This window comes from Trachypithecus francoisi, unplaced genomic scaffold (genome assembly GCF_009764315.1).
Source record: "Trachypithecus francoisi isolate TF-2019V2 unplaced genomic scaffold, Tfra_2.0 Lachesis_group0, whole genome shotgun sequence".
NCBI classification, from domain to species: domain Eukaryota; kingdom Metazoa; phylum Chordata; class Mammalia; order Primates; family Cercopithecidae; genus Trachypithecus; species Trachypithecus francoisi.
This window is the reverse complement of record NW_022681453.1, coordinates 19,401,502-19,687,994: the sequence shown is the minus strand read 5'-3', so window position 1 is coordinate 19,687,994 and position 286,493 is coordinate 19,401,502. Positions and strand designations below refer to the sequence as shown.

The window sequence follows — 286,493 nt, the reverse complement described above, 5'->3', positions numbered from 1 at the left end:
TGAGCCACCGTGACCAGCCTAGACCTCTTAACTTTTAAATTAACCAATAAATTCCCTTTTTTGGCTTCCAAGTCTATTTTCTGTCATTTGCAACCAAAAGAGTCTTAATTTAGACAATAGCTTAAAAGAAGGGAGACAGGCAAAAGAAAAGGATGAATTGTTATATAGGGATCAGTGGATGAGAGAAGGACACTTTAAGGGTAGAGGAAAGGAAGACGATGAGTGTCTGCCAGTGTGATGATGTGGACACTGTTGTGGGAAGGGAAAGACTGGTGGAGGTAGCAATGGAAATTTTATCCAGGCCACAATCGTGACAATAATAATTGACAGAGCTGCTGTGGTCAGAATGTTTGTGTCCTTTCAAAATTCATATGTTGAAACCTAATCTCTAATGTAATAGTATTAAGAGGTGGGGCTTTGGGAGGCTGTATCCTCATGACCGGGATTCGTATCTTTATAGTAGCACCTTGAGGGAGTCATTTTGCCCTTCTATCATGTGAGGACGCACATTTGCCCCTGTGAGGACAGAGCAACACGGTGCTGTCCATAAAACAGAGCAAGCCTTCACCTTCTTCTGCAAACACACTGATCTTGGACTTCCCAGTGTCCAGAACTGTGAGAAATAAATGTCTACATCCCATGCCTGGATCTCCCAGGAAGTGGCCAGGGACACAGGCTGAGAGTGAGGGACTATATGCTGTGCTATAAAATTACCCAGTCTAGGGTATTTTTATAGCACAGCATGAATGGCCTAAGACAAGAGCCATTATAGTAATAAATTAGGGAGTAGGAACATCATGACATTCTCAACTGTGTGTGTGAGTGTGTGCATGCGTGAGGTGTGGAGGAGTCAGAGAGAGACAGAGAAACAGAGACAGAGAGAGAGATTAAGCTAATCTGAGACGTGACGTAGGAATTGTCCACCTAAGGTTGCCTGAAAACCTAAATGATGGGGCATCAGCTTTTTGAGAGGAAAGAGGAACACAAATGATGGTAAGTCAAATGCCAATAACTTATAGAGCAAAAATAGAACCTACTCATTTATACAAAGACATAGAGACCCTGGTTGTATACTAAGGGGAGACAAAGTAACACAGAGTTGGAGGCAGAGGATTAGAAAATGTAGAATTTACCCAAGGAAGGAAGAAGAAAGTAAAAGGAGAAGAAATGAGTGGCTTCCTCTCAAATCCATGAAGTTGCTGAATGTGCAGACAAACCCTTTATCAGTGAGCGGAAGGGCAAGTGTCCAGCTATAGGGGATGTTCAGTCATGAGGGGGGATCCAGCCATGGGTAGGGATGTCTAGTCATTGGTGATTATGTTCAGTCAGGAAGGGGATGTCTAGCCATGACTGTGAATGTCCAGACATGGGAGGATGTAAGCCACAGGAGATGTCTAGCCATTGGTAGCATGTCCAGTCATGGAGGAATGTCCACACATTGGCAGAATGTCCAGCCATGGAGGAGGCACTCCCAGCCATGGTGAGGATGTCCAGCTATGGGTGGATGTGCAGTAATGGGAGGAGGTCCAGCCACTGGGGCAATACTCAGCCATGATTAGGATGTCCGTTCATGAGTAAAAAAGTCTGTCAAGAGCTCAGCTGAGCTAAAGAGAGCTGAACTGAGAGGCATCAGAGGAGGTGATTAAGACAACAAGCCAAAATGAAAGTAAGGGTGAAGTTGTTAATTACCTGCTGCGATACAAGCAAGAGGCTAAACTAGAGCCAGTGCCCACTCTCCCATATTCCTTTTCCCTCATACCAGAAAAAGGATACCAGTACAGCATACCGGTTGAGGGTCAGGTGGATCAGCATAGATGCAGGGATGGGCAGTCTTACTGCCAAAGGAGGCCTGAATAAAAGGCGTCCGCAGTTTTATGAACCCAGAAGCTGGGAAAAAGGAGAGAATGAAGGGCTAGGGGTGGAAACATACTGAGTACGAAGTCAAAGCAGTGAAAAATATCTTTAAGCCCACCGCAACCCACCCACTTAAGGACATATTGGCAGAAGCACTTAGAGAAAACCTAGGCTGAAGGTCCGCAAGAATGAGGCCTCCAAATGAAGCTGCCTGGACTACAATGAGATGAGTACTATATGAGGAAGAGCATAGCAAGTCAGAGGGGCCTTATTTCTTAACTGTAACTCCTTTCAGAGATTGCAATGCTTTGGTTGCACACCAAGTCTGATGCAGGGAGGGCAGCCTTCTTCCATGAGGCCTGCCTGTGTTAGGCCTGAAAAGTCACAGGAGCTGGACTCTTCAATGTCCATACATGAGTAGGGATGTCCAGCTATGAATGGGAATGTCCAGCCTTGAATGGGGATATCCAACCAATACATCAGGGTAACCAAACATGTGAATATGCCTAATTATGTGTAGAGATGTCTATTCAAGGACATAAACAACCATGCATGGGGATGATCCTCCCAGCAGAGGGAATGTCTAACCATGTATGAAGATTTATCCAATAATGTGAGAGAATGTCCATCCTTGAATAGAAATATCTAAACCTCATACCAAGGCTGGACACTTGGACTTTGACTCTGATATACATCATGTCAGCCTTGGCCTCTGTTTCTAATTTACAGAGTATATCAGTGGAATATGGTCATCATCAGCATGGATTGGAAGTCCTTGGAGTCTAAAGACTTGAGGAGTTTGTGAGATGCAAAAACACAGGCCAGATCTTTATCAAAAAAGGGAGCCAGTTTTCCTCACAGGGACTCTTCACACCAAGATTTCAATGTGGAACCCAGCTGGTTGGAAGTGATTTCATATTGTTCCTGGAAAAGGCTGTGGGTCTGGAAGATGTACTATCAACAGTGGGCCTGGATCATTCACCATAGCACTTGACAGAGGTGTGGGTGGGTATACCACATGCAAAGCAAAACTGCAGCCTGGTTTATATAGAATCTCTGCCTCCACCTCTAAGCTGCCAGCCATTTCTGTTCCAGCAGCCTTGCCAGTCTTGGCCTCAACCAGCACTAAATGATCAAAGTTATGAGCACAGCATACAGCCAAATCTTCATGGTTGCTTTGTTCTGCTGTGTGTTCTTTAGTTTTAGGAAGCATAGGTACTTAGAGAAATAAAACTACCCACACCTCACCCCCTGGTGGGCACTGGCTCAATCTTAACAATCCACCCTTCCTTGGGTAGTTCCAGAGAAACGGGCAGGTGCCAATATAAATCTGGAAGTTTTGAGTTTATGTCCTGCTTCTCACAGATGATGACCTACATTCTCATCTGAGAGACACATCTGTCCTATTCTCCTCAGAGGTGCGGGATATAGGAGAAAGCAGATGATGAATAGGAGTATACCGTGTTAGTATGAGGAACCCTGTTCATGATACCAAGACCTTTTAGATTTCTTGGACTTTGTTATTTTTTTCCTTGATCTTTTATTCCCTTTTCATTATTTTCTGTCCATATCGCTATTATTTTTCTCCTACTTTTACTGGGTTTAAATTGCTTTTTAAATTTTAAGATGGATAATTAGCTCATGGTTTTCTACCTTTCCTAATGCATACATTTGAAATAATAAGTTACCAGACCAGACCAGATCAAACCAGACCAGACTAGATCAAACCAGACCAGACCAGACTAGACCAGATCAAACCAGACGAGACCAGACCAGACCAGAACAGACCAGACTAGACAGGATCAAACCAGACGAAACCACACCAGACAGATCTGGTCTGGTCTGGTCTGGTCTGGTCTGGTCTCGTCTGGTATGATCTGGTCTAGTCTGGACTCGTCTGGTCTTGTCTAGTTTGATCTGGTCTGGTCTGGTCTCGTCTGGTCTAGTCTGGTTTGGTCTGGTCTCGTCTGGTTTAATCTGGTCTGGTCTGGTCTCGTCTGGTCTCGAATGGTTTGATCTGGTCTGGTCTGGTCTCGTCTGGTCTAGTCTGGACTGGTCTGGTCTGGTCTGGTTTGATCTGGTCTGGTCTAGTTTGATCTGGTCTGGTCTAGTTTGATCTGGTCTAATCTGGTCTCGTCTGGTTTGATCTGGTCGGGTCTGGTTTGATCTAGTCTAGTCTGGTCTGGTCTGGTTTGATCTGGTCAGGTCTGGTTTGATCTGGTCTACTCTAGTCTCATCTGGTTTGATCTGGTCGGGTCTGGTTTGATCTGGTCTAGTCGGGTCTCGTCTGGTTTGATCTGGTCAGGTCTGGTTTGATCTGGTCTAGTCTGGTCTGGTCTGGTTTGATCTGGTCTAGTCTGGTCTGATTTGATCTGGTCTGGTCTGGTCTGGTCTGATCTGGTCTGGTCTGGTTTCATCTGGTTTGATCTGGCCTGGTCTGGTCTGGTCTGGTTTGATCTGGTCTGGTCTGGTTTCATCTGGTTTGATCTGGTCTGGTCTGGTTTCTGGTCTGGTTTCATCTGGTTTGATCTGGTCTGGTCTGGTTTGATCTGGTCTGGTCTGGTTTCATCTGGTCTGATCTGGTCTCGTCTGGTTTGATCTGGTCTAGTCTGGTTTGATCTGGTCTAGTCTGGTCTGGTCTGGTCTCGTCTGGTCTAGTCTGGTCTGGTCTGGTTTCGTCTGGTTTAATCTGGTCTGGTCTGGTCTCATCTGGTTTGATCTGGTCTGATCTGGTCTCATCTGGTCTAGTCTGGTCTGGTCTCATCTGGTTTGATCTGGTCTGGTCTGGTCTCATCTGGTTTGATCTGGTCTAATCCGGTCTTGTATGGTTTGATCTGGTCGGGTCTGGTTTGATCTGGTCTAGTCTGGTCTCGTCTGGTTTGATCTGGTTGGGTCTGGTTTGATCTGGTCTAGTCTGGTCTCATCTGGTTTGATCTGGTCGGGTCTGGTTTGATCTGGTCTAGTCTGGTCTGGTCTGGTCTGGTTTGATCTGTTCTGGTCTGGTTTCATCTGGTTTGATCTGGCCTGGTCTGGTCTGGTCTGGTTTGATCTGGTCTGGTCTGGTTTCATCTGGTTTGATCTGGTCTGGTCTGGTTTCCTCTGGTTTGATCTGGTCTGGTCTGGTTTGATCTGGTCTGGTCTGGTTTCATCTGGTTTGATCTGGTCTGGTCTGGTTTCCTCTGGTTTGATCTGGTCTGGTTTCCTCTGGTTTGATGTGGTCTGGTCTGGTTTCCTCTGGTCTGGTCTGTTCCGGTGTGATTTGGTCTGGTCTGGTTTGATCTGGTCTGTTCTGGTTTGATCTGGTCCGGTCTGGTTTGATCTGGTCTGGTCTGGTTTCGACTGATTTGATCTGGTCTGGTCTGGTTTTGACTGATTTGATCTGGTCTGGTCTGGTTTGATCTGGTCTGGTCTGGTTTCATCTGGTTTGATCTGGTCTGGTCTGGTTTCGACTGATTTGATCTGGTCTGGTCTGGTTTGATCTGGTCTGGTCTGGTTTCATCTGGTTTGATCTGGTCTGGTCTGGTTTCGACTGATTTGATCTGGTCTGGTCTGGTTTCGACTGATTTGATCTGGTCTGGTCTGGTTTGATCTGGTCTGGTCTGGTTTCATCTGGTTTGATCTGGTCTGGTCTGGTTTGATCTGATCTTGTCTGGTCTGGTCTGGTTTGATCTGATCTTGTCTGGTCTGGTCTGGTTTGACCTGGTCTGGTCTGGTTTGATCTGGTCTGGTCTGGTCTGGTTTGATCTCTTTTGTCTGGTTTGATCTGGTCTGGTCTGGTTTGATCTGCTCTGGTGTGGTTTCGTCTGGTCTGATCTGGTCTGATCTGGTTTGATCCAGTCTGGTCTGGTTTGATCCAGTTTGATCCGGTTTGGTCTGGTTTGATCCGGTTTGATCTGGTTTGATCCGGTCTGAAACGGTTTGATCCGGTCTGGTCTGGTTTCATTGATCTGGTTTGATCCGGTCTGGTCTGGTTTGATCCGATTTGATCCGATTTGATCCAGTTTGATCCGACTTGATCTGGTCAGATCCGGTTTGATCTGGTTTGATCCGGTCTGGACTGGTTTGATCCGGTTTGGTCTGGTTTCATCCGGTTTGATCCGGTCAGATCCGGTTTGATCTGGTTTGTTCCGGTTCGATCCGGTTTGAACCGGTTTGATCCAGTTTGATCCGGTACGGGCTGGCTGAATCAGGTTTGATCCGGTCCGATCCGGTTTGATCCGGTCTGGTCTGGTTTCATCCGGTTTGATCCGGTCACATCTGGTTTGATCTGGTTTGTTCCGGTTTGATCCGTTTGATCTGGTTTGATCCGGTCTGAAACGGTTTGATCCGGTCTGGTCTGGTTTCATTGATCTGGTTTGATCCGGTCTGGTCTGGTTTGATCCGATTTGATCCGATTTGATCCAGTTTGATCCGACTTGATCTGGTCAGATCCGGTTTGATCTGGTTTGATCCGGTCTGGACTGGTTTGATCCGGTTTGGTCTGGTTTCATCCGGTTTGATCCGGTCAGATCCGGTTTGATCTGGTTTGTTCCGGTTCGATCCGGTTTGAACCGGTTTGATCCAGTTTGATCCGGTACGGGCTGGCTGAATCAGGTTTGATCCGGTCCGATCCGGTTTGATCCGGTCTGGTCTGGTTTCATCCGGTTTGATCCGGTCACATCTGGTTTGATCTGGTTTGTTCCGGTTTGATCCGGTTTGATCTGGTCCGATCCGGTTTGATCTGGTGATCCGGTTTGATCCGGTGTGGTGTGGTCTGATCCGGTTTGATCCGGACTGGTCTGGTTTGGTCTGGTCTGATCCGGCTTGATCTGGTGTGGTGTGGTTTGATCCGGTCGCACCTGTAATCCCGGCACTTTGGGAGGCCAAGGCAGGTGGATAATTTGAAGTCAGAAGTTTGAGAACAGCCTGGCCAACATAGCAAAACTAAAAATACAAAAATTAGCCAGGCATGGTGGCACGCACCTGTAATCCCAGCTACTCAGGAGGCTAAGGCAGGAGAATTGCTTGAACCAGGAGGCAGAGGCTGCAGTGAGCTGAGATTGCGAGATTGCTGCACCCACTGCACTTCAGCCTGGGTGACAGAGTGATACTCTGATACTCTGATACTCCGTCTCAAATGAACAAACAAACAAGTCATAAAAAGGAGCATCCGAAAGACTTGAACGGAATGCAAGGTAGCTCTGGGACTCCTCAGAACTTTAGTGACATTCACTCTGGGCTGGCCTCTCCAGTTTGGCTAACTTTTTTATGCTCTAATTGCTCTTGTTACTATCATTTTTTCGTGATTTCTATTGTTTTTGCTTTCTCTGCCTTGTAACATTGATGGCTTCATAATTTTGGCTGGTCATGACCACTATGACCCCTCACGCATCTATGCATATGATCCTCAGCTCTGCCACTCTCTGTTCAATCATCTCCATTTACCACAATTCAAACCTGAATTGTTTATGTGTATGGACTGGATTTTTCAAATATCCTATTATCATTTTTCTGTCTCCTTGATCCATGAGTGTCTGAAATAGGTGTAAATGTAGAATTATCTACTTTGTAATTCTATCAGCCTTTTTATTTTTATATTTTGAAGTTTTGTTGCATACATACAAATTCCCAAGTATTATAGCATCTTAGAGTAGTGTTCCTTTCATTGGTTTATAACTAGAGTTGGCAAAGTTTTTCTATAAAGAGCCAGGTAGTAAATAGTTTAGGCTTTGACAACCATTCAGTGTCTGTCACAACTACTGAACCCTGTCATTGTAGCTCAAAAGCAACCACAGACTATATGTAAACAAAGGGGAGTGATTGTGTTCCAATAAGACGTTATTTCTAAAAACAGCTGGTGGGTTCAGCTGGCCTGCAGGCCATAGTTTGCTGATTCCTTCATTCCTTTTAAGGTTTAAATTATATTTTGTTGTGATAGTTTTCTTTGGTTGGAAATTTGCCTGATATATCTTTTTTCTATCCTTTTTTCAAACTTTCTGTGTTACTTTGTTTTAGATATACACCTTATGAACATTATATAGATCTATTAAAGGTAATCTATCAAACTGCTTTTTAATTATCAAGTTTAACTCATTGAACTTATTGTGATTACTGATCTATTTGGACTTATTTTCATCCTCAGTCTGAAGATTCAGGTCTGTCCCACCACTGGGAGGGTAGGCTAGACTTCAAATTCAAGACACGACAGACTTCAATCTAGCACTAAGTTTCCTTAGCCCTGTAGAAGATACAGGTCAGGAAATCAGCTTCTCTCTCCTCAGGAGTCCCAGCAACTACTCAGAATGCAGATTCTGATTCCTCCTTAACCCTACTTCCACCCACAAGGGGCAAACATCCACCAGGAACGAGGTCCAAGTGTGTGCAGTTCCCCTTGCCACAGGGAACCACTGCCTCATTTTTCCAGTGGTCTTTTCTATCATGCTAGTCACACAGGCACATCATCAGCATTACAACTTACAGCTCTCCCAGTTCAGAGGCTTCACAGTAACCGTGACAGAAAACTGACCCCCAGGACGTGGCCTTTCTGTCAAGCACACACAAGGCACACAAGAGAAAACCAAGGCCAAGGTCTAACTGATCCAGTCAAGCCACTTCAGACTGATTGTTTATTACTCACATAGACAGAGAAAGGAAGATTAGTCAAAAGTGCCAGCTCCCTGTGGTTCTTTTCTCACATAGCAAAAGGAACAACACAAAAGGGGATCGATGACTACCAGGCAAGTCATGGAATACCCTGTGGCTGTTGAGCCAATTCTAGACTGCGGCTATGTAGTTTTATATTCTGTAGCTCTATTCTGAGGCGCACGAGGCAGAAAGCCCCACACCTCATCAGGACTAGGGAGGAGATAGAAAACTGTCTCATGACAGCCTCCCAAAGGAGACAAGGGCCTCAGAGCATGCCTTACAAGCCTCTCATCCTCTTCTGTTCCAGGGGGGATCAAGAAGTGTTCTGCCAAGACTCAGATTAGCTGTGGTTCAAGCCTTCGCCTTTGCAGGGGGTGTAGATATATGCAAGGTTGCCGTGGCAAAGTCATTCCCCTACAACTCCATCCTCTGACATTCATGTATCCTACTAAGAATTCTCAGGAGCCTGGGTCACCCCATCAGATACCCCAATTCATTGTACAGATTAGGGCTTGAATAAGTGCATTTTGTTCGTTACAGACAACGAGGTGTGTGACCATAACAATGATTCTTAATACAGTGATCAGGCCGACTTAGAGTACTGACTGCAGCCAGGCTTTCCATCTGGAGCCAGGCTAGCTAAATATGTCATGAATCCAGATGCAGCAAGAGGTGTTGGCACACCCCCCCACCTCAACTGGCCAGCAGGAAGCCCAGGACAACACCATTGCCCATCTATACTACAAAGTTTAGAACAACCGTAGACTTAAAAAAAAATACAAAAGAATCTGCTAATAACAAAATGAGGCTAAAGGGAATCATATCAGTGTCCAAAAAGGTTAATCTTGTTTTGTCATCTCCAGTGGAGGCTGTTTCTTTCTGGTTGTTGGAAGGTTTCGAGAGTTTTTATATGTTTTATTTATTTTTTATTTTTTTGAGACGGAGTCTCGCTCTGTCGCCCAGGCTGGAGTGCAGTGGCCGGATCTCAGTTCACTGCAAGCTCCGCTTCCCGGGTTTATGCCATTCTCCTGCCTCAGCCTCCTGAGTAGCTGGGACTACAGGCGCCTGCCACCTCGGCCGGCTAGTTTTTTGTATTTTTTAGTAGAGATGGAGTTTCACTGTGTTAGCCAGGATGGTCTCGATCTCCTGACCTCGTGATCTGCCCGTCTCGGCCTCCCAAAGTGCTGGGATTACAGGCTTGGGCCACCGTGCCCGGCGAGAGTTTTTAGATTAAGATTCTTCAATGAGAGTGGTGGTTGCAGTTAAGTGGGGCATGATGCCCTACAGACAGCAGCTGGGAGAGATCTATGGTTCCTTCCTCCACCTCTGACGTCCAGGGTCTAAAGTGCTGTCTCCTTCAGCTTAGTCCAGCCAGAATACAGTTCAGCATGTTCTTCCCTCTGTACTCCATACTATCCTACAACATCTTCCACCTCATGACAGGTGGGCTGCAGCAGAACCACCTTAGGCATTGTTACCTCATATTGATGATCTGTCTCTTTCCAAGAAAATGGTCTCAGAGAAAACCTGAAAATCACCTTTAGAAGCAGGGAAGGATGCAGGAAAGGCCTAGGCCTGCTTTTGCCCTTGACTCACAGGGGTCCTTCCTCACTGCTGGAAAATCTTCAAACATTCTCTCTAGGAATTTCACACCTGTAGGCCACATCTTTCTGACTCCAGTCCCTATCCCTCTCCCTCTCCCTTACTCTGCTCTGCTGTACCAGCCTCCTCCGCATTCTTCAAACATGCTGGGCATGTTCCTGCTTCGGAGCCTTGATGACTGTCTCCCAGATGGCTGCTCAACCTTCTCTCTCTCTCCTTCACCTCTCAGTGAAGCTTTCTCTCACTACAGATAAAATCAAGACCTCCTCTCCATGCCAGAATACTCTATCTCCCTTCCCTGTTTGATTTTTCCCCGTAGTAATAAGTATTATCATCTCAACATTCTCTGTATCACTTCTCCTTAAGTTCAGGAATCTTGCCTGCCCTTTTCACTGTTGGGAGCCCCGCCCCTATAACAGTGTCTGGCACACAGTGGGTGCTCAATAAATAAGCATTGAGTGAATACATTTGGCCTAAGCCAGTTAAATAAACCTCACCCACACCCTCAGCACAGACTACTCAGCCTTAGGTCACAGACAAATGCCTGCCCTTGGCTTCAGAGCCCAGTCATGGATTTCAAGCTACACTAAGCTCAAAACTTTTGTTCAAAGATTTGTTCATTGATTCAAAAATTATTGAACCGTGCTATGTGTCAGGTACTGTTATTGGTATTTATTAAAGAAAAGAATAAAACAGGCAAAGCCCTCCCCACATAAAGGTCACATTCTGGTAAAAGAGACAGGCCAATATATGTGCTTTCCATGCATTGGGAGAGATGATCATTTGTGACTGTGCTGCACTGACAAAGTATTTATGGATTGCGTTGTTTAGTTATAACAATGCTAAGCCTTACCAGCATAGGCAAGGGGACTAAAAAGATTTCCACAAAAACCCCTAGGCGAAACGCACAAGAAATCCTGGTGCTGATATTTTTCTCTCCCCTAGAGGGAGCTCCTCATCAGTCAAATTAAGATGCCGTGGAAATGCTTTTAGAAAACAGATGTTTTGAAATGTTTCCTTCTTTATGTGATTCTGTTGCCAAAAGGCATGTGGCTCACTCATAACAACTCTCTCAGCCGAACACTTAAAACTTTGGAGATAGAATTTCCTCACCTACTTATTACTTACCAAATCGTTGTATTGGTTTTGGACCCATTTGTTAAAAATGTAAAAATGCAACAACTTCTGACTGATTTATAGAACAACTGATTATCATTAGGGAATATGAATTTTTTTTCACCAGACTTCAATAAAAACCTTTGCTTAATTGGTGGATGCAACTGGAAAGTGAATGTCTTGAGTTGGAAGGCAGAACCAATCACGCCATCTTCCCTCTGCATTGCAGGTCTTTGTGAGGGTCTTTTCCAGTTTCGACAGCCATTACAATCAACACCCAGGAACTGAGTTTAAATTTCAGACCAACAGGTCACTGTAGGACAAAAGGTTAAACCCTGACTCTCCCATGCCTCCTCTCTCCCCAACAAAAAACATAAGAAGAAAAACTAACCACCTAGTCAAAAAACATCAACAGACGGTTCATAGAAAACAAAACAGCTGGATAAAGAAAGACTGAACATATGCAAGCATGCTCAACTTACCCATAAAAAAAAATAAAGAAGCAGATTGATAACAGGTCCTTTGTGTTGGCAAGGATAGAGAGAAACAGGCAGTATTATATGTTGCTGGTCAAAATGTAAACTGGCAAAATTTCTTTGGATAGCAATTTGACAATAGTCATCAAAACTGAAAATGCACAGACCCCTTGATCCAGCAATTCTGCTGTAGGAATTTTTCTAACAAAAAATTCCCAAAAGTTGGCACCCTCTTAATACTGAAATAAGATTAGAACAGTACAAGAAGAGAAAACTATCAGCCAATCTGATTTATGAACACAGGTATAAATATCAACAAACTGAATCCAATGGTGATTTCAAATAATGCTTGAATGAGTAGGATTTATTCCACAAATGCAAATATATTAGTCATTGATCTTAACTACAAACATAAACAGATTTATATTTATTTAAGCAAAATAGAAGTGTATTGAAACAATATTTAGTAGCTCACCAAATTGTCAGAAAGCCCAGGGACCAGGCTCAGAAAACAGGCAGATCAAAGAGAAGTTATGCACCCGGAACCACAGAAAGCATCATACCACAGAACCAGTCTGCTGAGGATTCCAGCACCAACACAGGGGGTGCTACCCTCATTCTCTGGATCCCAAACTGCAGACTGAAAATTCTCAGCACACAAATTTGATTGGCCAAACCTGGTCACATGTCTGTCCCAGCAGCCAGGGGAGCTGGGAAAGTGAGAAACTGGCATTTTCAGCTCTATAATTAGAGGCAGGCTGTTTCCCACCCAGATAGATAAGAAGGAGAGTCCCCAGACATGGGGAAGGGAATCAGGTGTGTTTGAGCTCAGAAAACAACACCCCCAAAGTATAACTCTTTGGCATACTAAGCACCTTGAATGAAAGGCCTCCCAAGCTGCCTCAGAATCAAGATCTCTGATCTTCCCTTGTTTCTCCCCTCCAAGTGCAGGAAGGGACTCTTCTCTGAAGTTCCTTTATCTGACTGAGCGAAGTTCTTTTAAAGAAACACAATTGCCTTCAATCCACTGTTTGAAATCAAATTAAAAAGGGATAGTTACTCACTGAAGAAGAAATTAAAGATCATCTGCATGAGCAGACTTTTCATCTGTTCTGAGGGCTGTCACCAAGAGACTTCATCTGCATAATAAGACAACCTTTGGCCGGTCATGGTGGCTCACTTCCTGTAATCCCAGCACTTTGGGAGGCCAAGGCAGGAAGATCACAAGGTCAGGAGTTCAAGATCAGACTGACCAACATGGTGAAACCCCATCTCTACGAAAAATACAAAAATTAGCCAGGTGTGGTGGCACGTGCCTGTAATCCCAGCTACTCAGGAAGCTGAGGCAGGAGAATCGCTTGAACCTGGGAGGCGGAGGTTGCAGTGAGCTGAGATAGCACCACTGCACTCCAGCCTGGGCGACAGAGCGAGACTGTGTCTCAAAAAAAAAAACCAAAAAAAACCCCCACAACCTTTGTTTGCAATGCAGTTCCACCCCGTACCTTCCTACAACTTATCACTACCCTTATCAGAGCCTAGAAGAACTTTGCCTTCAGCTATTGTTTGTGCTTCAGGCTCATTTATCCTTCTTAAAAATCATTTACTCTTCCTCTAAAATTGTCTATATTCTCCACTTTTCTCTCCCATATGAAGAGGGTATTTAAACTTCAATTATCTGACTTTTCTTCGAGTCTCATGCTTGTATGATTCCCATGTGCTTGCAGCTAATACACTTGCTGCCTTTTCTCCTGTCTGTCTATCGTCAGTCTGTTTCAGCAGATTCAATTATCAAAACTTCAGAGGGAAAGTTTAAACTTCCCTGAAGGTGTCAGGTAGCCTAAAATCTGGCTAAAGTCCACCACTGTGAGGAGGTTTCTGTGGGAAAAATATATTGATGTAATTCACCATATTAACAGATCAAAGAGGAAAACCTTGAAATCCTTCCTGCTTGAAACTGCGTTTGCAAAAATTATAACTGAGAGAATTCTGACAGTGAAAGAGATCTGACCTAACTAACTCCATCTTGCTTCGAACCTCCAAGCTGTTCTTGTTCATTCCTGGGCTTAGGCTGAACTAACTTTGGGAGGAATTTAGTTTGTAGTCCAACTTTGAAACAAAGATGGTAATAGCCCTTTCCCAAAACAAGCCTCCTTCCTGCCTGGGGGGCTAGACTGCCTTTGCAGGACTAACCAATTAGCCACAAGATTAGAAATGATGGTTTAGGAGTCATGCAGCTAGAGGCTACAAGATTATGAACCTCCCGAAATTGTGCCTGGGGATAATATCACTATTGTAAAACCTAAGATCAGTGCTTGAGATATTTTCAGACCCTGTACATGATGGATCAGCTGACACCACCCAAACTAGTAAACTGGTTCATTTGGTCCTGTGGCCTCCTGACCCAGGAACTGACTCAGCACAAGAGAACAGCTTTGACCCCCTATGATTTCATCTCCAACCTGACCAATCAGCGCTCCCCACTTTCTGATCCCCTACCCGCCAAATAATGCTTAAAACCCCTTATCCCCAAGCTTTCAGGGAGACTGATTTAAGTAATAATAAAACTCAGGTCTCCCACACAGCCAGCTCTGTGTGAATTAAACTCTTTCTCTATTGCAATTCCCCTGGCTTGATATTGGCTCTGTCTAGACAGCAGGCAAAGAGAACCTACTGGGAGGTTACATGCTGTTATTAAAAAGAAAAGCATTTAATAAACATCTTGATTTAAAAAAACAATTAGCACACAAGAATGGAAGGAAATGTACTTAATTTGCTAAGGCTAGATAAAATGAAACTCCTGCAAATATCCTCACTGGTGGGAAAGCATAAGAAATATCCCCATTAAAGTCCGAGGGAAACGTGGTGCCACTCCCCACAATGCTTTTCAACGCTGTTCTTGAGTCTTTGTGCAACAGCGGAAAGAAGGAAGGAAGGAAGGAAGAAAGAAAGAAAGAAAGAAAGAGAAAGAAAAGAAAAGAAGGAGGTATCATGTTGGGGGAAAAAAACTACAAAGTTGTTAGTATTTATAACTGATATGGTCACCTACTTTAAAAACCCCAAATAATCAACTAACAAATTATTAAAACTATGAAATGCAAGGAGAATGTGATTATTATTGTAAGAAATTTCAACATCAGTAGCCAAAAAGCAGGACAGGGGAATTGAATAAACAGTAATCATCAAGCAGTCATCAGCAGATACATACAGAACTTTATGTCTTTCAAACAGAGAATTGTCATTTATTTCATATGTCCACAGAATATTAACAAAGAACTGCCATGTACTTGGCCACTGAAGGAAGCTTAAAAACAAACAAAAAAAATAGACATTGTATACGTATTTTCAGTGATCATATCCAATACAATCAGAAACAAACAATTTAAAAATTAAAAAAAGTCTTACCTCATTGGAAATTAAGAAAAATTCTTAATGGAAGGTGAAATCAAGATAAAATTGCAAACTACCCATAAAGCAATGAAAAAATAGACCACTTCCTAATAAAGCCTGGGCTTAGAGGGAATTTCACAGCCTTAAATGCCTTATTATGGAGGATAGACCCCAATAGCCTCAAATGCCTTATTATGGAAGCTAGATCCCCAAAATACACCTCAAAAATGTGGGAACTCATCCTAACAGTGAAAAAAGACAAAATAACATAAATGAAGACTAGGAAATAATAAAAGTTTGAATTAGTTAAATGGAAAACCAAGAAAAAAAGTTTAAGAAAAGATAAACTCAAAAGCTGTTTCTTTGAAAAACAAACAGACAAACAGATAAACGCTCCAGTTCTCTTACAAACCAGATTAAAGAAAAAAAGAGGGTAAAAATATACAAGACAGAAAATGAGAACTGAGACTCAACTACAGATGTGGTAAAATTAAAATTATATTAAGGAGAACACTCTATGCAAATTTATGGCAAACCAAATTTGAAAATATTGAGGGAATGGATAGTTTTCTAACAAAATCTAAATTACCAAAATCAATCCAAGAAAAAATAGAAAACTTGAATAGACCAATTACCAAGGAAGATTATTTTTTATATATTAAATATTGCCCTGGAAGAAATAGTTTCATAGCTGAGTTTTATCTAACCTTTAGAGATAAGATCATTCCAAAGATATTTAAACTATTCCACATAATAGAAAAAAGAAAAGAAATTCTCCAATTCATTTTACGAAGCCAGATTACACTTCATACCAAATCTGATAAAGATAGCTCCTCCCCCAACAAAAAGATAGATCAGAGAGGTTGGCAAACATTTCTGTAAAGAGCCAAATAGTAAATATTTTAGGTTTGGGGGCCATACAGTCTCTTTTGCAAGTACTCAACTCTAACACTCACAAAAGCACTCCGAACAATATGTAAATGAATGAGTGCAGTAGTGTTCCAAATAAATCTTTATTTATGAACACTAAAATTTGTATTTGATATAATTTTCCATTGTTACAAAATACTACTCTTCTTTTAATTTTTTTCACAAACATTAAGAAATGCAAAAACCATTCTCAGGTCATGAGATCTACTAAAATGAGTTGTGGGCTGAATTTGGCCCAGGGGCAGTAATTGCTGACCTCTGCTATGACCCAATCTCAGTAATCAATACAGATGTCAACGTGAAAAAAATTGAACATTACCAAGTAGAATCCAGCAATATGTCCAAAGAATAAGATAGTAAGAGTAAATAAGGGTTATTCCAGGAATATTCAATAGCAGGAAGAATTAGTCATATGTCTTTACATCAACAATTTAAAGGGAAAACAAAAAGCCCCCCTGATCAACTCAATATATGCTGAAAATGCTGCTTATAAAGTTCAGCAGCCGATCTTAATAACACTCTGAGAAAAACTAGAATATAAAGAAACTGCTAAAAACTGAAGACTAGTTTGTTGATTTTTTGTTTTTTTAAGGCAAGGAGCATTCTGAATGGTTTTAAAAAAAAAGGTGCAGTGGTGGGGTAGGGGAGTGGTGGCGGGGGAGGGATAGTGGTGGCAGTCACAGTAGCTCTCACCTGTAATCCCAGAGCTATGGAAGGCCTAGGAGGAAAGAGTACTTGAGGCCAGGAGCTCAAGGATCTCACCACTCCAGCCTGGATGACAGAGCACCATTTCCATTAAAAAGCCATTTCCATTAAAACTAGGAACCTGACAACAATGCCTTCTACTATCACTATACATATTGTCGTGGTTCCACCAAATGCAACAGGATGGCAAAATGGAAACATTAGAATACATTTTGAAAAGAAGATAAAAATTACTTCTTTCTGATGCTGATATAATAATATACCCAGGATATACACCTACTATGTACCCATAAAAATAAAAAATAATAATAAGGTACCTAGAAATTCCAAGAGAATCTAATGAGGACAAAATAGAGAAATTAATAGAGAATTTGGTATGTGGCCTAATAAAAAATAAATACACAAAAATCTATAGTATTTCTCTGTATTAACAATAGCCAAATGAAAAATGAATTGGATAAAATATCCATCCATAATAGCCAAAAAATCCCCACAACTGTTAAATACTTGGGAATCAATTAAATATGGAACCTGTATGAAGTAACCTGTAGGTCAAATTAAAAGACACAAAACAGGATCTGAAAAACGTCCTTGGATGGTATGATTATTAACATATTTTCTTTTTTTTTTTTTTTTTTTTTTTTTTTTGAGGCAGAGTCTCGCTCTGTCGCCCAGGCTGGAGTGCAGTGGCGCGATCTCGGCTCACTGCAAGCTCCGCCTCCCGGGTTCACGCCATTCTCCTGCCTCAGCCTCCTGAGTAGCTGGGACTACAGGCGCCCGCCACCGCGCCCGGCTAATTTTTTGTATTTTTGGTAGAGACGGGGTTTCACCATGGTCTCGATCTCCTGACCTTGTGATCCGCCCGCCTCGGCCTCCCAAAGTGCTGGGATTACAGGCTTGAGCCACCGCGCCCGGCCGATTATTAACATATTTTCTAAGAGAGAGAATAGATTATGATAGCAAGTATATAATGAATACAATCCCAAATAAAATACCAATGGATTTTTAATTATACAAAATGATACAAAGGCATATCTCTTAAAATAAATATCCAGTTACCAAGAAATCATTAATAAAGAACAGCCAGGGATTCAGTGCCGTAGCTCACGCCTGTGATCCCAACACTTTGGGAGGCCGAGGTGGGCAGATCATCTGAGGTCGGTAGTTTGAGACCAGCCTGGCCAACATGGTGAAACCCCGTCTCTACAAAACATACAAAAATTAGCAGGGCATGGTGGCACACACCTGTAATCCCAGCTACTCAGGAGGCTGAGGCAGGAGAATCACTTGAACCAAGGAGACAGACGTTGCAGTGAGTTGTTGTGCCACTGCACCCCAGCCTGGGTGACAGAGCGAGACTCCATCTCAAAAAAAAAAAGAGAGAGAGAATAGACAGGAAGCCCAGACTTAGCACTCTAAAGTAACTGTACTCCAAACAACAGGAATAGACATACAGATGATCAGAACAGAGTGGACAAACAAAAAGAAATAGACCCCAACTAATATGAAAATGTAATAAATGATAAAGATGGTATTTCAATTTTATGGGAAAATCACAGCTTCTTTAATAAATAGTGGGCCCATCTAGAAGAATAAAGTTGGACCCCTCATCTCTCAACACATGTCCACATTAATTTCTGGTAGACTAAAATCTAACTGGAAAATCAACCCCTGAGGTGGCTGACTCCCAATTCCCAGTCAACCGATTCCAGCACACTCTGGATGGCCCACCCTTGACAGGATGATCAGGCAATGAGATCTGGGCCAGGATAGCTCAGACCCTTTCAAGGGCCCTAAGGAGAGGGCACCTACTTTTTAAAGCCCTTGTTTCCAGTTCCTGGGATATCCAACTTGGCTGTGTAGCAGCAGCAGGAGATCTCCGGCCAGCAACAGCCAGGAGTTACCTGCCAGCCAGTGGACTGGAGCGAGTCCTTCCACACCCGAGGTATAGTCTACAACAGGGGTCCCCGAACCCCAGGCGAGGGACAGTAGCAGTCCGTGGCCTGCAAGGAAAGGAGCCACACAGCAGAGGGTGAGCAGCAGGTGAGCATTACGGCCTGAGCTCTGCCTGCTGTCAGATCAGCTGCATTCGATTCTCACAGGAGCACAGCCCTATTGTGAACTGCGCATAGGGATCTAGGTTGCACGCCCTTATGAGAATCTTATGCCTGATGCTCTGAGGTGGAATAGTTTCAGTTTCATCCCCTCTAACCCCGTCCATGGAAAAATCGTCTTCTATGAAACCAGTCTCTAGTGTTAAAAAGGTTGGAAACCACTAGTCTGCACCTTCCTGACACCAGCACACATCACCTGGCAGGCCTCCCATGGTGCAGAGCTCGGCAGACACAGGAGCCCTCCTCTTGTGACGTTACCTCATTTCCACATAGTGTCTCTCACTATAATTCTATGACCACAGATGTTGGGATACTAGTGCCAGAGTAACCAGGAGAGGAATTTGCGAGAGAGAGCAGCTCCAGGTGCAACCTTCATCTGGGCCTTGGCTCCCTCGCTCTAGAGGTTAACAGAAGACAAACCTTTCTACCTGCTGCCTGCCCCCTGCCTGTTTTCTCTCTTTCACCTCAAGGCTCTAGCTGATGGGCATAGTTTCTCCCGGATGTCCTAATTAACTTTCTTGATGTTTTCCTTTCCTCCCTTTTACTAGATTTTATCTGTAATCAATATTTCCCTCTCCACAAAGTTTGAGACAATACTGTATGACCTGTAGGTTTGGGAGAACTTTCTAGACCAGAGAGGAAACACAAAAGCTAGGAAAGAAAAGAGATATGTTTGGCCAGGTGCGGTGGCTCATACCTGTAATCCCAACACTTTGGGAGGCCAAGGTGGGCGAATCATGAGGTTAGGAGATCAAGACCATTCTGGTTAACATGGTGAAACCTCTTCTCTACTAAAAATACAAAAAATTAGCCTGGCGTGGTGGCATACACCTGTAGTCCCAGCTATTAGGGAGGCTGAGGTAGGAGAATTGCCTGAACCCAGGAGGTGGAGGTTGCAGTGAGCTGAGATTGTGCCACTGCACTCCAGCCTGGGCCACAGAGCAAGACTCCATCTCAAAAGAAAAAAAGAAAAAGAAAAAGAAAAAAGAGATATGTTTGACTGAAATGCTTCATTGGCAAAAGATACTTTCGTAAGCAACAGTTAAAAAAAAAAAGCAGAAAGGAGAATTGCAAAACAAATTGCAGATAAACAGTTTGAATGCCTGTAGAGCTGTCCTGGATGACAAAACTACAACCCAATAGAAAAATGGTCAAAAGAATATAAATACAAAGGCAAATATATATTAGATTGGTGCACAAGTAATTGCGGTTTGCCATTGAAAGTAATGGCAAAAATAGGCCAGCCGCAGTGGCTTACGCTTGTAATCCTAGCACGTTGGGAGGGCAAGGTGGGCGGATCACCTGAGGTCAGGAGTTCGAGAGCAGCCTGGCTAACATCATGAAACCCCATCTCTACTAAAAATACAAAAATTAGCCAGGCATGGTGGTGGATGCCTGTAATGCCAGCTACTCAGGAGGCTGGGAAGTGAGAATCACTTGAACCTGGGAGGTGGAGGTTGCAGTGAGACGAGATCATACTACTACCCTCTAGCCTGGGCAACGGAGTGAGCCTCCGTCTCAACATAAAAAAGTAATGGTAAAAACGCAATTACTTTTGCACCAACCTAATATTATCAATGAACATATGAAAGTATCCCCAATCCTCCCAGTAGCAGCAGAAATGTAAAATAAAGTTACTATGAGATATTAATTTATACCCTTTAGATTAAAAAGAATCTGTAAGTGTGATAATGCCTACTGTTGTCAGAGATGCATGGTGTTCTCATACACTATGGTTGGTGGCATTATAACTTTTTAAAGGAGCAGTTTGGCATCATCTGTTAAAATTTAATAGACCCACACCCTTCATACCCTTTGGCCCAGAAGTCACACTTTCCTATGAGAAACTCTGAGTGATAGCATTTCATGTGTGTGATGACACACAGGAAAGACATTTGTGCCACACAATAGGTAGTGGCAAATAAAAACAATGAACAAAAGAATACTCATGGGTAAGGAAATGGATGAATAAATAGTGGTACTTCCGTTCCTTGGAGTATTAATTCTCAATGAAAAGAATGGTTAGATCTATACCAGCTGATTTGGTGATATTTCCACAACATATTGTGTTCTCTTTGGCCAAAGGCCATGCATGCAATGTGTACTATCTATGGATGGAAATATCCTCTTCTTCAGAAAAAAGCACCATCAAAGCCTTTGCACAATGCACCCTCAAGGACCTTCGGTGATTACTTATAACCTGTGATTTCAGTAGTCCATCCCAACAATGTAAACATAGCCTGCTCAGAGCCTTCCAAATGTATTGGACCACAGTAGGCCCCCAATGCCCCATCTTCCTGTTTTGAGTTGCTACCTGGGAAGTATACTTGTCTTGGAGGAGAAGAGGTGCTAAAATTGGTAGACATCATCAATGTCAGGAGATGATAACCTAGTCTTGGAGATGGAAATGCCTCCAATGATAGCACCCAGCCCAAGACGATGTGGGACCTTGCTACACAGAATATGACAGTGCCTCAGCCCAAGACAACAGGGGACAGCACCACATTTGCCTGACCTGGACCCTTGGCCATGACAGTGTCCAGGAAGATAAGACAACAGATGACTGACAACCCCTGCACCCCCATCTAGAACTTGGTTACAAAACTCAAAAGTTGTCTTTCTAAGTTCTCTGATGAGAAGGAACCTTTGAAAGGGCATTTTACCAAGCTAGTGCATTCCCTGTCACGAAGTCTCCTGGCTTACATTATTGCCTGTGATTCTACCAATTGGCCCATGATACTGGCCAGACCACTCTTGACTCTTGTCATCAACTGTGGCAGGCTAAGTCATGTGTGCTTACCCACACCTCACTGGAGTCTCAGTTAACCTAACCATCCCCTGTCTGGCCACACCTCCGACATTGAGATGGACTGAGTTCTGGGTCCTCCAGGATGGGAGACATTTTGACGTCTGTTGGGATAATTATTTTTCTACCACTGCTGTCCCACCTACAACTTCACCACTTTCTCCCCTGACACCTTAGACACATCCTTTGAGGTCTCCCCAAATGCAGGATCATCCACACCATCAGAGATCAGACCACCCCTCTACTACCACCTCCCCTTACAAGCCTAATAGTCCCAATATTTTAACACAGTGGGCTGAAATCAGAGCCAAGCTTCTCAGGAGATGTAATTGTTGGGCCTGTTAATATACCACAGCAAAGCTGTTCCCTGAGCTACTCTAATTCCCCCTGATTTGGCACAATTACCAGCACTACAGATATCACAGACATCACTCACTCTTGCTAACATAAAACCCAAAATTACAGCCCAACTGCTCGGCATCCAAGGCATACATGTTGTTATTTGCCCCTCCAGAACCCCAGGCAGGGATTGTGTTTACATATCTGCCCCAGATTTAACATGACTTGGAGACACTTGGGAGCTCACTGTCACTTCACCTCTTGAGGCCTAGAGGTAACATAGCCCATTTTCAGGTTCTCTAATTCATCCAAGGGGTATACCATGGTCCTGTGAAACTTGGGACTCATTACATGACTCCTGATTCCCACAGCCCACTTCTGCCTCCCTTTATGCAAGGGGAACAACAGGGCCCAGACCCAAATCTGTAACTTCAAATGTGACCTACTTGTATTAGTTCATTTTCACGCTGCTAATAAAGGCATACCCAAAACTAGGAACAAAAAGAGGTTTAATTGGACTTATAGTTCCACATGGCTGGAGAGGCCTCACACTCTTGGGGGTGAAAGGCACTTTTTACATGGTAGTGGCAAGAGAAAAATGAGAGAGAAGGAAAAGCGGAAACTCCTGATGAACCCATTAGATCTTGTGAGACTTATTCACTATCACAAGAATAGCACAAGAAAGATCAGCCCTGATGATTCAATAACCTCCCTCTGGGTTCCTCCTACAACATGTGGGAATTCTGGGAGATACAATTCAAGTTGAAATTTGGGTAGGGACACAGCCAAACCATATCATCCCACCCTTGGACTCTCCAGATCTCATGTCCTCACATTTCAAAACCAATTATGCCTTCCCAACAGTTTCCCAAAGTCTTAACTCATGTCAGCATCAATCCAAAAGACCACAGTCCAAAGTCTCACCTGAGACAAGGCAAGTCCCTTCCACCTATGAGCCTGGAAAATCAAAAGCAAGCTAGTTACTTCCTAGATATAATGAAGGTAAAGGTATTGGGTAAATACAGCTGTTCCAAATGGGAGAAATTGGCCAAAACAAAGGAGTTATAGGGCACATGCAAGTCCAAAATCCAACAGGGCAGTCAAACTTTAAAGCTCCAAAATGATCTCCTTTGAGTCCAGATCACACATCCAGATCACACTGACGCAAGAGGTGGGTTGCCACGATCTTGGGCAGCTCTGCCCCTGTGGCTTTGCAGGGTACAGCCTCCCTCCTGGCTGTTTTCACAGTCTGGTTTTGAGTGTCTGTGGTTTTTACAGGCAAACAGTGCAAGCTGCCAGTGGATCTACCTTTCTGGGATCTAGAGGATAGTGTCCCTCTTCTCATAGCTCCACTAGGCAGTGCCCCAGTAGGGGCTCTGTGTTGGGGGTCCAACCCCACATTTCCCTTCTGCACTGCCCTAGCAGAGGTTCTCCATGAGGGCCCCACCTCTGCAGCAAACTTTTGCCTTGGCATCCAGGCATTTCCATACATCTTCTGAAATCTAGGCAGAGGGTCCCAAACCTCAGTTCTTGACTTCTGTGTACCCACAGGCTCAACACCATGTGGAAGCTGCCAAGGTTTGTGGCTTCCACCCTCTGAAGCCACAGTCTGAGCTGTACATTGTCCCCTTTCAGCCATGGCTGGAGTGCCTAGGACACAGGGCACCAAGTCCCTAGGCTGCACACAGCATGGGGCCCTGGGCCCAGCCCACAAAACCACTTTTTCCTCCTGGACCTCCAGGCCTGTGATGGGAGGGGTTGTTGTGAAGTTTTCCATCATGGCCTGAAGACATTTTCCCCATAGTCTTGGGGGTCAACATTAGACTCCTTGCTATTTATGCAAATTTCTGCAGCCAGCTTGAATTTCTTCTCAATAAATGTTTTTTTTCCACTGCATCATCATGCTGCAAATTTTCTGAACTTTTATGATCTGTTTTCTTTTTAAAATAGAATGCTTTTAACAGCACCCAAGTCACCTTTTGAATGCTTTGCTGCTTAGAAATTGCCTCCGCCGGGTACCCTAAATCATCTCTCTCAAGTTCAAAATTTCACAAATCTCCAGGGCAGTGGCAAAATGCTGCCAGTCTCACTAAAACGCAACAAGAATCACCTTTGCTCCAGTTCCGAACAAGTTCCTCATCTCCATATGAGACCACCTTAGCCTGGACCTTATTGTTCATATCACTATCAGCATTTTTGTCAAAGCCATTCAACAAGTCTCTAGGAGGTCCCAAACTTTCCCATATTTTCCTGTCTTCTGAGTCCTCCAAATTGTCCCAATCTCTGCCTGTTACCCAGTTCCAAAGTCACTTGCACATTTTCAGGTATCTTTTCAGTAATGCCCCACTCTACTGGTACCAATGTACTGTATTAGTTGATTTTCATGCTGCTGATAAAGACATACCTGAAACTGGGAAGAAAAAGAGGTTTAATTAGACGTATAATTCCACATGGCTGGGGAGGCCTCACAATCATGGCAGGATATGAAAGGCACTTCTTACATGGTGGCAGCAAGAGAAAAATGAGAGAGAAGCAAAACCAGAAACCCCTGATAAACCCATCAGATCTCTTGAGACTTATTTGCTATCCCCTGATAAACCCATCAGATCTCTTGAGACTTATTCACTATCATGAGAATAGCACAGGAATGATTGGCCCCCATGATTCAATTACCTCCCCCTGGGTCCCTCCCACAACACGTTGGAATTCTGGGAGATACAATTCAAATTGACATTTGGGTGAAGACATAGTCAAGCCATATCACTACCTAATGTCTTTGTACCCTCCCTTATATTCAAGTAGCCAAGACCCCTTCGTTCCCAGTCAGACCACATTCATTCTGACAAAGGTGAGCTATTTTTATTCCCATACTCTTATGAGCAGGACTATTCACCAGCAGGAACCGTAATGAATACTGCTACTGTAACACAGCAACAGATCATTCAGGTCAATACAAACTTGTCAGCTATGCTGGCCCAACACATAAATCTGATATAGCACAGTCTCACCCTGGTGCAACTATCACATGACTCTCTAACGTAGATGGTATTAGATAATCACCTCACCCTAGATTAGTTCCTGGTCAGAGCAGATGGGAGGGAGTCTGCGCCATCTAAGGAGCAACCTATTTCATGTATATAAATAATTCTGACCAAGTATAAACAAATCTAAAGGCCATGACCCAACAAGTACAGGTTATTCTGTGAGCTTACCCAGTTTTATAACATTTCCTCTCTGACTCTGGGTAAAATATTTGACCCATTCACTTGGCTTGACCCTACACAGTAGGGTGGATGGCTGCACATGGAATTTCAGATCATAGTGGGTGTCTTCATATTGCTTGTCTATTTATGCTCATCAAATGCCTTAGTAAGTACCTGACCCAGATTTTTCTGGTAACTCTTAATCTCTCCATTATTCAAACAGTTTCTGTCGCTATGCATAACATCTTAATTAATGCCTAGGCATCATGGGGTCAGCCTTAATCTCTCACTTCTGGCTAATCTTCAGGCTCTAAACAGAAAGTGAAGGCTAATGCAGAGTTATAAAGTATGCAGAGAGTTACAGATGTGTCCCCAAACTTACACAGGGCCCTTCTGCAAATACTTGGAGTTTGGGAGGTATTTTTCCTTTTTTCGTTTTGTTTTGTTTCATTTTTCCTTTTGGTTCCAGGTACCTAAGTAAATCTCTGTTGAGTCACAAGCTGACCACTAAGCTGACAGAAAAACACATAAGTAACCACATAAAACTGAGAATGCAGACTTTACAAAATTAGTTTAGAACAGTTAGTAAACAAACAAACAGCAACACATACAGCAAGCAGCAATAGCACATTCTGGAGAAGGAAGATAATCTGATTTCCCGAGTTGCTACATTATAACATTCAAAACACCAGGTTTTCAACAAAAATGTATAAAGCAAGAAACAAGAAAGCATGGTCTACACATAGCAGGGGGGAAAATGAAGTAATAAAAATTACCCATGAGGAAGCCCAGACATTAGACTTACTACACAAAGACTTTAAAGCAACTATTTTAAATATGCTCAGGGAGCTAAGGAAAACCATGTACAAAAACTAGAGGAAAACATGAGAACTATGTCTTAGTAAATAGACAATATCAATAAACAGGTAGAAATTGTGAAAGGGAACCAAATAGAGATGCTGAAGTTGAAAAGTACAATAACTGAAATGAAACATTCATTACAGGGGCTCAATAGCATATATGAACAGGCAGAAGAAGCATTGAAGATAGGCTGATTGAGATTACCTAGTTTGAAAAGCAGAAAGAAAAACTGAAAAAGAAATTACGACATTCCCAGATGAGGAAAAACTGATATAATGCATTGCTAGTAGACCACCTGACCTTTAAGAATGGGTAAAGGAAGTCCCTCTGGCTGAAATGAAAGAACACTAGACAATAACTAATATTAGACAAAATAGAGTGTAAGACAAAAAGTTGTTCCAATAGACAAAAGCATTATATAATGGTGAGTCAATCCATTAATACATAATAATTATAAACATATATGTACCTAACAAGAGCCCCAAAATATAAGAAGCAAAAACTGACCCAGATAAAGGGAGAAATAAACAATTCAACAACAATAGTTGGAGACTTCAACATCCCACTTTTAATAATGGATAGATGATCACCTAGATAAAAGAAAAGCAAGGAAATAGAATATTTGAACATTAATACACAGCAACTAGACTTATCAGACCTATTTAGAGTACTCATCTAATAGCAGAATACCCATTCTCTTTAAGTACACACAAAATATTCTCCAGGATAGACCACATGTTAGGCCACAAAACAAGTCTCAATAAATTGAAAATGATTGAAATCATAAAAATATCTTCTCTGATCATAGAAATCAACAATAGAAGGAAATCTGGAAAATTCACCAATTTGAGGAAATCAGCAACACACTTTTAAACAACTGATGGGTCAAACAATAAATCACAAAAAAATAGAATTTACTTTCATATGAATGAAAATAAAAGCACAATGTGCAAAAACCTGTGGAATGCATAAAAAGCAGTGTCAGAAGGAAATTTATAGCTGCAAATGGCTACATTCATTAAAAAAGGAGAAAGATCTCAAATTAACAACATAGCCTTCTACCTCAAGAAATTAGAAAAAGAAGAGCATTCTACCTTGAGAAACTAGAAGACGAGCAAACTAAACACAAAACCAACAGGAGAGAAATAATAAGATTATAGCAGAGATAAACTAAGTAGAAAATTAAAAAAAAAAACTACAGATCAACAAAACCAAAAGTTGATTCTTTAAAAATAGCAACAAAATTTGGCAAACCTTTAGCTACAGTAAACAAGCAAAGAGATAGAAGGCTTAAATTATTAACATTAGAAATGAAAGTGGGAACATTATAGAAACAAAAAAGATTATAAAATAATACTATGAACAATTGTATATCAACAAATTAGATACCCTAGATGAAATGGGCAAATTCCTAGAAACACATAAACTACCAAAACCAACTGAAGAAGTATTAGAAAATCTGAATATCTCTATAACAAGTAAAGAGATTGAATCAGTAATCAAATAATTTCCAATAAAGAAAAATCCAGGACCGATTGTCTTCACTGGTGGATTTTTATCAAACATTAAAGGAAACCAACACCGATTCTTCTAAAATTCTCCCAAAAAACAGAGGAATAGGGGGCACTTCTTAACTAATTTATAGAGGCCAGCATTACCCTGTTACCAAACCCAGACAAAGACACTGTAAGAAACTAAAGAGTGATATCCCTTATGAATGAATATAGATGCAAAAACCCTCAAAAAATACTAGCAACTCAAATCCAATAGCATATTAAAAGGATTATACACTATAACCTACTGGGATTTAGCCCAGCAATGCAGAGGAGGTTCAACATACAAAAATCAATGTAATACATCATATTAGCAGATTAAAGCGGGGGGGAAAACACACAGTTATCTCAATTGATGCAAAAAAAGAATTTGACAAAATCCTACACTCTCTCATGATAAAAAGACTAAATAAACTAGGAATAGAAGGGAACTTTTCCAACCTGCTAAAGATCATCTATGAAAAACCCACAATGAGCATCATACTTAATGGCGAAAGATTGAAAGCTTTTTCTCTAAGATCAGGAGCAAGATAATGATGTCTGCTTTCATCACTGCTATTCAACACTGTACTGGAAGTTCTAACCAGGGCAATTAAGCAAGAAAGAAAATTAAAATGCATACATATTGGAAAGGAAGAAGTAAAACTAGCCAGGCACAGTGGCTCACGCCTGTAATATCAGCACTTTGGGAGGCTGAGGCAGGAGGATCACCTGAGTCCCGGAGTTTGAGACCAGTCTGGGCAATATAATGAGACCTTGTCTCTACAAAAATCATAAAAAAGTAATCCCAACACTTTGGGAGGCGGAGACGGGCTGATCAGGAGGTCAGGAGATCGAGACCATCCTGGCTAACACTGTGAAATCCCATCTCTACTAAAAATACAAAAAACAAAAACAAACAAACAAACAAAAACTAGCTGGGCGTGGTGGCGGGTGCCTGTAGTCCCAGCTACTCGGGAGGCTGAGGCAGGAGAATGAGGTGAACCTGGGAGGTGGAGCTGGCAGTGAGCTGAAATCCGATCACTGCACTCCAGCCTGGGCGACAGAGTGAGACTCTGTCTCAAAAAAAAAAAAAAATCATAAAAAATTAGCCAAGCATAGTGGTGCGCCCCAACTACTCAGGAGGCTGAGGTGGGAGGATTGCTTCCAGGAGGCGGAGGGTACAGTGGGCTGAGATTGCACAACTGCACTCCAGCGTGGGCAACATAGTGAGACTCTGTCTCAAAAAAAAAAAAAAAAAGAAAGAAAGAAAGAAAGAAAAGAAAACTATTTGTTTTCAGATAACATGACCTTACATACATAAAGACATAAAGAAAATCCTAAAGAATCCACAACAAAATCTATTAGGGCTAAAAAACTAATTCATCAAAATTGCAGGATATAAGATCAACATGAAAAATCATGTGTATTTCTACACACTAGGAGTGAACAATTCAAAAATGAAATTAAGAAAATAATTCCATTTGTAATAGCATCAAAAAGAATAAAATACTTAGCAATAAATTTAACCAAGCAGGTGAAAGACGTGTACAATGAAAACTACAAAACACAGTAGAAAGAAATTAAAGATGTAAGTGGAATGGAAAGATACTCCATGTTTGTGTGTTGGAAGACTACTCCCCAAATTAATCTACAGATTTACTGCAATCCCTGTCAAAATTCCCACTGCCTTTTTGTGCAGAAATGAACTAGCTAATCTTAAAGTTCATATGGAATTGCAAGGGTCTACGAATAGACAAAATGATCTTGAAAACAAAAAACAAAGTTGGCGGACTGACACTTTCCATTTCAAAAGTTACTACAAAACTACCATAATCAAGACAGTGTGGTATCTATCCTGGCATTAGGATAGATATATAGATTGACAGACTAGAACTGAGAGACCAGAAATAAAAATCAAGTGTACACCTATGTTCAACTGATTTTCAACAAGGGTACCAAGACTCAGGGGAAAGAATAGTCTCTTCAACACAGGTGCTAGGACAACCGGATAACCCCATGCAAAGAATGAAGTTGGATTCTTTCCTCAACATATACAAATGTTAATTCAATATTGATCTAATACCTAAATGTAACCAATAAAACTACAAAACCCTTACAATAAAACTCACAGGTAAGTCCTCATGATCTTGGGTTTGGCAATGAGTTATTAGCTAGGATGGCAAAGCACAAGCAACAAAGAAGAAAATAGATAAGTTGGACTTGATAAAATTGAAACAAAGAACATTATGAAAAAAATGAAAGGACAACCTACAGAATGGAGAAAATATTTTCAAATCATATATCTGATAAAGGTCTCCTTCCCATCATATATAAAGAATTCCTACACCTCAACCACAAAAATACAAATAAGCCAGTTAAAGCAGGCAAAGGACTTTAACAGACATTTCTCCAAAGAAGGTACACAAATGGCCAACACGTGCAGGAAAAGATACTCAATGTCTTTGGTCTCAGGGAAATGAAAATTGTAATCACAATGAGATACCACTTCACACTCAAGATGGCTATGATTTTTCAAAGGAAAATAATAAATGTTGGTGAGGATGCAGAGATTGGTGAGAATGAAAAATGGTTCAGCTGCATGAAAAACAGTTTTGTGCTTCCTCAGAAAGTTAAACACATAATTACCACACGACCAAGCAATTTCACTCCTAAGTATATACCCAAAAGAATTGAACAGGTGTTCAAATACTTATACAAGAATGTTCACAGCAGCACTGTTCACAGTCACCAGAGAGTGGAAACAGCTCAAATGCCCATCAACTGATGAATATATAAACAAAATGTAGTACATCCATACAATAGAATATTATTCAGCCATAAAAAGGAACGAAGTACTGATACATGGTACAACATGGATGACCCTTGAAAATGTTAGGCCTAGTGAAGGAAGCCAGACACAAAAGGCCCTATATTGTATGATTCCATTCACATGAAATGTCTTTTATAGGCAAATCCATGGAGGCTAAAAGCAGATTAGTGACTGCCAGGGACTAGGGTGGGAAAAAGTAATGGGGAATGACTACTTAATGGGTACAGGGTTTCTTTTTGAAATTAGATAAAATTAGAAGCTGGAATTTTAAAATGGTTAAAATGATCAATTTTATGTTACATGATTACTTTAATTAATTAAAAAAGATACACAGAAACACATTAAAAACAGTATTATGTATTTTTTAGGTATATGGATGTAGTGTGTTTATAAATGCACAGTTAAAAACAAGAAAGATAAACGCGTAGCTAGTTGTCCAGGATACCCTCCAAGCTGGAACCAGTACTAATGCAGAGGAGGAAACATTGATCGCCAAGGTAAATTTTGAAATGCACAAATTTTTACAAGAATATATTTTACATGTCTAATTAAAAGTAAGTTATTTTATTAGAAAATTTACATCAGTATATACATGGTATAAGGTCTGAAAGTAGCTCTGGGGAAAAATTTCATGGGAAATTCCCTTTCCACCTTGTATGTGTCTGCATATTGAAATTTTGGCAACAGACATGTACTACATTTATAATCAGAAAAAATATATATCAAGCAACAGGAAAAGAACAGGAAGCTGGAGAAGAAGTAGTGAGGAAATAGAGACCGAGGACCATGCTCCGTGAAAACTTAGTAAGACTCAGAGAGTTTGTCTTACCCCTACCCTCATCTGCTGCCACTTTCAACTGCAAAACTGTGAACTCTGGCAGGATTTTCCAGAGACAGCCAAGAAGATAGCAAAGTTACGGTATTATGGTAACTCCCAACCAGGCCAAAATAGGGGAGAAATGGTGGAGTGTGGCATCTTGACCATGGCAACCTGGCCTGGATGGGCTGAGCCCCCAGAACACTGGCCACTAAGTGATCCCTTCTGTAGGGGTGGATGCCTGATGCCGAGACTGACAAAGTGAAGGCCCTTGAGATGGTTGGTTCCAGCACTTTCCTCACCCAGATTGGCAATCATTAAGGGAAGCAATAGGATCCACTGTTTTGAGGACTTTAAACATGCTTGGTTTACCAAGGTTGCTTGGTTCACAGTAGGGCCAGAACCTGTAAGACACCCAGATGAGCAGTGCCATAGCAATGATACGAGGCAGCAGGATCCTCAAAAACATATAAACAGAAGCCATGAACAGTGTGTGGCCCTGCAAGCTGTGGGCACCCAGCAAACCTTTCTTGAAAGAAAATGGATAATGAAATGCATGCTAAAGCCAGAGCCAAAATGGCCTCCCAGATCTCAAAGGACTCCCAGCATCTCCGAATCACCTGAGTGTGCAGTTCCAGTGCTAATTCTGAATCCTAGAAGCACAGCTTTTTGTGAGCTCCCAGGAGATCTGCTGCACAACTGCATTCTTACAGTGAGGCAGGACAGATCCAGGTTTTGTGGCACCTAAAACATATGATTTAGAAAGCCTACTTTTTAAGAAAAGCACACAAAATTACAGATGTCAAATTAGTATTTATTTAAGATGAGAAAAGAAATTACAACAAATTACACATTTTTAAAGTTGATAAATACATCAAACATAACATAATATTTATATGAATTGCCTGACCCACCTCTATATTTTTCTACATTTCAGCTGCATAACCTTTTAATGTTTCTTCATAGGATGATTTTACAACCACATTGTCTACAGAAACATTCTTATGATTCACATTTGGTATGCATAAAGCATGTGATTTTTCACACTGACTTCCACGTTGTTTACAGTAGCTGGAATTTCACGAAATTCCCACCAAGAAAAGAAATAAGCATGAAATATTTAAAATAGTATCATTGCATTGTCAAGTATATTCCTGACAAGAGAGAACTTCAATTTTAATCAGGCATCAATGAGACTTGAATCTTCCACTTATAGTTTTACACATCTAATAACAGGAAGAATTTTCTACAGACTGGCTTCTGGTTCCATATTTTTCACACTACTTTTCCTCCCTTGTGCAAATACTTTTGGTGCCAGCACTGGAAGACACATTCTTATCAGGATAGCAGCGCTTCTGTTCCCGCATCTTCACACCATGAGCAAGGTGAATGAACACAGCAACAGCAGAATGGCTAGCAAGGATTTATGTGTTCCCAAGGGTGACTGCGAACCACACAAATCTACGCTGTTAAACTGAGTGTATCCCAACTCAGACTTTCCTTAGTCTCATTGCAAAAGAGGCTGCCATTCCACACCACTCAACAGGAGGTGAGTGACAGAGGGAGTAAGAGGGAAGAGAAACAGAGGTCCTCTCCAATTGCTGCTGAAATATCTTGCTTTCACAGATTTTACCCCAAAATATACAGCTCTATAAACACGTTCCTCGGGCCCTGACAGGTGCCCTGACACTTAAGCTTCAGGAAATCTATACTGGCTATGAGTAGGCTTAAAGTAAAACTCCTTACTTGTAGGTAAGCTGCATGACTCTCTCTTCACTGTCATCAGGAGGAATGGGAATGCCACTGGGGCTGTGAAATTAACTGAAGTCAAGAGATAATGGTAGGCTCCCACAGTGGTGGGAATCAATAAAGCAAAAGAGATGCAAGCAAGAGAAGAGGAGAGAGAGATGTGGTTAAAATGTGCGCAGACAGGACCTGATGGGGTGGAGTCTGGTGTACAGGTGGGCGGAGTCCAATGATGGAGGTGTGACTAACAGTTGAGGGTGGGGCTAAAGACTAGCGTGGCCTAAATAATAGATAAGTGGACCCTAAGGACCAAGGCCATGGACACGCAAAATGTGAGTAAGGCCCTTGCAGGAGGGATTTGCCTGATGGGTAATGAACAGTGTCTAAAGGCGAGAGGGGAATTGTAAACAAGATGGATGGGCCCTAGAAACAAGAAGTCAGGGGCACCTGGGCCAGGTCTTCTTTCCTCCCAAGATCAGAGGTGGGGATAGGAACAGGAGGGGAGGCTCCATTGAGCCTTTCCCTGTTTTTTCTTCCCCCCAATCAGTTAGAGAAGACAGCCATAAAGATTCAGTCATGGTGGCGTGGCAACATGGTGCGCCGGACGTTACTGCATGCAGCACTCAGAGCCTGGGTCATCCAGTGCTGGTGGAGGTCGATGCAGGCCAAGATGTTGGAGCAAAGACGGCGCCTGGCACTAAGACTCTATACCTGCCAGGAGTGGGCAGTGGTGAAGGTGCAGGCACAGGTTCGAATGTGGCAGGCCCGCAGGCGGTTCCTCCAGGCACGCCAAGCAGCCTGCATCATCCAGTCTCACTGGCGCTGGCATGCCAGCCAAACCCGAGGCCTGATCCGGGGCCACTATGAGGTCAGAGCCAGCCGGCTGGAGCTTGACATCGAAATCCTCATGACCTAGGGCGCTGACAGAGCCAAGGAGGCTGGATCTCTCTTCCAATAAAGACCTTTACTGACCACACACTTGCTCTTTGGAGATTAGACTCATGGAGGAGGGTTCAGCCCCTAAGTTTTCTGCCTTCCCCCCAGAAAGATTCCCTGGTATGTTCTAGAGCCCCTGTCCTCAGGTCACCAACCCTAGGCCCCTGTTCCTAACAGCATACCTGGCCAGTCTTGCATCCAAGAGAGACCCCAGGGCCCAGGTCAAGCACTGATGCCTTAGTCTGCCTGATTTTGGCCCCTTCCACAGTGGGAGTAGGCATTGGGCTTTAGTTTCCTGCAGCCCCTGTCCAGGCATCTCCATTCAGATCAGAAGATCAGAGAATCTGGCTGCAGCCAGGGCCAGCTAGGAAGACCAGGATTCCACAGGCCTGTGCTTGGCAGGGCCCTCAGGGCCGGCAGAGTGCATGGCAGGGAGCCAGAAAGACAGGGCACTTCAGCTGGCAACAGCAGGACAGACGCTCTGCCTTATGGTGGGGGAGGCAGTGGGGGAGCAGCCAGCCAGAGCCAGCCTCTGGGGAAGCCAGAGCAGGAGCTGAAGGCAGCAGCTGTGCCTACTGCCTCCCCACCCTGGGGCTGAACAACGAGGCTTCCCTCCCCTCTGCTGCGCACTTCCTGGGAGAACCAGGCATGGGATCTGGGAGGGGAGAGGGACTCGGGGGGTGTGGGGGGATGGTGATGGGGGTGGCATGGGGGTAGGTAAACAACTAGGGGTAGGCAGGGGAAAGGGCTGTCCCTCCACCAGTGCAGGTCATTGGGCACACAGCCTCTAAATCCTACCACGTCCTCAGAAGCAGCTGTGCTCCTCGTCCACTCCCATGTCCCCTCTCTGGCCTACCCCCAGGCTGCCTCATCCTCTGCCGGCCTGCCTTGGTGGGTGCTGCTGGGCCACTGCTTTGCTGAGTCTCCCTCTGTCTCTGGGCACCTATGGAGCAACCAGCTCTCACGTGGTCTCTCACTGTCTCTGCTTTGTCATCCATGCCCAAGTCCCTTCACTCTCAGCCTGTGTCCCGCAGATGTTTGTGTGAACCTCAGTCCCAGAAGTCTGAGGTCCGCAACCCTCCACAGGGTCTTTCCGTGGTAGGTCCCTCAGGAGAGGTGGGAGGGCCAGTGGGGAGGTGTGCAGGGGTCTTCATGCCTTGCAGCTGGGTGACACTTTCCTTAATCCGTGTGTGTGTGTGTGTGTGTGTGTGTGTGTGTGTTGGCAGTGAGTCTCCAGAACAGCTATAGCAGATGTGAGGGTTTAGGGTTCAGCCTGACACACAGCATCTGCAGTAGCTGCAGGTGGCAGTGAAGCAGCTGGGTACCTGGACTTTCTGAATCCCACTCTTCCAGGGGAACCCATTCAGGGCTGCAGGATACAGCTCTGCCCACCTCCTACTCACAGTAGCTAGTGCTATGAAACTTGATAGGTCTGCAGCTGGGCATAATAGGAACTCTGCGTGACTAACCCCTTAGGTGCTACCTCAACAGTGAGAGGTGTTTAAAACCTGGATTGGCAATGGTTTAAGTTTCTGAGTTATATATTTTCAATGGAGGACATTACAATCCCCTAGGACACTAAAAAAAATATATTGATACCTGGATCCACCCAGGGATTCTGCTTTAACTGGGCTGGTATGAGGCCTGGCATCAGCTTTCCAAAGTGCAGCCTTAGTTTGGGAACTGCTGAGTTAAGCCCTTCTCAACTGGCCTGTGTAGTCCCACTTGGGGATGCTCTACAGAATTTCATGCTCACATAGGAGACTCAGGTCATCAAGGCTTCCTGCTCTCTGATGTGCTAACAATGCCAAGTGAAACAGGAATCCAGCGGGAGCACCACTTTGGGTCAAAAACTTTTGGAAACAGGAAGACACAGCTTGGTAGCTGGAGGCTGAATGGGAGGGGCTTTTGAGGGGAACATGAGTGAGACCTCCTGTCCCATGTAGACAGGATCTCAAGAAGATGGCACCACATAGGTGTGAGCAATGAGACTCAAGGGCTAGCCCAAGAAAGCCAAGCTTCATCCAAAGCCTTCACCACCACTCCACTTTGGGTGTCCTGCTGGTGGTCAGGGGTCTTAAGAAACTAGGGATGGTCTGGGCCTGTGGGCAGTGGGCACTGGAAAGCCCCAAGGAAGAGGAAGTGAGTGAGGCATGGGATGGGAGTCAGGAGAAAGGCTCCTCTTTAACAGTGAGGTCTGTGGCCAGTGTTGGCCTAGATCACTGGAGCCACCCTTCCCTCTTCAGCAGGGGTAAGGCTGCTGGTGGGATTCTCAGAGGCAGACCTCAGAGGCCTTTCCTGCCACTCCTCACCATCGCTGAGGATTAAGCTGCAGGAGGAACTCTTTCCGACAACATGTATCATATGCTGAAACACTGAAGTGTAGAAGGGGAGGCTGTGCTTGTGGCTTTGGGATGGGAGTAGGCCTGAGAGCACTCTAGGGGGACCAAGTATCCCCAATCTTGCTCCTCCCTCAGATGACATGGTGTCCCCAAGAGATATGCGCCCACAGCCCTCCCATCAGTAAAGAATTGCATTGGCCCTCAGACTGGCACAGCCTGCTGAAGCCCTAAGAAGGTAGTCCAGTAAGTGAGGGTCCATCCCCTGCAGTTCTCTTCCACCACAGGGAAAGGATTCCCAGATGGCATCTCATCTCTTTGTCCCCAGGGTGCCCACCCTATGCTCTCAAGCCTCCCACCTGATACATCACCAACCTCAGCTCTGACCACACAGCCCCAGGATCCCCAGAGCCTTGTCTTCTGCTTCTTTGTGTCCCACATGCTAAATCCAAAATGAGATGACCAAAGCCACCGCCATGCCATGCCAGGCAGGTTGAGTGGACTGACCACCATCCCGCTGACCACACATACACCTGTGTTGCTGGAGGGCACCACCCTACTCCATCCCCTCCCTGCCAGGGTGGAAATGCTTGGTGTAAAAAACTCGATCAACTTTGTTTCAAAAAATTGAGTTTGCTCAAGTCCACCACAAGTTAGTGGAAGCAGGCACTAATGTAGAAGAGCTACAGTGAGTTGAAAGAAAAAAATGTTTCCTGGGCACTCTCAAAGCTGGGCTTTCATGTCAAGTGTCAACAAATAACTTTGCATAGAGTTTCACCTTTAAAAAGGGAACATCACACACCGGGGCCTATCATGGGGAGGGGGGAGGGAGGAGGGATGGCATTGGGAGTTATACCTGATGTAAATGACGAGTTGATGGGTGCTGACGAGTTGATGGGTGCAGCACACCAACATGGCACAAGTATACATATGTAACAAACCTGCACGTTATGCACATGTACCCTAGAACTTAAAGTATAAAAAAAAAAAAAAAAAAAAGATAACCATAGATTTTGAGAGTGAAAGGGACACTACTGATAAATACGTTGGAAATAACAAGTGCAAACAAGGACTGTCCTAGGAAAACCAGGAGGTGTTAGCAGCCTATTGGTAAGCCTCCATGTGCAGCTGGTGGCAGGAGGTGGGGGATGGGGTAGAGGGCAGAGAAACTTCCAGCTACGCAAGAAGAGACAAAAGAAAAGCCCATGCATGACTCTGAGACAGAGTGTGAGGAGGCTGAGATACTGTTGCAGAACATGCCCTCCACCTCCTTCCCTTGTGTTACCCCAATAGGCATAGGGAAATCTGAGAATATAACCTGGGGAGACTGCATAGCTCAGAGATGAAAGGAAGCAGAAGCCGATTGAGATGCCTAAGTGATGGGTCTGGGGGCAGCTCCCACTGAGCCCTGTACACTTCCCTATGGAGCCTGCAAATAGCCAAGATCCCTGGGACCCCCAGATGGGGGAGGCAAGAAGTGGCAAGAGGACTGGTGGTCCCAAAGAGGCCTGAGATAGAGACAAGAAGCCACAGACTATAAGGACCTTGCCACCTGAGGTCAAGGCAGGGACCATGGGCATTGCAGAAGGTGAGTTTAGGTCAAGGAGTGGGGCACAGAGAGGTCCATTTCTCAGAGGTGGGTTGAGGATAAACAACATGTCACCCATAAGAGCAGCAGAACCAGTTGCAAGAATCAACCCAGGGTCAGGAGCAGTGGCTCACGCCTGTAATCCCAGGACTTGGGGAGGCCAAGGTGAGGGATTGCTTGAGGCCAGGAGATCAAGACCAGCCTGGGCAGCATAGTGAGACCCTGTCTCTAGTCTCTAAATATATATACATACATAATATGTAATATATATACAGATATCAACCCAGGAGGAAAAAGTGGGGGATGTGAGTAAAGCATGATTGGCTATGAGTTGATCATTGCTGAAGCTGGATGATGACTACTCGCTGTATTTTTGGATATATTTGAAAGTTTCCACAATAAAAATATGAAAAACTAATAGTAGTATAAATACTAGAAGAATAAAAATTACTTCTGTACCTTCCATAACAGTTAAAAATTGCATTGGGCTGTTAGGAATAGAAACCTGAAAAACAGTGGCTTAAACAACACAAAAGTTTGTTTTTGTCTCCCATGAATGAATCCCAGCAGTGGGAAGTCCAAAGCATGGCAGCTCCATGATGTCAACAGGGCCCCATCTCCTTTCCTCTGTTCACACTGCACCACTGGATGGGACCCTACTCCTCATGCTGTTAAGATAACTCCTACAGTTCCAACCATCATGTCTACATCCTAGGCAAGAAAATGAAGGACAAAAAGAGAAACTGCTCATGCCAGCTGAATTTATTTCTTTAAAAGGCTTTTCCTAGAAGGCTCACTTGCCCAGTCACCTCAATTTATATTTTGTTTGCTAGAACTGTTACTTGACCCTCCCAGCTACAAGGATGCATAATGCTACCATGACTAAACTCAGATACTTCCAAATAGGCTAGATTGTGCTGCAGTACAAACTACCTAACCTCAGTGACTTGACTGAAGTGTATTTCTCGCTCACGCAAAGCCTGCTGGGGTCCATGTAAAGGACCACGGCAGCGTTCCTCTGTGTGTTTGCTCAGCATTCCAAGCTCCTCCACTTTGATACTGCCTTCATATGGATATGAACCTCTGTGATTGTGCGCTTAGCAGGGATGGAGAGAAGAGCATCAGCAGTTATAGTCTTTCACTTGGAAGTGTCATATTTCACTTCAGCTCCTCTTCTGTTGACTCAACTAGCCATGTAACTGTGTCTAACCTCAAGGAGAAGGGAAATACAATCTTCCCACATGCCATAAAGGAAAAGAGAACAAGAATGTTGATGAACAGAACAATGTCCTCTACATCTAGGTTCCATTTCTAAGATAGAAGTGAAAGTGGATTTTGGGGAGGCAATCAGCAGCCTCTGCCACAACTCCTAAAACATTAGAAGAAAAACATGAAGGTGAAAACTCAGTCAATTCAACAGCAGCATGAAATGGAAGAAAACAATAATAAGAAAGCATGATAGATAGAAAACTCAAAGATGGGTAAGTCTGTGTTAAACGGAAATGGGTAAAATGTGTCTATTAACAGAATCTCACACTGGGTTTTAAAAATACCCAACCATATGTTGTTTATAATGGACACACCTGAAACAAAAGGAAGCTGGAGGATGAAACTAAAAATTAGAAAAGGTAAATCAGGAGAGAAAATTTAACTGTTTAAAACACACTTAATCCTCTCTCCTGAGTCCAAGTAAAATGAAGATAAAGAAATTAACTTCACCCAGGAAACCTCACATCATGAAGAGAGTGGGAGAAATGCTTTCAGTGGATAAGAGAGGACCACAATTCTGGAAAGGGGAAAGCTAGAAGAGAAGGGTAAGCAAGAGGGAGGATGCTGAAGAAAAAAATACTCAGAGGAGCGAAGGAACGAGGTGACCAGGATTCAACTGCAAGCATCTGACGCCAGTACCTGGGCTTTCAACCACTCTACAAACTGCCTCTTCAAGAGGACTTGTGACTCTAGCTGTAAGAAAGCCCTGATACAATGAAGTTTTTGAAAAAGAATACACACACACACACACACACACACACATACACACTCTCTCTCTCTCGCTCTCTCGCTCTCCCTCTAATTAAAACATTACACATATATACATTTAAAGGATAAAATGGGTATTGCGAGCAATGGGCAGTTTTTGCCACCAAGAATAGTTCTGCAAAATGTAAAACAGCAGATCATTCCAAGTACTCCAAACTATTCTAGAGTATAGAAAGAATAGAAAGCCACCCAACTATCTATCATGTTGGCAAAGTACTGATGTCAAAACCAGACAAGTATATTATGAGAAAGGAAAATTTAGACCACTGTTAATAATAAATGTAGAAACTCTAAATAAACTATAAGCAAATTGCAATCAGAATTCTTTCTATATATATAGGGGTTTCTCCAGGAAAATACTGATGGCTCAACAGTGAAAAATCCATCACCGTAACTATTTTAAAGAAGAAAAATCATGATTATAATTAAACATTCCCATTTTTAAAAATTACTAGCAAAATGTAAAGAAAAGAAACTTTATACTAGCAATCCAAGGAATTAAAATCAAATACTGGCTTCTGACTTTCTAAAATAGACTCAAAATCTTGGAATAGACTCTTAAAACTAATGGCAGAGACAAAATCTTTTGATTGGCAAGAACCATGCTTTTTGAGAAAAAAACAGGATTTAGGGTTTCAAAAAATTTCAAGGAATCTGGGCCTAAACTTATACTAAAAATACTAAATATAGAGCAAGTTGGAGCAGAAACTAGAGAGCTTAGCTTGCCATGTGTCCCTGAGAAAGTGGCCTTTGTCCAGATCCATTCCCCCACAATAACCATTGAAGGTGGCTAACAATCTCCATACAGTTTGGAGAACCTGAGAGCAAGGATACCAGTATTTTTTTCCTGGGTGGAACCCAGAAAAGAAAGCAAGATCACAGTACTTCTCCCCCATTCTCAGCCAGCAAGTGGTGGCAGCAACAGTGTAGAATTGGCAACACGGTGGCCTCAGCAGAGAAGGCCCAGGACTCACCCCCTCCAGTCTGCAAAGGTTGGGGCTTAGCTACATATGTGAATGTGCAGATATCAGCAGCCAATGCCAACATAGTGAAGGAGCCACCAACTAGGCACCTTACAGATCTGCCAGAAGGGTGCACTAACACCTAATACATGCATGCCAACCTAGGGAGAAGCAGGGGAGGGCAAGAAGCCCCTAAATGACTGAGAAACAAAGAGAAGTGATTGAGTTTGTAAAAATTCATTAGATTACTATTTTAGCCAAGAGACAGAATATAGAATTGAAGTAGAATTACAGACAATTAAAATAAAAAATGAAGTTTTTTCTAGAACTAATAAATAGGTACAACAAGTTACAGGATACAGGTTAACATGCAAAAATTGTTTTCCTGTATACCAGCAATAAACAATTGCAATCTGAAACTTAAAACACAATCCCTCAATGGATATAGTTTCAGTTATCCAAGATGGATAAGTTTTTAAATAAAAATACATATACCATTTACATTAGGACAACTCCCAAAAAAGAGAGAAAGAAAGGTAGATTTAGGTATGAATCTAACAAAATATGTGCAAGGTCTATATGAGGAACACTACAAAACCCTGGTAAAAGAAATCAAAGAATATCTAAATGGAGAGATATTACATATTCATGAATCGAAACTTCAATACTGTTAAGATTTCAGTTCTTTCCAATTTGATCTAGAGATTTACCACAATCCTGATAAAAATAGATGTTATTTTGTGGATAGCAACAAATTGATTATAAAGTTTATATGAAAAGGCAAAAGACCCAGAATAGCCAACATAATACAGAAGAAGAAGAAGAAGAAGAGGAAGAGGAAGAAGAAGAAGAATAAGAAGAAGAAGAAGAAGAAGAAGAAGAAGAAGAAGAGGAGGAGGAGGAGGAGGAAGAAGAAGAAGAAGAGAAGAAGAAGAAGAAGAAGAAGAAGGGGAGGAGGAGGAGGAGAGAAGAAGAAGAAAAAGAAGAAGGAGGAGGAGGAGGGGGAGACAGAACTAACACTACTCAACTTCAAGAGTCTCTATAAAGCTACAGTAATCAAGACAGTGTGGTCCTGGTGAAAGAATAGACAAATAAATTAATGGAACAAAAATGAAAGCCCCAAAATAGACCAACCCATAAAAAACACAAAAATACAGTCAACTGGTCATAGAGAAAGGGGCAAATGCTATTCAATGGAGAAATGATAGTCTTTTCAACAAATGGTGCTGGAACACTGCATATCCACATGCCCCCCTCCCCCCAAAAAATGAATCTAGACACAGACCTTATACTTTTCACAAAAATCAACTCAAAAGAGATCATTGACCTAAATGTAAAGTATAAGACTGGAAAACTCCTAGACGATAGCCACAGAAAAAAAAATCTACATAGCCTTGCTTTCAGCAATGGCTATTTAGATACAACACCAAAAGCATGATCCATGATGGAAAATATTAACAAATTTAAAAAGTGATGAAGTAGAATTAAAAACTTCTTGGCACTGTTTAGAGTGTAAAAAGAAGCCACAGACTAGGAGAAAACATTTACAAAAGACATATCTGATAAAGGACTATTATCCAAAAAATGTAAAAAAAACTATTAAAAATCAACAATAAGAAAACAACCAATTTTAAAATGAACAAAAAAAAAATAAACAAACAGTTCACTAAAGAAGATATACAGATGACAAGTAAACATATAAAAAGTTGTTGAACATGATATGCCATTGGGGAATTGTAAGTCAAAATTATAAATAATAAGATATCACTGCATAGCTACTAAAACGGCCAAAATTCAAACACTGACAACACCAAATGCTGATGAGGATATGGTGCAACAGGAACTCTCATTCACTGCTAATGGGAATGCAAAATGGTATAGCCCTTCCAGAGGACAGTTTGTCAGTTTGATTTAAAAAACAAACAAACAACAACAACAAAATACAAAAAAAAAAAAAAAAAAACGAAGTAAAGTTTTCCATTTGATACAGCAATTGTGCCTCTTGGTATTTACCCAAATGAATTGCACTTGTGTCCACACAAAATCTGCACCCAAATTTTTATAATAGCAACCAAGATGTTCTTCAATAGGTTAATGGATAAACACATTGTGATACATCCATACAATGTAATACTATTCAGTGATAAAAAGAAATGAGATATCAAGCCACCAAAGAAGACATGGAGGCAGGAGGATTACTTGAGCTCGGGAGTTTGAGATCAGCCTGGGCAACATGGCAAAACCATGTCTCTACAAAATATATGAAAATTAGCTGGGCATGGTGGCATGTTCTTGTAGTCCTAGTCACTTGGGAGGCTGAGGTGGAAGGATGGTTTGAGCCTGGGAGACACAGGTTGCAATGAGCCAAGATTGCACTACTGCACTCTTGCCTGAGTGACAGAGCCAGACTCTGCCCCCAAAAAAAAGAAAGAAAGAAAGAGAAGAAAGAAAGAGAGAAAGAAAGAAAGAAAGAAAGATAGATAGAAAGAAAGAAAGAAAGAAGAAAGAAAGAAAGAGAAAGAAAGAAGAAAAAGAAAACGCAACAAGTTGGAGGTTGATATGGTTTGTGGTTTGGATCTGTGTCCTCACCAAATCTCACGTTCAACTGTATTCCCCAGTGTTGGAGGTGGGGCCTGGTGGGATCATGAGAGTGAATTTCTCATGAATGGTTTAGCACCATTCCCTTGGTGCTGTTCTTGTGATAGTAATGAGTTCTCATGAAATCTGGTTGTTTAAAAGTGTGTAATGCGTCCCATGTCACTCTCTCTCTTGTTCTTTCTCCCACTCTGTGAGATGCCTGGTTCCCACTTTGCCTTCCATCATGATTGGAAGCTTCCTGAGGCCTCTCCAGAATCAGAAGCTGCTGTGCTTCCTGTACAGCCTGCAGAACTGTGAGCCAATTAAACCTCTTTTCTTTATAAATGACCCAGTCTCAGGTACTTCCTTATAGCAGTGCAAGAACAAACTAATACAAAAGTTTTAATACTCCTCTTTCAATAATTGACAGAACAACTAGACAGAAAATCATTATGATTACAGAAGACTTAAACAATTCCATGGACTAGTCAACCTAACTGACATTTATAGAAAACCAACCCACAACTGCAGAATGCATAGTCTTTTCAAATATGCATAGAACAGTGTTCAGGATAGACCATATGCTGGGCCACAAAATTGATCTAAATAAATCTTAAAAGATTGAAACCAAAACAAGTATGTTTTCTGACCACAGTAGAATTAAAGATATTTAAATTTAATTAATTTATTTTAAAATTAAATGGAAAGATATTAAACTAAAGATATACAACAAAAAAGTCTTGAAAAAGCACAAATATTTGGAAATTAAAGAATAGATTTCTAAATAACCCACGGTTCAAAGAAGAAATTACAAGGTAAGTTTTAAAATAGTTTGAACTAGTCAGGCATGGTGGCTCACATTTGTAATCCCAACACTTTGGGAGGCCAAGGTAGAAGAACCGCTTGAGCCTAGGAGTTTGAGAACAGCCTAGGCACCATAGTGATACCTCCACTATACAAAAAGTCAAAAAATTAGATGGACATGGTGGCACATGCCTGTGGTCCCAGCTACTGAAGAGGCTGAGGTCCGAGGATTGCTTGAGCACAGGAGGTTGACACTATAGTGAGCTATGATCACACCACTGCATTCCAGCCCAGGCAACAAAGTGAGACCCTGTATCAAAAAAAAATTTTTTAACTGAATTTAAAAAAAAACAAAATTGATGAAAAGTTATGGGATGCAGCTAAAGCAGTGTTTAGGAGGAGCACTAAACACTCATAAAAGAAGAAAAGTCTCAAATAAATAAAGTTTTCACCTTAAGAAATTAGAAAAAGGATACTAAACTAAACCCAGATCAAGCACAGAGAAGGAAATCATAAAGAGTTAATGAAATAGAAAACAGAAAAATAATACAGAAAAACAACGGAGCCAAAAGTTGGTTCTTTGAAAAGATCAACAAAATTAGTAAATCCTTAGCTACAGTTATCAAGAAAAAAAAAAAAGAACAAATTACCAAAATCAGACATAAAAGATGGGTCATCATTACTGACCTTACTCAATATCAACAAATTGGACACTTTATGTTGCATAGACAAATTCCTGCAAAGACACAAATTACCAAAACTCACTCAAGAAGAAACAAAACATCTGAAAAGATTAATAACAAGTAAAGACACTTAATTATTGTTAATTTCTTTGAGACAGGGTCTCCCTCTGTTGCCCAAGCCAGAGCATAGTGGCACTATTAATGATCCTCCCACCTCAGCCTCCTGAGTGGCTGAGACTACAAGCACGTGCCATCATGCCCAACTGTTTAAAAAATATTTTTTGTACAGATGGGGTCTCACTCTGTTGCCCGGGTTAGGAGATTTAATTATTAATTTGAAATTTTCCAATAAAGAAAAGTCCATGCTTAGATGGCTTCACTGGTGAATTCTACAAAACGTTTAAAGAAGAAATAATACATGATCTAGGCAAAAATATTACAGTAAAAGAAAACTACAAACAATATGTCTCATGAACATATACACAAAAAGACTTAAAAATATTAGCAAACAAAATTCAGCAATATATAAAAGGATTTTACACCATGACCAAGTAGAATTTATCCAAGGAATTCAAAGTTGGTTTAACATCCAAAAATCAATTAATTCAATATTATGTTAAATAGAATAAAGGCTAAAAACAATGAGCATCTTGATAGACACAAAAACAGCATTTGGGCTGGGCGCAGTGGCTCATACCTATAATTCCAGCACTTTGGGAGGCCAAGGTGGGCAGATCACCTGAGGTCAGGGGTTCAAGACCAGCCTGGCCAGCATGGCGAAACCCCATCTCTACTAAAAATACAAAAAATTAGCCAGGCATGGTGGCATGCACCTGTAGTCCCAGCTACTTGGGAGGCTGAGGTAATAGAATCGCTTGAACCCAGGAGGCAGAGGTTGCAGTGAGCCAAGATGGTGACACTGCACTCCAGTATGGGTGACAGAGCAAGACTCTGTCTCAAAAAACAAACAAACAAAACAAAAAACAAAACACAACAAAAAAGCCAGCATTTGACAAAATCAAATGGCCATTCATAAATTTCTCAAAAAACAAAGAATAGAAGAGAATATTAACTTGATAAAGGGCAGATATGAAAAATCTACAGCTGACACCATATTTAATTATGAAAGACTGCATGATTTTCCCCTAAAATCAGTAAAAAGGCAAGGATATTTGCTTTTGCTGCCTGTATTCAACACATAATAAACATTCTAGCTAGTGCAATCAGGGAAAGAAAAGAAGGAAGAGTGGAAATAATGGAGAGAAGGAAGTACAAAGAGAGAGGAAAGAGGGAAGAAAGGATTAAATGCATCAAACTCAGATTATAAAGTAAGAAATAAAACTATCTTATTCATAGATGACATGATTGCCAATGTAGCAATCCTTAAGAATCTTCAAAAACAATGATTAGAAGTAATAAACAAGTTTATCAGGGTTGCATCTATAAGATCAATATACAAAAATCAATTAATCGTATTTCCATATATCAGCAATGAACATCCAAAAATAAAATCAAGAAAACTTATTCCATCAAATAGCATCAAATATGAGAAATTACCTCATGGGTACAATGTATGTTATTCAGGTGATGGAAAATCTAAAGCTCTGACTTGTGTGTAAAAAAATCACACTTGTATGCCACACATTTATATAAATAAATTTTAAAATATCAAATAGAATAAAATACTTGGCAATAAATTAAACAAAATGGGTTATAGACCAAAATCTAAATGCAGAACTGTAAGACTCCTAGAAGATAACATGGGAAGAAAGCTAGATGACCTTGTATATGGTGATGACTTGATGACTTTTAAAATATAACACCAAAGGTATGAAATAAAAGAAGAACTACCATGAGCAGTATGCAATAAAAAATGTATTATAGGTCATGGTGGATACATGACATTATGCATTTGTCAAAGACCATACAACTGTACAAAACAAAACATGAACCCAAATGTTAACTATGGACTTAAATTAATAATGATGTATTATTTTTGGTTCATCAGTTGTAACAACTGTACCACACTAAAGCAAGGTGTTATTAATAGAAGAAACTGCAAGTGGAGAGAGAAGAGAGGGTATACGACAACTTGTACTTTCTATACAGCTTTTCTGTAAAGCTAAGACTGCTCTAATAATATTCTGTTTTAAAATGTAATAGAAGAAATAGACCTTACACAATTGTGGGAGGAATTGAAGAAATAAAAAAATCTAAAAAATAGAGCTGAAGATTAGAGAAAAGTCACTAGCCAGTACTGGTAAAAGTGAATAAGTCAGAGCTTACAGAAAACTCTAGAAAGTAAGCATGTCCAGCTGCTGGATGGGAACTGATGGGGAGGGAGTGGAGACTAACATAGAATTCCATGGAAGGTAGCTAATTTTTGTGATTTCTACCTTTGTGATTTGCAGCAAAGCATCTGGTGTTGGGCCTAAGGCCAGTGTTGGTCGGCATGATTGACTGGAAGGAGAGCTGGATGCAGAGTAGGAAAATGAGGACAAATTGGAATCCCCTCAACAGGTCTGAACTTGAATTTTTTTTTTTTTTTTTGAGACGAGTCTTGCTCTGTTGCCTAGGCTGGAGTGCAGTGGCGCAATCTCAGCTCACTGCAAACTCCGCCTCCTGGGTTCAAGTGATCCTCCTGCCTTAGCTTCCTGAGTAGCTGGGATTATAGGTGCATGCCACCAGGCCTGGCTAATTTTTGTGTTTTTAGTAGAGATGAGGTTTCACCATGTTGGTCAGGCTGGTCTCGAACTCCTGACCTCATGATCCTCCCACCTCGGCCTCCCAAAGTGCTGGGATTACAGATGTGAGCCACTGTGCCCGGCCTGCACATGAATCTTAATTGCTAACCAATGTCAACCTTTAAAGAGTAATATATGCTGCTTCACTTTCACCTCTTGAATCTTATGCAATTTGACTTTGGACTGACTCTCAGAAGTACACATGGAACAGGATTCTGGGAAACATGGTTCCTTGCAAAACCCAGTTTACAGTAAAATCATCTAGCATGGCAATTCCATTTAACATTTAAAATCAATTCAGGCCAAGCACAGTGGCTCATGCCTGTAATCCTAGAACTTTGGGAGGCCAAGGTGGGAGGATCGCTTGAGGCCAGGAGTTCAAGATCAGTTTGAGCAACATAACAAGAATCCATCTCTATTGTTTTTTTAGCAGCCAAATGTAGTGGCACACACTTGGATCCTAGTTATTTGGGAGGTTGATCACTTGAGCCCAAGAGGTCAAGGTTGCAGTGTACCATGATCATGCCTCTGAATACCAGCCTGTGCAACAGAGCAAGACCTTGTCTTTTTTTTTTTTTTTTTTTTTTTGAGACGGAGTCTCGCTCTGTCACTCAGGCTGTCAGGCTGGAGTGCAGTGGCATGATCTCCGCTCACTGCAACCTCCACCTCCCGGGTTCAAGCGATTCTTCTGCCTCAGCTTCCTGAGTAGCTGGAACTTCAGGCACATGCCACCACGCCCAGCTAATTTTTGTATTTTTAGGAGAGAAGAGATTTCACCATATTGGCCAGGTTGATCTTGAACTCCTGACCTCAGGTGATTTGCTGGCCTTGGCCTCACAAAGTGCTGGGATTACAGGCGTGAGCCACCACACCCAACCGATGCTGTCTTTTTAAAAAATTCAACGTAAAGGAGTGACTTTAGCAAGATGGTTAACTATGGGGAGCTCCCATAATACCCATAAAACCATTAGCAAGATGGTTAACTAGTGGGAACTCCCATGATGCCCATAAAAACAATACTTTGGCAATCTGGGAATGAAAATAGCTCTGTGAGAGCTCCAGAGTATAGTTAAGAAAATGCAGTAAGACAATGGAGCACAAAAACAGAGGAAAAGTGAAAAATCATTTTACCTTCACCCCATCCCCCATCTTCTAGGCTGGCATAGCTCAGAGCCAAGAGGAATCTCTTTAGCCACAATTTTGCCCTGTGGAGGAAAAGGAGAGAAGGAAAACCCCAGCAGCTTCCATCACTGAAGACCACAGTGACACTCCATACTGTTGAGGATCTCCAGTCTTTACAGATGTGGATTCCAGCTGACAGAGTCATCGAGAGCCCACGCCATGCCACCATGAGTGCACCTGTGTTCTGAACCTGGTGCCCCTGTGTATACATCCACACTCAGGACCTAGCACTCCCATCCATGCACTGTAATCAGTATTGAGCAGAGCCCACAAATCAATCTATGCCCCCTGGAACTGAAGCCACTTTATTCCTTCCTTTATCAGTCATTGTGCCACCATCTCTGGGCATCCCAGACTCAGTGCTACTTCATGCCCACAAAATCCAGTGCTGATGTGTCCCTGGACTCAGTGTTGCCATGCCCCTCCCCACAAATCGGTACTACCATGTACCTCTGAAACTGGTGCTATCATATACCCTCAGAATGAGGAACCCCAGGTGCCCTCAGAACAATACTCCATATGTCCTCAGAACTGGCATCCCCACCTGACCTCAGACTTGGTTCAGCCATATACTTCATCCAGTTGATGTCCTCACGCTCACCAACAGGTGAGTGCAGCTTTCCCAACTGAAGCCAATCCATTAATTCTGGAAGGGGTAACCAATTCTTTAAATGTGCAGATACCAACGCAAGGCTACAATAAACACAAAAAATAGGAAAAATGTTTCACCACCAATGAAACACATAAATTTTCAGTAACAAACCCAAAAGAAATGGAGACCTATTAATTGCCTGACAAAGAATTCAAATGACTGTTTTTGTTTTGTTTTGTTTTTTTTTTGTTTTTTTTTTTTTAAGCTCAGTAACCTATAAAAGAACACAGGTAACTCAACAAAATCGAGAAAACGATGCATGAACAAAACAATAAGTTCAAGGAAGAGATCACAATCATAAAAACCGAATAAATTCTGGAGCTAAAGAATCTAATGAATAAAATGAAAAATACAATGAGAACTTCAACAACAGACAGAAGCACAAATCAACAAACTAGAAGATAGGTCACTTGAAATTATCCAGTCAGAGGAACAAAAAGAAAAAAGACTGAAAAAAAGTGGGGAAAGCCTACAGCATATATGAGACACTGTCAAGAAAACCAATAAATACATGATGAGAGTCACAGAAGGAGAAAGGAATGAGAAAAGAGCAGAAAGATAATCTAAAGAAATAATGACTGAAAACTTCCCAAATCTGGTAAAGAAAATAGATATTCACATTCAAGAAATCCAGAATATCTCAATAGGTTGAATATAAAGAGGTCTATATCAAGAGGTCTATATCAAAGCACATTATAATTAAATTTTCAAAAGTCAGAAACAAAAGAGAGAATTTTTTTCAACAAGAGAAAAGCAACGTGTCACATATGAGGAAACTTCCATAAGACTATCAGTATATTTCTCAGCAGACCTTGTGTTAAAGCAAATTATGTAAACACAAGGCCCAAAGAATTCCTAAGCAGAACAAAGTGAATTAGGCCTCATAAGTGACCTTAATTTTGCTTGATTTACAAACATAAACAAAACTTAATTTGAGCTATTTTTTGTACGTGACTATATGAAAAAAAGAACTTAAATTCAATCAATCAGAAGCAGCCAACAAATACATAATTAGGAAACTTCCAGTAGGATAGATCAAATAAGGCAACTATATAACTCTAACTAATCAAATATTTTCTTTGCTTTACTTCTGTGTTTGTCCTATAAAAGCCTCCTCCTCTTTCTTTCTTTCTTTCTCTTTCTTTCTTTCTTTCTTTCTTTCTTTCTTTCTTTCTTTCTTTCTTTCTCTCTCTCTTTCTCTCTCTCTTTCTCTCTCTCTCTCTCTTTCTTTCTCTCTGTCTTTCTTTCTTTGTTTTTTTGATGGAGTCTCACTCTGTCGCCCAGGCTGGAGTGCAGTGGCACGATCTCAGCTCACTGCAAGCTCTGCCTCCTGGGTTCATGCCATTCTCCTGCCTCAGCCTCCTGAGTAGCTGGGACTACAAGCACCCACCACCACACCTGGCTAATTTTTTGTATTTTTTAGGAGAGACAGGGTTTCACCGTGTGAGACAGGATTGTCTCGATCTCCTGACCTCGTGGTCCACCCACCTTGGCCTCCCAAAGTGCTGGGATTACAGGTGTGAGCCACTGCACCTGGTCTCCTTTTGTTTTCTTAGTCAAGCTCCTAAACCACTTCTGGTTTGAAGATGCCCAATTCATGAACCACTGTTTGCTCAAATAAACTCTAAAATTTTGTTGAGTCTCAGTTTACCATTTTAACACTTAAAAGCCCAGAGAGTGGAATGAGATACTCAAAGTACTGAAAGAAAAAAAAAACTGCCAACCAAGAATACTGTACCTAGCAAAAGTAATCCTTAAAAGTGAAGGAGAGTCCGGGCACAGTGGTTCACACCTATAATCCCAGCCCTTTGGGAGGTCAAGGTGGGCGGATCACTTGAGCCCAGGAATTCAATACCAGCCTGGACAACATAGTGGGACCCTGTCTCTAAAAGAAGAAAAAAAGTCAGACGCAGTGGCTCATGCCTGTAGTCCCAACACTTTGAAAGGCCGAGGCGGGTGGATCACTTGAGGTCAGGAGTTCGAGACCAGGCTGGTCAGCATGGTGAAATCCCATCTCACTGGGCACGGTGGCTCACGCCTGTAATCCCAGCACTTTGGGAGGCCGAGACAGGCGGATCACGAGGTCAAGAGATCGAGACCATCCTGGCAAAACATGGTGAAACCCCATCTCTACTAAAAATATAAAAATTAGCTGGGCACAGTGTCGGGTGCCTGTAGTCCCAGCTACTCGGGAGGCTGAGGCAGGAGAATGGCGTAAACCTGGGAGGCGGAGCTTGCAGTGAGCTGAGATCCGGCCACTGCACTCCAGTCCGGGCGACAGAGCGAGACTCCGCCTCAAAAAAAAAAAAAAAAAAAAAACACTGATGATGGAGGAATGCAAGTTTTTAAAATTTTAAGCCAGTTCCTGCCTTAACTGATGACATTCCACCACTGTGATTTGTTCCTGCCCCACCTTAACTGATCAATTGACCTTGTGACATTCCTTCTCCTAGACAATGAATCTCAGGAGCTCCCCATCAAGCACCCTGTGAACCCTGCCCTTGCCTGCAAGAGAACCACTCCCTTTAACTGTAATTTTCCACTACTACTCAAATCTTACAAAACTACCCCACCCTTACTCCCTTTGCTGACTCCTTTTTGGGACTCAGTCCGCCTGCACCCAGGTGACTAAAAAGCTTTATTGCTCACACAAAGCCTGTTTGGTGGTCTCTTCGCACAGATGCGCATAACATTTGGTGCCAAAGACCTGGGACAAGGGGACTCCTTCAGGAGACTGGTCCCCTGTCCTCACCCTCACTCTGTGAGGAGATCCACCTACAACCTCGGGTCTTCAGACCAGCCTAAGGAACGTCTCACCAATTTCAAATTGGGTAAGTGGTTTCTTCACTTTCTTCTCCAGCCTCTCTTGCTACCCTTCAATCTCCCCGTACTTCTGTTAAATACGAATTCTAAATTTCTCTTCAAAGAATTAATATGTCAGTATGTTCAATTATTTGCCTTCTACTTTTAAACTTAACTTCCTCATAAAGCAACCTTTCCACCCAGACTCATTCTCCACCTTGACTCATTACCTACTCCACCCTAACTCATTCTACTCATTCAGATTACCTACTCCACCCTGACTCATTCATTCAGATTACCTACTCCACCCTGACTCATTCTGATTCATTTTCCACCCTGACTCATTTAATAACCATTTTTCCCACCAAACCACTCATCCTGTCACTCTCCTTAAATTAGTCAATTGGAATTAGTTTAGCCTGTGCGGTCTAATCCTAGCCAATAGGGGAACAACACAGTAGTAGGAACCACTTGTGTCGGGAATAAGAACGCCTTTCCCTCCCTTGTCCAGCTGTGCACCCATCATTGCTCCATCTGTGAGAGTGCACCTTTCTATAAGAGTACCTTCCCTTGCTGAGAATTAAAAAGAAAATTTTATGTTTGAGTGCTATTTCTTTTGTGGCACTGAAACTTTATCTATAACACTTCCAATTCCAGTTCTTTTTCCTCTCTAGTAGAGACAAAGGAGACACATTTTATCTGTGGTCCCAAAACTCCAGCACCGGTCATGGACTTGGGAAGACAGTCTTCCTTTGGTGTCTGATAATCACGGAGATGCCTACATTGATCATTCACCCACATTCCATTGGTGTCTGATCATCACAGGGATGCCTGCCCTGATCATTCACCCACATTCCATTGGTGTCTGGTCACCATGGGGATGCCTGCCCTGATCATTCACCCACGTTCCGCTGGTGTCTGATCATCACAGGGATGCCCGCCCTGATCATCCACCCACATTCCACTGGTGTCTGGTCACCATCGGGACACCTCCCTTGATTATTCGCCCACACTCCTCTGGTGGCAAGCCAATTGCGGGGATGCCTGCTGTGGTTGCTCACCCACATTTCCCTTCTCCGCGTCTCTACCCTTCTCTTCAAACTTCACTATGGGCAAGCCTCCACCCTTCATTCCCCCTTCTTCTCCCTTAGCCTATGTTCTCAAGAACTTAAAACCTCTTCAACTCACACCTGACCTAAAACCTAACCCCCTTATTTTCTTCTGCAATACCACTTGGCCCCAATACAAACTCGACAATGGTTCTAAATGGCCAAAAAATGACCCTTTTGATTTCTCCATCCTACAAGATCTAGATAATTTTTGTCATAAAATGAGCAAATGGTCTGGGGTGCCTGATGTCCAGGCATTCTTTTACACACTGGTCCCTCCCTCATCTCTGCTCCCAATGTGACTTGTCCCAAATATTTCTTCTCTCCTGTCTGTTCCTTCAGTCTCCACCCCAAGCTCTGGGTCCTTTGAATCCTCCTTTTCTATAGACCGATCTGACCTTTCCCCTCCTCCCCAGGTTGCTCCTCTCCAGGCGAAGCCAGGTCCCAATTCTTCCTCAGCCTCTACTCCCCCACCCTACAATCCTTCTATCACCTCCCCTTCTCACACCTGGTCTGGCTCACAGTTTCGTTCTGTGACTAGCCTTCCCCCACCTGCCCAACAATTTCCTCTTAGAGAGGTGGCTGGAGCTGAAGGCATAGCCAAGGTTAACACTCCTTTTTCTTTATCCAATCTCTCCCAAATCAGATAGCATTTAGGCTCTTTTTCATCAAATATAAAATCCCAGCCCAGTTCATGGCCCTTTTGGCAACAACCCTTAGAAGATTTACCAACCTAGACCCAGAGGGGCCAGAAGGCCATCTTATTCTCAATATGCATTTTATTACCCAATCCGCTCCTGACATTAGAAAAAGCTCCAAAAATTAGATTCCATCCCTCAAACCCCACAACAGGACTTAATTAACCTCACCTTCAAGGTGTACAATAATAGAGAAGAGGCAGCCAAGTGGCAACGTATTTCGGAGTTGCAATTACTTGCCTCCACTGTGAGAGAAACCCCAGGCACACCTCCAGCACACAAGAACTTCAAAACACCTAAATCACAGTGGTCAGGCATTCCTCCAGGACCTCCTCCCTCAAGTTCTTGCTTCAAGTGCCAGAAATCTGGCCACTGGGCCAAGGAATGGCCACAGCCTGGGATTCCTTCTAAGCCGTGTCCCATCTGTGCAGGACCCCACTGGAAATCGGACTGTCCAACTCACCCTTCAGCCACTCCCAGAGCCCCTGGAACTCTGGCCCAAGGCTCTCTGACTGACTCCTTCCCAGATATTCTCAGCTTGGCGGGTGAAGACTGATGCTGCCTAATCGCCTCAGAAGCCTCCTGGACCATCACAAACACTTCAGGTAACACAATGGAGGGTAAGTCCGTCCCCTTCTTAAACAATACGGAGGCTACCCATTCCACATTACCTTCTTTTCAAGGGCCTGTTTCCCTTGCCTCCATAACTGGTGTGGGTATTGACGGCCAAGCTTCTAAACCTCTTAAAACTCCCCAACTCTGGTGCCAACTTGGACAACATTCTTTTATGCACTCCTTTGTAGTTATCTCCACCTGCCCAGCTCCCTTATTAGGTTGAGACATTTTAACTAAATTATCTGCTTCCCTGACTATTCCTGGGCTACAGCCACACTTCATTGCCACCCTTTTCCCCAGTTCAAAGCCTCCTTTGCATCCTCCCCTTGTGTCTCCTTACCTTAATCCACAAGTATGGGATGCCTCTACTCCCTCCTTGGCAACCAATCATGCACCCCTTATCATCCCATTAAAACCTAATCACCCCTACCCCACTCAACGCCAATATCCCATCCCACAGCAGGCTTTAAAAGGGTTAAAGCCCATTATCTCCTGCCTGTTACAACATGGCCTCTTAAAGCCTACAAATTCTCCTTATAATTCCCCTATCCTACCTGTCCAGAAACTGGACAGTTCTTACAGGTTGGTTCAGGATCTTCACCTTATTAATCAAGTCATCCTTCCCACCCTATAGTGCCAAACCCATACACCCTCCTATCTTCAATACTCCCTTCCACAACTCACTATTCTGTTCTGTTATTGACCTCAAAGGTGCCTCTTCACTATCCCCTTGCATCCCTCCTCCTAGCCTCTTTTTGCCTTTACTTGGGCTGACCCTGACACCCACCAATCCCAACAACTCATCTGGACTGTTCTGCCCCAAGGTTTCAGGGCCAGCCCACACTACTTTGGCCAGGCCCTTTCTCATGATCTGCTTTCTTTTCACCCATCTGCCTCCCACTTTAATCTCCCAAACCCCAACCCCTTCTACAAAGCAACAACTCCTTTCCTTCCCAGGCATAGTTGGGTACTTTTGCCTTTGGATACTTGGTTTTGCCATCCTGACTAAACCATTATATAAACTCACAAAAGGAAATCTAGCTGACCCCATAGATCCTACATACTTCCCCCACTCCTCTTTCCATTCCTTAAAAACAACCTTAGAAGCTGCTCCCACACTAGCTGTCCCTAACTCATCCCAACCCTTTTTCATTACATGCAGCCAAAGTACAGGTCTATGAGGTCAAAATTCCTACACAAGAGCTGGGACCATGCCCTATAGCCTTTCTGTCCAAACAACTTGACCTTACTGTTTTAGGCTGGCCCTCATGTCTGTGTGTGGTGGCTGCTGCTGCTTTAATACTTTTAGGAGCCCTGAAAATCACAAGCTATATTCCACTTACTCTCTACAGTTCTCATAACTTTCAAAGTCTATTTTCCTCCTCACACTTGTATTGATGGTAGTTCTTCCAGTCCCAATCGTCAATCACTGGAAAAGGCAGGCTATGATATAGTGTCTTTCATATCTATCAATGAGGTTATGGCCCCACCCCCTTCCACTACCTCTCAATCAGCTGAACTCATTGCCTTAACTCAAGCCCTCATTCTTGCAAGGGGACTATGTGTCAATATCTATACCAATTCCAAGTATGCCTTCCACATCCTTCACCACCATGCTGTTATATGGACAGAAAGAGGTTTCCTCACTACACAAGGATCCTCCATCATTAATGGCTCCTTAATAAAATCTCTTCTTAAAGCTTCTCTACTTCCCAGGAAGCTGGGGTCATTCACTGCAAGGGCCATCAAAGGGCATCAGATCCCATTGCTTAAGGCAACACTTATGCTGATAAGGTAGCTAAAGAAGCAACTAGTGTTCCAACTTCTATCCCTCCTCATTGGTCACTCCCACCTACTCTTCCATGGAAACTCCCACTTACTAATCTCTTCCCACATGGTAAATGGTTCTTGGACGAAGGAAAATTCCTCCTTCCAGCCTCACAGTCTCATTCCATTCTATCATCCTTTCATTACCTCTTCCATGTGGGTTGCAAGCCGCTAGCCAGCCTCTTAGAACCTCTCATTTCCTTTCCACCATGGAAATCTATCCTCAAGGAAATCACTTCTCAGTGTTCCATTTGCTATTCTACCACTCCTCAGGGATTTCTCAGGCCCCCTCCCTTTCCTATACATCAAGCTTGGGAGTTCGCCGCTGCCCAAGACTGGCAAATTAACTTTACCCACATGCCCCAAGTCAGGAAACTAAAATATCTCTTGGTCTGGGTAGACACTTTCACTGGATGGGTAGAGGCCTTTCCACCATGATCATCTCCTCCCTTCTGTCAAACAAAATTCCTCGATTTAGCCTTCCTACCTGTATAAAGTCCAACAACAGACCGGCCTGCATTAGTCAAGTCACTTAAGCAGTCTCCCAGGCCCTAGGCATTCAATGGAACCTTCATGCCTCCTATGGTCCTCAGTCTTCAGGGAAGGTAGAAAAGACTAATGGTCTTTTATTCGATCAAGTGGAAGAAAGGGTATCAGTGATTGAATATCAAATGAAGGAAATGAAGCAAGAAGTTTAGAGAAAAAAAGTAAAAAAGAAAACAAACAAACAAACAAAAAAAAAGCACCCAAGAAATATGGGACTATGTGAAAAGAGCTAATCTATGTTTGATTGGTGTACCTGAAAGTGACAGGGAGAATGGAAGCAAGCTGGAAAACACTCTTGAAGATATTATCCAGGAGAACTTCCCCAAGGCAGGCCAACATTCAAATTCAGGAAATACAGAGAATAAAACAAAGATACTCCTCAAGAAGAGCAACCCCAAGACACATAATTGTCAGATTCACCAAGGTTGAAAGGAAGGAAAAAATGTTAAGGGCAGCAGGAGAGAAAGGTCGGGTTACCCACAAAGGGAAGCCCATCAGACTAACAACAGATCTTTCAGAAGAAACCCTACAAGACAGAAGAGAGTGGAGGCCAATATTCAGCATTCTTAAAGAAAAGAATTTTCAATCCAGAATTTCATATCCAGCCAAACTAACCTTCATAAGTGAAGGAGAAATAAAATCTTTTACAGACAAGCAAATGCTGAGAGATTTTGTCACTGCCAGGCCAGCCTTACAAGAGCTCCTGAAGGAAGCACTAAACAGGGACAGGAACAACCAGTACCAGCCATGCCAAATTGTAAAGACCATCAATGCTAGGAAGAAATTGCATCACCTAATGGGCAAAACAACCAGCTAACATTATAATGACTGGATCAAATTCACACATAACAATATTAACCTTAAATGTAAATGGGCCAAATGCCCCAATTAAAAGACACAGACTGGCAAACTGGATAAAGAGTCAAGACCCATCAGTGTGCCGCATTCAGGAGACCATCTCACATGCAGAGACACACAGAGGCTCAAAATAAAGACATGGAGGAAGATCTACCAAGTAAATGGAAAGAAAAAAAAATCAGGAGTTGCAGTCCTACTCTCTGATAAAATAGACTTTAAACCAACAAAGATCAAATGAGGCAATGAAGGCCATTACATAATGGTAAAGGGATCAATTCAACAAGAAGAGCTAACTATCCTAAATATATATGCAACCAACACAGGAGTACCCAGATTCATAAAACAAGTCCTTAGAGACCTACAAAGAGACTTAGACTCCCACACAATAACAATGGGAGACTTTAACACCCCACTGTCAAAATTAGACAGATCAACGAGACAGAAGGTTAATAAGGATATCCAGGACTTGAACTCAGCTCTGCACCAAGCAGACCTAATAGACATCTACAGAGCTCTCCACCCCAAATCAACAGAATATACATTTTTCTCAACACCACATCACACTTATCCCAAAATTGACCACATAATTGGAAGTAAAGCACTCCCCAGCAAATGTAAAAGAACAGAAATCACAACAAACTGTCTCTCAGACCATGGTGCAATCAAACTAGAACTCAGGATTAAGAAATTCACTCAAAACTGCACAACTACATGAAAACTGAACAACCTTCTCCTGAATGACTACAGGGTAAATAACGAAATGAAGGAAGAAATAAAGATATGATTTGAAACCAATGAGAACAAAGACACAATGTACCAGAATCTCTGGGACACATTTAAAGCAGTGTGTAGAGGGAAATTTATAGCACTAAATGCCCAAAGAGAAAGCAGGAAAGATCTAAAATTGACACCCTAACATCACAATTAAAAGAACTAGAGAAGCAAGAGCAAACACATTCAAAAGCTAGCAGAAGGCAAGAAATAACTAAGAGCAGAGCAGAACTGAAGGAGATAGAGACACAAAAAACCCTTCAAAAAACCAGTGAATCCAGGAGCTGGTTTTTTGAAAGGATTAACAAAATTGATAGACTACTAGCAAGATGAATAAAGAAGAAAAGAGAGAAGAATCAAATTGACGCAATAAAAAAATGATAAAGGGGATATCACCACCAATCCCACAGAAATACAAACTACCATCAGAGAATACTATAAATACCTCTATGCAAATAAACTAGAAAATCTCAAAGAAATGGATAAATTCCTGGACACATACACCCTCCCAAGACTAAACCAGGAAGAAGTTGAATCCCTGAATAGACCAATAACAGGCTCTGAAATTGAGGCAATAATTAATAGCCCACCAACCAAAAAATGTCCAGAACCAGATGGAGTCACAGCCGAATTCTACCAGAGGTACAAAGAGGAGCTGGTACCATTCCTTCTGAAATTATTCCAATCAATAGAAAAAGAGGGAATCCTCCCTAACTCATTTTATGAGGCCAACATCATCCTGATACCAAAGCCTGGCATAGACACAACAACAAAAAAAGAGAATTTTAGACCAATATCCCTGATGAACATCGATGTGAATATCCTCAGTAAAATACTGGCAAACTGAATCCAGCAGCACATCAAAAAGCTTATCCACGAAGACCAAGTAGGGTTCATCTCTAGGATGCAAGGCTGGTTCAACATACACAAATCAATAAACGTATTCCATCACATAAACAGAAACAAAGACAAAAATCACATGATTATCTCAATAGATGCAGAAAAGCCCTTCAACAATATTCAACAGCCCTTCATGCTAAAAACCCTCAATAAACTAGGTATTGATGGGACATATCTCAAAATAATAAGAGCTATTTATGACAAACCCACAGCCAGCATCATAATGAATGGGCAAAAAATGGAAGCATTCCCTTTGAAAACTGGCACAAGACAGGGATGCCCTATCTCACCACTCCTATGTCACATAGTGTTGGAAGTTCTGGCTAGGGCAGTCAGGCAAGAGAAACAAATAAAGGGTATTGAATTAGGAAAAGAAGAAGTCAGATTGTCCCTGTTTGCAGATGACATGATTGTATATTTAGAAAACCCCATCATCTCAGACCAAAATCTCCTTAACCTGATGAGCAATTTCAGCAAAGTCTCAGGATACCAAATCAATGTGCAAAAATAACAGGCATTCCTATATACCAATAACAGACAGAGAGCCAAATCATGAATGAACTCCCATTCACAATTGCTACAAAGAGAATAAAATACCCAGGAATCCAACTTACAAGGGATGTTAAGGACCTCTTCAAGGAGAACTACAAATCACTGCTCAATGAAATAAAAGAGGACACAAGCAAATGGAAAAACATTCCATGCTCATGGATAGGAAGAATTCATATCGTGAAAATGGCCATACTGCCCAAGGTGATTTACAGATTCAATGCCATCCTCATCAAGCTACCAATGACTTTCTTCACAGAATTGGAAAAAACTACTTTAAAGTTCATATGGAACCAAAAAAGAGCCCACATTGCCAAGACAATCCTAAGCGAAAAGAACAAAGCTGCAGGCATCACGCTACCTGACTTCAAAATATACTACAAGGCTACAGTAACCAAAACAGCATGATACTGGTACCACAACAGAGAGATAGACCAATGGAGCAGAACAGAGACCTCAGAAATAACACCACATATCTACAACCATCTGATCTTTGACAAATCTGACAGAAACAAGAAATGGGGAAAGGATTCCCTATTTAATAAATGGTGCTGGGAAAACTGGCTAGCCATATGTAGAAAGCTGAAACTGGATCCCTTCCTTACACCTTATACAAAAATCCATCTTATACAAAGATGGATTAAAGACTTAAATGTTGGTTGGGCACGGTGGCTCATGCCTGTAATTCCAGCACTTTGGGAGGCCGAGGCAGATGGATCATGAGGTCAGGAGTTCGAGACCAGCCTGACTATGATGGTGAAACCCCATCTCTACTACAAATACAAAAATTAGCCAGGTGTGGTGGCACATGCCTGTAGTCCTAGTTAATGGGAGACTGAGGCATGAGAATTGCTCAAACCCGGGAGGCAGAGGTTGCAGTGAGCCGAGATTGTGCCATTGCACTCCAGCCTGGGTGACAAGAGTGTAACTCCATCTAAAAAAAAAAAAAAGACTTAAATGTTAGACCTAAAACATAAAAAACCTAGAAAAAAACCTAGGCAATACCATTCAGGGCATAGGCATGGGCAAGGACTTCATGACTAAAACATCAAAAATAATGGCAGCAAAAGCCAAAATAGACAAATGGGATCTAATTAAACTAAAGAGCTTTTGCATGGCAAAAGAAACTACCATCAGAGTGAACAGGCAGCCTACAGAATGGGAGAAAATGTTTGCAATCTACCCATCTGACAAAGGGCTAATATCCAGAATCTACAAAGAACTTAAACAAATTTACAAGAAAAAATCAAACAATCCCATCAAAAAGTGGGCAAAGGATATAAACAGACAATTCTCAAAAGAAGACATTTTTGCAGCCAACAGACACGTGAAAAAATGCTCATCATCACTGGTCATCAGAGAAATGCAAATCAAAACCACAATGAGATACCATCTCACACCAGTTAGAATGGCAATCATTAAGAAGTCAAGAGGCCGAGCGCGGTGGCTCAAGCCTGTAATCCCAGCACTTTGGGAGGCCGAGATGGGCGGATCACGAGGTCAGGAGATCGAGACCATCCTGGCTAACACGGTGAAACCCCGTCTCTACTAAAAATACAAAAACTAGCCGGGCGAGGTGGCGGGCGCCTGTAGTCCCAGCTACTCGGGAGGGAGGCTGAGTCAGGAGAATGGCATAAACCCGGGAGGCGGAGCTTGCAGTGAGCTGAGATCTGGCCACTGCACTCCAGTCCGGGCGACAGAGCGAGACTCCGCCTCAAAAAAAAAAAAAAAAAAGAAGTCAAGAAACAACAGGTGCTGGAGAGGATGTGGAGAAATAGAAATGCTTTTACACTGTTGGTGGGACTGTAAACTAGTTCAACCATTGTGGAAGACAGTGTGGTGATTCCTCAAGGATCTAGAACTAGAAATACCATTTGACCCAGCTTTCCCATTACTGGGTATATACCTAAAGGATTATAAATCTTGTTACTGTAAAGACACATGCACACTTATGTTTACTGTGGCACTATTCACAATAGCAAAGACTTGGAACCAACCCAAATGTCCATCAGTGATAGACTGGATTAAGAAAATGTGGCACATATACACCATGGAATACTATGAAGCCATAAAAAAGAATGAGTTCATGTCCTTTGTAGGGACATGGTGAAGCTGGAAGCCATCATTCTGAGGAAACTGTCACAAGGACAGAAAGCCAAACACCACATGTTCTCATTCATAGCTGGGAATTGAACAATAAGAACACTTGGATACAAGGCAGGGAACATCACACACCAGGGCCTGCTGTGGAGTGGGGGATGGGGAGGGATAGCATTAGGGGAAATACCTAATGTAAATGATGAGTTAATGGGTGCAGCAAACCAACATGGCACATGCACGCATATGTAACAAACCTGCACATTGTGCACATGTACCCTAGAACTTAAAGTATAATTTTAAAAAAAGTATAGTAATTGCATACTATTAAAAAATAATAAAAATAAAAATAAAAGCTCACCTCACCAAACTCAGCCTCCAACTTAAAAAGGACTGGACAGTATTTTTACCACTTGCCCTCCTCAGAATTCTAGTCTGTCCTTGGAATGCTACAGGGTACAGTCCATTTGAACTTTTATATGGACACACTTTCTGGCTCAGCCCCAACATTTTTCCAGACACCAGCCCTCTGGGCGACTATCTAACAGTCCTCCAGCAGGCTAGACAAGAAATTCACCAGGCTGCTAATCTTCTCTTGCCTACTCCAGATTCCCAGTCATATGAAGACACCCTAGCTGGACGATCAGTTCTTGTTAAGAGTCTGACCCCTCAAACTCTACAGCCTTGATGGACCAGATCCTACCGAGTCATCTATAGCACCCCAACTGCCGTCCATCTGCAGGACCCTCCCCATTAGGTTCACTGTTCCAGAATAAAGCTGTGTCAATTGGACAGCCAGCCTGATCTCTCCTCTTCCTCCTGGAAGTTGCAAGTACTCTCCCTTACTTCCCTTAATCTCACACGCATTTCTGAAGAACAGTAATAACCCTTATGAGCCTAATATATCCCTTCATTCTATTAGGTCTATTCATCCTTAACTGATGACATTCCACCGTTGTGATTTGTTCCTGCCCCACCTTAACTGATCAGTTGACCTTATGACATTCCTTCTCCTGGACAATGAATCTCAGGAGCTCCCCACCAAGCACCTTGTGACCCCTGCCCCTGCCTGCAAGAGAACAACCCCCTTTAACTGTAATTTTCCACTACCTACCCAAATCCCTACTCCCTTTGCTGACTCCTTTTTCAGACTCAGTCTGCCTGCACCCAGGTGATTAAATAAGCTTTATTGCTCACACAAAACCCATTTGGTGGTCTCTTCACGTGGATGCATGTAACATTTTGAATTATCAGACTGAGAATGTAATATAACTATGATTAATATGTTGAGGAATCTAGTGGAAAGGGGAACAACAGGCAAGAAGAGATGGGTAATGAAGCAACATGCTACAAATAAAAAACAGCACCAACAGAAAGGAAGAATTAGTTTGATGGGCTTATGGGTAGACTGCACCTGACCAAGGAAAAAAAATCAGTGACCTTGAGAACACGTTAATAAAAACTTCCCAAACTGAAATGCAGAGACAAAAATGAATGAAAAAATAGAACACAATATCTAAGAACTGTGAGATAAATACAAAAGCTGTAACATATGCATAATGTGAATACCAGAAGAAAAGAGAGAGAAAATAACAGAAGAAATGTTTAAAGTAATAATGGTTGAGAATTTCCCAGAATTAATGACAGACAGCAAAACACAAATCCAGGAAATTCAGAGAACAACAGGCAGGATAAATATCAAAATATGTACACCTAGGCATATCAGAGTCAAACTGCATAAAATCAAAGAAAAATAGAAACTTCTGAAAGAAGCCAGAGGAAAAACAATGTATTACCTATAAAGGGACAAGGATAAAAATTACATTGAACTTTGTGCAGAAATCATGCAACTAAGAAGAGAATGGAGTGAAATATCTAAGGAACTGAAAAATTTTAAACTCCGGCCTAGAATTCTATATCCAGCAAAGTTATCCTTCAAAAGTGAAGGAGAGGATTCCGGGCAGATGGCAGGGATCGATCTCTCCATCTAGACAACTGCTGTGCTGGCAGAATCTACCTGATGTAGCTGTTTTGGAACTCTGGAGTTTAGAAGAAGGCTTGCAACTTGCAAGGTAAGGCTTGGACGGTAAATTGTCATGAACTTTGATCCATTTCAGTTCTTAGTGTAAAAAGTAAAGTAGAGGTTCCTCTTCAAAGACTTTCCTCCCTGTCTAATTAGGAATAAATAGTAACTTCTCTTAGAAGCAACATTTATTCAAAGACCTGTGCTAACATTCTTAAATATCTGCTAGACATAATAAAGAAATCAATGTACTTTATGTTCTTAGCCCCCACAGTTTAGCCTAAATATTCGCCTTGGCATGCTTATACTGGTTCAAGCAAGCATTAGGTCATAGCCTGTTCCTCTTCCTTATTTGAAGATGTTTTTTACCTTTCTCAGCATTCCACAAGTTACTTCCTCCTTCCTTTGTTCTCCTCTGCCTTTGCCTCTTCTATAAAGTTCTAAGTTGCTAGCCAATCAGGACAAATACAGAATGTGAGGTCCCATTCCAGCCAATGGAAACCGGACATAGCAGTAAGGAGGACGTGTCAGGTTATAAATGACCCTGTCTCCTTTGTTTGGTATACTCTCATGGCAAAACTGCTGGAAGTGTACCTTCTCTGCAGAAAGGAAAAAAATGGCTTTGCTGAGGAAATTAAATGTATGTTCAAGTGCTATTTTCTTTCTTTTTTTGAAACGGAATCTCACTCTGTTGCCCAGGCTGGAGTGCAGTGGCACGATCTCAGTTCACTGCAAGCTCCACCTCCCGGGTTCATGCCATTTTCCTGCCTCAGCCTCCTGAGTAGCTGGGACTACAGGTGCCCCCCACCACACCTGGCTAATTTTTTTGTATTTTTTAGTAGAAACGGGATTTCACTGTGTTAGCCAGGATGGTCTCAATCTCCTGACCTTGTGATCCGCCCGCCTCGGCCTTCCAAAGTGCTGGGATTACAGGCATGAGCCACTGCACCTGGCCTCAAGTGCTATTTCTTTACAGCACCGGGGAACAAGCATTTCAAACATTAGCATGACAGTATCCACCCATTACCCACCCCAAGCACTGTGGTAGGCATCCATTCACATGCTCCAGGAGTAGCTTGCACCCTTCACAGAAACTCAGGTAGACAATGAGGATCCTGTCCTCCAAATGTTGGCAACTTGTTCTCTGATTACTGATTGCTGCTTCTGATCACAGAGGTCAGACACCGAGGTGGGCAACCTTTGTTACAACCTGCCACACCCTCACCCCATTGTTGCAAGCCCCTCCCCCTCCAGCTGAAGCAACATCCAAAAGATGTAAAGGGCTAGAATGTCTTTTTTCCCCCCACACTTCATTTTTCTGTTTTTCCTCTTTTGGGAGCCAGGGATTTAAAAACTAGGATATTCCAAGCAACCAAATTATAGTCACTGCACATACCCAGGAAAAAGGACAGGCCTAGAAAAGATCTGAGAGACCTTACGTTTACACTTCAGTCTGATCCTGGCACAGAGACAACCCACAACAACTTAAATTTTAAAAAGAAAGAAAAAAAAACCCAGCAAACTCTGGGAAAGGGGGAGAATCTAATTTCCAGAGTTACTACATTATTCATCATATGCCTAGTGTGAAAGGAAAATATCTTGGGCCCCCAAAATCACTAAGCTAAAGGAGAAAGTCAAGCTGGGATCTAGTTAGAGCAAACCTGCCTCCCATTCTGTTCAGTCACCTCTCTGCCCACTGAGATAAATGCATATCTGATTGCCTCCTTTGGAGAGGCTAATCAGAAACTCAGAAGAATGCAACCATTTGTCTCTCACCCACCTGTGACCTGGAAGCCTTCTCTGCACTTCGCACTTCAAGTTGTTCCACCTTTCCTTTTCAAACTGAATCAATGTTTATTTTACATATGTTGATTGATGTCTCATGTCTCCCTAAAATGTATAAAGCCAAATTGTGCTGTGACCACCTTGGGCACATGTCATCAGGACCTCCTGAGGCCATGTCATGGGTACCCATCCTTGAACTTGGCAAAATAAACTTTCTAAATTAACTGAGACATGTCTCAAATTTTCAGGATTCACGTTTGGTAACCATGGATGGATTCTGGGTGGAGATGTCCCTGACTTTTGACAACTTTCCTATCGGTGCTTGGTGTCAACATGAGCTAACTTTATATCTCAAACTAATAGGACAATTTGCTGAGGTCTAGGAGCACCCCTCCAGATGGTCTCCCAAAATTTGGCGGAGAGCTAAAGTTTATTTTGCTGTACATCTTTTTTTTTTTTTTTTTTTTGAGTTTTACTTGCTTTCAACAAGGAAGGCAAGATGTGTTGTTTCCATGAGGAGGGAAGGCAGGTAACTCTTTTATAGAGTTTGAGATTGCTCCCAGCAGGGAAGATGAGTTTGAGTTTTTCCTGCTTCTAGGATGGTAGAAAACAGTCTTCAGCCTGAGACCCAACCCTAGGTAGGAAGCTGAATTGGGGTTTTTGTCTTGGCTAAAGCTTAAGAACCACCTGGTCTTAATTTCTCCTTACCATCACAGCACTCAGTTATCATATTGCTGGGGGTTTTCATTGTTGTTTTATTCCAGTCTTTCTCCCATTGGATTTGACAACTCTACCTGCCTTGGTCGAATCTGAGTGAGAATTTGAAATTATGGGTAATAAGGCTCTCTAATTTGGCTAAAAGTCCTTGCAGCTGCAAAACTGAAAAAAATAGAGAAAACAGAGGCCGAGACGGGAGGATCACGAAGTCAGGAGATCGAGACCATCCTGGCTAACACGGTGAAACCCCGTCTCTACTAAAAAATATAAAAAATTAGCTGGGCGAGGTGGCGGGCGCCTGTAGTCCCAGCTACTCGGGAGGCTGAGGCAGGAGAATGGCGTGAACCCGGGAGGTGGAGCTTGCAGTGAGCTGAGATCTGGCCACAGCACTCCAGCATGGGCAACAGAGCGAGACTCCGTCTCAAAAAAAAAAAAAAAAAAATAGAGAAAACAAAAAACCATGTGTTTGGTTTCTGTGTTTGCTTCCTGTGTTACAAAAAAAAATTTTCTTTTGTTTACTTTTCTTCTGCCCTACACCTTCTTCCCCCTTTGCCACCTGCAATACCAAAAAATCTAGAGAAGGCTTCTAATGACTTGAATCCCTTTAAAGAATTCAGAACAAAGGTGCTACTCACCCCTTTTTGGGGTGTTTGGTTTTCTTTGTAGAGTTTCAAGAGTCATGGGTAGATTCCTTTGAGGTCTAAAGCTCTGTTTTCCTGTATTGCATGACCTGACCTCTTTGGCTTTGGGGGTACCCAGAGATGATTCTGCACTATGAGAGGATTTGACCTTAGCATGTATAATGGTGGACGAGAGCTACACAGTTACAGGTGGCTGAACACAGTTTACAAGAAGTAGTCTTGGCTGTTTTTCTTTTTTTTTCTTTTCTCTCCTAGGAAGTTGTTGGTTAAAGATCCTAATTCTGGTTCAGATGTGCATTCTACAGGGTCTTTTCCATTGCTTTTTCTCCCAAAATTAATCTTAATTCAGTTTCTCTGTGCATATTTGTGTGAGGAACTGAACTGGTGTTTTCATAGGTTAATGAGAGACTGAGTTTCTCTCAGATCCAAAGAGAAAGGGGATGTGCTCCTCCCAGCTGAAAGGTGCCCCTAGGTGACTGGGGGCTTTGTGGTAGTATCTGGGGGGGTTGATCCCCCATGCCATGGTCCTGGGAAATCCCTAACAAAAATTAATTTTAAAAATGGCTCATCCAGAAAATGCATATAAGAACTACTCACCTTGTGGCCCTCTCAGAGGTTATAGACCTCTGGAAAGAGAAACTGAGACATGTAAGAAGGTGGAAACAACTCAGTGGTGACACACACTGTGGAGTCTTGCAAGCAGCACACATCGATCCACCACACAAAAAACCCTAGGCCACAGCTCAGTTCCTCCTTTAAAAAAAAAAAAAAGCCGGGCGCGGTGGCTCAAGCCTGTAATCCCAGCACTTTGGGAGGCTGAGACGGGCGGATCACGAGGTCAGGAGATCGAGACCATCCTGGCGAACACGGTGAAACCCCGTCTCTACTAAAAATACAAAAACTAGCCGGGCGAGGCGGCGGGCGCCTGTAGTCCCAGCTACTCGGGAGGCTGAGGCAGGAGAATGGCGTAAACCCGGAGGCGGAGCTTGCAGTGAGCTGAGATCCGGCCACTGCCTCCAGTCCGGGCGACAGAGCGAGACTCCGCCTCGAAAAAAAAAAAAAAAAAAAAAAAAAAAAAAAGTGGGACACAAACAATCTAAGAATTAGGGGAAAACAAGGAGAATGACCCCCTTTCAAGCACTCTGTAGGTTTTATGGCACCTCTACTTGCCAGAATAAAATGGAAACAATATGGTCTTTGTGCACATTTACATTAAGGAAAAAGAGCCTTAAGGCCAACCTGCAAACTATAGAATTCCTAGGTCCCCTTTTTCTCTATTTTCTTTTCTGCCTTCTTGAAATTTGCTGTTTCTTTTCTTTTTTCATTTATTTATTTATTTATTTATTTATTTATTTATTTATTTTTGAGACAGAATCTTGCGCTGTTGCCCAGGCTGGATTGCAGTGGTGCAATCTTGGCTCACTGAAACCTCCACCTCCTGGGTTGAAGCAATTCTTCTGCCTCAGCTTCCCAACTAGCTGAGACTACAGCTGCACACCACCACACCCAGCTAATTTTTGTAATTTTAGTAGAGATGAGGTTTCACCATATTGGCCAGGCTGGTCTCGAACTCCTGACTTCGTGATCTGCCTGCCTCAGCCTCCCAAAGTGCTGGGATTACAGGCATGAGCCACCACATCCAGCCAAATCTGCTGTTACTTTTCGACTAAGATAAAAACCACTGTTTGACTCTAACAGATTTATTTGTTTGTTTGTTTGTTTTTGCAAACTGGTGAACTTGTATTAATCTCATGGCTAAAGTACTGAAGTAAAAACTATGGAGTCTTTGTGTGTGTGTATGTGTGTATGTATATGTGTGTGTGTATATATTTGAAGGCCTTTATAATAGACTTCTATAATTTTGTGTTCTATTGGCAATTAAATTCATTTTAATTTCCCTCTAGCTCACCAGACTTTTTCTTCATACCTTATGATGTAAATTTTGCTATCTGATTTTCACCTGAGTTGTTTCCTTTAATATGCACATTTAAGGCTATTTAACTTATGACTGCCTAGGGTAAGATTTTAAAAAAGGAAAAAAAAGAAGGTCTTTATGAATTTATAAGATGTATTTCTATTGGCATGCCTCATACATCTATATATTTATGTGTTGTGTACACAGTATTTCACTACTAAAAATATGCAAAAGAGCTCTAATTAATTGGCTTAAATAAATAAATAATTAAGGCCAGGTGCAGTGGCTCACACCTGTAATCCTAGCACTTTGGGAGTCCAAGGTGAGCAGAACACCTTAGGTCAAGAGTTCAAGACTAGCCTGGCCAACATGGCGAAACCCCATCTCCACTAAAAATACAAAACTAGCTGGGCATGGTAGTGCATACCTGTAATCCCAGCTACTCAGGAGGCTGAGGCAGGAGAATCACTTGAACCCGGGAGATGGAGGTTGCAGTGAGCTGAGATCGCGCCATTGCACTCCAGCCTGGGCAGCAGGGAGAGACTCTGTCTGAATAAATAAATAAATAAAAGCACTTAAATCAGATACTAAAGAAAAAAGACTAGCTTAATGCTATTTCAGCTTCACATGACTTAAGTAAAATCTTCAGTAGATAAGCTGGCTTTTAAATTATTGGTAAAATAATATTAGAAATGTCTTAAGACTTTGCCAGCATACATTTTTGCTTGCATTTATTAAGCAATTTTATACTTATCACTGCTAAATACTATAAGGTGTCAAAATTTGGCATAGGGGTTGTAAAACTATAAACCCAGCCCAAAACAGAATGATCCTTCTTGTGTCATCTTTAATACATAAGACATTGATACTGGTTTAATAAAAATAGCTACATCTTGAATTTAGTAAGATTACCATAATTTTAATCTTGTGGTTTTAGGTGGGCTAGTCCACAGTCAGTAAGATTTGTTATTATCTTTGTTTCAAAGCTAAACTATAAACTAAGTTCTTTCCAAAGTTAGTTCAGCCTATACCCAGGAATGAACAAGAACAGCCTGAAGGTTAACAGCAAGATGGAGTCAGTTAGGTTAAATCATTTTTACTGACTCAGTTATAATTTTGCAATGGCAGTTCCATAACTTTAAGTAATGACTATCAGCCAGGTGTGGTGGCTCATGCCTGTAATCCCAGCACTTTTGGAGGCCAAGGTGGGCAGATCACCTGAGGTCAGGAGTTCTAGACCAGCCTGGCCTACATGGTGAAACCCCATCTCTACTAAAAATACAAAATTAGCCAGCTGTGATGGTGCATGCCTGTAATCCCAGCTACTCAGGAGGCTGAGGTGGGAAAATCACTTAAAATTGGAAGGCAGAGGTTGCAGTGGGCTGAGATTGCCTCATTGCACTCCAGCTTGGGTAACAAGAGTGAAACTCCATCTCAAAAAACAACAAAAAACAAAAAAACAAGCAAACAAAAAACTGATGACTATCACAGCTTTCATGAATAATCTAGGTAAACAATTAAAATAAAATAATTAGGTAAATGTAATAGGAGAAATACTTGTAGACAAATTCATCATAATTTAGAATCTAAAGTTATATTAAATTAAATAATAGATATTTCATTATTGGGATATTTTCCAGTAAAAATATAGTTATAGGAAAACATTCTTAAAAAACCTGTGTCCGTTAAAAAAAGGTGAAAAATTTTGTCTAATTCAAAGCTTATTTAAAGGTCATGTATAAAACAAGGTAAAAGGAATGAGGAAATAAAAGTGATGTAAAGAAAGTTATAAAAATAGAGAGTTTTTTTTATAAGAAAGCTGAAAGAAAAATAATTTTATTTGAGAAAAATCTTGTATGGTAAATTTAGTCCTACATTAAAATGTTGTTTAAGAAGGAGGGATGTTCAGGATAAACCAGAAACTCCAAGCATGTCATGAATGGTCTGTGTAATAAAATTTTTTTAAAAACAAAACTTTTATATGATCAAATTGTCACAATATTATTAAGTTTTGGTTTGCTGAGGAAAAAAACCGAGATTAAAAAATTTTTTTATTAAGGTTATTACTTCCATGTATCTTTCTGTATGTGTTTTTGAAGTACTTATGACATTGAGTTATAGGGCTCTGACTCCTGGGTCTAAAAAGGACACCAAGTCCTGCTAAATTTTAAACACTGACAGCAATTAAATCCCCATCTTCAGGCCTGGTAGAAGATGCCAATCAAAATAAACTGCATTCCTGAAACACAGAGCCAGAAATTAAAATGATTCAGCTCCTCAAGGTCTAGGGACTATTGCAGAAGAGATGGGCATGTGAGATTGTAAGGGCTGATTTTAAGAGACAAAATAAGTTCCGTTTCTCTATAAATTAATCATTAATGTCAAAGGCAAACTGATGCAAGACTAGCATATGGGACCATGTCAGATTAACAATGTTTTCTTGACACATTAACCACCTCCTAAATTTAGGTTGTGAAAGGCTTATGGAAGTTATAGATTGTGGTCAAGATTAAAATTTTATAGGTTGTTTATAAAATTTTGGAAAACACATTTAATTGGCTTCATGCTATTTCAATTAGGGCTTATTGTTTGGAAAGTTAAGTCCCCTCTTAAACAATGAGGGCTTTGCTTTCTTTTTGAATTCCTTGAGTTATTACTTTGGTCAAATGAATGACTTATTTTACAATGGCCAGTAATATCAAGTGTTTTAAACCTTTGCTATTTAACAAACTTTCCAAAACCAAATTATAAATTATGTCTTTTTCTAGTCTAATTAATCCTTTAAGATATCAGGCTCCCTTAAGTCCAAAAATGACTTAATTTGGCTTATTGGGTATAAAAATTATACAGGAAACATTGTCAAATATGAAATGGTGTTTGGCTTTCTTTAGGCTTTATTTGTATAAATATGTTATTGGTATGTGTTCCAAAATCATAGGAAACTCCTATAATTTTGATATGAGTTAGTGTACATTATCAGTAATAATTGTTGTGTTAAATTATTGCATGCCATAGGCTGGCTGTGGTGGCTCATGCCTATAATCCTAGCACTTTGGAAGGCAGAGGTGAGTGGTTTTCTTGAGCTCAGGAGTTCAAGACCAGCCTAGGCAACATGGTGAAACCTTGTTTCTACAAAAAAATTAACCAGCTGTGATGGTGTGTGCCTGTAGTCCCAGCTACTAGTGGGGCTAAGGCAGGAGGATCACTTGAACCTGGGAGGTAGAGGCTGCAGTGAGCTAACATGTTGCCACTGCACTCTACCCTGGGTGACAACATGAGACCCTGTCTAAAAAAAGAAAAAATCAAACCCAGTTTAATTTAAAAAATATTATTTTGTGCCACAAAGGTAACACATTTCCTTGTCAAATTGTGTCTTTAACTATGGCTGCCCTAAAACAGTTTTTCATCCACGGACAATTGTTGTCTTGTTTTGGTCCTCCTTAGAAGGTGGTTTTATAATCACCTATTATATTATAATCACTTACAGAACTCTAACAGGTGTTCTTAAATGCAAGTTTCTGATAAATTTGGAGATTGTGACATTAGAATAGAGAAAAATCTTTCAGGACTCTCCTGGATAACTGAAATGTTCATGAATATCAAGCAGAACAGAAGATAACTGCATGAACTGAACTAGTAGAAGACTAAAGTAATCTTTCTAACTTTTTGCTTAAATGTTGCTGACTGTTTGTTTTATTTTTCAGAGTCAAGAAAACTTTTATTTTAAATTATTGACAGCTTTTAACAATAGAGTAAAGTATACTCCTATGAACAAAATTTGGAGCATATTTGTTTCTGTCTATGTGATTTCTCCAAAATTTGGAAACTATTTGTGAGTATTCTTTACTTATAACAATACAGTTATTTGCATAAGTGCAATAAGAACCTGTTTTTGTCTGTAACATGACACAATTGGAGAAACTGGTTATTTTACCAAGACTTTGACTGGAATGGTGTGTTTTCCTTTAAGGACTCAGACTTGACTTATGGAGCCAATAAAAGCCCCTTGGAAAAACTGATGTCATATCTTTGTCTACACAGCCCCTGTACAGGATTCCTGACCTGTGGTTGGATAAAGAATGTCAATTTCTAATAGGCCCAGGAGCCCCAAGTTTATCTTGGAACCTCAAGAGGAGAGGATCAACCCAACTCAAAGGTATTGGATGGTACAAATCCATGGCTGGGCTCAGCTTTATAAAAGTCTTCCCTGAGATTCCTCCATGGAATACAGTTGCATCAAAGCCAATTTAAAAGACTACGTAAAAAATAAATATTCTTGCTGCACTGTATACAAATAATTAGGCCAAATATAATAAAGTAAACCAGTCCTACTATGATTTGTCTTTAGCAAAAGTGGGAAACTAGAGAGAGGAAAATTGTTTCAAAACTATAGTACACCTGTTGTTAGATTCTAGTCTTGCTTAATGTTTTTTCAATTTGTATTGTTTTTCTACAGTTTGAATCAAATTCTAATTTTTCTTGCTACAAGTCTTCAAAATAATGTTTTTGATTTTTTTTCCTTAGGGAGTCAAGGTATGTTTTTCTTGCTGTCTTGTTCTTGGGTGGGATTGCTAAACTGGTTGAGCTGGATTACTGGTCTGGATGGTGTCATCTGGTGCATCAAGTTTAGGGTCTTCAAAATATCTCAAGTACTGATCTTAGGTTTTATAACAGTGATGTTATTCCCAGGAACACTTTGGGGAAGTTCAGACTCTTGAAGCTGGAGGCTGCTTGGCCCCAACACTAATTTCTAATCTTGTAGCTAATTTCCTAGTTCTACAAAAGCAGACTGGTCTCCAGGCAAGAAGGAGGTTTTTTCTGGAAAGGACTATTATCAATTTGTTTCAGAGTCAAACTATAAACTAAATTCCTACCCAAGGTTAGTTCTGCCTATGCCCAGGAATGAACAGAGGCAGTTTAAAAGTTAGATGCAAGATGGAGTCAGTTAGGTCTGATCTCTTTCACTGTCATAATTTCCTCAGTTACAAATTTTACAAAGGTGATTTCAAGATTATGAGAAAATTTTCCATCAGAAAGTTTGAAGGCTGAAAGGCAGTGGGCTGATACATTCAAAGTGCTGAAAGAAAAAAATCTGTCAATCAAGAATCCTATATGCAGCAAAATCATTCTTTAAAAGTGAGAGAAGCTTATGATCCCAGCAACTTGGGAGGCCAAGGTGGTGGATTGCTTGGGCCCAGGACTTCAAGACCAGCCTAGGCAACATGGCAAAACCCCACCTCTAAAGAAGAAGCCAAACATGGTGGTGGATGCCTGTAGTGCCAGCTACTCAGGAGGCTGAGGTGGGAGGATCACCTGAGCCCAGGAGGTCAAGGCTGCATGGACTATGATACATATTTTTAACTGAGAGAAAGTTTTTTAAATTCCAAAACAAACAAAGGGAGTTCATGGGCAATTATAAAAGTATGATTGTACCTTTGATTTGTAACTACACATTTTGTTTACTATAAAAATTAAAAAACAGGTTTTCAGATGAAATGTAAAAAGATGTAATTTTGTGACATTAATAACTGAAATGGGTGAGGACAAAGCATACAGGACCAGTTTTTGTGTTGTTAAAGTTAAGCACATATAAATTCAAATTAACTATTACAACTTGAGGATGTTAAAAGTGATCCCCACAGTAATACAAAGTAAATATCTGAAGAGTATACAAAAAAACGTAAATGAAAAGGGTATTAAAACATTTCATTATAAAAAAAAATCAAAACTTAATAGAAAACAAGACAGTAATGCAGAAAATGAGGCACAAAAAAGTTATAAAGCATATAGAAAGTAGATAGCAAAATGACAGAAGTAGTCCCTCCTTATCAGCAATGAAGCTAAATGTAAATACATAAAATCAAGAAAAAGACAGAGAGGTTGGCAGAATTGATTTCAAACACCATGATCCTGTTAGAAACAAGAGCTTGGAGTTGCAAGGAAAACAGACACTCAAACAAAGGAATTCTCAGCAATGCAAATTTACTTCTGCAGAAGGGTGCCACTCACATTTCTGGCCACTGTGAAAGCACACCGAACAAAGGAGAGAAGGAGTTTTTATCCCTAACACAGTCCCTATCCCTGTATCCTTCCCCTACTGGGTAGGGTTGGACAGCACAATCTAAGCTGACCCCCGTTGGCTAAGACTTAAACTTTTCCAATTAGGGTAAACGTGTGATTCGCAAGGGAGGGAGGGGGTAGGAGTGGTCCCTCTGCTACAGAACAAGGCATGTTCGGACATGTCTGGGCAAGTCAGGGCACAAGAGTGGGAGGGCTGCTTGCAGGCTAGAAACAAGAAAGTACAAAGAGGTGAGACCTCTGAACCAAGGACAAGGCCATTACACAATTAAACCCTTTGAAGAGGAATTCACCATCTCTGGAAATTCAACTATATGCTGCCTACGAGAGACTCACTTTAGATCCAAAGACTTGAATAGGTTGAAAATGAAAGGAAAGTCAGCTGTGGTGGCTAATGTCTGTAATTCCAACATTTTGGGAGACCAACGCAGGAGAATTGCTTGCATCCAAGAGTTCAAGACCAGCCTGAATAACACGGTGAGACCTCATCTCTACAAAAAGTCAAAAATTAGCCAGGCAAGGTGATGCATACCTGTGGTCCCAGCTACTCAGGAGGCTGAGGCTAAAGGATCACTTGAGCCTAGGAGATCAAGCCTGCAGTGAGCTGTGATCATGCCACTGCACTCAGCCTGGATAATGGAGTGAAATTTGTTTGGACGAACGAAGGCAAGATGGTGCACTTCCGGGTTCTTCATCCCCCCAACTTTTCCCACGCACGCAAAAATGCAGCCGGCGACCCAGGAAGGTGCAGACCAACTAGGCATGCGCCAGGTGATGTCAATCCGAAGAGACCAAGATTTACCTGGTTGCACCTGCGGAACGCCCCCTGACACGCCCGTGCCCCGCCTATTGCCCTCCTACTCCTAGAAAAGCCGCTCCGGAGGGACGCCACGTGCGGCCTTCCTCAGTCCTCCACTCCTGTCGGGATGTCAGGACTGCAGGAACTCCGTCCGAGAGCCCCACCGGGGGACTCTGTTGGCCTTCTTTGCCAGAGGCCGACAGACCTCTTCCCCACACCTTAGGTGACCAAAATAAACTTGCAGTTTTGCTCCTACACTTGCCTAGTTGCTGGTTCTTTTGTGCCCGCTCTGGTGGTCTTAGAAAACAAATCAAAATTCTGTCCCTCCTCAAAAAAAGAAAAAACCTACCAACAAAGCAAACCCTCAACCTGATGCCTTCAATGGTGAATTTAACCAAACCTTTAAAGAGCTAACACCATTCTGCTCAAACTTTCCCCAAAAAAAAATTGAAGAAAAGGGAGCACTTCTTAACTTATTCCATGAGGCCAACATTGGACCGATTCCAAAGACAGACAAAGACACAACACTCTAAGAAGAAAAAAAAAACTACTGACCAATATTCCTTATAAACATTGACAGAAAAATCCTCAACCAAATACTACCAAATTGAATTTAACTGCATTTTAAAAGGATTATACAACATGACAAAATGGGATTTATTCCTCCGTGAATCCCAAAAATTTGAGACAGGTCTCAGTTAATTTAGAAAGTTAGTTTAGGCTGGGGGTGGTGGCTCACACTTGTAATCCCAGCACTTTGGGAGGCTGAGGCAGGTAGATCATAAGGTCAGGAGATCGAGACTATCTTGGCTAACATGGTGAAACCCTGTCTCTACTAAAAAAAATACAAAAAATTAGCTGGGCATGGTGGTGGGCACCTGTAGTCCCAGCTACTCAGGAGGCTGAGGCAGGAGAATGGCATGAACCCAGGAGGTGGCACTTGCAGTGAGCTGAGATAGCGCCACTGCACTCCAGCCTGGGCAACAGCGAGACTCCATCTCAATAAATAAATAAATAAATAAATAAGAAAGTTAATTTGATCTTATATGTAGAAAACCCTAAAGACTGAGGATGAGCACCTGTGACACAGCCCCAGGAGGCCCTGATGACAAGTGGCCAAGGTGGTCAGAGCACAGCTTGGTTTTATACATTTTAGGGAGACATGAGACATCAATCAACATATATAAGATGAACATTGGTTCAGTCTGGAACGACGGGACAACTCGAAGATGGGCGGGGGCTTCCAGGTCATAGGTAGATAAGAGACAATGATTGCATTCTTTTGAGTTTCTGTTTACCCTCTTCAAAGGAGGCAATCAGATATGCATTTATCTCAGTGAGCAGGGAGGTGACTTTGAATAGAATGGGAGGCAGGTTTGCCCTAAGCAGTTCCCAGCTTGACTTTTCCCTTTAGTTTAGTTATTTTAGGGGCCCAAGATATTTTCCTTTCACACTGGAATGTAAGGAAGTTTCAACATATCATAATAAAGCAATGTAATAAACTACATTAACAGAATGAAGTGGGGAAAACACAGAGTCATTTCAATTGATGCAGAAAAGGCATTTGACAAAATTCAACACCCCATCATGGTAAATGCATTCAACAACTAGGAGTAGAAGGAAACTACCTCAACACTATATAAGTGATACAAGAAAAACCCACAATAAAAAATCATAGTCAATGGTAAAAGACTGAAAGCTCTTCCTCTAAAATCAGGAAGAAGACAAGGATGTTTGTTTTTGCCGCTTCTATTAAAATAGTTCTAGCCAGTCAAATTAGGCAAGAAAAAAAAGGCATCCATGTTGAGATGGAAGTAGTAAAATTGTCTCTGTTTACAGATGTTATGATCTTATATGTAGAAAACCCTAAAGATTGACCCCCCAAAAATGTTTGAACTAAATAAATGAATTCGGCAAAGTAGTAGAATACAAAATCAATGAACGAAAATTAGTTGCATTTCTATACATTAACAATGAAAAATATGAACCGGAAATTAAGAAAATAATTTTATTTACAATAGCATCTAAGAAAAAACTTAGGAATTAATGGATCCAAGGAGGCAAAAGACATGTGCAATGAAAACCACAAAACATTGCTAAACAAAATTAAAGAGGAAATTTTTTTCTTGAGACAGGGTCTCACTCCATCACTCAGGCTGGAGTGTAGTGGCACAATCATGAATCACTGCAACCTCAACATTCTGGGCTCAGATGATTCTCCCACCTCAGCCTCCCGAGTAGCTGGGACTACATGCACATAACCATGCCTGCTAATTTTTTGTAAATATATATGTGTGTCTGTGTGTGTATATGTATATATGTATGTAAAAATATATATGTGTGTATATATATGTGTGTGTGTATGTGTATATATGTATAAGGACAGGGTTTTGTCATATTGCCTAGGCTGATCTAGAACTCCTGGGCTCAAGCAATCTGTCCTCCTCAACCTCCCAAAGTGCTGGGATTACAGGCATAAACTATCCCACCCAACAAAGAAGACATTTTAAAAATGTGAACATTCCATGTTCATGGATTAGAAGACTTAATATTGTTAAGATATCAATACTACTTAAAGTAACCTACACATTCAGTGCAATCCCTATCAAAATCCCAATGTTTCTTGAAGGCTTTTTTTAAAATTATACCAAAATGTATATGGACTCTCAAGGGACCCCAAATAGCCAAAACAATCTTTAAAAAGAACAAAAGTGGAAGACTCAGATTTTCTGATTTCAAAACTTACTCTAAAGCAATATGAACAGACACTTCTCAAAAAAGACATTTATGTGGCCAACAAACATGAAAAAAAGCTTATCATTACTGGTCATTAGAGAAATGCAAATCAAAACCACAGTGAGATACCATCTCATGCCAGTTAGAATAGCAATTCTTAGGAAGTCAGGAAACAACAGACGCTGATGAGGCTGTGGAGAAATAAGAATGCTTTTACACTGTTGGTGGGAGTGTACATTAGTTCAACCATTGTGGAAGACAGTGTGGCGATTCCTCAAGGATCTAGAACCAGGAATACCATTTGGCCTAGCAATCCCATTACTGGGTATATACCCAAAGGATTATAAATCATTCTACTATAAAGACACATGCACATGTGTGTTTATTGCAGTACTATTCACAATAGCGAAGACTTGGAACCAACCCAAATGCCAATCAATGATAGACTAGATAAAGAAAATGTGGCACATATACACCATGGACTACTATACAGCCATAAAAAAGAATGAGTTCATGTCCTTTGCAGGGACATGGATGAAGCTGGAAACCATCATTCTCAGCAAACTAACACAGGAACACAAAACCAAACACCACATGTGCTCACTCGTAAGTGGGAGTTGAACAATGAGAACACATGGACACAGGGAGGGGAACATCACACACCAGGGCCTGTCAGGGGTAGGGAGCAAGGGGAGGGAGAGCATTAGGACAAATACTAATGCATGCAGGGCTTAAGACCTAGATGACGGGTTGATAGGTGCAGCAAACCACCATGGCATGTGTATACCTATGTAACACACCTGCACGTTCTGTAAATGTATCCCAGAACTTAAAGTAAAATAAAAGAATTTAAAAAAAAAAAAAAAACCTTACTCTAAAGCTACAGTAATCAAAACACATGGGAGGCCCGGTGTGATGGCTCAAGCCTGTAATCACAGCACTTTGGGAGGCTGACAATGGCGTATCACTTGAGGTAAGGAGTTCAAGACCAGCCCGGCCAACATGGTTGAAACCCCATCTCTACCAAAAAATACAAAAATTAGCCAGGCATGGTGGTGCATGCCTGTAGACCCAGCACTTGGGAGGCTGAAGCAGAAGAATCATTTGAACCAGGAAGGCAGAGTCTGTAGTAAGCTGAAATTGTACCACTGCACTCCAGCCTGGGCAACAGAGTAAGACCCTGTCTCAAAACAAAACAAAATAAAAAACCCAGGACAAGCAATAAGACACAAATACAAACAAATGGAATAAAATAGCCCAGAAATAAACCTTTGCATATACAGTCAATTAACTTCCAACACGGCTGCCAAGACTGTTCAATGAGGAAAGGATAATCTTTTCACCAAATAATGCTGGGAAGACTGTATGTCCACATGCCAAAGAATGAAGGTGGACCCCTACTTAACACCACATACACAAATTAACTCAAAATGGGTCAAAGATCTGTAAGTGCCAAAACTCTAAGACTCTTAGAAGAACATATAAGAGGAAAGCTTCATAACATTGGACTTGGCAATGATTTCTTTCATCTCACATGAAAAACAGGTAACAAAAGAAAAACAGAAAATTGGACCTCATGAAAATTAAAAACTTTTGTGCATCAAATGACACTATCAACACAGAAAGCAATCCATGGGATAGGAAAAAATATTTGCAAATTACATAAGGGATTAATATCCAGATATATAGGAAACTCCTAAAACTCACAACAACCAAAACCTGAACCTATTCAAAAAAAGGTGAAGTCTTGAATAAACATTGCACCAAAGAAGATATATTAATAGCCGATAAGCACATGCAAAGAGGTTCAACATCACTAATCAGTAGGGAAATGCACATCAAAACCACCATGAAATACCAATTCACACCCATTCGAATGGCTACTATCAAAATTACTGCAAATAACAAGTGTCAGCGAGAATGTGAAAAAATTGGAACACTTGTGCATTTCTGGTGCAGGTGCAAAATGGCGCACCTGCTGTGGAAAACAGTATGACAGTTCCTCAAAAACTTAAAAATAGAATTACCATATGATTCACAAACTCTGCTTCTGGATATATACCTGAAATGATTGAATACAGGATCTTGAAGAGATTTTTGTACACCGTGTTCATAGTATTATTAGTCACAATAGCTAAAAGGTGGAAGCAACCCATGTCCATTAACTGATGGATGCTTAAGCAAAATTTGGTGTATTACAGAAAAATACTATTCAGCCTTTAAAAAGAAGGAAATTCTGGCCAGGGGTGGTGGCTCACGCCTGTGATCCCAGCACTTTGGGAGGCTGAAGCGGGCAGATCACCTGAGGTCGGGTGTTTGAGACCAGCCTGACCAACATGGAGAAACGCCGTCTCTACTAAAAAAATACAAAATTAGCCGGGCATGGTGGCAGGCGCCTGTAATCCCAGCTACTCTGGAGGCTGAGGCAGAAGAATCACTTGAACCCGGGAGGCAGAGGTTGCGTTGAGCTGAGATTGCACCACTGCACTGCAGCCTCGGCAACAAGAGCGAAACTCCTCTCAAAAAACAAAAAGAAAAGAAAAGAAGGAAATCCTAACACATGCTACAACGTGGATGAACTTTGTAGTCATTACGCTACATGAAATAGTGCTTTACAAAAAGACAAATGCTATATGTTTCCATTTATATAAGGTACTCAGAGACAGAAAGTAGAATGATGTTTGTCAGGGGTTGAGAGGAAGGAGAATTGGGAGTTACTATTTAATGTGTACAGAGGTTCAGTATTGCAAAATGAAGAGTTCTAAGATGAATGGTGGTGATTGTTGCACAATATATAAGTACTAAATACCACTAAACTGTATATATTAGAAAGCTTAGGAAGGTAAATTTTATGATACATGTATTTTACCACAGTTTGTAAAAGTGGAGGGCGAACGTGAAAGACGAGGATTTCCAGTTTCTAATCAGGCGTGTAAAGAGCTTGGAAGTCATCACTCTGCCCTAACAAAGTAAAAAGCTGAACAACCTGGAAATCCACAACTCTTTAGATATCCATCAGTGAATTGAGCTCACAGGGCAAGCTGCTGCCCCTCAAATTGAAGAGAGACAAGCAGATACAGAAAATTACAATTTACCGGCCAGGCGCAATGGCTCACGCCTGTAATCTCAGCACTCTGGGAGGCCGAGGCGGGTGGATCACGAGGTCAGGAGATCGAGACCATCCTGGCTAACAAGGTGAAACCCCGTCTTTACTAAAAATACAAAAAAATTAGCCAAGTGTGGTGGCGGCACCTGTAGTCTCAGTTACTGGGGAGGCTGAGGCAGGGCAATGATGTGAACCTGGGAGGCAGAGCTTGCAGCGAGCCGAGATCGTGCCACTGCACTCCAGCCTGGGTGGCAGAGCCAGACTCCGTCTCAAAAAAAAAAAAAAAAGAATGAAAATTACAACTTACCGTGCCAGAAACCTATGAACGGAAACCTCCACATAAACCAAAACCAGGGGCCGGGCGCGGTGGCTCAAGCCTGTAATCCCAGCACTTTGGGAGGCCGAGACAGGCGGATCACGAGGTCAGGAGATCGAGACCATCCTGGCTAACACGGTGAAACCCCGTCTCTACTAAAAAAATACAAAAATCTAGCCGGGCGAGGTGGCGGGCGCCTGTAGTCCCAGCTACTGCGGAGGCTGAGGCAGGAGAATGGTGTAAACCCGGGAGGCGGAGCTTGCAGTGAGCTGAGATCCGGCCACTGCACTCCAGCCCGGGCGACAGAGCGAGACTCCGTCTCAAAAAAAAAAAAAAAAAAAAAAAAAAAAACCAAAACCAGGGTAGAAAAACCTAAAATGCTAAAGCCTCCTCATGGTTGTTTCCAATAGGTTAAAACTCCAGGGGGCCAGTCTTAGGTGAAGGATTGCCCACACTCTGTGGGTTTTACCTCCAGTAGCTCTACCAGGAATCAGAGTAAAGATCAGAGAAAAAAAAAAAAAATTTCTTTTGCTTCTGATGGGGGAGGGGAAGAGCAACTGTTTTGAAACACAACAGAGCATTCTGGTCTTCATGAGACCCTCCCTCAAGGGAAACTGTTTTAACCAGAGCCTAACCTATTCAGGTTTTATCTGAAACTAACCAACCGGGGGCAAGGGAAATATTTAACTCTAGACCCTTCTACCCATCCTGTTCCACCTAAGGAAGAAGAAAACAGAAACACCAGTGAAGTTCGCAGTCTAGGAGCACAGGCTCCCAGAAAGACTGAAACCTAATCATAGAACTAGACAATGCTTTCCCTCCCCATACACATTACCACTCCATTACTAAAGGCCTGTATACCACAGTTTCTCTAACATTCCTGCCATATCTAACCCTGATTCTGATGCTTGTTCATTCTCCTCAAACTGTGTACTTTGTCTTTTATTATGCCTTGTAATTTTTTTGTTGTAAGGGTTATCAGACCATATAAATCATTCTATTATAAAGATACATGCACATGTATGTTCACTGTGGCACTGCTCACAATAGCAAAGACATAGAGTCAACCCAAATGTCCATCAATGATAGTCTGGATAAGGAAGATGTGGTACATATACACCGTGGAATACTATGCAGCCATAAAAAGGAATGAGATCATGTCCTTTGCAGGGACACGGTTAGAGCGGGGAGCCATTATCCTCAGCAAAATAATACAGGAACAGAAAACCAAACACCACATGTTCTTGCTTACAAGTGGGAGCTGAACAATGAGAACACATGGACACAGGGAGGGGAACAACACACACTGGGCCTGTTGAGGGACATAGGGGGAGGTAGAGCATCAGGAAAAATAGTTAATGCATGTGGGGCTTAATTACCTAGGTGATGGGTTGATAGGTGCAGCAAACCACCAGGGCACACGTTTAAACCTATGTAACAAATCTGCACTTCCTGCACATGTATCCCTGAACTTAAAATAAAATTTTTAAAAACTTTTAAGTTATCAGACCAGGAATTTAAAATATTGTAACTAATATGCTAAGGGCTCTAATGGAAATAGTAGATAACATACAAGAACAGATGGATAATGTGAGCAGAGAGATGAAAATTCTAAGAAAGAATAAAAGGAAAATGTTAGAGACCCAAAACACTGCAACACAATTAAGAGTGACTTTGATGGGCTCATTAGTAACCTGGACATGGCTGAGGAAAGAATCTCTGAGCCTGAGTATATATCAATAGGAACTTCTAAAACTGAAAAGCATTGAGATTTTTAAATGGGACAGAATATCCAAGAACTGCAAAACAACTGCATAATGTAAGAAACATATACATAATGGGAATACCAGAGGGAAAAGAAAAGGAGAACAAGACAGAAAGTAATATTTGAAGCAATAATGACTAAGTATTTTCCCGATTTAGTTTCAGACACTGACGACGGATCCAGGACTCTCAGAGAACACCAGGATGATAAATGCCAAGAAAACCAAAGCAAACAAAACAAACCAAACAAAAACTATAACTAGGCATATCATATTGAAATTGTAGGCCTGGCATGATGGCTCACCCCTGTAATCCCAAACTTTGGGAGGCCAAGGCAGGTGGATCACCTGAATTCGAGAGTTGAAGACCAGCCTGGCCAACATGGTGAAGCCCCATCTCTACTAAAAATACAAAAATTAGCCAGGCATGGTGGTGGGCGCCTGTAATCCCAGCTACTCAGGAGGCTGAGGCAGGAGAATCACTTGAATCTGGGACGCAGAGGTTGCAGTGAACTGAGAGACTGCACCATTGCACTCCAGCCTAGGCAACAAGAGCAAACCTCCGAGTCAAAAAGAAAGAAAGAAAGAAAGAAAAGAAAGGAAAGAAAGAAAGAAGGAAGGAAGGAAGGAAGGAAGGAGGAAGGAAGGAAGGAAGGAAGGAAGGAAGGAAAGAAGAAAGAAAGAAAGAAAGAAAGAAAGAAAGGAAAGAAAGAAGAAGGAAGGAAGGAGGAAGGAGGAAGGAGGAAGGAAGGAAGGAAGGAAGGAAGGAAGAAAGAAAGAAAGAAAGAAAGAAAGAAAGAAAGAAAGGAGGGAAGGAGGGAGGAGGGAAGGAGGGAAGGAGGGAAGGAGGGAAGGAGGGAAGGAGGAAGGAAGGAAGGAAGGAAGGAAGGAAGAAAGAAGAAAGAAAGAAAGAAAGAAAGAAAGAAAGAAACTACAGAAAATCAGAGAAAATCTTGAAAAAAGCCAGAGGGAAAAACACCTTACCTATAGAAGAGCAAAGATGAGCATTACATGTAACTTCTCCTCAGAAACCATGCAAGCAAGAAAGGAACGGTGTGAAATATTTAAAGAGTTGAGAGAAAAAAATCATTGACTCAGAATTCTGCACCTTTTGAGGTTATTCTTCAAAAGTGAAGGAGAAATAACAACTTCCTCAGATACCCAAAAATTGAGGGAATTTTTTGCCAGTAGGCCTGACTTGCAAGAAATGTTAAAAGAAATTCTTCAGAGAGAGGCTGGGCATGGTGGCTCACGCCTGCAATCCCAGCACTTTGGGAGGCCAAGGCGGGTGAATCACGAGGTCAGGAGATCGAGACCATCCTGGCCAACATGGTGAAAGCCTGTCTCTACTAAAATACAAAAAATTAGCTGGGCATGGTGGCGCACACCTATAATCCCAGCTACTTGGGAGGCTGAGGCAGGAGAATCACTTGAACCCAGGAGGTGGAGGTTGCAGTGAGCCGAGATCATGCCACTAGACTCCAGCCTAGTGACAGACTGAGATTCTGTCTCAATAAATAAATAAATAAATAGAAATTCTTCAGAGAGAAGAAAAATGATATAATCAGAAATTCAGATTACAGAAAGAAAGGAAAAACATTAGAAATAATTAAGTGAAGGTAAAATAAGAACTTTTAAAAATTAATTTATAATTGATAAGAGATAACAGCTTATTCAAAATAATAACAATAGCTACAATGTATTTAATGATTATAGCTTATGTAGAAGTGAAAGAATAACAGCAATAATATAAGGGATAGGAGGGAGGAATTAAGAATACTTTATTATAAGATACTTGCAGGCCGGGCGCGGTGGCTCAAGCCTGTAATCCCAGGTCTTTGGGAGGCCGAGAAAGGCAGATCACGAGGTCAGGAGATCGAGACATCCTGGAGAACACGGTGAAACCCCGTCTCTACTAAAAAATACAAAAATCTAGCCGGGCGAGGTGGCGGGCGCCTGTAGTCCCAGCTACTCGGGAGGCTGAGGCAGGAGAATGGCGTGAACCCGGGAGGCGGAGCTTGCAGTGAGCCGAGATCGCGCCACTGCACTCCAGCCTGGGTGACAGAGCGAGACTCCGTCTCAAAAAAAAAAAAAAAAAAAAGATACTTGCATTACCCATGAAGTGGAATAGTTTTACTTAAAAGTGAACTTGGACTAGTTGTAAATGTATTTTGCAAACTCTAGGGCAATTACTAAAAAAAAGAAGTATTACTGATATGCTAAGTATTACTGATATGGAAAGGGAGAAATGAAATCATACAAAATGATCAATTAAACCACAAAAGGCAGAAAAAGAGTGGAAAACAGAAACAAAGAAAAAGGACAACAAATAGAAAACAATGATGAATCTGACAGATATAACTTTCAATGGCAAATACTGCAATCACTTTTGCACCAACCTAATAGTTATTTATATCAATAATCACTTTAAATTTCAATGGATTAAATACACCAACTAAAAGATAGAGGTTGTTAAAGTGAATCACATAAGACACAACTATATGTTGCCTATAAGAAACCCACTTTAAATATAAAGACCTACATAAATTGAAAAAAGATGAAGAGGCCAGGCACAGTGGCTCATACCTGTAATCACAGCACTCTGGGCTGCTAAGGCAGGAGGACTGCTTGAGGTCAGGAGTTTGAGACCAACCTGGGCAACATGGAGAGACCTCATCTCTATTTTTAAAAAATTAAAATTAAAATTTATAAACAAGGTTGAAGAACGATACATGCTAACACTAATCCAAAAAAGAGATGGAGTAGCTATATACTTTCAGACAGCAGAATTCTGAGCAAGCATAATTATAACAGATAAATAGGAGTACTACATAATGATAAACAGGTCAATACTTCAAGAAGACATAATAATTCTTAATGTGCATGTACCTAACAACAGAGCATGAAACACATGAAGCAAAAACTAAGGAAACTCCATGGAAAAGAGATAAATCCACTATTATAGTTGGTGGCTTTAACACCGTTCTATCTGAAACGGACAAAACCAGCAGGCAGCAAGTCAGTAAGGGCATAACTGAAAATAGCACCAAATATCAACTGGATATAATTGACATTTATAGATGACTTCATCCAGTAACAGCACAATATACATTTTCCTCAAGCTCACATGGTCATTGTCCACAACAGACCACATTCTGCTCCTTAAGACACACTCAATAAATTTAAAAGAATAGGAATCATATAATGTCTACTCTCAAACCACAATAGAACTAAACTAGAAATAAATTACAGAAAGATAACTGGAAAGCCCAAAAATACCTGGAGACTGGTTAAAAAGCAAGCTTTTAAATAACACTTGGGTCAAAGAAGAAATCTTGAGAGAAACTTGAAAATATTTTGAAGTAAATGAAAATGAAAATACAACACATCATTTTTTTAGATGCAATAAAAGTGGTGCTTAGAGGGAATTTTATAGCATTGAATGCAAATATCGAAAAAGAAAATCAATAATCTAAGCTTCTATCTTGGAAAACTAGAAAAAGAAGAGCACATTAAATCCTAAGTAAATGAAAAAAAAGAACCCAGTCCCACCCAGCAGACCGTAGCTCCAGATTTGCCCCAGTGGATTTAGGCTCCAGGTTCAACCCTACAGAGCCAGGCATCAAGCCCACCCCATCTGCTGACCAAGGCAGCAGACCGGCCTGCCAGAGAAATCCAGCAGCAAGTCCAATTGCCTGCCCAGCATCTCTGGACAGGCTAACTGGTGAAGGGCTTTCTCTGCTGAAGCCAGTCTGTAAAGACTAAAAGAAGTGCCTGCTTCTTCAGATGCACAGATACCAATGCAAGGTCACAAAGATCATGAATAATCAGGGAAACAAGATACTACCAAATGAACAAAATAAAGCACCACTAACCAACTCTAAAGAAATGAAGATCTATAAAATGCCCAATAAAGCATCCAAAATAATCATATTAAATAATCAGCAGCAGAGTTTGGCATGGTGGCTCATACCTGTAATCCCAGCTACTTGGGAAGCTAAGGTGGGAGGATCTCTTGAGTCCAGGAATTTGAGACTAATCCGAGCAACATAGTAAGAGCCCATCTCTTAGAAAATTTTTTAAATTAGCTAGGCATGATGGTGTGTGCCTATAGTCCCAGCTGCTTGGGTGGCTGAAGAGGGAAGATTGCTTCAGCCCAAGAGTTTAAGGCTGCAGTGAGCTTATGTAGCTGTGTCTTAAGTTCATTTTGTCTCATTCTGTCACCTAGACAGAGTGAGATCCCCATCTCTCGCTCTCTTTTTTTTTTTTTTTGAGACGGAGTCTGGCTCTGTCTCCCAGGCTGGAGTGCAGTGGCCGGATCTCGGCTCACGGCAAGCTCCGCCTCCCGGGTTTACGCCATTCTCCTGCCTCAGCCTCCCCAGTAGCTGGGACTACAGGCGCCCGCCACCTCGCCTGGCTAGTTTTTTGTATTTTTTTTTTTTTTTTAGTAGAGACGGGGTTTCACCATGTTAGCCAGGATGGTCTCGATCTCCTGACCTCGTGATCCGCCCGCCTCGGCCTCCCAAAGTGCTGGGATTACAGGCTTGAGCCACCGCGCCCGGCCCCTCTCTCTTTTTTTTTAATCAGCAGCAGAATACACATTCTTTTCAAGCATATACAGTCTCCAAGATAGAGTACATGTCAGGCCACAAAGCAGGTCTTAGCAAATTTAAGAAGATTGAAATCCTATCAAGTATCTCTTCTGACCACAATGGTATGAAGCTAGAAATCAATAACAGGAGGAAAATTGGAAGATTCACAAATATGTGGAAATTAATCAACACACGAGCAACTAATAAGTCACAGAATAAATCAAAAGAGAAATCAAAAACTCTCTTGAGTTAAATGAGAATGGAAATACAACATACCAAAACTCATGGGATGCAGCACTACATTTACTACTAAGGGAGAAGTTTAAGTAGTAAATGTCTATATTAAGAAAAGGAAAGATCTCAAATAAACAACCCAACATTACACCTCAAAGAACTAGAAAAAGAAGAAAAAACTAAGCCTAAAATCAGCAGAAGGAAGAAAACAAGATCAGAGCAGAATTGAATAAAGACTAGAAAGCCAATAGAAAAGATCAATGAAACTAAGAGTTGATTTTCTGAAAAGATAAACATAATTGAGCAACCTTTAGCTAGATTATGAAATAAAAGCAGATTCAAATAAATAAAATTATAAACAAAAGAGACATTACAACTGACACTGCAGAAATACAAAGTATCATAAGAGACTGTTATGAACAATTATACACCAGCAAATTGGATACCCTAAAAGAAATAAATAAATTCCTAGAAATTTACAAACTACCAAGACTGAATCATGAAGAAAAAGAAAATCTGAACAGACTAATAACAGGTAAAAATATTGAGTCAGTAATCAAAACTCGCCCAACAAAGAAAAGCTCAGGACCTGATGTCTTCATGGGTGAATTCTACCAAAAGTTTAAAGAAGACTTAGTGCCAGTATTCCCCAAAATGCTTTCAAAAAACTGAAGAAGGGGAAACACTTTCCAAGCTCATTTTATGAGGCAAGCATTAACCAGAAGCCAAAGCCAGATAAGAACACTACAAGAAAAGAAAATTATAGGCTGATATAGTTTGAATATTTATGCCCTCCAAATCTCATACTGAAATTTGATACCCAATATTGGAGGTGGGGCCTACTGGGAGGTGTTGGATCATGGGAGCAGATCCTTCATGAATGACTTGGTGCCATTTTTGTGGTAGTGAGTTCTCGCTCTATTAGTTCCCTTGAGATCTGATTGTTACAAAGAGTCTGGCAGCACCCTCCTCTTTTTTGCTCCCTCTCTCACCATGTGACATACTTGCTCCCTCTTTGCCTTCCACCATGATTAAAAACTTCCTGAGGCCCTCAGCAGAAGCAGATGCTCATGCCATGCTTTTGTACAGCCTGCAGAATCATGAGCCAAATAAACGTCTTTTCTGTATAAATTACCCCATCTCAGGAATTCCTTTACAGCCACACAAAATGGACTTAAGACACAGGCCAATATCCCTGATGAACATAGATGCAAACGTCTTCAACAAAATCCTAGCAAACCAATTTCAACAGCACATTAAAGAATCAAACACCATGACCAAGTGGGATTTATCCCTGGGATGTGAGAAGAGTTCAACAAATGCAAATCAATAAATGCAATACACCACATTAACAGAATGAAAGATAAAAATCATGATCATCTCAACAGATACAGAAAAGACATTTGACAAATTCAACATCCCTTCGTGATAAAAACTCTCATCAAATTAGCTGTACAAGGCAGATATCTCAACATAATAAACGTCATGTATGACAAGACCACAGCTAACATCTACTCAATGATTAAAGCTGAAACCTTGTCCCCTAAGATCAAGAATAAGAAAATGATACCCAGTCTCACAGCTTCTATTAAACATACTAGATACTAAAGGTCCTAAACAGAGCAATCAGGCAAGAAGAAAAAATTGAAGGCATCTAAATTTAAAAGGAAGAAGTAAAATTGTCTCTGTTTGCAGATGACTTCATCTTATATATAGAATCCCAAAAGATTCCACCAAAAAAACTGTTAGAGTTAATACACAAATGCAGTACAGCTGTAGGATACAATATCAACATACAGAAGTCAGTAGCACTTCTAATATACAGCCATGCATCACTTAACAATGGGGACACACTCTGAGAAATGTGTCATTAGACAATTTCATAATTATGTGAACATAATGGAGCGTTCTTACACAAACCTAGATGGTATAGCCTATGACACATCTAGGCTATATGGTATAGCCTATTGCTTCTAGGCTGCAAATTTGTACAGCATGTTACTGTACTGATACCATAGGTGCTTGTAACACAATGGTTAGTATTTATGTGTCTAAACATGGAAAAGGGACAGTAAAATATGATTTTTTAAAAAAGATAAAAGATGGAACACCTGTGTGGGGCACTTACCATGAATGGAGCTTGCCGGACTGGAAGTTGCTCTGGGTGAGTCAGTGTGAATGCTTAGGACATTATCGTACGCTGCTGTAGACTTTATAAACCCTGTACATTTAGGCTATGCTAAATTTATTTAGTAAATATTTTTATTCCTTTAATAATAAATTAACCTTAGCTTACTGTAATTTTTCCTCTATAAGCTTTTGGATTTTTTTTTTTTTAACTTTTTGACTCTTTTGTAATAACAGTTCGCTCCAAACAAAAACACACACTGGGCATGGTAGTGTGTGCCTATAGTCCCAGCTACTCAGGAGGCTGTTGCTTGACCCAGGTGTTTGAATCTAGCCTGGGAAACATAGCAAGATCTCATCTCTAAAGAAAGAAAAACACAAACACATTGTATAGCTGTACAAAAATATTTCCTTTATGTCCTTATTCTATAAGCATTTTTCCTATTTAAACTTTTTTGTTTTTAAGCCTTTTGTGAAACGCACACACACATGTATTAGCCTAGGCCTACACAGGGTCAGGGTCATCAATATCACTGTCTTCCACCTTTACATCTTGTCCCACTGGAAGGTCTTCAGGGGCAATAACACACGTGGAGCTGTCATCTCCTATAATAGCAATGCTTTCTTCTGAAATACCTCCTCTTGAAGGATCTGCCTACGGCTGTTTTACAATTAACTTTTTTAATAAGTAAAAGGAGTACACTTTAATGATTAAAAGTATATTATAGTAAATATATAAACCAGTAATAGTTGTTTATTATCATTTTCAAGTAATATATTCTGTACATAATTGGATGTGTTATACTTTTATACAACTGGAAGCATGGTAGGTTTGTTTACACCAGCATCACCACAAACACGTGAGGAATGCATTGCACTATCACCTTGTAACAGCTACAATGTCACTAGGTGATAAGAATTTCTCAGTTCCATTAGAATCTGATGGGAACGCCCATGTATATGTAATCTGTCAAATGAAACATCATTATGAGGCTCACGACTGTACTAACAATGAACTACGCCAAAAAATTTAATCCTATGTGTAAAACAAAAATATTGAATAATTTAATCAAGGAAATGAAAGATCTGTACATTGAAAACTATAAAACATTAATGAAAGAAATTGAAGACAGAGATAAATGGAAAGACAATCAATGTTCATGGATTAAAGTAATTAATATTGTTAAAAATTTCTATACTACCCAAAGTGATCTACAAATTCAATGCAATCACAATTCCAGTGGCGTTTTTGTCACAGAAATAGAAAAAAAAAAAAATCTCAAATTCACAGAAACCACAGAAGAACCCAAATAACCAAAGCAATCTTGAGTAAAAATAAGAAAGCTGGAGGCCTCATACTACCTGATTTCAAATTATACAGCTGTCCCTTGATATCTGTGAGGGATTGGTTCCAGGACTCCCCAAGGATACCAAACTCTGAGAATCCCCAAGTCCCTTATATAAAAAATGGCATGGTATTTGCATATAACCTATATATATTCACCCGCAGACTTTAAGTCAAAACAAAGTTCCCAAGAACACACAGTGGAGAAAGAACAGTTCGTCAATAAACTTGATGGTGGGAAAATTGGGTATCCACATGAAGAAGAATGAAATTGGACCCTATGTCACACTATGGGTCAACTCAAAGTAGCTTTAAAACTTTAACATAAGGCCTGAAACTGTAAAATGACTAGAACAAAACACAGGGAAAGCTTCTTGACGTTGGTCTAGGCAAAGACTTTTTGAATATGACACCTAAAGCACAGGCAACAAGGGCAAAACTAGACAAATAGGGTTGCATCAAACTATAAAGCTCCTGTACAGCAAAGCACAAAATCAGAGTGAAGAGACAGCCTGAAGAATTGGAGAAAAACTTTGCAAATCATATATGATAAGGAGTTCATATCCAAAATAGGTAATAAAGTCATAAAACTTGATAACAAAAAAAACTGATTTTAAAACGGGCAAAGAACATGAATAGACAGTTTTCTTTTTCTTTTTTCTCTTCTTTTTTTTCTTTTTTTTTGAGACAGGGTCTTGCTCTGTTGCCCAGGCTAGAATGCAGTGGCGTGATCTCGGCTCACTGCAACCTCCACCTCCCAAGTTCAAGCGATTCTCATGCCTCAGCCTCTCCAGTAGCTAGGATTACAGGTGTGCGCCACCATGCCCAGCGAATTTTTTATTTTTAGTAGAGACAGGGTTTCACCATGTTGGCCAGACTGGTCTCAAACTCCTGACCTCAAGTGATCCGCCCGCCTTCGCCTCCCAAAGTGCTGAGATTACAGGCATGAGCTGCACTGGGCCAAATAGACATTTTTCAAATGAAGGCATACAAATGGCAAACGAGATATGAAAAGGTGTTCAACATCACGAATTATCAGAGGAATGCAAATGAACATCACTATGAGATATCGCCTGGCATCTGTTAGAATGGCTATTATTAAAAAAGATAAAAGACAGCAAGCATTGGCAAGGATGTAAGAAAAAGAGAACTCTTGACCAGGTGCGGTGCTCACGTCTGTAATCCTAGCACTTTGGAAGGTTGAGGCAGGCAGGTCATCTGAGGTCAGGAGTTCTAGACCAGCCTGGCCAATATGGTGAAATCCCATCTCTACTAAAAATACAAAAATTAGCGGGGCATGGTGGCGCACGCCTGTAATCCCAGCTACCTGAGAAGCTGAGGCAGGAGAATCACTTGAACCCAGGAGACAGAGGCTGCAGTGAGCCGAGATCGAGCCACTGCACTCCAGCCTGGGTGACAGAGTGAGACTCTGTATCAAAAAAAAAAAGAGAGAGAGAGAACTCTCATACACTGTTGGTAGGGATGTAAACTGTGCAGCCATTATAGAAAACAGAGGTTCCTCAAAAAATTTAAAATAGAACTATTATATATATAACCCAGCAATCCTACTCTTCCTGTATAACCAAAGGAAATGAAGTCAGTGTTTTGAAGAGATATCTGCACCTCCATGTTCGTTGCAACATTATTTGCAATAGCAAAAATATGGAATCAACCCAAGTGTCTACTGACAAATAAATGAACTTTTTCAATGTGGTATATATAATACAATCAGATATTATTCGGTCTTAAAAAAGAAATAAATTCTGTCATTTGCCACAACATAAACGAACCTGGAGGATATTGTGCTAAGAGAAATAAGCCAGGCAGAAAAAGACAAATACTGCATGATCTCACATTTATGAGAAATCTAAAAAAGTCAAAACTCATAAAAACCAAGAGTAGAATAGTGGTTGCCAGGGTCTGGGGGGAATAGGGGAATGGGGGATGTCGATCAAAAGGTACAGAGTTTCAGTCAGACAGAATTAGTTCTGGAGATCTACGGTATAGCATGGTGACTATAGTTAATAATGACATATACTTGAAAATTGCTAAGAGAGATCTTAAATGTTCTCACTACCAAAAAAAATTTCTAAACCTACATCAGGTAATTTTAAAAATGGTTAAAAAGGTAAATTTTATGTCATATATAATTTGACATAATTTTAAAAATCAATGGTATTTTTATACACTAGCAACAAACAACTGGAAAAAGAAAAGATACTTTAAAAAATTATTTCCAGGCCAGGTGCGGTGGCTCATGCCTGTAATCCCAGCACTTTGGGAGGCTGAGGCAGGCGAATCACGAGGTCAGGAGATCAAGACCATCCTGGCTAACACGATGAAACCCCGTCTCTACTAAAAATACAAAAAATTAGCCGAGTGTGGTGGCAGGTGCCCGTAGTCCCAGCTACTTGGGAGGCTGAGGCAAGAGAATGGCGTGAACCTGGGAGGCAGAGGTTGCAGTGAGCCGAGATCGTGCCACTGCACTCCAGCCTACCCAACAGCAAGACTCTGTCTAAAAAAATAAAAATAAAAAACCGAAAAAAAGAAAATTATTTCCAGAGGGCAAGGTGGGCGGATCACCTGAAGTCAGGAGACCAGCCTGGCCAACATGGTGAAACCCCATCTCTACTAAAAATACAAAAATTAGCCAGGTGTGGTGGCACATGCCTGTAATCCCAGCTACTCAGGAGGCTGAGGCAGGAGAATCGCTTGAACCCAAAAGGCAGAGGTTGCGGTGAGCCGAGATCGCAGCACTGCACTCCAGCTTAGGCAACAGAGTGAGACTCCATCTCAAAAAAAAAAAAAAATTACCATAAAGCTACAGTAAGTAAGACAATGTGGTGTTTATTAGGATAAACAAATAGATCAACAAAACACAACAGGATCCAGAAATAGACCCACCCACTTATGGTCCACCGGTTTAAAGCAAGGGTACCAGTATAATTCAGTGGGAGGAAAGTCTTTTCAACAAACAATGCTGAAACAACTGAATATCTATATGGGTAAAAAATAATATTGACCCCTATCTCACCCACAAAAATTATTTTGAGAAGGACCAAAGACCTAAATCTAAAAACTATAATGTTTCTAGAAAAAATCAGGGCCAGGCGTGGTGGCTCATGGCTGTAATATCAACACTTCAGGAGGCCAAGGCGGGAGGATCACTTGAGGCCAGGAGTTTGAGGCTGTGGTGAGCCATGATAGTGCCACTGCATCCCCACCTGGAGGACAGAGCAAGACCCTGTCTCTATATTAAAAAAAAAAGAAGAAGAAGAAAGAAAGAAAAGGGAAGGAGAGGGGAAGGGAGGGGAGGGGAGGAAGAGAAAGAATCAGGAAAGAAGTAACATCCATGACAGCAACAGAGTAGGCAGGTTCAAGGACCCATCCCTCCCCAGGCATGCTTCAGTATGGTGCCTGCCTCCTTCCCACTGTTGAGTGTGGCTGCTGTGCACGAATGACAGGCATTCAGTCCGTAATCCCAGGACCAGCAGCAGTGTGCATCGGACCCACTTGGGTCAGCAGACTCTCGCTTTCCCCAGGAGATGATTCCTTCCATTCACGTTGCAAGGTTGACAACACAGGTCTAACTCTCCTCAGATCCCCTGAGACTGATGGAATGTTTACCTGTGAATGTCACTCCATCCCTTTTCTTAAACTTAGAAGGATCTTTCAAGGAGGAAAAATATCTCATGGTGCATAAATGTGGAGTTCAAGAATTTCTTGTTTTACTTCTGATTCATTTTCTTCAATTAGAGTCAAGTAAAATTAAATCTTTGCTAAAAAAAATAGACATATGGTATGATCCCATTTTTATGAAAGTATTTCTATCTCTCCTATCTGTAAAAATGCATAGAAATATGTTGAGGATGCTGTACCAGAAATGTTAATGACGGTTATATTTGAATGATAGAACTTGAGGTAATACTTTTTTCTTTTTGTACTTTTCTGCAACGCTTAAGCTGTTTGTAGGGAGCATATACTGTTTTCACAGAAAGAATAAAGTAATTTTTTTAAAGAAAAAACTGACCCCCTGGCAAGAGGCCTTGGGGTTTAACACGTCCCTATTTTACTTTCCTCCTCCTGCTCCTCGCTTCCTGTCCCCTCACCTTCAGTCGCCTCCATTTCCCTCTTCCTGTTTTCTCACACACGTGCAGAGACACACATCCACACATGCACACACACACGTGCACACGCACCCTTTTCTCCTTCCCCCGCTTTCCCCACATCTAGTCTCTCTCCCACAGGCTGAGAAGTCCCATCTCTCAGTGCTGAGCTCCCCACTGGCTCATGGGGGTAGGAGCAGTGGGCTCCATTCCTTTTTCTGCTGGAACTTGAGGCAGAGACATCTTGAGGGGGTTTTGAGACCCTCAGTGGTCCCTCCTTTCCCCTCTGCCTCCCATGACCCCCCAGCCCAGGAGAGAAGGGTGAGCAGCCAGGCTGGGCTGGGAGAACAAGGGAGAGCATTGGCCTGATGCAGCTCTAGGCAGTGTCCACTTTCGGGGCTCTGGGGTATGGCAGATTCTGAATCTCATTCCCAGCTCCATGTCATCCCTTGGCTCCACTTTTTGTTCCCAGTCCCTTTGTCCAATGTATCCACTTCCTCTTGGATTTTGGTGTGCTGTCTCAAGGGTCTGCTGCTGGACAGGGCTCAAATGTGGGAAGGGGGCATCGTCAGAGCTGCCATTGTAACATGACTCTTCCCCTCCCCCTTTCCCATGTCAGGACTTGGGGAGCCAAGAGCAGCATGGCCTGAACCACCCTTTCCCAAGCTGTGGGAGCTTATGGTTCAGTAAGAGAGAGCCAGGCCCACCCAGACAGGGCAAGGACTACTCTGCAGTCTTACAGGACCAATGCAAGGGACAGGGGAAAGGATAGAAGTGGATCTGGGAGAGCCTTCGAACACAGCCATGTGAGAAACACCCATGCCCCAGTGTAAGTTCTGGCTACCCAAGCAAAGCAACCTAGTAGTTCCACTCACAGACAGTGAATTCACCATGATGGGTGCCTCCCTAGGGTGGAAGAGAACACAAAATGCTGGGCATCTCTGGTCCTCAGTCGCCACAAGGGGAAGAGCTCTCCTTTGAGGACTCCATGTCTAACACAAGCAGAGGGGTCAGTGTTTGTAGGACATGGACTATGGTATTGGAGAAAAGGAGATCCAGAGAGTAAAGCCAGGCCACTCCATATCCCAGGACTCCCAGCCTTGGAGCTCTGTCCTGGAGCTCCCACCAGGCCAGAGCTCCTCCGGGGACTGGAGAAAGCTGGCGGGTCTTAGTAATGTGTGCTAAGGACTGACAGCTGAGGTGTGAAGGCCAAGATTCGCTGCCCACAACACAGTAAGGATGGGTGGAAGGGATCATGCAATACAGGGGTATGGGTCATGACTGAGGGGTGGAGCCATTGAGACAACAGGACAAAAAATAAGAAGGCCGCTCTCACAAATGCAGGAAGGGGAAATGAGGGGAGCAGGTGGAAGAAAAGAGGTGTGACAGGCAGATGTGAGGACTGGTCCTTAGGAATTCTTCCTGGACTTCTTCCCTGGCCTCCAGGCCTTTGGCTTTCCCTGCTAGATGGGTGGCAGGGATAGAAGGAGATTCCTCACTGGATACCCTTTGAACCTTTTTAGCTGTGAACCATGTTCGTAACTACTTGTTTTGTTGTTGCTGTTGTTGTTTTACATTTTAAGGAAAATATTCCTGAACCATATGAAGAAGGGTTGCTTTTTGGGTACAAGGGGTTCAGAGCCCCGTCTTCATTTGTCCGGGTGCTGGGGATGGTGAGCAAATGTCCTCAGAGTTTGGCAGGAAGACCCAGAAAAGGCCATACTGGAAGTGGGGGCTGGGGCTGCGGGTGCCATGGGGTGCATTTCCCTGGTGACCAGCCACTGGGGGCAGCACCCAGGCCTGAGTTATTGGGGGATCTAGAATAGAGACTGGCCCAAAAGGGTTGCCAAAATGAGCAGATGAAAATACAGGATGTCCAGTTAAAGTTGAATGTCAGATAAATAACCAAAATTTTTAATGTAAGTATGTTCCAAATATTTTGTGGGACATATTTATACTAAAAAAGAGTATTCATTGTTTATGATATTCAAATTCAACTGCGCAGTCTGTATTTCATTTGTCATCCGTACATCCCAGATGTTGGCTGTTCCTGCAATTTTCCTTGTTTATTTTTGTTTTTGTTTTTTAAATTGTTTACCCAAATTTCCACAGCCTTGCCAGCCTGTGGATGCAAATGAGCTCACTTAAAAATAACAAATGCCCTGGGCTGCTGGCTAATGCAGGACTTTGTCCCTCTGCGCCACGCAGTCTGGGGACTCCCCAGAAGCTGCTGTTTTCCGGTTCGGTGCCCGCTGCCTTCTAGGCCACAGGAGGGCAGCGGTCGCCTGGCCACAGTCATGTACCTTAGCGCCCTCTGCTGGTGAGCCCTGACAGCAAACTCCAAAGATGCCCAAAGGCTCTGGGCTCCTCAACCGGCCCACCAGGCCAGAGCTCCTCCGGGGACTGGAGAAAGGCTCCCTTTTCTGACTTCTCGCTGGGCCTGACAGCAGATGGTGTCTCCAGCTGCTCCGCCTCTGCCCTCCCTGCTTCACCCACCCCCTCTCCCCAAAAGCTCTTTCTGCCTTTGTAAGTGCCATGTGAACAGGCGACGTTCAGTCCATGCCTCCTCTCGGTTCCCTGTGCACCAAATGCTCGGTGTGGCTCCACACACTTGGAGGATCCAGTGCCAGGCTGGCCAGCTGTGGGAAAGCCCACCATTCCTGGAGGTCACTCCTGCTCCATTACCCACACCATTGTGGAGGCCAGGACCCCAGGGAAACCCCTGGACTGCCAGATAAGCCTATTCATTCATCTCTATCCATGTAAAGCCCCCATCTGACCCCAGGATGCCTGGGCCAGTCTGCAGTGGCTCCTTTTAAGGGAGGATGGCTCATTCATTTTCCATCTCCCCACCAGGCAGGGCTGGGTCTGTCTCGGTGGCAGACAGGTCCTAACATCAGGCGCAGAGCAAAGTCGATGTTTAAACACTAGCAGAATGATGGCTGGGAGGCTGCGGAGGGCATGAAGGGCCTTGCTGGGTCAAAGGCAAAGAGTGATTTTTTAAAATAAAGCCACTTTATTTACAGGTAATACAAAATAAACGACAGGACAAACTACTGTGCGGGGGAGGGGCAGCCCCCACAATAACCACCCTCCCCATCCCAGAGTAACTGATATAAAAAATAAAAAAGGTCCTAGATAGGGGGAGGGGCTGGGCTGGAAGCACCTTTGCTGGTTAGGACTGGGGCCTGCCGTCCTCCGCCACCCCGGTCCAGGACAGACTGGACCCTGGCTTGCTCCTCTCTGAGCCCTGGGCCTGGCCAGGATGAAACGCAGCTACAAGGGCAGTTCGTGGCCACTGCAGAGGCTCCCGGCCAAGGCTCCTGACTTCTGAGTCTGAAGAGTTGGGGTAAGGAGGTGGGTAAGTGACTTTGGGGGCAGACATGGGGTGGGCAATAAATTATTGCGGTGCTCCAGCCAACTTCCTCCTGGCCCTGGACGCGGGTCTGCACTAGGTTCCCAGGAGCAGCTGTGTCAGGGCGGGAGTATGGGGTCTTCAAAGAGATGATGTTGTCGAGTCTACCACCTCACGGCCATTGCAAACGGTGGGGACAAACTGGGAGCCAGACCCTAAGAAAAGGAAGCCAGAGGTTGGGGCCAACTCTGAGGTCCTCCATGGAGGGCAGGCAGCGGGGAAGCAGGGCTGTGAGGGAAGCCTCCCCTCCCCTCTCCCATCCTCTCCTGCCAGTGTCATTTGAGGGGCACCTCACCCCCAGACAAGAGATCTCAGCAACCCAAGGAGCTGGACAGGGAGAGGGGAACAGGCAGAGAGGGCTGCTTACAACACTGACCTTGGCCAAGGCTGGAGCTGGCCCTGGCAGCAGCACTGCCAAAACGGCTGGTGGGCGCCCGGTGGCTAACCACGTTCTTCTGCGGCTGGAAGAGGATGATGTGCAGCTTGGGCGCAAAGAGGCAGCCAAGCACCACGGAGCCGCTGAGGCTGACCGACACGCACATGGTGGTGGTCTGTACCTGTGGTGGGTGAGTGAGTGAACAGGCACAGGTCAAGACCTGGGCCTGACCCCAGGACCCCCTGCCCTGGCCGTGGGGGAGGGAGTGGGGGAGACTCAGCATCCAACACTGGGCTGTGGTACATTTGCCAGGTCCCAAAGCATTGCTAGGAAAATTGGGCACAGTCCCAGCATCAGACCCAGACCATTTTCCCAGGGTGAAAAGAGTTCCAGCTGAAGGGGAGAACATGCAGGGGTGCATGTATACGCAGGGGTGTGTGCATTTGAGGGGGTGCAGGTATGGAGTGCATGCATGTAGGTGTGTGTGTGTATATCTGTGTAAGTGCATGTATGTGGGGTGGTGAATTTCTGCAGGTGTCTGCGTGAGTGTATGTGTGTGTGAGTGTAGGGTGCATGGATGTGGATTCATTTGTTAGGAAGATGTGTGTGTGCCAATGAGTATGTGTATGTGGGATATGTGTGTGTGCATGCATGTGGCTATGTCTGTGTGTACGTGTGTGTGTGTGCATGCATGTATGGGTACAGTGTGTGTCCCAGGTGAGTCCTTAGCTGCCTGTGATTGGCATGCAAATGCAAATCATATGCAAATACAGGCTGAGTTAGAGCAGAATCCCTCCCCAGCCCTGGCCTCTACCACCCAAGCAGGTGGCCCAGCAGGTGCAAGCAGAGCAGCCAAGCCCAGCGGTCCCTGGCCCCCAGCACTGTGCCACCACACCTCTGTCCTGGGGAAGGGGCCTTTGCCGGGGCTTTCGCCTCAATTTTTCTGCAGTTCAGACCCTGCTCTGCACTCCCAAGCTGAGTGACCTTGGGCAAGGGATTGAACCTCCCTGAGTCTCTGTTTCTTCATCTGTAAAATGGGAGAGCCATGGAGCTTACTCAAGTCATGAAGATTAACCAAGACGATCCTCTTATTCAGGACACAGCTCTTCTGTCACCTCCTCAGAGAGGGCTTCCCTGACCACCCTATCTGAAGCAGTCATTGCCCCTTGGAGCTGGGGAGACCATTGAGACACAGTGCCAGTTGGAACCAAATTTGCTCAGAAGCCACCAACTGGGGAACAATTTGCACCTGCTTAGCTTTTCTCAACTCTATACCACAGATCTCCTCCCCTACCCACCTTGCTTCATCTTTCCTGCCTTCCCTGGCTTCAACTCACAACCTCTTCTGCAGCTGACCCCTCAGTGGAGGAGGGCAGAACCCTGTTCATTTGAACATATTTCTGCACCCCTATTTCCTCCCAGGATAGGGGATGACATGCAAGTCCTGAAATCCCAGCTCTCTCTAACTCGAGTTCCCCACCTCCCTGGCCATTTCCCTAGGCCCTATTCAGCCCTCCCACCTTCCCCTTGGGATCCACACAAGCTGTGGTCCCCTACGTGGGCATTTAACCTCTTGGAGCCCCAGAGCTACCAGTAGATTAAATAAGATACCAGGAAACAGAGGGTCTGGTGTCCCATCTCCCCTGACCTCTGTGGCAGGTAGCTCACCCGGTAGTCACTGGAGGTGACGTAGAAGATGGGCAGGAATGCCAGCCAGATGATGCAGGTGGTGTACATGGTGAAGCCAATGAACTTGGCCTCATTGAAGTTTTCAGGGCACTTGCGAGTCTTGAAGGCATAAAGCGTGCAGAGTGCGATGAGGAGCACGTTGTAGGCCAGCGAGCCCAACATACTTGCATCGCGGTGGTTGCAACGCAGGGTCACCACCTCCCGCCGTTCGGGGGCCGTCTCCTTGCCTGTGCCCGGTGCCTCCACCACCAGCCAGGCGATCACAATGAGCAGCTGGCCCGAGATAAGCGCCAGGCAGATGGCCACCTGTGAGGCAGGACTGATGAAGCGTGGCCGCTGGGCACCCTCCCGGGCCCCACCGAAGATGCGTGCAATGCGGTTGGTCTTGGTGAGCAGGGCTGAGTAGCAGACAGAGAAGGCAGTGCCCAAACCAAGACGCCGTAAGGTACACACTGCCGTGGATGGCTTGGCAATGAAGATGAAGGTCATGCAGTAGCAGAGGAAGACACCACCCAGCAGGATGTAGCAGAGCTCCCGACCCGAGGCCTTGACCACTGGTGTGGCATTGTGCCGCACAAAGACACCCAGCACAAAGAGGGTGGCCAGAGCACCCAGGCAGGCGATGGTGACAGGTCCCACGGCCCAGGCATCGCCCCAGCGGATGTACTCCTGGGGCAGTTCAAAGCAGCCAGTCAGGCTGGCATTGGGCCAGTAGCCCAGGCCACAGTCGGCGCAGGTGAATTCGTCCAATCGGTACTCATAGGGCTGGCACGGGATGCAGAGCCAGCAGCAGACCTCGCCCGGCTGCACACTCTTCACCTCATTCCGGAGGCAGGGCTCACTGCAGCGAGAGGCGGGCAGGGGGCCGGCTGAGGGTGAGGCCCATGGGATGAGGCTGGTGTCCAGAGTCAAGCCTTCTGCCCAGTAGCCCACCTTCTGGTAGCGATAGCGCCCACTGCCTGCACGCAGATAGGTGAAGATGTTGTAGCGGCCAATACCATCACCAAAGCGGTCAAAGCGGACCTCATTGTGGGTGTCAGCTGGGCGAAAGGGGGCTAGGATGGGGAAGGGAAGGAAGAGAAGATTGGACTAGTGTGTTACCCTGATGTGACCTCAACATCCACCCTAACATGGAACCCAAACGCCAGCACTAAGGCCACCATTAGCCCTTCCAATTCTTCACCCAATACTAAATCCTGTCTTGACCCCAGTCACTTTTCTAAATGAGAGATGACAACAAAGTCTTACTCCTAAACTCCAACATCAAACCCCAACCCTAAATGCCAAATGCAATCCCAGCCTTAAAGCCCAGACATCTCCAAAAACCTAATGCCCACATCAATCCCCAACCATGACTCCCCAGATTCAACTTTAGTACTATCCAACACTTTCCAACCCAGGCCCCAAATCCCAACTTCATCGAAACATACACTACAGCCCTCTCCCCAGACTCAATGCTAAGGCTAAACCCAGTCTCAGTTCCAATCCTGTCCCCACTAATCCTAACAACAACCCCAGCTCCAGCACCCCCAGTCCTAATAGTCATCCTGGTACAAACTGAATCCCAGCCTCAGAGGTCACCTGCAACCACTGCCATTCGCCAGAATGTGCTCAGTGGCTGGAAAATCACTTTCTCTCTCCACCCCCACTTCATCCCCTGTGAACCTCACATCTCCCAGCCAGGCTCTAGCCAGGATTTACAGCCATCCCCAGCCCCAGTGAGAAATCAGGGTTCAAGAAAGCAAAAGACACGCTTAAGGCCCCATGAGTGAATAGTGCAGCCTATTCAAACCCAGGTCCCCTCAAGCACCTACTCTTTCTACTCAGCCTAAAAGTTCTCAAAATCCAACTCTAGCCCTACCATAAATGCCAACCAAGTCAAACATGCTGAATTTAGCCTTGTTCTAACATCAGCCCAATTGGACCCCAGACTCCAACCCTAACCCCTACGCTGATTGTAGCATAACTCTGAATGTCACTTCTATTGGAATTACTCTTCATCTTAACCCTGAGCCAGGGCTTCCAAGCTTTGTCTCCCACTGTTCCCATGGTGATTGATTCTTCCTGAAGCATAGTGACGATCTGTAGCACTCACTTCTCTTAAAGCTGGCACTCTTATTAAAATAACTTTTGATTTCAGGAGACTTTCAGGTCACCTTGAGTGGAAAATCAAGATTAGGAATAGAAATTTTCCCTGAAGCTAGGTGCAGTGCCACATGCCTGTCATCCTAGCTACTCTGGAGACTGAGGCAGAAGGATCACTTGAGCCCAGGAGTTGGAGGCTGTATTGTGCTTGTGAATAACCACTGCACTCCAGCCTGGACAATATAGTGAGACCCCATCTCTGAAAGAAAAAGAGACAGAGAAAGAAAGAAAAAGAGAGACAGAGAGAGAAAGAAAGAAAGAAAGAAAGAAAGAAAGGAAGAAAGAAAGAATATAGAGTGTCATCCTGATGTTCACCCTCAAGTCAGACTGATTCTAACTCTCACTGGTGCCTGAGAATGGGCTTGAGGTCTCCTGGTCTCCACCTTTGGCAAGATAAGGAGATAGAAGATAGAGGGCAGGGCCCAAGGAGGAGCCAGAGACCCTCAAAATGGCAGGACCAGGCCAGAGGTCTACTCTCTGGAAGAAAGTGGAACCTCAGCCCTGGCTTCAGTTGGAGTCCTCTCTGCCTAGCATTCTTGCCCTGGCTCTGATGCCACTCCTAGGTGAGTCCTTTACTTTCACTCTACTGTTTCCTTAGCAAAGGAATGGAAGCTAAAGGCCTGCTTCCCCTCATCCTCTGACAGCCAGCAGGCCAATGGACACTGGCCAACAACATTACCATCAAACTTGACGTTGAGCACAAAGTCCTTGTAGAGGCGGCGCCCGTTGACTGGCCGCATTGCGTCACAGAGCCGGGTGGTGTTGGGGCAGAGGGCACGGTGCATGTTGTGGAGCGCATGGGCCATGGCATACACTGCATTGACCACAAACATGATCTTAGACTCCTGCTCAAAGGGCACGGCCCGGAGAGAGTGGACTGCGCAGTCTCGCTGCCGGAAGCTGCAGCGGAACCTCTGCTCCCAGAATTCACGGAACCAGGGATTCCGGCTGTTGTTCCAAGGGTCCAGGCTCTGGAAGTAGGAGGCAAAGTCACTGATGGGGTAGGAGGCCAGCTCGATGGTGATGGCACCCTCAGCAGCCCCCTCACTGCCTGCCACCACACTCTCCAGGGCCCCCCAGCCATCACTGGCCACCCAGGTGAAGCTGGCATTGAGACGCTGGCTGGCAGCAAGCAGCTCCCGGGCATCCTCAGAACGGGTGAACAGGACAGCCACGCGGGCACTGGGCTTCTGCAGCAGGGCTCGCACCACACCCTCAAAGGCCGCACGGTTCATGGCACGGCCCACTTTCTCTGAGGTGGCCACACAGATGTTGCGGGCACGAGCCTCTAGCTCAAAGGCCTCAATGCCTGTCTCGCCATAGTCGCCCTCAGACGCCACAGTGGACACATAGGTCCAGTTGAAGAAGCGGAGAATCTCAGCCATGGCCTTGGCTTGGAAGAAGTCAGGGGGCACTGTGCGGGCAAAGTAGTCATAGCGGGACTTGTCACTCAGCTTGGCACTGGTGGAGGCATAGCTGATCTGCGGGATCTGAAATAGCCGCAAGAGGTTGGCCACCTGGGGGAGGATTAGAGAAGGCAAAGATCAGAGGTCAGATCAAACACTAGAGACAGGTGCATCCCCCACAGCTAGCAGGTCTTGGTGTCAAGTGTCCACAAGGTCAGCCCTAAAGGCTCCCTTTCTAAAGCCCTGCATCCCGACTTGACAGTCTTCCCTCTGGGGTAGGGAGTTTTTTAAATCTCTTTCCAAGGGCTGAGAGAGAGAAGACCCAGGGCTGAGACACCAGGGTCGTGAGCCACACCTGATCCCCTCTGCCATCCCCTTTTAGACACATGGCAGGGGGGCCAAGGGAAGGCCTAGGTGGAGGGAGGTTGGCACCTGGCTACACTGGGGCAGAGGGAGGCATGAGATGGCATCTGGTTACTCAGAGCTCTTTGGCTCTCTACTTATTTGAGGGTAGGTAGCCCTTCCCCTGAATCAATCTGACAGAATGATACAGAAAGAAGGAAAAGGTTCCCTTAGGAAGAAAGACAGATTCTACAGCAGAGGGTGAGTCTTGTGTTGCAACTGGATACAGTCTATGGCTCTGACAGTCTAGGGTTCAATGTCTCCTCCCCTCCCACACGTTCTACCTTTGGGCCCCTGGAGTTGGCAAATCTCCCTGAGCCTCAGTTTCACATCCCTGCCCTACAAGGCTGCTGAGAGGATAAAAACAATAATGCATGGGAGGCCACAGTGCCTGGCAAAGGGAAGATTATAGGGACATGGGCAAGAGAGAAGGAGCAGCCATGAGGGGGAATATCAACAGGTATGTGCAGCCTACGGATGACAGGCTAGCCTCATGTTGATCAGGACAAGGGAGAAGCAGACCACTGCTTAGGCATGGGTCCTGATCCAGGAGGCAGGCAGCTCGGGATGGCAAGCAGGTAACTGGACTTCTGGAGATAAATACATGGGCCCTAAGGAGAACTGTGGAGAAAACATCAGCAGAGGTCCTGGAAGACAGCAGCAGGTAGGAGGTCACCCACTCATCCCTGCCCCAACCCAGGGCTGCAGACGTAGATGCTAGCAAGCCACATTTTCCCAGGCTGCTGCCTAGCCACCTCCAGTGATTGGGATTAGCAGGACAGCTGCCTAGCCACCTCCAGTGACTGGGATTAGCAGGACAGATAATCTACTCCCAGCAGTGGACAGCGTGGCCAGGCCTCCCCGACTCCAGGCCAGTAACTGACTCCAGGGTTCTGATTACTGCTTCTGCTCCATCTCTCCTGAACAACTGTTCCAGCATAGGGGGCCTGGCTCTCTCCATCACGACAATGCCCTCAGTCACTCTCCTATAGGAAGCTGAGGCCCAGCCAAGGCCTACCTTATGTCCCCCAGCCCTGATCCTAGCTCCAACCGCATCTTCCAGCAGCCTGTGCTGGGCACTTGGCAAGCAGGAATCTGGGTGAGAGGTAGGACCCAGTCAGAGACAGGAAGATCACAGCTGGGCACAGCCCTGGGAGCAGCAGAGGGGTCAGCGGGGCCAGCAGCCTCTGCTGAAGCTGAGCCACAGGGCACCCTCTGCTGGTCCCTGTGGGAAAGTAGGAGGCTAAGGGCAGGGGAGCTGGCTCCCCACCCTTCCCCCGCCTTCAAATCCTGTGCCTCCTGAAGACTCTCTGGTGCCCTCCCCTGACACATTCGTTTATCTTCCTCCTGACTCCTCTGCCCTGATGCTCTCTTCTGGCCACTCCTGGCTTCTATCTGGCCACCCCTCTCCAATCCAGGCAGAGATGATCTGACAAGTCAGGAGCCCCTTGGCCAAGAGCCGATTTCACAGCTCCCCTCCACCACTGCCTTGAATGTGGCCCACCTCTCTCTGAGCTTTGGTTTCCTCATCTATAAAATGGGTTAAAAATAATAGCAGCTAATATCAACTGTGCCCTTATGACTTGTCAGGCCCCCGATACGTACTATGCATGTATCAACTCCTTAAATTTCCATGGCAAACCTGAAAGTAGAAAGTATTGTGGGCCGGGCACAGTGGCTCACACCTCTAATCCCAGCACTTGGGGAGGCCGAGGTGGGCAGATCACCTGAAGTCAGGAGTTTGAGACCAGCCTGACCAACATGGTGAAGTCAGGCTCGTCTCTACTAAAAATACAAAAATTAGCCAGGCATGGTGGCAGGCGCCTGTAATCCCAGCTACTTGGGAGGCTGAGGCAGGAGAATCGCTTGAACCCGGGAGGCAGAGGTTGCAGTAGGCTGAGATCTCACCACTGCACTCCAGCCTGGGAGACAGAGCAATATATTGTCTCAAAAAAGAAAACAAAAAAAAGTGTTGTGAATCCAATTTTATAAGGAAGAAACTGTGACACAGAAAAGAGAAATAACATGCCAGGTTCATGCAGTTAGTAAGTGGGAAGACCAGGCTATTAAGCCCCTCAGAGTTGTTTAACATCAAGGGTGAGGGGGTGTGTGTGTGTGTGAGAGAGGGTGTGTGTGGGTGTGTGTGTGGGGGGGGGTGTGTGGGTGTGTGTGGGGGTGTGGCTGTGGGGGGGGGTGTGGGGTGTGTGGGTATGTCGGGGGTGTGGGTGTGTGTGGGGGTGTGAGGGTGTGGGTATGGGTGTGGGTGTGTGGGGTGTGTGGGTGTGTGTGGGGTGCATGTGTGGGTGGGTGTGTGTGGGTGTGTGTAGGTGTGTGGGATGTGTGTAGGTGTGTGGGATGTGTGTAGGTGTGTGGGGTGTGTGGGTGGGGGTATGTGTGGGGATGGAGGTGTGGGTGTGTGGGGGGGTGTAGGGGGTGTGTGGGGGTGTGGGGGTGTGTGTGGGTGTATATGTGTGTGAGGGTGCGTAGGGTGTGTGTGGGTGTGTGTATGTGTGAGTGTGTGGGTAGGGTGTGTGTGCGTGTGTATGTGTGTGGTGGGAGTAAGATGTTCTCCTGCACAGTCTCTAAGAACCGACCGCCATTATGTGACCAGGGCACTTTCTTAGTTTCTGTAAAAGCTACTGCAAGGAAGCTTCTAGTTTCCCTTTTCAGGAGGAATTCTAGGTCACCACCTTTAGCCTCCCTCCCTAGTCCCCATTTGGGTTGCCTCCACGTACCTGGATGGAGACATCACTGTAGGAACCGCCAATAACACCAGTGATGGCAGTGGGAGCATCACCATGGGTGGCGTAAGAGCCGTCGGGGCAGATGTGGCGTGAGCCATCAGCACCACGGCTGAGTGAGGCACGCACAAAGTCCAGTGCCTGCTCCAGCGCATGTGTGTCCTTGGAACAGCTGTCGAGGATGTGCGCACCCAAACGCACGCCAGGCAGCAGGTGCGGGTCACGGTTGATGCGGTCCAGTGCAAAAAGCATGGCCTCCAGGCGCTGGATGCCACGGTGCTCATTGACAGGACCACAGTCCTCTGCTGGGCCGCCCTTCTGGTGCACTGGGAACAGCCCACCCAGCACCAAGTCTCCCTCCAGGGTCAGCACTTTCTTGGCTGGGCCCTCAGCCACAGCACCCCACAGCAGCAGCAGTGCCAGGAGCCCAAGCAGTGATCCCATGGCCCCAAAGGGGATGGATGGGTCCAGCAGACCTGGGTCTCCAGGGGATGAGATTAGAAGCAGCGAAGGCAAAGAGAGGAGGAAACAGGGACCAGGAAAGGACAGACAAGAAGAGAGATGCGAAGGGACCCAGCTCCTGCAGAGATACAGAAAGACAGAAAAACAGACCAGGAAAAGTGGAGCCTGAGAGCAGTTGCCCCTTCTGACTCTGCCTCCCCACAAGCCCCTTTCCTAGGTACTCAAGAACCAGGGACAGGATGGTGTCATCAAGTAGGTTGAGAAGCTCCTGGGACTCCCCTGGGCCTGTCTCTCAGCCCTGGCCTCAGCTGGGTGAGAGATGGGCTCTATTCACCTACCAAACCCAGCAGTGGGGAGGGATGCAAGCAGTGAAGTCCCAGGCAGAGGACAGGAGACCCCAGCCAATGCTGACCCCTCTGTAAATCAAAGGGTGTCCAAGAACAGCACAAACCTCCCAGGATCCCGAGGTCAATACCTTTGGAACAGACTATGTCAGAGTTACAAACTCAGAGGTCCCCATCCTGAGCCTTGGATTTCCAGAGAGAAGGAACTGCTGTCTAAGGACCCACCAGAGAAGAGGAAAAGACAGTCTCTAAGGGGCAGTCTCCAACCCCTGGGGAGACTGGAGCCCATGTGAACACCCAAGGGCCCTAGCCTTTGGTTCTTAAAAAGCCATCCCCACAGTTTCCTGACTGAGGAAGGAATAGGGACACTAAGCCCTGGGAATGAGACAGCAAGGTGGAATGGCTGGCCTCAGGTCAAGTGGCTCAAGGTCCTAAGTCAACAGGGCAAGCAGAGGTTCGCGTATGTGTGTGTCAGGGTTGGGGGCCAGAGTCTCCAAACAGTGCTGAGGGTGAGAGTGCGGGACTCTCTAGCTCTATGTAGAACGCTGTTTGAGACTTTGTGCCTCTGTTTTCTCTTCACTCCCAACCCAGCAGAGAAAGTCACCATTTCCAATCTCCCCATCCTCAGCTTCAGGGTCCTGCCCACCCTAGCCATGGCCCTCAGAGACCCCCTCCCTGTCTCTTCCCCACTGCGTCCTATCATTTGTACCCCAGTTGCCTTCCCAAACACACACCCCACAAGGCTCTCACAATCACACGGGCTTGGAAAGGCTGGGAGAGGGACATACCTCTTTCCTCAGAACAGGAAAGGAAACTGAGTTTGAAGAAGGGCAGCAACTAACTCAGGGACCCCATGTGCTGGCCACGGAGGCTGGGCCTCTTCATTTTGCCCCTCCCCAGGGCAGGGGCACTGGGCTCCTCTGGGGATCAGGAAAGCAACAGCTCACCCAGGCAAACGAGGGAGAAGCGGGGAGGAAGACCAGCACAGATGGGGACAGGGACCCAGATGGGGGCTGAGGCCAAAACTAGTCAAGTCGCAAGCCTCCCACAGGGGAGGCCCAGATAGAAGCTCAGAGGCAGGAAGGGGACAGAAACCCGGAGTCAGGCAGCCGGGGGCCTGGGCCACAAAATCTGGGCAGGGAGCGAGCAAGCCTGAGAGGTTGAGACAAAGACGGAGGCACAGACAGAAAGAAGGACCAGAGGACGTGGGAGCAGGAGGAACGGGGGAGCGCGATGCGGGGCTTGCGTTTTCTGGAGAAGAAAGGCGGGACGCCAGGGGCTGTCTTGCCGCTTCCCGGAGCTCGCAAGGAACGTTGTCTGGACACCCCAGTGCGGGCGCCCCACAACTCGAGGACCCGCGGGGCCCTGGGACGTAAGATAAGGGCCAAAACGATAGGCAGCGGCAGCGGCACCGCCGGCTCACCCTACCTGGCGCGCCCAGCTCTGGCGCGGAGAGAATCGGAGTGGAGCTGGGGCGCGGGGTTCCGGCTCCCGCTCGCTTGCTCGCTCGCTCGCTGGCTCTGCGCTCTCCGCCCCTGCGCTCTCCTCCCGCCCGCTCGCCCCGCCGCTTTCAATCGCGGGCCGCCCCGCCCCCGGCCCCGGCCCGCCCCCAGCCCCTCCTCCGTTCCTCCCAACTCCAGGTCTCCTGCTCCCAACCCGGCCTCCGCCTGCCTCTGGACCCTCCACGCTCTTGCTCTTCTCGGGACCTCAGGGCCTGGAGCTGTCCGCCTCGTGGTGCTGAATCCCCGAGCGCTCTCGCTCTGCGCTGGAGCAGATGCTTGGTGGCCCACTCCACTCCATAGTCCGACTACCACCTAGAGAGCACAGGTGCAGGGCGGGGGGATGCCACGGGGCACAGGGTGGGGAAGGTCACTGCGCCCCGACAGGTGCACATAGTGCTACTGCAGAGTGGAGGAGCTGGCCCTAGTGCAAGGGGTGCCTCTGGGGGATAGGTAAAGGGGCGCGTGGGAGATGGGTGGAGGCTATTCTCCCCACCCAGCCATTTCAGCTGGGTCCACATCCCAGGCCTGAGGTTGAGGCATGTGTCCTCAGTCCCTTGCGAGAGCTGGAGCCCGAGTCACTAGAAGGAAAAGATTAGGGGAAGGGAGAGGTCAGAGGAGAATGGTGCTTCCCCTTCCTTCCTGCAGATGCCATTTAAACTGCCACCCACTCCCATGTAAAAAGGGTATTTAAGCAAGGAGAGAGCAACCTGCAGGAAGGGTTGCAGAACCAAGTACTAGGGTCAACCCTGAGGGAGTGTTAGGGATGGCAGGGGGATCTGGGAGGGGAGGGGCCTGGGGAAAGGCTTCTGGAACTGGCTGCTGCGTAGGAGGGAGTGAGAGCTGGAGCCCAAACAGAGGGAGGACAGCTCTGAGAAGATGCTCTTGACTCTTCCCTCCCACAGCAGGATGGGGAAGGACGCCCCTGGGTAGAGGGTAGTGGATAAGCTGTAGTGCCAGACTGTGCTGAAGGAATGGGGATTAGAGAGCCTGTGCTATCTGCCCCTAACATGTGCATACACTTAACAAGTGCCAAGGGACATGGCATCCCCTACACACATTCCCCTGACACTGCTCTTTCTTACACAGGTGTCAGTGGAAGCAAGCCCAGCTCAGATACATGCTAATTAACATGCCAAGCCCACATCCCTCAGACACATACACCCACTTGTGCATGTGGCAGTCCGTAGGGGGGCGGGGGTAATCACCAAGGACGAGCTTTTTCCCTGGACACAGAAACCCGATGCCCTGCTGCTGTGGAAAGAACACAGCTTTGAAACAAAACAGACACATCAAACCCAAACAAACACAAGCCCCATCACTAACAGGAGACAAGGTGGCAGTGGGAGACAGACATGCTGTCTTCTACCTCCAACTCTGCCACTGGCTGCTCTCACCCTCTCTGGCTGTCGAAGAGCAACCGCTCCCTGGGGTAGGTGAGCAATGGGCCAGGCCTCTGTTGACAGCAGGAGAGTGCTGAGGTGAGGAGTCACACACTCCTTCTAGCCACACTCCCAACCAGCTCAACAAGTCAGCCTCACAAAAGGCACAGGGCTGTAAACACAGATATGACTATGTACAGCACCAGCCAGAAAAGCCCATGATGTGGCCTGCAGCAAACAAGCTGCACAGTCACAGCTCATGGACACACAGTTACACACAGGCAGCCACCACTCCCAGCTGTGTGCACACAGATGAGGACATACACCTAGCCTTACACACAGTTGTACATGTGGACATGGCCACATACACAGTACATGTAAACATGCAACCACACACAGCTATACTTGTAGACAGCAATAATACACATGGGCACACCCCTGCCCCTAAGAACATCTGACCATATCTACGCACGGCTGCACATGTGGACACAGCCATGTTTATACAGCTGCTCAGACATGCCACAAATAACTGTACACAAAAACATGTCCACACATACATCGCCATAATTATGGATACACGGCTGCACAGAGCCATAGCTTTTATATGTGGACACAGCAAAACACATAGCTTTATACATGAACGTCATGAACATCACCACACACACAGTTGCACAGACACAGTCACACACAGTTGTATATGAACAAAGACCCCATAGAGATGCTGTTAGCTGGCCTCACATGCTCCTATAATACAACCATACACAGACACAAAGCACAGCAATACACACACACACACACACACAGGCACACAGCCATCCACACAGACTCAGTCATGCTCAGGTACAACCATACCCTGATGCTCACCTGGGCACAGCTTTACCCAAGCAGCCCCATCCGTGGTTATACAGAGACAAATGCATGAGTGTGAGGGCACATGCACACACACAGGTACACAGTCACTGGCAGGCACAGTGGGGCAGCCTCACCTACTGGGGAAGTACCAGCGTGCAGGCACACTAGAGCTACAGACACAAAGGCATCCCTTGGAGGCAGACGAAGACAGGCTGTGAGCTCCCCACTCCTGAGCCCTGGAGGGTACCCCATGCTCAGCTCTCACCCAAGCCAGGCTCTGCTTGCTCTCTGGCAACTGCAGTGGAGGGGCAGCTGGCCACTGAGGTCACAGAGTAGGAGGTGGAGGATCTCTAACACCCCTCCTCCCCTGACCCCAGGGTACCTGCCATATTCCCTCTGTTGTTTGTCCTGGGGAGGGGAGGCTCCTTCTCACTCCCAGCCTATCTGTACAGCCACTCCCCGCCACCCCCAGCCAAGGCAGAACTAACAAACAAATACACAACCCAAATCCAGGTGAAACAAGTAAATCATTGGCTTTATTGTGGGTCCTGGAAGCTCCGACATGAGTCTGAAAAAAAGACACAACAGGGGCGGCAGCCCTAGGGGCTGATGCAGAAAATAGTCCCTGGCTCCTTTGGCCCTGGGAGCCTAAAGGGCAGTAAGGAGAAGGCGTAGCAAGAGGCCTGGAGCAGGGGAAGTCAGGTCCCTCAGGAACCCCTCCTCCCCGAAAGGAAGGAGGAAGAGGGTTGGAGAGTCTGCTGGAGAGTCTGCTCAGTTCCTCAGCAACTGCACTGCAGGAGGGTGCAGGTCACGGGTTACTCCTTGCCCTTCTCAGGAGCACTGGGCTCCCAGGGCCACTTGGTAGTCCCCAGGGGCTCAGTCTCAGGGTCCAGCCGTGACTCGCCTAAGGGCCCCTCACCCTCCAGGTCCAGCTCCTCAAAAGAGGAGCCGCTGGCGCCTGACTCGCTGTAGCTGTGCTCGCTGCGGGTGTCACCGTCATCCCAGCCACGGCTGCTCGCCCCAGGTGACAGTGTAGCAACTGAAGTCTCCCGGCTGCCAGGGCTCACCTCCAAGCTTACAGAACTCGTGTCACTCATTGTGTCAGCTCCTATGGCCAGGAAAAGGGAGCACAGGTTAGCCAGGACCACCCCAAACCCTCCTCCAGGGAGAGGCAACTCAGCACACAGTGCACTCATGAATAATGCAGCCTCCCGGGCTCAGGGGGCTCGCTCCAGCTGCCCTCTGTCCTCTACCCTGACTGGGGCTGCACAGACAGGGCAGAGGGAAAGAGCGGGGAGGGAGGGAGGAGGCAGCTGTGCACTCCTCTCCCCACCCTGAATTAGCCTCAGCTCCCTGCACTTCCACACAGCCTGCTGCCCTCCCCCCTACATTTATTAAGGGCCACTCAGCCCTGAGGTGAGGAGCCGAGACAGAACAAAGAGACCCATCTAGTGTCCCCTCCACCTTCCCCCAACCCCATTTCAAGCTTCGAGAGAGATGTATCCAGGGCCAGCTACAGAACATCACCCAAGGGCATGAGGACTGCAGAATACAGCAGGAGGCCCCTCTGTAGCCCTCCCCCATGCAGGGCTCCCAGGAGCAGCATTCAGGGAGTCAGCAGGCCCCTGCCTCTGGCCCACACCAAGTCCCCACTTGAGGAGGGAGCTGAAGTATGAGCAGGATGGAGAAGGCCTGAGAAACACTCAACCAGCTGCAAGGAGGAGGGTGCTGGGATGAAACATGTTGGCTTTCTCTCCCTATGCCTGGGTCGACCCTGAGAAACCCTTACCCACCCCACCCCCAACGACTGGTGCTTCCTGAGCCACAAGATAGCAAAAGGGGATGATGAGAGCACTCTGCTGGTGGTTGGGGTGCCCCAAACCAGTGCTGAGCCAGGCTGATGGCCCAAATCCCTTCTAACCTGCTCCTTCTACCCCCAATACATCCTCCAAACAAGCAGCCCCTTCATCTGCCCTGTCCAGGAACAACCCCTGGGTTCATCTCCCTGAATCAGAGGCACTGAATGCAGGCTGGGGTGGCAAGGAGGAACACAGGGCTCAGGCCCGCTGTGTGCAGGAATCCAGACTGGGAGAGAGTGGATCTGCTACCCTTCATGTGTGATGGGGAGAGGGTCAGCTGTCAAACATCACAGAAGGTGAGGGGTGGGCCAGCTTCCCCAGCCGCTGTCTCCATGGTGCTGGAGCCAAGCCAGGTGCAGCTGGGGTCTGCCTGGCACCTGGACTCAGCCTGGGGCTTTCCTTGAGCCTCAGCTGGGGCCTAGGTTAGGGGTGGGAGAATTAGGAGGTGGGGGAATTTGGGGTCTCTCCCTACCCCCACCACCCACTCAGCCCCCAGAATATGCCCTCTGGGTGCTACTGGCAGAGGTGAGGTGAGTCCCAGAAGCCCAGGCTGCTGGCTCAGGGCTCTCCTCCTGCTGAGGCCCCAGGTGTGGCTCCCAGGACAGATGCCTGTGAATGAGGTGGTGGGGGAGCCGTGGGGGAGCCGTGGGGGCATGAGTTTTGGGTAGTTTCTTCTGACCAGGGGACAGGATGCCAGGCCCTCACTGCTCCTTAAATAATGATCAGTGCCCTAGGGGCTGCAGGCCTGAAAAGAGCAAAAGAGGGAGACAGTTTCTCCCTGGCCCTATTAAACTATATGTTCTGTCTGCCCACCCACTCAATGGCTCTCTTGGGACCCCAGGTACAGGAATGTGCCTGCTTTCCAGCATGCTACCTCCTACCACCCAACTCCTAGGCTAGGAGTGTTCAGAGGAAGGAGCCTCTGGGTGCCACCTTCAGGCCAGGACAGCCTGCTGAGATGAAGACAGCCCCTGGGGACATATATACACTTCAAGCAAAGGAATTCAGCTGGAGGCCAGGCACAGTGGCTCACGCCTGTAATCCCAGCACTTTGGGAGGCTGAGGTAGGTGGATCCAGACCAGCCTCGCCAACATGGCAAAACCCCATCTCTACTAAAAATACAAAAATTAGCCAGGCATGGTGGCAGGCACCTGTAATCCCAGCTACTCGGGAAGCTGAGGCAGGAGAATCGCTTGAACCCAGGAGGCAGAGGTTGCAGTGAGCCAAGATCATGCCACTTCACTCCAGCCCGTGCGAAAAAGGAAAACTCCGTCTTTAGGAAAAAAAAAAAAAAAAGATCCAGCTGGGCATGGTGGCTCATGCCTAGAATCCCAACACTTTGGGAGGCTAAAGGCAGGATCACTTGAGCTAACAAGTTCAAGGCCAGCCTGGGCAATATGGCAAAACACCATCTCTATAAAAAATACAAAAATTAGCCAGGTGTGGTGGTGCACACCTGTTGTCCCAGATACTTAGAAGGTTGAGGTGGGAGGACAGCTTAAGCCCGGGAGGCAGAGGCTGCAGTGAGCTGAGATCTTGCCACTGCACCACTCCAGCATGGGCGATAGAGTCAGACCTTGCCTCAGAAGAAAAAAAAAAAAGGAGTGCAATACAGGGAAGTAGCATCCCTATAGCCCCACTAAGATCTACATAGGAGGAGGTCCAACAGTCCCATGCCTGCATCCCTGGGGAGAAGATACCAGGCAAGGCAGGGCCCTATCTAAATCCCCAGGGCTGCTAAGGCAGGAGATTTGAAGCCCACCCCCTTCACCCCAATCCCTCCCTCCCACTCTGCCCACAGCCAGTGCAAGATGATCAAATATTCATCGCCTCTCTGGAGCTAAATAATACATCAATGTAGTAATAGGCACAAGGCAGCTAATTACCCCCTTTCACCTCTCAGCCCAAGATGGGGCCACAGCAGGGAGGTGGGCAGGGACAGGCCAAGCCTTGGGCAGTCAGACACCCTGCATGCACCCACCACCAACTGCTGTGTCAGTGGCATGCACCTGGCGGGCAAACACCGAGTCCCCCTGGGGTGTCAGGACAGGCCCTGTGAGAGGTGGGCAGACCCCTTGGTCCCAACACCAGGGAGTGGGTGGGTGGGCTGGAGGGGAGGAAAACAGGCTGAGGAGCTGGGGAATGTGGGAGCCGCTGCTGCAGCCAGCTGTAGTGGGTGCCAAGCAGTCCTTCAACTCCCCTGGCAGGCAGTGTTTGGGAGGGAAGGAAGCTGGGAGGGTGGGTCAAGGAGGGGGAGGCCGACAGCAGAGGGAGGTCACAGGAAAGTGAAGGCACTCTGTCTTCCTGCCCTGGAGGCTGCCTGGGCCTGCTGACCTTGTGCCATGTCCTGTGCCCACAGTAGGGGAACTGAAGAGTGTCTGCTGGGCACTACCAGGCAGAAGGGAGCTGTACCCCACGGAGGTAATTAAGTGGCAGATAAAGTTAACTGTGTTGGACATAGACCCCTAGGGAGTAGAGACTGCTCCCAGTACCCTCCTGTCTAGCCCTAGCTGACACATGTCTCCCTAGGGTGACCTTGGCTGTTGAAGACTGGATGGGCAGATCATCTGTTAAAGAAGGAGGGGAGGAGGGACAGTTCCTCTCCCCACAGCCCTGTACCACTCCTAGAAGTCACAAATTCCACCAGGTTGGCCAAGGATAAGGCCCCCTGGGACCATCTGGGATGTAACCCAGCAGATCTCCTTGTGCCTGAGACAGCCCGGGGTCACAGAGATCACTGCAGAGAGGTGGGCAGGCAAGCAGCCTTCCAGCCTGGACCTGGGGCCTTGAGGCTGCCAGCAGGAGTGTGGACTGGCCCTGGAGGATGGCACAGGGGACAGATCTCCTGGCTCCCCTCTGCATGCTCCCTGGTTGTTCCCTGGCAGGGAGAAAGCAGCTGGCTCTGGGTGGGGCCCGTACTGAGGGACAGGAGAACACTTTGCTCCCCTCCTTACCTTCCAGATCTATGCCAGTCTTACTTTCTGCTGAGCCCCACACAAGGGACTCCTTTCCTGAGCAGCCTCAGCCCCCTCCCATGAACATCGAGTTGTCTGTGATCTTTGTTTCCAAGGGTACTCCTGCTACATCTGGAGGGAATCCAGGCAGGGTCTTTGTATCTGTGTTGCCAGGAGGTAATGTGTGTGAATCCAGATCTATGTAGATCCATGTGTCTGGGAATAGGCAACTCCACATGTGGGTCCTTGGGTAGGTGGGTCTCCTTCCTCCCTCTGCCAAGCATAGCCTGACACCCACAGTGCCAACCCAGAGAGGAAGGAGCCTCCTCAACCAAGCCCCTGGAGTCCAGAAGAGAGGAGCTCCAGGAGGGCCCCATCCTCATACCCCATCTTCTGTACCTGTGCCATCCACCTGGGTGTCACTGGCCTCCGCAAGCCCCCGCCATTTCCGCTCTGTCTCCTTCACTTCAGGCACATAGAAGTCTCCCTGCCGTGCCAGTGGGCACATGAAATGGATCTGGTCTTCCTGGTAGATCTCCAGCCGAGGATAGGCACACAGCTTCCGCGCCTAGTCAGACAGTGGCAAAAGGTAAAATGAGCCCTACAGGGCCCCTGACTCACTTGTCCCTGGGTGGCCCCCAGAACTGTTTATTACCTATTCCGTCCCAGGGGCTGGTTCTGCCTCTCAACCTCTTCCAAGTTCCAAAGCCCTGCTGAGGGAGGCACACATAGATCACCCTAACAGCAGGGCCCCATAGTCCAGAGTGCAATAACAGTCTGAAGACCGAGGACGACATCCTAGGGCAAGCGGTAAAAGAACCCAGGAGCCTGGCACTGCTCTCCTATGTGTACATCTGAGACCAGAAATCTGTTCCAGAAGGCACTGGTCTCACAGAGCCATGAAGCTTGGCACCCCTGGACCACCCCAGGATAGGGACTCCATGTGCTCAAGCCAAAGTCTCACCTGCCAGACTTTCCATCCCAGGACCCCCTGGCCCTGACCTCCTCTCCACCCTGGACAACGCTGACTGACCCATAGATATCAGAAGACCAGTACCCTCAGTCCTTAGGCCTCCAGCCGTTGCTCTTGCAGACATGCTACTATAGACTCTGAACAAGGATCAAGGCCAGTTAAACAACACTTCCACTCCCATTCATTCCCCTGCTAGTTCAGATCTATATCAACCTCTGAGACTATCAGGTGTGGTTCCCATACCTCCTCACGTATAAACCCAGGGTTTTAGCTGATAGGGAGGAGGGAGACCCTGGACTGGAAGGGCAGGTAAGACAAGTAGATCTAGCACAGGACATTATGCAATGGGCTGATGTACCACCTTTTGGGCCCCAAGTTCCAAAAGGCACTCCACCTCCCTCTGCCTAGACACAGAATCCAATGCTCTGATGTGTATGGAGGGGAACAGACATGCCAGAGTCACCCTGAGGCGGGCAGTGACAGCCAGAACAGGGGGTCAAGTGCTTCTCACTCACGGTCTGCCCCCCCACCTTTCCTGCGACGGAACACAAATACCCACTAAGATGACTGCAAGGCCCCTGCCGTCACTGCTTACCCGCCAACCTTCACAATACGACTATTTATAGCACTCGCACCACTCTCACCATGAGCTCTGAAATGAGCCTTCCACTTAGCAGTAATGAGAAACTTATTGCCTGGCAAGGAGAAACCATTCCAGGACTCCACTTGTCCGCCTGCCTGGCCAACCCTAGGGTTGAGGAACCTCCTTCAACTAAAGCAAGCAAGCAATGAACAGTTAAAAACAAGCCCAGGCCGGGCGCGGTGGCTCAAGCCTGTAATCCCAGCACTTTGGGAGGCTGAGACGGGCAGATCACGAGGTCAGGAGATCGAGACCATCCTGGCTAACACAGTGAAACCCCGTCTCTACTAAAAAATATAAAAAACTAGCTGGGCGATGTGGCAGGCACCTGTAGTCCCAGCTACTCGGGAGGCTGAGGCAGGAGAATGGTGTAAATCCGGGAGGCGGAGCTTGCAGTGAGCTGAGATCCGGCCACTGCACTCCAGCCTGGGCGACAGAGGGAGACTCCGTCTCAAAAAAAAAAAAAAAAAAAAAGCAAGCCCATGGATGATAAAGGGAAAGGGGAGTGAGCCTGAAAGGTTTATCTAGCTAGTACCTTCAGCAGCCAGCTGGAGGAAGGGTGCATCTAGGAGGCCACGTGGGAGGTGGATGGCCTGGCCCATGTCTGGTTGTGGCTCAGCCTCTGACTCCACGGGTGATCCAGGTAAAGCCTTTCATCCTAAGTCTCCATGTGCTCAACAATAAAATAGAACACCCCAACCCTGATGCTTCCAAGGTCAGTGAAGGAAAGTCATCATTTTTTAATAGTTGGATTCAAATCTTCTTTGCCAACCTGGGTGCCCTCGGGGCTTCCTCCACCTCAAGAGTCCATGCCCCTGACACCTCCCATTTCTAAACACACAGATGGCTGTCTTTGCTTCTCTACCCACCCACATACCCACTCCAGCCTTGGTCTCCAGGAGGATGCTAAACAAGATCACAGTGTCAGGAAGCAGGAGCTGTCAGGCTCTGGGGCCCCTCCAATGCCAGCACTTGGAGGCAGGCATCTGCCAAACCTGAGCCCCACTCAGGAAACTGGGCCAGGTCACTGAGGCCAGGGGCAGGGAGGCCCCTGAAGAAGATCCAGGTCCTTCCCCAGTAGCTAGATGGAAGAAAAGGATCCCTGAATCTAGTCAGGGCATGGCCTTCACCAACATCCTCACACTCTGGACAAAGGGTCCAAAGCGTAGCAGCTGAGTGGCCATCACAAGAGCAGCAGACATTTGGCTTTTGGGGAAGATCCCAGAAGCTAGAGCCTGTGTCCACCCAGAGATTCCAGGGACAACGGGGACCCTACCCCAACCCCTCTCAACACTCAAGCCACCTCCCTAGCTTCCCTTCTGGAGGAACTTGGCAGTAACAAGATGATAAGAGGGAGTACTACTCTTTCCACCCTCTCCCCTAGGCTGGGCAGCACCAGGCTGCCACCCTGTGCCACCTGCTCTGCCAGCCTCCTTGTTGGCAGGCGGGAGGCAGTCTGCAGCTGTTCTGCGCATCTGCCTCCTCCGGAGAGCCTGGCTCTGAAGTTGCCCGGCTGTGGACAGCCCCGTTGCCATGGAAACTGCATCCTCCATACTTGCCATCGCCTTCATCTCAGAGCCATCAGGGACAATAGAGGAACAAGGGAGACAGCGGATGGAGAGAAAACTGTGGCCCTGCCACACAGCCCTTCCTTCTCTGCTCAGCTCTCCCTCCTCACAGCATCCCACACAGGGAGCACCAGGTCCTACAGCCTGTTCCCAGACCCCTGGAGGGGCAGCCTCAGGTCCAAAATTAGCCTGGTCCTATCCGCTGTTACCTGGGGGCCCTGGTCCTCCCTACTGGAGGGAGACATGGAGCTAATTAAAGTGCCATTGACTGTTAAGCCCCAAATCATTATAGCACCAGGTCCTACCAAAATTCAGACTTGGGTAGAGAAAGGGCAGGAAGAAGGCAAAGGAGCAAACTTATAAGCCAGGCCCACAGACAGAGAAGGGCTTGTAGTTGCCCCTGGCCCTTCCTGGGAGACTGCTCTCCCTTCCATGCTCTGCCCACTGAGCAAGAACGAGTCTAGTGGGGGCTGGGAATAGAGGGTGAGGGGCAGGACGAGCTATATGATCTGTCCCTGAGTGACCAGGCAGAGAGGACAAGCCCTTTCCCTCCCAGTCAGGTGCAACCTCAGAGGGAAGAGAGGGTGACCATGGCTGGCTCTCAGGTCCTTGCTGCGCGGTAGGAGCCACAGCCCGGGAAATATGTCAATGAGCCAGTAAATATTGGAAAATCATTGGAGGAAGGCAAGGCCAGCTGCCTCTCCCTCAGCTAGCCCCAGGGAGCCCTTGGAGAGCAGACTGCCAATGGCCAAGGACACTAGCTCAAGGTCACACTGGGCTGGCCCCTCTGGTGAAGAGCCTGGGTGGGCCTGGGGTCCTCCTACCCCTGGCACACCCCCTTCCACAGCCCAGACAGCCAGAAGTGTGTGGAAGCATCGCCAGGACATGAGAACATGCTCTGCCACTGACACCACTGGCCATCTGACAAACCCACAGCCCAGAGCAGCTCACTCCCACACACAGACCCAAGGAGACCATAAAGCCTCTTTCCAAGGTGGGAAAGTTGCAGATGTTCACATTCCTTTCCACCTAACAGGCAAAAGTCAGTGAATCATGCCAAGGTGCTGCCAAGGACTGCTAGAAACTGGATTCAGAGTTCTGGTCCCTCAGACACACCTCCGGGCCTTCCCTCCCACCTGGGTCTTCCACATGCAGAAACAAGATGAGGACTTGTGACACCACCCATGATGCAGGAATTTCTAAGAGACCCCAAACACCAGCACTTCCCCACCACCACCCCACCCTGCACCAACACCTGCTCACCCACTCAGGAGTGCTGGTAAAAAGGGGAAGGAGCAGCTCACCCACCTCACACAGGCTGCCACAGTACCACTGCCTCGGCTACCTTGGGGACACATCACACACTCCCAACTCACCTCAGCCTCAGTTCGTCTCCTGGGTAGGGTGCAGGCATTTAGCCCATTCAGCTAAGGGCTCCCACAACAGGGCAAGACTGATACACCAGGCCAAGGTTTCCCCACAGGACCCATAGTGCCTCCCCAGCAGGTCTTTCTGAATTATGGGAGAGGAAGAAAAGAGATAAGAGAGGACCTGAACTATCCTCATTTAGTGCTTTGTACTCAGGACATCACCCTGTGCCCTGGCTTCATCTAGGGGTTGGGAGCAAATCGAAGACAGAAAAGATCAGGCCCAGGATGGAGGCTGATGATGGGTCCCACTCCCAGGCTACCCAGAGGCTGGAGGTTTGCTTAGAATTAGGTGGCTGCAAATGCCCAAAAGAAGGAGGCAACGTGTGGGCCAAGGACTGGGTCACATCTCCTACCTAAGCTCTAGGCCCAGAAAGGGATGAGGTCTGGCTGAGGGGTCCTGGGCCTTGCCTTACTGTTCACCCTGAGCTACCCAATCCTATCTATCCTTCTGTGCCAGGCTGGACACCCAGGCAGCTGCACAGCCAGAAAGCAGCTGTTGCATCCCACCCGAGGTGGTGGCATCTCCTTGCTGGATGAAGTGATGCATGCTCATTTTTAATTACAGACGACGACATGTACCTGCCTGCACACAGCAGTCCCTGCAAGTGGGGGCTCAGACCCTAGAGGCCCCTCAGGCAGCTGGTCTTCATGGCATGTGAATGCTTTGTGGAGGTACAGCAAGAGGCTGCAGCTAGAAGGTAGCAGGTTATTATTCTGCCCAGAAATTTTCCTCTCACCTCCACCAGGCTGCCTCAAAGCCTCTGGCCCAGAAGCTAGACCTGTCTGTTGGTGCTCTGGGGCCTTGCCACACCAACAGGGAGAGCCTGCAGAAGGGCTGGTGAGCACTTCCCCTCTCTCTACTCTCCCCTCACACCAGGAGAGCCCAAAGCTCTGAAAATAGCAGGCAAAGGAGATAGGGAGTAAGACAGGATTGCCAGGGAGGGGAGAGAGGAAGCAGGACGTGGCAGAGAGCACCCCAGGCAGGAGCCTAGGGCGTTGGCTTGGCTAGACAAATGGGTAGCTTCCCTCTGGCCCTCAATTTGCCCAAGTATGAAATAAAGGGTCTACAGCCATACCACCCTGAATGCGCCTGATCTTGTCTGATCTCAGAAGCTAAGCAGGATCGGGTCTAGTTAGTACTTGGATGGGAGACTGCCTAGGAACACCAGGTGCTGTAGGCTTTTGGCCTATCACTCCCTCCCTCTTTCCCTCTTTGGCCAGGCGTGGTGGCTCACGCCTGTAATCCTAGCACTTTGGGAGGCCAAGGCGGGTGGATTACTTGAGGTCAGGAGTTTCAGACCAGCCTGGCTAACATGGTGAAACCTTAACTCTACTAAAAATACAAATATTAGCCAGGTGTGGTGGCAGGTGCCTGTAATCCCAGCTACTTGGGAGGCTGACGCAGGAGAACTGCTTGAACGCGGGAGACAGAGGTGCAGTGAGCCGAGATCGCACCACTGCACTCCAGCCTGGGCAACAGAGCAAAACTGTTTCAAAAAAGAAAAAGAAAAAAAAGGAAGGAAGGAAGGAAGGGAGGGAGGGAGGGAGGGAGGGAAGGGAGGGAAGGAAGGGAAGGAAGGGAAGGGAGGAAAGGGAGGAAAGGGAGGAAAGGGAAAGAAAGGAAGAGATTAGAATAGATGATCTCAAAAGAAGTGAGGAACTGGAAACGATGAATAAAAACACCATTATGTGAAGATAAGAAAACTGTATATTCAGAAAACCCAAAAAGAATCAATGGAGGGACTACCATGAACATTAAGTCACAAAGGTAACTCAAGCACAGCCCATTTTTCTGTGCAGCAGATCAGCCAATTAGAAAACATAATGGAGGCCAGGCATGGTGGCTCACACCTGTAATCCCAGCACTTTGGTAGGCTGAGGCGGGCGGATCACCTGGGGTCATGAGTTTGAGACCAGTCTGGCCAACATGGTGAAACGCTGTCTCTACTAAAAATATAAAAATTAACCGGACATGGTGGTGGATGCTTGTAGTCCCAGCTACTCGGGAGGCTAAGGCAGGAAAATTGCTTGAACCCAGGAGGCAGAGGTTGCAGTGAGCCAAGATAGTGCCACCGCACTCCAACCTGTGTGACAGAATGCGACTCTATCTCAAAAAAAAAAAAATAAAAAAGAAAACATAATGGAAATGAGATATAACAGCCCTCTTGGGGTTAGGATGAACCCAGGGCCAGTCTGGGAGCCCCATGCTGAAAGGCAGGGAATGGCAGAGGAGCCAGGCAGGCAGGTCCACGCCTGGGTGGGAACCTGGGGAAGACTGCAGAAGGGGAAGGTGTGAGGGAGAGTGGGGCGGGAGACGGTGTGCTGTGCCTGGCACCCCAGCCTGCTGCGCCTGCTGCTGCCACTGCCTGAAGACTTTTCATTTTCACCTCAGAGCCGGCAGCTCGCCACACAATTTACACCTCTGTTCATCTCCCTGGCACGACGCAGACCCTGGCTTCCTGGGCAGCCCGTGGAGGAGGGCCTAGGCAGCAGTCAAGCACCAGGGCAGACTGGGGTATTGAGGGGTAGGGAAATAATGTTTCCCTCTAAGCAGGCACATGGGACACAGGCTCTGGAGCACCTTAGTGCCCAGATAGACTGGGAGGCCCCTAATCCTGCATCCATACCCAGCCTTACCTTTCTCTAGGCCCAGAGGGCCAAGATACAACCCTGGCTCAGCCCTGCTCTGGCCTTCTCGGGCCTGGGCCCTTGTGTGGCCGGACCAGAGGGTTGGAGAGTACGGGAGTGAGTACCCCAAGGAGAGCTCAGTTAGAGCACTGGGTGAGTCAGCCCTGAGATCCCATTGCTCTCCCTTGCAAATCTGGGAGGAGAGCCACAGCCTTCCAGATGATGGCCCTACCATCGCAAGCTCCACAGCCTACCCCCTCTCCAAGATCCAGCACTCTTAGCAGCTTGTCTGTGTAGTCAAGGACCTTGAGCCCTGTCCTGCTCACAAGCTGACAAACTGGTTGCTGATGATTACCCAGCAGCAGGAAGGCTGCTCGTACAGATGGAGCTGTGAAGCCAAGCACCTGAGAGCCAGAGGAGTCAGGAATTGCCAGAGGGGAAGGACAAGTGGGCAAGTGGGGATGCAGAGGAGACAGGGGACAGAAGAGAGGGAGAGGAAAAGGCCCTGAATTTCTCATCTCCAACTAGGACCTCTGACCTCTGCTCCACTCCTCAGGGAAGTCCCTTCCTTCCCACCTGCATAACTAGACAGCTAGCCTCTCCTCATCTGAGGGCTCAGCTGAAGGAGAAGTAGTTCTGCTTGGGGAAGAGGGGGTGCACTGCGAGTTCTTTCCTTGGAATCTCTTTCCTCTCCCTAATTCCAATCTTGAGCTTCCTGGAGAAGAGCAACAGAATTCTTCCTTGATAAGTAAATTCCATCTGCCTGGGTAAGAAGGCTCCCTCTGGATTGGTGACAGCCCAACCCCACAGCACCATCCAGACAAGCTTCAGCCCCCAGGGTCCTGCAGGGCTGCCAAGCTACAATATCCGAGCTGGTATTTTGAGAGTGGTGGCTCCCACGCCGCCCCAGCAAAGGCTGGCTTTGTGCTTTCATTCCTGGGGGAAGGGAGGGAGGTGGGGTAAAGCTAGAGAGGCTAAGGAGCAGGTTCCAGTGCCTAGGCTAACAAAAAGGAGAGGCCTGGCCCTCAACACCTCAATACCCAAAGGTAGCTCCCTAAGGGGGCCAGGGAAGCCAAGCCCTGATGTGGTGGGAGGATCGCCTCTTGGCTTGGGGACATCTGGGAATGAAAAGTCACTGCTACTTTCTGCTAACTTGCATTATCCTTTTGCAGAATTTAGCTGTGGCCTCTGGCTCTTCCTCCTTATCTCCCAGGTACTCAAGAGACTTGATCTGAATCCCAGCCTGGATACTGTAACTCATCTGCTCAGACGCCATCAGTGTCTCCCTAGTACCTGCAGGACCCAGCCTAATCTCTTAGGCCCAAACTCTTGCTCCTCTCCTGTACTCCAGTCTCACTGGATACACAAACCATGACTGCCACCAAGCCAGTACTTCTGCCTGACCTGCCTTGCCACCTGGGGAACACTGCCCACCTTACAGATGCAGCCCAAATGCCACCACCCTACAAGGGTTGTTTTGCCTTTCCCAGCAAATCTATCCCTCCCCTCCCCACCCCGAGGCATGGCTAGGCTCTGTGGCTGGAGGAGATGGAGGAGGAAAGAGTGCTGAAGGATTGTCACTCAGCTCCAGGTCCTGATGCTGCCAAAAGTGCCCTCCTCCCTGTGCCAGAGCAGGCCACTTAGCAGGTGGCAGCACCAGCAGGTGAACCAGCCCTTGAGATCCAGGGAGGGAAGCCTGGGAATAGAACCGCCTCTGCCTCACTGAGGGTGTGGACATGAGGCCCAATAAGGTGCCTGCAGCAGCTGCTTCCTGTGCCCAGAGCACTAGTGAGTGCCTGCTGGGCAAGCAGGTACACAGCCTCTTCTTATGCTTAGACTCGGCTCTCCCAGCAGTCTCCTAGACCTGAAGCCTTAGCCCCCAACTGTGACTACCAGGGTTGGAGAAAGAAGATCAAGTGGATTTGGGATATGCTCGGGATGGTGCCCCAGGGCATATCCCAAATTGACAACAAGTCCTTGGCCTCTTGGTTCCAGCCCCACTTATGTATAGGACAGAGTGGCAAAAGGCATGTAGCCATCAGAACAATCCTCAGCCTAAGGGACCCAGTCTGGACTCAGCCACTGCTCCATCCCTTGACCTTGGGGCACCTTCCTTCCCTAGGCCTCAGCCTCCCCATCTGTAAAACAACGGGGATACTGGCTTTGATTAGGACTCTATCATGCCTCCTAGCTGGTTCCTCCATGCACAGAACAATGACACACACAAGAGACCTCAGTCTCTTGCTGAATAAGTGACTGAGCTGAGATGCCAAGAGGGCCTCCCTTGTTAAAAATAAAGTTTGGAAGCCTCCCACATTAGCTTGGCAAAGGTGACAGTCAGGAAGAGGGAAATGACCGCAGATTTCACATTCCTGTTGGGGCTTCCTCACCTGCTTCTTTTTTTTGAGATGGAGTCTTGCTCTGTCACCCAGGCTGAAGGGCAGTGTCGTGATCTCAGCTCACTGGGCAGTGTTGTGATCTCAGCTCACTGTAACCTCTGCCTCCCGGGTTCAAGCAATTCTCGTGCCTCAGCCTCCTGAGTAGCTGAGATTACAGGCGTGTGCCACCAAGTCCAGCTGATTTTTGTACTTTTAGTAAAGATGGGGTTTCACCGTGTTGGCCAGACTGGTCTCAAACTCCTGACCTCAGGTGATCCAGCCACCTCAGCCTCCCAAAGTGTTGGGATTACAGGCGTGAGCCACCGCGCGTGGCGTCCTCACCAGTATTTTCCCTGCCGTGGCCTTGTTGCTCTGCACTGATGTTTTGACCCCAGCGTGGACTCAGACCCACCTACTGACTCCCTCAGGGTCACTGAGGCAGACTAAGGGGAAACAAACACAAGGGGTTCTGTTCCCACTGGACAGAACGCAGGCTGTGGCCAGGCTGTTTCGAGCTTCCTCACAGCCATGGCTCAATAGGCTGACCCACTTCCACAGGCACCCTGCTGGGGCCCACAGGCCTTAGTTCCAAGATGGCTGCCCCATAATGCTATCACCACTCAGGAGTTCAGTCACCACCACCCCAGGAGAACTCCAACCTGCAGCTTCCCAGGGTCCCTCCAGGTCCAGCTTCCAATCAGTCACACTCCCCTCAAGACAAGTGCCTCTCTTTGGAGCCCCTGCCCTACCTGCACAAGGGCTGGGCCCTGGTGCCTCCCAGATCCACTCACACTGCAGTTACAGCATCCTCAGGATCGAGAACAGACATGCAGTGGGCGGGACTGGAGGTGGCATCTGCCCAGTATTGTACCTCTCTTAGGACAGAGGTTTTCAAACCAGTTGAGCCTCAGAAGCTCCCTTCCAAACAAAAGCTCAAGACACCTGGGTTGTAAAACGCACAGGCAGAACTACCTCAGGTGAAGCAGGTAAGGGTCTGAGTACAGCCTCCGCCCCAGGCTAATAGCCACAGGGCACCTCAGCACAGTCAGAACAGTCTGAGAACTATGGTCTGGGGTCCTTGCCTTACTTCCTTACTTTACTTCCTTCCTTTTCCTTCCTTCTTCTTCTTCTTCTTCTTCTTTTTTTTTTTTTTTTTAATGTTTTTACTTTTATTTTTTGAGATGGGTTTCACTCCTGTTACCCAAGCTGATGTGCGATGGCGTGATCTTGGCTCACTGCAACCTCTGCCTCCTGAGCTCAAGCAATTCTCCTGTCTCAGCCTCCTGACTAGCTGAGACCACAGGTCCATGCCACCATGCCCAGTTAATTTTTTTGTATTTTTTTTCTGTAGAGACGAGGTTTCACCATGTTGCCCAGGCTGGTCTCAAACTCCTGAGCTGGAGTAATCCACCTGCCTCGGCCTCCCAAAGTGCTAGGATTACAGGGGTGAGCCACCATGTCCCCTTCATTTATTTATTTATTTTTCAGCAGAGTCTCACTCTGTCACCCAGGATAGAGTGCAGTGGCATAATCATGGCTCACTGCAGCCTTGACCTCCCAGGCTCAAGCGATCCTCCCACCTCAGCCTCCTGAGTAGCTGGGACTATAAGTGCCTGGCTAATTTTTTTTTTTTCCTGTTTTTTTTTTTTTTTTAGAGGCAGGGTCTCACTTATGTTGCCTAGGCTGGTCTTGAACTCCTGGGCTCAAGTGATCCTCCTGCCTCAGGTTCCCAAAGTGTTGGGATTACAGGCATGAGCCACCACACCTGACCTTATCCCCTTTAAGCCCCTGGTAAGACAGTCCCAGTCAACCCAGCTGTCCCAGAATTCAGCCACCAAGGTTCCCCTCAGAGGCTCACTACATCCCCTTGGTGACCCCTCCCCACACACTTTTCTCCAATTTGATGGTGGATGGTCAGACATTAGTCTGACCTCCAGGGCCACCTGCACTCCCCAGCCAATCAGCCGCTACATGAACAATGCCCTGTAACACCCTAAACTTGGGAGAAGAAGATCAAACCATTTTACAAAGACCCTCCCCTAAAAACTCCCTGAAATCAGAGACCACGGGGAAGGACACTTATGAAAAGGACTTTGGACGGATCTGGGAGAGAAGTCAGGTATGGGGGCTTGGCTATGCCAGTGGAGCACTCTTAATGGCCTTTCCCACCAAGTGCTACAGACAGATATGAGCAAACTGCACTAGAGACCTTACACACACAATCCCACACATGGAATTCCTAGGTCCATCCCTCAGTCCTGGTCTGTTCCATGTGTCCGAAGCCTTCCCTGGACACTCATTAAGACTGTGGTGAATTTGGGGGCCTCTGCCCATTGCTCTGGGCTCACATCTGGGCCCCATCTCTCCTCTGCAGGTTTGCAATTTCAAACAAGCTCTGTTCCATCCTGCAGCTTCCAGAAGACACCCCCTTCCTGGGACTTGGGGAGTGGTCTCCTCCTGTACTAGAGGCCACCTCCTTGGACTCCAGTGGAGCAGCCTGACAAAGCTGAGGCATCTTCCATATGGAGTGATGGTCACACAGTACCCATGGATTCCTGGGGAATGAGTGTTCAGCCTGGGGGCCCTTAGCAGTTTACATGGAGAAAGGCAGAGCTCCAGCTCCTATAGCAGTTTGCCAGGCTGCCAAGCTGGGGGAGGCTAGCCAGAGAGCCAGAGGCTGCCATGCAAACCAGGAAAGCTGAGATCAGCCATCCCTTCCAGAATCCCGAGAGTCCTGACAAGTGCTCCTTGGGCCTCGCACTATGAACTTCGGGTTTGTTGGTCTCAGGTCCCTCTGTCCCATGAGATCAATCTGGTCCCAGGCTCAGGCACATCTGCAACTCCCAGGACAGCAGCTGCTCTCCACCTCCCAAACCCAAAGCTAAGATCCATTCACCCCTGCCCCTCACCCAGCCTCTAGAGAGGCTGGTGAGCCTGACACATCCTCCCCCCACAACTCCTGGCAGCAGGGCTCCTGGCATCCCTCACCCCTGACAAAACAGAAAGCTGACGGCTGCTGTCATTCCATTTGAAGAACCTTCACAGCAGTCCCAGATCCAGAGAGAAAAAGAAGGGTGTACACACACGCACACACACACAGCTAAAGGCAGTCAGCTGTTGGCGCTAGAGTCAGAAGCACCCAGTCTCATTAGTAATCTCCTTTCTTTGACCCCAGGGCAGAGGAGATGAAGGCAGGGATGGAAAGGAAGCTTATACTCTCTCCTTGCTGTCTCCTGGGCTGAGAGAGGCACAGGGCCACCCCTGTCCACTGCATGCTGTGACCAGCAAACAGAGCTAGCCCCTTCCTCATCTCTCCCCTGGCTTTGTTCCCCAAGACGCAAGGTCAGGCTAAACACAGGGGTAGAGGCAACCCCCACACCCTGCTGCCAAAACAAGCCCAGGACCTTGGGCCATGCCTCTTCTGTGGGCAGCTGGCCTCTATCTTACTCTCCCTGCTGATGGCCAAGCCCACACAAGCATGCCTCACAGGGGAGAAGCCCCTTGCTCTCCCCCACATCCCTGGCTTTCTTGTCTCAACCCCCACTCTAGGATCACAGCTGACAGGCTCCCATGGGAGCGGGGAGGAAGGAGGAAGGGCTTTCATCAAAGAGGTGACGTCAAAACCAGGCAACTTGTGAAACTGTCAGGGGCCGGGAAATTTGGACAAAGGTGTCTAAAAATAAACCCCTGAAGCCAGGAAAAGGCTTTGGTGGCTGAGTTGCTCGCCACCACACCACATGCCACACGTCCTGTTCTGAGGTCTGGAACCCAAGAAGTCTCTTCCCGGGGGTGCCCCTCCAGACGGGCCCACGAGGTTGAGGATGGCACCGACAGGACTGGAGAGGCCTTCCTTGAGTGAAATGGGGGAGGACTCCCCAGAGGTGGCACACTAAGCAGGCCTAGGGCACTGGTATCTTCCTTCCTGCCTACACCACCAGCCAGCCCGCCCCCACCTCCAGTCCAACCGCAGCCAGGCAAGCACATCCTGCCCAGCACCCCTTCTGGCCACCACCCTCCAGCTCACAAAGGAAACTCCCCTCTGTTCTCCCTGTGCCCCTGCCCTACCACTGTGACAGCCCTCCCCTTTCCAGGTCTTCTCACTCCTGATTCTTCAAACCTGTTCTTGACCACCAAGGACACAGCTGGTGACCCAGGGCCTCATTTATTCATTCCTCAGCCCCAACACCAGACTCCAGGGACATCTGAGCTCCCATTTCCATCATCAACACTCTGTCCCTTTCCCCAAGCTGCTTTGGTGAACAAAGTTGCAAGGATCCTCCAAGTGTAGCAGGCTCTCATTCCCACTGACTCTCTTGTCCTGTTCTCTGACCCCTGCCACACTGGCCACACCCTCTGCACAGCCTTTGCTGCCACAGGCTGTCTATCGCCTACCTGACCCCACAGAGGCTGGGAGGCACAGGGCAGCCTCCCAGGTCAAATACTGCCAACAGGCTGATGTCCCCAAATATATCCACCAGCCCAGCCTTTTCTCAACTCCAGGCTACACATACCATTGCTGACTCCACACCCCCCAACTTAGATGTATCTCAGGCAGCTCCCCTGACATAGCCCAAATAGCTACCTTCCCCCCAAAACCAGGGCCTCCCTCAGTTTCCCACATGTCAGTGAAAAGCATCATTACATGCTTGCCCACCTGCCCAGGCCAGAGGGGAGCAGAGCCCTCTGTGACTCCCTCATTGCCTCTCCTTCCCCAACAGCGAATCCACCCAAAGTCCATCAGTTCTATCCCATAAGTGATTGTAAATCTCTATCCTTATCCACATCTCTGTAGCCACTGGGCCTGCCCAAGCTGCCACCACTCACAATAGGATTCATGATAGCCTCCTAGGCTAATTCCTCAGCCCTAGGTCTAAGCATCTCCACCTGGTCCCAGGTCTATGGTCCAGTTCCACCATGCCCAGAGATGGGACAGCCCATCTTGTACAGACGTGGCTCCAACTGTGTTATTTTCCTGGCTGGAACACTGCAGTGACTTCCTGCTGCATGTAGATCAAAGCTCTGCCTAGAAGTTCTTACCTCCTCTCTAAAGGCTCTTGTAGGACTCTGCCTTGAGGTTGTCTCCTCTGAGAAGCCGTCCCTGATCATTCTGTCCAAGTTGGTTCCCCGACTTTTCTCACCCTCTCCTTCTCTAGCACATGTCCCATTTTTGTCTGACATTTATTACCTATCTTCACCACCTCACTGTGAATGTCTGTTTCATGCACCAATGTTTCATTCACATTGTGCCCATTATAGCACCTGGCACGCAGACAATAAATACAAGTTAAACGAATGAACAAAGAATCACATCCAAACCCAACTGGGGTCATCTCCCTAGCACCCAAATTTACAAAACATTTAGGGGAGGAGGGATGTGTAACAGGGCATGTTTTTAAAAAATCTATCTCTGTAGACACAGAAATCCCTGTCAGATGACCTGGTGGCTGGCTCTCCTTCCTCCAGGAAGGTTGGGCTGCCAGCATTGCCAGTGGCCAAGTCAGGAAGTAAAGGAGACAGAGCCTGCCACTGCTGCTCCAGCCCTGGCCTCTGGGAGCAGGTATATAAGCCCATGCAGAGGCAGGGCCACGGGCAATACATGATTACCTGGGGCCTGCCCAGACACTGGGAGCCTCAGGTCCTTGCTGTGCAGGTCTCCAGCAGGATGAGAATAAAGTGGCCTGTCCATTCATCTGAGCCAGAGTGTGGGATAAGCACTAAGGATGTCTTTGGTCAAAGCTAGAGAGCCAAACTAACCAGACTAGGTTTATGAACAAGCTCTCCATGCTCTTGGGATATGCTCCAGCTCCCACAAGATCTTGGGCATCTGAAAGAGATGCCAACAACCTCTGCCCATCTTCTTAGCTCCACAGGTACCTGTTCCATGAGGGTCCCAGGGTGCTGCTCTGCCAAAACCACCTCTTCCTCCCATTCTAGGCAGTCCTCCTTAGCTCCACCCAAGGGGCCTGGCTGTCCCCAACACACACACCCCAGGCCTGTACCTCACCTTGATGTAGGTGTCCAAGGCAGGATGGACACGGCGGGTAGCCAGCCAGATGGACAGGATGGTGGTGTAGGGGAAGGTGGCTGTCACCACATGGCTGGGTGCCGGGAAGGAGAACACCTTGAAGCCAAATTTCTGGTAGAGGTCGATGAGCTCAGGGGAGGGCGATTCCTCACCTTCACTCAGGATGCTGCCCACGGCACATCGGCACTTATCAGGGGGCACCTGGGGAAGCAAAGCATGGGTGTGAGAGTTGGGCAAAGGAAGGAGGCCCTCAGACCTCCTTCCTCCTGGGGTTGTGCCAGATCAGGCCTAAAACCACCACCAGCTCTGACAAGCCATGCAGCCCCAGATACCAGGACAGAGCTAGCTGTTTTCTTACTGAAACCCACCTATGGCCCCTGCCTGTGGCATCGTACCACAGGACTCTCATCTATTCCTTCAACAAACATGCCACGCCCTGTGGAAACCCAGGGATCATGCTGAGGGGTTAGACTTGGTCTCTGCCCTCCCGGAGGCCAGGAGAGGGAAGGACAGAGATGACCACTGAACCATCACCCTCCACATGCCTCCACTGAGGGGGCCATTCCACCCCACCATGAAACCCTCTGTCAGCCCCCACGCCCCAGGGCCACCAGCAGAACTGTACAGTGGCTGATCCTTCAGCCTGGGTCCAGAACAATCCTATTAGCTCATTTCCCTCCTATCTCCTGGAGAAGAGCAGGCTTCATGGGCAGAGAAATTATGGCAGGCAAGGGAGCAAAGAGGAGTAGGAATAAAGAGCTCAGAGCCCTCCAAGGTCATGCCCTAGGAAAGCAAGAACGCGCACGTGTGTGTGTGTGTGTGCGCGTGTGTTTACACACATGCTTGCAGGGTCAGGACCTGGCAAGTGGGTGTGGAGGGGCTGCAGGAAGTACCTGTCAGGACATAGGATTGGGATCACTGGCCTCTGAGTTGCTGGTGAAATTCTGTGAAGAGATCATCCTCCCCATCCCTCTTGTAGGGCCAGCTACCATCACCAGAGCCTCTAGACTTCTTCTCCAACCCATGGCCCATCCAGGGACCTATCCCACTTCCTAAGTCCCTTCCTGGCTAAAAGCCAAGACCACTGGGTTCCCCTCCAAGTCTCTATAGGTTGTTAGTGCCTGTACTTTCCACTCTGCTCCCCTCCCTACCTAACTTCCCTCCTCTGGCTCCCAGAAACCTCAGCCATGTAAGGCTCCTGTGTGAGCCTCCACCACTTCCTAGGACTGACCCAAGGCTGCAAGGCCCAGTACTCATTTCTCCGCCTGGCATCAGGAGGCCTCACTTTGTCTCACCTACTGCTCCCTGTTTCCCATGTCAGCTTTCCAGGTGCCTAAGTCTGTACCTGCCTTCAGGCTGGGCCCTCGGAGACATATGATCTTAAATCCAAGAGATTCAGCACAGACCTTGTACCCTCAATCCTGGGTTTTGCTCAACTCTAAAGGCTCCTTTCTCCCCACCCACCACAAAAAAAAATTTTTTTTGCCAGCAGTTCACCTTCACAGGGATGACCCCTAAGTTTAAACAGGCTTCTCCCTCTACCTCCACTTACTCCCCTCCCTACCCCTCCTTCCCAGCACTGTGAAGTCATTCATTATTACCTGTTCTCACCTCTCCCTCCCATTACAGCCCCTTTCCAAGCCCTCTCTGAAATCCCCTGGGGGTTTCTCAGCCCTGAATGGCCTCCTCTACTGAAGCCAACCCAGTCCTTCCTTTTAGTCACAGTTTGCCTGGGACTTGGGCACCTATTCCAGGCTCTCACCTCTAAGCAGACCCTAACGGTAACCCTCAACTGCCTGTGGCTCTGGTCCCCTTGCAGCCCCCTTGAATCCTATGGCATCCAAACTGGGCTCAGAGCTTTAGTGGCAGGCAACAGGGTGTAGTGGTCAGAAACAAAGCTTGAGAGAGGCAGGCCACGGTGTGAATCTGAGTCGTGTGATTCTAGACAAGTCCCTTGGGTTCTGGGAGCCCCAGTTCCTCAATATCTATTACAGAACTGCTATATTAAACAAACTTCATGAGAGCTTAGCCTGGGCCCAGCATTCAGCAAGTGCTCCATAATTGTTGGTTATTAGTAGCTATGACACAGTCCAAACAACTGTCCATGGCCTAGAATGCTCAACGACCCAAACCTCTGAATATGCAGCTCCTCCCTGCCTGTCCTTCAGGTTCAAATGCCCTCTTGGAGAGCCTTTCAGAGTGGTTCAGTGGCACTCTCTTCTTCCCCAATAATTTGCTGTAAACTCTCTTGACCTCCACAAGTCTACCTTGCACACAGTCACTTCTCTTGGCCTGAACTCCTCCCATCCCACCCAGAGGCACAGGAGACCACTGCAATACCACCTCTTGTCTCTAGATGGTGCAACTGCCCTACTCACACGCCAAGACTTGAGCATGACCAGATAGGAAGGAAGTTACCTGGTGGACCTCCTGCTGACAAGCCAAGGGACACTGCCTGCCACAAAGCCTATCTTCATGTCCCTGACCTTACCAACCTGTGCTGTGCAAAAGAAACATCTACATAAGTCACATGGAGAAACAGGTGGAAGGTCACTTGATCTCTTCCTTTCTACTGCTGGTTTGCCTGGGTTTGAGTTCCAGGGTCTTTCCTGGGAACGCTTCAGCAGCCCTCATGGGACTCCCAGCTCAACATCCTCTTCAGTAGCCAAAAGGCAACAGAACACATGTGGTCATCTTGCTTAGAACCGCTCAATGGCTCCCAATTTACCTCTAGGATGAAACTAAATTCACAAGCCAAGTAGGCAAGGTTCTTTTGGAGTGGCCTACATAATACTGCATGAATTTGCCCACACACTCACCTTGCACTCCGTTTCTGCAGCCTCAGGCCCCAGCAGGGGCACAGCCCAGATGGGCAGGCACCTACTGAGTGTCTGCATAGCAGAGGGAGGGATGGATCCAGGCTCTGGCCCAGCCCGCCTTGCCAGCCTCTTCACCCGCCACACCCCCACACACACCCACATGAAACTATTTGCAGCTCCCCAAACATGCCACGTCCTCCCATGCTTCCTGCCTTTGCGTAAGCTACTTCCTCTGTCTGACATGTCCTTCTTCACTCTATTCCACAGTCCCTTCTGCCTGGGAAACTCTTGCCCATCCTGCAAGACTCAGCTCAACTTTCCCCTTCAAAGCCTTCTGTTGCTCTCCACCAAGCAGCCCCTCCTCTCTGATCCCAAGTACCCACCAGGGAGAAGGTCTTGTGCTGCACTGTAACTGATGGCCTCCCCATCTCTCTCCATCACTCCAGGCCTCTAGGCAAAAAGGTCCAGGATCCTGCGCACACAGAAAGTTCTTGAGGCATGCTCAGTGACAGTACATGCATGCACACACAAGCCCTGCACCATAACAAACTTCCTCTTCCTCCACCTGGAGAAAAGGTGGAGCTCCTGTCACAGTGGAAGAAGGGAGCTAAGAAGGCAGGGCTCCTAGGATCCAGGAGGTGTGTGGGGCACAGCAGCTCCTTTCCTGGCTGAGCAACCCCCTAATTCTACAAGTAAGAACACTTCCTACCCCCTCCCCTGCCCTGGCCTAAGTGGGAGCCTAGAAGGTCCCTCAGCAAGCCTACCACCACCCATTAAGCAGCCCCATGCAAAGTTGAAGCTGGGAAGTAGCTGAACAAGGCACCAGCAAGGAGGAAATGGAACAGGCCCTAAAATAACCCAGAGAGTGGCAAGGCTGATCTAGTGGCAGAAGAAAGCTTTCCTGGCCTCCCAGTAAAGCCCAGACCCGCCTCCAGGGAAAAGGCCTACTAAGGCTGTCAAGCGCCCAGAAGGCTGGGATGTCCCGATGGGCAAGAGACCCCATCCACCTTGGCTCAGTGCAGTATCTTTATTTGGGCCTAACCCTAGGACACAGGCCTGGGCCTCCCAGCTCTACCTGCCTGCTCCTCTTCCTCCCCAGATGAGCTATTTCTCTGGGTACCTTTGCCCAGAACAAGAATTGGATCACAACTAGTACCTACAAGAAACCACACCCAGGAAACAGGGCAGTGGCCAGGCCCACCACCACTCGGGGTAAAGACAAGCCCATCCAGGATGTGTCCTCAAAGCAAGAGTACCAGGAAAACAATAGAGGCATGCCAGACCCCAGAGCATCTCCTTTGGGCAGAGAAGCCTCCCAAGTCCCATTACTGGGAGAAGAGGGCAATCTGCTTAGAACCTGAAGCTTTCAGGTCTGAGCTAGTCCTAAGGCTGGCCCCACTGCCCCTTCCTGAGTGGTGTCACAGTGCCCTGCTGACCCTGTTGTGTGAGGCTATAGTGAAGACAGCCACTTCAGGGCCCCTGCCAAGCCAAGACTTTGATGAGTGTGGGAACTGGACAAGACTGATAATCTTTCAGGATGCAGGAATGAGAAATGGTATCAGCGGCCCAGACCAAATGTAGCCGTTGGGTTCAGGGTTAATAGAAACAGCCAACCCCAGGCCCACAACCTACACAACTTGACAGGGATAGCAGCACCATCTCTCAAACCCAGGCACAGAGGGCTGCCCTTACTCTTCCCATGCCAGCCTACTGACCCAGAGCTACCCAAGTTAAGGGGGAAAGTAGAGGCAGGGCCCTTCATTTGCACTGGTACTCCCAAGGGAATAGAGGAGCTGCACTGGCCCATGACTAGAGGGTTGATACGGGACCTCATTTGCCTTCCTAGGTACTATAGGTCAACACGCCAACCCCCAACTTCCCTGGGAAGCTTACGCCCAAAGGCACATGGAGACAGGCACCAGTCAGGACACGAGATGATGCAGACAGCCAGGCCAGAGGACAGGACTCATTCTTCAGGCTCGGGAGGAAAGAGAGGAGTCAACAAGATACCAGCCCTCAAAGGTGAGTTTACTTAGAAACCTTTCAGGAACCTTCCTCTATACCCCTACACCTTCAAACAGAATCCTAAAAATAGCTGATACCTGACCAGGCACTCACCACTTTCTCCAGGTGCTGCCTTCCAAGCATAAACTCATTAAATCCAAACAGGCTTCTGTGGTTGGTACTGTTTTCACCCCTGCTCCTGAGGCCCAGACAACCAAGCCATTCAGCCAACGTCACACAGCAAGGCAGTGCTGAAGTCAGGATTCAAACCCAAGCAGACCAGCTTCAGAGCTGCACTACACAACCCAGAGGCATCCAAGAGTCCGAGAAATTGGCCCTGGCAAGGAGCAGGCTTCACAATGGCTTTTCCCTGTACTGTGCCGCCTCACATTGCCCAGACAACCCGCAGGAGGCTGGGACTAAACCAGAAAGGCAGGCAGGGTCCCTAAAAGTACAAAGTCCCAGTGGCATGAGGTCCTCAGGCAGGACTGGATGTCCAAGTGTGATACCCACCTATTAAGGGCTGGGTATTGGACCATATCCTTATCAATTAGCTCCCATAAAACAAAAACCCTGAGGTAGGGATTCTTTTATCCTCATGTGACAGATGAGGAGACAGACTCAGACAGGCCAAGTGAGTCACTTAAAGTCACACACTGGTTAGCAGTGGAGCCTTGATTCAAACCTATAAGGGCAAATCCAAAGCCCCTTCCTCTCACACCTCATCTCACCTCACCTCAAGGACAGTTCTAGTGGGCAGAGAGGAGCTCGTGCTTCCAGACCTGTCCCACATAGTTAACCTGCTGCACAGCAAATGCCTGGACTCCACCTGGCAGAAAATAACCATGGAGTAACCAGGATAGGAGGCAGCCTGGGCCCTCAGGAAACATCCCAGCCCACATTCCCATTTGCCTTGCTGAGGAGGTCAGTCCTGGGAAATCCTACTCCCTGACCCCTTCCCAGGCTCCATCCAAACTAAGTGCCTCCAGGGAGGGCAGGGAGTCTCCTCTCCACACATACTGAGGGAAGTGGGAGTGTGACACAGGCCTACATCAGAACTCTCACCAGCCTCAGCCCCTGCAGACCTAGTGGCCCTGGGCCTTGGTTCTCATTGGACTAGGGGAAAGGGGGCTTTGATGGCAGTCTTGCTTACTAAAGGCAGAAGCAAATACCACCAGTTTCCCAACCCACTCCATGCCTGGAGCAAACACCACCTCCTAGGTGGTAGGTGTAAGCAGCAAATACAGGTCCACATAAATTGAACTAGCTGCCACACTCCTCTTGCCCCAGCCAGGCTCCCCATACAAGCAAGCAGGCAGGTTGCTTAAGCCCCAAACACAGCAGCGGAAGTGGTGGTGGCACAGAGTGGGGCAGGAGGTAGAGGGCCAGCATGGCAGACAGGATGGGCCCACAGGCACAGTGACAGCAGCCCATCCACTAGGGCCTGTCCACGGGCCAGAGCAGGCCAGGATCAAGCGACGCACTCAGGGTCCTCCCAGCTCCTTCCTTCCCCTCCAACACTGAAGGCTCCCAGAGGGACAAGGCCCAAAAAGGGAGCCTGAAGTCACTTTCCAAGCCCCCAGCACCCACCCCAGAGCAGAGCTGAGGGCAGAGCAGTTTTTCTAGTTAGGACCCTTCCCCAGCCATGCAAGGGCAGTATGGACCAGTGTGTGTAAGGTAGCAGATCTGTGACTGATATCCACCTACACGTGACCCTTATCTCTGACTCATCCCCCTTCCCTTGCATACCTTGAAGAGGAATGGCCCACACTCCATGAATGCTGGGCTCTGAGGTGGGTGAGTACACCCATGAGCCCCTGCCAGGGTCTGTCCACTTCCCAAGAGACTTCTTCCCTACCTTCCCATCCCCAACCATGCCAAGGCTTTCAGGGATGGAGAATGGAATCCTTCCTCCTGCCTCACAGGAACCACTCACCCAGACCTGCAGCCTCTTCCCATATAGGACTCCAGGGCTCAAGGCTAAGAGCTCCAGCAGCAGCTACTATGAACAGGTCCACAGCAACTGCCGCTGTCCCACCTTAGTGGTACCCTTTCTTGTGCTACTTCCTGAGTCCACACCCAGCCTAGGTGGGACCAGCTTCCTCCCTGCCCAGCTGAGGACAGGAAGAGGCATGCCTAGGGAACTGTCCGTCACACCTCATGGGGGTGGGCAGCATCTAAAGGTGGCACCTCTCACCTGGTTACTCACCACGCCACTCACAGAGACTGACACAGCTTCACTGCCTCTCCACACTCACAGAGAAGCAGATACTGGCACCTGTTGTTCTGGGCAAGGGAAGGACACAATGGGGCTGGGACACTCAACAGGTCAGCCTCTATTCTCTTTCTCTGAGAACCAGAGCATGCCTCAGGCTGCATACTGCTGGTGGAGGCAGCCTAGGGGGCAAAAAGCTTGGGTTCTCAGCCCACTCCAAGACCAGAATGGGGCCTTTCCTCTAGGCTCCTAACACCCACACACTGGCAGGTCCTGGTCCCCATGATACCCTAGTGCCCAACACAGAGCCTCGTACAGAGCAGGTGCTCAGATATTTGTTAAATTAAAACAAAAACGTATGAGATCAGTACCTTACTTCTACTATCTGAACCTGTTTTCCCCTCCATAATAGGCAGTGTGGACCAGGAGGCCTCAGGTCCTTCTGGACCAGTCTGTGATAGCCATGAGCACCTGAAGCCTGGGGGTCCATGGTTCCCTGAACCTGTTACAATCTCTGTCAGGCAGAGAATGCAATGACCAGCTCCCAGAGTAGATGGGGACCCAAGTGTCCCTGAGCCATCCCACGTACCAGAGTGTGACGTAGCTCTAAATGGGGACACAGGTGTCCTCTGGACTGACCCAGGACTGGGAGGGGCAGGGTCAGAAGGGCCATCTTGACCTGTTCATCATCCTCTGTGCCAGCCAAATGACCACAGCCAGGCCAAGGGTCTAGGTTTGCTCAGTCTGACCTCTCAGCACATGTTAGCACAAGTGGTTTTCCCACCTGTCTTTGTTGTTGTTAAGCATCTGTTGAGGGCTAAGTGCTGGGGTAAATGCCTCACCTATATCACTTAACTCCTCTCAGTCTACTATGAAGCAGGTATTTTATCATTACTCTGCAGACAAGGAAATACAGGCTCAGAAAGATTATGTGATATGCCTAAGATCACTCAGCAGGATAGTGATGGGATAGAATCAGAACTCGGGACTGCTAGCCTCAAGGCTGTGCTCTCAGGCCACAGTCCCCCAGACAAGCACCCAAGTCAGACTATGACCAACCAACCCTGGAGACCCAGGGCCCACCCAATGGGGTCCACCACATCTCTGGGAAAGCTGCAGGAGGCAGTGGCCAGGCCAGAATATCCCATGCCAGGTTTCTTCCATCTCACTCGTCCCTAGACTAGCCTCCAGCACTGACCCCACAGTACCCTGCTGCCTTAGCCCTTTCCCATCCAGGAATTAGCACCTCCAACCCAAGAGGCAACGTGTTGATTCCAGAACAGACAGACATGCCAATGGGAAGAGAGCCAGATCCAAGGACTCTCCTTGCAGAAGGCTCTGACTGGGCCAGGTGTGGAAGGAGGAGCAGGGGCTTACACAACAGAGCCCTTGAAGGGGTGAGGGTCACACATCTGGTCTAGGAGCTCCCCATAGCCCACTGTCTGTCCCATCTCACTCAGGCTCCAGTGCTCCCAACTTCAGTTAGTGCCATCTCCTGGCCATGTGACTGCAAAACCTCAACCAACCCATGTCACCTCTCACCTGGGCCCAGCCCAATCTCTTCTATGGCCTCCTGCCTCATCTCCTTCCCTCCTCCACTTGCCCTTCAGCTAACTTCCTAAAACAAAGGTGGCAAATTGTGCCACACCCTTTTCTCAACCTGCTGTACTTCCCCACTACCTGGCTGGGCAAACCCTCCACCTTTCTCCACCCACGACATGTCTACTAACCACAATTCTCCAGTCATCCCATGTCTTCAGGCTCTTGCTGTCGCAGTTTTCTTAGCCAAGTACCCCTTCCCAACAGAGCAAAAATTCTACTTACGTGAGAAGGCCCAGTTGACATCTACCCCTTCTCTGAGCCTCCCCAGCAGACTCATGGCAGCCTCCCTGAATCTAGAGCTCAAAGTTCTGTGGACATCAAGCACAGTGTCTTGTTGGAGAATCACTTGTGTGGGGCTGACATGTCAGCCACACAGAGCTTCCTGAGGGCACAGCCAGGTCTGATTCATCTCCAGAGTGTAGGTGTAGAGTAGAACCTGGCACAGACAGGGAACCAGCACACCCTGTTTCAACTAGTGCCCCAGTGAGCCAGTTAGCAGACATTGGGTAGGCTGCAGGGCTTGTCCACTTGAGTTCTCCAGGCAAAGAAATCAGAGCTGGGGATTCCAAATGCTTGGTTTGGCACGGCTTAGTATTAGAGGCTGAAGAACCCTTGACAGAGCTGCCAGCCCATCCAGCTGTGGGCAGCACCACCCCATAGCATAGCAGTAGGCTACATTGGCAAGCTCTGACTCACCATAGGTTGTAAGAACAGCCAGACGCCCACAGGGTGCTAGTGATGCTGGATTAGTCTTTGACATCAGCATTCTGAACAATCTTAGTAGCTCATCTGGCTCCACTAGCCCCCTAGGCCATCTCCCAACTAGGCCGCTTGAGGTCTAAGGAAATGCCATATCACTGGGTTGAGGGGCATCAGAATGGCTGAAGAGGTAAGATTCCAAGCCCCATGCCCAGGGACTGCCCTCTCATCCCTCAAGGGCCTACAACTATGGCAGGAGAGCTGAGGGATGGAAAGCACAGAAACAGCAAGATGTAACCCCAAAGAGTGGGGAGAATCTGAATGGCTTGGCCTTAGAGCACTGGCCCCAAATGGAGATGCAAGGAGGGATGACAAGAAGAGGAGGCAGGGGACCAAAGTCCTGGCAGAAGCTAGGGATTCATGGTGGTATAGTCTACTGCATTTGGAAATCCACAACTAGCCATGGGCAAAGGAAACCAGACCTGGGCAAACAGAAAGCCCATATATGGATGCCGGGAGCAGAAGTCCAGGCTAAATCTGGAAGGCGCTTCAAGCTCTTAGAGGAGGGGTGTGCAAAGCCAGCTTGAAGATTCTCCCACCCTTTCCTCAGCAACCAAAACTACCCTCCCCAAAGAAGCCCTGGCCCACCAGGTCCATTAATGGGGCAGAACCCCATGGAGGCTCCTTACCATGTGGGGGTTGTCATAGTAGACAGCGATGGAGCGGAGCTTGGGAGAGATGCTGCAGCTCTCGGTGAAAAGCCGCCCAGTCTCACCATAGGGCCCCATGTGGAACTTGTAGGCCACAGTGACGTTGCGGATGGGGGGTGACCCAGCACTCACTGCCACCCCAGCCAGCAGCCCTGAGTACCCGGCAAAGGCCAGCAGCGTCAGCAGCAGTAAGAGAGTCAGGCCCCCAATCAGGCCCAGTAGTAGCAGGTCCGACATGGCTCTGGACCCCCCACACTGCACCTCAAGGCAGCTGTAAAGGAGAAAGAAGGGAGAGGAGGCTGGTAGCCTGCTCTGACAATGTGCCCACCTGCCTGCCAAGCAGTTCTGGCCCAACCTCCTCAGTCCTGCCTTGGGTGCTCTGACCCAGAGAGGGGAGGGGCCAGAGGTGTTTACACACAGAGTGACCTAGAAGGGAGCTACAAAGGATGACTGAAGCCACAAGCCTCTTTATTTCTTAATCGCAGTTGGTGAGGATCTCAGAGCAGCTCTACCTGTGAGCTGGCAGCCCTGGTCATACCTGGGGAAACTGAGTCATAGAGGGGCACAGGAGTGAGTCAGCCAGAGATACACTCCTGGCCCTGAAAAGTCTCCCCCAAGATGCACCAGATACCAGCCAGCCTGCCTTTCCTCCACATTACCTCTTCCTCCCCACAGCTGAACCATGCCACCAGCTCAGCCTCCCCAAGCCTCAGGGACGACTGCCAGAGGGAGGACTGGCAAATGCTAAGGTTCAAACACTTATTAATGAACAGGGGGACAAACCATACTGAACAAAAATCCATGAGGGAAAATGTGCCTCAGGAAGAGAATTCCATAAGAAACTCTCCTTTTCTAAGTACATCTGGCCTTCAGGGACCTTGCAATCCAGCAAGCTCACCCATCCAGAACCAGAGGAAAGACCAGAGCAAAACGGCCTGAGCAGCTAGAACAAAGTCCAACACTAAGCTTCCCAGACTTGAACCACCAATGTTAACAAGCTTCATCCCAATTTTCCAGCCCATAGAAGAAACAGTGAGGAGTAAGAGGAAAAGGCTGCTAAAAGGGGAGTCGCATAGCAGGAAGAAGTAACAATTATCCGTAAGAGGAAAAGAAGCTGTTCAACAGCGGGCCCGGGAACGTAACACAGAGGCCAGTGTGTGAGCTATTCAAGGCAGGCTGCCTAGGTCTTCAGGCAGCTTGGGGTCAGAGGCCTAACCCTCTTACAAGGAGGGCTTGACCTGAGTTGCCCAGGCGGGGGGAATAAATCACAGCCCAGAGAAGACTGTTTAAAGAGGAAGGGAGCCATGTGACCCACTGGGGGGACATTCCCACCTCAATTATCTAAAAGTAATATTTAACATTTAAAAGGTTTGAAGCTGAAAAGGCCACACTGCAGCTTTGTGGAAAACTTAGCTCTGTGTAATTATTTCTTCCCTGTGGGTGCTGGGTGTTGATTTTACGCAAAAAAAAAAAAAAAAAAAAAAAAGTCCTTGGAGTCAATGAGCACACAGTATTTGCTCACAAAGAGGCAAAGTAAATTTCTAGACTTTTGGTGTCAGGAAATTGAGGTGTTGCCCACTAGTCTCACCCATCTGTGCTTCTACCCATCAGTATCTCTCTTTTCTGCCTGTCCTACTCATCTCATCTCCAGTTACTTTCATTCCAGTTTTCTTTGATAATGATGAGAAATCTTCCACAGAACACTTATTATATGCCAGGCACTGTCTAAATGTTGAAACACGGCTACTTCATTACCTCAAAGCAATCAAAAGAGGTAGGTAAGGCTAAAGGTGCAAGTGGTTAGAGGTTAAGAGACTCGCCCAAGGTAACACAGGTATTAAACAGAGCCACCTGGATCAAAATGCAGGCAACACAAGCCCAGACAGTCTGACTCCAGGCCCCAATTTCCACTTTCTCTCTCCTCTCTGGTGACTGGCTTCCAGAAAGGCTCAAGCATTAAATCCTTGTTGGACATCTCTGAGCCCAAAGCTGGAAAACTCTCAGCATCTAGGCCCCCACTTGCCTTGGGAATGACAAACTCTCATCCTGATCTGCCATTTCAGCTGAACACTTCCTGTCTCCTCAAGGAAACTTAGTATCTACCTTTCTCTTCCTCTCACTTCCCAAACTGCTCAGAAAGGGGGGGAAAAATGCACCTGTGCATCTCAGAGGCTTGGTCGGCACGGGGAGGGGTAACGTGAATTTCCCCTATATTCAAAAGTAAAGGAAGACGGTCTGGGAGTTCACCTGAAATGCCAGGCTCACTTTTAGTAACTGCTTGCATCCAGTGCGGCAGGAGCCGAGCGCTCCAGTGCTGGGAGCTGAAAGAACAGCCACCCCTGCCCAGGAAATAATCACTGAGCCAACCATCGTGCCCTGACTGCCCTCCTCAGGGAAAGCCTACAGGGGCCTCTAAAGCACCGTCGTCCCATTCTCAAACCCCTTGGGGAAATCAGAAGCTAAACCTAGCTTTACAAGGTCAGGGCTCTTCACTAGAGCTCTGGTCACGCCCCTCTTCCTGGAGGGCTCCAACCACACTTGGCGCTCAGAAACTGCCGCTGCTGCCGACCTTGGGCAGACTGCGCCCTCCCTCTAGCCTCCGCTCAGAGGCCCGGCATGGACGCGTGCGGCCGGTGCCGGCGAGCGTCAGGGAAGGCTGCGCCCAGCTGGCTTCCTGGTGCCGCTCACGTGCGCGGCGGCGGAGGGCCGGGCCCTTAAACGGCCCCAGTCCTAGGCTAAACTTCGGTGCTAGCAGGCAGCGGGTGGACTATGGTGGGTGGGGGGCCGCCGCCTCCCACTTTCGGATTCCAGCCCCTGCTCATCCCGGGCCTCGCCTATTTACTCAGAGCCTTTCTCTTCGCCCACCTCCTCACGGAGCCCCACGCACATCTGTAACTTAAGGGACGCTAAAGTTTGCAGCCCAGGCTGCGAGGCGCGGCCTTGGAGGACAGAGGCGGAGTTAAAACGCGACTCGCGCCTCTTTCCCCCACCTCCACGGCCCCGGGGCATGCCCCGCACCGGTGGCCGCCGCAGTGGGCTGCCCGGAAGAGTAGGGGCTGCCCCAAAGTCGCATCCAGGCCCTCGGACCCGGCCGAGGCCATCTGTGGGCAAGACGATGCAAAGAGCGGCCCGGGCCGCGGGGGTCACGGAGGGGACACGGGGAGTCTTGAGGTCGCGCCAGGGCGGACAGGGGTCCCAGACCTACGCCCCAGCGGGTATGCCTCTTCTCTGGCCCGGCCCTCACCTCAGCAGCCGCCCGCTGCGGACGCCGATCCGCGCAGGCGGCTCAGGGCTCGGTTACGGAGCCTGCGCGCGCCCGCCGCGCACGCTCGCTCCGCCCCCTCTCGCGGCGGGACGTGGCCGTGGCCGTGGGCGCGTGCTCGCGGGAACCGGAGCGCGGAGGCCTGCCCCGCCCCGTCTCCATGGCAACGGGCGTGCACCTAGCCCCAGCGCCAGCTGCGCGGAACCCACGCCGTACCTTCCCGCCTCCAACAAAATATCCGGTTGCTGAGGTTGATTTGGCAACACCCCCGGGCATCTGAGTTGGCAGGAGCACCACAATGACAGCCTGGCCCAGACTTGGGTACGGGAGGCAGCCCAGTGGTCCGCAGTAGAGGGCCAGGCTGGGGGCCAGGGAGCTGGGGCTGAGGAGAATTTGTACAGGCTAGGGAGGTGCAGCACAGCAGTATCAGCCTCTGGCATTTGCACCACCTTTAGTCCTGCCACTTTCTCTCACTGTGGCTTCACAACAGACTTGGGAACCAAGCAAGGCATACACAGCTGAGGAAGCTGAAGCCCAGTCTGGGCTCACGAAAGAAACTGGTGGATCCAATCTCTGCGTAGTGCAAATATCTGCTTCCTGCCTCCGTCCACCCATTCCCACTTCCGTGAGTACATTCATCCATCTAACACTTATATCACTCCTTGCCAGGACAGTTCTAGGGGCTGGGGACAGAGTGAACAAAACCAAGTCTCCGCCCTCCTGGAGTTCACGTTCCATGGGAATGCCCTTCTTCCAGGCTCCTCCCTCAGTGCCCGGGTTGTAGCTGGGGGAGGCTGGTCTACTTTTCTGGTTTAGCGATAACTTACGTGATTCCTACATCAAGCGTAAGCTCCTTGATGATTGGTTCCATCTTCGCCTCAAATTTCTGAGGACCTACAAACTACAAAGCACTCTTCTAGGGGCCCAAAGATAAAACGCTCCCCTAGTGAGAGTCCCAGACTTTTGGTGGGAGGTGGAGAAGGTGACAACTATGCTGCTAAGCTTGGCTACAAGACCGGCGAGGCCAAGAGCTACTTTGGTATCCTGACAAGGACTGATGTTTGGGAGGGGATCCAGCAGATGGGAACACCACGAAGGTGGTGGTGGGAAAAGTCAGCAGTCACAAGGTGGTTCACCTTGTGGATCCCCACTACTGCACGAGCAAAGAGCAGGCTGGGCACAGAAGCAGTCAGAGTCCCAGCTTCCTTTCCCTGTGCTTCACATTCTTCCTTCTGCAGGCAGGGAAGATTGAACTTTATCCACAGGGCCAAGCCTGTCCCAACTCTCTAGGCACACTGGCAGAACAGGCAGCTGGCCCCTCACAGGCACTCCGGGCTGGGCCAGTGCAGGTCGCAGCAGTTGTTTTACCTATGAACATCAAGCACATGGTCAAACCCTCAGCTTAGGTGCCTCAGGCAGGCGGGCTACACACTTAGAAGCATTTCCTTTGACACAAGGAGCGGCCATGGCCCGGGCTCAGAGACTGACAGCCTCTGGCTGCAGGGTCTGCGTGGTCATTTCTCCTGCTTCTCAGAAGGTGGTGAGCTTTTCCCAGGAAACCATTATAAGGAGGTGCCCATTCTTTATCTTGTTCTCTCTGCTCACTTCCTTTGCCTGACTAGGGAACTCTAGAGCCCCACATCAGAGTTCAGCATGTGCCTCAGGAGCTTCAGCACCTCTTTTGTGGAAAGAGAGTCCGCTGGTGACTGGAGCTGCAGGCCATCACATCAGCCCGCCCAGCTTCACCTCAGGCTGCTTCCAACAGTGCCAAGTGAAGTCCCTTGGCAGGATCCCTGCAAGGCAGCGGCTGGCCACCAGGAGGCAGCAGCCTACTCTGCAAGGCACTTTATTCCAACCCCTTGTAACAAGTTGGAGTAAACAAGCTCGCCCACCCATCTGCTACCACCCTCCACTCCCAATCTTTTTTTTTTTTTTTTTTGAGACGGAGTCTCAGTCTCGCTCTGTCGCCCAGGCTGGAGTGCAGTGGCGCAATCTCCTCTCACTGCAAGCTCCACCGCCTCCTAGGTTCACACCATTCTCCTGCCTCAGCCTCCCGAGAAGCTGGGACTACAGACGCCCGCCACCACGCCCGGCTAATTTTTTTTTTTACATTTTTAGTAGAGATGGGGTTTCACCGTGTTTTGCCAGGATGGTCTCGATCTCCTGACCTCGTGATCCACCCGCCTCAGCCTCCCAAAGTGCTGGGATTACAGGCGTGAGCCACTGCGCTTGGCCTCCACTCCCAATCTTATCTCCCAATAGCACAGATTCCCCTATCATGAGTCCAGACTTGGCCTTCATCTCCTCTTGCCTTCCTCTGTCCAAGGAATCACTACAGAGATTCTTTCTCTATCCTTCTTTGTACATTTCCAGAAAATTGTTTCCCCAGGGCCCCTCCCCTTGAAGAATTAAACAGGAAGCTGGAGTAGACTGTCCCTTCTTTCCCCCACCTCTCACACTCCAAAGCTCTGGTTAACTCTGTGGGCCAGTGACTTAGGTTCGCCAACACAGATGACAATCAGAGAATACACATGCAATAAGAATGCTTTCGCTGCCACCAGCCACTCACAGACACACCATCTCCCACCCTCTGAAGGCACTGTGCCCAATCCCCAGCCACTCACTGGTTTAGTCAGGGCTGCCCCTTCACTGGTCTTGCCTTGGCTGAGGACCAGCTAGCTTCAAGCCACTCTGAAGTCAGCTTGCTGTTTCCCCTGGAGCCTGGTAATACATCCTTCTTCAGGTGAACAAAAGCAGAAAAAGCCCAGTGAACCCCACTGCAACAAAGAGCCTGCCAGCAGTCTTCCTTCTTCTGCTCCTGCCTATCTCACCACCCAAGGGCTATCCCAGAGCCCACTATGTTCTAAGATCTATTCCTTTCACCACCACCCAGCCAAACAGCTATCCAGACAATTCCTTGATCAAGCAACACTGCCTTCTTGAGTTTAAATTTTATTTTACAAAAAGAGAAATAAAGAAAACTGATAGGCAGTTATACTGACTTACAATTGTTCTGTTTGCTTTTTTTTTTTTTTAAAAAGTGACATGAAACACAAGTAAAAATAAATACGTCATAGAAACAGCCAGTTGCCCAGTCTCTGGGGCAGGAGCGCCTGCCCTGCTGAGAGGAGGGAAGCCCATGATCACACCAGCAGCTGGATCACCCAGCCACAGATGCTCCTCAAAGCCAGGCACAGGTCCCAGGCCTCAGGGGCGTCCTGAGGAAAGAAGACGGAAAACCAAAGCCAGGTGCCAGGACCCTGGGGCCACCTCATTATCCCCCACTCCTCCTGGCAGCAGTCTGGTCTTAGTGGTTATCCATAGCGACCCCCCTTAACCCACCTGGACCCTCTTCCCCCGACCTCTCTGAAGATGGTACAAGGGAAAAACCTGTCTTGGGCAGGCTGGGGGGATTCTTCTGGTGAGTCCCCAGCCTACCCTGAGTAACACAACCAGATAACAGTCATTTTACACCCAGGTGCAGATGAGCACAGCACACACATACATACACACGCGCGCACACACACACACACACACACACACACAGCTGGGCTGAGCTCTCTTCCAGGGAGGGTCCTGGGTCCGGTCACAGTATGAGGTCCTCTCTCTTCTGAATATCATCCCAGTAGTGGCAGCAGAGAGTACCCAAACCTCCCCAAGCCCTCTGCATTGCAGACACTGCAGCCTGCTTGGCTACCCCTCCCCAACGCACTAGATTACTATGTCAAATAGACCTGCAAAAGCGAAAGGTGCACACTCAGGTCCCTGAAGAGCAAAGAAGTTGGACACTGCCTGCTCAAGAAGTTCATCGTTATAAGACTCAGATATTCATAAAAGGCCTAGGGCCAAGCTAGTAGCACAGAAAAGGCATTAAGGGGATCACAGCAAAATACACAGGGCAGAAGAGAAGAGCTGGCAGCAGGGGAACAGAGTCTGAAGGTGACCAATGGAGAGCATAGCATTCTCAAATAGTCCTTGAGATACTGATTCCTGGGAGTAGTCAGCAGAGGGCCAGAACATCTCCCAGGTGTCCTTTTGGGGAAGGATGACTTCACTTAGTTTTGGGGGTGAAGAGCCACTGAGCTGGGTGCACAGAAGGCCATGGCTCAGAAAGGAAAGACTGATCTGAGAAATCAAAAGGAAGTGGGGGCCGGGAGCAGTGGCTCATGCCTGTAATCCCAACATTTTGGGAGGCCGAGGCGGGCGAATCCACTTGAGGTCAGGAGTTCAAGGCCAGCCTGACCAACATGGTGAAACCCCATCTCTACTAAAAAATACAAAAATTAGCTGGGCATAGTGGTGTGTACCTGTAATCCCAGCTACTTGGGAGGCTGAGGCAGGAGGATCACTTGAGTGGAGGTTGCAGGGAGCCAAGATCATGCCACTGCACTCCAGCCTGGGCAACAGAGCAAGACTCCATCTCAAAAAAAAAAAAAAGAAGTGGAAAGCAGAAGGTAATATCCAGAACACTAGTAACAAAGAATGTAAAGCCCCCAGAAGACCTTCCCCATGGGATGAGGACTTAATTTCAGAGCAATACCAGGCTTGAATAGACTGACACAGAGGGCCCTTCTCTGCTGACAACTTTGGGAGTGATGGTCCTACCCAGGTCACTTAAGTTTGGCTAAGTGTTTCAACCAGCCTGCAAAACTTTACCCCAGCACTTTGCTTCCTGCTCCTGAATTGAGAAATTTCATATTTAGTTGTGAATCACAAGCATATAGACTCCACACACTAATTCCTAGGGAAGAGAGCTCCAAGGACCAGACAGAATTATCCTTAAATCAGGAGATGATGAGATAGATGGCTAAGAAGCGTAACTCAAAGGAGTGTGGACTTCATAGATATCCAATCTAAATAAAATGATCTGACCCAACATGGTTCACTTCCTTTCTTAAATAGCTACTTTGTCCCTGTTCAATTTTTATCTACAAATACATTAAGGAAATCAAGCATCACTATAAATGGTAAACCTGAATCATTAAGTAGTACTGTGTTCCCCAGGCTGAGAACTTGGCTAAACCAGAGAATGGGGCTTGAGAGGCCCTTGAAAACATTTCATGAAGACAATGGTAAGGGAAAATGCCTAGGCCTGATTTTCTGCCCTCCCTCTTATTACCAGCCACAACCCCCCCTCAGGCCTGGATGGTGGGTGCAAGACACCACCAAGTGTTTATGATCAAAGAAACTGTAAAACATAGTTGTTAGGCTCTGAGATACTTCCCGCTTCCCTCACAAACATGCTTATGTTTGGTGTGCATGCACATTTGCCTACCAGCACACATAAAGAGACAGCGGAAAAGTCAGAAGTGTTTTCAGGTTCTTTTCTTTAAAAAAAAAAAAAAAAAGCAAAAACCATGGACCTGGTAGCACTCCAATTTCCCATGATCCCACCCCCAACCCCTCTACACAACAGAAACTGCACATATGAGAGAAAGTCTTCTCTAGTCAGGTCAGCCTCTCAGAATGATGGCCTCTGCTGAGTAGAAGCAAGACCCAGTCCCTGGAACAATGGGTAGAGAGTAAGCATGTGCTGCCTCTCAGAATACCCATTTACTTTCTGTCAACTTCAAAAGTCAAGCCTATCCCTCCAGGGAATGGTTTCAGTTCCCAGCTGGGAAGGTTTCCAGATTCTTGGAGGTTGGTACAGTGATTTCCTAGAATTGAACACAGAAATACCCCCTTCTCCCGACAAAACACACACACAACACATACACACACATACACACTTGCACACACGCGTCTCTGGGATCCCAGTGCTCCAGGGCCTGAGAGGCATCAGTGTAACCCAGGTTCTGAGTGTGTCCTGTAAATTGGAGATTCAGTCTAGCTCACTCCTACTGCACCAACCTCAACCTGAGAGCCCACTCCAACTGAGTCCCTTCACCATCCATTCTTGGGATGCATCTGAAAGAGAAAGCACTGGTTGGAAATGCTATTTTTAAATTATTAAAATAATTTGCATAGCTAAATTGTAGATCTAAGGCTTCCATGAGTAGAAGAGTTAAGTGTCTGGCAGGGTGCTTATGAAAACACAAAGCTTCTTAAGTTCCACTTTTGGTGTTATTGGACAGCAGACAAACACACATATACACATGCACCCCATCCATCATGTCCTTGTCTCTTCTCTGAGGACAATACCCCAGAGTCTGCTAAGGCCCTCCAAAGATGGAAATGGGCTGGTCAGAAGAGCTGCAGGAGCTACTACTGGGATAACCTAAGCTGCCTTCTGGGCTGGGAAGAGGCAGGTACGGCACCTGCCCAGTAAGGAGGGAGCCATGGGTAAGTGGTAAAGCTCTAAAGCCAAAGTTTGTTCATCATAAAGAACCGTCTGGCAAAGTCTTGGGGTGGTGGATACAGAGGGGGCAGGGACACCAATAGGAAGACAGCCAGTGTTTATGCTTAAGGACTAGACAACCCTCCCCTGGCAATGGCAATAAGGGGAGACCCAGAATGACTGGCGCATTCTTTTAAGGTAAAACCCAGACTTAGGGCTCCTACAGAGAAAGGGCTCCTCTATGTTCCTTCAAAGATGGAGGCAGCAGACGCCAGGCCTACATGGACTACTTGAAGACATTTCCTAACAAGAAATCAATAGTCCCTCAACCCAGCAACCACCTATCCACAGCTTCACTATTCGGCAGAGAGCCAGCCTCTAAGGTCATCCCAGGAGGATATAGCTCCAACTCTGGGGTCTCTTACTTCCCAATTGCAAACTCCATGATCACAACTTTCAATTTCTGTGGAATGAGTCCCACCCTCCACTAACTATCCAGTCTCAGGATTCCCTGATCTTCCTGAAAAGCCATCTCTCAAAAATATAGTTGTTTAATCCAAACCTTGGTCAAACCTAACTCCTTCCCTGGTCAATTTACCATCCATCCAGGATTGTTTTTCACCAGTGGCTATAGGGTCTGGGATAGCTTAAAACTTCCCTTTCTATCTCCTACCCTCCTCACCCTTAACCTCCCCCCACCCCACCCCCAAATAAACAAGACACATGAAAAGTCCAAGTAATAAATAATTGCCCATAAGAAATAAATTAACATGGAGCTCTCTAAAGGGGAAGGAAAGAAACAGGAAAGACTACCAGGATAGGCAGCTGGGGGCTCAGTTCTACCCTGGTGAAAAATGTCTTTTCCAGCCACAACTCTACGATCTTTCATTCACATACTGCAGTGCTTCTCCCTCCCAGCCTCTGCACACAGACAACCTTCCACGCTGGAAAGGGAGAGCTGCTCAGAGATAGCCACCGGGGTTAAGAGACATAGCCACCGGGGTTAAGAAACATAGATTGGTAATGCCCATTTTCTCTCATGAATTTCCCCACATTCTCACACAAATGTGGCTCTGAAAACCAGAGACTTAAGTTAGCTGGGCCTTCTCTTCACCCATCTAGAAGGAAACTTGTGATTTCCATGGCTCTTCTGGGCTCACCCTGATGTTCACACTAATAGGTGCCATGAACCACCAAACTGACTTCCATTTAAAGAAAGATAAATTCATTTTTCAGTTTCCGTCTTAGTTCTTCCCTCCCTCCCCTCCCACCTTCACCCCTGCTCTGTTCCATACATATACATACATACATACATAAACATACACCCACACACTCATAAACACACATACCTGGTCAGCTTCCTTCCCAACCCCTAAAAAGACCCCACTTCACATGGGATCACAGTCTGCTCCCGCTACCCACCCTCCTTCTCTCACTCATTCTCCCTCCCTTCAATCCCCTCCCCAGGCCAAGCTAAGTCACCTAGTAAGGCAGCTCTCTTGGGAGAGAATGTTCCCAAAAACAGAAATGGGATGTGCGCTTCTACACTCAGATGGGCGAGCAAGCAAGCAGACAGCATAAGCAAGGCAGGAAGGAAAAGAGGCTGCACTGCCCCTCCATCCCTGTTTTGGGTCCCTGATTTCCCACTATTGCTGCTCTGTTGGACCTTTTTTTTTTTTTTTTTGCCTCTTTTGTTAAACAGCAACAGAGCTCTGCCACTTTGGCCAACCACCCTCCTTTGTCCTCTTCCTTTTCCCTCCTGCCAAGTGTCCTATTCTCAAAAAGTCTAAATCACTGCCTTCCAGCTTGGTGGGCAACCTGCTGGGGGCCCCAAGTGAGGTGGGGAGGGGCTCCCCAGCTATTTCCCAGTGACCTCTATCACATCATCGTCCTTATCCTCATCATCGGAGCTGAACCCCACCTCGGCGACCTCATGAGAGTCAAATGGAGGCACCTGGGACCGTAGAAGGCCACCAGCTGGGTAGCCTGCATGTGGGGACATGTAGCCTGGATAGATAGACATGCCCCGCGAAAGGTTGCTGGGCAAGACAGGGGAAGGAAAAGGCGCAAACATCCTCGGCTCGGACAGGAGTGGCTGTGAGAATGGGAGTGAATAGCTGGGTAGTATCCCTGGCACAGAAGGGTTGAGCATGAAGGAGGGGTTGCTGGCAGTGACTGAGGTAGCCGTGGAAGAGGAACTGACGGGGCCTGCTGGCACCAGAGGGTCAGTAGTCACTGGAAACACCAGGCGGGCATCTGCCAGCAAATTGGACAGCTGGTAGTAGGAGGGGGTACTGCCCATAAACAGGGAGTTCTCCCCAGCCTGGGAGGTGAAGGGGGTGGTGAGGTTATGGTTTAAGGAGACGGGTGGCATGGCAAACCCGCCAGAGACTGGATACCCGTGTTCATACGGCTGCACGGGGACTGGCAGATGACCCTTCCTGGACCGCCGGCGGGATGACTCCTGGGCAGCAGGTGGTGTGGCCAACTTTCGCTTGTGGCCCCTTAAGTCCAGCACTGGGTGCCTATCACCACAGGGCTGGGCAGTCACCAACAGAGAACTATTGAGGCAATGACCCCCTAGTCGAGGCTCAGTTCCGAGAGCTGTCCCAGGAACAGCACTGCTGTCCATAAGTTGGGCCGGGGGGCCAGGCAGGGCGGCATTGGCGCCTGGGGAGCTCTGATGGGATTCCCGGGCAGCAGCCACATCTGCATACTGCTGAAGCTCACTGATGATCTCTGGGCTGTCAGGAGAGACGGGCCTGGCCAGCCCCTCAGGATCGGGGGCTTTGGGTGATGAGGCACTGTGTCTGCCGTTGCTTGTGGACTCGCAAGAAGGTCCCTGGGAACCTGGGGACAAAATGTAGGTAACTGAGAACCAGAGTGGCCAGGGAGAGAAGAAGGGTAGAGGAGAAAACTCCATTAAAGAAAATCCTATCCTGTAGTCCCCAAAATTATAGTAGTTTGACATCTAAACAACATCACCCAGTCAACCTTTTCCAGTCACAAAGAAATTCTTTGACCCCAGAAATAAGTCTATCTATGACAAGACATGTAACTTTTCCGCACCCCAGTTCCCCAAACTGTAAAAGTATACCAAAGTGAATCCTATGAGATAAGGGATATGAAACACTAAGAGATCATTCTTAAAACTAGTCAAACTTTTTCTGGCAGTAAGAGACAGTCAGTGATCAGTGTGGGAGAAAGAGGAAAATCAAGCTAAAAAGCACTTCATTCTGATTTGAAAACAAAACAAAATCCATAGCTATGAAAGACAACTGGGACAAATAGGAAATCTCAATTTTGGAATACTAGGTAATTTTATGGAACTGTTAGCTTTCTTTAGTGTAATAATGATATTGTGGCTAGGAACAGAATATCTTTAATCTTAACAGATGTATGTTGAAGTACTTAGAGATAAAATGACATGATGAAAAACATGACATGATATCTTCAACTTACAAATGACTCAAATAATAGAAAGGGAGGGAGAGAAAGAAGAAGGTTTATGAAAACCAACAATCATTAAATCTAGGTGCAGGATATATGTGTGCTCATAGTGCTATTTTTCAACTTTTCTGTATGTATGAAAATTTGAAATTTCCATAATACAAAGCAGGGAATAAGAGCATTCTAGCCCTCTAGAATTCTAGCTTCGGATGGGAGGATTCAATGAGAACCACTCCCACTGAGGGGAACTTGGCAAGAGTTCTTAACACTGTTCATGTGCCACACATATACCCTTTGACCTGGCAATCCCACTTTAAGGAACATATCCTATAGATATAACCACCTCTGAAAAAGCACTGTCAGTGATGGTGGAGTATAATAATCAAAATGTATGTTGACAGGGAACTAGTTAATACATTGTGTTATAGCTCATCCTGTGCGAACCTTCAAGGAGACATATCTAGAAGAAATGATAAGGAATAAACTATTACTGGTGAGTGAAAAAAGGAGTAAATAGTATTTTATGGTATGTTAGCGTTTGTTTTAAAAATACAAAGAAAGTTGGCTGGGCAAGGTGGCTCACACCTTGACACCAGCAACTTGGAAGGCCGAGGTGGGTGGATCACTTGAGGTCAGGAGTTAGAGACCAGCCTGGGCAACATGGTGAAACCCCATCTCTACGAAACATGCAAAAATTAGCTGGGTGTGGTGGCACGCACTTGTAATTCCAGCTAATCGGGAGGCTGAGTCAGAAGAATCGTTTGAATCCGGGAGGTGGAGGCTGCAGTGAGCTGAGATTGCACTACTGCACTCCAGCCTGGGTGACAGAGCAAGACTCTGTCTCAAAAAATAAAATAAAATAAAATAAGGAGGAGCAATGGATGGCTGCGACCATGGTGGAGGAAAAACTTATGGCCCGGCATGGTGGCTCACGCCTGTAATCCCAGCACTTTGAGAGGCCGAGGCAGGCGGATCACGGGGTCAGGAGTTCGAGACCAGCCTGATTAACATGGGGAAATCCCACCTCTACTAAAAATACAAAAATTAGCTGGGCGTGGTGGCACGCTCCTGTAATCGCAGCTACTCAGGAGGCTGCAGCAGAAGAATCACTTGAACATGGGAGGCGGAGGTTGCAGTGAGCCGAGATTGCACCATTGCATTCCAGCCTGGGCAACAGAGCGAAACTCCATCTCAAAAAAAAAAAAAAAAAAAACTTACTTTTCACTTTACCTCTTTGTGTACATTCTGAATTGTGAACCACATACATATTATCTGTTCACATAATAAGTTAATACCTAACCAAAATAAAGCAAACGAATGTTTGAAAAGTAAAATGGAAAGTAGAAGCCATCACACCTGAGGCAGCCATCCGACCATCTTCAGGAACCTTTGGTTTGCCAGTTGCCCGGACAGCAAAGATCCGTCCATCACTGGTACGGATGTATGTCCCTAAGAATAGATATGAGGAAGACAGTTAGAAGCAGACATTTAATACAGCCAATCCTGGGAAACTCCAGGCTATGCGCCATGGGCTTGTAAATAGCTATGCAATTAGCTATACCATCTCCCAAGATCCCTGAAATAAGGAGTGGGGTGACTGAGCTATGGACTCATAATTATTCATTTATTTCACAAACATTGATTACATGACTACCATGTGCCAGGCACTGTTCTAGACACTAGAATGCACAAGGCAGAAAAAGGCCCTGTCTCATGGAGCTTAGTCTCTAGAGAGGGAGACAGAGACTTACACCACAAAATATCAGGAAGGGTTCAATGCAATGGAGAAATAAATAAGGTACTACAAAAGAGAGTAAGTTGGCATCCTATGTTCCCAGGCACTCTGGCCCAGGTCCTCCTCTTGATCTGGAAGGAAGGAACCTTATTGCTTCAATATCCTCTCTCCCCTAGTAGGAATAATTCAAGAAAGACCTGCATTCTATTCCCACAAGGCACTAATCTATCTTCTCTTCAGCCTTGGGTATGTCATTTGATCAACCTCCTTGAATGTCAGTGCTACCTTTAGGCCAGGAGTTGGCAAACTTTTTTATAAGAGCCAGATAGTTTTTGGGCCAGGCATGGTGGCTCATGCCTGTAATCCCAGCACTTTGGGAGGCCGAGGCAGGAGGATCACGAGGTCAGGAGATTGAGACCATCCTGGCTAACATGGTGAAACCTGGTCTCTACTAAAAATACAAAAAATTAGCTGGGCGTGGTGGTGGGTGCCTGTAGTCCCAGCTACTTGGAAGGTTGAGGCAGGAGAATGGCATGAACCTGGGAGGCAGAGCTTGCAGTGAGCCGAGATCACGCCACTGCACTCCAGCCTTGATGACAGAGCGAGACTCCGTCTCAAAAAACAAAACAAAACAAAACAAAAACAAGAGCCCGATAGTTTTTATAAGACCTTTATCAGCCATAAAGTCTCTGTTGTAACTCCTCAATTCTGCTGCTGTAACACAAAAACAGCTTGGCATGACTGTTCTCCAATAAATCTTTATGGACACAGAAATGTGAAATTCATATAATTTCACATGTCACAAAATATTACTCTTTTGATTTTTTTTTCAACCAATTGAAAATGTAAAACCCATTCTTATCTTGCAGATATTACAACAGGTAGCAGGCTAGATTTGGCCCATGGGGCATAGAGTTTGGTGACTCCTGCTATACACTAGGAAGAGAGCAGTAAAGGGGGCTGGGATCTAGACTAGGAAGAATCCAGTAAGGAGGCTGGGAATGGTGTTTTCTGTGAGTCCGGGTATTTCATGGCACTTTTTCCCTAACCTCAAAGGTATTCTAATCCAATAGAAGCTAGGGCAAAATCTCTTTACTGAACAAAAAGTCTTAAAGAGGCTCACACAATCATGGGGCTTAAAGGCTAATATGTAAAACAGGCTTGGTTAGAAGATGTGGGTGCAGAAAAGAGGGGGATAAACAGGCTTAGATTGTGTCTCAACACTGTTTAGCCCAGCTTTTTTATTCCACCAATCTCATGCCCCTCTGTAAGGAAGACAGAGGCAGATGTGGACTTTTCAAATTACCACATGCAAAAATTCTATCATGCAACCCATGTGTAATTCATCCACATAATACATTTCCTATCAGGGGACTCCCACCCTGCTCCAAGCAAGTGGGTAAATATATGTAGGCTTATAACCCATTCCACCACTCTTTCCCTCCAATTTTGGTCTCCTTGTGTCTTTGTCCCATCCCAAGATTCTCATAAAAATGACAGTAAGGGCCGGGTATGGTGGCTCACGCCTGTAATCCTGGCACTTTGGGAAGCCAAGGTGGGCGGATCATGAGGTCAAGAAATCGAGACCATCCTGGCCAACATAATGAAACCCCGTCTCTACTTAAAAAAAAAAAGGCCGGGCGCGGTGGCTCAAGCCTGTAATCCCAGCACTTTGGGAGGCCGAGACGGGCGGATCACGAGGTCAGGAGATCGAGATCATCCTGGCTAACACGGTGAAACCCCGTCTCTACTAAAAAATACAAAAAACTAGCCGGGCAAGGTGGCGGGCGCCTGTAGTCCCAGCTACTCCGGAGGCTGAGGCAGGAGAATGGCGTAAACCCGGGAGGCAGAGCTTGCAGTGAGCTGAGATCCGGCCACTGCACTCCAGCCCGGGCGAGAGCGAGACTCCGTCTCAAAAAAAAAAAAAAGTACAAAAATTAGCTGGGCGTGGTGGCATGTGCCTGTAGTCCCAGCTACTTGGGAGGCTGAGGCTGAAGAATCGCTTGAATCTGGGAGGTGGAGGTTGCAGTGAGCCAAGATCGCGCCACTGCACTCCAGCCTGGCAACAGAGCGAGACTCCGTCGCAAAAAAAAAAAAAAAAAAAAAAAAAAGACAGCAAGATAGAGAAATGTAGGGAACCTAATTTCTCAACTCAACTCCCCTAAGCTCCTACAAATGCTATTTTCTCATTCAGTTCCTAAATGTGACATCCTAATGGGATGATTCCTATGCCCTGTCTAGCTCAAGTCACACATATATATTCTTCTTCCCAGCCCAGCACATTCAACCAAAGGCAGGGGACAGGTCCTTGGTCAGGCTCTTACCTTTTGTCCCACGGATGATGTGGATGCTCTCACCAGCATTAATTCTTGCCTGTACATCTGTGGAGCTGTTCAGTCCAGGAATAACAATATCTAGGAAAAACACAGATCTTAAATTTAGATTGCACGGGGCCTGACTGAAGGAAGGGGGGAAAACTGCAAAGTCCCACATCTACCCCAGTTCTTCATTGGTTTCCCTACAGTCTCTCAGTGGGGCATAAGTCCAAAACCAAGGAAGGTAAAGCAAGCAGGATCTTTCACAATTATCTAAACAAAGAATACTATGAAAACAGGAACCTCGCCAGAAATTTGAGCTGATTATCTTTGTAATCAATTTCCCTTGATTTAAATAGAAATTCATAGTTTCTGGTGTGAAAAATGTTTTAGTTTAGATGGTTGTTTCTATGTATTTTTTTCCTCCTCCCTAAACTATTTGCATGTATCTGCTCCACATCACTTTAGGCTCCAAAAATGGCCTAATCTTCTTCCTTGCTGGCATTACCCACACCTGGGAAACAGTATTTTCAAGAATTAGTAGATAATAGGATTACAAGGGGCTCTCTTTTTCATTTGTTTCAAATTTTTTACTTAGAAAAATCAGTTAAGATCTTTTCATTAAAATGTATATATTGGCCGGGTGCAGTGGCTCACAACTGTAATCACAGCACTTTGAGAGGCCACGGCGGGTGAACTGCCTGAGCTCAGGAGTTTGAAACCACCCTGGGCAATATGGTGAAACCCCATCTCTACCAAAATACAAAAAAGTTCACTGGCATGGTGGTGCATGCCTGTAATCCCAGCAACTCGGGAAGCTGAGGCAGAAGAATCGCTTGAGCCTGGGAGTGCAGTGAGCCAAGATTGTGTACTCCAGCCTGAGCAACAGAGCAAGACTCCATCTTCAAAAAATAATAATAATAATAATTTATATATTACAAATATTTCTAAATAACAAGATAAAAAACAGGATCACAAAATGTTTTCCATCCTAATCATACTGAATTACAAAACAAGAGTGGATGGGTTGGCTACCTCCCACCACTGCTGACTGGCCCACCATGCTCAATTTACATCAGACTCGCAAAGGTAGAAGCAAGTGACAATTCAGATCTTCTAATTATGTACAAAGGTTGACAGCTGTCTTTTAAACCCAGACGGCTCTACAATCAGGCAGGGCTCAGCATATTCACAGCTCTATAAGAACCTGAGACCGACCCTGTGTTCCAGTGACATTTCCACAATTCATGCAGCACTCAGAGTCTATCTCACCCACCAAATCCAAGAAAACCCAGTTCTGTGTTGTTATTCTTAAGATATTTCACTAGAATCCAAATTCCTCAAGACCAGGGACTGTTGTCTTCCCTATTTTTTACCAACAGTGCCAAGTGTAGTAAGGTCAAAAATACAAAAGGCGTTTAATAGATACTTCCTAAATGAACAAAGTAATTTTAAAAGGGACAGCAGCTCTGCCACAGAACCTAGGAGTTCCCACCTGTCGTGGTGACCACCTTCTGCACAAGGACTCCTGCACGCTGCAAGTAGTTGATCGGAAAGTTCATGGATGGATTTGTGCTGGAGGCAGCGCTTACGCTGCCTCCCAGTGGGACATGCCGGGGCATCATGGGGATGGGGGTGGACTGTACAGGACGAACACTGGCCACAGGTTTTTCATCACCCTTCAAAGTTGGCTGCCTGTAAGAGAAAGACAAGGACACTAAAAGAGTTTGGCAGAACAACTCTTACCTTTCTCCAAAGGCTACAGAGCCTCTCTAGGCTGCCCCATTCTACACCATCAGTTGCTGCTCAGAGAAGGATCAGAAGAATCTGCAGGGTCTGGTTAATTCAAAAGGAGACTAGAAGGCAGGACTCAATTGCAGCAAAAGAGGCAGAAGGATAAAATCTGTCAAAGTCTAAGGATAATCAGATGTTGGTGGAATAATATTTTCTGGACACGCAAGACAGTATTTGCTCCTCTAGAACCTGGACTATCTACACCAGGAGTTAGTCCCTAAAGGGAAGTCAGGAAGCTGTCAAGATGCAATAAGGCAGGAAAAGTTCTCCTGACCACAGCGTATGTTAAGTTGAGATGGGCAGAATTTTCCCCACTCACCCATGGAAAATGGGCCATGTAATGACACATGTTTAGGTGATCCTAAAAAAGTCTGTCCCAACTTTAAACATCTTTACTTTCTCTCTGAAACCGTGAGTCTCAATAAGTAATACAGACACCTCTCTCTCTCTTCTGCATTACTTTTCATTGAGTTCATCCTAGCTCCAGCCTGGACCAACCCTCAAAGTGCCCCTCCAGTCATGACAACAACACAAGCAGCAGCTGCCAAAGCAATGTGTACAAAAGCCAGGCTTCTACTGATTTAAGATTTTTGAAAAGTCCCTGTCTACAAGCTTTCTTCAGTCTGCATCTTTTGTCTTTGGGCCTGGGGCAGGGGGGAGGGGGTGTGGAAACCCTTGGACTGATACATTCTTCCTCATCTGACTGAAGATTGGCACCTTTCAGTCAAAAGTGCCAATTTTATCAAAAGATAAAATAACACTTTTATACCACTCTGCTGTTGGAGCTGGTCTGCATGACTCCTCAATCACATTGCTCTTAGGTTTTTAAAGGCTCCTTTGGTCAGCCCCTTGTCCCTGTGGACCTCCAACTTCCCAGATGGGCCCCAGACCTGTGCTATCTGGCCTGTTTCCCCAATGTCTTCCTAGGATGGTTTGGCAGGAGTTAGAGGCCCTGGTCAGGTATCAATGTAACAGAAACCCAGCCCAAGCCTCATACCCTGCAGGGGCTAAGACTAAGAATTTGGGTAAGAAGTGTTCCTCACATGTACCCATGTGGACAAAAAAAAAAAAAACTCAGCAGGATCATGAACTCATCAAATGCTGTGAGAAGCTGGTGCCCCCATAGGGCCAGAACTAAGCCAGAAACAAAGCTGACATCTCCTTATAGCCAGCCTGGACCATTTGTCACATCTTCTCTCCATGTGGCTTTTCTCTCACTGGGCTCAGATTTAGTCCACTCCTGATGTTACACAGAAAAGCCCAAAAAAGGTGGGGGGAAGAGGGGGACGCTGGTAGAGGAAAAGAGAAGAGACCATTCCTGAGCAATACTATCTTGGCAAATGACAGAAATAAAGTCTGAAAGTTCTGAAAGAGAGTGACTTTCTCTTTTGAGATTGGGTCCCACTATATTGCCAAGGCTGGTCTCCAATTACTGGAGTTTCTGCCCAGAGATCCACCGTTAGTCTGACGGGCTTCCCTTTGTGGGTAACCCACCCTTTCTCTCGGGCTGCCCTTAACATTTTTTCCTTCCTTTCAACCTTGGTGAATCTGACAATTATGTGTCTTGGGGTTGCTCTTCTCGAAGAGTATCTTTATGGTGTTCTCTGTATTTCCTGAATTTGAATGTTGGCCTGCCTTGCTAGGTTGGGGAAGTTCTCCTGGATAATATCCTGAAGAGTGTTTTCCAATTTGGTTCCATTCTCCCTGCCACTTTCAGGTACACCAATCAAGCATAGATTTGGTCTTTTCACATAGTCCCATATTTCTTGGAGGCTTTGTTCGTTTCTTTTTACTCTTTTTTCTCTAAACTTTTCTCGCTTCATTTCACTCATTTGATCTTCAATCACTGATACCCTTTCTTCCAGTTGATCAAATCGGCTACTGAAGCTTGTGCATGCATCACATAGTTCTCATGTCATGGTTTTCAGCTCCATCAGGTCATTTAAGGTCTTCTCTACACTGTTTATTCTAGTTAGCCATTTGTCTCATCTTTTTTCGAGGTTTTCAGCTTCCTTGCAATGCATTTGAACATCCTCCTTTACCTCAGAGAAGTTTGTTATTACCGACCTTCAGAAGCCTACTTCTGTCAATTTGTCAAAGTCATTCTCTGTCCAGCTTTGTTCTGTTGCTGGCAAGGAGCTGTGATCCTTTGGAGAAGAGGTGCTCTGGTTTTTACAATTTTCAGCTTTTCTGCTCTGGTTTCTTCCCATCTTTGTGGTTTTATCTACCTTTAGTCTTTGATGCTGGTGACGTACGGATGGGGTTTTGGTGTAGATGACCTTTTTGTTGATGTTGATGCTATTCCTTTCTGTTTGTTAGTTTTCCTTCTAACAGTCAGGTCCCTCAGCTGCAGGTCTGTCAGAGTTTGCTGGAGGTCCACTCCAGACCCTGTGTGCCTCGGTATCACCAGCGGAGGCTGCAGAACAGCAAATATTGCTGCCTGAACCTTCCTCTGGAGGCTTCGTCTCAAAGGGGCACCTGGCTGTATGAGGTGTCAGTCAGCCCCTACTGGGAAGTGTCTCCCAGTTAGGCTACACGGGGGTCAGGGACCCTCTTGAGGAGGCAGACTGTCCGTTCTCAGAGCTCAAACATTGTGCTGGGAGAACCATTGCTCTCTTCAGAGCTGTCTGACAGGGACATTGAAGTCTGCAGAAGTTTCTGCTGCCTTTTATTCAGCTATGCCCTGCCCCCAGAGGTGGAATCTACAGAGGCAGGCAAGCCTGGTTGAGCTGTGGTGGGCTCCACCCAGTTGGAGCTTCCAGACTGCTTTGTTTACCCATTCAAGCCTCAGCAATGGTGGACACCCCTCCCCAGGCCAGGCTGCCGCCTTGCAGTTCAATCTTGGAGTGCTGCACCAGCAGTGAGCAAGGCTCCGGGGACGTGGGACCCACTGAGCCAGGCATGGGATATAATCTCCTGGTGTGCCGTTTGCCAAGACCATTGGAAAAGCGCAGTATCTGGGTAGCAGTGTGCCAATTTTCCAGGTACAGTCCGTCACGGCTTCCCTTGGCTAGGAAAGGGAAATCCCCAGACCCCTTGTGCTTCCCAGGTGACGCGATGCCCTGCCCTGCTTCGGCTCACCCTCTGTGGGCTGCACCCACTGTCTAACCAGTTCCAATGAGACGAACCAGGTACCTCAGTTGGAAATGCAGAAATCACCTGTCTTCTGCATCGATCATGCTGGGAGCTGCAGCTTGTTTGTTTTTAACATGAGAATCTTAACAAGGAAAAAAAATTTTAGGCTGGGCATGGTGGCTCACGCCTGTAATTATGACATTTTGGGAGGCTGATATGAAAGGATCACTTGAGCCCAGGAGTTCAAGACCAGTCTGGGCAACACAGTGAGACCTCATCTCGACTAAAAGAAAAAAAAAATTTTTTTTTTTTTTTTGAGACAGAGTTTCGCTCTTGTTGCCCAGGCCAAAGTGCAATGGCACGATCTTGGCTCACCACAACCTCTGCCTCCCAGGTTCAAGCAATTCTCCTGCCTCAGCCTCCCAAGTAGCTGGGATTACAGGCACATGGCACCACACCCAGCTAATTTTTGTATTTTTAGTAGAGATGGGGGTTTCTCCGTGTTGGTCAAGCTGATCTTGAACTCCTGACCTCAGGTGATCTGCCCGCCTCAGCCTCCCAAAGTGCTGAGATTACAGGCGTAAGCCACTGTGCCCAGCCAAAAAAATTTTTTTAATTAGTCAGGCATGGTGATGCACACCTGTAGTCCCAGCTACTTGGGAGGCTGAGGTGTGAGGATCACTTGAGCCCAGCAGGTCGAGGCTGCAGGGAGCTGTGATTGCACCCCTGCACTCCAGCCTAGGCAACAGAGTAACACCCTGTCGCAAAAAAAGAAAGAAAATTTAAATCTGCTCCCATCAAATAAAATAATTATTTTTAATTCAAGATAATCAAATAATTAAAAATGCAGGTGCCTGTAGTCCCAGCTACTCGGAGGCTGAGGCGGGAGAATGGCGGGAACCCGGGAGGCGGAGCTTGCAGTGAGCCGAGATCGCGCCACTGCACTCCAGCCTGGGCGACACAGCGAGACTCCGTCTCAAAAAAAAAAAAAAAAAAAAAATGCAAACTACTGAATCAGGTAGCAGATCTGATCAGTAAGTGGAGGGTGAGAGCTGTGAGGCACTGTCTTGAAATTTAAAAAAAAAAAAATTAATAACTGTTCTGTAATATCTTACAAGGAGCCTCTCTCTCTGCTTAGCAGTTGGCTTCTATTCTGTTAATATTCTGAACAAGTCTAGATGTTGTACTCAAAAAAGAGATTTTTTGGTTCCAGATCATGGCACAGACATAGAATGAAATCCCCTTAGGAGCAGCAGGATTCCCTGACTGTAATCCGAGAGAACAGATCCTTCATCCTTGAACATCACTGCTAAGTGAGGCCTAGAACTAAGGTGCTAGGGGTAAGATGCACCTGTGTAGAATGGCTGGGCCTCTTTTGGGGAAGTTTTATCCCCGACTCCTACCCAGGTGTCCAGAAGGACTCTCCTGGGTCATGGACCAGCAGCTCACTTTTCCAGCTAGGGCAGTCAAAACCAGAACCATTCAAAACACCAGGGCTGCTGAACTACTTTCACACCTACCCTAGAGCAGAGCCTGTCAATTCACAGCAGTCAAGGAACAAGTTGTAGGCTCTGCTTTTGTTTAAAATATGAACAAGTTGAAAGGTGTTTGTGCCCGGCCCAGCAGGAGATCCTGCCCTTTCTGGCCATAATGGTATACCCAACATACCGCCTGGGCATCATGGCAAGGGTTCCAGGAAGCATCAACTCACCAGTTTCTCTGGCTGAAGGCGGGGATGCTGGTCAGGCTCTGATCACTGGCAGGGTAATACTGCGCATACGATGGGCGGGTATAGGGGACTGATGTGCGTTTGTCTTCCTCATAGCTTTTCTTTGCTGCTTTTTTCTCAGCCTTGGTTAGCTTGTGATCCTTTCGGTTCAGGAGCAATGACTCATGCTCAAAAGGCTCCTGGGGACACAGGAGGATGTTGATTTAGTTATCAACATGGCTGATGGATAATGAGCCTTACTTTAAGACCAAGAAAAGAGCTGGCTGTCTCCAGCACTAGTGAAGAGACTGCTCATAGATACACAGGCTGGTTTACTGTCTTTCTGTCAAGAGTGTAATTTATAGCTCTAACCTAGTACCAGCTTTAGACATCAAAGCCTGCCTTCCCTATCAAAAGAATGGGGGAGTTCAGATAATTAACAAACTACATTTTTAGAAATTTCCCCTCTCTTTCTGCTAAGAAGACTCACACTGGTCAAATTATTATACATGGCTAACCTTAGCACTCCCAGGACCAGATTAGGGGAGGGGGTAAGTGGTTGGGGAAAGGGATGGGGACTGAGTGGGGCAAGAAAAAGAAGCCCTTGAGTCCAAGTCACCTGCATGAAACATCACCTTGGATGAAGAAAACAAGCTTACAAGACAAGCCTCCCTTGACAGAGAGACTCCCACTCCGGGGACTGCATGCATACCAAGTTCTTACCTTGGTGATGAGGTGAGGGTACTTCAGACAGGCCAGTTGCAGGACTGACTCCTTGATCCCCTTTATGTTCAAGGAAACTTGGGGAGCTGGCTCCTTCTCAACAAAGTGCAGTAGGTTTTCCACCTCTTTCCGGGTAAAGTTCAGCATTGGATTTAGATCATCCACCACCCGATCTAGAAGGATAAAAACATGGAGAAAGTCAGCACACCGCATTAAAAACTGTAAAGGTCAACAGAGAGAGGTAGCATAACTGTCACTAATAATGAAAAGTCATCCCATATCTGAAAGTCAAAGACTAGGTCTGAGGTTCTGGTGACACTGGAAACATCATATAAAGGGAGAACTTGTATAACGAGCTTGGTTGTTATCATTAAACTCACCTTCAACAAGTTGAGGTCAATTACCTTTTAAGCAATTTGAATCAGAATGAGATAGGAGGAAATGATGGCTTTCTCGAAGCCTGCCTGTGTTCCCATATCCTGCTCCTCCTCTCCCACCCTTGATATTAAAAGGCTGTATAGATGTGCCTCTCTGAAGTCTGGAAGATGGCCCACCTGACATGCCCTGCTTGGAAATCTGACGGTCATAGATCTTCTTTTCTAGAGTGTAATCAGCCACAAGGCGATAGATGTAACAGGGCTTTTTCTGGCCATAACGGTATACCCGACATACTGCCTGGGCGTCATGGCAAGGGTTCCAGGAAGCATCAAACACCACCACTCGGTTGGCACCAATCAGATTCACACCCAAGCATCCGGCCCTTTAAAAGACAAGCCAACAATCACAGAGTCTTTAGTCTTAAAAAAGGTTTTCAAATCAGTTTTGCCTTCTGTGACTTCTACCCCAATATTACTCTGTCCTAAGCCCTAAGCACAACATACTCAAGGATTTTGCTGTCCTGCTGATAAACAGTACATTCCTCAAGCACTGAAAATTGTGCCCTGAAATCCAACATGAAAGTGTCTACCAGCTCAGAAAGAAAACTTACTCTCCTCTTCTCTGTACCAAGTAAGGCCCCCACATCCTGGCCTCGGAGTGATGTTCTCTGGTGAGGGGAAACTTCTGCACACAGATGTTTCCACTATTTTTAGTCTAACAGCTTAGGAGAATGACTGGCTCACAGCCTGCCAAGGGCATTATGATGGCAGAAGGCGGCACAGCCTTCAAGCTGCTTGGCATGAGACAATGCCATCAGCCTTTTACAGTTACCTTGCACTTTCTCCTTTTTAAAGCACTTTCACATTCACCACATCATCTAAGCCTCATAACACTCCTGAGAGAAAAGCCAATTAAAACCCTTGTGTATTTTTTGTTGCTGCTGTTTGTTTTTTTCAAAAATGAGACGGGGTCTCACTCTGTTGCTCAGGCTGGAGTGTAGTGACTCAATCAGAGCTCACTGCAGCTTCAACCTCTCAGATTCAAGCCATCCTCCTGCCTCTGCCTCCCAAGCAGCTGGGACCACAGGTGCATGCCACCACACTCAGCTAATTGTTTGATTTTTTGTAGAGACAAGGTCTTAGTATGTTGCCCAGGGTGGTCTTGAACCCCTGGGTTCAATCAATCCTCCCACCTTGGCCTCCCAAAGTGCTGGGGTTACAGGCATGAGCCACAACCATTAATGAAGGTTAATGAAGGTCTCAAAAAATTTTATGATACTATCATGACTGCCCTGCTAACATAATTTCCTTTTGAAGTCCCCTCTCTGACCCCAAAAACAATTACAAACCTAAGCTGATCTCTTCTGAGGGAACTTGGAGTTTTAGGGTAGCAGCCAGGTGGCCAACAGCCTGTACAGATTCCTTTGACCTCGCCTCTTGGGATCCACTCACCTTGTAGAAAGAAGGAACAGCCAGGTGGTGAGGTTGCTGGGATCATTGAACTGATTAATGAGCCGCTCCCTCTCAAAGGCAGGGGTGCTACCATCTAGCCCTAGGAGGAAGGAAAACCATAAGAAGTGGATATATTAGAGCAAGGATATACAGCAAAATCACTGGGCAATGTTTTAAAGAGCAAAACAAACAGAAACACAACAATGCTCAGATCTCACCCCTTGGACATATCATGGGCCTATAGTAGGTAAGGCCCAGGCATCTATAATTTGAAAATATCCCCAGGTGATTCTCAGGTGCACCATGGATTATAAACTACATTTCTCCCCTTTAGTTCTTAGGTCAATTCTAAAGCCAAGAATCCTAGACTTCAGAGTGTATAGTAATCACCTAGGGAATTTGGAAAATACTGGCTCAAGGTGACCTCTCTGCCTCAGTCTTGTGAGTCGTGGTGAGTGCAGAAGGACTAAGAGTTTGTGTTTTGATATGGATTATGTTCCTCCACTAGGAATCTGCATTTTTAACAAGCTCCTGAGGCTAAGAACTTGCTGTAAGGAGACATAAAGGAAATACATCTGGAACAGTAGGATGAAACACATGAATGAAAGGCGGGAAGCTCAAAAGAGGGAGAAAAAATAGCCTTTAGGGCCGGGTGCAGTGGCTCACACCTGTAATCCCAGCACTTTGGGAGGCCAAGGTGCGCAGATCACAAGGTCAAGAGATTGAAACCATCCTGGCCAACATGGTGAAACCCTGTCTCTACTAAAAATACAAAAATTAGCTGGGCGTGGTGGCCTGTGCCTGTAGTCCCAGTACTTGGGAGGCTGAGGCAGGAGAATCGCTTGAATCTGGGAGACGGAGGCTGCAATGAGCTGAGATCGCGCCACTGCACTCCAGCCTGGCAACAGAGTGAGACTTTGTCTCCAAAAAAAAAACTTCAGTTAAGAAACATAAATAGTAAGGGCAACACTTATCATCTTGAGTAAACAGCAAAATTAAGGGCATGAAATACCACATGGAAAACTAACTGAATTACTACTGTTGTAGGAAGCAACAGTTTAATTGCTTGGTACTGGGGTTCTATGTCAGGACCCAACCTACCTTTCCAACCTGAGTTCCAACAGTTTCCAAGCACAGCTCACCACTGAGTTATAGGGCAAGCTCTGAGCCACACCTTGTGCTGGGGGTCTTCCTGCTACTCCCTGAACCTCCAGCTCTCTAAATCCTTCCATTAGGACAGTGGAATGAGGGCGATTTCTCCACACTCCCACTCCCCACGGGATATTTGGCAATGTCTGGAGATATTTTTGGTTGTCAAGACTGAGAGATACTACTGCCATCTAGTGAGTAGAAACCAGGGATGCTATTAAATGTCCTATAATATACAGGACAGCCCCTTAAAACAAAGAATTATCTGGCCCAAATGTCAGCAGTGCTGAGGTCTGTATTTCTCAACTTTTTTTTCATTACCACCCCACTAAGGAATGATTTTTTTTCCCCAATGACACTATGTCCTCCATGAAATTTAATACCACAGATATACTGTATATCTGTTTATGTACTGTATGTATATCTGTGACTTACACATTTTAAAAGTTAAGATTTCCACCCCCTGCTCAAAAAAAAAAAAGTTCATCCCCTTAAAGTATTATCTCCCCCACAGAGAATGCATGATCTAGGCTTGTGTTCACTCTGATCTTTCAGCCTGGAATGATCCTCAGGCAACAATAGCCCTGTATATTCAAATCCTCCCCATTTTTGAGACGCCTTGGCCAATCATCCTCACCAGAGCGATTCTATCCTCCTTAGAACCCCAGTTAGGGCACTCAATTGTTCTTGAATTGTCACATCTCAGATGAAGAGAAGGCCTATGCCTTCTATTTCTCTATACTTTCCCATCTCTCTCGATCCCCCAGCCCCTAGTACGGTACCCTGTACGCAACAGCTGGCTCTTAGTATCCCCCTGCTCCTTGGCTAATCACAAATATTCCTATGCATTTGATGGAGTGGAGAAAAAGAAAAGAGAGAGAAGGAAAGGAAACCCTTAAGCAGACCTTGCCAAGGCTTCAAGAACAACGCAACAATGAACTCACGGAAGTAGCTAATGTTTCGAACCCACTTCTGTGCTCCTTGCCCCTCGGCACCAGGTGGACAGGGTACTTCTCGTTTTCCAAGGAATTCCTCGATGAGAGCCAAGGTGGAAAGGCTCTGGCTGAAATGGAAAACATTTTGTTCAGATAGCTCCCAGAATCGAGGGAACATTGTTCCCAACAGGTTCATGCTCTTGTACAACTTTCTGACAATGGGAGCTCCACAACCTAGCACTGGTAAGAGGTAACTCTAGGCTGGGCACGGTGGCTCAAGCCTACAATCTCAACACTTTGGGAGGCCAAGGCAGGTGGATCACTTGAGGTCAGGAGTTCAAGACCAGCCTGGCCAACATGGCAAAACCCCATCTCTACTAAAAATACAAAAATTAGCTGGGTGTGGTGGCACATGCCTGTAATCCTAGCTATTTGGGAGGCTGAGGCAGGAGAATCACTTGAACCCAGGAGGTGGACGTTGCAGTGCAGGATCACGTCATTGCACTCCAGCCTGGGCAACAAGAGTGAAACTCTGTCTCAGAAAAAAGAAAAAAAAAAAGAGGTAACTCTCGGTTCGGCACAGTGGCTCACGCCTGTAATCCCAGCACTTGGGAGGCCAAGGTGGGTGGAACACCTGAGGTCAAGAGTTCGAGGCCAATCTGGCCAACATGATAAAACCCCATCTCTACTAAAAATCTAAAAATAATTAGCCTGGCATGGTGGCACGTGCCTGTAGTCCCAGTTACTTAGGAGGCTGAAGCAGGAGAAACGCTTGAACCTGGGAGGTGGAAGATGCAGTGAGCCAAGATCGCGCTACTGCACTCCAGCCTGGGCAAGAAGAGTGAAACTCCATCTCAAGAAAAAAAAAAGAAAAAAGAAAAAGAGGTAACTCTACCAAGAACAACCAAGGGTATCCTTCCTAGCACATAATGGGAGCAGAGTCATCCACATACTTATGACTACCACCACACTGAAAAAATACTCTCTTCATTCTTCACTTCCACAATTGAAAGTTTCTGGGGTTTAGCTCAATGCAGAGTAACAAATAGCATTTAGCATTAAACACTACCACTTCATGAATATACATCAGATATGATTATGGGTTTTACTAGAGAGACAAAATCACTCAACTGCTTCCAAGATATTTTGAGAGCCAGTGTCCTTAGAAGTGATCCATAAAATCAACACTAGGCTCTCCCCAAGCTAGAATCACTGCTGTCCTCTCAAAGTGTGTCACATATGGAAGCCCTCACTCTGAGGCTCCTGAGCCAGGCTCCTGCCACTTGGTTCTTCTTGGAGCATAATCTGGTCAGATTATAAAGGAGGAGAAGCAATCAACTTCATTTTCCTGGGGAGTCAAGTCTTTTTTTTTTTTTTTTTTGAGACGGAGTCTCGCTCTGTCGCCCGGGCTGGAGTGCAGTGGCTGGATCTCAGCTCACTGCAAGCTCCGCCTCCCGGGTTTACGTCATTCTCCTGCCTCAGCCTCCGCAGTAGCTGGGACTACAGACGCCCGCCACCTCGCCCGGCTAGATTTTTGTATTTTTTTTTTTTTTTTTGAGGTGGAGTCTCGCTCTGTCGCTCAGGCTGGAGTGCAGTGGCCGGATCTCAGCTCACTGCAAGCTCCGCCTCCTGGGTTTACGCCATTCTCCTGCCTCAGCCTCCCCAGTAGCTGGGACTACAGGCGCCCGCCATCTCGCCCGGCTAGTTTTTGTATTTTTAGTAGAGACGGGGTTTCACCGTGTTAGCCAGGATGGTCTCGATCTCCTGACCTCGTGATCCACCCGTCTCGGCCTCCCAAAGTGCTGGGATTACAGGCTTGAGCCACCGCGCCCGGCCCGATTTTTGTATTTTTTTAGTAGAGACGGGGTTTCACCATGTTAGCCAGGATGGTCTCGATCTCCTGACCTCGTGATCCGCCCGTCTCGGCCTCCCAAAGTGCTGGGATTACAGGCTTGAGCCACCGCGCCCGGCCGGGAGTCAAGTCTTAATGAGACTCAAAGCTCTAGCCAGATTGAGAATATAACTTGGAGCAAACTACATCACTTATTTGGCTTTATAGACAAAGCTTAAAACTAAAATAAAAGGTTGGGGAGGGATAGAAGATTAAACCAAGGGTCAGCAAACATTTTCCATAAAAGGACAGATAGCAAATATTTTAGGCTTTCTTGGCCACATAAGAGTCTCTGCCGCATATTCTTTGTATATTTTTTATAACGCTTTAAAAATGTAAAAACTATCCTTAGCTCTCAAAGTAAACAAAAACAGGCCAGAATTTGAAAGATTAGACTCCAATGCTAACCTAGGGTTCTAAATTGTTCTCTGTGGAGAAATCAAATTGGGCAATGAAAGAAACTCCAGGAGACAGACAACATGCAAGAAAGTCCTCACAATAAGCACTTGTTGTCGGGGGTGGGGGGATGGCCTTGGTCTTGTTCTGTGGTGGTTTTGTCATTCTTTACCATAGACACACAGCCTCAACTGGAAGTTTCTCATCCTACCTAAACACAAGGATCTTGTCCCCAAGCTTCACACTTTCCTCAATCAGGTGGAAAAGCAGTACCATCTTGGGAGAGTTTTCTAAGACTCCAGTCTGGTAATTAGTCAGAAGGTCCTTGGCCTGCAAGAGAGAAACAAGGCAGCTTGGAGCAGGTGCAAGGTCAGATCACTAGAAATAAAATTCTTTCCTTCCAAGGCAGCAGCTCACTGGCCACCTTTGTAATTCCATAAAGAGACCCTAGCCGTGCATCCCCACCCTTTCCCCAGGCAGGACATGCACCACCCCTTCTCAGCAATAGTTTATGGTTCCTGAAGGATTTGTTTGACTTACCCATTCATATGTGACGATGTTGTTGCCTCGCTCCTGGAAAGGGTTGAAGCCAACACCCTGTAGGAACTTGCTATTGGTTGCCTCTCCCATTGAGGAAGCCAAGGGGCTATCCTCTCCCTTGCCTTTTGTTCCCTGTGGTGGACAGCGGGCACTGGTCCCCGCAGAGCCAAGTTCTTCCACGTCTAGGTCCTGCTCATTGGCCAAGCTCTCCTTCTGAAGGGCTTCATACAGCACATCAGGGTGATTCCAGATCTGAGGTTCAAGGAAAGGGAGAGGGGACACAGGACAAAGAACAATCCAAGGGTGTCCCAGGAAGTCTGGAAACACATACTTGCTCAAACACACACGTCCCACAGTAAACACTGTCACACCAAAAATTAAAGTCAGAGCCCTTCACAGCCAAAGAGCCTGCATATTTGTTTTCTTTTCTTTTTTTTTTTAGAGACGGAGTCTCGCTCTGTGGCCTGGGCTGGAGCGCAGTGGCCGGATCTCAGCTCACTGCAAGCTCCGCCTCCAGGGTTGACGCCATTCTCCTGCCTCAGCCTTCGGAGTAGCTGGGACTACAGGCGTCCGCCACCTCGCCCGGCTAGTTTTTTGTATTTTTTAGTAGAGACGGGGTTTCACCACGTTAGCCAGGATGGTCTCGATCTCCTGACCTCGTGATCCGCCCGTCTCGGCCTCCCAAAGTGGTGGGATTACAGGCTTGAGCCACCACGCCCGGCCTAATTGCATATTTGTTTTCATTACCAGTTCTGGTCACCATGACACATGAATGGGAGCATTCATACCAGGAGCCATGCCAGTAAGTATGTTTGCTACATAATCAAAAAAGCTGTCACAAGCCTTTTTGACATTCTTATTCAAATAAGAGTAAGAATGTTCCAGTTTCACAGTGTGGCTACAGTCTGCTACTGTATAAAACTATAGAAAAAAATGTATCTGACTTATAGTAGATCAATCACATATCATTTCAGGGAGTATTCCTAGCAAGAGTTGAGAACTCCCAGGAGAAGAGAGGAAAGGAAGAAGGAAGGATGCAGTGACACCAAAGCATCATTATAGACCATGTTTGCCTTAGTTTCCTGGCCTTGACCCAGCACTGTGGCTATAAAAGAAATATTTGGAAACCCCTCCTATCCCCAGACACATACCTTCTGCTGACTTATTAAAGCAGTGGTCAATTAAGAATAATACCTAACAGGTCTGCTAAAGAGTAGCCAGAGGTAGAGGTACAAAGTCAACGAAACAGGTCCCTCAACAAAAGAATGAAAGTGATCTCAATCTGATTAGTATGGAATCCAATGGAAGGTATCCCTAATAACTTGTCTAAGCTATATATCTCTTGAATTCTGATTATGCTAGCAGTCAAAAACACTGCCCCACAGTATTTTTCCATTATCCCCCTTGGTATAACAAGTTGTGCAGCTGAGTTGCACACTGCAGGGAGCATCATTTACATTACACTGTGTGAATGGCACCCCCAGGAGTTATGTGGTACACAACCAGCACCTCTCTCCTTGGAGCCCCCAAACCTCCAGTGCAGTGAACTGAAGTGGCCCCTTCTCACTTTATTCTTCCTTTACTGAAGATTCTCAGTAGGAGTAACTCCCTTGGGACCATGTGTATCCTTAGTACCCATCTCAATCTTTCCTGAGGCCCCAATGCACCTTGCAACACACGCAGAATGCCTTAAGGGGGTTCAGCCCCAGCCAACCGCTGCTACCACAGTCCCGGAAGCGATCCATGAACTGCGTGTACAAATCTCGCTGGATCTTGGAGAGCCGCACAAGGATCACATTTTCTTCCTTGGCAGGGAGATGAATCTTCAGCACAGTGTGGCCTCTCCTACGGAGGCAAACAGATCAGAAATGGCAAGGTAGTGTGGCCAGGAGGGGTCAGAGCAAGATAAAAACAGAGCCTTTTGCACTCCTACCACACCTCCCTCTTGAGGATCTCAACATGCACTGCAACCTTGCAATAATGCAGAGTGGTTCAACAACCAAGAAGAAACTCACCTTAAGGATGAAAACTAACACTAAGGCAGAGTGACCTGTCCCAGGTCATGTCTGACTGCATGACAGAGACAGGGAAACCTGAGATTTAACCCAAATTAAATCTTACTTTAATTTGGGCTGCCTCTCTGAGCTTTCGCTCCATATGCCATGTTAACAAGGAAAAATGAGGGGTCTGCTTTAGACTAGCCTAAGGTAAGTCAGCAGAATTGTACCTTTTACTTGCTTCTCTCAGCAAGTAAGAGAGGTGTCTCCAGTACCTTTAAAGATACCTTTTGAGAGAAGCACTTCTAGGCCAGACTTTCAGAGAAGTGCAACAGTGGATATCCACCATCTGCTAGCTTGTCACAGGAAGCAAAGTTTTACTACTGCCCCAGGGAAGGGGCCCTCCTACTCCAACACCCTACCCTGTATAACAGGCTTGGCATGCCCTTGGCAACAGGGCCCTCTGAAAATTCAGGAAGCAGGACCCTGAGGATGGCTCACCTCTGCACAAAGCCCTCCAGAAGACTGTGCAAGACATGGCTCCGGTACCGCATGAGGCGGACGTCCTGAGGTGTGCTGTCAATACATTGCCCGTTCAGGATAGGGCGTTCAAACATGTTGCTGAACTCCTGCCGGGTGCCAAGGAAGTCTGGGCGCACAAAGTCCACCATGCACCAGTACTCAATGAGGTTGTTTTGCAGAGGGTACCCAGTCAGCACCACCCGGCGGCGAGAGCGGATATTCTTCAGAGCCTGTGAGGTGCTGGCCTGGCAGTTTTTGATGCGGTGTCCCTCATCACAGATTACTACATCAGGACCAGGGCGGCATAAAGCCTTCTCAAACTCTAGGGAGGGAAGAGGATCCGGAGTCAGAGGGTGACAGGGCCTGCTCTTAGTCAATAATATGAGAAGCAGGGGTGCACCCTGGAGGAGACAGAAGAAATGAAGGAAGCAGGAAGCAAGAGTCAGCCCCCCTTGGTAAGAGGGTGCCAGCCATTCAAGCTCCTGGATATGACTGGTATGACTTGGTATGACACTAATCTGGCAGTTGACTCTTGCAATAAATATCCCTTTCCCCTGTTCCTTTCCTTACTTTGTTTTTCTTTATGTGAAAAGTATAACTGACTTGCATTCCTAGGGCTTGGACCAACTGGGCAGCAGAGAGAGGGACCTTACAGAGTGCCAGCCTAGGATTAAAAATGCATCTGGATGAAACCAATGGGAATAATCCAGACACTTTAGTGTGCTCTCACCATTGCCAGCGTCTTGACTCCATCTGAAGGCTGGCTGGTAGGAGCTAGCTAAAGGACAGGGTCTTCCCGCAGTTATTCTCCAGTCATTGCTAAATGGCAAATTCATCCCAGCTCTATCATAGAAGCAAACCTAAAACAAACATAATCTCATAGATGAAGAGACTTATAAAGTGCAATGGCCTCTGAGCCCTTAAAAACTTTCTTTCCCAAATGAGCAAAGGCCCCTTAGAAGATGGAGTAGAATTAGAACTATGACAGGAATGGTTTTCACTAAAAGCAACTGGGATACATTTTTTTATAAATTCACAAACAATAGTATTACTACTTTATATTAGTGATTTAAACACTTTATATTTTCTTCATGCTTTCTCAGAACATCTCTAGAAAGTGGTAAAGGAAATGGTTACTATTCCAACTGTTCTGTGAGAGAAACAGGGACAGACGAACAGAGGAATCTCCCCCAAGCCAGTGTGTGGCCTGGCCTAACCATAACTGCACAGCTGGCAGAGAAAGCAGTACCTTCTATGAGCCATTGGAAGTCATCCTACTCAACTTGGGAACCAGGATTTTTGATCCATGGTAACAATTCACATTAATAATGCACTTTACATCTGACTAGGTGCTATTAGTAGACATGATTTCTTTTTTCGTGAAACACCAACAAGAGTATTCCTGGGATAGGCTGCCCACCTCTCCGAAACTCCTGCTGCCGATCTTCCTCATCTAGATCAATGATGACTGGGTGAGAACGTTTCTTGGTTTTCTTCGGTCTGCCTGTGGCAAATGATTTCTTCAGAGTGAGAAGTCTGTACATCTCGTACCCCATCAGCAGCACCCCACCCTCTGACACCCAATCAGCCATCACTTTAGCACGAGATGCCATCGTCCTGCAAGGCAAACAGAAAACTGTGTGAGATGTGAATTATATCTCAAGAATTATTGTTTCCACCGCTCCCAAGGAAGAATTGCTCACAATCAAAGCTGTGTTGATGTACATTCAGAACTTCTTATTACCAAAGATTTCATGTGGCAGCAAGCACAGGGCTAGCCTACCATCCAAGGACCTCCCATCATCCCAGAGAAACTAATTGCACTCAGGATGAACTGGATCATTGATGGTTGTTAAACAACAAGAAACATAGCAATTCAACTACATAAGGCAACAGAAAATGACAACCCCCTTGGATATTCAGGCATGACTACAACTCAACATTTGAAGGAGCATTTCAATCCCATGATAAATACAAGGTCACAGAAGGAAGGGCAAATTCTGCAGTTTACTTGCCTGGGCTCAAGTTAATAAAGAGCCACAAACAGTAAAGAGGAAAGGGAAGAGACCAGATGACCCTCAGTAAGTCACTCCACTTCCAAACACCAGAGCCCTCACTGTATTTCATTGATTGCATGTGGACTAAAAGTCCTGAAATCTAAGAAAGCAGAGCAACCACCTGTGAGGTCAACTCATCATCTCCTCATTTTTATGTGTGTGTCCAAACATCACAAAAGGCACCCTCTGCAAAAAATACAGTGTAAGTCTACCTTCTCAATTATCCGTACCACTGAGGGGAAAGGTTAGCATATAGAGCTGGTTTGTTGGACCAAGAAATAGCTTTAGACTTTTGGAAATCAGGTTGACTTTATGGCATACATAGATAGATAATTTTATTTAAATCTAAAACAAAGCGAGACTTACACCTTTCAAAGCTTTGGGAGTTGTACCATTAAAGGTCAACTGCAGACCAGTGCTTAAAAGAAGTGACTAATGATTAGGTTTTTAAGAAAAGTGAAATGTAATAAGTAAAAAATTAGACAGTAGAGGCCAGGTACGATGGCTTACGCTGTAATCCCAACACTCTGGGAGGACAAGGCGCGTGGATCACCTGAGGTCAGGAGTTCGAGACCAGCCTGGCCAACATGGCAAAACCCTGTCTCTACTAAAAATACAAAAATTAGCCGGGCATGGTGGTGGGCGCCTGTAAACCCAGCTACTCGGGAGGCTGAGGCAGGAGAATCACTTGAACCCGGGAGGCGGAGGTTGCAGTGAACTGAGATCGTACCACTGCACTCCAGCCTGGGTGACAGAGCAAGACTCCGTCTCAAAAAAAAAAAAAAAAAAATCTGACAGTGGAAAGATCCATTGTTTCGTGTTGAATTTTACTACAATATGCATGGGGAAAATATGACCATCCCCACATATTTTTCAAGATATAAAAGCCTCCTAAAGCAGAACATAGGAAATTTCTCAGGCTACTTAACTCTGGCTTTCCTGAAAAGCTAGGTAAAGAAAAAAATGAGGCCGGGCGCGGTGGCTCAAGCCTGTAATCCCAGCACTTTGGGAGGCCGAGGCGGGCGGATCACGAGGTCAGGAGATCGAGACCATCCTGGCTAACACGGTGAAACTCCGTCTCTACTAAAGATACAAAAAAAAACTAGCCGGGTGAGGTGGCGGGCGCCTGTAGTCCCAGCTACTCGGGAGGCTGAGGCAGGAGAATGGTGTAAACCCGGGAGGCGGAGCTTGCAGTGAGCTGAGATCCGGCCACTGCACTCCAGTCCGGGCGACAGAGCGAGACTCCGCCTCAAAAAAAAAAAAAAGAAAAAAATGAGTAGCAAGAACAGAGAAAGTGACACATCAAGAAACCAAAACAAATCTGGATGCACGGGCTACATACTCAAAGAGACTGCCTTAACATCAGATCCCAGACAGAAGTCTAAAAGGAAAGGGGCAGAGAGGAAAGGGCAGGCCACCTACTTGTGCTCATCATTCAAGATGTGAACTTTAAAGAACCGAGGCTGGACTTCTTCAGGCTTGTTGTCAGCCGGGAGGGCTTCAGGAGGTGGAAGCCACATGTTGAACTCTGCCAGCCAATTCTGAAGAGTATTAACCTATTAGAAAGCCAAGTCCAAAAAGAGAGTTTTATGGAACAAACTCAGAGCTGAGTTCATCAAGCCTTTTGGTGCCCAATAAAGGCATTAACGCAGAGCTCTTCAGAGGAGTGACTTAAGTGGTGCCTTCCCAAAAACTCTTACCGGCACAATGGCAAGGACTGTTTTGGCTGGCGTGTGGCGGAAGAGGACATCGACGAAAGAGATCACTTGCAAAGTTTTCCCCAGACCCATGCTGTGGGCCAGAATACAGCCAAAGCCACTGCTGGTCTTAAACCTCTCCAGGGATTCCACCAAGTTATCGTAAAGGAACCGGATTCCGCCAATCTGACAAGGGACAAAGACAAATGTCAGAGGGGCTCAAAAAGATGAAGGCTCCAGTTTTTACTCACTTTGTAATTAGTAAGAATTAAGTAAATGAGAAGGCATTATAATAGATAGCAGGTGTGGATGGCCATAGAAGATTCCCTGTACCTTGACTGGTCTATTTGCTGGTGACAGTCCTCTTGGAAAAAACAGAAAAGCATTCACTAGTACAGCGTAATGCCCCATGTAATGCATGAATCAGTAGTGTCAAATTCCTGACGGGATCTTTCAGTCAGTCTGGTTTCCCTCAGCGTTGGGAAGCTCACCCTCTTAAGGCAGCCCATTCCATAGGAGTAGTTTTTTCGTTTTTGTTTTTGTTTTTGAGACGGAGTCTCGCTCTGTCATCCAAGCTGGAGTGCAGTGGTACTATCTCGGCTCACTGCAACCTCTGCCTCCCGGGTTCAAGCGATTCTCCTGGCTCAGCCTCCAGAGTAACTGGAACTACATGCATGTGCCACCATGCCCAGCTAATTTTTGTATTTTCAGTGGAGACAGGGTTTCATCATGTTGGCCAGGCTGGTCTTGAACTCCTGACCTCAGGTGACCTGCTTCCCCTCGGTCTCTCAAAGTGCTAGGATTACAGGCATGAGCCACTGCGCCCAGCCACACAGGAGTAGTCCTTATTGCTAAGAGTTCTTTTTTTTTTGAGATGGAGTTGCGCTCTGTCGCCCAGGCTGGAGTGCAATGGTGCGATCTCAGCTCACTGCAACCTCCCATCTCCCAGGTTCAAGCGATTCTCCTGCCTCAGCCTCCAGAGTAGCTGGGACTACAGGTACGCACCACCATGCCCACCGAATTTTTGTATTTTTAGTAGAGACGGGGTTTCACCATGTTGGCCAGGATGGTCTCAATCTCCTGCCCTGGTGATCTGCCCGCCTCAGCCTCCCAAAGTGCTGGGATTACAGGTGTGAGCCACCACGCCTGGCCTGTTAAAGAGTTCTTAAGGCTGGGCTCAATGGCTCATGTCTGTAATCCTAGAGCTTTGGGAGGCCACGGTGTGCAGATTACCTGAGGTTGGGGGTTTAAGACCATCCAGGCAAACATGATGAAACCCCGTCTCTACTAAAAATACAAACGATTAGCCGGCTACAGTGGTGCACAACTGTAATCCCAGCTACTTGGGAAGCTGAGGCAGGAGAATCATTGAGCCTGGGAGGCAGATATTGCAATGAGCCAATATTGTGCCACTGCACTCCAGCCTGGGCTACAGAGCGAGACTTCATCTCAAAAACAACAACAGCAGCAGAGTTTTTAAGCTGAGTTATGCACAATAGCCAAAATATGTAATCAACCCAAGAGTCCATCAGTGGAAGAAAGGATAAAGAAAATGTGGTGCCTATGCACAATGGAATATTATTCAGCCATGAAAAATGAAATCCTGTTATTTGCAGCAACATGGATGGAACTGGAGGTCATTATGTTAAATGAAACCGGCCAGGCACAGAAAGACAAATATCACACATTCTCACTCATGTGGGAGAGCTAAAAAAGTCAATCTCATGGAAGTAGAAAATAGAATGGTAATTACCAGAGGCTGGGAAGGGAGAGCAGGGGGAGGAAGAGATGCTGGTTAATGGGTACAAAAATACAGTTAGCTAGGTCAGGCACGGTGGCTCATGCCTGTAATCCTAATGCTTTGGGAGGCCAAGGCAGGAGGATCACTTGAGCTCAGGAGTTCAAAAACAGACTAGGCAACACAGTGAGACCTCGTCTCTACAAAAAAATTAAAAATTAGCTGGGCATGGTGGCATGAGGCTATAGTCCCAGTTATTCAGGCTGAGTTGGAGGATCACCTGAGCCCAGGAAGTGAAGGCTGCAGGGAGTCATGATCACTGCACTCCAGCCTGGGCAACAGTGAAAGAGTCTGTCTCAAAAACAAAAAGTTCTCAGCCAGGCACAATGGCTTACGCCTGCTATCCCGGCACTTGGGGAGGCTGAGGCGGGTGGATCACTTGAGCTCAGGAGTTCAAGATGAGCTTGAGCAACATGGTGAAACCTCATCTCTACAAAAAAAAAAAAAATTAGCTGGGTGTGGTGGTATAGGCCTATAGTCCCGGCTACCTGGGAGGCTGAGGAGGGAGGATCACTTAAGCCAGGGAGGTCAAGGCTGCAATGAGCAGACATTGTGCCACTGCACTCCAGCCTGAGCAAGAGAGCAAGACCCTGTCTCAGAAAAAAAAAAAAAAAAAAGTTCTTAATTGTAAACTGAGTCAATGTCTGTCTTCATGGAACTTTTACTCACCAGTCCTGGTTTCAGGGTCTGGATCAACACAAACTACTCTACTCCCTCCTATCAGAAAGTCCCTCCATCTTCTGACTCTCACATCTCTTCTAGATACAGACCTTCCTAATCAAAGCACTGCTCGCCAGAGAGCACCTCAGTCATGGGATCCCACAGAAAGAGGCTCAAATTATTAGGTCAAGAGATCCAGTGCTTTCTACAGGGTAGGGCAAACCTGAAGCTTGTCTCTTCCCTTTCCCCATCCCTTCCTATTCATTAGGAATCCTGAAGCATCAACTGCTAGAAGGAAGTAGCAGGTCTTTCCAATAGCTGAACAAGCTGCTCTTGGTACCAAACAAGTACTTCACAGGCTGTGATGCTAATAACCACCAGCAGGCAATGTTCACAACAAGGAAACAAAATGGAAAAGGAGACACAGTCAAGGTTTGCTGTACCTGATGAGGTTTCACAGCCCGTGCCAACTGTGGGGCAAGGAAGACATTTTCCTCCTCTGGAGGGTGGTTTAGGTTGACAAGGACCCGCCCAAGGGCATCACGCTGGTTTAAGACATCATTGACATGGGTGCCACCCTTCTCTTCTTCCTCATCGTCTTCACTGACAGACTCACTGCTGTCCACAATGTGCAGAGTGTCCTCCTCTCCAGAGCTCAGTTCTATCACCTCTGAGACAGCAAAAAAAGCAAAACCAAAAATCCAGGGAGTGAAGATAATTTACTGCACACAGTCAGAGCAGAAGACTACAGAAACTTAAAGTTAGAACTTCTCATCACTTATTAAAATGTTGACTTTTACTATTTCTCTCTTTCAGCTCAAGTTAAGACAAGCAAAAAACTTACATTTACCAGTGAGACACAGGGAAATCAGTCAAAGCCACATCCCAAACTGAATGAGGAAGGACTGGACTCTTTTCAAAGTACAGTCAATCTCAGCATGAACACCAGGTCGGGAGAAAGGGAGGCACCTGGTTTCATCTTACCATCTCGACTGCTTTTTTCATCCTCACTGCCACTGCTACTGTCCAAACAAATGACTTCCTGGGCCAAGACCCGAGGAGGCAGTTGGGGACCATCACTTGCTCTTAAAGCAATTTCCTCTAGGAAAAGCAAAATGGAAGGGAACGATGTCAAGACCACATTTGGCTCTAACATATTTCCCAAAACAATTCACCACCCCTTTTCTTTTATAGCTTTCTTGGGGAGTATCCATCGAGAAGAGAAACAGAGCCCATCTCAAAAACCTCAGCCCTCCTTCCAAATTCCCTTTCTCTACTGGTTTTTCCTTCCTGCTATCCACCTGACCACTAGAAAAGGTCCCAATCCTTTGGCAAGTTAAAATCCAAAATTATGAGAAAAAATCTAGATAAAACCTATTTAAAGAGTACATTTTTATTCATTTTAGCTTTTTAGATGATTTTCTTCTGATTGTGTGCTCTCAAGAAGCTGAATGACTTTAAAGGATTCCTGAGAGGCCACAATCATTTTATTTTTATTTACTTATGTATTTATTTTTGAGATGGAGTCTCACTCTGTCGCCTAGGTTGAAGTACAGTGGCGCAATCTCAGCTCACTGCAACGTCCACCTCCCTGGTTCAAGCTATTCCCCCTGCCTCAGCCTCCTAGTAGCTGGGATTACAGGTGCACGCCACCACACCTGGCTAATTTTTTTTTTTATGTTTAGTAGAGATGGGGTTTTACCATGTTGGCCAGACTGGTCTCAAACTCCTGACCTCAGGCAATCCACCTGCCTCGGCCTCCCATAGTGCTGGGATTACAGGCGTGAGCCACAGCCCCCAGCCAAGAGGCCACAATCTTATTCCAGATCTGCTTTTGACCACTGTGTGCACCTAGGGCTTCTTCCTCCTGAAGCAAAGGGCCTTCACTGCCATGTCCACTGCTTACCAGGGAGGAATTCCAGCGGAACAGTAGGAATAGGGGCTGCATAATCTTTCCTCTGCTGCTCCAGGCGCTTCCTTCTTTCCAACTCTTCTTGCTGTGCTGCTTTGGTAACAGGCTCCAATTGATCCTCCCGGAGTAGCTTTCTAAACATTCACATAAGAGACAGCACTTGGGTTCAATTAAGATTTGGGCAATGTAATGGCAAGCTAAAGAGAGAAATAGCCATTGCTGATCTCAGAGAGTTGAGGCAGGAGAAGAGAAGCTACATCAGCCCCACCACACCCATGCAAGGAACAGCATTAAAAAAATAGGACATCAAGCTCAGATGGCTCTAGAAAAACATACTTTCCATATTATTTAACTCCCTGACAGATGCCTCTGCCAACTCATCTCTCCACATAACAGATCAAGAATAAACTAGAGTAATACTTGATTCACAAAGCTGAAAAGCAGTATTAAAAATAGTGTTGTTGGCCAGGCGCGGTGGTTCATGCCTATAATCCCAGCACTTTAGGAGACTGAGGCAAGTGGATCACCTGAGGTCAGGAGTTCGAGCCCAGCCTGGCCAACATGGCAAAACCCCGTCTCTACTAAAAATACAAAAATTAGCCAGGTGTGGTGGTGCACACCTGTAGTCCCAGCTACTCAGGAGGCTGAGGCAGGAGAATCGCTTGAACCTGGGAGGCAGAGGTTGCAATGAGCCAAGATTATACCACTGCACTCCAGCCTGGGTGACAGAGTGAGACTTCATCTCAAGAAAAAAAAAAAAATAATAATAGTGTTGTCATGTAGAAAAGAAACTAGGATTGGCCGGGCAAAGTGGCTCATGCCTGAAATCCCAGCACTTTGGGAGGCGAAGGTGGGCAGTTCACTTGAAGCCAGGTGTTCAAGACCAGTTGAACCAACATGGCAAAATCCTGTCTCTACTACAAATACAAAAATTAGCCAGGGGTGGTGGCAGACACCTGTGGTTCCAGCTACCCAGGAGGCTGAAGCACAAGAATCGCTAGAACACGGGAGGTGGGGGTTACAGTGAGCCAAGACTGCGCCACTGCACTCCAGCATGGGCAACAGAGAGAGACTTTATCTCAAAAAAAAAAGAAATTAAAAAAAAAAAGAAAAGAAACTAAGGTTACAGGGATTTTATATTATTTTCAAACTCAGAGTAATATTTCAAGTTGTCATTATTGTTATTCTTTTTTAAGTGGAGGCAGGAGGAGAAAAAGATACCACTCATTTCCTTTCAATGGCACATATTGTTATTTGATAGAAGGAAGAACTGTTGAGGATTTGGACAGTTAAAGAAGTTCACATTTTTGCTCTTAGAAGGAGCCTTGCTTTGGGTTAGACAGTCCTCTACCATTAGAAGTTGACATCTAAGAAGATGAGAACTCAACTTGTAAAGTCTTGTTTTGAGACATAAGGAAAAATAGAGGAAAAAACCGGAAAGTCCAGCTCAGAGCACCCTATCATCTTTGGGCTGCCACCTGGGGTCTCCAGAGAGTAGAACACCCTCCCACAGTGGTCAAGGCCTTTCTCATTTTCCCTACAGTCCTCTGAAGGCCCAAGTCCAGTGATCCTGAGCTGCACCTTCACTATTAACGGAGACATACACCTGACACTTTTCTCCTTTGGAGAGAGAATTCTCCTTCCCAAATCAGTCTTTCTGCTACTGACAGCCTTAAGATGAAGGTAAAACCTCTATTCCCTTCCCTCTCCTCTTACACAGAGGACAGCTCACCGTATGTTTCTTCTCATGTGGGAGGGCTTCTGAGCTCTCTTCTTTTTGGGGTCCTCTGAGGCTAGGTTCTTGCCTTGGTGGCGCCTAAGCTGCTCTGAAGGCTCAGACTGAGATGAGGTAGTTGAAGTGCACCGCGGTGGCTGCTGCCCATCTTCTCCCAACTGGGCATGCTCAGTGCCACACATGCCTTCCAGGGATGGGTCTGAAAAACAAAGGGAAAGACATTGCTTTACAGGGGTGAGGAGGAATGAGTTTTGATGCCAGACACACCTGGCATCAAACTCAAAATCTCAACTCAGCAACTTATTAGCTGGGAATCTAAGGCAAATTATTTACATCTCTCTGAACATCAGTAGATGTATCTACAAAATGAGGATAGTGAGGCCCATACCTCAGAGCTATTGTGAGGACTGAATAGTGTGCATGCCTAGAAGCAAGCCTGGCCCAGAGTAAGCCCACAACAAATGATAGCCATCACTCTTAGTATAGTTTAGTGCTATGATCAGAGTGAGGAAGTTTCATGGCCTCAGAATGCTCAGAAAGGGACAATCTGAGCAGCCAGGCTCCAAATATAGCTCATAATCAGTTGTATGACTTTAAGCAAGTCCATTCACCTCTCATCTGCCAACAGGAACAATATTACTCCTTTCAGTGTCGTAAAGCATTCACTCATTCAAACTTGCCAGTCATTTCATGAGGGCTTAGGGCAAGCAATATCCTAGATGCTTCAAGGGATATTTCTAAGACTCCTTCCCTTCAAGAAGTTTAGAAGGTTTTGTAAGACTCCTTCCCTTCAAGAAGTTTGTGTTCTGCTTAGGGAGACAGGGCATGCACAAACACAGACTCAACATGGCAAGGTGTGCTAAATATCACAGGAAGGGCAGATCAACAGATATAAAGAACTTTAAGGTTGACGACATCACAGGAATTTGAAAGACACTAATACATGTGATGATCATGCAGGAATTATATGGGAGGTAAAATGTGAGTCAGGCCTTGAAAGATAAGCAGAATGTCTAAAGGTAATACCTTAAAAGATGGTTGGGGGCCGGGCGTGGTGGCTCATGCCTGTAATCCCAACACTTTGAGAGGCTGAGGCGGGAGGATCACCTGAGGTCGAGTTCGAGACCAGCCTAGCAAACATGGCAAAACCCAGTCTCTACTAAAAATACAAAAATTAACCAGGCATGGTGGCAGGTGCCTGTAATCCCAGCTACTCGGGAGGCTGAGGCAGGAGAATCACTTGAACCCAGGAGGCGGAGGTTGCAGTGAGCCAAGATCACACCACTGCACTCCAGCCTAGGTGACAGAGTGAGACTCTGTCTATTAAAAAACAAAAAAAAAGGTTGGGGGTCCAGGGAAGATTCCTGGCAGCGGGAATGTCATTTGTAACATCCAGTACCAGCAAGGACTGGGGTTGGAGTAGGTGGATCCATGTGCACACCCCTGTCCTCAGTCTGCTGAGTAGCATTCTGTTCAATGGGTAGACAGGCTTTGAGAGTCACATAGACCACAAGCCTGTCCCCAAATTCATCAGAGCTTCCCAGACATAAGCACTACACAACCAAAAGGTCTTTCCCAAAGGTAACAGGAATTCAGAACTAGAATATAAATGCCAGAACTGAGGTGCTCTAGACAATGCCATTTGGATCTTAGGCAGGAAGGACCCAGGAGCTTTGTGGGGTTTGTTAGTTTTTTTTTTTTTTTTTTTTTTTTTGAGGGGGGCAGTCAGGGGGCTGGTGGCTTATTGTTTGCTTTTAACTATAGACTTTATTTGGATTTCACCAGTTTTCCATTAATATCCTTTTTCTGTTACAGGATCCCATCCAGGATACCATGTTGCATTTAGCTGTCATATCACCTTAGTCTCCTCTAAACTATAGCAGCTTTTCAGTCTATTCTGGTCTCTCATGACCATAACACTATTTTTTAGAGATAGGGTCTTGCTCTGATGCCCAGGCTGGGCATCAGTGGCCCAATCACAGCTCACTGTAGCCTCAAACTCCTGGGCTCAAGAGATCTCCCAGTCTCGGCCTCTCAGGTAGCTGGGACTACAGGTGCATGCCATCACACCCAGCTAATTTTTTTTTTCTTTTTTGTAGAGACAAGGTCTCGATATGTTGGCCAGGCTGGTTTCAAACTCCTGGACTCAAGTGATCCTCCTGCCTCACATTTCCAATGTGCTTGGAGTACAGCCATGAGCCACTGCAACAAGCCTTACCCACTAATTTTAATGTTCATCAATGGGTCTTACCTAGAACCAATTATTACTGTAGTATGTTAATGGTGGTTTTCTATTTTCCTCTTTCCTTCTACATTTATTATTTGGAATTTTTCTGTAGGGAAGAATTGTCCTATTGATTGATTGATTGATTGATTGGAGACGGAGTTTCGCTCTTGTTGCCCAGGCTGGAGTACAATGATGCGATCTCGGCTCACCTCAACCTCCACCTCCCAGGTTCAAGTGATTCTTCTGTCTCAGCCTCCCAAGTAGCTGGGATTACAGGCATGCACCACCACGCCCAGCTAATTTTGTATTTTTAGTAGAGACGGAGTGTCTCCATGTTGGTCAGGCTGGTCTCGAACTCCCAACCTGAAGTGATCCACCCACCTTGGCCTCCCAAAGTGCTGGGATTACAGGCGTGAGCCACTGTGCCCGGCTTCCCATTTATTTATTTATTCAATTTTTTTTCTATGAGTCTGCAGTCAAGAGTCTTTGGGGTAAGAAACATTCAACCTGAGAGCCTTTGGTAGAGGTTGGGCTGTCATTAAGTCTTGATGAATGAACCTGTAGGCTGATGTCCCTAGGCCAAAAGAATGATGTACCATGGGTCATCATCCTATGCACTCAGTCACTACTAAGAAATAACATATGGACTGTCTCACCACTCACTGGCTGAATCAGGGAATCATGAGTATCCATGTTACTGCTCACCTTCCATAGCTTGGTATGGCCTCCTCCTTGTCATATTACTACTCCAGCTTCCTTGTGGTCCTTTTCAGATTGATGCCAGATTCTCTAGAATCTGTTCTAACAGCATGAAGTTCAACACTAATGTTTGCTAAGAGTTAACATGGCATAGGGGTGCAGTAAGGACACTGGAACCAGACCGATGGAGTGTGAACTCCAGCTATGCCCCTTATTATACCTTTCTGTTCGTGTTTAAAAAGGGACTGGAGGAGAACAACTGTAGTAACCTCTAAGGGTTGTGGTGATGATTTTATGAGATAGCCTAAATTAAGAACTAAAATAGGCCAAGTGTGGCTCACGGCTGTAATCCCAGCACTTTGGGAGGCCATGGTCGGGGAACAGCTTGAGCCCAGGAGTTTGAGACCAGCCTGGGCAACATAGCAAAACCCCATCTCTACAAAAAAAAAAAAAAAAAGAAAGAAATTAAATTAAATTAAAAATGAGCATGGTGGCATGCGCTTATAGTCCCAGCTATTCAAGAGGCTAAGGTGGGAGGATTGCTTAAGCTTGGGAGGTGGAGACTGCAGTGAGCCATGATCACACCACTCACTGTACTGCATGCAGCCTGGGCAACAGAGCAAGACCCTGTCTCCAAAAAAAAAAAAAAAACACGAAAGAAAGAACTAAAACAGTGTCTGCCACATAGTAAACACTATATTTAAAAAACAAACAAACAAACAAAAAACAGCTGCTGCTTTTACTGTGACTACTACTATTCCAGGTATGAGGTATGGATTTAGTTTTTTACATTGCCTCCTTTCTCCCTTATAATAACTCTATAAGAGTTTTGCTCCCCTAATTCTAAACATGAGAATTTTTGCTCCCCTCTTTTTTTTTTTTTTTTTTTTTGTTGAGATGGAGTCTCGCTGTGTCACCCAGGCTGGAGTGCTGTGTGGCGCAATCTCGGTTCACTGTAAGCTCCGCCTCCCGGGTTCACACCATTCTCCTGCCTCAGCCTCCTGAGTAGCTGGGACTACAGGCACCCGCCACCACGCCTGGCTAATTTTTTAATATTTTTAGTAGAGATGGGTTTCACCATGTTAGCCAGGATGGTCTTGTCTCCTGACCTCGTGATCCACCCGCCCTGGCCTCCCAAAGTGCTGGGATTACAGGTGTAAGCCACTACGCTCGGACTTTGCTCCCCTAATTCTAAATATAAGATACTGAAGCCCTGAAAAGTTAAAAATACTTGCCCATGGGAATATAAGAAATTAGCAGAAAAACAGGAGCAGGCAGTTAAAAGTATGAGCTTTGCATTCAGGCAGTGCTGGCTTTAAATCCTGTAGCTCTATGTTTACAGACACAACTTCTCTGAGTCACAGTTCCCACATCTGCAAAATTAGGGATGTCAATGGTTATCTTGTGGAAGATAGTATTCTTCAAACCCTTGTCTGCCTAACACGCTGGAATTCCATACTCCCAACCACATTGAACGGTCTGGGAGCATGCAAAGCTTGGGGGCCTTGGTCAGACATGCTGAGAGGTGACATTTGTGTGACCACATGGGGAAACACATATGCTATATGGAAAGTGCCCAAGAGCAATAACACTTGAGGAAAAGACACCAAATCCAGGCTTACTGGCTGGGCATTGGGGCGCTTCCTTGGGAAGAGCGAGACCTGGGTTTGATCTAACAGAATGGGTAGGCACCAGCCAAAATGAAGGAAGTAAAGCAGCAACAGGAAGGACCTTCCAACCCAAGAACCACTTTCCTGTGCCTTTCCTAGAGCTCCTCATCCAAGGGAGACTTAGGTGAGGACCCAAGATCCTTCTCTGTATGCTGGTACAGAAGTCAACCCCAGTCCTGGGGAAGACTACTCCCAAACCTCTCCTTCCTGGCATTCTACTTTCCACTGTCCCGGTGTTTGGGTAGAGAGGGGAGGCTAATGTGGTTACAGTAAAAGTGGACAGATGGGTGGGTCTCACATGTTGATGCCCAGGATGATTCACTCCCCTACAGCAGCACTGGCAGCAACTTCCTTGGTCCTCAACTGAGAGAAGGTTTCAGGTAGACAGCTTTTGCTTTTCGAAAAGCAGAGGGGACATGGTCAAGAAAGGCATCAGACAAGAAATGCTCATGATGGGACACTGCAATACCATTAACATGAGCAAGAGGTTAAAATGTCATACTCCCTTCTCCATTACCACTGGTCTGTAGTAGGCCTACTACAAAAAGCCTCCCAAAGAAAGCAGAGCCTAGGGTGGCAAGCAGCACTAGGAATGTACTGTGTGTGTAAGCCTTGGCTCATGGACATGTTCTACCTGCTGAGGAAACAAAGTGCCATTGCTTATGTGCCCAGCCAGACATGAGAACTAAAAGAGAAGTTTCAAAATAACAGCTCCAAGTCTGACTAGTTGCCCTCCCAAATTCACTAACCTCTTCAAACAGTGCTCTCCAATTTCCATCTGAAACATCACAGGAGCAAGTTCAGCAATTCCCTGTTTTCCTTTAAAAGAACTATCACTCTTTCAGGCCCCCTACCCCTCCAAAGACCTAACACTTCCACAGCATTTCACATAATACTGCTGTCAACTTCTTCCTACTTCACAGCCCTGAATTCTTCCCTCCTAAAAGGGGAGGCCATCAAATTTCTCCTCCCAAACAAACAGTTGGCTGGGCAGCAGACTCCCCAAGAGGGGATATCCACTGCTAAATGAGTACTTCCACCAATACTGCAGCTTGGCCTACAACATACCAACTACACTTGGGGCTGGGTTGACACACTTCAACTTAGTGTTTTGCTAGGTTCTCTGGCCTGGTTCTGATAATGACCCCTGATGCTCTCCTGGTCTTTTTTGTTTTGTTTCTATTTCACAAACAAATTTATTGAGCAATCACTTGGAGAAACAGTTGGAGGCAAGATTAGAGAGTAAGCAGATAGGACAGAGTCAGAGAACAGAGCGCAAGTCCAGAGGGTTTGAAATTGATCTGCTGGGCAGGGGGAACTTTTTGCCAACTGCTGTATTTCCTTGTTCTGGCTTCTGCCTTGCGGAATGGGCTGTTCCTGGGAGGAGAAAGAATAGAACCTGCTGACCTTTCAATATCACCAACAGATTTATTATCAAACATTCATCCCAAGTTATAAGGCTTGTGACCCAACTGTGAACTCCTGTCTGACATGGGGCTGAATGTGGCCAAGTGCAGTAACAATTTTAAAATCATCAGGCACAGTATATTTAATTCTGATGCCTTATACAGATGATACATGTCTAAACCAGCTCCTTACCACCCAGCATTATTTGAGTGAATCCTCAGTTTCTGGGTTCATCAACTACTTTTAGCTTATTAAAGGAATTTAGTTTACAGATGTGCTAATATTTAAAGCTCATTGTCATGTAAATCAATGTCTTTCAAGTGCTTCATTTTTTCTATTTCATGATGATTATGGTTTTTACATAACATAATAACAGATGCTATACCTTTAATAAACTATTCTTAATAAATAAATCTGTTATTTCAAAAATTCTATAATTAAATTTCCTTCAGTCAAAATGTAACTTTTCACTATGTGTTCTTTTTTTACCTTCTGAACACTGAATCAAGTGAATTCACAACCTAAGCAAAATAATTTAACTTCCAAAAAATAGCCCTTCCCCAGATTCTAGACTATAATCCACCAACAGTTACTGAAAGAAAAGAAAAAAAGTTCAATAAGGAGGAAAAGAGACATGTGCTTTGACAGACAACAAATGTAAATTAAATTAGTATCTGCATAGCTTAAAAGTCAATGACTATTACCACCACAATTCAGGATTATAGAATCAGACCTAGTTGCAAATACCCGTGAACTTTCTCCTTCACGTGAGCCAGCTGTGAGCAGTAACCGCAAGAGTTATATAAACACCAAAGAACACTTACATAAGTTTCTTGGGAATGAATTATGAACACCACCACTATAAATTTGACTAGGCAAATGAGTAGCTTTGAAAGAAAAATTCCTACATTACATTCAATGAAGGCACAAGGTACAAACACTTCCAGGACTCTTTCTCCAGGGGTTCCATCTCTTCTCTCTCCTATGATATAAAAAAGACTAACCAAACTCCTGAGAGATGCAATTTACCTATATAACAAACCCACACATAACAAACCCACACATGTACCCCTGAACCTAAAAGTTAAAAAAAAAAAAAAGACCAGTAGGACCAGGCCCAGTGGCTCATGCCTATTTAATCCCAGCATTCTGGGAGGTTGAGGTGGAAGGATCACTTGACCCCAGGAGTTCAAGACCAGCCTGGGCAACATAGGGAAACTGCCATCTCTACAAAAAATAAATAATAATAAAAAAAAATAGCTGAGCATAGTGTTGCAGGCCTGTAGCAACCCAGGAGGCTGAGGTGGGAGGACCGCTCGAGCCCAGGAGGTTGAGGCTACAGTGAGCCAAGGTTATACCACTGCACCGCACTCTAGTCTGGGCAACAGAGCAAGACCCCGTCTATTAAAATAAAATAAAATAAAAATAAAATAAAATAGACTCAAAGTCACACCATATTTCTCCTGATGTGATGCAACTGGATGCACACACTACAACCTACGATGTATGTGTGCCAAAAACTCTGCACTGGAGCCTGAACACACCTTAAGATCTCACTCTTAGTTTACAAAAATACAGAGGACAACAGCAGAATGCAGTCTCTACAATGCATAATGCACAGAGACCATTGTTTAATCAAAATTCACTAGATATGCAAAGAACAGGAAAATATGATCCATAGCCCAGAAAATTCAGTCAAGAGCAATGTAGATAGACTAGTTGTTAGACTGCCAGCCAGGACCTTCCTGAATTGCTTACCTTCAGAAGCCAAGAGAAATAATAGTTTTAAGCCACTAAGTTTCAGGGTGATTTATGACACAACAGTAGTAATTGAAATAGAAATTTGGTACATGGGTCCTGTCACACAATAAAAAATTAAACCATGACATTGTATTTGAGATAAGGTGGTGAATGGAAAACTGTAAAGGCCATGAGGAGACTGGTAGTAAAAGCCTATAGGTCATCAAGGATATTGTTGGTAAAGTGTAAAGGAAAACGTTAAAGGAAGCTGGAAAAAAAGAGAGACACATTGCACTGTGCCAGAAACTTTAGCAACTTTGTCGCCTGCAATAATACGAAAAACAGAGATTGAATCCAGAGTAGGCCTACGAGACCTTTTGTTACAGTCTCAGAAATATTTAAGATAGTGCCTAGGCCAGGCAGAGTGGCTCACACCTGTAATCCCAGAACTTTGGGAGGCCAAGGCAGGCAGATCACGGGCTCAGGAGTTCGAGACTGGCCTGACCAACATGGTGAAATCCTGCCTCTACTAAAAATACAAAATACAAAAAATTAGCCACTCATGGTGGTGAGCGCCTGTAATCCCAGCTACTCAGGAGGCTGAAGCAGGAGAATTGCTTGAACCCGGGAGGCAGAGGTTGCAGTGAGCTGAGATCGTGCCACTGCACTCCAGCCTGGGCAACAGAGCGAGACTCCGTCTAAAACAAACAAACAAAAAAGATAGTGCCTCATAGACCTTTTCCAACAGACAAGAGGCCTCCTGAAGATCTTAAAGGCGTACCTAGCAGACCTTCTCCATTAAACAGAGCTTAGAAAAATCTTAGAGTTATCCCACAGCAGCTCCAGGAATTCCTTTCCCACCCACGTTCAAGGGAAATTAGAATCCACCTCTCAATTGGAGGAGTTATCAAGGTCAACTCTAGAAAAGCATGTGGGATAGAATATATTGTTATATTCATCTATGGAAAAAAGTCTGTTATATTCCACTTTCTGGCCATAGTAACTCACATTCTTCTCATATGCAAAATACACTTCCCTCTCTGAAGAACCCCCCCCAAGTCATTACAGCATCAGCTCAAAGTCCAAGATCTTATTGTCTAACTCAAATTGATGTATGGATGTGGCTCTCCATTGTAGTTCCTTGGATACACTTCTTAAGTATAGTTTCTCTTTCCTTCTTTATTTTTTCAGACAGAGTCTTGGTCTGTCACCCAGTCTAGAGTATGATGGCACAATCAATGCTCACTGCAGCCACCACCTCCAGGATTCAAGCAATCGATCCTCCCACCTCAGGCCCCTGAATAGCTGGACCACAGACACACACCATCACATCTGGCTAATTTTGTAATAAAGATTTAATAAAGAAGGACACAAAAAGCTCAAATCACAAATAAAAAACCTGGTAAAATGTACTTCATCAAAATTTAAAACCTCTGCTCCTCAAAAGACACCAACAGAAAAAAGAAAATCAAGTCACAATCTGGCCGGTCGTGGTGGCTCACGCCTGTAATCCCAGCACTTTGGGAGGCCAAGGCAGGCAGATCACGAGGTCAGAAGATTGAGACCATCCTGGCTAACACAGTGAAACCCCGTCTCTACTAAAAAAAAAAAAAAAAAAAAAAAAAACAAAATATTAGCTGGGCGTGGTGGCACGTGCCTGTAGTCCCAGCTACTCATGAGGATGAGGCAGGAGAAACGCTTGAACCCGGGAGGCAGAGGTTGCAGTGAGCCGAGATCGTGCACTGCACTCCAGCCTGGGTGACAGAGTGAGACTCCCGTCTCAAAAAAAAAAAAAAAAAAAAAGACTTATATATCTAGAAACATGTATGTATTAAGTATACATTATTTATTATGTATTTAAAATGTGGTGTATTTATATTTTAGAGACAGAATTTTGTTCTGTCATGAGAGCTGAAGTGCAGTGGCACAATCATGGCAGCCTGAAACTCCCAGGTTCAAGTGATCCTCCTGCTCAAGTAGTTCTCCTGAGTAGCTGGGACTACAGGCAAGCACTACCACACCTAGCTAATTTTTAAATTTTTTGTAGAGACAGGGTCTCACTATGTTGCCCAGGCTGATCTTGAACTCCTAGCCTCAAGTAATCCTCCTGCCTCAGCCTCCCAAAGCTCTGGCCTAGAGTCACCACACCTGGCTTAGAATATATTTTTAAAGCTCTTACAATTCAGTAAGACTACACAGAATCCAATAAAAAGGGGCAAATGAGGAGAAACATACTTTACAAAAAGAGATATACAAAGAGCCAATGAACATGTGAAAAGATGCTCAATATCATTAGAAAAATGCAAATTTAAAATATGAGATGACATTTGACACTCACTAGAATGACTAAAACTAATAAGACTGACCATACCAAGTGCTAACAAAGATGTGGGGCACTTGGAACTCTCATACACTGCTGGCAGGAGTAGAGTGGTATAATCATTTTGGGAAACACTTTGGCAGTTTCTTATCAAGTTAAACACATCTATTATATAACCCAGCGATTCACTTCTTGGAATTTTATCTAAGAGAAACAAAAACATATCTATAATTTTGAAAAAAAACAGCAAACCATCTCTAGATGAATGTTCAGAGCAGCTTTATTCATAAGAGTCAAATGTCCATCAACAGGTGAATGGGTAAACAAGTTTTAGTACACTGATACAATTGGAATACTACTCAACAATAAAAAGGAAGAAACTATGGACACGTGCAACAACACAGATGAATCTCACAGACATTACGCTGAGCAAAAGAGGCCATACATAGAAGAATACGTACTGTATAATTTCATTTTTATCAAATTCTAGACTAGGCAAAGCTAATCTATAATGACAGAAATCAGTTCATTGGTTGCCTGGAAAATTAAAGTTCCCAGAAAGAGGAATTTCTGGGACAATGGCTATTTTCTTTTCTTTCTTTTTTTTTTTTTTTTGAGACAGAGTCTCACTCTGTCACTCAGGCTGGAGTGCAGTGGCACGATCCCCACTCACTGCAACCTCCGCCTCCTGGGTTCAGGCAATTTTCCTGCCTCAGCCTCCCAAGTAGCTGGGATTATAGGTGCCTACCACCAAGCCTGGCTAATTTTTATTTTTAGTAGAGATGGGGTTTCACCACATTGGCCAGGTTGGTCTCGAACTCCTGACCTCAGATGATCCATCCACCTCAGCCTCCCAAAGTTCTGGGATTACAGGCATGAGCCATCATGCCCAGCCAACAGTGGATATTTTCTTTACCTTGATTATGGTGGTGATAACCTGGATGTATACAACCAATAGTCACGTACATGTGAAATATGTGAGTTTTATTGTATTTAAATTATGCAATAATACTGATTTAAAAAAAAAAGCTTATGATATTGCTAAAGTTATGCTTAGGAGGAAATACATAGCCTTAAATGAACATGTTTAAAAAGAATAAAAGGTAAAAAGTCAATGATATCAATTTTCTTCTCAAGAAATTAGAGATACCAGAAGTTGGAAAGGTAGGGGAGAGAGGATGAAGAGAGATTGATTAATGGGTATAAATATACAGTATAATAGAAGAAATAAGACCTAGTCTTTGACAGATCAGTAGGATGAGTATATAATACTCTACTGTATATTTCAAAATAGTTAGAAGGGAATAATTTAAATGTCTCTAGCATAAAGAAAAGACAAATATCGAAGGTTATGGATATCCCAATTACACTGATTTGAACTAGAAACATATGAATATACAAAATTATCACGTGTGCCCTCCAAATAGGTACATCTATTATCCATCAATTTAAAAAAAACTTTTTTTGAAAAAGAGAGAAAGAACTAGAAATTAAACCCCAGAAAAGTAGTAGGAAGAAAACAAAAAGCAGATTAATAAAATAGAGAAATGAAAAATAATGTTAAGAACAAAAACATTGTAATATTCTTTATAAACCAGACATAAGTTTAAAAAAAAAACAAAACCACAACCAAGTTGATTGTTTTGAAAAGACAAGTACAAATGCTGCCTCCTCAGAAGACTCCTGACCACTCTAGCTGAAATAGGCCCTTCCTCCCTACTGCTGGGGCTCACTCCTTTATTGTCTACATGGTTCTTACCAAGATCTTATCAATTTTAGTAATTTGATCAAAAACTTGTCTCTGTCTTCCCTTCTAGAATGCAGCTCCTTGAGGGCAGGGATTATGTCCATCTCATTCACCATTGTATCATTATGCCTGACAAAAATGCCTGTCACATAACAAGCATTCAATAATTAATTTTAAATGAGCTTTTAAAATTTTTTAAATTTTAAAAATTTTGCCACTCGAGTAAAATATGGTATGAATAAAAAATCCACCGACGTATATCAGATCTTATTCAATATGTTTATTTATCATCCACAATCACATGTTGATATTCTCTGTGGACCACACTTTCCCTAATTCTTCATGTTATACAAAGCCAATATATTTGCCAAGAGGCCTAAATAAATTAAAAACTCAGCTGGGCGCAATGGCTCATGCCTATAATTCCAGTACTTTGGGAGACCAAGGCGGATGGATCACCTGAGGTCAGGAGTTCAAGATCAGCCTGGCCAACATGGTGAAACCCCATCTCTACTAAAAATACAAAAAATTTAGGCATGGTCATGGGCACATGTAATCCCAGCTACTTGGGAGGCTGAGGCAGGAGAATTGCTTGAACCCAGGAGGTGCAATAAGCCAATAAGCCAAGATCAAGCCATTGCACTCCAGCCTGGGCAACAAGAGCAAAACTCCATCACAAAAAAATAAAATAAAATAGAATAAAATAAAATAAAAAGCTAATTAAAAACTCATGCAAACCAAAATGTAATTCACCTTTGAAATACTCATGAAGCCAGCTTTAGAAAAAAAAAAAAAAAAAATTCCTCATCATAGTTACACCCTGGGACCAAAAAAAAAAAAAATCATTATAGCATTAATATTAAAGGCAGCAGGGGATTCTAAATAAATCTTTAAAAATGGGATTAGAGGCCAGGCGCTAGTGGTTCCCGCCTGTAATCCCAGAACTTTGGAAGGCCAAGAGAGGAAGACTGCTTGAGCCCAGTAGTTCAAGACCAGCCCAGACAACATAATGATACCTTGTCTCCACTAAAATTTTAAAAATTAGCCCGATATGGTGGCACATGCCTATATTCCCAGCCACTAGAAGGCCAAGATGGGAGGCTCACTTAAGCCAAGGAGTTCAAGGTTGCAGTGAGTTATAATTGCACCACTGCACTCCAACTTGGGCAACAGAGCAAGATCTTGTCTAAAAAAAAGAGATCTGAGAGCAAGGGGACCAAGATCATTCTGACTGCTCAAGAAACAACCTAAGCCAGGTGTGGTAGCTCATTTTTGTAATCCCAGCGCTTTGGGAGGTTGAGGCAGAAGGATCACTTGAGGTCAGGAGTTTGAGACCAGGCTGAGGAACACAGCAAAAGCCCCTATCTACAAAAAATATAAAAAAATTAGCCGGGCACGGTGGCACATGCCTGTAGTCCTAGCTACCTGAGAGGTTGACATGAGAGGATTGCTGGAGGCCAAGACATCTAGGTTACAGGGAACTAAGATCATTCCACTGCCCTCCAGCTTGGGCAACAGAGTAAAACTCTTTTTCTAGAGAGAGAGAAAAAAAAAGAAAAAAAAAAAAAAATGAAGAAATGAAATGGCCAGCCTTTCCACTCAGCTCTCACAAGGGATGGGAACAACTACAGACCATTTTTAAAAGATAGCAAGGCTACACGGGGTTTCTCAACCTTAGCACTACTAACATTTGGGATTAGATAACACTGTGGTGGGAGAAGCTATCCTGTGTGCTGTAGGACGTTTAGCAGCATCCCTGACCTCTATCCACTAGATTCCAGTAGCAGCATCCTGATTGTAACAACCAAAAATATCTCCAGACATTGTCAAATGTCCCCTTCAGGGCCAAATCACTCCCCCAGTTGCGAATCACTGCTTTAGTAGAATTAAGGCTAAAACAGTAGTAACGAAACAATCATTCCTAAACACAACTACATGCCTTTTTTTTTTTTTTTTTAGACAGAGTCTCACTCTATCACCCAGGTTGGAGTGCAGTGGCATGATCTCAGCTCACTGCAACCTCCGCCTCCCGGGTTCAAGCAATTCTCCTGCCTCAGCGTCCAGTAGCTAGGACTACAGGTGCGCGTTACCACGCCCAGCTAATTTTTGTATTTCTACTAGAGACGGGGTTTCGCCATGTTGGCCAGGCTGGTCTCGAACTCCCGATCTCATGATCCGCCCGCCTTGGCCTCCCATAGTGCTGGGATTATAGGCGTGAGCCACCACGCCCGGCCTACATGCCTTTTTAACCATCTTAAATTCTATCCCTGTACTGAAGACAGAATTAATTTTGACTCTGCTTAGCATCATGATGATTTTTGGCGACCACTGCAACCATAGGCAAGAATTACCATGTTCTCAGCAAACCAGCCACAAAGTGGGAACGTCTCAGCTAGAAGTAAAAGAAGAAAGACTAAGTATGATAACGTGAAGGGTTCTAGTTTAATTTCTGAATAACACAGAGTTATGAAAACATATAAAGTACATGCCTGGGGCCAGGCATGGTGGCTCACGCCTGTAATCCCAGCACTTTGGGAGGCCGAGGTGGGCGGATCATGGGGTCAGAAGATGGAGACCATCCTGGCTAACACGGTGAAACCCCATCTCTACTAAAAATATTTAAAAATTAGCCAGGCGTGGTGGCGGGCGCCTGTAGTCCCAGCTACTTGGGAGGCTGAGGCAGGAGAATGGTGTGGCGTGAACCTGGGAGGGAGGGCTTGCAGTGAGCCAAGATCACGCCACTGCACTCCAGTCTGGGCAACAGAGCGAGACTCGTCTCAAAAATAATAATAATAACAATAAATAAAATAAAGTACATGCCCGGTTCTACTAAAATCTTATAGACAGAGTAGTATCAAGAAAAATTTCAAAAAGTCCAAAATTTTAAAATCCAAATTAAAACTGAAGACACTGATGAAAATCATATTCCAATCTTTAAAGTATGCCTCTCTTATGTCCTCTTACTTTTTCACTCATGAAATAAATGACTATGAAACAGGGAAAAGACTGCTTAAACTGACTACAATAAAATTAGTTTTTTGTTTTTTTTTTTTTTTACAACAAAGACCATCATGAACTAAGTTAAAAGATAGCCACAGACTAGCTATTACTAACAATATAAGTAACAAAGGATTAGTATATCTAGAATACAAAAAGAACACTTAAAAATATGTAAAACACTGTTATCTCACATATCCAAAGCTAACATCACTGCATCACTGCTTCAGAAATTTGAGCTGATTCTATTTTTTTCTTTTTTTTTTTTTTTGGTTTGGTTTGGTTTTGAGACAGTCTTGCTCTGTCGCCCAGGCTGGAGTGCAGTGGTGCAATCTCAGCTCACCACAACCTCCGCCTTCTGGGTTCAAGTGATTCTCCTGCTCAGCTTCCCAAGTAGCTGGGATTACAAGTGTCCACCATGCCTGGCTAATTTTTGTTTTTTTAGTAGAGATGGGGTTTCACCATGTTGGCCAGGCTGTTCTTAAACTTCTGACCTCAGGTGATCCGCCTGCCTCGGCCTCCAAAAGTGCTGGGATTACAGGCGTGAGCCACTGTACCCAGCCTTGAGCTGATTTTTAAAAGTACTCCCCCACTTTCTCCAATCACTCAACTTCATTATTCCATCAGCTATGAGAAAAGATTCACTAATTTTATCTGTCTTTAACCAAAGTCCTTATGACAAACATAAATGCTGAATCACATATTTAGTTTGATTTCCCTCATTCCTTCCATCTCCCAGAATTCCAGAAGCAATCTTATACGTAGCCATCCCCACACATTAAGGATGGGAAACTCTACTGCCCAGGGACCAAAGAATATAGAGAGAGCTAGGTCCTACCTGAAAGTGGCTGCAGCTCATTCAAGAGTGCTGTATAAAAGGAGAGAAGGTAGGCCGGGCACAGTGGCTCACATCTGTAATCCCAGCACTTTGGGAGCCCAAGGCGGGTGGATCACGAGGTCAGGAGTTCATGACCAGCCTGGCCAAGATGGTCAAACTCATCTTTACTAAAAATATAAAAATTAGCCGGGCGTGGTGGCAGGCACCTGTAATCCCAGCTACTCGGGAGGTGGAGGCAGAGAATTGCTTAAACCCGGAGGCCGAGGTTGTAGTGAACCAAGATTGCGCCACCGCACTCCAGCCTGGGCAACAAAGCAGGACTCCAACTCAATTAAATTTAAAAAAAAAAAAAAAAAAAAAAAAAAGAGGAGAGGGGAGGAGAGGAAAGGGGAGGGGAGGGGAGGGGAGGGGAGGGGAGGGGAGGGGAGGGGAGGGGAGGGGAGGGGAGAGGAGGGGAGGGGAGGGAAGACATAGCAAAGACTGCAATGTCGTGACAAGGATGAAAGAGGCCCTCGGCCTGACAATATACATACAGTTAAGGCATAGCCACCTACTTTGAAGCATCGAACCATAGCTTTTATAACTAAAAGAATATAATTGGATTGTTTGCAACATAAACAGTAAATGCTTGAGGGGATGGATACCCTATCTTCCATAATGTGATTATTACACATTGTATGCATGTATCAAAGCATCTCATGTACTCCATAAATATATACACCTACTACGTACTCACAAAAATTAAAAAAAAAAAAAAAAGGCAACAGGCAATCCTTGGTCCCTGTTACCCATCTGAACCCTTCCTTCCAGGCACTGCTAAAGGATTCAAGTGACAACATGTTGACCACTTAAGAGCTCCTCTTACAATTTTACCTCCAAGGGTGTCTCATCTCTCTAAGGAAAAAAAAAATCTGTTAAAGGAATGGGCTAGGTATCTGAATAGGAGAACAGAGGTGATAAAATATTTTCTTTTCCTTTTTTTTTTTTTTTTTTTCCTGAGACAGAGTTTTGCTCTGTCGCCCAGGCTGGAGTGTAGTGGCACGATCTTGGCTCACTGCAAACTCCACTTCCCAGGTTCACGCCATTCTCCTGCCTCAGCCTCCCGAGTGGCTGGGACTACAGGCGCCTGCCACCATGCCCAGCTAAGTTTTTATATTTTTAGTAGAGACAGGAGTTCACCGTGTTAGCCAGGATGGTCTCGATCTCCTGACCTCGTGATCCGCCCACCTCGGCCTCCCAAAGTGCTGAGATTACAGGCGTGAGCCACCAAGCCCAGCCCCAAAGATTCATTCTTTAATAATGAATGAGATACAGGTAATAATAATAAGCACAAATCTGTAGCCTCAGGGGATTGTGATCCTTCCCTAAGGGCTCAACTAGGTAACACCTCATGTTATAGTGCAGAATCACACCCATTCTCCCTCCCCAAAATCCATTTATTTTATTTATTTATTCATTCATTCATTCATTCATTTAAAGATGGAGTCTCGCCTCGCTCTGTCGCCCAGGCTAGAGTGCAGTGGCTCACTGCAAGCTCCGCCTCCCGGGTTCACGCCATTCTCCTGCCTCAGCCTCCAGAGTAGCTGGGACTACAGGCTCCTGCTGCCACGCCCGGCTAATTTTTTTACCCCAATCCATTTTAAATGGTGACAGAGATATGGAATAGTATACAAATCTTTCCATAACACACAAACTCCTCTAAGGCCCTGTGTAGAGGTGGCCACATCAAGCGAGAAGAAACTAGGAGAGGAAACTACTGTCCCTTTTAAGAAGGAATGGGCAAAAAGGAACAATAGCTCATTCTGCTTATTTTATTTGAGAGGACTTAGGTATACAAACTAAAGTGATAATCCTCCCAAATTTTTTGCTATTATGTCTGTTACCTTAAGAGAGAAGACGACAATAAAATTGATCCTATGAACAAACAAAAGCATGCTAGTAACCTGCAGGGTGTGGGGGTGGAAGCAACAGAACTCAGTTTACTATTCCATTCTACTGGTGAACACTTTGAAGGACTGAGACTACAAACCACACACACACACTTACACACACATACATACAAATGCCCAAAAGGATTCAGTAGTTGAGGAAAAAAGGACTGAACGAAGACTGGGGTTTCACAAGCAGAGCATCAGATGTCACAGCAAATACCATGCTAGGAAAGCACAAGAGGCAAGGAAGAAATAAGAAACCTTTACAAAATCACAAATTAAAGAATATTGCTATAGCCCATAATTTCCTCCACAAAACGCACTTAAGTATAACTGAAAATTTTACATGATCCCTTCAGAACCTTAATGATGATAAGAATTGCTGATTCGGGAGTAGAGAATAGAGTAGGTTGAAGAGCATATGCTGTGGAGGGCAGGGCCAAGTTACCAGTTCCCACACCCCAGCCTAAGAGAAAGCATAAAGCAAGCATCATTTAAAGCCATGCCTTGGCAAAATAATAAACTAATGCATGTAATGAGCCTTCTGAACTATCTCATTAGTTGAAGCCCTAAATCTTAACACTGTGAATGCAAAAAGCTAGAAAGTAAAAAGCTGGCAGGTAAAGCCTTTTCTGACTGGCCATTTAAAAAATAAAACAGGCTGGGCGCAGTGGCTCACACCTGTAATCTCAGCACTTTGGGAGGGCAAAGCAGGCAGATCACTTGAGACCAGCCTAGCCAACATGGTGAAACCCCATCTCTACTAAAAATACAAATATTAGCCGGGCGTGGTGGTGGGCACCTGTAATCCCAGCTACTCAGAAGGCTGAGGCAGGAGAATCTCCTGAACCTGGGAGTACTCCAGCCTGTGCAACGAAGCTACATTCTGTCTCAAAATAATAATAATAAATAAAACAATAGGCAAGGCGCGGTGGCTCATGCCTGTAATCCCAGCACTTTGGAAGGCCAAGGTGAGGTGATCACCTGAGGTCAGCAGTTTGAGACCAGCCTGGCCAACGTGATGAAACCCCGTTTCCACTAAAAATACAAAAATTAGCCAGGTGTGTGGCAGGCGCCTGTAACACCATCTACTTGGGAGAGTGAGGCTGGAGAATAGCGTGAACCCGGGAAGTGGAGGCTGCAGCGAGCCGAGATTGCACCACCGCACTCCAGACCGAGGAACACAGCAAGACTCTGTCTCAAAATACACACATACATACATACATACATACATACATATATACATACATTTAAAAAAATAAACTTTTTCCATAGGGTGATAGAAAATTCAAAGAAAATATGTATTTATCTGGGACCATGGTGTAACATTGCTTCCTGATGGGTGAAAAGAAAGGAACAATGAAAAGAAGAAAAGAAAAAGAACAAAGAAAAGAAGAACACAATACAAAGTCTCTAAGCTAGAAGGGCATTTTTAGACCAGTGGCTCTCTCAAGATCCTACACTCCACAATGTCACCATCAAGGAAAAGAAAATCTCATCCTTGCCTTTTCTCATGTCCATCATGGATTCTGTACCTAAAGAGTATACCTAAGTATCTCAGGCTACTCCTCTCTGTACCATTGCTACTACCTGGTCTGGATCCCTATACCAACCTCCACATAGTCTCCCTGCCTCCTAACTTGCTTCCTCTCCAACCCACAATGCAGGGAGTGTGAGCTTTCTGAATTTGACCATGTGAGTCTTCACCCACCCAGGATCTTTTAAGACACTACACCTATCCCTTTTGTGCTTAGGATAAAAATCTAAAATGTTTAAGGGTTCTTTTGATTGCTCACCTCTTGCCTTCTCTCTGACCACCTAATACCTCCCTCCAACCACCTCCACCCACACAGCTTCTGCTCAATGGTCTTCAGTCTCAAAATCACAGTGCTCTCACAGGTCTCTGGACCTTTGCTGATGCTGTCTCCTTCTTTCCCCACCTCTTAATCCAACAGTTATGAATGACTTAATTTTAATTTATGTTCTCAGGTTTCAGTTTAATGGTTATTCCTCCAGAAAGCCTTCTCTAGGTTCCTTTCACTTTATTACAGTGTGCCCAACATTGCCATACTGCAGTGCCTATCAGTAAAGCTGCAGAGAGAAAGGCAATGGCTGCTGCTGTCTCTAATTATAGTTACTGTTTGAGAAACTACATTCAAAACTAGATGTATTTAAAATACACAAAATTCAGACCGGGCGCGGTGACCCATGCCTGTAATCCCAGAACTTGGTGGGAGGCCAAGGCAGGTGGGTCACTTGAGGTCAGGAGTTCGAGACCAGCCCAGTCAACATGGTGAAATCCTGTCTCTACTAAAACTACAAAATTAGCCAGGTGTGGTGGTGGGCACCTGTAATCCCAGCTACGCAGGAGGCTGAGGCAGGAGAATCGCTGAAAGCTGGGAGGTGGAGGCTGCACTGAGCCAAGATCACGCCACTGCATCCCAACCTGGGCAACAAGAGTGAAACTCTGTCTCAAAAAAAACAAAACAAACAAACAAACAAACAAAAACCCCTCAAATTCAAGCAAATACATCCTGTTTCTGTAATCTTAATTGTATCAAAAGCCACTGGAAGGCCAGGTGCAGTGGCTCACACCTCTAATCTCAGTACTTTGGGAGGCTGAGGTGGGTGGATCACTTGAGGTCAGGAGTTTCAGACCAGCCTGGCCAACATGGTGAAATCCCATCTCTACTAAAAATACAAAATTAGCTGGGCATGGTGGTGGGGGCCTGTAATCTCAGCTACTCGGGAGGTTGAGGCAGGAGAATCACTTGAACCCAGGAGGCGGAGGTTGCAGTGAGCAGAGATTGCGTCACTGCACTGCAGCCTGGGCGATAGATCAAGACTCAGTCTCAAAAAAAAAAAAAAAAAAATTAGCCAGGTATGATGGTACACACCTGTAATCCCAGCTACTTGGGAGGCTTAGGCAGGAAGAATCACTTGAACCTGGGAGGCGGAGATTGCAGTGGACCAAGATCACGCCACTGTCGCCTGGGCGACAGAGTGAGACTCCATCTCAAAAAAAAAGAAAAGAAAAAGAAAAAAGAAGACCACTGGAAGACTTCAGAAGATAACAATTCAAAGAAGAGTTAACCAATTTCCCTTCAGAAGGGTTGGCAGAACAAACTATTGCCTACAGCCCCAGTCCAAGTCTGTGGTGAGCCCTTCCAGAGAGGAATTCTATTGTATTCCCACTCATGTCCAAGGCCATCCAACAACTACTCCAGTCACTCCTGCAGAAGCACTGGGTCCAGCCCATCAGCAATGCTTATTATCCTTCTTCAGCTATTTAGTCACCTTACAACATAAACTAACTCAGTCATCAAACAACCCTATTAAGGAGATCATGCTCTAATTGTTCCCATTTTACAGACGAGGATATTTACCGCACAAAGCCCTAAGGGGTAAAGATAAGATTTGATTCCAAGTGGTTGATTTGTCTACAAGGTCCATGCTCTAACTCACCACACTGCACTACCTCCCCTCTACTCCCATTTCCCTGAAAGCTATGTGGGAACAAAATAGAGAGTTCAGATCCACACATGTACTATACCTTGGTTTACAACAAAGGGTACAACAAAAATGCAATGCAGAGTGCTGGATCAATTAGATAATCATACTGGGGCAAAGGGGGATGAACCTCGACCCCTATCTCACATCACACAAAAATCAATTCCAGATGGATTACAAACCTAAACGATGGATTCCAAAACCAAACTCCTATCTGGTCCCCGTCTGTACCTCCCCAAAAATCTTCCCAAGCTCAGAAAATGGCATCTTCCAGTTTATCAGTCCAAGTACCATGGAATTCATCCTTAATTTCTCTCATACAATTTATATCCATTTGACTAACAAATCCAATTAGTTCTATCTTCAAAACATATCCAGAATCCAACTACTTTCACCACCTCCACCAAGCTATCATCACCTCCTGCGTAGATTTCTGCAATATCTTCCTAGCTGGTCTCCCTGCTTGATCCCTTATCCCCCATACAGGCAATTACCTCCATATCAGCCAGAATGATCTTTTAAAAGTCAGATTGTGTCACTCCTCTGCTCAAACTCTCCAACAGCTCTTGCTATTCCACTTGTCTACAGTATTTTTTCCCTAGACAACCACCTGAGTAGCCCACTTACTTCCCTCAGGTGCAGTGGCTGATATCTGTAATCTCATCACTTGGAAGGCTGAGGTGGGAGTACTACTCAAGGCCAGGAGTTCAATATTAGCCTGGGCAACGGAGCAAGACCCCACCTCTACCCCCAAAATTATTTATTTATTCATTCATTCATCCATGTATTTTTCAGGCAGACTTCCAAGCCACAGTAGGCTTGGAGACTCCCATTTACTTACTTACTTATTTATTTATTTATTTATTTAGAGGCAGAGTCTCATTCTGTCACCCAAGCTGGAGTGCAACAGCACAATCTTGGCTCACTGCAATCTCCGCTCCCAGGTTCAAGCAGTTCTCCTGCCTCAGCCTCCCGAGTAGCTGGGGTTACAGGTACCTACTACCACGTTCAGCTAATTTTTGTATTTTTTAGTAGAGACGGGGTTTCACCTTGTTGGCCAGGCTGGTCTCAAACTCCCAACTTCAAGTGATCTACCTGCCTCGGCCTCCCAAAGTGCTGGGATTACATGCATGAGCCATTGTATCCAGACTATTTATTTATTTTTTGAAACAAAGTCTCACTCTGTCACCCAGGCTGGAGTGCAGTGGCACAAAGTTGACTCACTACAGCCTCAACCTCTGGCTCAAGTGATCCTCCCACCTCAGCCTCCTAAGCAACTGGGACTACAAGTGTTTGACACCATGCCTGGCTTTTTTTTTTTTTTTTTGGTAGTAGTAATGAGGTCTCACTCTGTTGCCTAGGCTAGTCTCAAACTCCTGACCTCAAGTGATCGTCCCGCCTCAGTGTCCCAAAGTGCTTGGATTACAGGCATAAGCCACTAGTCTCAGCCTCTCTACAAAAAGTTTTTTAAAAATTAGCTGGAGTGGTGGTATGTACCTGTAGTCCTAGCTACTTGGAGGCTAAGGCAGGTGGATCCTTTCAGCCCAGCAGTTCAAGGCTATAGTGAGCTGTCTCTAAAAAAGAAGTACCACCCCAGACTTTACCTACTCTCCCTTTCTTCATAACACTTATACCTTCTGATATGTTGTTTATATACTTGTTTACCATCTATCTCTCCCTACTAAAATGAAAATCCCATGAGGAGAGGCATTTTTGTTCCCCATTCCCAATGCCCACGACAATGCCTGGCAAAGAACAGGTGCTCAATAATTATTATTGAATGACTGGATGAATGTATCTCTTTCCCCTGCTGCTGTCACACACTGTTATTGCTTTCCTAATGCCCACTGGTCTCTTTGATACTCATGGGGCTACACAGCTTTTCAAGTAACTATCACTCCAAGCTGACTCTTAACTACCAGGTACATACCTAACAAGAAATTAATTTCAACTAACGCTTTTGACAAAGTCTATTCTGATAGTCCTATAGATCATATGGTGATCTGTGGGCTGGTGAGTAGTCACATAGATTCAGAGACAGATGAAAAACCTTATTCACTGAATGATAACGGTTCAGCTAAAAGGAGATCTCTAGCAAAGTGCCACTAAGTTCTATTCTCAGTTTTAATCTATTCCATTTTTTCCCCATAATGTGGATAGTCAGCAGTGTGGCAGAATCCATTATCTAAGCAAAATGAAAGCACATGCCCCACAAAGACTTGTACCTGAATGTTCATAGTGGTCTTATTTGTAACTGAAAACAAAAACAAAAACAAAAAAGCAACGTCTTGGGCCAAAAAAAAAAGAAAGAAAACGAAGCTGAGTGCAGTGGCGCAAGTGTGTAATCCCAGCATTTTGGGATGTAAAGGAAGGCAGATCACTTGAGTTAGGAGTTCAAGACCAGCCTGGCCAACATAGTGAAACCCCATCTCTATTAAAAATACAAAAACTTAGCTGGGCATGGTGGCAGGCGCCTATAATCCCGGCTACTCAGGAGGTTGAGGCAGAGGTTGCAGTAAGCCGAGATCGCACCACTGCACTCCAGCCTGGGCGACAGAGCAAGACTCTTTCTCAAAAAAAAAAAAAGGATAAACAAATTGGGATATATATCCATAAAGTGAAATACTACTGAGTAATGAAAGGGAATAAGCTATTCAAACATACAAGAATGAATCTCTGGCCAGGCGTGGTGGCAAATGCCTGTAATCCTAGCACTTTGGGAGGCAGAGGTGGGCGGATCAGGAGGTCACAAGTTTGAGACCAGTCTGACCAACATGGTGAAACCCCGTCTCTACTAAAAATACAAAAATTAGCAGGGCGTGGTGGCATGCACCTGTAATCCCAGCTACTCAGGAAGCTGAGGCAGGAAAATTGCTTGAACCCCTGAGGCAGAGGTTGTAGTGAGCCAAGATCATGCTACTGCACTCCAGCCTAGGGGACATAGCGAGACTCCCTTTCAAAAAAAAAAAAAAAAAAGCCGGACACAGTGGCTCATGCCTGTAATCACAGCACTTTGGGAGGCTGAGGCGGGTGGATCACGAGGTCAGGAGTTCAAGACCAGCATGGCCAAAATGGTGAAACCTCATCTCTACTAAAAATACAAAAAAATTAGCTGGGCATGGTGATTAGTTAGTTAGGAAATACATTTATTTTAAAAATCATGTGTTCATAACAATACTCTTAATTTCAGTTCTCCTATTCCATATCTGTATCTCTTCTGTCCCCCAGTGAGAACCTTGTTTCCAACAGCATCAATACATTTACTTATTTGCCCAGTCCTACTCAAAATAGGTGGGTTTTGTTTTTGTTTTTGTTTTTTTGAGATGGAGTCTTGCTCTGTCACTGAGGCTGGAGTGCAGTGGTGTGATCTCGGCTCACTGCAACCTCTGCCTCCTGGGTTCAAGCGATTCTCCTGTCTCAGTCTCCTGAACTGCTGGAATTACAGGTGCATGCCACCACACCCGGCTAATTTTTGTATTTTTAGTAGAGACGGGGTTTCACGATATTGGTCAGGCTTGTCTCTGATTCCTGACCTCATGTGATCTACGCGCCTTGGCCTCCCAAAGTACTGAGATTACAGTCGTGAGCTGCCGCGCCCAGCCTCAAAATAGTTTCAAATAGTTTCATTACAAACAATAAATCTAAGTAAAGATCAAGGTTTTACTTTATTTTTTTGAGACAGAGTCTCACTCTGTCACCAAGGCTGGAGTGCAGTGGCATGATCATAGCTCATTGCAGTCTTGACCTCCCAGACTCAATGAGTCTTCCTGTCTCAGCCTCCTGAGTAGCTTGGACTACAGCTGCACACCACCACGCCTGGCTAATTTTTAAATTTTTTGTAGTGATGGAGTCTCATTATTTTGTTCAGGCTGGTCTTGAACTCCTGGGCTCAAGGGATCCTCCTGCCTTGGACTCCCAAAGTGCTGGGATTATTGGTGTAAACCATTGTGGCCAGCAATAAGATTTTTATTTTTTTACAGTTTTTATTTCCCCCATATAATATATTCCACTGAGTGGTACAGACAGAGTACTATATTAAAAGTTACTTGGGGCCAGGCACGGTGGCTCATGCCTGTAATCTCAGCACTTTGGGAGGCCGAGGCAGGCAGATCACAAGGTCAGGAGTTTGAGACCAGCCTGGCCAGCATGGTGAAACCCCATCTCTACTAAAAATATACTAAAAATACAAAAATGAGCCAGGCATGGTAGCAGGTGCCTGTAGTCAGTCCCAGCTACTTGGGAGGTTGAGGCAGGATAATCACTGGAACCCGGGAGGTGGAGGTTACAGTGAGCCAAGATCACGTCACTATACTACAGCCTGGGTGACAGTGAGGCTCCGTCTGAAAAAAAAAAAAAGTTACTTGGGGCGAGGCACAGTGGCTCATGCCTGTAATCCCATCACTTTGGGAGGCTGAGGCAGGTGGATCACTTGAGGCCAGGAGTTTCAGACTAGCCTGGTCAACATTGTGAAATCCCATCTCTACTACTTGATTGGTGCAAAAGTAATCGCGGTTTTTGTGGGGTTTTTTTGTAAAAAATACAAACACTAGCCGGGTGTGGTGGGGTACACCTACAATTTTAGCAATCTCAGCTACTCGGGAGGCTGAGGCAGGAGAATTGCTTGAACCTGGGGGATGCAGGTTATAGTGAGCCAAGATTGCGTCACTGCATTCTAGCCTGGGTGACAGAGCATGAGACTCTGTCTCAAAAAAAAAAATAAATAAAGATACTTGGATTTTTTTTTTTCACATTTTTCCCATCTTTATTCAGGTTTGATTGTATACTTTTATATAAAACTAATAAAAATCAAGATAATGATCATGTGTCACCCCGAAAGTTTTTCTTATGCCCCTTTAAAGTCCTTCTCTCCTCTCTCTGCCCCAATCCTATCCCTAGAGAAGCACTAAGCTGCTTTCTGTCATTAAGGATTGGTTTGTATTTGCTAGACTTTTAATATAAATGAAATCACATGATGTATTCTCTCTCTCTTGCTCTCTCACTCTCTTTTGGAAAAACTCTAAAACCATGGTTTTCCTCTGCTCTCACACCACTACAACAACAATCACCACCACAGAAGACTTCTAGTGACCAAATGTGTGGGGATTTCTCCCCACCACCAAGCGACCAATTAATTCTGCAGTAGATATCAGCTAGGTGCCCTCTAAATCAATTCTAACACTATCTACCTGGAGATAATGTCAGATCCCACTATGTCAGATAGTATCAGATCCATTTAAGTGTTCAGTCCCAAGACTGCCCCCTGACACACACCAGTTGATAGGCTTCCTGTTGCAGTTCCCATGAACCCCTCCTTGGGTTCAATTAATTTGCCGGAACCACTCACAAAACTCAGAGAAACACGTTTACTGCTATTAAAAAGGATATTACAAAGGACACAGATGAGGAGATGGTAGGGTAAGGCATGGGGGAAGGGGTGCAGAGCCTGCATACCCACCCTTTGTATGACACCCTCCAGAAACCTCTACATGTTCAGCTATCCATAAGCTCTCCAAACTCAGTCCTCTAGGGTTTTTTGTTTGTTGGAGAGTCTTGCTCTGTCACCCAGGCTATAGTGTAGTGGTGCAATCTTGGCTCACTGCAGTCTCTGCCTCCTGGGTTCAAGCAATTCTCCTGCCTCCGTCTCCCGAATAGCTGGGATTACAGGTGTGCACCACCACGCCCAGCTAATATTTGTATTTTTTAGTAGAGATGGGGTTTCAACATGTTGACCAGGCTGGTCTCGAACTCCTGGCCTCAGGTGATTCCCCTCCTCGGCCTCCCAAAGTGATGGGATTACAGGCCTGAGTCACCACGCCCATCCCCTCTAAGGTTTTTATGGAAGCTTCACGTCAGTATTACTTCCCACAGCGTATAAGTGGGACCCTCTCTGGAATGAGGGTCTTATGACCCATAATTAGAAAGGGGGGCTTGGAATTTTAGAGTCCTGCCTTGGGGCAGGTAAAAGGATGGCAAGAGTAGGTCAGAGAGATTCTGTTTCCTGAGATATCCCCCTGAGGCCTAACACATGCACCATTATAACAAAAGACTGCAACAAAGACTATGGGAGTTAGAAGCCAAGAACTGTGGAAGAAAACCAATATATATGGCTATATATATATGTATGTGCATATATATAGCCATATATATTGGTTTATATATAAATATATATATTTTTAGATATATATAAATATATATATTTTTAGATATATATAATATATATATTTTTAGATATATATATCAGTGTGTATATATACATACACACATATATACATATACACACACACACACACACACACACACACATATATATATAGCCCCTAATCCTATCCCTAGAGAAGCACTAAGCTGCTTCTGCCATTAAGGATTGGTTTGTATTTTCTAGGCAATATATATGTATAGCCATATTACATATTACATGGCCATACATATATATAATATGGCTATACATATATATATATATATAAAATGGCTATTTTAGGCTTAATACCACATTCTTCCTTATTCTCTCTCTCACTCTCTTGCTCTTTTTCTTTCTCAGGAGTTCTGGCTTTCACTCAATATAATTATTTTGATATTCATTCTTTTTTTTTTTTTTTTTTGAGACAAAGTTTCACTCTGTAGCCCAGGCTGGAGTGCAGTGGCATGATCTCGGCTCACCACAACCTCTGCCTCTCAGGTTGAAGCAATTCTCCTGCCTCAGCCTCCAGAGTAGCTGGAATTACAGGCCAGCACCACTGTGCTCTGTCACCCAGGCTGAAGTGCAACGGCACAATCTCGGCTCGCTGCAACCACTGCCTCACGAGTTCAAGTGATTCTCGTTCTTCAACCTCCCAAGTAGCTGGGACTACAGACACGGGCCACCACACCCAGCTAAGTTTTGTATTTTTGGTAGAGATGGGGTTTCGCCATGTTGGTCAGGCTGGACTCTAACTCCTGACCTGAGGTGAACCACCCTCCTTGGCCTCCCAAGGTGCTGGAATTAAGGCATGAGCCACCGCGCTGGGCCAAAATATCTTACTTCATCTTAAAAAATGTATGGGGTGAATTTTTATTTCTATGCTATAATTTTCATTATAAAAAAACATTTAGCCGGGCGCGGTGGCTCAAGCCTGTAATCCCAGCACTTTGGGAGGCCGAGACGGGCGGATCACGAGGTCAGGAGATCGAGACCATCCTGGCTAACACGGTGAAACCCCGTCTCTACTAAAAATACAAAAACTAGCCGGGCGAGGTGGCGGGCGCCTGTAGTCCCAGCTACTCGGGAGGCTGAGGCAGGAGAATGGCGTAAACCCGGGAGGCGGAGCTTGCAGTGAGCTGAGATCTGGCCACTGCACTCCAGTCCGGGCGACAGAGCGAGACTCCGCCTCAAAAAAAAAAAAAAACAACAACAACAACAACAAAAAAAAAACATTTAAATTCTTTACCAGTTAAAGTACCGAACCTCATAACCTTGACACCACTTCACCAATCTTCTGGTAAAACTGATGTTCCAACAAGTTTGTCAAGTTCATCCTAAAGCTCCATAAACTCCCAGTTACCCCCAACCACAAATGAAGGACCTAAGTTTGGAAATAAAACCCTTTGGCAAGCAGTCATGCTTAGAATAACCAGTAAGTTACTTATGTCTGTAGTTTCTGGTCTGGGCTTTGATTTGTTTTACAATAAAATTCTTGACAAAAGCTCTACTCTTTTTTTTTTTTTTTGAGATGAAGTCTTGCTCTTGTACCCAAGGCTGGAGTGCAATGGCGCAATCTCAGCTCACTGTAACCTCCGCCTCCCGGGTTCAAGCAATTCTCCTGCCTCAGCCACCTGAGTAGCTGGGATTACAGGTGCCTGCCATCACGCCCGGCTAATTTTTGTATTTTTAGTAGAGACAGGGTTTCACCATACTGGCCAGGCTGGTCTCGAACTCCTGACCTCAAGTGATCCACCCACCTCGGCCTCCCAAAGTGCTAGGATTACAGGCATGAGCCACTGCGCCTGGCCGAGAAAAGCCCTACTCTTGTCTTAGCTGAATATGGCTATCCACAATGTAGGCCAAACAGTTTCGATGAGCAGTGTGTTCTCAGAAGAAAAGGATGGTGGTGGCTCATGATACCTTCTTGGAGAACCAAAGACCAAAGAAACCAGCACAGGTAATAAAGTAAAAGCAATGGAGGAAAAGAACTGGGACATCTGGCTTTTCCTTGCAAATATTCACATGAGAAAAACGGTAGCCTAAAAGAAATGCAAGTGGTACTGGGAAGGGGAATCTCATTATTAACTAAGATTTGACATATATCTGGAAAGTAGCTGAAATTCTGGAGTGAAACTAGGAACTGCATCCATAAGTCTGCATGAATAAGAAACATAAAGTTCTTGCTAAACAAAGAAAACATATTAAATTCTAACAGTCTCCTTTACCCTCCAACCTTTAGTGCATATTCAAGCCCAGGTTTCTTCTTGTTATTTTTCTCCCATGTTTTTCTGCTGCAAGAGGACAAGAAACTACTTTGGAGAAATAGTATTAGGATTTTTGCCATTTGTACAGACTGACAGACCCTTGGACATCTCTCTTAGTCTGGGCTCCCTATCATGGACAGTTGACAGAGCTATCAACCATTAAGGAAGAGTCTACTGCAGGCTTAAAGAGTGATGTACGGCCAGGAGCAGTGGCTCACGCCTGTAATTCCAGCACTTTGGGAGGCCGAGGTGGGTGGATCACTTGAGGTCAGGAGTTTGAGACCAGCCCAGCCAACATGGTGAAACCGGTCTCTACTAAAAACACAAAAATTAGCCAGGTGTGGTGGTATGTGCCTGTAATTCCAGCTACTCAGGAGGCTGAGGCAGGAGAATCGCTTGAACCTGGGAGGCAGAGGCTGGGAACCTGAGCCGAGATCCTGTGACTATACCCCAGCCTGGACAACACAGTAAGACTCTGTCTCAAAAAAAAAAAAAAAAAAAAAAAAAAAACCCAAAAAACAAAAAACAGTGAAGTGACATCAAGGAAATAAATGTGCCAATGAACCAGCAATACACTGGAAAATCCCTTTACAAAGCCACGAAAACATAGGACTCTACCTGTGACATGTATCCAACCATTCCACACTTTCACATCCACTGGAACATACATTAAGCAGCAACTGGAAATAAATTTTTTAAAATAAAGGCTGGATTATTCCAGGAGTTCTTTTCATCTAAATATTCCAAAGTACCTCATGTGGGGCAATAGACTAGACCTGAAGCTAAGCTAGGAGAAAATATGGAGCTCCAAAACCATTACCAGGCCAAGTATGGTGGCTCACGCTTGTTATCCCAGCACTTTGGGAGGCTGAGGCAGGCAGATTGCTTGAGTCCAGGAGTTTGAGACCAGCCTGGGCAACATGGCAAAACCCTGTCTCTGAAAAAAAAAAAAAATTAGCTAGGCTGGGCACAGTGGCTCATGCCTGTAATGCTAGCACTTTGGGAGGCCAAGGCAGGAGGACTGCTTGAGGCCAGGAGTTCAAGAGCAGCCTGGCAACATAGAGAGACCCTGTCTCTATTTTTTAAAAAAATTTTAAAAGCCTGTAATCCCAGCACTTTGGGAGACTGGGGTGGGCGGATCATTTGAGGTCATAAGTTTGAGATCAGCCTGGTCAACATGGTGAAACCCCAGCTCTACTAAAAAAAACACACACACAAAAATTAGCCAGGCATGGTGGCACATGCCTGTAATCCCAACTACTTGGTAGGCTGAGGCAGCAGAATCGCTTGAACCTGGGAGGTGGAGGTTGCAGTGAGCTGAGATAGCTCCACTGCACTCCAGCCCAGGCAACACAGTGAGATCCCGTCTCAAAATAAAATATTTTTTTTTAATTTTAAAAATTAGCTGGGCATGGTGACGCACGCCTGTAGTCTCAGCTACCTGGGAGGCTAAGGTGGGAGGACCACCTGACCCTGGGGGGCTGCAGTGAGTCATGATCATCCCACTGCACTCCAGTCTGGGTGATCCTGGATGAGACCCTGTCTCAAAAAAAAAAAAAAAAAAAGAATGAATGAACGAATGAAAGAAAAAACATCACATAAGGAAAGCCAATCCCAGAGGTATCAAATTTTGAACCTCTACCTTTAATAACAACAGACCCTAAAGGTGTTAACACCCTACTTTCCCTACCATTCTGAAAGAATAGAGAAAGCTAAGGACAGATATCAGGAGACAAGAAAAAGAGGGGGGGTGAAAAACCAAATCTAAAATGTCTCACAACATGTCATGGGTCCTTTAACATGTTATAAACAAAAAGCACTATCTTCTCCTCACTTGAAGGTTGGTTTGAAGATAAAAGTCATGGTGCTATTCTCCAACAGCCAAACCTCTGTGTTCTATAATAAACAGTTCTTGCACTACTATCCCACTACTCAACATACAAAGGTCAGTATCAAGGAGGAAACAATGCCCCGACTTATTGTAGTAAAGCCAAAAATAGCTTTCACTCCCCCATCCACTCTCTATCCTGTTCATCCCACCTTTGTAAAAGATCTCATGATCTTCCTAGGCTTTTACCCATCCCTCTTCAATCTGCCCTACAAATCCAATAAGTCACCAAGCTGTATAAAATCCAATGCAACCAGTCTGACCATTTACTTCTCCTGTGTGATTGACTGACACAAACAGTTCTAATCCTCATTACCCTTTCCCATAGAGTTCTACTACAGACCTAATTGATCCTGCCTATCTACAGGCCATGTCTTTGATGCAGTGCTAGAGTAACATTGCTGAAGTCAAAGGTCTGATGGATGCTCCTCAGTAAAAGCGCCCATCGGCCAGGCACAGTGGCTCACGTCTGTAATTCCAGCACTTTGGGAGGCTGAGGCAGGTGGATTAATTGAGGTCAGGTGTTTGACACCAGCCTGGCCAATGTGGTGAAACCCTGTCTCTACTGAAAACACAAAAAATTAGCAGGGTGTGGTGGTGGGTGCCTGTAGTCCCAGCTACTCAGGCGATTGAGGCAGGAAAATCGCTTGAACCTGGGAGGTGAACCTTGCAGTGAGCCAAGATTGTGCCACTGCACTCCAGCCTGGATGACAGAGTGAGACTCCGTCCAAAAAAAAAAAAAAAAAAAAGCACCCATCAATTCCATGTTGCCTATAAAACAAACTCTAAACTACCCCATGATCTGACCATAGGTCATCTCTCCAGTCTCACTCCAGTGATCCCCCTCTTGTGTCCAGTGCATTAACAAATAAGACAGCTCATCATTCCTTAGCATTTGCCATACTTTGCCTTCTACTTTGCCTTATACCTGCAGTTACTTCTAACTGTCCTTCCACCTCTACTCAACAGTAATCAATAATCACCTTCTTCCCTCAAAGCAGAAACTAGGAAAGAAAGCAAAATTATCACAGGAAAGGGTATTGTAAGAATCTATGGTCTCAGAAGCAGCATTGGTTTGAAAAAAGAGCACTGCCTTCAAGACCAAAAGTCTAGCTTTGCCACTTTCTTGTTAAGTTATACTGAGTAAGCTACTCACCTTTCTGAGTCTCAGTTTCCCCATATGTAAAATGTATCTACCCTACCTAACACACAAGATTATCCAGACCATAAAGTATGGGCTGGACGTGGTGGTTCATGTCTGTAATCCCAGCACACTGGGAGGCCGAGGCAGGCGGATCACCTGAGGTCAGGAGTTTGAGACCAGCCTGGCCAACATGGTGAAACTATGTCTCCACTAAATACAAAAACTTAGCCAGACGTAGTGGTGCATGCCTGTAATTCTAGCTACTACTCGGGAGGCTGAGGTGGGAGAACTGCTTGAACTCAGGAGGCAGAGGTTGCAGTGAGCTGAGATCACACCACTGCACTCCAGCCTGGGTGACAGAGCAAGACTCCATCTCAAAAAAAAAAAAAAGGAAAAGAAAAAAGAAAGACAATAAAGTATGATAAAGTGTGTCAAAATGCTTATGGGGGAATGGAGCTAAAGCTTATAGGGAAAATTATACCTTTAAATGCTTATATAGAAAAAAATCTAAAAATTAATGAGCTATGCACATTCTTAAAAAGTTTGAAAGAAAGCTTTAAATACTTATATAGAAAAACATCTGAAAATTAATGAGCTACACACATTCGTAAAAAGTCTGAAAGAAAGGCAAAATAAACCCAAAAGAAATAGTAAACAAAATTATAAAGTAGAAATTACAAAGAAAACAAACACAATACACCAAAGCCAAAAGACAGTTTTTTGAAAAGAATAAGATTGTTCACATGCTTGTGTAAACTATGACAATATAAAAGTAAGCTATGTTTATCCATTAGAAATGAAACTTCAGGCTGGGTGCGGTGGCTCACGCCTGTAATCCCAGCACTTTGGGAGGCCGAGGCGGGCAGATCATGAGGTCAGGAGATCGAGACCATCCTGGCTAACACGGTGAAACCCCGTTCTCTACTAAAAATACAAAAAATTAGCCAGGCATGGTAGCGGGCGCCTGTAGTCCCAGCTACTCGGAGGCTGAGGCAGGAGAATGGCGTGAACCCAGGAGGCAGAGCTTGCAGTGAGCCGAGATCGCGCCACTGCACTCCAGCCTGGGCGACAAAGCGAGACTCTGTCTCAAAAAAAAAAAAAAAAAAAAGAAATGAAACTTCAAATAAAAAGGGCTGAAGTAAATTTCCTTTATGAAATGGGTTTCTCATATCTCAGTACTATTGACATTTGGGACAGATAATTCTTGATGTGAGCTGGGGGCTCTCCTGTGCATTATAGGATGTTTAATAGCATCCTCATCCTCTATCCACAAGATGACAGTAACATCCCTAACCCATCCCCAAGAATCCTGACAACCAACGTCTTCACACATTGTAAAGTGTTCCCTAAGAAGCAAAATCATACCAGGATGAGAACCACTGCTCTAAGAAAATAAAAAGGCCACATCACACTATGCCAACTAAAACTAGATTATTCATAGCTATTCTTTTTTTTTTTTTTTGAGACAGAGTCTCGCTCTGTCGCCCAGGCTAGACTGCAGTGGCGTGATCTCGGCTCACTGCAAGCTCCGCCTCCCGGGTTCACGCCATTCTCCTGCCTCAGCCTCCCGAGTAGCTGAGACTACAGGCGCCTGCCACCGCGCCTGGCTTTTTTTTTTTTTTTTTTTGTATTTTTAGTAGAGACGGGGTTTCACCGTGTTAGCCAGGATGGTCTCAACCTCCTGACCTTGTGATCCACCTGCCTTGGCCTCCCAAAGTGCTGGGATTACAGGTGTAAGCCACTGCACCCAGCCTATTCACAGATACTCTTAATGGTAGAATAGCTAGCTGCTCTACCCATGACTACGGGATGGCAGCAAGGACAAGACTAAAGACATAGGCAGGTCTTGGATTTTTCAGGAAAATTGCATAGAGTGCTCAACATGAGAGGAAAAGAAAAGCTTTGGGCTGGGCTTGGTGGCTCACGCCTGTAATTCCAGCACTTTGGGAGGCCGAGGTGGGTGAATCACCTGAGGTCAGGAGTTCAAGACCAGCCTGGCCAAAATGGAGAAACCCCCGTCTCTACTAAAAATACAAAAATTAGCTGGGCATGGTGGCAGGCACCTGTAATGTCAGCTACTCAGGAGGCTGAGGCAGGAGAATTGCTAGAACCTGGGAGGCAGAGTCTGCAGTGAGCCAAGATCACGCCATTGCACTCCAGCCAGGGCCGACAAAAAAAAAAAGCTTTAAGAGGTAAAATAGGGTAAAAGACACTATAAGTAACAGAAGTATCACTTTTACTTTTGTGGCTCTAACACTGTAGTGAAATATAAAAGATGGTCCATGAGTCAAATTCCAAGAAGTCAGTTAACCTAGCAGAGCACAGCAGGACATAGCGCCTAATGGAACTTTTGTTTATCACTCTGAACTTCTATAAAAATGAGTCATTTCAAAATCTGAAAAAAGTATTTAAGGCCGGGCACAGTGGCTCACCCCTGTAATCCCAGCACTTTGGGAGGCCAAGGCGGGCAGATCACCTGAGGTCAGGAGATTGAGAACAGCCTGACCAACATGGAGAAATCCCATCTCTACTAAAAATCCAGAGTTAGCCAGGAATAGTGGCAGGCACATGTAATCCCAGCTACTCGGGAGGCTGAGGCAGAAGAATCGCTTGAACCCGGGAGGTGAAGGTTGCAGTGAGCCAGTTGGCACCATTCCACTCAGCCTGGGCAATGAGAAAAACTCTGTCTCAAAAAAAAAAAAAAAAAAAATCGAATTGCACAGTTACACTATTCTGAGACAAATCAAAATTAAATTGTTGTCATTTCTAAATAATGGTAAAGTCCGCAGAAGCATATTATAATTTTTGAATAATTAACAATTTTACAAGGAAAAGAGAATTCCAAGAAGCCAACAGGGAAGACAGTGTGTATATATCCATTACATTCACCAGAAGCATCTAAAATCCAATCTAAACCTGATGGGAGTTCTAAGGGTGTCTGTAAATACAGTTATGAGAACCCAAATGATGAAAAGCAAAAAGTGATGTTGATACCTAGGGACTCTAACATCATCTCAGGAACAATAAGAGCCAAGCAAACATTACTGTCTTCCATTGTTTCTATTCATTCTACTTTCTAGAAATAAGACTCCAACTGAATAAGCTAGCAATGGACAGCAAATGCTATTGGGGGGATAAAAGTGAATGGTCATTTCCCTGCAGAAATGGAGAGAGGCTTCTGGACAGTATAAAGGAGGGCAAATGGATCCCAAGTCACATGACAGCTGTTAGGATGAATGAGAACTGAAGATAGTAAACATCAGAAAAGACGGAGGATCAGTGCTTATCCTCCTGGAATCTGGAGAATGGCAGGAGTGCATTTTCCTATGTTCCTTCAGATTCAAGTAATTAGATGATCTAATGCAACATTCAGTTCCACTAGGGGGTCTGCTATGAACAGACAAAAACCCTATTCCTCAGTCAGTAGGAAGCTTACAAACAACTAAATCCCATGCCATAAAAGGCTGGAATTAATTGAGAAGTCTTGTGGCTGGCCAAATGACCTAACATTAGACTGAACATTAAAAGTCCAATGCCATTTCAAGAAGCTGAGGGCAAAGGAAGGAGTGAGCTGAGCAAACCAAATAGAAGGCATCAAAAGGGGGCCTACCAGGCATGGAGATGCAGTGCCCTCCCAGTAGGAGCAATTTATAGTCACTGGAAAGGCTAAGAGGTAGAGCAGCACTGCAGGAGATACAGTGTCCTTTCTGAAGTTGTGAAACTGTCTGAGAATCTCTGCCTGGGGAATTCCCTCATGTACACACAAGCAGAACTGTATGTATAATTTCAGAAAACTTACAGACCGCTCACAGTTACCCTCACATCTACCTGAAGAGCCCATGGCCTCCAGACTGCAAAGTCTTACCATAGGGACTCTGCCATTGACTCCTCCATGACTTGGGCAAGTATGCAACACTCGAATCTCTGGACCTGAGTCCATAAATCTGTCAGAGACAAACAAGCTAAAGGCTAAAGGTTCTTCCAGCAGTAAAAGAAAGCTTATGTGGAGGAACAATAATCCATTTCCTAGCAAAGAGCAGCTGAGTTCATTGCATCTGAGTTCCTAGTCTGTGTCTTCTCACTATGGATGGCATAAGAAATCCCACTGGAAAAACCAAAGTCTCCCAGCAAAAATTCCATTGGAGGAAAATATAAGGCAATTTCTGTCACTCAGTAGAGCCCACTTACCATCCAGCAGGTCTTCTTCATCATCCCTGTCACACTCCTCCACTGCCACCTCCTCCTCCTCCTCCTCTTCCGCATCCTCCAGCTCCACGTCCGGGTCCAGGTCTGGATCGCTCCCTGAGGCAGATTCGTCTGACATGGCTCCCAGAGGTCCTCAGTGGGCATTACCAACTCATGGTCCACTGCAGGGGTGCTAGGAGGAGGATAAGAGGCATCAGAATCACCAAGGGTTTTGCTTAGAAGCACAAGTCTTTCAAAGAAAAAACTGCCAGCTGGGCACAGTGGTTCACGCCTGTAATCCCAGCACTTTGGGAGGCCAAGGTGGGTGGATCACTTGAGGTCAGGAGCTCGAGACCAGCCTGGCCAACACGGTGAAACCCCATCTCCACTAAAAATACAAAAGTTAGTAAGGCATGGTGGCACACACCTGTAATCCCAGCTACTCAGGTGGCTGAGGCATGAGAATTGCTTGAACCAGGGAGGTAGAGGTTGCAGTGAGCCAAATGGCGCCAATGCACTCCAGCCTGAGCGACGAGGTGAGACTCTGTCTCCAAAATAAAAACAAAGAAAAAAAGCTGAACATGAATTCACTGGAACTTCTCTAAGAAAGGAAAGCTAACCGTACCCAAATCACAACATTCTCTATGAATGTACTGGCTCTGAGTCGTGTTTTGGTGACTCTGCATAGCTCAAACATCTCTTGGCTATTTTGACAAGAAAACACCTTAAAGTAACAGTAACAACAAAACTATAAACCTTGAAATTCCCATTTGTTCATTCCTTCCTGCATCAACTGTTTCCTAAGCACCAACTCTCTATATCTCTTTATACATATACATATATATGTGTGTGTGTGTGTATATATGTGTGTGTGTATATATATATGTACATATATATACATACAGAGTCCCCAACCTGCAATGGTTTACCGTACAATTGTGCGAAAATGATACACATTCACTAGAAACTGTACTTCAAATTTTAAATTTTTCCCAGGCTAGTAACATATGGAACTATACTCTCTGGCAATGCTGAGTAGTGGCAACGAGCCGAAGCTTCCAGTCCACCATGCTATCATAAAGTGTGCAGTTTTCTGTGCTGCCAGATGATTTTGACTGTAGACAATGTAAGTGCTCTTTATTTTATTTATTTATTTTTAGACAAGGTCCAGCTCTGTTGGCCAGGCTAGAGTATGGGTGGAGAACAGTGGCACAATCATAGATCACTGCAGTCTCAAATTCCTGGGTTCAAGCAATATTCCTGCTTAAGACCTCCTGAGTAGCTAGGATGACAGGCACATATAACCATGCCTGGCTAAGACAGTGTTAAGTGTTCTGAGCATCTTTAAGGTAGTCTAGGCCAAACTATGATGTTCAGTAAGGTAGGTGTATTAAACAGACTTTCAACTTACAATATTTTCAACTTATGATGCATTTATCAGGATGTAACCCCACTGTACGTGGAGTAACAGCTGTATATAATCGTAGGTGCTATTCTAGAGTTTGGGGACACAGAAGGAAGCAGAACAAAGCATGCAGGGAGTACTCAAGGCTGGTGTGTGGCAGGAGGAGCTGCTAGTTTATATAGGGGAGGTCAGTGAAGTTCTCACGGAGCAGAAACCAAAAGAAAGGAAGAAAGCCATACAGACATCTAGAGGGAGAGTGTTCCAGGTAGAGTGAACACCAATGGCAGAGGAGGAGTGGCTGGGAGTACTCAGGAGCTAGAAGTATGTTTTACCCAAGTTATTCATTCATTCACATTCAGTCCATTATTTGCTAACCTGCTATATTATGTCTACCATGTGTCAGGTACTGTGCATGTCTGTCTGTCTCTCATCACTTTACCATTAGCTATAAAGGCCACTCCTTCTTGAGGGTTAAAAAAATAACACCATGGTAAAGAGATGGCTAGTTGGGTAGCTCTGTGATAAAGTAAATATAGCAAAATGTTAACTAGTAAGTTCACTGGCCAATTGTTTCCATTTTTTCTGTATATTTCAAATTTTCTTTTCTTTTCTCTTTTTTTTTTTGTTTTGAGATGCAGTTTCACTGTTGCCCAGGCTGGCATGCAGTGGCACGATCTCGACTCACTGCAACCTCCACCTCCTAGGTTCAAGTGATTCTCCTGCCTCAGCCTCCCGAGTAGCTGGGACTACAGGTGTGTACCACCACACCCAGCTAATTTTTGTATTTTTAGTAGAGAAAGGGTTTTACCATGTTGGCCAGGCTGGTCTCAAACTCCTGACCTTAGGTGATCCTCCCTCCTTGGCCTCCCAAAGTGCTGGGATTACAGGCATCAGCCACTGCACCCAGGCTCAAATTTTCATACTAAAATCAGGGAAGAGGTAAATCATCTTTCTTTTTTTTTTTGAGACGGAGTCTCACTCTGTCACCCAGGATGGAGTGCAGAGGCGCAATCTTGGCTCACCACAAGCTCCACCTCCCAGGTTCACACCATTCTCCTGCCTCAGCCTCCCCAGTAGCTGGAACTACAGGTGCCCACCACCACAAAATAAAAACTGAAGTACAAGTCTCTAGTCATTTAACATAAAAAGTACTGCAGAACTGCAATCTCTTACTAAGCTTCAGATAATTTGAAACATAACATCTATCTTCTCCTGAACAGAGAAGAAGAAAAGAAAAGCAAACTAGATTATTTAGAGTTTTGGAAAACTAGAACTTTAGGATTGTTCAGAGTTAGAAATAACAGGAATTAAGAGTATGTGTGTCCAGATGGTTCATGTACTTAGCCTCTCAAGACAAGGTAAAAAACAGCTGTGAAAGGATCTAGTAATAAAATTTAAATTTTTGCATTAATAACTCACTTTCAAAAACATCTGCAAAGGGCATTAAGGGACAGGCGAGAAATGTGATCAACAAATACAAATTCATATAACTAATGCTGAGCTACCATTCACTTAGTGACCTGGCAGATTTTAAATCTCTGTAGAAATGACTATCCGGACGGGTGTGGTGGCTCACACCTGTAATCCTAGCACTTTGGGAGGCCGAGGCAGGCAGATTACGAGGTCAGGAGTTTGAGACCATCCTCACGAACATGGTGAAACCCCGTCTCTACCAAAAATACAAAAATTAGCTGAGCATAGTGGCGCATGCCTGTAATCCCAGCTACTCGGGAGGCTGAGGGGAACTGCTTGAACTCCAGAGGCACAGGTTGCAGTGAGCCGAGATCATGCCACTGCACTCCAGCCTTGGCAACAGAGCGAGACTCTGTCTTTAAAAAAAAAAAAAAGGGGGGCCAGACATGTTGGCTCATGCCTGTAATCCCAGCACTTTGAGAGGCCGAAGCGGGCGAATCACGAGGTCAGGAGATGGAGACCATCCCGGCTAACAGGGTGAAACCCTGTCTCTACTAAAAGACAAAAAATTAGCCAGGCATGGTGGCAGGTACCTGAAGTCTCAGCTACTCCGGAGGCTGAGGCAGGAGAATGGCGTGAACCCAAGAGGCGGACCTTGCAGTGAGCCCAGATCACGCCATTGCACTCCAGCCTGCGCGACACAGTGAGACTCCGTCTCAAAAAAAAAAAAAAGAAAGAAAGAAAGAAAGTAATGACTAACTATCCTGTGTCACTGGTTCATTTAATAGGTTTTAGAAAGGAAGTAGTAAATCAATTAGCTATCAACAACTTTGGAAGTAAAATTTACTTCTTAATAGTTGCAGTGAAATTTATTTTTGAATGTTAGTATATTCATCAATAACTACTCTGTGTTTGGAAGTCAATGGTTGTAATGAGCATAATCTCTCTCTTTCACCCTAGACTCCTTGAGATAAGAGTGTTTTGGCCCCGCACGGTGACTCATATCTGTAATCCCAGCACTTTGGGAGGCCGAAGTGGGCAGATCACCTGAGGTCAGGAGTTCAAGATCAGCGCAGCCAACATGGTGAAACCCCCATCTCTACTAAAAATACAAAATTAACCAGGCATAGTAGCGCATGCCTGTAATCCCAGCTACTCAGGAGGCTGAGGCAGGAGAATCGCCTGAACCCGGGAGGCGGAGGTTCCAGTGAGCTGAGATCCCGCCACTGCACTCCAGCCTGGGCAACAAGAGTGAAACTCCACCTCAAAAAAAAAAAAAAAAAAGAGTGTTTTCTCTGCAGTGTGCTTGGCAGATTTTAAAGAACCATTTTTAATTAGCAAGTACGTCTAGGTAATCTGAATGCCTGTCATTCTAGGGAAGAAATTGTGTAGTGGCGACAAAGAGAGACTCCCCGGCCCCTGTCCAAAAAAAAAAAAAGGCAACAAAGAGCCTGGTGTGGTGGTTCCTGCCTGTAATCCCAGCACTTTGGGAGGTCACGGTGGGGGAATTGCTTGAGCCCAGGAGTTCAAGATCAGCCTGGACAACACAGCGATGCCCATATCTACAAAATATACAAAAACTAGCTGGGCATGGTGGTGTGTACCTGTAGTCCCAGCTACTTGGGAGACTGAGGAGGGAGGATCACTTGAGCCCAGGCAACAAGTGAAAATGGCAGAGGAAAAGCTGGCCTTGGTGGGCAGCAGCAGTCAACTGTATTCTGTCTCTAAAGGGCTCCACCCTCATACACACATACCTCTATGGGGGCATAGCCTTTCAGAACACAAGGCAGCCTTGATTCAGTACTCAGCTCTTAGTAGAACTGTTAGACGGACATGGTTGGTGGCGGTGGGGGAGGGGTGGTGATAAAGCAAATAATCCATCTCCCTCATTTGCTCCTCATTCTAGGCAAAACACTGCTTCAATCTCCATGACAAGGAGCTCTGCCTCTAATGCAGACAAACCACAAGAGCAATAATGGGTATGCTGCACCTTAATGAGGACCTGTGTTCTTACAAAGCAAATTCTGGGAATCAAATTATATTTTAATGAAACTGGAGAACTAGCTATTTAAAGGAATTCTAAAGAGGACCACTCTGAAAAGCAAATATTCAACCCCTAAGTGTTTTAATAAGTCTACAGTTTAATATATTGGGTTTGTTAAAAGGAGGCTATAATTATTAAGAAACCCACAGACAATCCTAACCTAGCACCTCATGGCAATCTTGAGAGTGAAGGAAAATGTTGTTCGGCTTTGCTAAGTTCCAAGACAACAACAACTGTCAGTAGAGTGGTACCTGGCCAAGAATCAGAATTAATCATGCAGGCACAGCCCTTTGAGACATGAGGCATGGCAAGGTGGGGACATTAGGATATAAACAAGAGGAAACACACACACACGAACAAAGCCTTTGTTCACAATGCAGACCACCAGACTTGGAGAGTTCACATTGAAATCATAAGACTCCGAGCACACACGCTGTCTCATCATTGTGAGGCAGCTCATGAAATTTCAAAGATGTCATTATGGTCCTTGATAGCATCATGATCGTTCCTTTTAAATAAAAGGATCCTTCCCAGACTGCCACGTCCTCATTAATTTTAGTTACTTTGAGTAGTACTAAACTCTGTCAAATGGTCTCAAAGCAAGTCCACGGCAAGCGCAAATGACTTGTTTTCTTCTTGAAGAATATCTACACAAAACACTGGATTTGAGCTAATTTACAAGGGGAAGAAAGGCTTTTAAGAGTAGAAAAACAGGCCGGGCGAGGTGGCTCACGCCTGTAATCCCAGCACTTTGGGAGGCTGAGGCGGATGGATCATGAGGTCAGGAGATCGAGACCATCCTGGCTAACACGGTGAAACCCCGTCTCTACTAAAAATACAAAAAATTAGCCGTACTTGGTGGCGGGCGCCTGTAGTCCCAGCTGCTCGGGAGGCTGAGGCAGGAGAATGGCGGGAACCCAGGAGGCGGAGCTTGCAGTGAGCCGAGATCACCCACTGCACTCCAGCACTCCAGCCTGGGCGACAGAGCGAGAGTACGTCTCAAAAAAAAAAAAAAAAAAAAAAAGAGTAGAAAAACAGGCCAGGCATGGTGGCTCACTCCTATAATCCCAACACTTTGGGAGACTGAGGCAGGATAATGCACTCCAGTCTAGGTAATAGAGCCAGTCTCAAAAAATAAATAAATAAATAAAAATTTTTAAAAAAGAACATCAGGAAAACATTCAGTCCAAAGCTTTGGTCAATACCCCTAAAAAATCTGACAAGGAATTTATATAATTCAAAGACAAAAGAAAGAGTTCAGTTACTCCATAGTACTATAGAGTATATATAGTACAGTATATATAGCACATATATATATAGTATATATAGTACTATAGAGTACTCACCAAGTACCCACAGAATTCTTCCAGTCTGCTGAGAGATCCACCGTGGATTGTTAAAGTTCTTTCCAAACACCTTCCTATGCAAAACAGACACTACTCCAATCACAACCAATGCATACTTCAAACCTCCATGTAGCCCAATGCCTTTTGAGTGTCTATTAGTTACTTAAAAAAAATTTAGATCACACAAAGCAGCCACAGAGCTAAACTGACACAACAGCTCAACATTTTACTTGGAAATATAAAGATGATTTTGGCAATTTGAAACTTAAGAGAAAATAAGAAACAAAAGGTGAACAAACGCATTCAAAACTTAAAGGACCAGGGCCACAGGAGACAACTACCTCCAAAAGATAGCACAATGGAGCCTGGCCCCAGGAAATCAGAACCTAGCATAGCACTAGACACATATTTGCAGAATCAGTCAAGAAACCTAAATCCAGCCACAGCTCTATGAGTAACTAGCTGCATGACTTTGGGCAAGTCAGTCCTCCCTCAGCTTCAATCACTCCTCTTATTCCAACCCAGGGGAGAAATGGGCCTGAGTTAATCTTCAAGATCTCTTCCAGATTCTAAAACAGCAATTCTCAAAGTGTGGCCCGGGAACCCCTGGGAGTCCCCAAGACCCTTTCAATGGAACTACAATGTCAAAATTACAGTTTAAAGAGACATTCAGGGCATCTCTGAGCCGACTCTGGCTCAAGAGGCTACCCCAATTAAAAAACAACAACAAAAAAAGCCATTCAAAGCACAAGATAAAAAATGGATTTTTATGTTAACAAAGTATAAAAAAATTTCTTCAGGTAATTTTTTCAAACTCTGTATTACAATTAACCTTTAAGAAGCTACCGGGGGGCGGAGCAAGATGGCCGAATAGGAACAGCTCCAGTCTCCAACTCCCAGCGCGAGTAACACAGAAGACCGGTGATTTCTGCATTTTCAACTGAGGTACTGGGGTCATCTCTCTAGGGAGTGCCGGACAATCGGTGCGGGTCAGCTGCTGCAGCCTGACCAGCGTGAGCTGAAGCAGGGCGAGGCATCGCCTCACCTGGAAGCGCAAGGGGGAAGGAAATCCGTTTTCCTAGCCAGGGGAACTGAGACACACAACACCTGGAAAATCGGGTAACTCCCACCCCAATACTGCGCTTTAAGGAAACAGGCACACCAGGAGAATATATCCCACACCTGGCCGGGAGGGTCCCACGCCCACGGAGCCTCCCTCACTGCTAACACAGCCGTCTGCGGCGATCTATCCGCAAGGCAGCAGCGAGGCTGGGGGAGGGGCGCCCGCCATTGCTGAGGCTTAAGTAGGTAAACAAAGCTGCTGGGAAGCTCGAACTGGGTGGAGCTCACAGCAGCTCAAGGAAACCTGCCTGTCTCTGTAGACTCCACCTGTGGGGACAGCCCACAGCTGAGGTCCAATAGGGAAAGCAGCGGGGGCGGTGCAGAGGCGAACGACTCTGTCTGACAGCTTTGGGGAGAGCCGTGGATCTCCCAACGCGGAGGTTGAGATCCGAGAAGGGACAGACTGCCTGCTCAGGTGGGTCCCTGACCCCTGAGTAGCCTAGCTGGGAGACATCCCCCACTAGGGGCAGTCTGACACCCCACACCTCACAGGGTGGAGTAATCCTGAGAGGAAACTTCCAAAGGAAGAATCAGACAGGTACACTCGCTGCTCAGCAATATTCTATCTTTGGCAACCTCTGCTGCTGATACCCAGGCAAACAGGGTCTGGAGTGGACCTCAAGCAATCTCCAACAGACCAACAGACAGTCCTTCTGACTGTCAGACGGAAAACTATCAAACAGGAAGGACACCTATACCAAAACCCCATCAGTACGTCACCATCATCAAAGACCAGAGACAGATAAAACCACAAAGATGGGGAAAAAGCAGGGCAGAAAAGCTGGAAATTCAAAAATAAGAGCGCATCTCCCCCTGCAAAGGAGCGCAGCCCATCGCCAGCACGGATCAAAGCTGGTCAGAGAATGACTTTGACGAGATGAGAGAAGAAGGCTTCAGTCCATCAAACCTCTCAGAGCTAAAGGAGGAATTACGTACCCAGCGCAAAGAAACTAAAAATCTTGAAAAAAAAGTGGAAGAATTGACAGCTAGACTAATTAATGCAGAGAAGATCATAAACGAAATGACAGAGATGAAAACCATGACACGAGAAATACGTGACAAATGCACAAGCTTCAGTAACCGACTCGATCAACTGGAAGAAAGAGTATCAGCGATTGAGGATCAAATGAATGAAATGAAGCGAGAAGAGAAACCAAAAGAAAAAAGAAGAAAAAGAAATGAACAAAGCCTGCAAGAAGTATGGGATTATGTAAAAAGACCAAATCTACGTCTGATTGGGGTGCCTGAAAGTGAGGGGGAAAATGGAACCAAGTTGGAAAACACTCTTCAGGATATCATCCAGGAGAACTTCCCCAACCTAGTAGGGCAGGCCAACATTCAAATTCAGGAAATACAGAGAACGCCACAAAGATACTCCTCCAGAAGAGCAACTCCAAGACACATAATTGCCAGATTCACCAAAGTTGAAATGAAGGAAAAAATCTTAAGGGCAGCCAGAGAGAAAGGTCGGGTTACCCACAAAGGGAAGCCCATCAGACTAACAGCAGATCTCTCGGCAGAAACTCTACAAGCCAGAAGAGAGTGGGGGCCAATATTCAACGTTCTTAAAGAAAAGAATTTTCAACCCAGAATTTCATATCCAGCCAAACTAAGTTTCATCAGTGAAGGAGAAATAAAATCCTTTACAGATAAGCAAATGCTTAGAGATTTTGTCACCACCAGGCCTGCCTTACAAGAGACCCTGAAGGAAGCCCTAAACATGGAAAGGAACAACCGGTACCAGCCATTGCAAAAACATGCCAAAATGTAAAGACCATCGAGGCTAGGAAGAAACTGCATCAACTAATGAGCAAAATAACCAGTTAATATCATAATGACAGGATCAAGTTCACACATAACAATATTAACCTTAAATGTCAATGGACTAAATGCTCCAATGAAAAGACACAGACTGGCAAACTGGATCAAGAGTCAAGACCCATCAGTCTGCTGTATTCAGGAGACCCATCTCACATGCAGAGACATACATAGGCTCAAAATAAAGGGATGGAGAAAGATCTACCAAGCAAATGGAGAACAAAAAAAAGCAGGGGTTGCAATCCTAGTCTCTGATAAAACAGACTTTAAACCATCAAAGATCAAAAGAGACAAAGAAGGCCATTACATAATGGTAAAGGGATCAATTCAACAGGAAGAGCTAACTCTCCTAAATATATATGCACCAATACAGGAGCACCCAGATTCATAAAGCAAGTCCTTAGAGACCTACAAAGAGACTTAGACTCCCATACAATAATAATGGGAGATTTCAACACTCCACTGTCAACATTAGACAGATCAACGAGACAGAAAGTTAACAAGGATATCCAGGAATTGAACTCATCTCTGCACCAAGCGGACCTAATAGACATCTATAGAACTCTCCACCCCAAATCAACAGAATATACATTCTTCTCAGCACCACATCGCACTTATTCCAAAATTGACCACATAATTGGAAGTAAAGCACTCCTCAGCAAATGTACAAGAACAGAAATTATAACAAACTGTCTCTCAGACCACAGTGCAATCAAACTAGAACTCAGGACTAAGAAACTCAATCAAAACCGCTCAACTACATGGAAACTGAATAACCTGCTCCTGAATGACTACTGGTACATAACGAAATGAAAGCAGAAATAAAGATGTTCTTTGAAACCAATGAGAACAAAGATACAACATACCAGAATCTCTGGGACACATTTAAAGCAGTGTGTAGAGGGAAATTTATAGCACTAAATGCCCACAAGAGAAAGCAGGAAAGATCTAAAATTGACACTTTAACATCACAATTAAAAGAACTAGAGAGGCAAGAGCAAACACATTCAAAAGCTAGCAGAAGGCAAGAAATAACTAAGATCAGAGCAGAACTGAAGGAGATAGAGTCACAAAAAACCCTCCAAAAAATCAATGAATCCAGGAGTTGGTTTTTTGAAAAGATCAACAAAATTGACAGACCGCTAGCAAGACTAATAAAGAAGAAAAGAGAGAGAATCAAATAGACGCAATAAAAAATGATAAAGGGGATATCACCACCGACCCCACAGAAATACAAACAACCATCAGAGAATACTATAAATGCCTCTACGCAAATCGACTAGAAAATCTAGAAGAAATGGATAATTTCCTGGACACTTACACTCTCCCAAGACTGAACCAGGAAGAAGTTGAATCCCTGAATAGACCAATAACAGGCTCTGAAATTGAGGCAACAATTAATAGCCTACCCACGAAAAAAGTCCAGGACCAGATGGATTCACAGCTGAATTCTACCAGAAGTACAAGGAGGAGCTGGTACCATTCCTTCTGAAACTATTCCAATCAATAGAAAAAGAGGGAATCCTCCCTAACTCATTTTATGAGGCCAACATCATCCTGATACCAAAGCCTGGCAGAGACACAACAAAAAGAGAGAATTTTAGACCAATATCCCTGATGAACATCGATGCAAAAATTCTCAATAAAATACTGGCAAACCGGATTCAGCAGCACATCAAAAAGCTTATCCACCATGATCAAGTGGGCTTCATCCCTGGGATGCAAGGCTGGTTCAACATTCGCAAATCAATAAACGTAATCCAGCATATAAACAGAACCAAAGACAAGAACCACATGATTATCTCAATAGATGCAGAAAAGGCTTTTGACAAAATTCAACAGCCCTTTATGCTAAAAACGCTCAATAAATTCGGTATTGATGGAACATACCTCAAAATAATAAGAGCTATTTACGACAAACCCACAGCTAATATCATACTGAATGGGCAAAAACTGGAAAAATTCCCTTGAAAACTGGCACAAGACAGGGATGCCCTCTCTCACCACTCCTATTCAACATAGTGTTGGAAGTTCTGGCTAGGGCAATCAGGCAAGAGAAAGAAATCAAGGGTATCCAGTTAGGAAAAGAAGAAGTCAAATTGTCCCTGTTTGCAGATGACATGATTGTATATTTAGAAAAACCATCGTCTCAGCCCAAAATCTCCTTAAGCTGATAAGCAACTTCAGCAAAGTCTCAGGATACAAAATTAATGTGCAAAAATCACAAGCATTCTTATACACCAGTAACAGACAAGCAGAGAGCCAAGTCAGGAATGAACTTCCATTCACAATTGCTTCAAAGAGAATAAAATACCTAGGAATCCAGCTTACAAGGGATGTAAAGGACCTCTTCAAGGAGAACTACAAACCACTGCTCAGTGAAATCAAAGAGGACACAAACAAATGGAAGAACATACCATGCTCATGGATAGGAAGAATCAATATTGTGAAAATGGCCATACTGCCCAAGGTTATTTATAGATTCAATGCCATCCCCATCAAGCTACCAATGAGTTTCTTCACAGAATTGGAAAAAACTGCTTTAAAGTTCATATGGAACCAAAAAAGAGCCCGCATTGCCAAGACAATCCTAGGTCAAAAGGACAAAGCTGGAGGCGTCACGCTACCTGACTTCAAACTATACTACAAGGCTACAGTAACCAAAACAGCATGGTACTGGTACCACAACAGAGAAATAGACCAGTGGAACAGAACAGAGTCCTCAGAAATAATACCACACATCTACAGCCATCTGATCTTTGACAAACCTGACAAAAACAAGAAATGGGGAAAGGATTCCCTATTTAATAAATGGTGCTGGGAAAATTGGCTAGCCACAAGTAGAAAGCTGAAACTGGATCCTTTCCTTACCCCTTATACGAAAATTAATTCAAGATGGATTAGAGACTTAAATGTTAGACCTAATACCATAAAAACCCTAGAAGAAAATCTAGGTAGTACCATTCAGGACATAGGCATGGGCAAGGACTTCATGTCTAAAACACCAAAAGCAACGGCAGCAAAAGCCAAAATTGACAAATGGGATCTCATTAAACTAAAGAGCTTTTGCACAGCAAAAGAAACTACCATCAGAGTGAACAGGCAACCTACAGAATGGGAGAAAATTTTTGCAACCTACTCATCTGACAAAGGGCTAATATCCAGAATCTACAAAGAACTCAAACAAATATACAAGAAAAAAACAAACAACCCCATCAAAAAGTGGGGAAAGGATATGAACAGACATTTCTCAAAAGAAGACATCCATACAGCCAACAGACACATGAAAAAATGCTCGTCATCACTCGCCATCAGAGAAATGCAAATCAAAACCACAATGAGATACCATCTCACACCAGTTAGAATGGCAATCATTAAGAAGTCAGGAAACAATAGATGTTGGAGAGGATGTGGAGAAATAGGAACACTTTTACACTGTTGGTGGGATTGTAAACTAGTTCAACCATTATGGAAAACAGTATGGCGATTCCTCAAGGATCTAGAACTAGATGTACCATATGACCCAGCCATCCCACTACTGGGTATATACCCAAAGGATTATAAATTACTCTACTACAAAGACACATGCACACGTATGTTTATTGCGGCACTATTCACAATAGCAAAGACTTGGAATCAACCCAAATGTCCATCTGTGACAGACTGGATTAAGAAAATGTGGCACATATACACCATGGAATACTATGCAGCCATCAAAAAGGATGAGTTTGCGTCCTTTGTAGGGACATGGATGCAGCTGGAAACCATCATTCTTAGCAAACTATCACAAGAAGAGAAAACCAAACACCGCATGTTCTCACTCATAGGTGGGAACTGAACAATGAGATCACTTGGACTCGGGAAGGGGAACATCACACACTGGGGCCTATCATGGGGAGGGGGGAGGAGGGAGGGATTGCACTGGGGAGTTATACATGATATAAACGTTATGCACATGTACCCTAGAACTTAAAGTATAATAAAAAATAAATAAATAAATAAAAAAAAAAAAAAAAAAAAAAAAAAAAAAAAAAAAGAAGCTACCACTTGTCAGCCGGGCGCGGTGGCTTACGCCTGTAATCCCAGTGCTTTGGGAGGCCGAGGTGAGCGGATCACGAGGTCAGGAGATCGAGACCACCCTGGCCAACATAGTGAAACCCTGTCTCTACTAAAAATACAAAAATTAGCTGGGCGTGGTGGCACGTGCCTGTAATCCCAGCTACTTGGGAGGCTGAGGCAGGAGAATCGCTTGAACCTGGGAGGTGGAGGTTGCAGTGAGCAGAGATTGCTCCACCGCACTCCAACCTGGAGATGAAGCAAGACTCCATCTCAAAAAACAAAAACAAAACAAAACAAAAAACTTAGTCTTTGCTGTTCTAAGACAACAAAACTCTAAGATCTATGATCTCCTCCCTCAAATTTTCAGGTGTCACAAAGAAAAAAATTTTACTTTTTTTTTTTTTTAAAAACAGAGTCTTGCTCTGTCACCCAGGCTACAGTCCAACGGCACAATCTTGGTTCACTGCAACCTCCACCTCCTGGGTTCAAGCAATTCTCCTGCCTCAGCCTCTTGAGTAGCTGAGATTACAGGCACCTGCCACCACATCCGGATAATTTTTTGCATTTTTAGTAGAGACGGGGTTTCACCATATTGACCAGGCTGGTCTCAAACTCCTGACCTCAGGTGATTCACCCACCAGAGCCTCCCAAAGTGCTAGGATTACGGGCATGAGCCACCGTGCCCAACCAAGAATTTTTACATTTTAAAAATATAATATGCAGAGGACCAAATTACATGTGAACATCATAAAATATCTGAACTGTTCCATATTGTCTTCAAATAGGCCGGGCATGGTAGCTCACGCCTACAATCCCAGCACTTTAGGAGGCCAAGATGGGAGGAATGCTTAAGCCCAGAAGTTTAAGACCAGCCTGGGAAGCCCGTGGTTGAGACTGCAGTACGCTGTGATCGTGCCACTGCCCTCCAGCCTGGGAAACAGTGAGACTTTGTCTCAAAACAACAACAAGCTGGGCACAGTGACTCACACCTGTAATCCCAGCACTTTAGGAGGCCGAGGCGGGTGGATCACAAGGTCAGGAGATCGAGACCATCGTGGCTCACATGGTAAAACCCCGTCTCTACTAAAAATAGAAAAAATTAGCCAGACGTGGTAGCGGGCGCCTGTAGTCCCAGCTACTTGGGAGGCTGAGACCCAGGAGGCGGAGGTTGCAGTGAGCCGAGATCACACCACTGTACTCCAGCCTGGGCAACAGAGCGAGACTCCATCTCCAAAAAAAAAAAAAAAAAAAAAACAAAAACAACAACAAAATATAAGATTAATCTGATACATAAATGATATATGTATTTTACAAATGTGTTATTGATAGGTTATTTTATATATGTAGGTAGCCATCAAAGGCAAGCTTTCTCAATGACTGAAATTAATGCTGTATTTGCAAAGTCAGCTTTTTACTTTTACCACTGAATCTGCTATCCACAACTGGTTTAAAATGGACAAGGGCTAAGAGGTTCTCTGTGGTCCCCCTCAAGACTTCCCTGGCTTAGGCCCTTCAAGTAGGAAGTCATTGAATAGCACACCCCTACAGGATTATTCCCAGATGTTTTGAGTAAATAGATGTAAAGTTCTAGAAAGCCATTCTGAAGGGAGCAAATGAAAGGTTCGTTTCCTTCTCCATGGAATCATGGCCAGCAGGAAAAAAAAAAACAAACAAAAAACGGCAGAATTGTGGGGGGTGGAGGGTGGAAAACAATTAGGAAGAGATGAGCTAAAGCAGGGATGACAGTTTGAGCTATAAGAAGCCTATGTGACAGACACCGCTCCACCCTCTAGAAAGCTGAGCTCTGAAAAATTCACTCACAAACACACACACAAAACAAAAAACATCAGACCAGTGTAATATGAAGTGATAAAAAGAGGAAAAACATAAGATCTCTGGATACAGGGGATGAGGCAAGAATGAGAAAGAAATTCTTTGCTTGTGAACAAAGGCTTTGTGTGTGTGTTTCCTCCTGTGTATGTAGTATGTTGCCATTCGACCTGTGAGTCCTGTGTCTTTCCACACAGCTCTAACTTCTTAAGATGGTGATTACTGGCCAGGCAGAGTGGCTCATGTCTATTATCTCAGAACTTTTGAGAAGCCAAGGTGGGAGGATCGCTTGAGCCCAGGAGTTTGAGACCAGCCTGGGCAACATAGTGAGATCCCATCTCTACCAAAAAATTTAAAAATTAGCCAGCATGCTAGTGCCCACCTATAGTCCCAGCTACTTGGGAGGCTGAGGCCAGAGGATCACTTGAGCTCAGGTGTTCAAGGTTCCAGTGGGTCATGATCATACCACAGCACTTTAGCCTGGGTGACAGAGTACGACCCTGACTCAAAAAAAGAAAGAAAAGAAAAGAGAAAGAAAGAAAGGAAGGAAAGAGGACAGGAGACTACAGAAACAAGAACCCACATGGCAGGGACACAGAGGGCCCACTTTCCTCAGAATTCCCTAAGCCTAAATCAGCCCTGAGTTCAGAAGGGCTTAAAAGCAGATCAGGTTTATCTGCTAGACAATGAGACTGAAGAGGCTTGGAAAAAAGCCAAGCCACGCTCAGTGTCTCATCCTTCCAACTCCCCAATCAACACTGCCTCCATTCTCCCTTACCAGTCTCTTCTCAAATTTCAAGCCCTCTGAGGATCCTCCATCTCCTGAGAGCTCTATCACAGAGCCACAGAGCTCAGTCTGGGTGCTTTCAAGCCCAGACCAAAACAAGGTGTGCACAGAGGAGATGTTTTGCCCTTCATAGTCTCACGAACATTCAGTATGAAATCCGTGACAAAGATTATATCTAGTCAAACTACTCACCAGACATGATCCCAAAAAGCTCTGTGGAAATAGCATTTCAACAAATCAAAGCTTTTAAATAAGACTTGCAGGAATTCTATATGAATCCTTTTATAATGCAAATAGGCACAGTGCTCACGCCTGTAATCCCTGCAATTTGGGAGGCTGAGGTGGGTGGATCACTTGAGGCCAGGAGTTCAAGACCAGTCTTGCCAACACAGTGAAACCCTGTTTCTACTAAAAATACAAAAATTAGCCAGGTGTGGTGGTGGGTGCCTGTAGTCCCAGCTACCTGGGAGGCTGAGGCAGGATAATCACTTGAACCCAGGAGACAGAGGTTGCAGTGGACCCAGACTGTGCCACTGCACTCCAGCCTAGGCGACAGAGTCAGACACCGTCTCGATAAGAATAATAACAACCACTGCCGATTTTCTGAGCTGACACTGGTCACTTTAGCTTTTCAATTACCATTTCTTTTAAAATAGCTACACCTACATGGTATATAGGTTGTTTCTAGACTACAGTTTTTCCTTAATTGGTATCTACTACAAATAAAAGTTTTAATGGATGACTACTAAGTTGTGATACATACTTTTGTATTTTCAAAATATTCTACAGAAAATAATATACTAATATTATTGCATTTCTATGGTTATTAACGCTTTTCCACTGTAACTTTGCCAGTGACTTGGGCACTCTATGCACTTAGCTTCAAGACAGGAGTAAACTCTTTTGGCTCTGCTTCTCACAGTTTAAAATCAATGGTAATGTTAGTCAGCTGCAGGCCCTTTGTGGTGCTTTGGGTATAAGACAAAAGATATTTGGTCTCTCTGTCCCAGGTTCCCAGCACAGAACTCCTAAAACCCTTGGAATTTCCTAAGTGATAGGAGTGTCTTTTGTTATTTATAATCAGCCCCTTTTGATCACACGAGAGTTTATGTTAATAAACTTAGGGGTGGGGCCCCTAGATAGCCTCAGGATGGGACTGGAAAGACCTAGAAAGACCCCGTCCCTAGAATGACCAGGGACCACAGGGTGGAACTTTCAGCCCCACCCAATGAACTCTAAGAAGTAGGGATGTCGGGGCTGGAAATGGAGCTATATAAAAATTATTGAACAATGAGATTCAGAGCACTTCCAAGTTGGAGAACACATCAAAGTGCTGGGAGGGTGACACTCCAGGATAGGGCACAGAAGCTCTGCCCTCCACTCCCTCCATACCTTGTCCTTGGCAGCTCTTCCACTTTGCTGTTCCTGAGTTGTATCCTTTATGAGAAACAGGTAAACCTAAGTAAAGTGTGTTCCTGAGTTCCATGGGCCATTCAGGCAAATTATTAAACCTGAGGAGAGGTCTTAGGAATTCCCTATTCATAGCTGGTTGGTCAGAAGTTACTGGTGGGCCAAGACTTCAGACTAGTGTCTAAAATGGGGGTGGCCGGGCGCGGTGGCTCCAGCCTGTAATCCCAGCACTTTGGGAGGCCGAGATGGGCGGATCGTGAGGTCAGGAGATCGAGACCATCCTGGCTAATACAGTGAAACCCCGTCTCTACTAAAAAATACGAAAAACTAGCCGGGTGAGGTGGCAGGCGCCTGTAGTCCCAGCTACTCGGGAGGCTGAGGCAGGAGAATGGTGTAAACCCAGCGGGCGGAGCTTGCAGTGAGCTGAGATCTGGCCACTGCACTCCAGCCTGGGCGACAGAGCGAGACTCCGTCTCAAAAAAAAAAAAAAAAAATGGGGGTGTTGTTGTAAGACTGAGCCCTTAGCCTGTGGTATCTGCTCTAACTCCCAGCAGTGTCAGAATTGAATACTGTTGAACATCTAGTCGCTGTCCAGAGAATCAGACAATTGGTTGTTAATGCTGGAAACACCACGGTGCTGTTTGGAGAAGTGATTGTACAAGGATTTAAGTGGCAAATAAGGGTAAAAAGTTTCTATCTGCAAAGTGCAACAGAAAGTTTGAAGATTAATTTCTTGACTTCCCACATGTAAAAATAAACTGTGGAACACAACAGGTAAACTGTATCTTTTTTTTATCTATATACTACTTATTTAACTTTTTTGTTTGCCTATGATACAGCCTCAGAGATCCTGAGAACACATGCCCCTAAACTGTACCTTTAAACTACTAAATGTCACATTTCTAGTTATTAATTTAATGACTTAGTCATTAAATGGTACAGGGGTTTGTAAATAGAAATACGTAGTGAGTTTCACCCCCTCAATTCACAAAGGAGGACAAGAATCTCACATGAACCAAATTTGTTTCAGATGTACTGTTTTCCATATTTTAAGTAATAATAAAACTGATAATGAGAATTAGGAGAAAACTGATGGAAACAGGAGGAAGAGGAATTCTGGGCAGAAAAGGGCAGGTCCCTGGCAAGGGCCCCACCCTCAAGCCTGGAACCACGGGCCAAAGTGAGAACTTACATCTGTTTTCCCACTCAAATGTCTGCTTTTCCAAAACCACCCAAGGCCTGCCCTGCCCCCCCATCCTGCACGCATAAAAACCCCAGGCTCGAGGCAGAGTTTGCAGTGAGTCGAGATCGTGCAGCTGCACTCCAGCCTGGGTGAGAGAGCAAGACTCCGTCTCAAAAAAAAAAAAAGAAAAAAAAACAGGCTCAGCCAGCAGAGAGAGAAGCAGGTATGCATCAGAGACTATGTTTGGATGTCACAGAAAAGCAGTTTGACTTCAGAGGGATAGCTTGATGGTGTAGCTTCGGAGAGGAGTCCAGCCAGGGAAGGCCTACAGAGAAAGATTACAGTCCCGCTCTGTCCCCTTTTCAGCTCCCCTTCTGGCTGAGAGCCACTTTCCTCAGCAATAAAATCCCCCGCATTTACCACCTTCAATTCGTTCCTGCAACCTCATTCCTCCTGGACGCCGAACAAGAACTCAGGTGCTATGAGGGTGGGTGCAAGAGGCTGTCACACGGACCCTCCGCTGAGCTGTTAACACTTAAGCCATCCACAGATTACAAAGCTAAGAAAGTACTGCAACACTTCTTCAGCCTCACCCGGGAAGCACAAGGGGTCGGGGAATTCCCTTTCCTAGCCAAGGGAAGCCGTGACAGATGGTGCCTGGAAAATAGGGACACCCCCACCCTAATACAGCGCTTTTCCAGTGGTCTTAACAAAGAGCACACCAGGAGATTATGTCCTGCGCCTGGCTCAGCAGGTCCCACGCCCACAGAGCCTTCCACACTGCTAGCACAGCAGTCTGAGATTGAACTGCAAGGCGGCAGCAAGGCTTGGGGAGGGGTGTTCGCCATTGCTGAGGCTTGAGTAGGTAAACAAAGCAGCCAGGAAGCTCGAACTGGGGGGAGCCCACTGCAGCTCAACAAGGCCTGCCTACCTCTGTAGACTTCACCTCTGGGGGCAGAGCAGAGCTGAATCAAAGGCAGCAGAAACTTCTGCAGACTTAAACATCCCTGTCTGAAAGCTTTGAAGAGAGTAGCGGCTCTCCCAGCGCAGAGATCTGAGAACGGACAGACTGCCTCCTCAAATGGGTCCCAGACCCCCGAGTAGCCTAACTGGGAGATACATCCCAGTAGGGGCCGACTGACACTTCATACAGCCAGGTGCCCCTCTAAGATGAAGATTTCAGAGGAAGGATCAGGCAACAACATTTGCTGTTCTGCAATATTTGCTGTTCTGCAGCCTCCGTGGGTGATACCCAGGCAAACAGGGTCTGGAGTGGACCTCCAGCAAACTCTAACAGACCTGCAGCTGAGGGTCCTGACTGTTAGAAAGGAAATTAACAAACAGAAAGGACATCCACACCAAAACCCCATCTGTACGTCACCATCATCAAAGACCAAAGATAGATAAAACCACAAAGATGGGGAGAAACACGAGCAGAAAAGCTGAAAATTCAAAAAATCAGAGGACCTCTTCCCCTACAAAGGAATGCAACTCCTTGCCAGCAGTGGAACAAAACTGGACAGAGAATGACTTTGACGAGTTGAGAGAAGAAGGCTTCAGAAGATCGGCAATAACAAACTTCTCCGAGGTAAAGGAGGATGCTCGAACCCATTGCAAAGACGTTAAAAACCTTTAAAAAGCCGGGCGCGGTGGCTCAAGCCTGTAATCCTAGCACTTTGGGAGGCCGAGACGGGCGGATCACGAGGTCAGGAGATCGAGACCATCCTGGCTAACACGGTGAAACCCTGTCTCTACTAAAAAATACAAAAAACTAGCCGGGCGAGGTGGTGGCACCTGTAGTCCCAGCTACCTGGGAGGCTGAGGCAGGAGAATGGCGTGAACCCGGGAGGCGGAGCTTGCAGTGAGCTGAGATCCGGCCACTGCACTCCAGCCTGGGTGACAGAGCGAGACTCTGTCTCAAAAAAAAAAAAAACAAAAAAAAACCTTTAAAAAAACAGTAGATGAATGGCTAACTAGAATAAACAGCGTAAAGAAGACCTTAAATGACCTGATGGAGCTGAAAACCATGGCACGAGAACTATGTGATGCATGCACAAGTTTTAGTAGCCAATTCAATCAAGTGGCAGAAAGGGTATCAGTGATTGAAGATCAAATGAATGAAATGAAGCAAGAAGAGAAGTTTAGAGAAAAAAGAGTAAAAAGAAATGAACAAAGCCGCCAAGAAATATGGGAATATGTGAGAAGACCAAATCTCCATCTGATTGGTGTACCTGAAAGTGACGGGGAAGACGGAACCAAGTTGGAAAACACTCTTCAGGATATTATCCAGAAGAAATTCCCCAACCTAGCAAGGCAGGACAACATTCAAATTCAGCAAATACAGACAATGCCACAAAGATACTCCTCGAGAAGAGCAACTCCAAGACACATAATTGTCAGATTCACCAAAGTTGAAATGAAGGAAAAAATGTTAAGGGCAGCCAGAGAGAAAGGTCGGGTTATCCACAAAGGGAAGCCCATCAGACTAACAGCAGATCTCTTGGCAAAAACTCTACAAGCCAGAAGACAGTGGGAGCCAATATTCAATATCTTAAAGAATTTTCAATCCAGAATTTCATATCCAGCCAAACTAAGCTTCATGAGTGAAGGAGAAATAAAATCCTTTACAGACAAGCAAATGCTGAGAGATTTTTGTCACCACCAGGCCTACCTTACAAGAGCTCCTGAAGGAAGCACTAAACATGGAAAGGAACAACCGGTACCAACCACTGCAAAAACATGCCAAATTGTAAAGACCATTGATGCTAGGAAGAAACTGTATCAGCTAACGAGCAAAATAACCAGCTAACATCATAATAACAGGATCAAATTCACACATAACAATATTAACCTTAAATGTAAATGGGCCAAATGCTCCAATTAAAAGACACAGACTGGCAAATTGGATAAAGAGTCAAGACCCATCAGTGTGCTGTATTCAGGAGACCCATCTCATGTGCAGAGAGAGACACACAGAGACTCAAAATAAAGGGATGGAGGATGATCTATCAAACAAACAGAAAACAAAAAAAAGCAGGGGTTGTAATCCTAGTCTCTGATAAAACAGATTTTAAACCAACAAAGATCAAAAGAGACAAAGAAGGCCATTACATAATGGTAAAGGGATCAATTCAACAAGAAGAGCTAACTATCCTAAATACATAAACACCCAATACAGGAGCACCCAGATTCATAAAGCAAGTCCTTAGAGACCTACAAAGAGACTTAACTCCCACACAATAATAATGGGTGATTTAACACCCCACAGTCAACATTAGACAGATCAATGAGACAGAAAGTTAACAAGTATCTCCAGAATTTGAACTCAGCTCTGCACCAAGTGGACCTAATAGACATCTACAAAATTCTCCACCCCAAATCAACAGAATGTACATTCTTCTCAGCACCACATCACATTTATTCCAAAATTGACCACATAGTTGGAAGTAAAACACTCCTCAATAAATGTAAATGAACAGAAATTATAAAACACTCTCAGACCACAGTGTAATCAAACTAGAACTCAGGATTAAGAAACTCACTCCCAACCACCCAACTACATGGAAACTGAACAACCTGCTCCTGAATGACCACTGCATACATAACAAAATGAAGGCAGAAATAAAGATGTTCTTTGAAACCAATGAGAGCAAAGACACAACTTACCAGAATCTCTAGGACACATTTAAAGCAGTGTGTAGAGGGAAATTTAGAGCACTAAATGCTCACAAGAGAAAGCAGGAAAGATCTAAAACTGACACCCTAACATCACAATTAAAAGAACTAGAGAAGCAAGAGCAAACACATTCAAAAGCTAGCAGAAGGCAAGAAATAACTAAGAGCAGAACTGAAGGAGATAGAGACACAAAAAACCTTTCAAAAAAATCAATGAATCCAGGAGCTGGTTTTTTTAAAAGATTAACAAAATTGATAGACTACTAGCAAGACTAATAAAGAAGAAAAAGAAGAATCAAATAGACACGATAAAAAATGATAAAGGGGATATCACCACCAATCCCACAGAAATACAAACTACCATCAGAGAATACTATAAACACCTCTACACAAACTAGAAGACCTAGAAGAAATGGATAAATTGTTGGACACATACACCCTCCCAAGACTAAACCAGGAAGAAGTTGAATATCTGAAGAGATCAATAACAGGCTCTGAAATTGAGGCAATAATTAATAGCCTACCAAACAAAAAAAGTCCAAGACCAGATGGATTCACAGCCAAATTCTACCAGAGGTACAAAGAGGAGCTGGTACCATTCCTTCTGAAACTATTCCAATCAATAGAAAAAGAGGGAATCCTCCCTAACTCATTTTATGAGGCCAGCATCTTCCTGATACCAAAGCCTGGCAGAGACACAACAAAAAAAGAGAATTTTAGACCAATATCCCTGATGGACATCGATGCAAAAATCCTCAATAAAATACTGGCAAACCGAATCCAGCAGCACATCAAAAAGTTTATCCACCACGATCAAGTTGGTTTAATCCCTGGGATGCAAGGCTGGTTCAACATATGCAAATCAATAAATGTAATCCATCATATAAACAGAACCAAAGACAAAAACCACATGATTATCTCAATAGATGCAGAAAAGGCCTTCGACAAAATTCAACAGTCCTTCATGCTAAAAACTCTCAATAAATTAGGTATTGATGGGATGTATCTCAAAATAATAAGGGCTATTTATGACAAACCCACAGCCAGTATCATACTGAATGGGCAAAAACTGGAAGCATTCCGTTGAAAACTGGCACAAGACAGGGATGCCCTCTCTCATCACTCCTATTCAACATAGTGTTGGAAGTTCTGGCCAGGGCAATCAGGCAGGAGAAAGAAATAAAGGGTATTCAATTAGGAAAAGAGGAAGTCAAATTGTCCCTGTTTGCAGATGACATGATTGTGTATTTAGAAAATCCCATCGTCTCAGCCCAAAATCTCATTAAGTTGATAAGAAACTTCAGCAAAGTCTCAGGATACAAAATCAATGTGCAAAAATCATAAGCATTCCTATACGCCAATAACAAACAGAGAGCCAAATCATGAATGAACTCCCATTCACAATTGCTACAAACAGAATAAAATACCTAGATATCCAACTTACAAGGGATGTGAAGGACCTCTTCAAGAAAAACTACAAACCACTGCTGAATGAAATAAAATGGAAGAACATTTCATGCTCATGGATAGGAAGAATCAATGTTGTGAAAATGGCCATACTGCCAAAGGTAATTTATAGATTCAATGCCATCCCCATCAAGCTACCAATGAGTTTCTTCACAGAATTGGAAAAAACTACTTTAAAGTTCATATGGACCCAAAAAAGAAGCCACATTGCCAAGACAATCCTAAGCAAAAAGAACAAAGCTGGAGGCATCATGCTACCTGACTTCAAACTATACTACAAGGCTGCAGTAACCAAAATAGCATGCTACTGGTACCAAAACTGAGATATAGACCAATGGAACAGAACAGAGCCCTCAGAAATAATACCACACAACTACAACCATCTGATCTTTGACAAACCTGACAAAAACAAGCATTGGGGAAAGGATTCCCTATTTAATAAATGGTGCTGGGAAAACTGGCTAGCCATATGTAGAAAGCTGAAACGGGATCCCTTCCTTACACCTTATACAAAAATGAATTCGAGATGGATTAAAGACTTAAATGTTAGATCTAAAACCATAAAAACCCTAGAAGAAAACCTAGGCAATACCATTCCGGACACAGGCATGGGCAAGGACTTCATGACGAAAACACCAAAAGCAATGGCAACAAAAGCCAAAATTGACAAATGGGATCTAATCAAACTAAAGAGCTTCTGCATAGAGAAAGAAATGACCATCAGAGTGAACAGGCAACCTACAGAATGGGAGAAAATTGTTACAATATACCCATCTGACAGAGGGCTAATATCCAGAATCTACAAAGAACTTAAACAAATTTACAAGAAAAAATCAAACAACCCCATCAAAAAGTGGGCAAAGGGTATGAACTGACACTTCTCAAAAGAAGACATTTAATTTATGCAGCCACCAGACACATGAAAAAATGATCATCATCACTGGCCATCAGAGAAATGCAAATCAAAACCACAATGAGATACCATCTCATACCAGTTAGAAAGATGATCATTAAAAAGTCAGGAAACAACAGGTGCTGGAGAGGATGTGGAGAAATAGGAACACTTTTACACTGTTGGTGGGACTGTAAACTAGTTCAACCATTGCGGAAAACAGTGTGGCGATTCCTCAAGGGTCTAGAACTAGAAATACCATTTGACCCAGCCATCCCATTCCTGGGTATATACCCAAAAGATTATAAATCATGCTGCTATAAAGACACATGCACACGTATGTTTACTGCAGCACTATTCACAACAGCAAAGACTTGGAACCAACCCAAATGTCCATCAATGATAGACTGGATTAAGAAAATGTGGCACATATACACCATGGAATACTATGTAGCCATAAGAAAAGATGAGTTCATGTCCTTTGTAGGGACACAGATGAAGCTGGAAACCATCATTCTGAGCAAACTGTCACAAGGACAGAAAACCAAACACAGCATGTTCTCATAGGTGGGAATTGAACAACGAGAAAACTTGGACACAGGGTGGGGAACATCACACACCGGGGCCTGTCATGGGGTGAGGAAGGGGGGAGGGATAGCATTAGGAGATATACCTAATGTAAATGACGAGTTAACGGGTGCTGCACATCAACAACGCACATGTATACATATGTAACAAACCTGCACGTTGTGCACATATACCCTAGAACTTAAAGTATAATTTTAAAAAATAAATTAAAAATAACTTTCTAGAAGACAATTACAAGGAAGAAAATAAATATTTCTGTCCCTAGTTCTCCAAAGATTTAAACACTTGAAAAAATCCCAAAACATCTCATTTCAAAGTATAGATTTGGGCCGGGCACGGTGGCTCACCTGAGGTTAGGAGTTCAAGACCAGCATGGCCAACATGGCAAAACCCCATCTCTACTAAAAGTACAAAAATTAGCCAGGCGTGTTGGCACACCTATACTCCCAGCTACTCAGGCGTAGTGGCACACGCCTGTAATTCCAGCTACTTGGAGGCTGAGACAGGAGAATCACTTGAACCCAGGAGGCGGAGGCTGCAGTGAGATTGTGCCACTGCACTCCAGTCTGGGCGACAGAGCAAGACTCCATCTCAAAAAAAAAAGATAGATTTGAAATATAACCTAACTGACCATTCTCTATAGTTAGTTAATAACAAATTAGTAACAAACTTCTTTTCCTTTAAGACACAATGACTTAGGGTTAAAAAGGCTAATTAAGCCTACCTTCTAAAGGGGTGAGTCTCTTTCCTTCTTCCTCTGAGCACAGCAGGAACTAGAACCATCTCTGAGGAAAAAGTCTCACTTGGCCTGTCTCTGGAAGGCTCTAGGCATGATCAATGATGTAAATAACAGCACCCCACATGCAGGTAGAAATTGTACTCACCAGCTTGCCCTCCCTCTGTGTATGGATGTGGCCCAGTTCTGAAGAATCTTGTAAAGAGACTTATGTATCCATCTAGATTACATATTTCACTATTACTTTATGGACAAAGTTATTCTAACCTGTGCCCACATTTTCTGTTTCTGTTTTAGGCTCCTACACACACACATACACACACACACACACCACACACACACACACACACATACACACAACTCAGCATCGTAGAAATAAGAGAGCTTAAGATTTACAGCACCTTTTGCTGGGCGCAGTGGCTCACACCTGTAATACCAGCACTTTGGGAGGCTGAGGTGGGCGATTCACAAGGTCAGGAGTTCGAGACCAACCTGGCCAACATGGTGAAAGGCCATCCCTACTAAAAATACAAAACATTAGCTGGGCATGGTGGCAGGTGCCTGTAATCCCAGTTACTTGGGAGGCTGAGGCAGGAGAATCACTTAAACCTGGAAGGCAGAGGTTGCAGTGAGCCGAGATGGCACCACTGCACTTCAGCCTGGGTGACAGTATGAGGCTCCATCTCAAAAAAAAAAGATTCATAGCATTTTTTTTTTTTTTTGAGACAGAGTCTCACTCTCTCGCCCGGGCTGGAGTGCAGTGGCGCAGTCTCGGCTGACAGCAAGCTCCACCTCCCAGGTGCACGCCATTCTCCTGCCTCAGCCTCCCGAGTAGCTGGGACTACAGGTGCCCGCCACCACACCCGGCTAATTTTTTGTAGTTGTAGTAGAGATGGGGTTTCACCATGTTAGCCGGGATGGTCTCGATCTCCTGAACTCGTGATCTGCCTGCCTCAGCCTCCCAAAGTGCTGGGATCACAGGCGTGAGCCACCGCGCCCGGCCTATAGCACCTTTTATTTTGTTTTGAGACACCCTGTTCTGTCGCCCAGGCTGGAGTGCAGTGGCACAACCATAGCTCACTGCAACCTCCACCTCCCAGGTTCAAACAATTCATGTGCCTCAGCCTCCCAAGCAGGTGGGATTACAGGCGTGAATCACCTTGTCCAGCCTTTTTTTTTTTTTTTAAGATGGAGTCTCACTCTGAAACCCAGGCTAGAGTGCAATGGCACAATCTCAGCTCACTGTAGCCTCTATCCTTCAGGTTCAAGTGATTTTCCTTCCTCAGTCTCCTGAGTAGCCAGGATTACAGGTGCCTGCCACAACGCCTGGCTAATTTTTGTATTTTTAGTAGAGACGGGGGGGGGTTTTTACCATGTTGGCCAGGCTGGTCTCGAACTCCTGACCTCAGGTGATCCACCCACCTCGGCCTCCCAAAGTGCTCAGATTATTGGTGTGAGCCACCGTGCCTGGCCAGATTTATACCACTTCTAACCAAGCACAGTTACATATGTACAAGTAATGTATAGAGCCCCGTAAGTCTCTCTCTAGTCTAACGCTGGACATAATATACTGAAGAAAATAGTGACAAGTGAATATTAGCAAAGATAGATGAGAAAGAAAATGTACATTTCACCTAAAACCAAAATAGCACAGTAGAAAAAAGACTTCTTTTAAACTAATATTCCTATAACTTCTCTGGGGAAAAGTATATGCAGTCTGGACAAAATCCAGACTACAGATTTTTCAAGTAAGAGGAAGTGCAGGAAAATTCTATTTCCAAAAGTAAATAAATAAATAATAAAAAATAAAGTAAAAAAGAAAAAAAACAAACCCCTATTTCTGTAAGTGGAAAATAATAGATGTTAATTATTGGGAAGAAGGGGCATCTGTCAAAGACTAGAAAATGCCATGTGCGTGTGCATGCGTGCATGTACACATACCCAACTATGCATGTCCCACCACTCATCAGATAAATAAGCTATTTGAGGACAGGCATGGTGGTTCACGCCTATAATCCCAGCACTTTGGGAGGCCCAGGTGTGTGGATCACCTGCGGTCAGAAGTTTGGGACCACCCTGATCAACATAGTGAAATTCCATCTCTACTAAAAATAGTGGTGCACCTATAGTCCCAGCTACTTGGGAGGCTGAAGCAGGAGAATTGCTTGAACCTGGGAGGCAAAGGTTGTAGTGAGCCAAGATCACACCACTGCACACCAGCCTGGGCAACAGAGCAAGATTATGTCTTTAAAAAAAAAAAAAAAAAAAAAGGCAGGTATTCCACAGAGACAAAGCCAAATTTCATTAGACACCAAAATGGGAGGTATAAAGACCAAAATAATTCATACAAGGACCTTATGGTCAGGAAATACTGTCACAGTAGAGGGAACAAGGGGCAAAGGCTGGGATGAAATAAAAGCCTGAGAAAATATTTTAATGGAAAAAGTGGCTGACCTTTATTTTGAAGAAAAAAAAATGATGATCAAAGGGAAAGGCAGAAAGGCTAACAATTTATTTAGTTCAAAGCCTATGCATTTTCTGGCTGAGCGCAGCGGCTTACTCCTGTAATCCCAACACTTTAGGAGGCTGAGGTGGGTGGATCACCTGAGGTCAGGAGTTCGGGACCAGCCTGGACAATATGGTGAAACCCTGTCTTTACTAAAATATAAAAATTAGCCAGGCACAATGTCGGCACCTGTAATCCCAGCTACTCAGGAGACTGAGGCAGGAAAATCGCTTGAACCCCTGAGACAAAGATTGTCGTAGGCCAAGATCATGCTATTGCACTCCACGTGGGCAACAAGAGCAAAACTCCATCTCAAAAATAAATAAATAAACAAAAGCTTATGCATTGTCTGCATAAAGACACCACGCCAATGACAAAACATTGATTCTTAAAAATCAAAATTTAAAAGATGGCCAGGTGCGGTGGCTCATGCCAGTAATCCCAGCACTTTGGGAGGCTGAGGTGGGTGGATCGAGAGAGGTCAGGAGTTCAAGACCAGCCTGGCCAAGATGGTGAAACCTCGTCTCTACTAAAAATACAAAAGTTAGCCAGGCGTGGTGGTGGACGTCTGTAATCCCAGCTACTCAGGAGGCTGAGGCAGGAGAATTGCTTGAACCCAGGAGGCAGAGGCTGCAGTGAGCTGAGATCGCACCACTGCACTCCAGCCTGGGTAAGAATGAGACTCTGTCTCCAAAAAAAAAAAAAAAATTAAAAAGGCTGGGCACAGTGGCTCATGCCTGTAATCCCAACACTCTGGGAGGTCAAGGCAGGAGGATCACTTGAGGCCAGGAGTTTGAGAACAGACTGGGCAACATAGTGAGACCCTGTCTCTATAAAAAACTAAAAAATCAGCTGGGCATGGTGGTGCACGTCCATAGACCCAGCTACTCAGGAAGGTGAAGTGGAAGTATTTTGCGCCCAGAGCGTCAAGGCTGCAGTGAATTGTGATTACATCACTGCACTCCAGCCAACAGAGCGAGACTGTGTCTTGAAAATACAACAAAATAAAACAAATGATAATAAATAAAATGCTAGCATATTATAAAAATGTAAATTAAAAAGACACTGTGCCAGCCACTATGATGCACAAATATAAGCATCAAAAAAGAACTCAGATAAGAACAAAAAGCGGTAAGACTATTTGACTCAAAAATAGAGAGAATTAGGCCAGGCACAGTGGCTCATGCCTGTAATCCCAGCACTTTGGGAGGCCAAGGCGGGTGGATCATGAGGTCAGGAGTTCAAGACCAGCCTGGCCAACATGGTAAAACCCCGTCTCTACTAAAAATACAAAAATTAGCTGGGCATGGTGGCAGGCGCCTGCAATCCCAGCTACTTGGGAGACTGAGGCAGAAGAATTGCTCAAACCCAGGAGGCGGAGGCTGCAGTGAGCTGAGATCGTTCCACTGCACTCCAGCCTGGGTGACAGAGCAAGACTCCATCTAGGAAAAAAAAAAAAATAGAGAGAGAATCAACAAAAATACCCTATTTGGTCATCAAAGAAGTCTGTATCATTTCATGAAAATAAATAATTCAAACTTAAAGCTGTCAGAATTTTAAATTATTCTGAGCCTTGAGAGGAATGTGGCTATGCTGTCTGAGTGACTTGGCATGCAGCTATAACTACTGTATTTTTTTCTATAAACAATTAGGAAGACCAGTGGCACTAGAGATAAGATCTCTCAGATCCCTGCCCCTACTTATTAAGTAATAAAGTAATCTTGCTTGAAATGTAGCAATCTGTAACCAATCAAATGGCTGTAGATATGCATTGGTCTTCTATGGAAAATGTTATAATCCTGCTGGAACTTCTCTGTCTCTACCTACGTAAGTGAAACCTTAACTCTTCCACTTTGGAATGCTGACCCCATTTGTTTGGACTCAGTGTCTCCAGATGGCCATCCTCAAGCTTTGCACTCAAATAAACTCCATATTATTTAAGGTTGACAATTTGAATAAACACTAAATTAAAACATATCATAATATAAAATTATATCCCTAATACAAAAATGAAAGATAGCACTACATTCCCCACCAGGAAATTTACAATCCTTTTTCTTCCCTAATTACACATCCTCCCCTGAACACTTCTACACGCTCCAACCTCGTACCCTACTGCTCAAGGATACTCAGTTAAGAGTACCATGTAGGTCTGCATGATTTCTAACCATGGGGCCACAGCCTGGAATTAAACCCCAAATCCCTGCCTCACCAGTGCTCACTGTGTCAACCTATAACAGTTGGCAACCATTCATTGTCTCAGACAATCTAGCTGACTGAGAGTGAAAAATAAAAGTGGAACACCTAGAAAAAACTGCCAAAACTCAAGGACAGAGACTCTAGGCCTGCATTTGTGTAGGAGGGTTAATGAAGTTACAATCTTCCGGTTATTCAGTCAACAAGTAGTTATTAAACATTCTTGTGACCTAGTCTCAAGTGAACATTTCCCCAGCACTGTAGCCAAAATAAAAATGTCTGTCCAAAAAAGGGAAGAGGAATGAATGACAGAAAAAGGACAGGATGAGGAGCTAATCCTCCCTCCTGCTCACCACAGCATACAAGAATGAGGACTGCAACTCACTGTTACATAACAGTGAAGCTGAACAAAAGGACCAGCTAAGTCAATGGTGACAGCTGCAGAACATTATAAACCAGGGCTGGAGACTGCCACTCAGTCATACTAAGTAGTAAACTACCAAATGCCCCACACCACAGCCACTTCTATTTCTAGAATCTCATGATCTCTCCCACTAAAGCTAAAAAACATGAGCTACCATAACAATTCGAAAGGAGTGCACCTTCACATCCAAATGTCCCCATTTTTAAGATATTCCTGTTTTTTTTTTTGTTTGTTTGTTTTTTTGAGACAGGGTCTTGCTCTGTCACCCAGGCTCAAGTGCAGTGGCACCAACATAGCTCACTGCAGCCTCAACCTACTGGGCTCAAGGGATTCTCCTGCCTTATTCCTGCACTAAATTATTTTTTGTGCTAGCTTGGATATGACATACTGAAAAGGCCTCTACTTAGATTTCTGACTACATATTAATACTATACCAACTGGAGTTTACTCTTTACAGTAATTAAAATATTAAAATTAAAAGAATGATTACGTATTTTGAGCTTGGATAGAATCTGAAAAACACCATTCACATAAAAGGATGAAAAGGACCCATGTCGTTTTACAAACACCTTTAGTGCTGCTGCTGTCTTGATCAATGACTATGAAATACGCCCATTTCAAATTTCAGAATTAACACAAACCAAGTATGTCATTTTATAGCTTCCCTACTGATTCCATTTTTGCAGCAAAAGCCTATAAAATTATTATCTGCAAAAACAAAAAAATTGCAAAAGTTAACAAAAAAAAGTACTGAGAGGAAGTACTTGAATAACTGGTAGAAAACAATAAGATAACACAATGAAAAAGGTACATCTAACAAGTTGGACAATAACTTCCTACTTGGTACCTTGGCAGTTAAAGAAAACATGCAACTTATCCCAATGCAAAACACCTAGAAACGTGGATAAAATTATAGTAACTGTCCTTTTTAAATGATTCACAGCTATGCTTATAAAAAAGGTAATATAAACCCCCAAGGACCAAGAATGAAAAACAAACTGAAAACATGGACTAATACTCCTGAGAGCTGACACTGCAGCAGTTCTGGGAGAAGAGGTTGCCAATCTTGGGGAACAAATAAAAGATAAGAGATAATGCCTTGGGTTCAAAAAAGCTAAAAAGGAGTAACTATGACCTCTACCTAAAGCCAGGACCTTAAGGAGTTATAATCTCATGAAAGAGTGAACTAGAAAAAAATCTGCCAGCCAATACAGAAGACAACATAAAAGCTGTGTCAACCTAGGTTGGAGGATGGAGACAAAATGGGAGCCTGTAATCATCAGTCGGCCCTCAAATCAGTTTGAGGTTTAAATACATACTTACCTACACTGTCCAAGAAATTAACCAAAACTAAAGTGGTCCTAGGCAAATGATACATCTTAGTTGCCTAGAAGCAAATGCAAAATAGCTCAGGCACATATCTCAACCCAGGCCATGTGAGATTCCCACAGATAAAGTCTTGCTCACAATCCAAACATACAAACACACAAGGAACTAATCAAACAGAATAAAGAGCCAATAGGGTCAACAGACATAACTATCTCTAAAAATGCAGAAAAGATGGTGGTGCATGCCTATAGTCACAGCTATTCAGGAAAGCTTGAGCCTGGCAGTTCGAGGCTGCAGTGAGCTGTGACAGCACCACTACACTCCATCCTGGGTGACAGAGTGAGACTGCCATTAAAAAACAAAAACAAATGCAGAAAAGGCTGCGATAAAATTCAGAACCTATTCATGATTACAAAAGCAAACAAACTCTTAGCAAACTTGGGGAAAACTTCCACTGGATAAAACGAGTCTACTAGAAACAAGCCCCACACAGTATGACTGGGAGCGTACCCTTTAAATTCAGAACAAGATAAGGTTGCATGCAGTCAGTCAGTGTTTCTCTCTACATCAAACTGGAGTCTACAATACGTAAGATGAAAAAAAAGGCAAAGGGACTGGAACAAAGAAAGAAAACTGTAAAGTGTCAAGGACTACATTATTTCAACATAGAAAATCCACAGTCAAACTACTAGACATAACAGGAGCTCAGAGCTGGGCGCAGGGGCTCATGCCTGCAATCCTAGCACTTTGGGAGGCCAAGGCGGGCGGATCACGAGGTCAGGAGATCGAGATCATCCTGGCTAACACAGAGAAACCCCATCTCTACTAAAAATACAAAAAATTAGCCGGGCGTGGTGGCGGGGGCCTGTAGTCCCAGATACTTGGGAAGCTGAGGCAGGAGAATGGCATGAACCTGGGAGGTGGAGCTTGCAGTCAGCCGAGATGGCACCACAGCACTCCAGCCTGGGTGACAGAACAAGATTCCGTCTTAAAAAAAAAAAAAGGGAGCTCAGTAAGGTGGCTACATGAAAGATCAATAAAGAAAAATCTATTTTAGGCTGGGCACAGTGGCTCATGCCTGTAATCCCAGCACTTGGGGAGGCTGAGGCAGGTGGATCACCTGATGTCAGGAGTTCAAGACCAGCCTGGCCAACATAGTGAAACCCCATCACTACTAAAAATATAAAAATTAGCCTGGCATGGTGGCACGCACCTGTAATCCTAGCTACTCAGGAAGCTGAGGCAGAATTGCCTGAACTGGGGAGGCGGAGGCTGCAATGAGCCGAGACGGCGCCACTGCACCCCAGTGTGGGTGACAGAGCGAGACTCCATCTCAAAAAATAAATAAAAATCTATTTTATTTCTATGTAGCAATACCTACAAGTATAAACACACACACACACACACACACACACACACACACACACACACATATATATGTATATATTTTTTTTGAGACAGAGTCTCACTCTGTCGCCCAGGCTGGAGTGCAGTGGTGCCATCTTGGCTCACTGCAAGCTCCGCCTCCTGGGTTCAGGCCATTCTCCTGCCTCAGCCTCCCAAGTAGCTGGGACTACAGGTGCCCGCCATCACGCCCAGCTAGTGTGTGTGTGTGTGTGTGTGTGTGTGTGTGTGTGTTTTCTTTTTTTTTTGAGATAGAGTCTGGCTCAGACACCCAGGCTGGAGTGCCCTGGCACGATCTCGGCTCACTGCAAGCTCCGCCTCCCAGGTTCACGCCATTCTCCTGCCTCAGCCTTCTGAGTAGCTGGGACTACAGGTGCCCGCCACTACGCCCGGCTAATTTTTTTTTGTATTTTTAGTAGAGACGGGGTTTCACCATGTTAGCCAGGATGGTCTCGATCTCCTGACCTCATGATCTGCCCGTCTCGGCCTCCCAAGGTGCTGGGATTACAGGCCTAAGCCACCGCACCACACATATATATTTTCTAAGACAGGGTCTCATTTTGTCACCCAGGCAACTGGAGTACAGTGGTGAGATCTCAGCTCACTGCAGCCTGCAGCCTCTACCTCCCAGGCTCAAGCCATTCTTCCATCTCAGCAACCCCACCCCCAACCCCAGTAGCTAGGACTTACAGGCATGCACCACCACACCAAGCTAACTTTTTTTTCACTTTTTGTAGAGACAAGGTCTATGTGGCCCAGGCTGGAAAGTATAATTTTTTTTAAAGCCTATTTACCTTTGCTACAATAACTATCAGTATGTTTTTGACATTCTAGCACCTCATGCAGGCTTCTCCAAGCACCTGAGGACTAGCAATTAGACTGAGTAGTGAGTAGTGTACAGGAGTGAAAACGCCTCTTTGTTCTAATCTCAGGTCTAGACACTGACTTCAGAGTGTCATCAACAAAATGGGAAGAAATAAGGCTTCCCTCATTTGAACTTACAGAAAAGAATCAAACACATGATCTTCAAATGAAAAGCTGTTTCTTACCAGCTTTCTAACATATAAATAACATGTACTACATGCTCCTGCAAAGCTGTGACTGCTCTCTCTTAACTCTTTTTCTCCTATTATATTTGAGCCAGTTTTTTTTTTTTTTTTTAATTTTAAAAGCTTAATAAACAGAAAATTAAAAAAAAAAAAAATAGAGATGTGGTTTCACCATGTGGCCCAAGCTGGTCTCGAACTCCTAGGCTCAAGCCATCCACCCACCTCAGCCTCCCAAAGTGCTGGGATTACAGGTGTGAGCCACTGTGCCTGGCCTGAGCCGGTGTCTTCAACAGACAATATAGTTAAGCCAAGAAGCCAATGTCTAAGTTTTGCTGAATCCTAATAATACTAATTTGCCTTATTTAGAAGGCTAAAGGAAAGGGCAGACCCCAAGGGCTCCCTTTATACCTCCTCCTATCCAGTCTCTCCATTCCTAACTCCTGAGTCTATGTTTACATGTAGATAACAAACCTCCTATCTGCAGTTACAGGACTCCAAATCTAATGTATTATGTGGCCCAGAGTAAAGCTTTCCCTGTTTTCCTGTGTAAGGCAGAGACATATTGCTTCATTGCAATTTAAAAGAATAGAAAAGAAGCCTGGCCTGAGATTTCCTAAGGCTTTACCAGGCACTGGCAGCAGCCTCAAACTCTTCAGAAGGATTTGTATCTATACAAGCCATTAACATCAGAATTAAAATACTATAGCCAGCAGACTCAAAACCTTGAAAAGCCCATTGATACCTAAATCAATTATTTAATTTTGCTTTCCATAAGTTGTCCCCCTCTGGGCTGCCTCTAAACTTGACAGGAAGTGGCATGTTTTAAGAAAGATTTACAAATAACCACAGGACATTTAGGGAATTATTTAAGAGAAACGTCAGTGAACAAAAGGGATCATGATCTGTGCAGAACAAGCTGATAGTCTACCACCTAATAACTAATCCTCCCACACCTGGGCCTTTTCCAGTGTCAGTGAGAGTCAACACTTTCATTATCTGCAGGCTTAACAATCAGTTAAAACTCACTAAATGTATTACCAAATGCTTAAACACAGAAAAAAAATAAAAAATAAACCCTTCTCAGCAAAATGATGAAGCAAATACTACAGTATTATTACTTTCTAACTATTGACCCTGATGATCTCTGATAAACACACCGGGGAGGGAACCATGGCAAAAACCAGGAGGTCGTTCTACTAAAATGCACATTCTATGCACCCTGACATAAAGAGGCTCTCAGGGCTTGGATCAGGCTGTTCTATGAAGCTTCAGAGAAAAAGTAGATGGGATGATGAGAACCAACACTTGGAAAGCTCTTATACCACATGAAATGAAAGCCATTAAAATAAGGAACAGTCTCCTAGGGTACTAATCCAAAAATGAATACTAAATAGTAATAGAAGTTTAAAAAGGAGGAAGAAGATGGTTCTACAAAGATAGTTCTAATACATCCAGGTGCCAAAATCTAAACATGCTCTTATTAATAGGTTTATATCCTTCAAGTCAGAAATTGACCCTTACCTACTCAGGTTTTTTAAATTTACAAAACAGCTTACCAATGTGGAAGTTTTGGTGGTCTCTGGAATGTCTGCTTCTAGAGAGTCACATCTCCAGAGATTCTGTTCAGCTCAACAAAGACTTATTAAACAACTACCATCTACTGGAGACACAAAGATACACAGGTCAGGTCAGGAAAGGCTAAAAACACTAAGAGTGAGGCTCAAAGAGAGTTTTGAAGAAAGAATTGGACTGTTAGGTAATGTCCAGGGAATGGGGTAGGCAGAGGTATTGACTGGGAATGACTGGGAAGAATTTCAAAGATAAGAAATTTCTGGCCAGACTCGGTGGCTCATGCCTATAATCCCAGCACTTTGGGAAGCTGAGGTGGGAGAATGGCTTGAGTCCAAGAGTTTGAGATCAGCCTGGGCAACAAAGTGAGACCTCATCTCTACAAAATATCAAGCTGGGTGTGGTGGCTTTCACCTGTAATCCCAGAACTTTGGGAAGCCAAGGCGGAAAGATCGCTGAGCACAGACTTCAAGACCAGCCTAAGCAACATAGGGAGACCCCATCTCTACAAAAAAGCAAACAAAAAAATTAGCTGGCCAGGCGCGGTGGCTCATACCTGTAATCCCAGTACTTTGGAAGGCCGAGGCAGGTGGATCACCTGAGGTCAGGAGTTCAAGACCAGCCTGGCCAACATGGTGAAACCTTGTCTCTACTAAAAACACACACACAAAAAAAAACACACACAAAAAAATGTGAGCAGGGCACAGTGGCTCACGTCTGTAATCCCAGCACTTTCAGAGGGCCAGGCAGGCAGATCACCTGAGGTCCAGAGTTCAAAACCAGCCTGGCCAAACATGTATATTTAGTCTCTACTAAATATACAAAAATTAGCCAGATGTGGTGGCAGGCGCCTATAATCCCAGCTACTCGGGAGGCTGAGGCAGGAGAAGTGCTTGAACCCAGGAGGTGGAGGTTGCAGTGAGCCAAGATCACGCCACTGCACTCCAGCCTGGGCAACAAGAGCGAGACTCCATCTCAAAAAAAAATAAAATTTAAAAAATTTAAAGAACAAAAATACAAAAATTAGTTGGGTGTGGTTGCTCATGCCTGTAGTCCCAGCTACTTGGGAGGCTGAGGGACAATAATCGCTTGAATCCAGAAGGCAGAGGTTGCAGTGAACCGATATCACACGACTGCACTCCAGCCTGGGCAACAGAGCGAGACTCCGTCTTGGGAGGAAAAAAAAATTAACTGGGCAGGGTGCCACACACCTATAGTCCCAGTTACTTGGGAGGCTGAGGTGTGGGGATTGCTTGGGCCCAGGAAGTCAAAGCTGCAGTGAGCCACAATTGTGTCACTGTACTCCAGCCTAGGCAACAAAGTGAGACCTTGTCTCAACAATAAATAAATAATCAAAAAATCAGCCAAGTCAGGCGTGATGACCCACACCTGCAATCCCAGCACTTTGGGAGGCTGAGGCAGGAGGACTGCTTAAGCATAGGAATTCAAGACCAGTCTGGGCAACATAGGGAACAAAAAACAAAATAAAATAATTAGCCAGGAATGGTGACATGCTCCTGTGGTCCCAGCTCCTCAGGAGACTGAGGTGGGAGGATTGCTTGAGCCTGGGAGGTTGAGGGTGCAGTGAGCTGTGATTGCAATACTGCACTCCAGGCTGGGCAAAAGAGTGAGACTCTGTTTCAAAAAAAAAAAAAAAGAAAAAGATAAAAGGGAATTTCGGCGGGGCGTGGTGGTGCATGCCTGTAATCCCAGCTACTTGGGAGGTTGAGGCAGGAGAATCACTTGAACCCATGAGGCAGAGGTTGCAGTGAGCCGAGATCACATTTCAGCCCTCCAGCCTGGGTGACAGAGCAAGACTCTGTCTCACCAAAAAAAAAAAAAAGGCGGGGGGAGGGGAATTTCATGAACAACGATTCAGAAACAAGAAAGCAGAATGTTTTCTTTTTCTTTTTTTTTTTTGAGACTCAGGCTGGAGTGCAGTGGCCGGATCTCAGCTCACTGCAAGCTCCACCTCCCGGGTTTACGCCATTCTCCTGCCTCAGCCTCCCCAGTAGCTGGGACCACAGGCGCCCACCACCTCGCCCGGCTAGTTTTTTGTATTTTTTTTTTTTAGTAGAGACGGGGTTTCACCGCGTTAGTCAGGATGGTCTCGATCTCCTGACCTCGTGATCCGCCCGTCTCGGCCTCCCAAAAGTGCTGGGATTACAGGCTTGAGCCACCGCGCCCGGCCGAAAGCAGAATGTTTTCAAGGAAATCCAAGAAGTCTGTATTACTAAAGCATAAAGTAGGAAGTATGGGAGAAGAGTAGGAAATGAACCTGGAGAAGTAACAGGGTCAAGAACATAGAGCAACTGGAGACCTGCTAAGGAGATAGGATTTTAGCCTCCAAGCAAGAGCTGAATGGTATAAGTAGATCTGTCTTTTATAAAGGTCACTCTGTGGCACAGAATGTTAATGCTTAAAAGCAATTTCAAACTGAAAACAAGTACCAGCTCATTTTGCTACATGAGCTTCAGCAAGCTACCTAAATTCTTTGGACCACAGTTTGTTTCCTCACTTGTAAAATGAAGATATTCCCTACCTTCAAATTTTCTTAAGAGGATCAAGTGGTGAATGAATATAAATTGTACAATAAAGATACCTGGCTCAGTATTTAGCACATTGTATTCAAAACATGGCCTAGAAGAAAAATTTGCTGAAAGAAATGTGGAAGGCGGAATAAAAGGGGATTGAAAATAGAAGGCCAGTTAAAAAGCCAGAGGAAAGGCCAGATTTAAAAACTATTTGGGGGGGCCAGGCACGGTGGCTCACACGTGTAATCCCAGCACTTTGGGAGGCTGAGGCGGGCAGATCACGAGGTCAGGAGATCGCATCCTGGCTAACGCAGTGAAACCCCGTCTCTACTAAAAAATATAAAAAATTAGCCAGACGTGGTGGCGGGCGCCTGTAGTCCCAGCTACTCAGGAGACTGAGGCAGAAGAATGGCGTGAACCCGGGAGGCAGAGCTTGTAGTGAGCCGAGATTGCACCACTGCACTCCAGCCTGGGTGACAGAGCGAGACTCCATCTCAAAAATAAACAAATAAATAAATAAAAGAAAACTACTTGGAAGGTAAAATAAACTACACTAGTAAAGTACTGCTCTTCAAGCCTCAATAAAAGAGTAAAAGACACATGAGGTCTCTTTTCCAGGTTTCCCTAACCGGGGCCTAGAGTGCTATTGTCACCTCCTCCTCAAACACCAGTCCAGGCTGAAGACCAGAAGCCACACATATTTCAGCTTTTACTATCAACACTGCGGAAGGGGCCATAGGTATATCACAGGGTGGGAGCTCTTTGGTGTCAGACACCTGGTTTAATAGCACCACTTAACTGGAGCAAATCACTTAATTTCTCACCTGTACAACTGGCATAATGGCATCCACAGCTCTGTGCTGTGAGGATTCACACAGCATACAACATGGCAATCACTCAATAGCAGCACATCACAAACAAATCCTATATAGATGTGAAACATACTAAACAGTGTGTCTTATGAAAATACTACATAGCCTTATTATATCTGTAGTCCATTTGGAAGCTCCTGTAGCTGAAACTGCCCAGTACTCATCAGTATGTTGGCTCTCATATAGACAACCGGTGTTCCATTTAGAGCAAGATTGTTTTTATTTTCAATATAGGTATAACATCTTCCACCATAATATGTGCCATCTGGTTCCTAAACAAACAAAACTGATTTCAGAGAGTTCATCTCTAGAACAGCAGCTGGGATACAGTTTTACCCAAAAGTTAAGTAAAAATTTGGCCCCAAGCCCAGAAAACATGCATTCCTCACAGACAAAACTAGATAAACCAAATCTACAATGAGTGGATAAAACAGTAGGGAAGGGAAGAGCTCTAAGACAGCTAGAATAACCCAGATGGAAAGACCCACCCAGATTCAAGTGTAATCAAGTAAGGCAGTGGGATGAATCAGTTTGGATCTGATGAAGCACTCAGGGGAGGCACTGTGTTACCAAGTATAAGACACCAAACTTACTAAATTTAAGATATCTGGGACATAAATATTCTACATGTTATTTATGTAACATGAAAGATTTATGCAAGCACAAAAAGCCAACGTTCTACCCTCATTAAGATTCAAGATTCCTTATGAGAGGTTAGGAAGCTGGAGAGTATAACCTGGGGAGAATATCAGTGGAGATAGAATTTAGACACATTAAATGTGAAAGAGTAACCCTTTCCATTTCAGTGGGCTATTGTTGGCCAGGCATGGTGGTTCATGCCATTAATACACGCCTGTAATCCCAGCACTTTGGGAGGCCGAGGAGAGTGGATCACCTGAGGTCAGAATTTCGAGACCAGCCTGGTCAACATGATGAAACCCCCTCTCTACTAAAAATACAAAAAATTATCCGGGTGTGGTGATGTATGCCTGTAATCCCAGCTACTAGGGAGGCTATTGCAGGAGAATTGCTTGAACGTGGGAGGCAGAGGTTGCAGTAAGCCAAGATCATGCCACTGCACTCCAGCCTGGGCAAGAGTGAGACTCCGTCTCAAAAATAAATAGGCTATTTGTTAATGCTGCTACTGTTACACAGTTGATTTCTATTAAGGAATGTATTGACTGTATACTTCACAAGGCATTCTTTGCTATTAAACTTATGGGATAGTAAAAGAAGTGCCAGTATGGTGCCTCATGCCTGTAATCTCAGCACTTTGGGAGGCAGAGGTGGGAGGATTGCTTGAGCCCAGGAGTTCAAGACCAGCCTGGGCAACACAGTAAGACCCCCATCTCTACAATAATTAAAGAATTAGTCAGGCATAGTGGTACATGTTTGTGGTCCCAGCTACTCTGGAGGCTAAGGTCGAGGGAGTCACTTGCACCCAGGCAGATGAGGCTGCAGTGAACCATAATCATGACACTGCACTCCAGCCTGAGCAACACAGCAAGCAAGACCCTGTCTCAAAAAAAAAAAAAAAAAGAGAGAGAGAGAGAGAGAGAAGTGGCCCTTCAAGGGAAAAAAGCTTGCCAAAATCACTTTGAAATGAAATTGATCTTTAAGATGCTGATATGGCACATGATTTTGATCAGAAAAAAATAGTCTTCCTCTAAACATCTAAGAAATTTTTCAAACATTTAATCTAAGAAAAAAATTAAAACATTTAAAACAGGAGCCAACTGACAGATAAGACCAGGTCACACGTCTCTGGTGGAGAAACTGGTTCTGAGAGCACGGATTAGGTCAATCAGTAAATTCTACTTTGCCCTAATCAGCTTACAAGCTAGACTTCATAAGATTCATAAACAAATCGGCCAGGGGCGGTGGCTCACACCTGTAATCCCAGCACTTCAGGAGGCTGAGGCAGGTAGATTGGTTGAGTTTACAAATTTTAGACCAGCCTGGGCAACACAGTGAAAACCCTCTCTCTACAAAATATACAAAAATTAGCTGGGCATGATGGCATACGCCTGTGGTTTCAGCTATTCCTGGGGCTGAAGTAGGAGGATCACTTGAGCCTTGGGAGGTGAAGGTTGCAATGAGCAGAGATTGCGCCACTGCACTCCAGCCTGGGCAACAGAGCAAGACCTTGTCTCAAAAAAATAAAATAGAATGTTCTTTTTTTTTTTTTTTTTTTTGAGATGGAGTTTCGCTCGTTACCCAGGCTGAAGTACAGTGGCACAATCTCGGCTCACTGCAACCTCTGCCTTCTGGTTTTAAGCGATTCTCCTGCCTCAGCCTTCTGAGTAGCTGGGATTACAGGTGCCCACCACCACGCCTGGCTAATTTCTGCATATTTAGTAGAGACGGTGTTTCACCATGTTGGTCAGGCTGGTCTCGAACTCCTGATCTCGTGATCTGCCCACCTCAGCCTCCCAAAGTGTTGGGATTACAGGCGTGAGCCGCCGTGCCCAGCCAGAATGTTCTTATTAATTAAAGATAAACACTCAGTGTCAATGTCTAGGATCTAGGTTTAAAATAAGCCAACAACAGCCTGGTGCAGTGGCTCACACCTGTAATCCCAGCACTTTGGGAGGCTGAGGCAGAAGGATAGCTTGAGCCCAAGAATTTTGAGACCAGCCTGGGCAATGTGGTGAGACCCCATCTCTACAAAAATTTAAAAATTAGCTGGGCATGGTGATGTGCACTTATAGTCCCAGCTACTCAGGAGGCTGAGGTTGGAGAATCCTTTGAGCTGCGAGGTCAAGGCTGCAGTAAGCCATGCCACTGCATGCCAGCCTGGGCAACAGAGTGAGACCCTGTCTCAAAAAAAAAAAAGTCAACAGGCCGGGCGCGGTGGCTCAAGCCTGTAATCCCAGCACTTTGGGAGGCCGAGACAGGCGGATCACGAGGTCAGGAGATTGAGACCATCCTGGCTAACACGGTGAAACCCCGTCTCTACTAAAAAAATAAAAAAAAAAACTAGCCGGGCGAGGTGGCGGGCGCCTGTAGTCCCAGCTACTCCGGAGGCTGAGGCAGGAGAATGGCGTAAACCCGGGAGGCGGAGCTTGCAGTGAGCTGAGATCCCACCACTGCACTCTAGCCCGGGCGACAGAGCAAGACTCCGTCTCAAAAAAAAAAAAAAAAAAAAAAAGTCAACAACAACAAAAATTAGGGAATATTTGAAAAAGATGGGGAAGGATTGATCATTGTTGAAATTGGGTGACAGGTACATGAGGCTTCATGATGCTATACTCTCCATAGTTGTACATGTATGCCACGCATGTGCAACATCCCTCCCAGCAAGGATGATGGGAAAGGGGAAGTTAGTCAGAACAAGGGAGAATAAACATCAGGAAAAGAATCTTTGGTACAGGCAACTAGGAACTCACCTCAGAGATATTGCTCAGGAGGAATGTAGGACCAAGCCAGACAATAAAGGATTAAGAGATATATAGGGCTGGGTGCGGTGGCTCATGCCTATAATCCCAGCACTTTGGGAGGCAGAGGCGGGTGGATCACCTGAAGTCAGGAGTTTGAGAACAGCCTGACCAACATGCAGAAACCCCGTCTATGCTAAAAATACAAAATTAGCCAGGCATGGTGGTGCATGCCTGTAATCCCAGCTACTCTGGAGGCTGAGGCAGGAGAATCGCTTGAACCCGGGAAGCAGAAGTTGCAATGAGCCAAGATCACCCCACTGCACTCTAGCCTGGGCAACAACAGTGAAACTCTGTCTCAAAAAAAGAGAGAGAGAGAGAGATAAAGCTTCTGGTTGGCACTGAGCAAGGTGGCCCACACCTGTAATCCCAGCACTCTGGGAGGCCAAGGCAGGAGGATCACTTGAGGACAGGAGTTTGAGACCAGCCTGGGCAACATAGGGATATCCTGTCTCTACAAAATAAAAAATAAAAAGTGAAATCTAGCCAGCCATGGTGACACCCACCTAAGAGGATAGCATGGGCCAGGGAGGTTGAGGCCACAGGGAGCAGACTGCACCACTGCACTACAGCCCGGGTAAAAAAGCGAAACCCTGTCTCAAAAACAAAACCAAACAAAAAGGCAGTTGGTAAGGAAATGGCAGTAAAACTTAATGAGAGGATGATAAAAAATAAACCAAAGGAGGACAGGAAGGAGAAGGCTAGGCTATCATGAGAGGCACAGAGCTAAGCAGTTACTGTGGTCCTACTGTTTATGTAGGAAAAAACAAAAGGGGAGGGGATCAAGGCTAGGAAAAACTATAAGAGGACCTTAGAAAGGATGTAACAGGTAAATCAAGGTTACAGAAAAAACAGGAATAGATAAAATTCAATTGGAAGGGGTTAGATTGAAAAAACAATGAAGACCATCTCTTCTGGGAGAATGAATACAGAGAAAGGTAACATTCTGAAACTAGAATGCAAAAGGGGCCATGTAATATCACAGTTAAGGGAGGAGGCTCTGACATTCAACCATCTGACTTTGATCTCAGCTTGTTACCGTCACTGAAGTTGACATAAGTAAAGTACTTGTGTCTGGGGGTAAATACAGACATATGCTGTTTCATTACTGTCGATGAAATGAATCTAACTGTAAAATAATTAGAGATTTATTCTGAGCCAAAAATGAATGACCATGGCCCAAGGCACAGTTTCAACAGGTCCTGAAAACATGTGCCAAAGGTGGTTGAGTTACAGCTTGGTTTTATACTTTTTTTTTTTTTTTGAGATGGGGAGTCTCATTCTGTCACCCAGGCTGGAATGCACTGGTGCGATTTCAGCTCATTGCAACCTCCGCCTACCCCGGGTTCAAGCAATTCTCCCACCTCAGCCTCCGAGTAGCTGGGATTACAGGTGTGCAACACCATGCCTGGTTAATTTTTGTGTTTTTAGTGGAGACAGGGTTTTACCATATTGGCCATGCTGGTCTCCAACTCCTGACCTCAGGTGATCTGCTCACTTTGGCCTCCCAAAGTGCTGGGATTACAGGTGTGAGCCACTGTGCCCGGCCAGTTTTATGTATTTGAGGGAAACGTAAAACATCATCTCAGTATCTGTGAAGTATATATCAGTTCTGTCCAGAAAGGTTGCACAACTACAGTGGGGGAGGGGAGAGGCTTTACAGATCACAGATTAAAATATTTTCTGATTGGCAATTGGCTGAAAGAGTTATCATCTAAAAACCTGGAATCAATAGAAAGGAGTGTCTGGGGCCGCCACAATGGCTCACACCTGAAATCCCAGCATTTTGGGAGGCTGATGTGGGCGGGTCACTTGAGGCCAGGAGTTTGAGACCAGCTTGGCCAACATGGCTAAACCCTTTCTCTACAAGAAATACAAGAATTAGCCAGGCATGGTGGCACACACCTTTCATCCCAACTACTCAGAAGGGAATCGCTTGAACCTGGGAGGCAGAGGCTATAGTGAGCAGAGGTCATACCACTGTACTCTAGCCTGGTAGAGAGAGGGAGACCTTGTCCCAAAAAAAAAAAAAAGAGAAGAAATGAAATGAGTGTCTGAGTTAAGACAAGGGATGGTGGAGACCAAGGTTCTTATTATGTAGATGAAGTCTTAAAGGTGGCACCCTTAGAGGCAATAGATGGCAAATGTTTCCTAGTCAGATCTTTAAAAGGTACTAGACTCTCAGGTAATCTCTCCAGGACTGGGAGAACCTGGAAGGGAAAAGATCTAGTTGTGTTCATGGAGACTCACTCCAGATGCAAATTTTCCACCACAAATAATGGCTTTGCAGATGTCAAAATATAGCGAAGAAATATATTTTGGGTAAAATATTTTGATTTCTTCATCTGACTTTTATTTACTTTTTTTTTTTTTTTTTTTGAGACGGAGTCTTTCTCTGTTGCCCAGGCTGTGGTGCAGTGGCCAGATCTCGGCTCACTGCAAGCTCCGCCTCCCGGGTTTACGCATTCTTCTGCCTCAGCCTCCGGAGTAGCTGGGACTACAGGCACCCGCCACCTCACCCGGCTAGTTTTTTGTATTTGTTAGTAGAGACGGGGTTTCACCATATTAGCCAGGATGGTCTCGATCTCCTGACCTCATGATCCGCCCGTCTCGGCCTCCCAAAGTGCTGGGATTACAGGCTTGAGCCACCGCACCCGGCCTGTTTACTTATTTTTTGAGATGGAGTGTCACTCTTATTGCCCAGGCTGGAGTGCAATAACGTGATCACTGCAACCTCCGCCTCCCGGTTCAAGTGATTCTCCTGCATCCCGAGTAGCTGGGATTACACCTGTGCACCACCACACCCAGCTAATTTTTTTTTTTTTTTTTTTTTTTGAGAGAGAGTCTTGCTTTGTCGCCCAGGTTGGAGTGCAGTGGTGCGATCTTGGCTCACTGCAACCTCCACTTCCATGGATTAAGAGATTCTCCTGCCTTAGCCTCCAGAATAGCTGGGATTACAGGTGCGTACCACCAAGCCCGGCTAATTTTTGTATTTTTTGTTTTTTTTTTTTTGAGATGGAGTCTCGCTCTGTAGCCCAGTCTGCAGTGCGGTGGCGCGATCTCGGCTCACTGCAAGCTCCGCCTCCCGGGTTCACACCATTCTCCTGCCTCAGCCTCCCGACTAGCTGGGACTACATGCGCCCACCACCGCGCCAGGCTAATTTTTGGTATTTTTTTTAGTAGAGACGGGGTTTCACCGTGTTAGCCAGGATGGTCTCGATCTCTTGACCTCATGATCCGCCCATCTCGGCCTCCCAAAGTGCTGGGATTACAGGTGTGAGCCACCGTGCCCGGTCTAATTTTTGTATTTTTAGTAGAGACAGAGTTTCACCATGTTGGTCAGGCTGCTCTCCATCTCATTTCACCATGTTGGTCTCTTGACCTCGTGATCCACCCACCTTGGCCTCCCAAAAGTGCTGGGATTACAGCCACCACGCCCAGCCTACAGAGATCTCTTTTGTGAGAGGAAAAGCTGATCAATGCAGCAAATTTCACTGTTGTCTTATTTTCAGAAATTGCTACAGCTACTCCAATCTTCAGCAATCACCACCCTGATCAGTCAGCAGCCATCAATGTCTAGGCAAGATCCACGACCAGCAAAAGGATTCCAAGTCCTGAAGGCTCAGGTGATTGATTTTTTTTTTTTTTTGAGATGGAGTCTTGCTCTGTCTCCCAGGCTGGAGTGTGGTGGCACAATCTCAGCTCACTGCAATCTCCGCCTCCTGGGTTCACACCATTCTCCTGCCTCAGCCTCCCAAGTAGCTGGGACTACAGGCACCCGCCACCGTGCCTGGCTAATTTTTTGTATTTTTAGTAGAGATGGGGTTTCACCGTGGTCTTGATCTCCTGATCTCGTGATCCGCCCGCCTCCGCCTCCCAAAGTACTGGGATTACAGGCATGAGCCACTGCGCCTGGCCGGCTCAGGTGATTGATAACATTTTTTGGCAATAAAGTATTTTAAAATTAAGGTATGTACATTGCATTTTTTAGACATAATGCTATTAGGAACTTAATAGACTATATTATGGTGCAAACATAACTTTCTTTTTTTTTTTTTTTTTTTTTTTTTTTTTTGAGACGGAGTCTCGCTCTGTCGCCCAGGCTGGAGTGCAGTGGCCGGATCTCAGCTCACTGCAAGCTCCGCCTCCCGGGTTTACGCCATTCTCCTGCCTCAGCCTCCCGAGTAGCTGGGACTACAGACGCCCGCCACCTCGCCCGGCTAATTTTTTGTATTTTTTAGTAGAGACGGGGTTTCACTGTGTTAGCCAGGATGGTCTCGATCTCCTGACCTCGTGATCCACCCGTCTCGGCCTCCCAAAGTGCTGGGATTACAGGCTTGAGCCACCGCGCCCGGCCAACTTTCTTTCCTCTAAGATGGGATCTTGTTCTGTCGCCCAGGCCAGAGTGCAGTGGTGCAATGATAGCATACTGCTGCCTCAAACTCCTGGGCTGGCAAGTGATTCTTCCACCTCAGCCTCCAGAGTATCTAGGACTAAACAGTTGTACACTGCAACACTCGGCTTTTTAAAAACTTTTTTGTAGAGGCAGGGTCTCATTATGCTGCCCAGACTGGTCTTGAACTTCTGGCCTCAAGTGATTCTCCCATGTCCACCTCCCAAAGTACTGAAATTATGGACATAAGCCACTATGCCAAGCCTGTACACATAACTTTTATATGTACTGGGAAACAAAAAAATGTGTGTGACAGGCTTTATTGCAATATTTGCTTTATTGTAATGGTCTAGAACTCAACCTGCAATATCTCCAAAGCATGCCTGTATACGGTATGTGAGCTGCTATTATTATTACTATTAAAACCAAAGATAGGCCGGGTGCGGTGACTCACACCTGTAATCCCAGCACTTTGGGAAGCCGAGGCAGGTGGATCACGAGGTCAAGAAATTGAGACCATCCTGGCCAACATGGTGAAATCCTGTCTCTACTAAAAATACAAAAATTAGCTGGGTGTGGTAGTGGGCACCTGTAGTCCCACTTGGGAGGCTGAGGCAGGAGAATCCCTTGAACTTGGGAGGCGGAGGTTGCAGTGAGCCGAGATTGCACCACTGCCCTCCAGTCTGGCAATAGAGCGAGACTCCCTCTCAAAAAAAAAAAAAAGAAAAACCAAAGTTAAAATTCATAATAGTCAAAAACTTCTCACAAATCAACAAAATAAATTAAATCAGCCAAAAAGTTGACAAAGGACAAGAAATGAATACACAGATGAAATAAACACATGAAAAGATGCTCATCCTCTTCAATAAAGAAATATAAATAAAAATTAGTTACCTAGGCTTCAAATTGGCAAAGATTCAAAATATTGATTTCCTGCCTGGCATGGTAGCTCACACCTGTAATCCCAACACTTGGGGAGGCCAAGTGGGGAGGATTGTTTGAGCCCAGAGGTTCAAAACCAGCCTGGGCAACACAGTGAGACTTCATCTCTACAAAAAATGGACATGGTAGTGAGCGCCTGTAATCCCAGCTACTCAGGAGGCTAAGGTGGGAGGATCACTTGAGCCCAGGAGACAGGTTGCAGTGAGCCATGATCATTGTGCCACTGCACTCCAGCCTGGGCAAGAGTCAGACTCTGTCTTTAAAAAAAAAAAGCCAGGCACAGTGGCTCGTGCCTGTAATCCCAGCATTTTGGGAGGCTGAGGCGGGCGGATCATGAGGTCAGGTGATCAAGACCATCCTGGCTAACACGGTGAAACCCCGTCTCTACTAAAAATACAAAAAATTAGCTGGGTGTGGTGGCAGGTGCCTGTAGTCCCAGCTACTCAGGAGGCTGAGGCAGGAGAATGGCATGCACCTGGGAGGCGGAGCTCGCAGTGAGCCGAGATCTTGCCACTGCACTCCTGGCCTGGCAACAGAGCAAGACTCCGTCTCAAAAAAAAAAAAGAAAAAGAAATGTATCCTACAGGCTGGGTGCAGGGGCTCATGCCTATAATCCTTGCACTGTGGGAGGCCAAGGTAGGCAGATCACTTGAAGTCAGGAGTTCGAGACCAGCCAGGCCAACATGGTGAAACCCCATCTCTACTAAAAATACAAAAATTAGCCGGGCGTGTGGTACACGTCTATAATTCCAGCTACTTGGGAGGCTGAGGCACAAGAATCACTTGAACCCAGGAGACGGAGGTTGCAGTGAGCCGAGATCACGCCACTGCACTACAGCCTGGATGACAAAGTGAGATTCCACCTAAAAAAAAAAAAAAAAAAAAAAAAAAAATTAAATTAGGCGGGTATGATGGCTCATGCCTGTAATCTCAGCAGTTTGGGAGGCCAACACAGGTAGATCACTTGAGCCCAGGAGTTCAAGACCAACCTGGGAAACAGCAAAATCCCATCTCTAAAAAAATACAAAAATTAGCTGGGCACAGTGGCATGCACCTGTGTCCCCAGCTTCTCAGGAGGCTGAGGCAGGAAGACTGCTTGAGCCTGGGAGGTCAAGGCTACAAAGAGCTATAATCACACCACTGCATTCCAGCCTGGCTGACAGACTGAGACCTTGTCTCAACAACAAAAAAGATTAAATGAAAAAAAAAAGAAAAGTCACAGAAAGGTAGACAGACTATGACCCCATTTCTGTACAAAGGAATTAGTTTCTCTTACACATGTACACACATCTGTTAGTATGACTATCACTCAGGCTGGAGTACAGTGGCACCATCTCAGCTCACTGCAACCTCCACCTCCGGGGTTCAAAGGATTCTCGTGCCTCAGACTCCCAAGTAGCTGGGATTACAGGCATGTACCACCACACTGGCTAATTTTTATATTTTTAGTAGGGACAGGGTTTCACCATGTTGGCCTAGCAGTTCTTGAATTCCTGGCCTAAAGTGATCTGCCTACCGTAGCCTCCCAAACCAAAATGCTGGGATTACAGGTATAAGCCACCGTGCCTAGACTTTATTTATTTATTTTTAGAGACAGGATCTCACTCTGTTGCCCTGGGCCAGAGTGCAGTGGCACAATCGTAGCTCACTGCATCTTCTACCTCCCAAGGTCAGGCAAAACTCCCACCTCGGCCTCCTGAGTAGCTGGGAACACAGGGGCGCACCACCACACTGAGCTAATTTTTATGTTTTTGTAGAAATAGAGCCTCCCTATGTTGCCCAGGCAGGTCTCGAAATCCTGGGCTTAAGCAATACACCCGCCTCAACCTCCCAAAGTGTTGGAATTACAGGCATAAACCACCGCACCCAGCAGGCCTAAATTCAAGGTAGTTAACAATGAAACATCAAATTATGGTTTCCTTTCCCTATTTAAAAATGCCTGAATTTTACTGTACTCATACATTGTTTATGTAACCAGAGAAAAAAGGTCAAGGACTTTCTACAAGCAAGAGACTGGATGACGAAAGTATGGTGACAGAAAGAATGGGGAAAATATTTGCGAGCACAAGCCCTAAAATGAGGTCACTGGTCCAGAGCCTGGGGAAAAGGCACCTTTGGGAAACGCAAACAGCTGCTGTAGGAAATGGGATCCTTAGGAGGCAGCACAGGAGCACCCTGAGGGGCAGAGAGAGCTCAGCTCAAGTGAGGCAGTAGGAACTGCTAGCAACCAAGATAGCACATGTTCCTGACTATCCAGAAACACTAGGAATGAGCAGCCTAGGGGCAGTGAAAAGCAGCTAGGCAAGAGAATTCAAAGATAGCAACTAGCATAGCCGGCAGAGCACAAAGGGAGGCAAAGGGTTCTAATACCTGGCGAAGGAACACTGGAACTGTGGACCATGACCAACCAGAGCTAAGCTAGTAGGGGAGGTAGGTGAAACACAGAGCAAGAAAAATGAAGAGATAGGGTGTGGGGGACAGTGGGACTGGAAGGCACAATGACAGCAGAGCTCAAGCCAGAATACATCCATTTTTCTTCCCCCTTTTTGACTCGCTCTATCACCCAGGCTGGAGTGCAGTGGCGTGATCTCAGTTCACCGTAACCTCCACCTCCCGGGTTCAAGTGATTCTCCTGCCTCAGCAATACCGAGTACCTAGGATTACAGGTGTCTGCCACCACGTCTCGCTAATTTTTGTATTTTCAGTAGAGACGGGGGTTTCACCATGTTGGCCAGGCTGGTCTCGAACTCCTGACCTCAGGTGATTCCCCTGCCTTGGCCTCCCAAAGTGCTGGGATTACAGGTATAACCACCGCACCCAGCCTTTTTCTTCCAATTTCTATACAATATACATTAGGAGAAAGGCTCCTACTTGTTTCATGGGCCTCAATTGCAGAACCATCTCCACCTGGTTCTGGATTGTTCTCCTGACCACTAAGCAATCTGTGAAGAGAGTAGAGCTCCCTCTAGGTTCCTCCAGCAGCCAGCTCTTCCAGAGTTACTGGGCTGCTAGGCCGGGAGCGATGATTCACACCTGTAATCTCAGCACTTTGGGAGTCCAAGGCAGGTGGATCACCTTAAGTCCAGGAATTTTGAGTCCAGCCTGGCCAAATGGCAAAACCTATCTCTATTAAAAATACAAAAATTAGCTGGGCGTGGTGATGGATGCCTGTAATCCCAGCTACTCGGGAGGCTGAGGCAGAGAGAATAGCTTGAACTCAGGAGGCAGAGGTTGCAGTGAGCTGAGATCATGCCATTGCACTCCAGCCTGGGCAACAGAGCGAGACTCCATCTCAAAAAACAAATACAAAAAAATTAGCCGGGTGTGGTGGCCTGTGCCTGTAATCCCAGCTACTTGGGAGGCTGAGGTAGAATCATTTGAACCCCGGAAGCGGAAGTTGCAGTGAGTGGAGACAGCACCACTGCACTCTAGCCTGGGCAATGGAGCAGGACTCCATCTCGAAAAAAAAAAAAAAAAAAAAGCAGAGTTATTGGGCCACTAGAGCAGAGATTCTACTCGCTAGAGCAGAGATTCTACTCACTGTGTAGCACTATCTTCTTTGTGAGTATCCCCTATTGGCCAGCAGCCTGAAATAAGGGGTGACTGCCATGCCAAACTGAAGCCCTAACAATATCCTATGAGGAGATAAAAAGAGATCTAAACTTAGAATCGCAAAACAGGCAGCAATTCCCAGCTTTTCTTATTATCAGCTCCGTGTACTGGAAAGCAAGCCACTTCACCTTTTCGGGTTTGCTTCCTCATCTGTATAATGGGGATATTTGCCTCACAGGGTTGTTGGGAGGATGAAGTAAATATATATATGAAAATGTTGGCCGGGCGCGGTGGCTCAAGCCTGTAATCCCAGCACTTTGGGAGGCCGAGACGGGCGGATCACGAGGTCAGGAGATTGAGACCATCCTGGCTAACCCGGTGAAACCCCGTCTCTACTACTCGGGAGGCTGAGGCAGGAGAATGGCGTGAACCCGGGAGGTGGAGCTTGCAGTGAGCTGAGATCACGCCACTGCACTCCAGCCTGGGCGACAGAGTGAGACTCCATCTAAAAAAAAAAAAAAAAAAAAAAAGTGGCTGGTGGCTGGGCGCAGTGGTTCACACTAGTGATCCCAACATTTTGGGAGGCTGAGGTGGGCAGATCACCTGAAGTCAGGAGTTCAAGACCAGCCTGCCCAACACGGCGAAACCCCATCTCTACTAAAAATACAAAAAATTAACTGGGCGAGGTGGCGGGAGCCTGTAATCTCAGTTACTCGGGAGGCTGAGGCAGAAGAATCACTTGAATGCAGGAGGCAGAGGTTGTGGTGAGCTGGGATCGCACCACTGCACTCCAGCCTGGACGAGCAAAACTCCGTCTCAAAAAAAAAAAAAAGTATTTTATAGGCTGGGCACGTCTGTAATCCCAGCACTTTGCAAGGCCAAGGCGGGTGAATCACTTGAGCTCAGGAGTTCGAGACTAGCCTGGGAAACACGGCAAAAACCTCTCTCTGCAAAAAATACAAAAATTAGCTGGGCACAGTGGCACATGCCATTAGTCTTAGCTACTCAAGAGGCTGAGAAGGGAGGATGACTTGAACCCAGGAGGTGGAGGCTGCAGTGAGCTGAGATCATGCCACTGCACTCCAGTCTAGGTGACAGAGCCAGATCCTGTCTCAAATGTAAAAAAAAAAAAAAAAAAAAAAAAAGTGTTTTATAAACAGTATACATATGCAAAGTATACTTATCACAGTAAAGCAAACATTTTTCATTTCTGCCGACTATTGATGGTACTATAAAACCATAAGCACATGTTAGTATCTCCAATGTGCCTCCACTGGCTGAAATTTTCTGTGTTTGTATCACTTTCAACCTATATTATAACATCTTCCTTCCTTTTTTTGTTTTTGAGGCAGGGTCTTACTCTGTCGCCCAGGCTGGAGGATAGTGGCACAATTACAGCTCACTCCAGCCTCTGTCTCTGGAGTTCAGGCAATCCTCCCACCTCACCCTCCTAACTGGGACACTGGTAGCTCAGATGTGGCCCATAACTTCTAGGTGTGTGTCACCTTGCCCAGCTAATTTTTATTTAATTTTTATGTAGAGATGAGGTCTCACTATGTTGCCCAGGCTAGTCTTAAACTCCTGGGGTCAAGCAACCCTCCCACCTCAGCCTCTCAAAGTGCTGGGACACTGCACCTGGCCAACCAACAACTTCCTTTTTTTTTTTAAAGACAAAGTCAAGTCTCACTCTGTTGCCCAGGCCGGAGTCCAGTGGTGAGATCTCGGCTCACTGCAACCTTTGCCTCCCGGGTTCAAGCAATTCCCGTGCTTCAGCCTTCCAAGTAGCTGAGACTACAAGGCATGCGCCACCACATCCAGCTAATTTTTGTATTTTTAGTAGAGACGGGGTTTCGCCATGTTAGCCAAGCTGGTCTCAAACTCCTGACCTCAGGTGATCTGCCTGCCTCAGCCTCACAAAGTGCTGGGATTATAGGCGTGAACCACCGCCCCCAGCCTCAACAACTTCCTCCTAACATCTCAACGCCCCAAAATGTCATCAATTTTTAACAGCTACTGCCAAATTTAAAGTGCCTCAGTGTTTTTGTTTTTGTTTTTATCTGAGATGGAGTTTTGCTCTTGTTGCCTGGGCTGGAGTGCAATGGCGCGATCTCAGCTCACCACAACCTACGCCTCCCAGGTTCAAGCGGTTCTCCTACCTCAGCTTCCCAAGTAGCTGAGATTATAGGCATGTGCCAGTATACCCAGCTAATTTTGTACTTTTAGTAGAGATAGGGTTTCTCCATGTTGATCAGGCTGGTATTGAACTCCCAACATCAAGTGATGCGACCGCCTCAGCCTCCCAAAGTGCTGGGATTACAGGCGTGAGCCACAGTGCCTGGCCCTCAGTTTTCCTTTTTATCTGATATCAACTTTTATCTTTAACCTAACTACAGTTACTTTACATGCTTTTATTTTCTGCAGTCTGCTATTTTATCACTTGCATGAAAGAATAATTGCATTTGGCTGGGTGTGGTGGCTCACGCCTGTAATCCTAGCACTTTGGGAGGCCGAGGGGGGAAGGGGAGGGGGGGATCACCTGAGGTCAGGAGTTCAAGACCAGCCTGGCCAACATGGCAAAACCCTGTCTCCACTAAAAATACAAAAATTAGCCAGGAGTGGTGGCACATGCTTGTAATCCCAGCTACTTGGGAAGCCGAGACAGGAGAATCACTTGAACCCAGGAGGCAGAGGCTGCAGTGAGCTGAGATCATGCCATTGCATTCCAGCTGGGCTACAGAGTGAGACTCTGTCTCTAAAAAAAAAAAAAAGAATTGATGTAGGCTTTGAGAAGCTTCCTAACACCCAGCCTTCAGTAGGGATTTCTATGCAGTCTAATCACCCATAAAAACTAATTTGATTGGGAGGCCAATGCAGAGGGATCACTTGAGCCCAAGAGTTCGAGACCAGCCTGGGCAACATAATGGGACCCCCACCTTTACAAAAAATATAAAAATTAGCCAGGCAAGGTCATGCATGCCTGTACTCCCAGCTACTCAAGAAGCTGAGGTGAAAGGATTGCTTGAGGCTGAGAGGTCAAGGCTACAGTGAGCTATGATCATGCCACTGTACTTACTCTAGCGTGGATGACAAAGAGAGACTGTCTCAAAAAAAAAAAAAATTAAAAATTAAAAAAAACTTAAAAAAACTAATTCAAAGTCATTTAGATAGTATACTCAAGTTATTTTACCACTAAGATCCAGGAGGGTGGCTGGGCGCAGTGGCTCACGCCTATAATACCAGCACTTTGGGAGGCAGAAGCAGGCAGATCACAAGGTCAGGAGTTCGAGACCAGCCTGACCAACATGGTGAAACTGTCTCTACTAAAAATACAAAAACTAGTCAGGCATGGTGGCACGCGCCTGTAATCCCAGCTGCTCAGGAGGCTGAGGCAGGAGAATCACTTGAACCTGGAAAGCAGAGGTTGCAGTAAGCTGAGATCACACCACTGCACTCCAGCCTGGGTGACAGAGCAAGACTCTGTCTCAAAAACAAAACAACAACAAAAAAGATCCAGGAGGGTAAATAAATTGGCACAATTCTGTAATTTCTAGGTAAATAACTCAGAACATACAGCTCCAGACACTTCAGAATTAGTACATATCAGACTGAGCAGAAAATGGATACAGATAATTTTACAGTCACTGAATTCTAACCCCTGAATAGTTTGCTCAAATAATTGTATTTCCTGAATATGGTGACACTGAGCTCAGATAGGTCTCCAAAAGGCCAATCAGGCAGCAAAAGTCACAATATCCTAGTATTAAATTCATTACCCATTCCCAGGCCAGGCGCAGTGGCTCATGCCTGTAATCCCAGCACTTTGGGACGCCAAGATGAGCGGATCACTTGAGGTCAGGAGTTCAAGACCAGCCCGGCCAACATGGAGAAACTCCGTCTCTACTAAAAACACAAAAATTAGCCAGGTATGGTGGCGCACCTATAGTCCCAGCTACTTGGGAGGATGTGGCAGGACAATAGCTTCAACCCAGGAGGTGGAGGGCGCAAACCTAAATTGCACCACTGCACTCCAGCCTGGGCGACAGAGCAAGACTCCACCTCCAATCAATCAATCAATCAATCAGGTCATTCCCCATTCCCAGCAGGTGGTGGTTCACCAGTAGTTAGTTGTCTAGATACCCTGTGGCCCAAAGTAGTCACTTCTTTACATATGAGGACAAAGTACTCAGAGCAATAAATGGCCTGCAGAAGATCAAACAATACCAATGAAGAAATGTCACATTTTCTCCCAAAGGAAATGTTTGCAAAACCCAAAAAAGGCAAGTAATAGCCCTCCAGCCTCAAAATTATGAATAAATGAATAAGCAACACATTCTCACAACAAAGTGTTGCCTTTAGCAACCTGGAAATACAAAAGCGGAGATACTGCTTCAGCCAGGATCAGATGCAGCCACGAAGTCAGAACTCTCATCACATCACTAGCTCCACAGTGAATTATTTCCTGTTATTTCATAAGCAAAGGTTATTCATTTGTTCACTCAACAAACATTTGCCAAGTAGTTACCCTGTGCCAGAAATGGTCAGGTGCTGGGATATAAACAAGACAAGCTCCTGCCTTCAAGTAGGTAATAAACTAGGTACAGGAAACACACAAAAAAATACCAAAACATGGTAAAAAGGAATCTGAGGAAAAAAAAATAAAAATAAATATAATTTTTTTTAAAAATACCAAAACTTAGCAGGACAGAATGATTATAAAAGCTTGCACAGACTGCAATGTCATACAGAAGAGAGGCATTCTGCTGAACCTGGAGGGAATCAAGGAAGGCTTTTATTAAGAGAAGGTGGTGCCTGAACTCCTGGCTCAAGCCTTAGAGTCAGCCCAGCTGTAGAATAGAGAGCAAAATATCACAGAAGGAATAGCCTGAGAATGCTGGGACCTTCAAGGAGTTCACTATAACTGAGCCTCACGTGCCAGAGTAATTGTGGCAGGGGACAAAGGAAGATAAAGAAGTGACCAGGTGATAAAGGTCCTTATGAGATGCTGAAGCAGACACAGGCCAGGGTCTAGATGTTCAAGACCAGAGGTATATTATTTACTCTTATCTGGATTTAAAGACCACCAGAATGGAGGGGGCATTTGACTACAGCAAGACTGGAAGAAATTAGAGACCAGTTATTTCAAATCACTTCTGGCCTCTACTTATTTTTCTCTTAAATATTAGTGGGACTTTTTTCTTCCCTCTCTTATTGGGAAAAAATAAAACTGAAAATTCTATAACTAAGTCTGTGAGCCGTCTGTTCATCAAAAACATGCCTGAACAGAGTGCTAGTTTCTACCAAAGTAGCCCCAATTAAAGAAGATGACAAATCTCTCCTGCATCTGGAGAATTCCTGGCAAAAACACCAAAGCCAGGTCTCTGGTGCCAGCAGAAGAAATCTAGAAAAATGTCCTGATCGGGGCGATACAGAACACAATGCTGCCTGGTATACCGTAGTGTTCTATCAATGGGAATGCCCACTGTTCCCAAAGAACATGCCAAACAGTTACCTCCTGGTTTCTCCATACGAACTGTCAGGAAAAAAACCTTCTACTGCCAGGAATGACCCCGGGCTTTATAGTGTGGACTCCTGCCTACCAGCACTGAATAAAGACAATCTCAAAATTCCCTCACCTGTCCAGAGTGCCAACAGGTACAGACAGCTGCCTTCCTCACCAGACAAGGAAACTGGGCACTTGAACCCTGCACAGCACCACAGCACCCAGCCACATTCCTACTATTAATACTACTGAGATTAGAGGTCCTATAAAATAATACACATTAACTACTACTGACAGCCAGCACTGACCACCCCAAAGCTTAAGGCCCTCATCTCCAGTCCTCAATGCAATCTGCAAAGAAGGCTGTATTAGGCCTATGTTACAGATGGAAAAACAAAACAAAACCAAAGCTCAGAGAGGTTAACAGCTTATCCAGGGTCAAAAATTGAGCAATAAAAAGTGCGAAGACTCCAAAAACCAAGCTCTTCCCATTGTACCAGACATTTCTTCTCTCAGACTTTTTCTAAAGAAATAGAAGGCCGGGCGCGGTGGCTCAGGCCTGTAATCCCAGCACTTTGGGAGGCCGAGACAGGTGGATCGCGAGGTCAGGAGATCGAGACCAACCTAGCTAACACGGCGAAACCCCGTCTCTACTAAAAAATACAAAAAAAAAAAACTAGCCGGGTGAGTTGGCGGGCGCCTGTAGTCCCAGATACTTGGGAGGCTGAGGCAGGAGAATGGTGTAAACCCGGGAGGCGGAGCTTGCAGTGAGCTGAGATCCGGCCACTGCACTCCAGCCTGGGCGACAGAGCGAGACTCCGTCTCAAAAAAAAAAAAAAATCCGTCTCAAAAAAAAAAAAAAAGAAAAGAAAAAGAAATAGAAATACTCTAAGCCTTATTTCCAAGAATTTCTGAAGTTGATCCATTTAACTAAGAGGTGGCCAAAAACATTTATTTAAGCAATCACCTTGCCTTCAAGGCAACAAATAAACAAGTTTTTATTTTCTTTGATCAAGTGAATAGTCCAGATGGAAAATGAGAGATATTTTGAAGAATTCACTTATTATCTAAATACCTTGATTTTATATTTCTTCATTTATTTTTGCCCAAGATACATACACAGAGAGATAGAGAAGACAGCAAAAGGCAGAATTTCATTTTACTAGATCAGAATGAAGAGTAACAAAGCAAAAAACATTCAGATTTACATTATATTTTATGCAGTAAAAATTAAGAGACAAGTGACTTTCAAACAGACTGAGCCTTACCTCAATCTTACTCCTCCTGTTCCAAGGGACAGCACTCCAGGTGATCAGCAGACACTCCCAGCCTACATACAGTGAACCAGACACAGGGGATAAGCAACGCCTTCATGCTCCCAAAACCACAGTGGGAAGGAGTGTGATGGCCTCCTAGGGAATCTGAACACATATAGTATTTGTAAATCACTGCTCGTTGAGACATACACCAAAACAAAATGTTTTACCTGTAGTTTGTCTACAGGAGTACTTAAAATTAACAGGTGTATAAAATAATGCAAAAATAACCCCACATCAACATGAACTCACAGTGATAGCTAAACTTTTTCCATGGAGATGTTAAGATAATTAACTGTCACCAGTCAAAATTAATACATTATAAAAACTTTATTCAATGGCTTTACTGATTACAAGCTTGATATACCTGAATCACTTCTTTCTTCAAAGATCTGTAGCCACATCTAAACCAGGAACTACCACTAACAAAATGTTAAAAATATCATCAGCATTTTGGTGGTGTCCAAAGCAGTGCCTGGCATAATGCAGTCAATGCTGGTTTATGAAACAATGAATGGAGAGAGAGAAAGAATACCACTTTTTCTTTTTTTTCAGTCGGAGTCTTGCTGTGTCGCCCAGGCTAGAGTGTAGTGGCACAATTTGGGCTCATTGTTACCTCTGCCTCCCAGGTTCAAATGATTCTTGTGCCTCAGCCTCCAGAGTAGCTGGGATTACAGGCACATGCCACCACACCCAGCTAATTTCTGTATTTTTAGTAGAGACAGGATTCTGCCACGCAGGCTCGAACTCCTGACCTCATGTGATCCACCTGTCTCGGCCTCCCAAAGTGGTGGGATTACAGGCGTTAGCCACCACACCCAGCCAAGAGAGAAAGAATACCATTGAAGAAAAATAATTATTTAAAGCTTAAGAAAAAAGATAATGTTTACAATAATAAGAACTATCAGTACAACTACAAACAGAATTACCTAACATTGCACTTGAAAGTTTATACTAGACTCCAGTTAGGCTATACTTCCTACCACTCTAAACTCAGAAGGTACAATGATTCTGATACTGTTTTTGTACATGTTGGGTTCCCTTTATACCTCACCTACAGCCAACACACCAACTTTTGCCTGAATAATACATACAGAGCTCTGGCCCACAGCTGCAGGCCTCAGAGTTGGAGTTTGCGTACTGTCTTTCAATGATACAGATTGTCAAAGGGAGACAGTGTACAGGCCAAATTCACTGAAGATGGATAATACTTCTAGTGAAGACAATGTCCTGTGAGAGTAAACAAGGATGCTGAAATGAGAGTCACTAAGATTTAACAGATTCAACGAACTCACTTCATGGCAGTAAGAGAAGATGAAATTTCATGGATTTAAGGATGGAAAGACCATTTAACAACATAAATGTTAAGGTTTTCCTATCCTTCTTTAGTGTTGCACACGTTAAACAATGGCACACAAATTAGTGAAAAGAAGCTTTTAAATTAATTTAGATTTATAAGAATTGGACTAAAAACGCCTGGAACTTACATGTATGATGAAGTCTAAGTTTGTCTATCATTTCAAACAATAGCCACAGTGCTGAAAAGAAAGTATGAGTCACAATTCAAAAACAACGGAGGAAAGAAAAAAATGAACAAAGAAAAGCTTTGGATCCAAATACCACAAAGAAATTCCTTACTTAAAATGTTGTCAAATGACAGCCACCACTCTGACTTGGAGTAAGAAAGGTCCACACTGTCCTCTACATGGGAACAAACTCATCCAGCCCCACATAACCCTTCCAGTTGCATACACCTCAATGTTCAGCCACCAATACAGTCAGCCACAATCCCTAGCAAGCAACAGGAATCCTAACAGATAATGAGTCACCCACTCCCACGCAGTAAGAGGTCATTCTCCATCAGGAAGCCCACTCTGCAAAGTTTCCTTGTTCATCTCCCAGGCTGCCACCACCATGACCCAAATAAAGCTGATTCTCCAATCTCAGTAGCCTATCAACCCTCGTCTACACTCCCCAAACCACAACTCCCACCGGCCTCACCCTAACGACAAGACAGCTAGCACTACTCACCGTGTGTCACTACTCACTCCTCTGATAAGTTCCTTGCCTGTGAACCACTCCTCGTCAGGGTGCATCAGGGCCCCGGAGGATCCAGCTCTCTGCTTAACTCTCCTGTGCCCAGTTGAGCTCCTGCCTTTCCAGGAACTAATCACCAGTTACCTCAGACAAGCTAAACTCTCAATGCCTTTTCTGCCCCAGCCCGACCGCAGTCTGCCAAATTCCCAGACCTCAGGAGACGGTGTCCGGGAGACGCATCCAGATGCGCCTTAGGGATTAGACACACAGAGGCCCCTAAAATTCCAAATACTTCCCCTACCCCACACCGCGCTCTGGTCATCCTCCGGGGCGCCAGCATCCAGCGCCAAAAGCGCAGGGCGACCACAGTTAGGTCTCCTTGTCCCTATGACTCCCTTCCCCGGCTACGAAATCCTCAAATATCAAGCCTCTGAGGCCCCGCGTCGAGGCCCAAGACCCCCGCCAAGCCTCCGGTCACTGGAGTTTCCCGGGTGGGACCCTGTGTCCCGAAGGCCCGGGGCGCTGGGTCCATCTAGCTGCCCCGAGCCACTGCATGCCAGGGGCCCAGGCCGCGTCTCCAGTCGGTCCCCATTGTTGCGGGACCCGGCGGCCCCGACCGGGAGCGAGGAACCGGCACCGGCTCTCACCTCCTGCGCCGCGGCTCTGGGCCGCGCCGGACCGCGCAGGGCCGAGGGATCTCACGTTCCGCTGCGCCCGCCTAGGCAAAGTCTGCGGCGCCGGAGGCGGAGGCGGCGGCTGAGGCGGGAAGCAGCCGGCCAGGCCCGGGCGCAGCGGGCTGGCTCTGGCCGAGCGTCGGTCTCCACCGGCGGCGGCGCTCGCCAGCCTCCGCTCGCGGTCCGCGCCAGAAAGCGTCCCCCTCCCGGCCCGCGCGCCCGACCGTACGGACGGGAACACGCGCCGCGGAGAGGAAAGTTCCGCTGAGAGCCGACTAAAGGCAGTTCCCCGGCGCCGGTTGTACGACGATTCCTTCCTGGATGGGACTGTTTCTGGAGTGAATGCCGTACGGAAATCCCAAGCCAGAAGCTGCCTGAGAATGGTTCTAGGGGTGGGTCCAACGGAATGGTTTTGCACTCGCCAGCCATTTAGCGCCTCAATTGAGCCTCAGTTTCTCCTCATTTCTCATTGGGAATAATCTAGGCGGCTTGTTAGAATTGAATGAAGCGATGCGAATACCTCGCTCAGAGATAGGGAGCTCTACACTGGGGTTACGATCGTTACTGATCCTGCCAATGCTGCTGCTACTATTGCCTCCAACGTAGGTTGTGCTCAGCCCTCAAGGGCCCTTGAAATTATGCGCACCCTGTAACTCTTTTTCACCCTTGGTCCCCACCTAGCATCCTGTTTCCTGTTAAGCTGTCTTCAGAATTCCCTGGAAGAGAAGCAGAAGCAAAAGGGGGCTTTCTTGATTGTTGACACTCAAATGGAGGTTAAGGATGCAGGTTCTCCTTCCTCAAGTTGGGAATTACTGCCATGTGGGCTCCAGTTACTGATGGGACTATAACAGCTCTCTCCACTACAGCCTCAGGTTCTCTTCTCCTCTTCCCAAGAAGTGAATGTTAACAAAATGATCTTTTTTTTTTTTTTTTTTGAGACGGAGTTTCGCTCTTGTCGCCCAGGCTGGAGTGCAGTGGTGGGATCTTGGCTCACTGCAACCTCCGCCTCCCAGGTTCAAGCCATTCCCCTGCCTCAGATTCTCGAGTAGCTGGGATTACA

At 45.4% G+C, this 286,493-nt stretch overlaps 4 protein-coding genes and 2 pseudogenes across 16 annotated transcripts; 3 read left to right on the top strand and 3 right to left on the bottom strand.

Annotated features, from left to right (window-relative positions):
• The first annotated feature begins 33,201 nt into the window (after positions 1-33,201).
• IQCF6 (IQ motif containing F6) lies at positions 33,202-33,919 on the top strand. 2 transcript variants are annotated; one of them, XM_033209165.1, is made up of 2 exons: positions 33,202-33,277; positions 33,493-33,919. In XM_033209165.1, exons 1-2 carry the CDS (start codon positions 33,263-33,265, stop codon positions 33,859-33,861), a joined length of 384 nt encoding a protein of 127 aa, XP_033065056.1. In that variant the 5' UTR covers positions 33,202-33,262; the 3' UTR covers positions 33,862-33,919. The 2 variants fall into 2 exon arrangements, with proteins under 2 accessions (XP_033065056.1, XP_033065064.1); XM_033209173.1 differs by having other exon boundaries at positions 33,249-33,277; positions 33,497-33,919.
• A 65,581-nt stretch (positions 33,920-99,500) lies between these two features.
• On the bottom strand, positions 99,501-111,056 carry GRM2 (glutamate metabotropic receptor 2). Of its 2 annotated transcripts, XM_033209075.1 has the most exons (6): positions 110,913-111,056; positions 108,673-109,258; positions 104,809-105,646; positions 101,964-103,039; positions 100,296-100,476; positions 99,501-100,074 (listed from the first exon to the last, which is right to left on the bottom strand). In XM_033209075.1, the coding sequence occupies exons 2-6, from the start codon at positions 109,120-109,122 to the stop codon at positions 100,001-100,003; spliced, it is 2,619 nt and encodes an 872-aa protein (XP_033064966.1). In that variant the 5' UTR covers positions 109,123-109,258; positions 110,913-111,056; the 3' UTR covers positions 99,501-100,000. The 2 variants fall into 2 exon arrangements, with proteins under 2 accessions (XP_033064966.1, XP_033064968.1); XM_033209077.1 differs by lacking the exon at positions 99,501-100,074 and adding an exon at positions 101,191-101,322 and having other exon boundaries at positions 100,347-100,476; positions 108,673-111,021.
• Positions 111,057-113,725: 2,669 nt separating this feature from the next.
• On the bottom strand, positions 113,726-147,101 carry TEX264 (testis expressed 264, ER-phagy receptor). 4 transcript variants are annotated; one of them, XM_033209050.1, is made up of 5 exons: positions 146,967-147,101; positions 143,702-143,993; positions 133,653-133,874; positions 118,431-118,599; positions 113,726-114,325 (listed from the first exon to the last, which is right to left on the bottom strand). In XM_033209050.1, exons 2-5 carry the CDS (start codon positions 143,957-143,959, stop codon positions 114,033-114,035), a joined length of 942 nt encoding a protein of 313 aa, XP_033064941.1. In that variant the 5' UTR covers positions 143,960-143,993; positions 146,967-147,101; the 3' UTR covers positions 113,726-114,032. The 4 variants fall into 4 exon arrangements, with proteins under 4 accessions (XP_033064941.1, XP_033064948.1, XP_033064958.1 ...); XM_033209057.1 differs by having other exon boundaries at positions 146,924-146,998; XM_033209067.1 differs by lacking the exon at positions 146,967-147,101 and adding an exon at positions 145,970-146,470.
• Positions 123,705-123,823, top strand: LOC117084656 (annotated as a pseudogene).
• Positions 147,102-149,923: 2,822 nt separating the features above from the next.
• RAD54L2 (RAD54 like 2) lies at positions 149,924-285,639 on the bottom strand. Of its 8 annotated transcripts, none has more exons than XM_033208998.1 (24): positions 285,407-285,615; positions 284,210-284,260; positions 282,675-282,818; positions 223,928-224,117; positions 187,177-187,378; positions 185,439-185,578; positions 184,517-184,633; positions 183,976-184,202; positions 181,078-181,260; positions 180,800-180,933; positions 178,741-178,937; positions 177,300-177,642; positions 176,469-176,646; positions 174,802-175,053; positions 174,473-174,591; positions 171,984-172,102; positions 169,891-169,990; positions 168,616-168,821; positions 168,062-168,234; positions 167,342-167,538; positions 162,257-162,456; positions 160,771-160,860; positions 158,068-158,160; positions 149,924-156,111 (listed from the first exon to the last, which is right to left on the bottom strand). In XM_033208998.1, exons 4-24 carry the CDS (start codon positions 224,061-224,063, stop codon positions 155,120-155,122), a joined length of 4,398 nt encoding a protein of 1,465 aa, XP_033064889.1. In that variant the 5' UTR covers positions 224,064-224,117; positions 282,675-282,818; positions 284,210-284,260; positions 285,407-285,615; the 3' UTR covers positions 149,924-155,119. The 8 variants fall into 8 exon arrangements, with proteins under 8 accessions (XP_033064889.1, XP_033064895.1, XP_033064905.1 ...); XM_033209004.1 differs by lacking the exon at positions 284,210-284,260 and adding an exon at positions 230,133-230,206; XM_033209014.1 differs by lacking the exon at positions 284,210-284,260 and having other exon boundaries at positions 282,675-282,736; positions 285,407-285,639.
• On the top strand, positions 203,314-203,404 carry LOC117084710 (annotated as a pseudogene).
• Positions 285,640-286,493: the final 854 nt, after the last annotated feature.

Coding starts and splice junctions, on each gene's coding strand:
- TEX264 (XM_033209039.1), bottom strand. Junction 133,875..143,701: donor ACTATGACAACCCCCACATG/GTAAGGAGCCTC, acceptor TTGCTTCCCCAG/GTGCCCCCTGATAAGTGCCG. Junction 118,600..133,652: donor CCTTGGACACCTACATCAAG/GTGAGGTACAGG, acceptor CTGTCTGACTAG/GCGCGGAAGCTGTGTGCCTA.
- RAD54L2 (XM_033209014.1), bottom strand. CDS start 224,063: ATGTCAGACGAATCTGCCTCAGGGAGCGATCCAGACCTGGACCCGGAC. Junction 162,457..167,341: donor GCCTTCAGCCAGAGAAACTG/GTGAGTTGATGC, acceptor TTTCTCTTACAG/GCAGCCAACTTTGAAGGGTG. Junction 156,112..158,067: donor TGGTCGGATGGCTGCCTCAG/GTGTGATGGCTT, acceptor TTTTGTCCCCAG/GTTCCCAGGGACCTTCTTGC.
- GRM2 (XM_033209075.1), bottom strand. CDS start 109,122: ATGGGATCACTGCTTGGGCTCCTGGCACTGCTGCTGCTGTGGGGTGCT. Junction 100,477..101,963: donor TCACCTCCAGTGACTACCGG/GTGAGCTACCTG, acceptor CACCCACCACAG/GTACAGACCACCACCATGTG. Junction 100,075..100,295: donor CAGCTCCAGCCTTGGCCAAG/GTCAGTGTTGTA, acceptor TCCTTTTCTTAG/GGTCTGGCTCCCAGTTTGTC.